At 58.8% G+C, this 276,088-nt stretch overlaps 2 protein-coding genes and 1 long non-coding RNA gene across 5 annotated transcripts; 2 read left to right on the plus strand and 1 right to left on the minus strand.

Moving 5' to 3' along the window:
• Positions 1-54,738: 54,738 nt before the first annotated feature.
• On the plus strand, positions 54,739-69,923 carry TP53I11 (tumor protein p53 inducible protein 11). The gene is made up of 8 exons (XM_017346154.4): positions 54,739-54,878; positions 65,796-65,874; positions 66,209-66,365; positions 66,682-66,740; positions 66,860-66,908; positions 67,255-67,351; positions 67,547-67,648; positions 68,057-69,923. The coding sequence occupies exons 3-8, from the start codon at positions 66,237-66,239 to the stop codon at positions 68,188-68,190; spliced, it is 570 nt and encodes a 189-aa protein (XP_017201643.2). The 5' UTR covers positions 54,739-54,878; positions 65,796-65,874; positions 66,209-66,236; the 3' UTR covers positions 68,191-69,923.
• TSPAN18 (tetraspanin 18) lies at positions 69,848-236,029 on the minus strand. Of its 3 annotated transcripts, XM_051852540.3 has the most exons (12): positions 235,749-236,029; positions 203,610-203,695; positions 125,973-126,066; positions 93,477-93,560; positions 93,194-93,264; positions 87,766-87,838; positions 85,721-85,915; positions 80,266-80,340; positions 79,299-79,397; positions 78,690-78,872; positions 74,022-74,105; positions 69,848-72,347 (listed from the first exon to the last, which is right to left on the minus strand). In XM_051852540.3, the coding sequence occupies exons 6-12, from the start codon at positions 87,826-87,828 to the stop codon at positions 72,300-72,302; spliced, it is 747 nt and encodes a 248-aa protein (XP_051708500.1). In that variant the 5' UTR covers positions 87,829-87,838; positions 93,194-93,264; positions 93,477-93,560; positions 125,973-126,066; positions 203,610-203,695; positions 235,749-236,029; the 3' UTR covers positions 69,848-72,299. The 3 variants fall into 3 exon arrangements, with proteins under 3 accessions (XP_051708500.1, XP_089165283.1, XP_017201639.1); XM_089309157.1 differs by lacking the exons at positions 203,610-203,695; positions 235,749-236,029 and adding an exon at positions 191,024-191,256; XM_017346150.4 differs by lacking the exons at positions 203,610-203,695; positions 235,749-236,029 and adding an exon at positions 162,826-162,886.
• LOC108177715 (uncharacterized) lies at positions 163,448-165,748 on the plus strand. Its single transcript, XR_001794518.4, has 2 exons — positions 163,448-163,556; positions 164,982-165,748. It is a non-coding gene; the product is annotated as an uncharacterized LOC108177715 (long non-coding RNA).
• Positions 236,030-276,088: the final 40,059 nt, after the last annotated feature.

A 276,088-nucleotide genomic window follows, 5' to 3' on the forward strand; every position in this document is an offset into this window, starting at 1 on the left:
ATGTCCGACTCTTGACCTATGAGGCTCTGAAATCTCTCTACCAAGACTTTGCCTTGCCTCTTCACCTGCCCGGATGTGACCCCTGCTGTTTAAGATAGTCAGTGCTGCAAAAATCCAAACAAAAAAGATCCTGATGCTCTCTCTGCTACTGATGGGCTGTGGGGCAAGGCACCAGGTTCTCGGACGTTCGATTTCTTCCTCTGTAAAATGGTCGTCTTGCTAGCATACGCACCGCGCAGCCTTCATGGTCCCTGCAGTCACGTCCTCATTTGTTAGTAATGACCGCTGACCCTTAGAGCAATTTCTACTTCCTGTCAGGAGGGAGGCAGGTACAAAATGCTCTCGTTCCCATGTGGTGACCCCGTGTGAGTGCTGGACACAGGGGTGGCAGCCATGGATGCAGAGGCAAGGACAAGGGACAGTCGTTTCCGTCTGCGCTGAGTATCGGGGGTGACGGGTCCAGCTGGCATCTGAAAGACTCCAAATGCATGGAACAGTTGCTCAGGCCAGCAAGCCAGAGAGGCCTTGGAAGCCAGAAGCGACGAGACCCCTTCCGTCTCTTTATTCAGCCTCACTCGAACCCTGCAGCTGTTAGGGAGAGGTGCAGGTGGGGAGGAACTTGGGCGGTCCCGTGCATTCTCACAGGGACTGCATTGCAGGACCCAAAAGTGGGGAAACTTAATGAGAAGCAAAAAAAAAAAAATGAATCCGCAGTGAGTCCCACGTAGCTCAAACACCGACACGATATTGACAGACAGAGGACGTTGCTGGCCATGCTAATTACAGGCACTGCATCTAATTAGAGCTGTGTGTCCCACCAGCTCTGCGGCAATCTAGGAGAATTCTCGGTGATGGGATGCTGGCTCCAGCCATCAGGTGGCACGGCGGTTTAGACTGTCTAGGAGATAAATAAAAGGCAAAATGACTCTTCCAGTTCATTGTTTGCAATGCACATTTTCAAGGATGCAGGTGGGGTGACCACCCCAGCTCTGCGTCTGCTCCAGCTGCCTTCTATGTGCTCCTCGGGAGGCAGTCAGTGATGGCTCAAGTCCTTGCATCCCAGCCACCCACGTGGGAGACCTGGATTGGATTCCAAGATCCTGGTTTTGCCTGGCCCAGCCCTTGGCTGTTGTGGGCAGTTAGGGGGAATCAGTAGTTGGAAGAGCTTTCTCTTTCTGGGCATCTGCCTTTCAAAAAAATGAAAATAAATACTTTTGAAAAAGAATATAATAGAATGAAACAATAGACAAAAGGATAAATGAGAAACATGACCAGAATCAAGAGACAACACAAGCAATAGAAGCAGACCTGTCCCAGTTACTGGAATTAGAAGGGAAACCCTTCAATGCTTACATAAATATGTGAAGAAATTTACAGGACAAAATAGCGTGGAACAGAGGAGGGATATTTCAGGATATAATGGAAAAGCTTCAAGTATCACAAATGGAAACTGTGGAAACTGAAAGCAAAATACCAGAGCCAGACATGTACTGGATAGATAATGGATTAGACACAGAAAATGGGGATTAGGAGACTTGAAAGCAGGTGAAAATAAGTCACAACAGGAACACGGGGAAAAAAATGCTGAAAGAAGTGGACAGTGCATGAGTAACCCGTGGCAGGAGGTCAACCAGCCGACCCTGACCTTAGCCAACACAGCTGGGAAGCCTGTGGCTTCCCCTTATCCTTAGATTTTTTTTTGACCTTTGCAACAATCTGAAAAACGGTCATCGATGCACCATGTAGCCCAGAAATATTGAAAAGCTTAAGAAAAAGGTAGGTTATGAATGTTCAAAATACTTGTAGATCAGAGTTGATCATTTATTACCATTGCATGTAAACAAATCTATCATATACACAAATCTATCATAAAAAGGTAAAAGCTATCAAAATGCATGCACACAAACTCAGACCCGGTATGGTGCTATTTGCAGGTGAAAGCAAAATTAGGTCATGATGGCACATGGAGGACAGAGCATGCTACTGCCCTGACTTCGGAGCCGGCTCCTGGTGCTGGCGCTGGGGCAGTGAGCTGGCCTGCTCCCAGGAGTCCACTAACAACGCCTCGGGACACCACCATCTCCAAAGGAGGAGCTCCTCTCTCCAGCAAGTCACAACCGCCGTCAAGAAGCGATCACTCAGGGTTCTTGCGTGTCTTCACCAGATATGGCTGATTCAACACACACAATGCTTCTTAGTTGCTGGCTGATGCGGTTGGTAAGGCTTTCGGTCAAGAGTAGGCCAGCAGGAGTGAATTCGGGGCAGTCCGAGTTTTAAACCCATTGTTAAGGCCAGGTGCCCTGCCCAGTGGTTCAGATGCCGCTTGGGTCACCCTCATCCCTTATCAGACTGCCTGGGTTCAATGCCCGACTCCACTCCCGATTCCAGCTTCCTGCCACTGTGGGCCTTGGGAGGCAGCCGTGATGGCTCAGTACTTGGGTCACTTTTACACATGAGGGAGACCTGGATTGAGCTCTCTGTCCTGGCTTCATCCTGGCCCAGCCCCAGCACTGTGGGCATTTGCAAAGTAAACCAACTTTGGGAGATCTCTCTCTCTCTCTGTCTTTTAAAAGAAATAAAAAGCTACACACATATATATATTTTAAATTTATTTTTAAAAATTGTATTTGTAAGGCAGAGAGACAGAGACGGACACACGCAGAGAAAGATTCTGTTCACTGGTTCACTCCTCAAATCCCCACGAGAGCCAGGGCTGGGCCAGGCTGACACTGGGAGCCTAGAACTCAATCCAGCTCTCCCACATGGGTGGCAGCGATCCATGTACTTGGCCGTCATCTGCTGCCTCCCAGGGTGCATTAGCAGGAAGCTGGACCCGGAAGCGGAGATGGGCATTGAACCTGGCACTCTGATGTGGAGTGGCCATCTCACACGGCCCTGTAGCTGCTTCAGCTGCTGGTCCTGGTACACACGGATTGTGCACTGCATCCCTCACCCTCGCCTTGTCCAAGAGTCAACTGTAGTTGGTGTCCCAGAAGGGAAGAAGAATGGAATAGAAGCAGCTAGGCCTGTTATGCTGACACTGATAAAAGCCTGCGATAGGGTCCACGTGGCACAGAAGGTCAGACCTGCCTGGGACACGCGCACCCCGTGTTGAATGCCTGGGTTCAGGCCCCAGCTCCACTTCCTAGTCAGCCTCCTGCTGATACACCCTTGGGACAGCAACAGGTGGATGATGGCTCAAGTACTTGTGTCCCTACCAGCCCTGTGGGAGACCCGGATGGAGCTCCTGGCTCCTGGCTTCAGCCTGACCCAACTCTGGCTATTGTAAGCATTTGGGAAGTGAACCAGCAGATGGAAGATTCTCTCTCTCTCTCTCTCTCTCTCTCTCTCTCTCTCTCTCTCCCTCTCTCCACACCTCCCTTTCAAATAAAAATGGAAGCAAATAATAATTAAAATAAATGGAAATATTTTTAAAGTATCAAAAATATTTAATGCATTCCATTCAAGAACTCAATAATAAAAGCAGTTGACTTTTTTTTTAAACTGAAAACAGCACAAGTTAGTAAACAATGGAAATCCCGAAAGAAATCAGAGCTATTGGCCTAGAATTCTCTACCAGTGAAATCGTCCTTCAAAAAGAAAAGTAAGGGCAGGCATTTGGCATAGCCACTAAGGTGCTGCTTGGGTCGCTGGGAGCCCATATCAGAGTGCCTGTGCCGAGTTCCAGTTCCACTCTGCATCCCAGCTTCCTGCTAACATGCACCCGGGGAGGGGGCCATGATGGCTCCAGTCGTTGGATCCCTGGCACCCACGTGGGAGACCTGAATTAAACTGCAGGCTCCCAGCTTTCGCCTGGTTCTCCTGCCCCAGCTGTGATGGGCTTTGGGACGGTGAACCAGTAGATGGAAAGTCTCTCTCTCTCTCTCTCTCTCTCTCTCTCTCTCTCTCTCTCTATCTCTCTCTCTCCTTGTGTTTGTGTGTGTGAGTGTGTTTGTCTTTCTACCTTCCAAATAAAATGAAAGTGAATAAATCAAAATTTTACATAAATATCAAGAGAGGTTAAAAGTAAAAGACAAGTAAGCTGATAAACCAAACAGGTAGCCTGAGGAAGTTGGTATGAGTGCACTCCCATCTGACAAAGTATAGACTATGAGGCAAGAAATATGGCAAGGCATTACTTAAGGTTAAAGTGGTCTATTATGAAAAATTTGTTATAGTCCTAAACATATATGGCTTTGGTAACGGAACTCCAAAATATGTGACAGAACTATGGGGGTGGGGGAAGCCAGCATTGTGACATAGCAGATAAAGCCGCTGCCTGCAGTGCTGGCATCCCATATAGGCGCTGGTTCGAGTCCCGGTTGCTCCTCTTCCAATCCAGCTCTCTGCTATGGCCTGGGAAAGCCGTAGAAGATGGCCCAAGTCCTTGGGACCCTGCACCCGCGTGGGAGACCTGGAAGAAGCTCCTGGCTCCTGGCTTCAGATCGGCTCAGCTCCAGCCATTGGGGCCATCTAGGGAGTGGACAAGCAGATGGAATACCTCTCTCTCTCTCTCTCTCTCTCTCTCTCTGCCTGTCTGTAACTCTGCCTTTCAAATAAATAAATAAATCTTTAAAAAAGAAGTCCGGAGAAAACACAGGAAAAACCATCACTGTTATCTGAAATGTAACATCCTCTCCTCAGGATTTGAGGAGCAAAATCCCACTAAGGTTATAGATGATTCGAGGTGTGCAGTCCAGCGATTTACTAATAGACACCTGCACACTCTGTGCTCAGCCCCAGAGAACACATATTTTCTCCCAGCGCGCATGGGGCAGTCATCAGGACCCAGACACAAGCCTCAGGAAGTCTCAGAGGGTTGCGCTCAGTGCTCTTAAAGTTAAATACACTCTTTCCTAATGGCCTAGCAGCTGCTGGCCCAGGTCCCCAAGAGAGATGAAAACCAAGAGACAGGCATTCCGTGCACGGCAGCTTCAGTCCCCGAAACCTGGACGTGTGACCAGCCCAAGTGCCTTTCAACAAACAGACCCGGGTGTGTGCATGCGAGGAGTCAGATCCGAGTGTGTGCACGCGAGGGGGTGGTCTTCACCCATAGCTAGGAGCCAACAGTGCTGCGGCACAGCAAAATGGGCAAACCCCAGGAACCTCAAGCAGGATGCATGCTGGGGAGGCCACTTTTGGGAATTCCCCATCCCAGTGACGGATCTGAAAAGGCAGGAAGTGACTGGAAGAGGTGCAGGGAGCCCTGCGCGGTGACGCGGGTGTTCTGTGTTAGCGTGTGTGCTCCGTGGGTGGAGGTTATCACGTGGAGGTGCACACATCATATGCACATGCCCACGTAGTCTGTGCTTGTGTGCCTTCCTATACGTGAGAGTCAGAGATAGAGGCAGAACGAGCCCCCACCCACTGGTTCACGCCCCAAATGCCCACATAGGCAGGGCCTGGATCGAGTGGAAGCCAGGAGCTGAGGACTCCATCTGGGTCTCGCACCCGCGTGGCGGGGGGCTGTCACCTGCTGCCTCTCCAGGTCTGCATTAGCGAGAAGCTGGAACCTGGAACTGGAGCTGGGAATTAAACCCAGGCTCTCTGAGTGCAGGACATGGACGTGTTACCCACGAGGCCAAATGCCCATCCTGCCTGTCGAAACTTCTTTCACTGTACAGTTAAGATTTGTGTATAAATATTAGTTTCCATATACTCATGCAAGTGTGTGTTGCACTGTATGTAAGATGTACTTTGTTTTTAAGGAGCTAAACATAAAAATAAAACCATTGATCATGATTAAAACTCAGCACAAGTCCAAATTTTTTATGCATGAACTCACTGAAGCATCACCGATCTCAAAATGGTGAAACCAAGGCGCCCGGCACACAGCACCCAAAGGGGTCGTCTGTCTGTCTGTCTGTCCTGGTGCTCAAGAAGCAACGAGGTGGAGCTGGTGTAACTCACAGCCGCGGGAGGCAGAAATCATTGGCCCACGGCCTGGAGGGGACTGAGGCTCTGCAAGGCCAAGTGAGTTCTAGAAAGTGCTGGAAAGTGCCAGAACCCAGATTGGAACCTCCATCTGGCTTCTCAGGCTCCCGGTGTCCGGTGCTCTTAGAGCGACCCGCAGGCATCTCGGTGGGTTCCACCTTCCCAGTGGCCCCTGTTGGGGATATTCTAGACTCTCTGTTCAGGACCCTGCCCCCTGCCGAGCCTCCTCTGGGCCAGGCAGCCACAGGTCAGCTCAAAGGGTGGAGCCGGGGGATTTCAGCAAATATGCGAATGTTCCGGGAGGGGAATTTGAGATTCCCCAATTTCTCTTCAATTTTTGTTTAATCATCTGGGTCTCCCATGCAGGTGGCAGGGACCCAAGTACATGAGCCATCACTTGCTGCCTTCCAAGGTGCATTAGCAGGGAGGTGGATTGAAGTGAAGGCAGAACTTGAACACAGGAATTCAGGCATCACAGGCATTTGTTTTCGTTTGTTTTTTTTTTTTTTTTTTTAGATTTATTTTTTATTTATTTGAAAGTCTGAGTTACAGAGAGAGAGAGAGGGAGAGACAGAAAGAGAGAGAGAGAGAGAGAGAGAGAGAGAGAGAGAGAAATCTTCCTTCTGCTGGTTCACTTCCCCAGACACCCAAAACAGCTGAGGTTGGGCCATGCTGAAGCAAGGAGCCAGGAGCCAGGAGCTTCTTCCAAGTCTCCCACGCAGGCACAGGGGCCCAAGGACTTGGGCCATCTTCTACTGCTTTTCCAGGTGCATTCACAGGGAGCTGGATTGGAAGTGGAACAGCCAGGACTCGAACTGGAGCCCATCCAGGATAAGCAGGTGGAGGCTTTACCTGCTACGTCAGAGCGCCGGCTTCCCAGGCACTTTCTTAACCCTTGCACCAAACAACCTACCCACCCCGCAGTGAGCCTGCTGAAGTGCCAATCATGTGGTGAGGCTGGGGATGCAACCATGAGCCAAATGGCAGGGATGAGACGGGCAGAAAACAGGGGATGACTGACGTCTGGCGTGATTTCCAGGGAGGCGAGGAAAACGAATCATGGGTGGAGGGCTGCAGAGGGGCGCTGGGTCAGGCTTCTTCCGTGGGTATGTGACAGTGGCTAGGGCGGCTGTGGGCACGTGACAGTGGCTAGGGTGGCCGGTAGCAAGTGAGGGAGCCAGCAAGCCCCGGGGAGAGCTGGGGCGCTGTTCAGGGGAAGTGTGAGAGACGGGCTGAGGATGGGGAGGGGGTGAGCCCAGCGTGCCGGGCCAGCTGAACATATGCTGTTCCTGCGGAAACAGCCACAGCCAAGTCCACTCCAGGTCCCCAAGACAATGGGGGGAAAAGGAAGACTCTAGCTCTGGCCAAACCAAAATTAGGTCACAGCCCAGGAAGGCCCAGGGTCAGGCATTCTGTAAAGGAAGCTGAGGGACATCCTTCCTCCTCCATGGTGGCCCGGAGCACTGCTGGGTAAAGATAGGCCCCCGGTACCCCCACTCAGCCCAAGCACGAGCAGATGTGGAGACCTGCTGAGGCCCGGGTGCTCCACCGCGGATCCTGGCTGCCACGATGCTGATCCCCACAGGAACCTGGAGGTGGGAAACACCACAGTATAGGAGCTGGTGCCCAAATCTTCCTCCTCTATGATGCCAAGAGAGCAGAGAACTTTCAGTGCCATTAAAGAGATGCCATAGGGGTGGCTCAGCAAGGTAAGCTGCCGCTCGCAACATCAGCATCCCGTATCAGAGTGCTAGTTCCAGTCCCGGCTGCTCCACTTCCCACCCAGCTCCCTGCTAATGCACCTGGCAAGGCAGCAGAGGATGGCCAAAGTACATGGGCCCCTGCCACCCACCTGGGAGGCCCAGGTGGAGTTCCAGGTTTCTGGCTTCCACGTGGCCCAGATCTGGCTGCTGCAGCCATTCAGGGGGTCAGGCAGCAGGTGGATGGTCGCTTTCTTTCTCTCTGCCTCTCCATCTCACTGGTGCACTGCCTTCTAAATAAAGAAAAGAAATCTTAAGAGAGAGAGAGGGAGATGCTGCAAGCTGAGACGTCCAGAGCATCTGAGCCTGCAGGACCTGCTGACTGGGCGGGAGGATGGTGGGAAGCATGGATGGAGGGCTGGGGGGTGGCTGGGTGGGTGGGTGGCTGGGTGAATGGATAGGTGAATGGATAGGTGAGTGGCTGGGTGGATGGATGGGTGGCTGGGTGGGTGGCTGGTTGGCTGGGTGGCTGGGTGGATGGATAGGTGAATGGATAGGTGAGTGGCTGGGTGGATGGATGGGTGGCTGGGTGGGTGGCTGGTTGGCTGGGTGGCTGGGTGGATGGATAGGTGAGTGGCTGGGTGGATGGGTGGGTGGCTGGGTGGCTGGGTGAGTGGCTGGGTGGGTGGCTGGGTGACTGGGTGGCTGGGTGGCTGGATGGGTGGCTGGGTGAATGGGTAGGTGAGTGGCTGGGTGGCTGGATAGGTGGCTGGGTGGCTGGGTGGGTGGCTGGGTGGCTGGGTGACTGGGTGGCTGGGTGACTGGGTGGCTGGGTGGCTGGGTGGGTGGCTGGGTGGCTGGGTGAGTGGATAGGTGAGTGGCTGGGTGATGGATGGGTGGCTGGGTGAATGGGTAGGTGAGTGGCTGGGTGGCTGGATAGGTGGCTGGGTGGCTGGGTGGGTGGCTGGGTGGCTGGGTGACTGGGTGGCTGGGTGACTGGGTGGCTGGGTGGCTGGGTGGGTGGCTGGGTGGCTGGGTGAGTGGATAGGTGAGTGGATGGGTGGATGGATGGGTGGGTGGCTGGGTGGCTGGGTGGCTGGATGGGTGGCTGGGTGAATGGATAGGTGAGTGGATGGGTGGATGGATGGCTGGGTGGCTGGGTGGGTGCTGGGTGGCTGGATGGGTGGCTAGGTGAATGGATAGGTGAGTGGCTGGGTGATGGATGGGTGGACAGTGATGACAGATACAAATAGGCAGGCAGAGCACTTTCTATAACTGAAGTGCATTTTCAAAAGCATTAGTCTCTTTTTCTGAACCACAGGGCCTCCACGGGGTGAGTCCGAGGGCTAAGTTGTTTTCAGATTTGTTTCAGTAGTGAAGTCCTTCAAATGCTCTCTGAAGGAGCGAGGTGAGCAGGATAAAGAGGAATTGCTCGGGACGGGCTCAGGAAAGGCGGGGCCAGGGCTCTAGAAGCTCTGCCCTTGGATTCCACCTTCATTCTCTGCAGCATAACCAGAGGTGCCTCTACAAAACCACAGAAGGCCTTGGACAGAGAAGACCCAGAAACAGGGGACAGACACGTTGAGGACGGGTGGCTGTGACACAGGAGAGCTTAGCTATACCCATGGGCTTTGCTGCCCACAGCGAATCTCACTGCCTGGGTGTCCAGCGAGGGCTCAGCCTGGGGAGCAGCAGAGAGCAGAAGAGAAGTGACTCTGGGCAGCCTCTGCCTCCTATGGCCCGTGCATGAGCCAGACCCTGGGTGGGCACAGGTAGCAGGGGCCGACCTCAACTACTGGGCGATGGGCTTCGCAGGGCCCATGCAGAAGGTGGGACCAGACTGCATAGGGTGCCTTGTTGGCTCTCCTGGGAGGCGGGGCTTCCATCAGGTGCGAGATGTGGGTGGCCATGGTTTCTGGAGGCAGGTGACCCCTCTGTGTGCTGGCCTGGGCCTGGTGCCGGGAGACAGAGCTCCATGTGGGCCAGTTCCCATAGAGCTGTTAGGCAGGAAGTTGGAAATTAAGTGAAGCTTGGAAACTCATCTTGGGAGCAGCCCAGGATTTTACACTACAAAGTCCTGCCCAACCCCAATAACTGGGCAGGTGGTCTCAGCCCTTCCCCCCAGGGAAAGTGGCCCAGGAGCATTCTCTCTGCTCAGCATCACGTGGGTTACCCAGCCTGATAACAAGGGACATAAAACCTTCCCAGCCTTCCCCGGAGGTAGGGACCCTGGAGGCAGCGCCTCCGCCCAGTGCCAGGTGGGTTCCGTCTGACAGCACTGAGTGGTGAACCCTTGGGAGGATTTCCCCTAATTCCCACTCAGCAGACCCTGCACCCTGGAGAAGGAGGCGAGGAGGAGGGGAAGGAGATACGGTGGGAAGAACTGGATCTCTTTCCCTTCTTTCCCTTACAAGCCCCAGTCTGAATACAGATCACATGCTCAGCTCTCAGCTCTTTCCTGAGCCACCCGCCTGGCCAGCCAGGTGTGCTTTCTCCATTTAACCCTCGCTTTCCCCAGATTTTCCCAGATTCTGCCTGGAGGGGGCCCAGCCACTCTGACGCATGGCCGACTCCATCACGCCTGGCTGCCTTGCTTGTGTCTGCTTCCTTGTCTCGCGTCTCAATTCTCTCTTGCACGGACACAAAGACCTGCTCCACTCCTCTCTGCCAGCAGAGCCGGGCCTCCGTGGTTCCTTTGTTGTAGAACGTTTTGGAGCAAGCAACAGGCTGAGTGTAGGAACCTGCAGGCGGCGGGACCTGGGGGTGAGCCCACCTCCGCACTCACGGTAGAGTGAATGTCACTGAGCGCGTTACCCATCCTCTCTGAGCCTGACATCCTCGTCCTGTGAGGCCCAGGCTTACTTAGGATGGAGCCCCAACTGCTAGGCAGAGCTGAAGGAGCGCCCCCAAGCCAGCCTCAGTTTACCTCCCACTCCCTGGCTTGTTCTTGAAGCAGGGCAAAGTGGATGCTCCCGCCCTGCAGGCGGCTGTCTCCCACACAGGCTGGGGGATCGGCTTCCTTCTGTCCCCTGGCTCTGCCTTCAGGTGCGGGGAGGGGAGCCGAGGAAGACACACCTGCTTTGCAAAAGCCTTGACACAGCAATGCTGCGTGGAATTTCCACGCACACGCCCCCAGCGAGATCAGGGTGCGCAGGGAAATGTAGATCCTGTCCAGTGACAACCAACCCACAGAAGGGGAGCATGCATTCTGGGGGGCAGCCAACCATCGGCGTCACATCTGTCTGGCTTCACCCCATCCCTTAGATGATGCGTTTAAGGTTGCTTCCTCCAGGGAGCCTTCCCTGAGTCTGCAGGTATAGAAATTAGGTGCCCCCTCCACCGTGCATCCAGCATTCTTGTCCCTTGATTGCAATTACCTATTCTCTTTTTTGGATCCTGAAATAAAGCTTTAAGTGCCTTAAGGTTAAAATCTGTGTTTTTTTTTTTAAGACTTTTATTTATTTATTTGACAGGTAGAATTACAGAGGGAGGGAGAGACAGAGAGAAATCTTCCAACCACCGGTTCACTCCCCAAATGGCCACAATGGCTGGAGCTGAGCCAATATGAAGCCAGGAGCCAGGAGCTTTTTCCGGGTCTCCCATGTGTGTGCAGGGGCCCCAGGACTCGGGCCATCTTCCACTGCTTTCCCAGGCCATAGCAGAGAGCTGGATCTGAAGGGGAACAGCCAGGACTTGAGTCAGTGCCCATATGGGATGCCGGCACTGCAGGCGGAGGCTTAGTCTATGATGCTGCAGTGCCAGCCCCTAAATTCTGTGTGTATCTGTGCAGCCCCGGAGGCCAGCCTGACGCCTGGCACATAACGGCACAATAAATTATTGAAGGGATAAATACATGGATGGATGGTGGAGGGACAGACAGACAGCTGGGTAGGTGAATGGAGGCAGGGAGGGATGCTGGGTGCTGGCTGAATGCACGGATGGACAGATAGATGGGTAGACGGATGGACAGATGGAAGAACAGACAGAACTTCCCTGCCCACACCTTCAGGCTTCCCCGTGCCCAGGCTGCCCGAGTTGCTTCTCGCTTCCCCGAAAGCTGGCAGCGGCCTGGAAAATTTCTGGCTGTCGGCTCCTCTGAGGGCCCTGCAAGAGCTCTGTTGCTGCCGAGCCCTCCCGCCCAGGCCGCCTTCTTTCTGCCGTGGGCCCTGGCAGTGGCCCAGCTGGGGCAGCTGGCCCTGGGCTCAGCCCGGAGCCTGGCTGTCTCCCAAGCTGGCTCCAGCCCCGGCCGGCCTGGAGCACGCTCTGGCGAGGGCTCCAGAAGCTCTGCCGAGTCGCCGCCCTGCCTTGGTCCCTGGACAGCTTCTGTTTCCCCTCCAGCTTCAGCCAGACCCCCTCTCCACCCCCGCCCCCGCCAGCGCTGCCCCACACAGATGCTCAGGGTAGAATAGCAACTGCCCCCCCCCCCGTGCGTGTTGTTCTGCACAGGGACCCTGTCCCAGTGGGGAGGGCCCGGGGCCTCCCCTGAATGGTGAGAGCCTTCCTCAGGGTTGGGGAACAATGAGTAGGGCCCACACTGGGCTCCCAGACCAGGAACCAGGAGGAAGGGATGGAAGTAGAGGGGAGGACTGGGGTGGGGGCTCCCTGCTCTTGCCCAGGACAGCAAAAATTCCTGGGAGATGGTGAGTGTTGGTGGCATCCTCCACTCAGAGATAAGCCCAGATCACACACGGCCTTCGGGCATCCCGAAGGGACATGGCTAGGGCCAGAGCCTGCGCCATGGGGCTCAGACTCAGCCGGGAGAGTCACGAGTGTTTGTGTGTTACCTTCCCTGCTGTCTTCCGGGAGCGTGTGGTCTCTTTGAACATCCGGTGAGTCCCAGGGATGCTGTGAGGGGAGGCGGGGAGAATTTGTGTGTCCCACCCACTCACCCTAAAACAGTGCCACGGCATAAAGGGGGACAGCAGCTGTCACTGTCAGCCACGAACATTAGAACAAACATGGCCGCCGCCAGGAGAGCAGCCCACGCAGCGCGCAGGTGCTCCACTCTGAGCTCTGCACGGCCGGGCGCCCTTTACTCTCGCAACGCCCATTTTACAGCTGAGGATCATGGAGGCAGAAAGACTGAACAAGCCGTCAGGGGAACCCAGCTGGTCCCTGGAGGTGCTGGGACTTCACTACGACCAACCCCAGTGCCAAGGAGGCAATGGATGAAACTGGGGCCTCGTCTGACCTTTGGCCTCCCCACGCCCCGCCCACCAGCAGGAGTTCCCTCTGCTGACAGCATCCCAAGTTCCAGGTTAGATTTCATGCATGCAAATGGTGTTCCTGTCTCCCTTCTTCTTCTTCTTCTTCTTCTTCCTCTTCTTCTTCTTCTTCCTCCTCCTCCTCCTCCTCCTCCTCCTCCTCCTCCTCCTCCTCCTCCTCCTCCTCTTCTTCTTCTTCTTCTTCTTCTTCTTCTTCTTCTTCTTCTTCTCCTTCTTCTTCTTCTTCTTCTTTTTTAATTTGAAAGTCAGTTACACAGAGAGAAGAGAGGCAGAGAGAGAGAGAGGTCTTCCATCCGATGGTTCACTCCCCAGATGGCCGCAATGGCCAGAGCTGCACCGATCCGAAGCCAGGAGCCAGGAGCTTCTTCCATGTCTCCCACGTGGGTGCAGAGGCCCAAGGACTTGGGTCATCTACTGCTTTCCCAGGCCACAGCAGAGAGCTGGATCGGAAGTGGAGCAGCCAGGACTAGAACCGGCCAGGGTGTTAACCCACTGCCCCACAGCACCAGCCCCTCCCTTCTTTTTAATTGAGGTGTAACTTCTCGGTGATAAAACACAGCGATGTTAAAGCGCAGGCCGTTAATTTTAATGCCTGTGCATGGGGGCGGGGAGGGGCATGGCCAATAAGCATTCAAAATAAAGACACTTCCCATCCCCCACAGGCCGCCTGTCAATCATCTCTCACCACGGTTTCAAGTTGCCTCTTCTTAAACTGGACATAAACGGACTTGGGCCGTGCACCTGCCTCCTCCTGTTTGTGTGTTTATTTTAGTACTTACAAGCACCCTTGGGGTCACCATGTGAGGCTTGCACCCTTCTGTGGGGCCCACTGCCATAGCTCCACAGGTGCACTCAGGGTAGACCCAGCCCGCCCGGCAGCCAGCACCATCCGCCTTCCCGCAGCCTCATCTTCCTGCAGCTCTTCACACAGGATAGAACTTGTGGCTGTGAACTGGAGCTACCCACCGGCCTGTCTGCCTCCTCTTTGGCCCCTCCCCTTCTTCCCCTTGTCTCAGGTCAGGTTCACACTGAGCTGGAATCCAAGGTACCATGGCAGGTGCCTGCTCAGGGATCTCCATGCGGAGCCCACAGCAGACATCACTAATCAACGACCGCGCTCACCCACCCTGTGCCCTGAAGTGACTTCAGGATTCCTAACACTGCATTGTGCTCCAGAGAACCTGTGTCGATTGGTCGTGATTGGCTTGGGAGTTGAAATTCATCTGATGTCTCAGAGGTAAAGCTGGTTGCTGTCTCCTGGTAGGAGCCGTATGTCTTTTTAACTTCTTATTGTGACATAAAATAAGACTTGCAAAATCAGCCCAGAAAGCCCCCAGTGCTCTTCTTCATCCAGCTCCCCCCAAGACTAACATCGTACCCAGGCACAGGGCACAACACAAATCGGGGGAACTGACACTGGTGTGGTGCAGTTAACAACACTCAGATCTGATTCCGATGTCCCCAGTTGTCACTCGCTTGCTTGGAGGAAGGATACACAAGACTGCAAAGTGATAGCACAAAAATAAGCAAAGATTGGGGCCAGCGCTGTGGCATAGCAGGTAAAGCTGCCGCTTGCAGTGCCGGCAACCCTTATAGGCACTGGTTCAAGTCCCGGCTGCTCTACTTCCGATCCAGCTCTCTGTTGTGGCCTGGGAAAGCAGTAGAAGATGGCTCAAGTCCTTGGGCCCCTGCACCCAAGTGGGAGACCCAGAAGAAGCTTTTGGCTCCTGGCTTCAGATTGGCCCAGCTCTAGCTGTTGTAGCCTTGTGGGGAATGAACCAGTGGATGCAAGACCTTTCTCTCTCTCTCTCTCTCTCTCTCTCTCTCTCTCTCCTTCTGTCCCTTTCTCTTTCTGCCTCTCTCCCCTTCTCTCTCTGTATCTCTGCCTTTCAAATACATAAAGATTTTTTAAAAAAAATGAAAATGGGAGTATCCTTTGACCTACAAAGTGCTATCAAGGTATTTAGTGGTGACTTTTTGGAAGATGAGAAACGGCTCCCTTCTTTCCTAAGTTGTCAACCAATTAAAAAGCAATAAGCTGGTCATGGAAGATGTAGCTTTCTCCCCAGAGAAAATGATGAGAACACTGATACCCAGAATTGGGCAGAACACCCAGCGGGGGCTCTGGGCCCTCCAGGCCTGGGCTGGCTGGGCTGGGTCCCCGGCAGTTGACCTGGGGTCCCTGGTTACTCTGTGGAGCTGGAGCGGGGCGGCTCTGCCGGGCTTCCTGGTGGAGCTTGCACACGTGGGAGGCCAGACAGGGAAGGAGCATGGCTCCTGTGTGCACAGCCCGAGAGGTCTTCACAGAAACGGGAAGTGGGAGCCAGCTTGCTGTGTCCCTCCCTGATAGGCCCCAGGGGCATCCAACCAGATGGATCCTTAACCTGGGTCAGTCTCTGAGCCCTGTCTCCACTGCTGTTCAGGGACCTGTGCCTTCAGTGTCCCGGGTGACTGTGGACGAGTGACAGGGGCAGGGGGTGGGGCCTGGGGCACCATTCTTTGCCAGTCGTCACGTGGACCTCACTGTGCCCAGGCCCACGTAAGCCCCACACTCTGTCTCCTCCATTCCAGGGCCACCTCCAGGATCCAGGGTGCACCCTGGTGGGCCTGGGCACCGCGGATGTATAGGACATTGGGCTTGACCTTCAGGCAGGGACGACCTGGAGAGAGAGTCCGGCTGGGCTACACTTACCTCATCTTCTAAGAGGCGCAAACCCCGGCCTCACCACTCCCAGGCCAGGACCCTTCCCACTGCAGCCCCCTCCCCTTCAGACAAGCCCCCTTCCTTTCCAGGAAGGAAAGAAGGGGCTATTGTGCAGGCTTTGGGGGCCTGCATGACACAGCGTGACGTGGCCCACTGAGAACCTCACCGTGCCCTTCTCCATTTCTTCCCTTGCAAACTGTCCCAGGATCACCCCAGTACTCCACCCCGATCACATACAGATCACACTGGAAAAAATGTTGTTTTCCCCCAGCTGGGAGCCCAGGCAGGGGCTGGGTGGGGGTTCTGCCTGAAATTTGACCCTGCGGAGCTGGGGGAGCGCCCTAGGTGTGGATTGACCAACGGAAAAATCCAGGGGCCCAGGGCAGAGGCCCCTCCCTGATGGGACAAAGTTTGGGCAGCGCTTGGCTGCCTGAGCCAGCGTTCTGGGCACAGAACAGCCGCCAGGAAGGTCCGGGGCACCTGGAAGGTGAGCTGAGGGCAGAGGCAGCGAAGCCAAGTTTAGTATGCAGACGGCTCTCCCTCCCCACTTGCTCGGAGCTCCTGGGGAGATGGTACTAAGACCTCAGCCACTGAAATAGGCTTTTCCCTGGCTCCTAGGCCAATTAGCGGTCCACTTCTTTATTATCGCTTTCCGTGAATACACTAATCGCCTGTCGAGCGTCCTCCACTGCGGGCACCGCGCTAAGAGGCACTTAGGCTGCAGCGCGCTTAATTCCCGCATCGGCGCTGGAGCTGTGGTGCCCTCTGGTTCAGGGGACTGAGTCTGGAGAAGTTGGGCAGCTCACACGAGGGCTCACAGCAGGGCAGCGGGCGGAGGAAGGAAACAGGTCCTGGAAGGCAGGGCTTGCCCTCCACTGGGCTGAGGTCTCACTGCACCCAACAGAAAGGCAACTGGGGCCAGTGTGGGGGCGCAGCGGGTTCAGCCGCTGCCTGTGCCACTGGGATCCCAGCAAGCACAGGTTCGAGTCCCGGCTGCTCCACTTCTCATCCAGCTCCCTGCTAATGCGCCTGGGAAGGCAGTGGAAGATGGCTCAAGTGTTTGGGTCCCTGCACGCATGTGGGAGACCTATATTGAGTTCCAGGCTGCTGGTTTCAGCCTGTCCCATCCCTGGCTGTTGTGGTCATTTAGGGGAGTGAACTAATAGATGAAAGACTTCCTCTTTCCCTGTCTCTCTGTCTGTAACTCTGCCTCTCGAATCAATAAATAAAATATAGGCTGGTGCCGTGGCTCACTAGGCTAATCCTCTGCCTGCAGCGCCGGCACTCTGGGTTCTAGTCCCGGTTGGGGCACCGGGTACTAGTCCCGGTTGCTCCTCTTCCAATTCAGCTCTCTGCTGTGGCCCTGGAAGGCAGTGGAGGATGGCCCAAGTGCTTGGGTCCCTGCACCTGCATGGGAGACGAGGAGGAAACACCCAGCTTCTGGCTTCGGATCAGCACAGCGCCGGCTGTAGTGGCCATTAGGGGAGTGAACCAACGGAAAGAAGACCTTTCTCTCTGTTTCTCTCACTCACTGTCTAACTCTGCCTGTCAAAAAAATTAAAAATAAATAAATAAATAAAATCTAGGATTTATTTATTCATTTGAAAGGCAGAGTTACCCAAAGAGAGGAAGAGATTGAGAGACATAGAGAAAATCTACCATCCGCTGGTTCACTCCTTAAAGGGCCACAGCAGGTGGGGCTGAGCCAGGCCAGAGCCAGGCCAAAGCCAGGAGCCGGGAGCTTCATCCAAGTCTCCCATGCAGGTCCAGGGGCCCAAGGACTTGGGCAATCTTCTAGTGCTTTCCCAGGTACATTAGCAGGGAGCTGGATCAGAAATGGAGCAGCCGGGACTTGAACCGGCGGCCATATGGGATGCCAGTGCCACAGGCAAAGGCTTTATCCACTACGCCACAGTGCCAGCCCCAAGCAAGTCATTTTTACCTAATTCTTATATCCAACTTTCTTTTCTCCAACTTCCTTACTAGGGCGCTTGGAGTTTTCAAGGTAGAAAAACCACACCATCAGCAAATTGTTCTCATTTTCGCCTTCCTGTTCAGTGCGGATCATTTTCCCATTTGTGTTTTCTTAACCCTGGGGCCAGCTGGGGCGGTTCTTGCTGTGCAAGACGGGCTCCTGTCAAGGTGAGACAAGAGCCTCACACCCCTGAATGTCTCCTGCACATTTAGCATGCAGTCTGCCGGGTGCCATCACCTGCCGTGTGCACCAGCTCACCTGACCCACCCCGTGATCACCTGCTCAATCCCTAGCAGTACGACAGACACAGGAAGTCAACGAAGCAACAAGTACACCAGACTGTGGCCCCGGATGGCCTCGAGCAGCACCCTCCCTGCTTCACAGAGGAGGCATGAAGGCCCCCATGGGAGAGTGACCGGCACACCCGGGGGTCACGGCTGAGGGGCAAGGCTCTGGTGCAGCTTGAGGCTGGGGGCAGCCCCCCGGCTTGCTCTAACCCAGAATCACGGTTCTTCTGGGGCCCAGATGGCCAGCTATCGCCCAGGCAGTGCCAGTTTCCTTGGCAGTGCCCATTACGGCTGGCTGAGGGCCATGGGTAGGGCTCTCTGTCTTTCTGCGACAACACCACTGTTGGCAGAGCTTCTGTGTAGGTCTGGAAGCCTTGGACCCCACAGCTGACGCCACCCAGCAGGTCCTCCCTGCCCTCGGGGTTGGCCTGCCCCTGACTCCTACTTTCCCACCTGGTAGGTTGTGCCCTGGGAACTTAAGCTCTGGCTATTGGATATGACCTGATTCTGTGCCGGTCGTGTGGCCTTAGCCCCAGTTGAGAGCCAAGGCCAAGGCCAGGCCTTGCAAACCGGGAATGAATGTGGCCAGTAAATAGGAGGTCATGTTTGCTGATGCCTGCTGACTTCATGGTGACATAGGACCTTCTAGGGCTCCCACTTTTTACAAAACCAGTTCTCCCTCACAGCAGCCTTCATGTTCAAGGCCAGACGATGCTGTTCCCTATGCTCTACTTGCTTCCCACATGCACTCCCTCCGTGTTCGCATATTCTGTTCCCTCCCCAGAATGGCTGTTCCCCTCTCACCACAATCCCCTCATCCCACCATCCCACACAGTGCAGCTCACATGCCCCCTCCATCAAGCCTCATCCTCCCACTGCAGCTGCCTCTGAACTCAGCCTCAGACAGGCAGGTGTTTTGGCTGTGGAAGTTGATAGAGGTCCAGAGCCTCAGTTTCCCTCTTTGCAAAGTGGGGCTGCAATGCTCCTGCCTCAGGGGGTCGCAGGAGCAGAGGAGTCCTTGCTAGGTGCTGAGCACTGTTTAAGGGTCTTGGAATGCTACCCCGCTCATCCTCACAGCAACCCCGTCGGGCTGACGGCTGAGGCACAGGGCTGCAAGGGAGCAGGTGCAGGAGCTGGGTGATGGCAGTCTGGGTGCAGGTCCCTTACCGCGTGGGGAGCTCGTGTGTTTTTGAGGTGGCTTCAAAACACTCGCGGAAAACACATATTAGGAAAAAACCCAAAGTACATCTCAAAATTTTGCACACCACAATAAGCTTTATAAAGTCCATTTTCCCACAAATGTCTTTCAGTCCCCTTACACATGAGTGTGTGCCATGTGTGTAACAAACATGTGTGTGTGTGGTATATTATGCGCATGCGCACATGCATACATGCAGGCATGTGTGTTGCATGTGTGTGAATGTATATGCACACATGTGTAGGGTGTGCATGTGTGTGCATTGGATAGTGTGTGTATGTGTGTGTGTGTATGAGAGAAAGAGAGAGAGAGAGAGAGAGAGGAAGCACAGTAGTAGCACCACAAGACCTATCCCTCAGGGAACCTTGCCTTTCCGGAGACCCTTAGTGCTATCTCTCTTGGACGTGGTGCCTGATCTCCTGTCCCCCACCCCCACCCCCAACCAGAAGAGTCCTGGGAGGGCGGGGTCTGGGTCTCACTGTGCCTGAGGCTCCAGCACTGCACCCTGGTACCTGCCACGGGTCCTGCCCACAACATTCCCTCTGGTCCGTCCGGGGCTTGCACGATGCCTGGGGGACACCCCCATTCGCCGGAGCCTGACTGAGCTCCTCCCCGGGCCGTGGCGGAAGTGCTCTTCCTCTGATTGTTGCAAGTCTGGCTCAGGCCTCAACTCCCATGGCACGGGCCCAGGAGGTCAGTCCTGGCTCCTCTTCCTCAAACGGCCGCCAGGCCCCCAGCACCCTCCTCCTCCTCTTCACTCGCTTTCACTCTGGTAGATTGAGTTGCTGCCTGAGACCCTGGTATTCCTGTAGTGAGCTCCTCGTGCCAAGGGGGCTCCCCTGGGCTGTGTTCTGCCCAGGAGGCACTGGGCAGTCTCGCTACAAGGTAAATTCTGCGTTAATTTCCATTGAGAGGGAAGGGGCAGGGCCTGGGAGTCTGCATTTCCCACAGTGATGGGGATACTTGGGTTCAAACTCGGAGACTATTGCCTGTGTCCACGGCTCTGCTTCCCTAGCTGTCTGATGGGGCAATAATAGTGCCCTCTTCCCAGAGCTGATGTGGAGATGGGCTGTGAGAGTTAACATGCATCAGCTGTCAATCACAGCCCCAGGGATTTGCCCACTGAGTGATTAGGACGTCAGCCAGAAGCTGTCAACAGGAGGTGACGTGAGCCGGAACAGAAGGTTGTACCAGGCCGGGCATGACCTAAGCAACCAGCTGCACCTGCTCACGCGGCTGCTGGCTTTCCCAGCACTACTACAGGCTTGGCCAAGCAGGAGGCGGGAGGCGCTGGTGAGCCAGCCAGGATCCGACGCCTGGACTGGCTGCTAGGGTAAGACAGGCATGTGGCTCACCCTGGCCCTGCAGGACTTGCGGTGACTCTGTCACCAGCCCAGGCGGGGGGACACCTGGTGAACTGATGGGGGCCCAGTTCAGCTGGTGAGCCAGCCCTTGCCTGAAGCCACACGAGGAAACCAGGGCTTGGGAATAGTGCTGGCCAGATCTGGGAGCAAACTAGCTGTCCCTGGATGGGGGAGAAGCAAGGGAGGCCTACGCAGAGGAAGACAAAAGCAGGTCCCTTCCCCGGGGGTCTCCATCTTCTTTCACCAGCTCCCCAGGGGCTGAGGGAGGCCCCAGAGCAAGTTCAGCTTCCCAAAGCTAACCTGCTCCTTAGCTCGGGCCCCAGGCCTGGGGACAAAAGGTGGCCCTGCTTCAGATAGGTCGGGGCCTTGTCTGTGCCAGGACTCCATCGTCACCTCTTGGAGGCACAGACCCTTTCTTGGGGCATTATTTTTTTAAGACTTGTTCATTTATTGAATGACAATGTGATAGAGAGAGGGGGAGGGAGAGGCAGAGAGAAAGATCTTCCACCTATGGCTTTATTCCCTACATGTCTGCGACAGCTGAGGCTGGGACAGGCCAAAGCCAGGAGCCAAGCACTCCACCTGGGTCTCCCACATGGCTAGCAGGGACCCGAGTACTTGAGCCATCATCTGATGCCTTCTCAAGCACATTAGCAGGGAGCTGGCTCAGAAGCGGAGCAGCCAGGACTCGAACCAGCACTCAGATATGGGACGCCAGCATCACAGGTAGCAGCTTAAGATGCTGCACCACGAGGCTCGCTCCTTCGGGGGATTGCTTTTAATTCGTAAAATGAAATAGAGGCAGAGAATTGGACAGACAGGCATACAGAGCTCCCATCTGCTGGTTCACTCCCCACAAGGTTCAGAGCCGGAAATCCAGTCCAGGTCTCCGTAGAGGCACAGGGGTGCAATGACTGGATCCATCTGGTGCTTCCCAGGGTGTGCACCTGCAGGAAGCTGGAGTCAGGAGCCGGATGCGGGACTGGAACTCAGATACTCTGATGTGGAGCGCAGTCATCCCAACCAGCACCTTACCTGCTGGGCTAAACACCTTCCCCTAAATGCAGTTTGGATGTGCGATGCTTTTAACGTACGATGGGTTTATTGGACAGAACTGCATTGAAAGTCGATGAGTACTTGTGCATAGCATTAAAATGGAAACCAATTATGTTGTTAGAATAGGGTGATCAAAGTGAATCCCCCAAAATTACATTGTAGCAATACCTGGGCTGGCTTCCTTGTAAATTCATTAACCGGGGAGACCCAGCAGCGGTGAAATCTACCGTGATTTCCAGGTAGTGAGCACAAAGATTTCAGATCCTGCCACAGCTAAGATGTGACAGGGAAATCCCTGCGGTTTTTCTTGGCGACAAAGTAACCAGTGCTGCAAAGCACTGTGGTCAGTGTCCCCCGCACACTTGAAGGAAGCGCTAGACTTCAAAGAATAAAGATACCATTCCCCACACCTGCTTCAAATGCACGGCTCTCAGCAAAGGGCTCTTTGCTGGCTGGAGCCAGGGAGCGGCGCTGAGGCGGGTGACCGCTGGTGGGGAGTGCAGCTCTGGGGGCAGGAGAGAGGCCTGTGGCCATCTCTTCTCTGTGTCTGCAGCCTGACCACCACGCCCGAGTCCCAGCCTGAGCCCTGATTCCTCCATGTTTCCTCATCAGGGTCTTAGCAGTCTGAAAAGTCCACTTGGGAAGAAAGGCTCGTGGGGAGAGTGGACCCCAAGTCCAGGGCTAGACTGCTTCTCCCCTGGGTTTGCACACACACACACACACACACACACACCGAGGTCAAGGGCATACCATAGTTGCAGAGGGCAGGAGGCACCACTTGGAGAAACTTGTTAGCATTCTTCCTCATTGGGGACAGTTCTTACTGTTGGTGGGACTTTCCTGCTCAGATCTCATTGAATCCTCACCACCCTCCTGGGGCTGGGAACAGCCACCTCTTCTTTACCTGCGAGGCTCAGAGGAACAGAGCGACTGCCTCCGGTCACACAGCCGGAAAGCAAACATGCCTCCGTAGCTTGCCCTTTGCTGGGGATCCCTGCTGCTCAGGGAAGCAGAAATGGTTCTCTCACCTTTGCAATTGTGGCCAACTGACTGGGAAGCTGGAATTTGTATTTAGGATCAGGCACCATTCTTCCTTCCTTCATGCATCTGTCCATCCATCTGTCCATCCATCCATCCACCTACCCACCACCCATCAATCTATCTATATACCCACCTACCCATCCATCCATCCATCCACCCACCCACCCATCCACCCACCCATCCATCCACCCACCCACTCATCCACCCACCCATCAATCTATCAATTCATCCAACCACCTGCCCATCCATGCATACATGCTAGAACGTAGCTGGGATTCAGCAGAAATTGGGATGCCCTGCCCCAGAGCTGGAACAGAAGTATGAGCAGGTGCAGCAGGTGAAGAGAAAGGGGGGAGTGCGTCTGTGTGGAGCAGAGGCAGCTGTGGGTCAGGCAGGGGTCCAAGTCCCAGTGGCCACTGCCCAGCTGTGCAAACACGATGCGCCTTCATACCTTGAGCCCCGATTTCTGGGAAGCCAGGGTTGGGAGGAGGCCCCTTCATGGGAGTGTGATGCAGATTTAATGAGGTGAAGTGAGTCCGCCTCTCAGTGTGGTGCCTGACCCCCATAAGTGCTCTGATTCAGCACCTTAGCGCTCAGCAAGGGTGGACCAGAAATAAACAGATCCATTAGAGCACTTTGCAGGAAGGTCTGGCCATAGCACCGGCTGAGGGGGCCTGGGGAACATTCTCCCAGACTGCCAGCAGTGCGTCAGCTTCGGCTGCACGCTACAACCACCCCGGGGCCCAGGGGACACCCCAGACCAATTAAATAAGCAGGCTCTCTACAGAATGCTCTGGTGTCAGCAGCCCTTAAGGCTCCTCTGTGGTTCCAATGCTCAGCCCAGGCCGAGAGCTACATTCTAGGAAGGCGGTTCCCTGAGCACAGCAGAGGGAGCCCCTGGGGCAGATGGTTGAAAGCATGGAAAAGACAGGGGAGGGGATGCAGGCACAGAAGCCTGGAGATCGGGGTGTGGCCTGGCACTCCGGAAATGAGGTGCGACAGAGACTGAGCTGTCCAGAGAGGAGGCCCACCTGGCACTGCGGTTGGGCACAGGTGCCTGGTGCCATGGCTGGAGAGGCTTGCAGGCGAGCGGGTCTGGGAGACCTCCCATCTGCAGGGCGGCCTCTGGGGAAGGAAAGACAAGCAGTGGCTAAGGGGCGGCTCGGCGCCTGCCAGCTGCCAGGACTGCAGTGGCTACGGAGGCCCTGGGTGGGCAAGCTGTCCCCGGCTAGAGCTGAGGATGTCACACGGGTGACAGAGGGGCATGCTGGGATGAGTGTTTAGTGTCCAGCACCATTCTTCCTTCCTTCATGCATTTGTTCCTCCATCCACCCATCCTCCCATCTATCCACCCAGCCATCCTCCCATCCATCCATCCACCCATCAATCTATCCATCCACCTACTCATCCATCCATCCATCCACCCATCCATCTGCCTGCCCATCCATCCATACACCCATACACCCATATACACATCCATATGTGCCAATCAATGCACTAAGTAAACCAGGGAGATGAGGTAAAAGTGGACACACCCGAGCCCCTGTGGAGCTTGAGCTGGGGTGGGGGACACACACAGCCAGCTAAGGATAACGGCGCAGTTGAATGAACGCAGCAACCGTGCCACGCACTCTGAAGGAGAGCCACATGGTTGCTAGAATGTGCACTCCGTAATTTTTTTTTCGTGGCTTTTGACTTTTGAAAATTACACGATGTTGAAGAGGACCACCCTGGGGTTAGACTCTGTGCTCCAGCATGTGGCCTGGGGGTGGTTAAGAGGCCTCTTGGGAGGCCAGCATCTCACACAGAAGAGCCTGAGTTCAAGTCCCGGCTCCACTCCTCGCTCCAGCATCCTGCCGCTGAGCACCCTGGGAAGCAGCAGGTGAGGACTCACTTAGTTGGGTGCCTGCCACCCATGTGGGAGGCCCTGATGGAGTTTCTGGCTCCTGGCTTCAGCCTGGCCCCGCTGTACCTGTTGCTGGCATTTGGGGGAGTGAACCAGCAGATGAACGATCTCTGCCTATCCATGTGTCTCCCTGTCTTTCCAATAAATTAAACTAACAGAAAAGTGAGTACGTGGTCTCTCTGGCTCAGTTTCCTCTTGTGGATGCTAAGAGGTGTGGGCTGAGAACAGAGGCGGCGCAGCCGCTGTGGAGACCGCGGGGGCAGCAGTGCCATCAGCGCCCCCGGGAAGTTTCAGACGAGGAAACTGAGTCTCTGTTGAGCCACTCGGCCAGCTCCCACTGGTGGGAGCCTGCTGTGCCTGCAGGATGAGTGACACATGGCCCGTGCTTGTCGGAGGGCGGGGTGGGTCACAGGCATGCACACCGCTGTCCCGGGCACAGCAGTGGTAGAGAAAGGGACCTGAATGCTTCCCACGGGAGGGAGCGAGGGAAGTGAGAGAGAGGCCAATGCAGGCTGACAGGGGTGTGCGCTGGCCAAGGAGAGGAAGGCACACTGCACACGCCGCGTGGAGGGCACAGCGTTGGCAAAGGCTCAGAGCCATGGTATGCCAGCCACGGCGGAAGGGAAAGCCCAGAATTGAGGAAAGGGTGGCAGGGAGGGGCCTGAGCCTCCAGGAAGACGGACTGACCGGCGGGAGGAGACCCACGCCAATGTCAATCAGAGGGGAGGCGGGGCCGAGGCGGAGTCACAGAGGATATTCTCTCATCCGCCTCGCTGCTCCATCTGCAGCCTCCACCTGTTCAGTGGTGAGCGTGCCTTTCCCACTGCAGGCGTGTGCGCACACTCATACACACGCACGTGCACGCGCACTCAGCCTCCATGCTCACCTCGCCTGGGACCTAGGGAGGGTCGCAATTTGGCACCAGTTTTTACTAAAGCAAATGCAAGGGCACCATCCATACCTCAAGGCGGAAGCAGCAGGTGCCACGCTGCACCTGCCCACAGCTTCCCCAGCGCCAGTGCCCCTCCCCCTCCACCCAGCATCTTCTCGCCTCCCCAGTAACTTACTAACTTACTGTTCGCCTCACTCACTCCCTCAATGGCTATCCACGAGGGTGTGGTGCTTTGAGCTTTGTCTGTTTTGTTCTCGGATTTATCCCCACTACCTGGAGCTGTCTCAGAGGGAGAGGTTGGGCTTGGGGCGGGAGATGGAAAGCGCTCTTCCACCCACAGGTTTATTCCTCAAATGCCTGCGACAGCTATGGCTTAGCTACCTGCTTAGGGATGCCAATAAAACACAAACTTCTTCCCTTATAGGGAGAAATCCCAAAGGCACCCTAAGGGGCTAAAGTTAAGGTGCCTGAGGGACTGACTCCTTCCAGCGGCCCTTGGGGAGAACTCATTCCCTTTCTCTGGCAGCCTCGGGAGATTGCCGGCTTCCCCTGGCTCCTGGCCACACCCCTCCAACCTCTGCTTCCAAGTTCACCGGACCGCCTCCCGGCGATTTAGGGCGTGGGCGTGTAGAGCCCGTCCCTAGGGCGGCCGAAGGTGGGAAGTGATGGAAAACAGTGGGATTGGGCCTCCCTGGGAGACTGCTACCCCTTGGCTGTGACCACCCCCTCAAAGCTCATGTGTCGGAGGCGTGATCCCCCGATACCTAGGTTGGCGGTGTTTGCAGGAAGGTGATGGGGGGAGGGGCGTGGCGCTTCCGGGTTTGTGAGTGGAGGATCTGAGCCAGAGTGCTCGCTGGGGCTCGCCATGCGCTGCCCTCCGCCGGGCTCCGCTGCTGCAAGGGGCCCCTCCCCGGATGCCAGGGCCTGCTCCTGCACTTGCCAACCTCCAGAACCGCAGGCCAAATAGACCTCTGTTCTTGACCCGTACCCCGGCCTGCGGCATTCGGGTACAGCCACGGAAAACGAACGGAGACCCAGACCATGGCCACCGCTGGCGGAGGGGGCGAGCGAGGGTGCAGGAGGATTAACTCGACCTCTCTCCTCCTGCCAGAGCCCACTGGGCTCAGTCCCCCCCACCCTGCCCCGTCCTGGGGGAACCCAGCAGGGGGCCACTGGGACCCGGCACCCAGCTGGGAAGGGAAGGGACTGAGAAGCGACAGGAAAGAGCAGCCCAGGGAGTCTGTCTTGGCCCTGATGGCGCAGGGCTGAGGCGTGGAACTTCAGGAGGGGGTCGGGGCTGCTGCCTCTGCTCCAGTGTGTCCCTGTAGGGGAAGCAGCTCCTTCCCCGCCCTCCCTGTCCCCCCCCCCCATGGAGCCTGTGTAGTCTCTGAGCCAGGCTGTCAGGATTTGGGGCAAAGGAGCGGCTGGGGAAATTCAAAGCAAAGCGGCCAGAAGGCTCTTCAAAGCCCATCTCTGTGACAAAGGATGAGAGGAGGTCGGAACAAAAGGCGCCAGCCGGCAGGTGGCTGGCTGAGCCTCTGCCAGGCCGTGCTGAGAAAGGTGAGCTATATGAGGAAGCAATTAGAGCCCCCCTGCCCTCTGATCTTCCTGGAACCCCTCCCTGGTCCTTAAACAAATCCCTCCCGTGCCACCACCGGAGGCTGAGCATGGCGGGCCCAGGCACTGGGCACTGGGAATCTACAGGCGGAGGAGCGCTCCCAGCTCTGCCACGGCCTGGCTCTGACCCTGAACACGGGACTGGCATTCTTTCTGCGGCTCAGTTTCACCATCCACGCAATGGGCATAACATCATTTGGTGACATAGGTCAAGGCTTCTTGGGCACGTGACTTGTTGGGAGGGGCTGTGCTCTGGCATAGAATTTGCAGGGAGTTGAGAGAGAAGCAGAGGCAGCAGCTGGAGATGGAACACTGGCGGCAAGAGCCTGGAGGAGGTGAGGAAGGCTCAGGAAATGCAGGTGGCCCCTAACAGAGCAGGTGAAGAAATGGGTCCAGAAAGGATCAGCCCTGCCGGCACCATGACTTTGGACTTCTGACCCCTGGTGCTGCCGGAGAACACACTGGTGCGGCAGCGGTCCTTACGGCGGTGATAGGGATCTCGTGCACCTGCCAGGGCCGGGTGGCCACACCACTCGCCCGAGACTCCAAGTCCGTGTGTCAGCTCCGTTGTTACGGGTAAAAGGGCTGCAAAGAAAGGCAACTTCGGTTCTTTGTCTTACGTGAAAGAAGAATCTGCATGCGGACAAGGCAGTGAGCAAAGCGAGACTGATGTAAGTCAAAAGGCTGGATCTGCAGCCCTGTCTGTCCTGGGCAGCCTGCTCAGGATAGGATGAAAAAGCCACCAGAAGTGTGGCGTTGGGGATTTCTTCCTGTCTTCACAGTAAACTGAAAACTCATAGGGTGGAGTCACTACTTCCTCTCTACGCTCCTGAGAACGCAGGAAACTCGGGAAGAGTGGGATTGGCACTTCCAACTTGCTGAAGGCAGCTCTGGGGGAGCTAGCATTTTTTTTTTTTTATTTTTGACAGGCAGAGTGGACAGTGAGAGAGAGAGAGACAGAGAGAAAGGTCTTCCTTTTGCCGTTGGTTCACCCTCCAATGGCTGCCGCTGCAGCCAGCGCACCGCGCTGATCCGATGGCAGGAGCCAGGAGCCAGGTGCTTTTCCTGGTCTCCCATGGGGTGCAGGGCCCAAGCACCTGGGCCATCCTCCACTGCACTCCCTGGCCATAGCAGAGAGCTGGCCTGGAAGAGGGGCAACCGGGACAGAATCCGGCGCCCCGACCGGGACTAGAACCCGGTGTGCCGGCGCCGCAAGGTGGAGGATTAGCCTATTGAGCCACGGCGCCGGCTGCGAGCTAGCATTTTGCACCCCCCTAGTGACTTCCCCTCTCCTCACTCTGACGGGGACGACCTAACTGCCTATTAACTGGTCCATCTCCCTCATGCCACGGGCACCAGCCTAGTGAGCACCTGCAGGCACGGTGACACTGGCAGTGCTGTGCCAGCTCGCTTGCGATCCTCTCACCAATTCAGATTAGCCCTCCCCCCAACCCCAGCTCCCACGGGCTTTGGCCTCTGCCCACCCTGGGCCCCTGGGGCTGCTTTAACCTTGGGTGCACACAGCCAGAAGCCAGGGTGAGATCCCCAGTTGGAGACTGGTGGCCTTTTTATTTATTTAATTTTTTAAAATATTTATTTGCAAGGCAGAGTGACAGAGAGAGATCTTCCATCGACTGCTTCACTCTTCCACATTGCCCCAACAGCCGGGGCTATGCCAGGCTGCAGCCAGGAGCCAGGAACTCCATCTAGGTCTCCCACATGGGTGGCACCTGCTTTCTCAGGTGCATCAGCAGGAAGCTGGATCAGAAGTGGAGCAGCCAGGGCTGAAGCCGATGATCAAGATGCCAGCATTGCAAGTGCAGCCTAACCCCGGCACACAGTACCCGCCCCGGGGGCCTTGACTCGGGACTGACCACTTTGGAGGGGTAGTCTATCCCAAGAGCACTACCTCCTTTCGCAGCATCCTGGCTGGGCTCCCCCTTCTCCCTTGTCCGAGCCCCTGGGAGTGTGCACCCTTCGTGAACTCCTGGCCCTGGAGACCAGTCCCCATCTCGGGCTGTGCTGCCGGGGTCCGGCTGAACCACACAGAGCCGGGAACCTTTTCCATCTTGGCCTCTGTTGTCCCCAGATGTGCCCAGGAAACCAACTTGCAGATCCAAGGGGTTAAGCCAGACTCTGGAGGGGGGGATCCTCCAGGCCAGGCGCTCCCAGCTTTGGGAAGAATCACCGGGGACAGGAAGTGGCTGTGCTCAATGAGCTGGGCTCTGTAGGAGAGAGGTTGCTGGGGCCCCTGCCTGGCTCATGCCAGCTTGGGGCCCTGTGAGGGGACCCCGGGATGCTGCTGGGCCCTGAAATGTGGGTGCCGGAGCTGTGACTCCTGAGGCTGTGAGGGCCATGGAAAACCACTCAGTCTTCAAACGGATGCTCAGGTCAGACCCTGGCGAATGGCTTCCCCCTCCCCCATCTTCTCTGTGCCACTGGGATGACCTCACTGCCAGGATGGAGGCAGTGCTGATGGGGTGTGGCTGGGACAGAGCCTGCCCCAAGGCGGGGCTCCTCCCTGCCAGTGAACTCTCTGGGCCTTAGTTTCTACATTTGTAAAATGGGCATAAGAAACCCCGCCGTGAGCCATGGAGAAGAAACACTCCATATGGTGATGGGTTGCAGTGGGAGATCAGGAATCCCAGTGCTGGGTGACCCTGGAGCAGCTGCTCAACCTCTCTGGTTAAGATGATCAAAAGGGTGTCCAGCACACAGCATGTGCTTAGCCAGCAGCGGCTGTTTAACCTCCACCTCCACTGCCCCACGGCTTTGCCTCTGCAGCTCCTGGGGCCCCAGCAGGCCTGGAGCATGGAGGTGATTTGTGACCCGTGTGCTTTCCCCACCCCCGGTTCTCATCCAACACTCCTGCTCCCTTCTCTCCCCTCCCAGGGCTCCCCGCTTGCCCTCAGCTAATGGGTGGTGGCTGCTCTGGAGCTGGCGGGGGGCCATGTGGCTGCTCTCTCCTCCCAGTGCCCTGAGAGGTGGCTGGTCCCTGGGCCCCCACAGGTGCACCTGCCTCCTCACCCTGAAGAGCAGCTGAGGGAGCCTGGGACTAGAAGCAGCCAGACGGGGGCCGTCCCATGGCTCCTTGCCAGCAGGTGCACACTCGACAGAACTGCGTGGAAGCCCCTCGTGATGAATAGTTATCAACCATGATGAGATCGAGGTTTTGATAAAAACAAGAAAGGGCTCCATGAAGTCTGCCCCCTCCACGCGTCTTCCCAGTCACTAGTGAGTAACCAGGACCTCTGTGCCTCGCAGATGGCGTGGGGAGGACACACAAACGCCCCCAGACTGCGAGACCTCAGCGCCTGGGTCTTTCCACCAGCCCCTCCTATCGTATTGTTCAGCGCGTCTCTTCTTCTTACTTAAGGAAAACTTCACGTCTGCTCTCACGTCCTGCCCTGGCCTGTCAATCATCATCGACACCAGGACAGGAACCCAGACCCATCCCTCCAGGTGTCCCCGCGACACAGCCTGAGTCGCGCTGCCAGAGCCCCTCCTGCCTCGACTCCGGGGGTTTGCACCTGTGCCTCTCTGCCCAGCTGGGGAAGTACATCCGGGGCCTGGACTGCGGATAGCACTGGGGCGGAGGGAGGGGCTTTCGCCTTCCTTTCCTTGGGCTGTGCAGTATTTGTCTCCTCCTCTCCTGCAGCTCAAAGTCCCAGGGAAGCCCGGAGCCAGCCCCCCTGCCTGCTGTACTCCCTCCAGCCAGGCTGGCCTTCTCCTTTGTCACCTCTTCTCTGCCATCCAGGCGCTCAGCCGGACCCTTGGCTAACCGAGGGGGAGAGACCAATCTTCCAGGCAAAACTGAACCAGGGCAGGCGAGGTTTTGCCTCCTCTGTCAGACAAAACCAACCTAAAAGGCAAATGACTCCCAATGCACCTGCCGCCTGCAGCCCAGCCAGGCTCGGCTGCCTCCGGCCAGTTCCAGCAGGTAAGCCGCGGTCAGGAGTAACAGCCCCCTAAGAGGATCCAGCAGAAGAGAGGTGAGAGTCCCTCTTGCAGAAGTGTCTCAAGCAGACAGGTGTCCCAGGGAGGGCGTGGCCAAAGATGGCCCCAGGCAGGCAGGCAGGCAGGGTGGCTGGTGGCCGCCTGGGGTCCCGCTGGGTCTCGGGTGTCAGGGAGGGCCCCCTTGGATTCAGAGAAGGGCAGAGGTGCTTCCTGCACTTCTGCTGGTGCCCCAGAGGGCCCCTCCCTCCCCTGCTAAGCCCCAGAGCCACCTGTGTGGGGACCCACAGCTAGGGCAGGATGGGGGAGGCTGACTGCCACTTCCTGGGCCCCCCTCCCCCGACTATGCTGTACAAGAAGCCAGAGCCGGATGCAGAGGCAGCCAGGAGGGCCAGCGCGGGCAGCCCCGGCGCCACTGTCCGAAGAGAGTGTGTCTGGAGAGCTTCGTCCCTGCCTCCTACTTCCCTTGTGGCCATGACGTCTGCGATGGGCAGACAGCGTACTGCTGCCTGGCCCGAGTCTCGGGGCCTGGGAGTGAGGTCAGCACGGTGACTGACGTCTGATCTTGGCATTGCCATGGGGACACTCAGGATGCATGGCCACCTGCAGCCGAGCGGCCCCTCTTCCCCAGGGCGTGGAGCGGATGTCAGCCCGGAAAGGTCCCGCTCAGGGCTGCTGAATTGTTTGCTCCTGAACACGTGTGTTGTCAGCTCGCAGCCTGGCAGGGCGGCTGCAAGGGCTTGCGTAGGGCCTGCGGGCTCCATTGTGTGAGGCTGCATCCGGGGCATGGGGGTGGGGGCGGTGTTTGTTGGGCTGTGGGGTGCCCCAGTTTCTTGCCTCCCAGGGGCTGGGCTTGGCTGCAGCTCCCAGTCCTCCCGGATGGGCCCAGACCGACACTCACGGCAACGTGGTCTCCATAGCAACCAGCTGTGATGGCACAAGGAAGCCAGGGACCCTTTTAGCTGGAGGGAAGAAGCTTGAACGCATGTCTGGGGGGAGAAAAGGCATCTACTCCCCCTTCAGGGGGGCCCCTTGAGTGACAGGGAGGAGGTTCCAGAAACGCCTGGGGGCGGGGCGAGGAGGGTGCCACCAGCAAACACCAGGTTTTCCTCCAGGTTGCAAACCATGGCTTCTCGGCTGCTCGGGAGCTACAAACAGAGCCTAAGTGAATCTCGCTTCTCGCTCTTCCTCTCCCTCCCCCCACCCCTTACAAGACTGTACCTTGATTTCCTGCACAGTGAATGGGGCAAGCGGAAGCCACTCTTTATTGAGTGTTTATTGCGTGCCAGCCACCGTTGGCAGCGCCTTCCATGGGTTTTTCATTCACTTCCAAAGCACCCAGGGAAGTGGCTTCGTCTTCAGTGCTTTGTAGAAGCAGAGGAAGTGGAAGTGGAGCAGCAGGCCCTACGCACAGGGGCCTGACTTCCTGTGGGCTGGAGGATCACCCCAGCTTCTTCCTGCCCGCTGCCCTTCTCAGCAGCGGGCAGGAGGGAGCTTAGCAGAAGGACACATGGATGGAAGCTGGCTTCCACGGGGACAGCCTCAAGCCAAGGGCCGTGGGAGCTGATGGACAGATGCCCCTGCCCGTCACTCCCCCAACAACCTGAGGCCCTTCCGCACACTGGGGGATGGGGGGGCGGGGAAGGGGAGAGGCAGCAGCTCGGAGCCCCGGCCACCCATGGCGGGGACTTGATGGCACACACTCTGCTGCGGGCTTGTCCTGCTGTCTTTTGTCTTCGCTTACGCCAACCCCTCATTTCTGGCCCCTGGGGTCACCTCCGACGTAAACTCGCTACACGCAGGTCCTTGTAGGGGGTTCTGCTTTGAGAGGAACTAGGCAGTGGGGTGTGGGAGGGTGACAGGCCGTGGCTGGGTGAGCGCCACACGCCCCAGGCTGTCAGCTGCGCTGAAGTGCGTGGTGACACATGAGGGCACCAGCATTGCAGCAAGAGCGACACGGCAGTGACTGCGGGGAGCGTGGGGCTGGCTGCGTGCTGTGCGCTGCCTGGGAGACCTGAGAGACCTGAGAGAGAGGAACCCCCGGGCTCCTCGTAGCCCGCCGTGAAGACCGGATGCTTCACCGTGACGGCACAGGCTGGACAGGCATCCTAAGCCGGCGTCAGAGCCCCGCTCCTCCCCCTGCTCCGGGACTGCCAGCCACAGGGCCCCTGCGTCCGGACAAGGTCACGCTGGGCAAGGAGTCAGAGATTCTCCGGGGACTGATGCCTCCCAGACTCCGAGTGTGGAAGCAGTCCGATTCAGTAAAGCGCTTCTTGGGCAGTTGGAGCAGGGAGCCAGGGAAGCCCCTGGGGTGCAGGGAAGGCTGTGGAGGTCAAAAGCGGTGAACAGGCGCTTCCCCACCCCAGGGCCCCGCTGCACACCAGGCTGTGCCAACGGGCAGCTCCTGCTTCTGTTTCCAAAGTCCTTGCCGTGTGCAGGGTGAGATGGATGCTCAAGAACAAACCACAGCCCCACCAGGAGAGCTGAGCACTAGGCTCTGTGGGGAGTGCTCAGGAACACAGAGCCAGGAGGGCCCTAAGCCTAAGCCACGCCCACGGGGAAGAACCCCGTCCCGCGCCCCTTCTGAAGGAGCAGGTGCGGAGGCTGTCCTCTGACCCCAACGCCCTCCCTCTCTGCCCCCTCTTGCAGCTCGCGGATTTCGCCAGCGAGCACCAGCCTCGACAGGAGAAGACACATTTGGCCTGCTGGGAAGGTTCTAGAAACCTGCCCGGAGAGGTGGCAAGGCCATTTAGGAATAAGCGTGTGGCACAGCCAGGATTAAGATGAGTCAGGACTCCAGTTTTGGCTCTAGCTGGCAGAAGCAGTTCAAGACCGCACACATGAGAACAGGCACCTGCCCTGGCCGCTGCCTGGTCCCCTGGGGCAGAGCCCCAGCGTGCAGAGCCCGGCTCTGCCCCTGCAGCCTGGGAGAGCAAGCGCTCCGGTTCTCAGGCTTCCCTCCCTGCTCCGGAGGATGGAGCTTTCCCAGATGGGAGGCGGGCTGGACTGGCAGCCAGGGCGCCCCCCGCAGGCTGCTGCAACATGAAGGACGAGGCCGCCTCTGAGGCCCCTGTGCTGCTGCCTTCTAGAATCCTCGTCCCGAGCTGTCAGGAAGGACCAGGTCTGGGGACATGACTGCTTCTCCCACCCTCATGTCGGCTCCACTCGGCTCCACTCTGTGCCCAGAGCAGCTGGGTCAGCACATCTGTCTCTGTCTCAACGACATGTGACGCCTTGTCCCTCCTGCTCTCCACAAATCATCCCCCACCCCCGAAAGTCACATGATGAGCCTTCCTCCCAGAGCCTGCCGCTGGGGCGGGGTTGTGCAGGAAGCCCCGCCCCCTCCCCCCGGCCTGGGATTGCAGAGTGGTTATAGTAAGAGGGGGTCTTTGGCTCAGGCTGCGCAAACCTCCCCCAAAGTGCCTGCAACCGAGTACTCCCTCTGCACCCTCCTATCCTCTGCTCCCCACTCAGGCCAAATGTCAGGAAAGATTTTTTTTTCTTTTCTGTTTCCTTTTTAATGATTTATTTGAAAGGCAGAGTTGCAGAGAGAGAGAGACAGAGATCTTCCATCCACTGGTTAACTCCCCAAATGGTTGCAACAGCCAAGGTGGGGCCAGGTCTCCATCCGGGTCTCCCATGCGGGTGCAGGGGCCCAAGCACTTGGGCCATCCTCCGCTGTTTTCCCAGGCCCATTAGCAGGGAGCTGGATCGGATGCGGAGCAGACGCCCATATGGGATGCCGGCATCACAGGTGGCACCTTAACCCTCTGCAACTTGACAAAGCCGACACCATTAGGATCCCCACTTGATGGATTAGGGAACCGAGGCAGAGAAAGGGGGAGCCTCCTGCTGAGGTCGTCCTGGAAGGACCCAGCGGGGAGGGGAGCTCTAACAGTGAGCTCAACTCGGAGAGAGGCCAAGAGACACGGGGCTGTGGTGCAACCGGCTCCTCCCCTCGCTCCCATGGCAAGGGGCAGGCCACAGGGGAGGAGCCCAGAAAAGGCCTGGTCAGTGGGGCAGGGTTGAACTTGAACCTCAAAGGACAAGAAGATTTGGGAAGAGGGAGGAGGCATTCCTTACTGCAAATCCAGTACCCGTGACTGCAAACTCAGCGTCCCCTTACTACAAATTCGGAGATCTCAGAAGCAGAGAGCTGGATCCCATCTGGGGACGGTTTCCCAGCGCATGGAAGAAGCCACGCAAAGCTGAGGCCGTGCTTGGGAACCACGAGGACCTGGGTTGAATTCTGGCTTTGTCATTTCCTGCCAGTCACTCATCTCCTCTGCAAGGACAAGGACAGTGCCTCCAAGGAGCTTTCTGGGCCTAAAAGGAACACAGACAACGTTGTACCATTGCAGCAAGTAAGCACTCCATCAGTGTTGGCGGCTGCTTACCGCCGACCCAAGTCACTTAATCCCTGAGCCTCGGTTTTCTCAGCTGCAAAATGGGGCGATGATGCTTTTGAAACAGCACCGCTGGGAAGATGAACAAGATAGCATGCTCCCCTCCCCTCGAGGGCCTGGCACAACACGTTCATTGCTCTCCCTCGCAATCGTCCTGTGTGCTTCCAGCACACGTGAACTTGAACGCACAGGCGTGAGCTGAGGAAGCGTCCAGCGTGCTTCCCTCCCTCCCAGTGACGCCGCCTCCTGGGCCTGGGGTGAGGCAGCAGCACACAGAGGAGGCATCCTCCGTACCCAAAGGCTCCTGCTGGGTTCAGCTTCCGGGTTCCTCCTCCTCGGGCCCTGCTGATGCAGTGAACGGGGCAGGGGCAGTGGGGGACGCGTCTACAAGGACATCCTTCCAGTTGGGTTGACCAGGGGGAAGGCAGAATGTTCTGGAAGCAGCGGCAGAGACAACGTGCTTCTCCCAAAGGCTGAGCCGCAGACCTCAGCTCTTGCTGTTTTTAAACAAACCACAAATTAATGAGCACTTATTATGTTCCAGGCAGTAGGCCAACAGTCTTCATGGATGCCAGCTGTTCCATCTGTGTGGCTTAAAGCAAACGACTTCGCGTCACTGAACCTCAGTCTCTTGATCCGTGAAATGGCCTTAACAATCAGTGTCTGGGCCGGCGCCGCGGCTCACTAGGCTAATCCTCCGCCTAGCGGCGCCGGCACACTGGGTTCTAGTCCCGGTCGGGGTGCCGGATTCTGTCCCGGTTGCCCCTCTTCCAGGCCAGCCCTCTGCTGTGGCCAGGGAGTGCAGTGGAGGATGGCCCAGGTGCTTGGGTCCTGCACCCCATGGGAGACCAGGAAAAGCACCTGGCTCCTGGCTCCTGCCATCGGATCAGCGCGGTGCGCCGGCCGCAGCGCGCCGGCCGCGGCGGCCATTGGAGGGTGAACCAACGGCAAAGGAAGACCTTTCTCTCTGTCTCTCTCTCTCTCACTGTCCACTCTGCCTGTCAAAAAAAAAAAAAAAAAAAAAAAAAAAAAAAAAACAATCAGTGTCTGTCTTGCTAGGGCTGTGATGAGAGTTAAATGAGTTAATACGCTAGTAGCTGAGTCGAAGGCAAGCTAAACTTGGTGTGGCCGGCAGGCAGTTCATCAGCTTAATCCTTGCAATAACCCCGAAAGATGGAAATATGGCTTTCTTCACCCCCACTTTGTTTTTAAAAATTACTTATTTATTTGAAAGGCAGAATTACAGAGAGAGAGAGAGAGAGAGAGAGAGAGAGAGAGGTCTTCCATCTGCTGGTTCACTCCCCAGATGGCTGCGACAGCCAAAGCTGGGCCGATTGGAAGCCAGGAGCCAGGAGCTTCTTCTGGGTCTCCCACACAGGTGCACCACAACGCAGACCCCTCACTCCCGCTTTTTAAAAAGAGAAAATGAAGTTCAGGGAGATTAAAGTAGCTGTTGCTAAGTGCTGACCTGGTGCCATACCAAGGCACGTGGAGAACACGTGATCAAGCGGGTTCCTGCAGAGAGCACTCTGTGCCGGGTCTGTAGCATGTGCAGCATCCCGGGGATCTGCAGGTGGAGACCCCTAGGGGTCAGGGGGCTTGGTGGGGGCTATGTGGGCAGCAAGAGGCACAGGTGGAGGGAGCACTGTGACCTGGCACTGACTACGAAGAGACTTCCCTGGCGAGTGCTGTGGCTCCCACTCTACCTCTCCCCAGGCCTGGGGGTTCCCGCTTGGCCTCTCTTTGAGAAGGAAGGAGGGCTGCGGGTGAGGGGCCACTCTTTTTTTTTTAAGATTTAATTTTTTATTTGAAAGCCAGAGTTACAGAGAGAGAGGGACAGTGAGAGATCTTCCATTCTCTGCTTCTTGCCCCAAGTGGCCACGAAGACTGGGGCTGGGGCTGGAGCTCCATCCGGGTCTCCCATGTGGGTGCAGGGACCCCAAGCACTTAAGGCCATTCTCCGCTGCTGTCCCAGGTGCATTAGCAGGGAGCCGGATCAGAAGTGGAGCAGTCAGGACTCGATCCAGTGTTCATATGGGATGCTGGCACTGCAGGAGGCGGCTTTACCTGCTACGCCACAGCCCCAGCCCCGAGCGGTCACTCTTGAACAAGGTCATTCGTAGGCCACCTGCCCTGTCAGGGGTGTCTGTCCCCACAGCCACCTGAACCACGAACGCAGAGCACCCATCAGCTCTTGCAGAGGCAGGAAGATGTCTCCAGTGGGAAGGGACACGCCCCCCCCGTGCCCACCGGCCATCCCCCTGCTGGCTCCACAGCTGTCCTGCCCACAGTCCGTCTCTGCCCTCGGGTGCTGCTGGGCACGTGGAGAGCCCCTGGCAAGCTCCAGGAGCTGCCAGAACAGTTGGTAATTTGCTCATTTTATTAATGAATGTGCACGGATGCCAACCACATGGAAACTGCTGCCTGGGAACCGGAGCCGGAACAGGCTCTGGGGAGTTTCCTGGCTGGACCCTGGCGACGGGAGAAACACAAGGGGACCTAGGGGGAGAAGGGAGGCAGGCAGCCAATGGCCTAAGTTAGGGCAGCTGGGGGGGCATCCAAGAAACTCAGAGATTGTGAGAAGCTTGGCAGGAAAAGGACAGCTGTGGAGAAGTGGCTGGAGAGGAGCCCGGAGCGCCGATCCTCAGCCGGAGGACCAGGCGCCTTGCTTAGCCGGGCACCAGGCACCTGGCACCGCTGTCCCCCAGGCTCTGTTGCCGGAGCAGGGTAGATGGCAGTGGTGCGGCACCTGCAGAGGGTCTTGGAAACCCTCAAAGCAATGGCGAGGACCCTCTCTCGAGGGGCTGCGGGGGCTGATGCCCAGTTCTAAGGACGGCGTGCAGGGCCTGGGGTGTGGCCCAGGGCAGCACCTGCAGGCTGCAAGGAGAGAGGCACTTCCGGGAAGTGGGCCTTCCTGCGGAAGTAGCCGGCAGGTGGACCCGCGTGCGGGGGTGGGGCAAGCTCAGGCCCTGGGTCCCGGGCGTGGGCACTGGAAGCACCCTCTCCTGCTGCCAGGATGTGTGTGCTATTACTGGCCGGCGAATAAATAATCCCTGAGCCTCAACGGGCTCTTTACCCTTTAAGGGAATGAACTCCAGCTGCTTTGGGAAATGAAAGCTGGGCTGGGGGAAGTGTTTCTCCAGCGCCTTGCTTTGCACTTGGTTTGGCCCTGAACTTGTGCTGGGTTAAATTAGTGGTGCTGGGAGGTGGGAGCTTAATCCAGCTCTGGCATGCGGGGGTTTGGGGTGGGGACTGGGGGGAGGGGGGAAGGGAACGGGCCAGGGGGTGGTCCTTAAGCCACTGAGGGCCTGCTCTCAGAAGGCCATTGTCTGTGGAAGGCCCCCTGGCTTTGGGCGCCCGGCCCCTTCCTACTTGCTGGCCACCACAGGACCCTCCCACGACCCACGCCCTGCCTCTCCTATTCTCTGTTCTCAGAGGCAAAGCTGATGGGGCTGTCTGAGTGTGGACTTGAACCTCCAACGCTGAGCTGAGTGACCCTTTTCTGTTTACAAAGTCAGCTTCTCACGGGTATCTCACTGTAGCCGTGAGAAGCTGAGGTACACGTGGGGTGAGTGAGAGAGACGGGCATGGAAGCCAGCGGGGACTTGAGGAGGCACGAGACAGGATCCCTCACCCGCAGGACACTGGACCCAGGGGCCGTAGCAGATGCCCACGCCAGCCCCGCCCTGGCCTCCTCATAGCCTAGCCTGGGCATCTCCGTCTAGTTTGTTTGTACCCTTAAAACTGCCAAATATGTTGCTCATGCTCACCCAATATATATATTCATGTATAAATAAGAACCCTGCTTTGCTGTATAATACATTACAAATGTCAACACATACATGAAAATATAATTAAAATACATATAATACTTTAAAATGTTTTAATAATTGTGATTTTTAAAAATTACTTATTTATCTGAAGGGTAGAGCAACAGAGAGAGAGAGGAGACATGGTAGAGATCTCCCCGCCAATTCCCTCCCGAATGGCTCCAGTAGGCAGAGCTGTGCCAGGCTAAAGCCAGGAGCTCAGAATTTCTCCACCTGGCTCTCTCACACATGTGAGGTTCATCCAGGTCTCCCACGTGGGTGCAGGGACCCAAGCACCTGGGCCATCTTCCACTGCTTTTCCCAGGCCGTAGCAGAGAGCTGGATCAGAAGTGGAGCAGCCGGGACTCGAACCGGCGCCCGTATGAGATGCAGGTGCTGCAGGCGTCGGATCTATCCACCGCGCCACAGCGCCAGCCCCTCGACTGGATCCTCTCACTGGTGCATGGGGTCGCAGAGCAGGGGCCACCAGGAGCGAGGCTGCGGCGCTCGGCCGAGTCCTGCAGGCAGCACGCTTCCCCAAGGCGCCTCTTTCCCTCTTCCCTTTGTTCTCCCTTCTGCTTTCTTTTGAAGTCCGCTGCCCATTTGGTGGAAATCTGTTGAAGGGCATTATTATCTAGAAATCCGCTAACTGGTCTCACATGGAGAGAAAAGTTCCTCCAACTGCTGGAGGCGAGGCTCAGAGCAGGGCTGCGCGCCTCCCTGTGTGGTCCCACTCCCAGGGTCCCACTCTACCCTGGGGACAGAGAAACCCAGTGTGGACACTGGTGCCATGCCTACATACCTATAGATGGGAGGAGCTGGAAGCCCGCCCGCCCTTCCTCCCTCTGTCTCTCTCTCTCTCCCTCTCCCTCTCCCTCTCCCTCTCCCTCTCCCTCTCCCTCTCCCTCTCCCTCTCCCTCTCCCTCTCCCTCTCCCTCTCCCTCTCCCTCTCCCTCTCCCTCTCCATCTCCATCTCCATCTCCTTATCTCTCTCCCTCTCCCTCTCTCTCTTTCTTCTCATGGATGAGTGGGACTGGAGCTAAATTTTTAATAAGTCTTTCCCTTCCAAAGCTCCCCCTTAATCACCTCCTGGAGTGCTCCCCCTGGGGGACCTCAGGGTCAAGCTCCTGCCCGCCCCTTCCCTTCCTGTCCGGTCCATGTTGCATGCGATCATCGCTGGCATGAGCGAGGAGGGCGTGGCACGTGCAGATCCGTGCAGCCCCTGCCCCATCTCCTGCGAGCCTTAGGGAGAGTGACCCTGCTTAGCAGGTGTCTCGGATGGAACAGGACTTGGCACCCCAAATCATGCAGATGCTCACACCCCCAAAGCCGTACCTTAACAGCTCATGGATCAGTGCTGGTGGCGGATGGATTAGGGTGGAGGGCTGGCCTCATTATGGCGGTGGGTTCAGGGGGAGGTCTTGGAGTCACAGGGGCCTTGTGTTCAGCGGGGCGCTCCCCAGAGAGGGGGCGCTATTCAGGCTGAGTTGGGCCTCGCCGCTCTCTGTGTCCTGGCTCACTGCATGACGGTTCCTCCGCACCTGCTCCGTCATGGCCAGCGCCACCCAGCTCCAGGCTAATTGTGCCACCTGATCTGGTACTGCGAACCTCTATGAGCAGAAAGGAGCCCTATCCTTCCCAAGAGGCTCCTCTCGGGGACATCAGCTAAAGTACCAAAAAGCTGCCTATCACGGCAGGCCTGGCCCTGCCCTTGCTACCCGGCATGAACCCCTAGGGCCGTCTCAGCTCACTGGGCCCACGGGTCCCAGCCTCAATCCCCCCCTCAGAGAGGCCGGGGTCGGTCCCTACCCAAACAATATTGCACACGCACACGCACATGCACACACACACACACATCATTCTCTATCTCTGTACTTGCTCTGTGACCTTGAGAGCGTCCCTCTCATTGTGGACTCTGCCATCTCCACTGTACCAGAAGCCGGGGTACCCAGGGAGGACCTGCCTCTGTGTTATTGTGGCACGCTGGGAGCCCGGCATGGCCCCCGGACCACCGCAGGTGCTCAGTGAATGAGTGACGAAGTGAGGGAGCCAGTGCTGAGCGCTTTCCTGCACTGGGCTTGTCTGTGGTCGCAGCTCGGAGCTCCTGACCTTGGGGAGGCTGGCCTCTCCACTTCACGGCCCGGGTCTCTCCAGCGGCCTCCCTGACACCAAGAGCCGCGGGGGTACAGGTCCCAGGTGCTCAGACAAAGCCTGGAGTGGCTTCCCAGGGACAAAAGAGGCTGTGGACAACGTGGTGACCCCTGCCTCCTAGGAGGGCTGAGACCCTGGAGAGTCTGAGGGGACACACAGCAAGGTCAGAGTGAGAGAGCCATCAGGAAGGAAGGCAGGTGACAGGGGAGTCGGGGCTCTGGTGGGCTGAGCCTTCGGGGACAGGTGTGGCTGCTGGGGACAGGGGATGTGAGCCTCTATGGGGGTCAGAGGCTGGGACCTCCCCCACAGGAGGAGTCCCGGCCAGGGAGCTGCCCCTGCTCACCCGGCTGGCAAATGCCAGCGCACAGGTGCACGCCTGGGCCTCCCCCACACGAGGGCGTGCCCTTCCCTCTTGGTTCGAGCTGGCAGAGAAGAGCGGCGTGCAGGCATGGGGTGGGCGGGCTGCTTCTAGGAGGCCTTCCATCTAGGGCGCTGACCTTGACGATCTGAAACCAGCAGCCTAAGGGCCTCACGGTTGTCGTCTGGAAGGCTTCCTGAAGGAGGTGGGGACCTGTCTGGGTTGAGGATTTGCAGGAGGAAAAGCATGAGCAGATACAGAGTGGGGGTGCCAGGACAGGCTGCCCGGGCCTGGAGACCCTCGGCACAAGTGTGTCCCTAGGAGTCTCCAACAAGCCACCAGTGCCCACTCTGCCTCTGGCGATGGAGACGGAAGGCTCTGCCTCTGCCCAGGTTCCAGTTTCCCCATCAGCAGGTCCGGTGGAAAAGTCCAGAGCGAGTGACCGGGAGGCTGCTGTGGCCCGAGGTTGGCCCTTGTGGGCCCTGCACTCCTCCACCACCACCCCCCCCCCCGCCCACGGCCTCTCCAGCTCACACCTCTCCCAGCCACCTCTCTCTGGCAGCTGGCTGCTGCGGCGGCGGCGGGGACCTGCTAATCCCCCTTAACCCCCTTGGCCCTGGCTGCTGTTGCCAAGGGCGGCCTTGGGGGCCTCCCCTCCCAGGAAGCAAGGATTGTGTGACTTACCGGGAGGAAGGGGCCGGCCTGACCTCTGCCCATCTGTTCAGTAGGCTGGCTCCCAACAGAGAGACCATTCAGGTCCCAGCAGATGGCCCACCTGCCACCCTCCTTGGAGTTTCTGGAGACTTGAGGCCCCTGCTGGAAGCCAGGGAGAGGTGGGGAGGAAAGAGGGGCGGGGCAGGGGCGGCTATAGAGAAGGGGTCCGTGTCGGTGCCAGACTCCAGGTCCTGGGCACGAAGCCACTGTCCCTCTGTCCCTGGTTGCCAGACCTGGAGTCCCCCACCCCTCCTGCTGCCCAGCCAGCTTTGCTCCAGCCCCCTCAGAGCCCAGGGCCACGCCCTCAGGCCGGTCCATTGGGAGCCCATGGCTCCTGAGAGGACAAAGCAGACCACCCTGGAGGTCTGGCTGGTAAATCTACATTCTTTATTATTATTATTATTATTATTATTTGAAAGTTAGAGTTACACAGAGAGAGAAGGAGAGGCAGAGAGAGAGAGAGAGAGAGAGAAAGAGAGAGAGAGAGGTCCTCCATCCGCTGGTTCACTCCCCAAGTGGCTGCATCAGCCGGAGCTGCGCCGATCCGAAGCCAGAGCCAGGAGCTTCTTCCAAGTCTCCCATGAGGGTGCAGGGGCCCAAGGACTTGGGTCATCTTCCACGGCTTTCCCAGGATGGGAAGTGGAGCAGCCGGGTCTTGAACCAGTGCCCACATGGGATGCTGGCGCTTTAGGCCAGGGCGTTAATCCGCTGCGCCACAGTTCTTAACGAGCCTCCCAGGAGGTCTCACAGGTGGTGCCCTGGCTCTGCTTCTAGTCCAGTGATAACAAAAGGCTGTGGCCTGGTAGCTCCAGGAGGAATTATCTCACTAACAGGTGAGAGAATGAAGGCTCCCAAAGGCATGGGGTGGGGGGGCAGGACCCCCTCCCCTCCCCCTCCCCTGCACTCCCCCCACACCCCCAGGCCCTGAGAAGATTCCAGTGGCTCCTGTAGCACCTGTGAATCCTAAATAGAGACAGCTCTAAACTCAAAATAACTATAAGGAAATCCCCTGATGACAACAGTATTTTGTGTTTTTTTTTAATATTACATTTTTGACATATTAAATTGTTTAAAGCATCTCCCCTGCCCTGCTTCTGGGGCGCCCGGAGCCAGCCCCTGTCCCCAGTGCCCCATCCAGCGCGGGGGCTGGGCGAGGGCAGGCGCCCACCCCGTCCCAGGCCTGGTCCTTCCCCAGCAGGGGGAGGGGCTTCTCAGGCTTTTCCGGGGTGGGGGGGGAGGTTTAAGCTGAAGTCTCTTGCTTTCTCAGCTTCTGGGGGGCAAAGCCCAGAACCCCCCTCCCACCTAGAGAGGGACCCCCGTACTCCCTGTTTAGAGAAGAAGGCAGTGACCTGCGATGTGGGGGGACAGAGGGGCGCTGCTCTCCTCCTGGGACCGCAGTGTCAGGTGACGCTGGGGAAGAGAGAGGTAGAGGACCCAGGAGCTAGGAAAGGCGGGCTGTGTGTCCTTCCCTGAGTCGCCCACCCTCTCTGAGCCCTGTGCATTAAGCCTACAGCAAGACTGCAAGCACTGGTCCCTGTAACGCAATCAGCTCAGGGCTGGCTTCCCGGCACTCCCCGCCCCCATGAGCCAGCTCAGCACCCTAAGGACGAGCACTGGAGCAGGAGTCAAGACACCTGTGTCCTCATTTGGGCTCTGTCACGGATGGACGGGGTGACATTGAGCCATCCCCAAGCCCCTCAGGGCCTCAGTTTCCCCATCTGTACAATGGGCCAGTGGGACCAAGTGACAGCCCCAGTCCCTTTCAGAGCCAAGCTGCCATCACCCTGCCCCGTAGCTCCTGTTCCTCCCTCGTGGGCTCAGTTACACGTCTGGATCTCCAGGAACCCTGCCTCAAGATCCCTAAGCTCTGAGCCTGGCTGGGGACCCTCTGGAGCTGCCCTCCCCTCTTGGGGTCCCCCGCCCATTCCCAGGCAGGCTGTGGGACCCCCTTCATCAATGCCCAGCCCCGGAGACATTGGAGGCCAAGGCCACGCTTGGCCGGTGCCTTGGGGCTGACAGTTTTCCTTCTGCTGTGCACACGGAGGCAGCGTGGTCCTGGGTGTGAAACAAGCCCCTCTGGGCGGCTCAGGGAGCCTGGGAGCCCCAGCGCCTCCGCCCGGTTTTCGGCAGTGACTCAGGCCTCCGCGTTCGCCGCGGCCGCGATGACTCCTAAAATTGGTTATTTCTCACTGTTGCCTCCACTGTGTGGGCCTTTTTTTTTTTTTCAATGTGCATTCACCAGGCTGGGGTGGGGTGGGGGGAGGGGGTGTGAAGCGAGGCAGAAGGAAGAGAAAGAGAAAGAGAGGGGGCGGGCGAGCCGGACAGAAGAGAGAGGCCAGCGCGGCTGTGGGATTCTCACCATCTGCCAGGCTGCCCTGGCCCTGGGTGGGGGCGGGGCAGCAGGTGCGGGGGTGGGCGGGCAGTTCTCACCAGGCTTCTCAGAGGCCAGGGATCAGCGCCTGGGGGAGGGGGGGGAAGCTGAGCCCATCCCCTCCCTTCCCCACACTTTTCATCTTGAGTGCTAGGCACACGGACAATAAGGGGAACAGGTGCAGGCCTGCCCCCAGCTCCTTGCAGGCAGCCGGCCCTGGGCCCTGGGAACCCTGCGGCCAGGCCCTCAAGAGCTGTAGGCGGGTCAGCTTGGGGAGGGATGTCTGTGGGGGCCTGGGGGTGGTACAGGATGGGGGTGGGGTTCCGAAAGGTTTCTGGAGTAATTAATAGTCAAGCTTCGGTGAGAGAAAGACAGGCAGGAGCAGACAGAGACCGGGACCGGGACCGGATGGGGGTGCAGGTCCCAGCACAGATGAGCGCGAGGCCCAGGAGGGGCACCGGGAGCGGACGGCTCTCACTGCCCGGTCGCCAGATTATGAGCTTCTCTGATGCGAAACTGGGTGCAGTCACCACCCCGGCTCTGTTTGTATAGAGTGTGTGTGTATGCATTCATTCCTTCATTTGTTTTAGCTGGAACAATTTAAACTTCATTACCAAGCTTGCAGAATGAAGTGGCGGATCTATGATGGCCTGTTCCCTTGGGCGGCAACGTACTGCTGCACAGGCTGTGCACTGCATCACTCCATCTGCCGTAGGAGAAACACCCCACGGCCCTGCTCTGGAGTGTCAATTATTAGCAGTAACGCTTCTCCCCCACCCCTCTCTCCCCTTACATAATCGGTTTGGAATAAGGTGCTGGGAGTACAGTGGGGAGTGCGACAGAGAAGATAAAGTTCAGGTGTGCCATGAGCTGGGGGTCTGGGCAGACCTCTTCCGAGCTGATCTTTCAGCTAAGACCAGTGGTGAGAGGGAGGTGGCCACGAAAGAGGCCTGCGGGAAAAGCATTTCCAGCCCGAGCTGGGAAGCAGTTCAGCAAATGCAGGAAGCAGGAGGGCAGCTGTGGTCTTGCTTCCCAGTGAGAGTGAGAGGAGAGGGCCCGGGCGCGGGGATCAGAGTGGCTGCAGGCACAAGTGGGCTTTCCTCCCTCGCGGAGGAAAGCCAAGCTTCAGAATCTCTGCTTTGCTGCTGAGAGGGCGCTCCTGGGCTGCTGGCTGGGGCATGGCCTGGGGGAGGCAGCCCCAAGGGCTGGGGGAGCAGCTAGCAGGAATGACAGGCGCCCTGCCCTGCCCAGAGCTGACAGTGGCTGAGGGGAGGCGAGACCGATGGCAGCAGCCAAGCTGGAGGGGGACACAGAGCACAGAGGACAAACACACGGGGCTGCGGACTCCTGTCACTGGTCACTCTCAGTAGTAATAGGAACAATCACATTATCATTATTATTACTCATGAGTACTTCGCACATTTTTAAAAATTTATTTATTTGAAAGGCCCAGGTAGAGAGATAGAGATCTTCCCTCCCTCCGCTGTTTCACTCCCTAAATGGTCACATCCACCAGGGCTGGGCCAAGCCAAAGTCGGGAGCCTGGAGCTCCATCTGGGTCCCCCATGTGGGTGCAGGGGCCCAAGCACTTGGGCCATCCTCCGCTGCTTTCCCAGGTGCACTAGCGGAGCTGGATCAGAAGTGGAGCAGCCGGGACTTGAACCAGTGCCTGTATGGGATGCCGGGGACAGGGTGGGACTTAACCTGCTACGAAATACTTGGCATTTTACAGCCACTTTCAGCACTTGTAGAAGCAGACTAGGTGCTCGGCACAGTCCCATTTCCAGCTGTGTAAACTGTGGAGCCCTACTGAGGGCCCACTACCTGGAGGACACCCACAGGAACGCCCCCTTCACCCGCAAGACCCCCCCTCCACCCGCAGGACCCCCCTCCACCTGCAGGACCCCCCCTCCACCCGCAGGAACCCCCCTCCACCCTCAGGGACTCCCCATCCACTTGCAGGAACCCCCCTCCACCCTCAGGGACTCCCTATCCATCCACAGGACCCCCCCTCCACCTGCAGGACTCCCCCTCCACCCGCAGGAACCCCCCTTCACCTGCAGGGACTCCCCCTCCACCCGCAGGAGCCCCCCTCCACCTGCAGGAGCCCTCCTCCACCTGCAGGACTCCCCCTCCACCTGCAGGAACCCCCCTCCACCCACAGGAACCCCCCTCCACCCGCAGGGTTCCCCCTCCACCTGCAGGAACCCCCCCTCCACCCGCAAGAGCCCCCCCTCCACCTGCAGGACTCCCCCTCCACCCGCAGGAACCCCCCTCCACTTGCAGGGACTCCCCCTCCACCCGCAGCGACTCCCCCTTCACCTGCAGGGTCTCCCCCTCCAATTGCAGGGACTCCCCCTCCACCCGCAGCGACTCCCCCTTCACCTGCAGGGTCTCCCCCTCCACCCGCAGGAGCCCCCCTACACCCGCAGGGACTCCCCCTTCACTTGCAGTGTCTCCCCCTCCACCTGCAGAAACTCCCCCTTCACCCGCAGGGACTCCCCCTTCCCCCTGCAGGAGCCCCCCTCTACCCACAGGGACTCCACCTCCACCCGCAGGGACTCCCCCTTCACCTGCAGGGACTCCCCCTCCACCTGTAGGGACTCCCCCTCCACCCGCAGGGACTCCCCCTCCACCCACAGTGACTCCCCCTTCACCTGCAGGGACTCCCCCTCCCCCCGCAGGGACTCCCCCTCCACCTGCAGAGACACCCCCTCCACCTGCAGGGACTCCCCCTCCCCCCGCAGGAATGCCCCCTCCACCAGCAGGGACTCCCCCTCCACCTGCAGGGCTCCCCCTCCACCTGCAGGGCTCCCCCTCCCCCCGCAGGACCTCCCCCAACCCCATACCTCCTCTCTGTCTGCACCTGGCTGCGTGTCCAGGAAGCCTGGGGTGCAAAGTCCTCCTCTGGGAAGGGCTGTGTGGCTGCCAGGCTCACGGGTCTCTGTTTACTGCCCTGACTTGAGAAGGCATTCTAGCAATGACCAAACACAGGGCAGCTGCAGCCCGGCAGGTTGCGCCTTTCGCTGAAGTAGGAGAGGCTATAAAACAGTCATATGCTCGGAACACTTCCTTCTGCCAGGCCCTCCTGAGTCCCCCTCCTCAGCCCCAGCCCCCCAGGGAACTGAAACTGAAGGAGGCCAGTGCTTGGCTGAGCACCTACTCTTGGCTGCTCCTTAACTGCTTCTCACCGAATGATCCAAACCTCCTGGTGAGAGGGAGCTTAGAGACAAAGGCGCTGGAGACTCCCACCTGCCCAACCACAGTTGGAATCCAGGCTGTTCCTTAAGGCTGCTGACCTGGGGAGAGTAACTTATCTAGAAAATGGAGACCTTGGGTGCCCGTTTGAGTCTTGGCTGCTCCACTTTTGATCCAGCTCTCTGCTGTGGCCTGGGAAAGCAGTAGAAGATGGCCCAAGTCCTTGGGACCCTGCACCCGCGTGGGAGACCTAGAAGAAGCTCCTGGCTCCTGGCTTCAGATCAGCTCAGTTCAGGCCATAGCAGCCATTTGGGGAGTGAACCAGCAATCGGAAGATTCTCTCTCTCTCTCCCTCTCTCTCCCTCTCTCTCTCTCTGTAACTCTGCCTATTGAACAAGTAAATAAATCTTAAAAAAGAAAATGGAGATCATCTCAGATGCTTCCTCCCCAGTGCAGGCGTGTGGAATTCACGAAGTCAGCCACTGGCAGGTGCTTGGCCGCGGTGCTGGCAGGTAGTAAGTGTTCACTGAACACCAACAAGCCTCCTGAGACAGGGGTTGCAATTATTCCTGTTGCTCCAGCAGGGAAACAGAGCCCCAGGGAGGCTGCAGACTGCACAGCTCAGACCAGGCACCACCAATCCGACATTCAGTCTGACAGGGGTCACCTCTCTGTGTGGGACGAGGCGGGGTGGGGCAGGGCAGCTGGATGCCATGGACGCTGGCTTGGAGGCCTCAGGGGGGCCAGACAGATGACCACAGCTTCGGGGATGTGGTGTGGCAGGTGCTGGCCCGGGGCTCCCATCCCTGGGGAGGGTGAGGGGGTGGGGTGCGGGGAAGGACTGGGCCAAGAGGAGATCCTGCCATGGAGGAGAAGGGTGTTCTTAGCAGACGGGGACGGGGTGAGGTGAGGGTGGGGCTGAAGCCCCTGATCTGCGATTCAACAGACCCCCATCACCCTAAGCTGCAAGATGGGAGATGGGGAACACTGGCTTTAGGGCTGACAGATCTGAGGACTGAAATCCCTGGTGCATGAAGCCAGCCGCATCTGAGCCTCAGTTTCCCACTGAAAAGTATAGGCTCGCTCGCAGCGGCTGCCAGGACTTGGAGATGCACGCGGAAGTCACCAAACAGGTTGCTTTATCCTCCTCTTCTTATCCAAAGTCAGGGTGAGGGTGGGGCCGCAGGGGCGACTGCACGTGGGGGAGGAGCGGCTCTGGCTCAGTTTCTAGGGTCCCTGGGGGCAGGGAGCTGAGAATCTGTCTCCAGGGTCCCCTTCGCCCAGTGTGGAGAGCTGCACGCAGCCACGCTGTGGTTAACCCTGCTTCGGGCCGCCAGCCTGGGCTTGGGAGGAGGAGAGCGCAGGGCGGCGCGGATGAGGGCTGTGGCAGGTGCTCCCTCCACCCGCCGGCAGCCCAGAGCCCCGGAGTCTCCGAGCCCCCGAGCCCGGACCGCGGCGGCGCGCTCGCCCTGATCAGCAGCCTCTGGGAGCCCCCCCCTCCCGGACCTCCATTAGCAGGCGGCCAGCGGCGCGCCAGGGGGCCCGCGCCTCCACAAAGCAATTACATAAGGATCCTCCTCGGGGCGCGGTGCGCGGGCCGCCTCTGTGGCTTCCGTCCCCCCGCCTCGGCAGGGGCCCCGCGAGTCTCCATCAACCGCTCCCTCAGAATGCCGGGCTGGGCGCAGGCTCTGTAGACTGGGGTCCGGGTGCCTCCCAGGCCCGCCCCCGCACCTGCCCTCTGTGCCTCCCTGCGACCACCTTGTCCTGGTCTCCAGAATGCAAACCACGTTCCAGATCCCCAGCCCTGCAGTCTAGGCCCATGGCTTCCACAAAGGAGCTTCTCCAGAAGGCCTCAGTCTTCCCTGTGAAATGGGCCAACAATACCCAAGTGTCAGTTCAAATGAGGTCATCCAGGAATCTCTGCAACCCTGAAGCAGTGCTTGGCAGGCTTTGGCTTCTGCAGGACCCACCTGCCAAGCCTCCCCCAGGCCCCTGATTCTGTTGTTCAAAGCCACCTGGGAATCTGCGTTTCTAACAAGCCGCCACTGCCACCGCTGCCTCCTCCCCCATCCTGCACAAGCCAACCAAGCTCTGAGAGCCACATGACTCTGAAGGGGTTTGACCAACAAGAATCTGCTTGGCACATGTTCCCATGGGTCTGCCAAACTTGGGTGCTGACACTAGGGATGGCGTGGCCCTGCCCTGGCCAGCAACACAGCCAGCGGCATCTGGGGCTCCAATCCTGACCCCTCTGCTTTCCGTGGGCCTCAGTTTTCCATCAATGAAATGAGGCAAACAACAGCACCGACCTCCTGAGATTTGTTCCCATAGAGAAAAGCCCATGGATGGGCTCAGAAGACCACGCCCCCGGGTCCCAGCATCCCCTCGGGCAGCAGGCAGGTGAGGTGCTGGCCAGTCCAAAGCCATGGCCCCATAGCCTGGAGTGGCTGCCGTTAGTTGTCACCGTGAACGGGTCCCAAATCCACTACCTTCCTCCCTCTGCCCAACAGCAGTTCTTTCCTTGGCTAGGGTGGGGCTCCTAGAGAGAGTCTGCACCCAGCCCAAAGGGTCCAGGCTCCCTCCCATGTCAGCTTTGGGACTGTCCCTGTAGCATCAGCACACAGCACTGGGGATGTGGGCTTAGGCTCCCAGCCAGCCCTGCAGACACCAGTTCCCTCCCCCAGCACTGGAGGCAGGTTCCTGCAGCCAGCCGGCCACACCAGCCTCCCCTGACCCCTCCCACTGACATCCACCTGCCCATTCAGGGAGCACCTGCGGGGAGGCGGGCCCTGAGACTGACAGGCTGTCCCCCTTAGTTCAACTGCGCTGTGCGTCAGCATGATTTTCATCTTTCCATTTGACAGATGAACAAACTGAGGGTCAGAGAGGCCAAGCAACTTGCCTAATGCCATGAACTGACTTAGCAGAGGATCGGGCTTTGAGTCTCAATCCAGGTTGGTCTAATTCTCCATCCTCCTCACCGGAAGCAGGAAAGGGCTGGCCTTGGCCTTGCAGTCAGACTCTTCGATTTGGAGACACCTGCTCCTGGCTGCTTCCGCCCCCGCTGGATCAGTTCTCTCTCCCACAGGTAAGGAATTGCCTGACATTTTGCGGTCGCAGGGCACCCACAGCCAGCAGCGGCTTTGTAGGCATGAGTCACAAGAGGAAGGCAGCTGGGGGAGCGGGGAGGTGGGGTGGGGAATAGGAGGCCTGGTCAGCCTCCCCTGGTTGGAGGCAGGAAGCGTGGGGCAGGCCTGCCCCAAGGAGGGGGCTGCGGAGCCCAGGACCACCAGGGGCAGGGACGGAGGCCTCTCACCAGGCAGGCCTAGAGCTGGGGCTGTGTGGGAGGGGGCAAGCCAGCCAAGGGGATCTGGGGGAGCCCAGCTCCCCCCACTCGCTCCCTGTGTGCCTGGGGCAGCTTCAACTAACCCTGACTTGACACCTGTCACCCCTGGGCTGCCCTTGGCAGCTGACCCAGTGCCCGTACCCCTGAGGCCCTCTCTCTCCCCTCCCCCTGGGCTTCCCATAAAAGCCCCAGCCACAGCACAGAGGGCGGAACATGCACCTGCTCCCTTGAACTTCGAATCACGCCCAGGACGGTCGGCCTCATCCTTCTCCCCATTTTACAGGTGAGGGAGTGTTGCCTGAGTAACTGACACTCACTTGCCAGTGGCCACCTTGGCATGGCCTTCTCATTCCGCCACAAGGGAGCCGAGGTTTCTGAGAAGTGGAATCCCGGGCCCGGGCTCCCATGACCAGAATTTAACTCCAGTTTTGGCAGCTCCAGGATCCCAGAGTTCCCTCACACCAGGTCTCTGACAGCGTCCTCCCCTCCATCCAGAGAGTGTCCCTGCCCCACCCCGTTCCGGCCCCCCAGCCTCTCTCCTCCACCCCCACGTGCTGACACTGGCCCCACTCCACAGGGATTCCCACCCCAGACCCAGCCACACACCCCCATCCCCACCTGCGCAGGCGCCGACACACAGGCACACCTGTACACACGCGCTCACTCACCCCTGGGCACAAAGGATACAGCTGCCCTTGCTAAGGGAGATCAGGGCCGATGGGGCTACAGCCGTTCCCAGGCTCCCACAGGACCACCTTCTGGCTCCACACCCCCCCCACACACACACTCCCAGGGCTTCTTGGGAGGAATATTCCACCACGAAGCATCACAGTCCTAACGATAAATCGCAAATCAGCATTTGCAGTCCAAGAACCTTTCACGCATCCTGCACACTTGATTCTCACCAGCTCGGAGAGGCAGCGCGGCAGAGGGTCACAGAGCGAAGCCTGCACAGAGCCAGGGCCCCCAGCTCCTCCTCTCGCCCTGCAGGTCCTGGTCTTTGTCCTGCATGGCAAATCACATGGACAGCTCCTTGGCACCACACACCGAGCACCTACTCTCGCCTCCTAGCAAGCGGAGCTGTTTCCTGCCCCACGAAAAGATAAGCTGAAGAGGACAACAACAGAATGGCAGTCTCTGGAATGCTCCCGAACCAGATGCACAGGACTTCAGAAAGGGCCCACGTTGTGGCGCAGAGAACCAAGCTGCCACCCGTGGCGCCAGCATCCCATACTGGGGCACCAGTTCCAGTCCTGGCTGCTCTGCTTCTGATACAGCTCCTTGCTAATGCGCCTGGGAAAGCAGGCTTGGGCCCCTGCCATCCACGTGGGAGACCCGGCCTGACCCAGTCCCGGCCGTTGCCGCCATCTGGGGCAGTGAACCTATAGATGGAAGCTCTCTCTCTCTTCCAAATAAATAAATACATTCTTAACGTGTGCACGGAGAAAGAGACTAAGAGCCTCTGGATGGTGTTTTGGGGAGGGTGGGTGCGGCGTGGTGATGGGAGGTCTCTTCCTTCTCCTCCAGCCCCCCCCACCCCCAGCACTGTTGCTCCCACATGCAAGAGGCAGCCTTAGCGGTAGTGAGCATCCCCTCCCCCTACAGCAGCCTGCAGCAGAAGCCTGGGAGGAGCTGACACGGGGCGGGGCTCACACCTTAGGTGGTGGTGTTTGCTGATGAGGACCTTTGAGCTCTGGGTGTCAGGATTCTGCCTTCTCTTATCGAGAGCTGTTTCCGCTGCTGCACCTGACTCTTTGGAAACACAGGCAGCTCCCAGGGGTCTGGGGGCCCTCCAGGGATGGGACCCAGTCCCCGGCACGCAGTGTCTGGCCTAGGGGAGAAGAAGGGCGCAGCTGAGACTCTCTCTTCCGCAGAGGAAGATGGCACAGCCTTGGCGCCGTGTGTGCTCCTGGCCTGCCTGCTGGTGGGCTTAAGGCGACTGGGACATCCAGAGCTCAAAGGGTATCCCCAGTGAACACGCACATATGGTGGAATCGCTCCCCTGTTGCCCCTCATCAGCCCTTCCTGGTGTCTGCTTGTATGCTGCCGGTGACAGGGTGCTCACTCCCCTTGAAAGGCTGGGGTCCCTCCCTTGAGCAGCCCAGAGCCCAGCCCACAGGAGAGGCAGAAGAGGAAGCGAGGACTGAATGGTGCACCTGCACGTGGGTGTCTGACCCATCTCCCTCCCCCTTTTGTAATCACCAGGATTCAGGCATGGGAGCTGTATCCCGCTATTTCCAAAGACCCCCACCTCATATGAGAGTTGGATTAAGTTCCACCCTGGAACAGCAGCCGATCAGATCAGTTTGACCACGTGGCACCTTGGGGGCCTTTCAAACCCTACCCAAGCCATAGCAACACCCCAAAGCGATGCTGGCCCGGCGTCATTCTTCCAGTGCTTGCTTGTTCAGTCATTCACTACTGGCTATCCCAGGCCAAGTGCTCGGAGGCACCGTGGATTTAATCACCTTGGTAATCAGGACCGCTGACAGGTGCCCGGCGCTGCCCGCGAACCAGACACCGTTCGCTTCACTTCGCACAGTTTTCTCAGCCGATCCCAGCTCTGGAAAGGGCAGCGAGAGTCTGTGTGCCATGCCAGCTCCGAGCGCCTGGCAACCAGTCGGCGCTCAATAAGCACCAGGTGCCGCTAGTTCACGCCAACCCTCCACGACAACCGTAGGGGCTCCTCGCTGCGGGTCACTCCCACTTTGTAGATGAGGACGGCGCAGAACAGAGCGGGAGGAACTTAGCTACTCAGGGCCACGAGTCCCTCCAAGGCACAGCGCCATCTGAAGCCACGCAGTTCAGTCCCAGAGCCTGCTGGGTTCACTCGGGAGGAACCAGCGCAGAAAGACCCAGTTAAGCTCAGTCTCCCCCAGCCTCCCCACCCTGCCCACAGCCCCGCCGCCCTCGCCGGCATCAGGATGAACGGGGGAGGGGTGTCTTATTATTTGACCCAGTCACACCAATGGGGGGGAGGCGGGCGGGCCCAGGCTGCGCCTGCGGAAATCGAACAGTAACTGACAACCACCATCTACACAATGGGCCTCCAACGTCGCGGGGAGAATTAAACGCGCTTTTTCCTGGAAACGCTTCCAGCGCCCGGAGCCCGGCGCCACGCGGGCGCTCCGCACCCGGCGATCGCGGACTTGCACCTTGGGCATCGCCACCGGCTCGCGAAGCAACCCCTCCATGGCACACCCTGGGCTAGGCCCCGGGAAACCCCCTAAGGAGAGCGAGGGCAGCGAGCCGTGCCCGCGCGTGGGGGCGGGGCGGTCCCAGGAAAGGGGCGCCGTCCTCGCAACTTGCCGGCCGCCGAGTCGCCCAGCGCGCCGCCGGCTTCCCGCACTCGGGTTTCGGTGCCTGCGCCGGCTCCAGCCGGGGCGGGACAGCGCCCCCCGCAGGCCGCCGGCGGGAAAGCCTCGGCTGGAGCGCCCGGGCGCCCGCCCCGGCGGCCACCCTCGGGGGCGAGGCAGCCCGGCGCGTGGGAGGGGACGGCGCGCCATTGGCTCGCGCGCGGAACCGAGAGGAGGGACCAGCGCGGGCCGCCAGACTCGGGTAAAGGCCGGCGGCGCGGGGCGCGCAGTCCAGCCGGCCCTGCCCTGCCCTGCCCTGCCCGGCGCGGGCGGCGCGATGTGAGGCCCGCAGCTCCGCGCAGCACGCGCTAAGCACGTAAGTTGGGGGCCCCGCCGCCGGCCTCGCACCTCCCCGCCGGCAGCCGCCGCCTGCGCAGCCTGCCCGGCTCCCGCGGCCCGGGGACTGCTGGGGGGCGGCGGGGTCCCAGTGTGCGCCAGCCGGGCGCCCCGGGACAGGCCGGCATCCGCGGGGTCGGGCTCTCCGCGGCTCGGGCCGCAGCGCCTCCTGCTCCCTTCCTCGGTGTCCCCTGCGGCCCCGCCCTCTGACTCGGTTTCCCTTTCTCCCCCGGCCTTCTGCCTGCGCCGGCCCCTTCCTCTGGGGCTATTGGTTTCCCTCCCGGCCTCCCCCTCTGCCTCGGAGCAAGAGAGCCACGGAGCGAAAAGCAGCCTCTCCGTCCGCGGGGTCTGGCTCTGCCCCCCGCGCTCGGCGCCGTCCCCTCCCCCTCCCGCCTTTGTTCCCGGCCGTAGGAGTGCGCCGCACAAACTTGCGAGTTCTCCCCTCCGCGCCCCCGCAGGGCCGCGGACCGAGGTGGCGGCGGCATTCCCCGCTGCCCACAGGTCCGGCCCGGGGGCTGGGGGTAGGCGGGGATTGGGCCGTAGGAGCCGGGGGCGGCGTGGGGGAGAGGGACCGACCGGAGAGGGAGAGCAAGGCTGGGGCAGACCCCGGTGCCCGGGCTGGAGAGGAGCCGGGAGAAACCCTGGCGGCGGCTGAGCCCCAGCGGGGCGGGGGGTGGTGGCGCGGGGCAGCGCAGGTGCAGGGGGCGCCCCCGGTCTCCCCGGTGGCGCGATCGGCCCGGAGCGGGCCGTGCGGGGTCGCTGGCCCTGCGCGCGGGGGCTGGGGTCCCCTTGCCCGAGGCTCTGTATGGAGAGGGCAGTCCCTCGCCTCCCCCCAGCCCCGGTCCCCCGCCGCCCCCTCGCGGCCCGGGGCGGCGCGTTTCTGCGCGGGAGCCATGGGGGCGGGGCGAAGGCCGTGAACCCCGCGGCTCCCTCGTCGGAAGCCCGGCGCAGATGGCTAAGGCCGCCCCACCACCCGCACTTCCTGTTGGGTTTCTTTCCGACAAACTTTTCTCCACGGGACCAGCTGGCGGGGAGAAGTCCTCGGGGTTGCAGGGACGCCTCCCGGAACCGGGCAGCCCCAGGGATGGGGCCGGGCCCCCGCAGCCCGCGAGATCCCAGAGACCAGGGGGTCGCTTTGTTGAGGAGCCAGGAGGGGGCACTGTCCAGCCCTTAGCCGCCGCCGCCCGCAGCCTGTCTTTTTGAATTGTTGGGGAATAAGACAGTGCATGGTCCCCGGGGCCTGTGTTGTCCCATCTGTAAAATGGGCCATCTGGTTCCCTGAGGTCCCCCGCGGCCTCGGCATCCAGCTGCCCGCATGCTGTGGGCTTCACCCGTGCTTCCCAGTCTGGAGTGGAGCCCCAGTCTGGCTGTCAGCATCCGAGGGGTTCCCAGTACGGAACTGATCTCTGCAGAGCCCTGCCCTGCCCCGGCCCCCACTTCCCCCTTCCCCTGCTCGCCCCCAGCTGCTTTCCACCAAGGTCGGACCTTGGCCCCACCCCGCGGGAGGAGGCCGGGAGCTCAGAGCAGGTGGGAGTCACTGTACCATGGACCCACACCTACCTGGGCTGTCCTCAGTGTATTGTATCCAGTGTTTTTGCCGGCTGCCCCAGAATGTATGGAGCCAAGTGTCGGGCACTTGTTTCTGGGGCTGGCAGCTAAGGGGAGGGGCAAGTCCCAAGCTCATAAGCAGATTGTGTGGTGTGCTGTGGGGAGGGGGGAGGGGGAGCAAGCAGGTGCCAGACGTGGGGCAATCATGGAGGCTGCACTGAGGAGGTGACTTTGAGCTGAAGCCTGGGAGGAGGAGTGGAGCGAGCTGTGGGAAGCAAAGTCTTGCAGGGAGCAGCCCCAGCCCAGGCCCTGAGGCTGGAACATGGAGCTGGGAAGCAGTGACGGTGTGGGGAAGAGGGAGAAGGCGCTTCAGACCCTGGTGGAAAAGTGAATTAAAAAAATTATCTTGGTGCAAAAAAAATATGAAATCTATGCAGAGGCAGGGCTGTTAAAGTTCCAGGGAAAGTCAGTCATGTGAAAAACTATGCATGGTTTCATGCCTATACAAATAAACTTTTTTAAAGATTTATTTATTTATTTGAAAGGCAGAGTTACAGAGAGAGGTAGAGAGAGAGACAGGTCTTCCATCTGCTGGTTCACTCCCCAGATGGCCACAACAGCTGGAGCTGCGCTGATCCGAAGCCAGGAGCGAGGAGCTTCCTCCGGGTCTCCCACGTGGGTGCAGGGGCCCAAGGACTTGCGCCATCTTCTACTGCTTTCCCAGGCCACAGCAGAGAGCTGGATTGGAAGTGGAGCAGCTGGGTCTTGACCTGGCGCCCATATGGGATGCCAGCACTGCAGGCAGCAGCTTTACCCGCTACGCCACAGCACCATAGGCCCCACAAATAAACTTTTAATAGGAGGCCAGGCTGGCTGAGAAGGGATGAAACTCCCCCACCCACCCACCCAGATGAGGGCAGAGACACTCAGAGAGGGGATGTAACTGCTCTGGGGACACACAGCCCAGGAGTGGCAGCTGCAGCTGGGTGCCTGATGGGCTGACTCCCACACAACTCCGGGCTGCCTACCTCGTGCCCTGCGTCTCTCTACTGGCCAGGTGCTGGCGACCTGGAGGGGAGCCACCCAGGCTGAGTACCCCGGCGGGGGGGTACTCCAGGCCACCCCCGAACTGTGCCAGCCTGCTCCCCGGCTGCTTGGCCTCCGGCTGTCAGGTTTTCCTCCTGGCCCGGGGTGGTGCTGGCTCTCTCTCATCCCTCTTCCTGCCTTTGGCCAAGGGGAAGGAGTCCGGCTGGGGCTGGTTGGGTCAGGGGAGAAACAGAGGTTGAGAAGCATCTCCCAGTCTAAAAATACCCGTAGCAGGCACATTCATTACTGAGTGTTGACCCCCAGACACATCCTGTTCTGTGTGTTTGATGTGTGCTTTCTCATCGGTGAGAGGTAGTTCTCATTCCACCCATTTCACAGCTGAGAAGACTGAGGCCCAGGGAGGAGTCACTGGGCCAAGGCCATGGAACCCACGGGCAGTGGTGAGGATGTATGCAGAGGTCTTTTGAGTGGGGACCACAAAGCCTTGTCCCCAGTCATTGGGACTTGTTGATGCCCTGTGTGTGTGGCTCGTCCCTGGGCTGGGAGCTTGCGCCCGCCTCCCCCAGCCCCTGCACCTCACCACCTGCTTCTGAGAAACTAGGCTTCGCATGCTGGCGCTCCCAGGAACCTGGCTGCCTTCCCCTCCCACCCTCCTCCCCGCTGAGCGGCCCCAGGGCTGGGGCAGGGCCAGGCCAGGCATTCACTGCGTTCTCACAGGGAGCTCTGGCCCCTTGGGAGCTCGGAGCCAGGCTGCCGTGGAGGGCCTTGCCATGGTCACTGGGCCGGTGGGCGGAGGCTGGCCCCCGGCGTCGCAAGGGACAGGCTTCCTCCGTGTGCTCTGCCCTCTGTGTGTCCATCGGGACAGCCTGGACCCTCTGGGTGACCCCTGAGTGAGGGCGGGTGGACCGGCATCCCCGGGGAGGTCCCCTCCTTGCCGCTGCCCTGCCCTCTCTCTCTCTCCAACACTGCATGGAATGTTTATTTTGTCCCCAAGCTGTGAGCTGTTTGTGACACAACTCTGCCTTTCTGGGAACTGGGCACGCTCAGAAGAGAGGCCGCAGGGCTGTGCCACCCGGCTGCGGGTGGGACCTTGGGAAGCGCAGGGTTCCAAAGCCCGAATGTGGGCGTCAGAGCCCACAGGGGCCCCAGGGCCCTGGCACGGGGTTTTGTAGACCAGGAAGCCGAGTCTGCCCGTGACCTCGGCTGCCCCACCTGAGCCCAGTGACTCAGGGCCCGCCCTCCGCTGCCAGCTGCCGGGATTCCTGTTCCTGGAGTTTCTTGGAAACCCGGCGCCTCGTCCTCTCTTGACTTCGTAGCTGTCGCCGCCCGGGGTTGCTGTGGCCACCGCCGATTCGCACTTGCTCCCTCCCGTCCCCGCCAGCTCCGCTCTGTGTCATCTGATGCACACCTTTGGGGCGGCTTTGGTGACAAGGGATGAGCAGTGAGGCTGAGATGATGACAGACAGCTGATGCGGCGCCGCCCGCCCTTAGGCTTCTCTGCCCAAGGCAAGCCGTCCTGCTCTCCAGGGGCCAGGCGGCAGCTTGCCCCAGGGGCTGATGGGCCGGAGCCCTCTGCTGCCACCCCCCAGCCTGCAGGAGCCTCCCCCCTGCCACTTCTCTCTCCCCACCAGGGCCCCCTCCACCCTCTTCCAGACCCCATTTCCAGCTATTTTGCACCAGGGAGATAACAGAACAATGCCACTCTGGCTGCCCTGCCCAGCTCCTGCCCGAGTCACGGGGTCTTAATCCAGGGCGGCTGGACCCCAGGGAGGAGTTCAGAGGCCGGGGGTCCCCCAAGGACTTCTGAGGGGGAGATGCAGGCGGCAAGGGGTGCAAAGCTTGGGTTCTTGGGGGGTGTCGGGTGCAGCAAACCCTCGCCTCTTCCAGCACCACACGTGCACACGTGCATGCACACAAGCAAACACACGCTTGTACACACGCGCATGCGCACGTGCACACACCCAGCTTCTCGCGGGCGCTCTAGTTAAAGCAGAGTTGGCTTGGTTAGGATTCCAGCTCTGCCACTCCCATCAAGAGCACTGGCGTGAACTCGCTGGGGCCCTACTTTCCTTACCTGGGAAATGGGCCTTTCTCACCGGGGCACAGTGGGAGTCTGGAAGCACCTGCAGCCCCCCCGGGGCAGGTGTCCCTGCTGGATGGGGAGGGCAGATGTGGCTCCTCTGATTCAGGGTCCCTTGGCTGTGGTGCTCCTACGGGGCGGGGGGGGGAGTGACTCACCGTGACTCACCAGGAGGCCCCTCCTCCCCTGGCCGGTCAGGTTTGCTACGCCAGCCCTCCTGGGCATATTCTCCTGTGGTTTCTATGGAAACCGGACTTCCTGGGAAGGCGCCCAGGGTGGTGGCAGGAGTCCTCTCGGACCCACAGGGGAATCCTATACCCTGCCCACCGCCTCTGCTGCCCCAGGGCCGTGCGTGGGCCACCGGCCTCTTCAGTGTCCGTTGCTGTCCTTGGTTGGCGCCCATAGCTGGTGCCAGCTCCCCTGGCTGCGTTTTCTCCACAAACCTCCTAGCTGAGTGGGAGACGTCATTGGGGTTCACAGATGCGGGCCTGAGACTGAGAGGCCAATAACTTTGCTGAGGTCACGGAGCCATCAGGGACTGAGCATACGACCCCCTCCCACCATGTCCCCCCGCCCAAGCTCCTCTTTCCCTGGCCTGGCTCAGCCCCTGGGGGTGTGGCTCGGCTGTCTCAGCTGCTAGTGGGAGTTCTTTGGGATGCTCTTTCCTGCTTGCAAATGCACAGAGCCTCAGCCCCTCCCCGCTCACCAGCTCAATCAGAAATACTTGTTTTGCTCCTTATGCACCAGGAACTGTCCCAGGCACAGCAAAACCCCTAGAAAAGACCCTAGAAATGGGCACCTTGCAGACCCCTCAGTGTCCAGTGGCCTTGGCTCCCCCCACCCCCCGCCCCACGGTTCTCCAGCCCACGTGTCTGCATGGCTGGGTCCTATGCCAGCACCCTGCTGTCTGGGTCTTAGGCACCCCGGAAGTCAAGCACCCTTGTCTGATGCCCGGTGCTGTCGCAGGCCTGGAGGCCACAGGACCAGTAGGGAGTGGTCAGATTTGAACCCAGCTCTGTCTCATTGCAAAGTCCTTGTCTTGTTCTGTGCCACCAGCTTTTGTGGGGCCTGGGACAGATCTGCCTGCCCTGCACCTTGGCTGCCTGCCTGGCCAGTGTGTGGATGGGGCAGAGTCTCTGTCGGACCCGCCACGGCTAAGCTGGGGGATTCAGGGAGGCCTCTCCCCTGTACCCCACAGCTGCTCATTGCCCTGTATTGACAGCAGGAAACACTTGGGTGGACAGAATCCCCACCCACCCTTGGGCCATTCAGTCTGGGGGAACTGAACTGACACAAAGTGACCTAGACCAAGGGCGGAAGTGGCCAGTGGCCGCCCACACAGACCTGGAGAGTCCGGGGTGGGGGATGGGGTCGGGGGGTGGAAGGCACTGCAGCTGAGGCAGGGGCTCCGTGCTGGGCTGCTCGAGTGGATGTGCCCGCGTGGGTGAGAATCACTGGCCGGGGGCAGAGGGCAGAGGCCACGCGGGCCCTTGTCCTTGCCTGACAGGTGAGCACAGAGGTGGAATGGCGGCCCTGCTTGCCATGCCCAGCCTGGGGCAGGCAATCAGGCACCCCGGGGGCTGTCAGGAGGAGGAAGCTGAGCCAGACAGGAAACCCAAGGCCTGCCTGCGCTGGCTTTTTCCATGGTGTGCGGCTTCATGGCTGAGTGCAGAAAGGGAAGTGGGAACAGCACCTGGCCCCAGGTGCACACCTGCCCTGCGCTCCTCTCCCGCCACCGGCCATGCTGCACAATGGCCAGGCAGTGTCCTTGTTATCGTCTTCTTTTTAAAAGATTTATATCGGGGGCCGGCGCTGTGGCGTAGCAAGTAAAGCCACCGCCTGCCATGCCTGCATCCCATTTGGGTGCCGGTTCGAGTCCAGGCTGTTCCACTTCTGATCCAGCTCTCTGCTATGGCCTGGGAAAGCAGTAGAAGATGGCCCAAGTCCTCGGGCCCCGGCACCCATGTGGGAGACCCGGAAGAAGCTCCTGGCTCCTGGCTTCAGATCACCCCAGCTCCGGCCGTTGGGGCCACCTGGGGAGTGAACCAACGGACGGGAGACCTCCCCCCCCCCCGCCTCTGTGTAACACTGCCTTTGAAATAATTCTATGAATCTTTTTAAAAGAATTTATTTATTTGAAAGGCAGAGACAGAGAGCTTCCGTCTACTGGTTCACTCCCCAAATGGCTGCAACAGCCAGGGCTGGGCCAGGCCAAAGTAAGAAGCCAGGAACTTGGGGCCAGCTGTGTTGTCATGAGTTAAGCTGCCGTCTGCAGCGCCGCCATCCCACGTGGACATTGTTTCGAGTCCTGGATGCTCCTCTTCCCGTTCAGCTCCCTGCTAATGTGCCTGGGAAGCAGTGGAGGATGACCCAAGGGCTTGGGCCCCTGCCACTCAGTGTGGGAGACCCGGATGCAGCTCCTGGCTCCTGGCTGCGTTTATTGGCCCAGTTGCGGATATATGGGAAGTGAACCAGCAGATCGAAGATATTTATCTCTGTCTCTGTCTCTCTCTCTCTCTCCCTGTAACTCTGCCTTTTGAATAAATAAATAAACCTTAAAAAAAATAAAAGAGCCAGGAACTCCATCTGGGTCTCCCACGTGGGTAGCAGGGACCCAAGGACTGGGCCATCATCCACTGCCCCCCAGGCACATTAGCAGGGAGCTGGGTCAGAGGCAGAGCAGCCAGGTCTCGGACCAGCCCTGTGATATGGGATACCAGCCTTGCAGGCGGCAGCTTGCCCCACTGTACCATGGTGCCTACCCCAGGTGGGCATTCTTGGTGCCTCCATTTGCCGGGGTGGGGTGCAAGGACGGAGTGGGGGCACTGGAGTGACTCACCCTACACTGTGTAGCTCACAAGAGGGCAGAGCCAAGATTTGCACCCAGGTCTACCTGCCCCAAAGCCAGTGTGGAGGATGGGGCCTGAGAATATGGGTGTTGGGGGGCTCAGTCCTGTGGGTGAGGTGGGGACAGAGCCCAGCGCTCTGAGCCATGCACTGGGCTGGGAGGTGGGTGTTGGTGGGCCCCCTTCCCTGGAGATAAAGGTCAAGACCCTGTCCTTGCTGGGTGGGTTGGGGGGAGCTTGTGGATGGCTGTGGGTAGACTGAGTGGTCTCCCCAGCCCAGACACCTGATGGCAATGCCTGTGGCTACAGCATGGCCTGCCCCCTAGTGGTGGCAGCTGGACACTGCAGGCCCCACTGTGTACCCGCCCTGGAAGGTGGCACTTCCAGGCCCGTGGTGCAGGGGGCAGCGCTGCATGTGTGTTGTTGCGGAGGGGGTCTTCTGGCAGAGCTCAGCAGTGGCTGTAGTGCATGGAAGCTTCTAGACTGCGGGGTGGCCAGGACACAGCCCAGGCCTGATGGGCTGTGCCGACTGCCAGCCTGTGCCCTGGTGCTGAGGTCTGGGGACGCTGTGGGGAAGAAGACGGGGAAGGCCAGTCCGGCAGCTCTGCTGACCCTGCCCTGCCCGCCCCAGAGCCTCTGTCACCTGGGGGGACGTGGGGTGGGTGGCGGAGTCTGAGTCTGGCCGTTTTCCGTCTGCATCAAGCACCTGGCGCCGGCCAGCCACCGGCTCACCGTCTTCATGAACATTTTCTGTTGCACACTTGCAACACCCCTGGGGGCTAGGAGCCCATTTTCCCCAACTGCAGATGGGGAGACTGAGGCACGCAGCTGAGAAGTGGTCGATCCGGGATTCGAACCCAGGCTGCGGCGTCGGCGCTTGGGCTTCAGCTCTTTCTGGCTGTCACTTTGTTTCTCCAGCTCTAGGGGAAAACGCAAGGGTGGCTGTTCCCATTTCACAGATGGGAATGCTGGCGCTCGGCGAGAAGCGGCTTGCTCGGATCTGGGGCCAGCAGACCAGCGCCCCGCCACGCCCCATAGACCAGCGCCCCGCCCAGCCTGCTGTGGGCCACCACCCCCATCCCTGCCTCAGAGCAGACCACAGCACTGTGTGGGCCCTGTGCTTTGACCCAGCCTCTCCTTCGGCCCTAAGAGCCCTGTGTGCGCGCGCGCGTGCACGTGTGTGTGACAGCTCCACTTCACAGATGGGAAAACTGAGACAGCTCAGGGCAGAGAGGTGACACCGCCATTGATGGACAGGGAGAGCTGGGCCAGGCAGAGCCTCAGGCCTGCTGGGAAGGGTCAGGAAGTGGGGAGAGCTAGTGAGGGGTGGGGCAAAGGCTGACCACAGGTAGGAGCGCAGCACGCATGCGTGCTGCTGGGGACGACAGGTGCCACCTAGTCCTGGGGGGCAGCTGTGCGTCCCATGCAGGTGTACTGCATGGAGAGGGAGTACTGCAGGGAGAGGGAGCAAAAGCGAAGCGCCGAGGCAGGCGTTGTGGGGCGGAGGGCTAAGCGGCCGCTCGGGACCCCTGTATCTCGGGACCCCTGTATCAGCTGTGGGAATGTGTGGGGTCCAGTCCCGCCTCTGCTTCCTACCCAGCTCCCCTGCCAACGCACACCCTAAGAGGCAGCAGTGATGGGCCAGGTGCTGGGCCCCTGCACCCGTGTGCAAGACCTGGAGGAAGCTCCTGGCTCCTGGCTTCAGCCTGACCCAACCCTGTGGCCACCGAGGGAGGGAACCCGCAGATGGAAGATCTCGATCTCTCTCACACACACATGTTCTGCCTGTAAAGTATAAATACATAAGTAACTTCCTAAATGGTAAAATGATTTTAGTGAAGGGAGTTTTGAAATCCACGCGGATGAAAGGCCTTCAAGAAGTTCATGGGAAATGTGTACTATGAAATCAAAAAGCAAGCCTCTGTGTGAATTTCAAGCTTATTTTTTTTTTACCAAAATATACTTATTTTTTAAAGTCATTCTGCACAAGTGCTTTGAAGTTCCCTCCTACCCGTCGGCAGTCTCGCTCTGGGCCATTTACCTTAGAGACTTGAAAACCAGTGGCCCTGCAGGACCACACTGCGTGTGTGTGTGTGTGTGTGTATGTGCACGCGTGTGTGTGTACACGTGGTGGCTCCACTCATCAGCAGAAGCCACGCAGTGTGCACCAGCGACTGTGTGGGCACACGGGCTGGTGGGCGCTCCTCGGCACTCGGCTCCGCCCCACAAAGGAACCGACTCCGGAGCCGCGCCAGGCGTTGCATGAGGCTTCGCGGTGCTGCTGGTTGCTGGGGCGAGGGGTGGTTTGGAAGCTGATGGCCTGGCCCAGGTCCTGATGCTCTAGGAATCTATACGTGTGTTACACTGTACAGCCAAATTGTACAGCCAAACAAGGTGCATTTTCCGGCATGTCTTACACAAGTGGGAGGGGGGGCTGCTGGAGGATGGACGGGGCCAGGGGACACCAGATGCGCCCTGGGCCGAAGGATGGGCGACTCTGCGCGTCGCTCCCTGCAGTGGCCTGCTGGCCCTCAGTGGGCAGCAGGAGGGAAGCCGGGCTAATTATAGCCTCTCTGGTTTCACCAGAGGGTGGCCCCGAGTGACAGAGGTGTTGCCGCAGCACCTTGCTCTCCAGGAGCAGGAAACCGGGTCCCCATGACTGGGACCTGGGGGCCCTGTGTGCCAGGCTGGGAATGGCCGTCATGGCCACCAGCTGCCTCCCCACAGCCACCCCATTTGACAGATGAGAAACTAGAGGCCATCTGGCCTGGGGATTGGGGGGGCGGGACGCGGGAGCGTCACACTCACTGAAAACCTCGACTTGCCATGAAGGTCCATGATTTCCAAACGTGAGCAGGTGCATGCCCCCACCCCCAGTTTCTCCTTCCTGTTATATTTTTCTGTGCTGGTGTTTGGTGCTTTGTTTATTATTTTTTGTAAGACGCTGGCAGGGGGCTGGCACTGTAGCAGGTAAAGGTGGCACCTGCAGTGCCAGCATCCCATATGGGCGCCAGTTGTAGTCCTGGCTGCTCCACTTCTGATCCAGCTCTCTGCTGTGGCCTGGGAAAACAGTGGAGGATGGCCCAGTCCTTGGGCCCCTGCACTCACATGGGAGATGGAAGATGTCTCTCTGCCTGTCTGTAACTCTGCCTTTCAAATAAACAAATCTTAAAAAAAAAAAGACACTGGCAGGTGCAAAAACAGGGGCAGAGGGTGCAGGCACTCGGGCTTTCTGCCCAGGTCAGCCCTGATGAGCTGAGGGGGAGTGTGGCAGGAGCATGGGGCTGGTGGGCAGACCGCGTGGGGTGTGGTCTCATCTGTAGAATGGGCATAAATCCCCATCTCTCCCCGTTGGCGCTCCTGTCTCCTCGCACAGCCTGAGTGCCCACTGAAGAAGAGGACCCTCCTCTGCTCACCTGGCGCCCAGCACAGCCCCCGCCCCGTGCACACAGCAGGTGCTCAAGGCCGCTCCCCAGCTTCACTGGGTGGGGGTGGCTGGGGAGGTGCGGGGCGCAGGTGGGGAGATGGAAGGGAGGGAGACCCCCGATGCCTTTGCGCCCCATCTTCCCTCCCCCGGGGCGCTCTGGAGGTGGGCTCTGGCCAGTCCCCAGCGCCCCCTCCGGGGCCCACAGGAAGGCCCCACGCAGCCTGGTCCCCTGGCCAGTGCCACGGCTGCCCCAACCCATCTTCCATGCGGGGAAGCTGTGGCCCGCAGGTGCGGGTGGGCCCTGGCAGGGTCTGCCTGCTCCGGAAGTGGGGGTGGGAGCAGCAGCCTCAGTCTCCCTTCAGCCCTCCGGCAGGGGGGGCTCCGGACAAGATGGCGGCCAAGCAGCCCCCGCCGCTGATGAAGAAGCACAGCCAGACGGACCTGGTGAGCCGCCTGAAGACGCGCAAGGTCCTGGGCGTGGGCGGGGAGGACGACGACGGGGAGGTGCATCGCTCCAAGGTAGGCGCGGCGCCTTTCTGGAACCTTCCAGGGGCAGTCTGGGGGGAAGAGCCGCTAGAGCTGATGGCGCCTGGGGCGGGGTGGGAGGGAGCGGCTTCTCTCTAGGGGTTCCCTAGGGGACAGGGACGTGTGTGCCCGCCCATGTCACGGAGGAGAAACTGAGGCCCCAACCTGGCAGGTGCCCGGGCTTCCGGGCCTCACCGCCTTACCCGCGGCTTCTCCTACCTCCGAGGGGAGGTAGGCGCCGAGGGGAGGCAGGGGCGGGTGGGCTGGGGGAGCCGGGGGCGGGCCTGCCTTCACCACCCTGTACCCACAGATCAGCCAGGTCCTAGGCAATGAAATCAAGTTTGCGGTTCGCGAGCCTTTGGGGCTCAGGTGAGCTTTGCCCTGCGGTGCTGGGGGAGGGGCAGGGTTGTCTGGAGTGAGACCCCAAAGACCCCCTGGCTGGAGAGGGAGGGTCCCCGGGGTGACCTGGCTTCCCACGTGCCCCGCAGGGTCTGGCAGTTTCTCTCCGCCGTGCTCTTCTCCGGCATCGCCGTCATGGTGAGCGGCCCCCACCCTCGTGCCCCCTTGGGTCTTGGCTCTGGGCGCGCCCACCCATCCCCGAGCCCTCTCGAGCCACCACTGGGGGGCCCAGCTGCGTCCCCCTCATACCCCGCGATGGCCCCATGCCGGGGCCCGGCCCCTGGGGGACACCCCGGCTTCTACCGTCTCTGGGCCCGACTCCTTGCCCTGGAAACCCCAGAGCGTCTGTCCCGGCATGGAGGGCTGGCAGGCAGTCGAAGTTTCGGCCCAAGGACCCTGCTCCTGGGGGAAGGTGGGGGCGTCCAGTGCACCCAGGACCGGCACCCGGAGCCAGAGCTCTGAGCCCGGCTCCCACTGCCTGCAGGCCCTCGCCTTCCCCGATCAGCTCTACGATGCGGTGTTTGATGGAGCCGAGGTGACCAGCAAGACCCCCATCCGCCTCTACGGGGGCGCCCTCCTCAGTGAGTGCTGCCTGGTGGACGCGGGGGACCTCTCTTGGCCTGGGGCTCCCTTGCGTTTCCCCTGGCTGGTGCTCCTCACCCGCCTGTGCTGGGCGTGTGCTGCCATCTAGCGGCCGCTGGTGGAATGCTCCCAGTGGGGGGGGACTTGGCCATGGTTGAGCCACCCTCAGGTCCCCTGTTTGTCCCCTGCTCCAGGCATCTCCTTGATCATGTGGAATGCCCTCTACACGGCCGAGAAGGTCATCATTCGCTGGACTCTGCTCACCGAAGCCTGCTACTTTGGGGTCCAGTTCCTGGGTGAGTGTTTGGGGGCTGCTGCCCCCCCCCCAGCTGTCACCGCTGGGGTTTGTGGGAGGGGCTGGAAGCCTGTTTGAGAGAGGGACTCCTGTGGCTGTGTGTACCTGTGCGCCTGCGCACCTGTGCACACACACCTGACACGGACCTGTCTTCGTCAGTCCGGAGTCTTGTCCCGTCTCATGCCTGCACACACCTGTAGCCCAGCACCTGCTGTGTACACAACACGGGCTCTGTGTGGGCCCCTGCCCTGCCCAGCACCTGCCTGTGGAGTGGGCGGGGCCAGGTCCTGCATTCCTGGCAGGCGGGGCGGGCAGCCACCCCGGGGCTCCCAGTGCTATGTCGGGGGCGGTTAGGGTGCATTCTCTCCTCTGACGTCTGTACCCTCGGCCCGGCCCTTCTCCCACACAGTGGTCACTGCCACCCTGGCTGAGACGGGCCTCACGTCCCTGGGGATCCTGCTGCTCCTGGCCAGCCGCCTCGTCTTTGTCGCCATCAGCGTGTACTACTACTACCAAGTCGGCCGAAAACCCAAGAAAGTCTAGCCAGCCTCGGAGCCGGGGCCTGCCCACGCCTGGGGCCGCCGGCTTCCCTGTGCTTTCTGGAAGGCGGGAGGGTCCCCTCCCTCTCCCCACGCTGCTGTGGGGAGCTGCGGGCCTCTGCACCCATCTCACTCCACGTGGGGACACCTCTGTGGTGGGACTCCCAGGGTCAGCGGGCAGAGTGGAGGCCAGGGAGGCCTGGATGAGAGAGAGAGAGAGAGAGAGAGAGAGAGAGAGAGAGAGAGAGGGGCTACGGGCCACGCCTTGCTCTCTCTCCAACACCCCGGCCATCCTAGAGCCCAAGCAGCTGAACCGGGCTCTCTCTCTTTCTCTCTCTGCCTGGGAACCTGCAGACCTTGGCCTTGTGCCCTGACCCCTCCACCTGGGCTCTCCCCACATGTGGGGGGCCCCTCTGCACCTGAACACACGCATGCACGGGACACGCGCACGCACAAGCCACGTGCACAACGCGCCGCTTCCCATTGGCTGGTCGGGGCTGCCCTGCAGGGAGCACGAGTGGAGTGGGCACTGACTTTTCACACAGCCGGCAGCCCCGCCTCCCGCCCGGGGCCTTGCTGCCCAGTGCCTGCCCCCAGCCCAGGTCCCTGGGAGCTCTACTTCTGGCCTGGGTTCAGCCCGCCCGCAGCCAGCGGTGACCCCGGACAGATGGACACACAGATAGCCCCAGATGGAGGCCTGTGGGAGCGACAGGGTTTGCAGTCCAAGGAGGAGAAAGGCAAAGCTGTGGCCTTGGTTTACCCCCTGACACATCCTGTCCTGGCCTCCCATCCTGGGCTCAGCCCCTCCCCCGGGTGCCGCCCCAAGGCTAAGCCCAGGACTACTGCAGGGGAAATCCGTAGAAGGCTTCCACTTGCCCTGCTCCCCTCCGGGGAAGGCGGGCGGGGGGGCTCCCTTGCAGGCATAGGCCCCTGGCCCTGCCCACCCCACAGGCTCACCCGCACATGCTGTGAGCCCCCCCAGAAATCCTCACTCCTCGCCTCCAGCACCCCAGGAACAGCAGCCCCTGGGTCCTGGGGACAGGCGTGGAGTGAGGCAGCCCCGGGCGCCAGGTGAGGGGTCCAGGGGCAGGCAGCTCTGCTTGGGGACCGGCTGGCCCACCCCTGTTCCCAAGGGCAGAGCCCACGCCCAGGCCTGCGCCTCTTGCCTCCTAGGTCTGTGCCTCTCTCCAAGGTCCTGCTGCTGAGCCCTGGCGGGCCGGGGGGCTCACTGCTGCTCCCCTAAGGCCATGTTTCTAGTGCCTGGGCCCATCGTTCGTTCTCCTTGGGGACATGGCAGGCAGGTGGCCAGGGAAGCAGAAGGCCATGAAGCTGGGCGCCAGGCTCCGTGGTGGGCGTCTGTGGGCCGAGACCACCGAGCTGCTGTCCTCCCCTGTGCAGTGGACGGGCTGGCCAGGCCCGCACCCAGCAGTGCTCTTGGCCTTGGGGCTTAGGGAAGCATTGTATGAGGTTTAGCAGGGGACCCGGAAGGCAAGGGGCTATGGTGAGGGGGAGGGGTAAGGGGACCCTCCAGTGCAGGGGGGAGGCCCGGTGCGGCCCGCCCTGCCAGACTGGGGATGACCTGTGCCCTCCCTCCCTCGCCTCTGCCTTCCGGCTTCTGCCCCCGCCCCCGGCCAGCCCCGCCCCCTGGAATCAAGACCACCTTTCTTCACGGTCACTATTTATTCTTCGTTCCTTTTTCTTTTGTAAGAAACAGTCACAAAAACCAGTGCAAAACCATCCGAGTGGGCGTCCTGTTTTATATTACAAAAGCTCTGGGTGATCCTAGAAAAGGCGGCGTTCTCGCGGGAGGGGGCCGCGGAAGGTCAGCTCTGCTGCTCCCTCGAGGCGCGACCGCAGGCTGGGGGATCCTCCGGGGCCCCTTGGGCCTGGACGGGGAGGGACAGAGGTGCCTGGGGGACGCCCGGGCCGCAAGGCTGGGAGTGGGGCAGGGCTTGGTCTGCAGGACATGGGCTTCCTGGAGAGCGCCATTCCTGGCCTTGTTGGCTGGGTCGCGGGAAGTCGTGGGCGTGGGCTGTTGGATCCTGGAGTGCAAAGCAGAGGGGAGGCCTGGCCTGCTGTCCCCACCAGAACTGAGCGGCGGCATCCTGGTGCCCACGGGTCCTGGGCCCTAGGGGAAGCCCCAGTCTAGTGTAGGCGGGGCTTTCTTCACCATGCCCCCACCCTGTTCCAGGCTGGTCTCAGGCAGCCTTGCCCAGCACTAATAGCCCGGGCTCCCCTGCCTGTGTGGTGGGAACAGCAGCCTCGCCCAGCCTGGCTGTGGGTTTTCTTTTTTTTTGGTCAGCCTCCAAGCAGGCATTGCCTCTCTCAGGAGGCTGCAGCCACATGCAGGAGGGGTCCAGAGATGGGCAAAGCCCCGGGGCCTTCCCACGCTGGGCTGGGGTGCCCATCGCAGGTGCCCCTGCAGCCTCCAAGGGGCTCCGAGGTCAGCACAGCAGATGCCCCCAGGGACACTGGGAAGACAGCTCAGAGACGTGGTGAGCAGGGCCTGGACCAGTGGGCACAGCAGCAGGGGGCCTGGGGAATGGGGAGAGGGCCAAACTGAATCTCGCCAGCTGGCCCAGAGCTGCTGCCTGCAGCTCTCCCCAGGTGGCCGGTAAGCCCTGGGGGAGGCCAGGAGCTGGTACAGGGGCCAGTGGCAGTTGAGACACAAGGGGCTCTAACTAGGGCAGGCACCATGCTGTTCCTCCCATCCCCGTGCCCATGGCAGACGTCACTAGTCAAACTCGAGGTGTCCGACAGACATCACTAATCGAGATTCCATTGCCCTCTCTCACTGAGCCCAGACCAAGTCTGAGGTCCTCGGCACAGCCTTTGGCGGTCACTCCTGACCGATGGGCATGAGGCATCCGGCAGCCTAGCTGCCAACACTGGTGTAGAAGTTGAAGCCCTGGTGTCTGCGAGTGGTGCGTGGGCGTGAACGTGTGTCAGTGGGAAAATCTCTCTCTGCCTGAGCCTGGACGGGCAAGGGACAGGGAATGGTGGCACAGCCGAGGGGGCCCAGAGGCCCCAAGGGTTCTTCAGTCCAGGAAGAGACGCAGCGAGTGGGATGCCATGGCCGGAACCAGGGAAGTACAGAATGCTCTGCTGTGTAGTGAGCTAACGCTAGGTCAGAGCAGGCCAGAGGCAGAGGCTGCCTGGGGAGGTAGTAAGCTCTCCATCCCTGGAGGTATGCAAGGAGAGGGTGGCGAGGTCTTGGCAGGAACCCTGCAGAAGCCGTGCGGCCTCCGTTCTGGGTCGGGGGTGGGACTCTTCTCTCCCAGGAGCCAGGGAACAGACGTGGACAGGGACACGGGGATGTGGTGAGTGTACGTGAGTGTGTTCGTGGGGGCGGTGGGAGGGGGCAGGGGGCACAAAGTCCAGAATGTTCTTAGCCGTCGAGCTCGGCCAGCGGGGGGCGTCGGGAGGCTAAGGCCGCAGCACCCATGAGCAGCAGCAGCTCCGGCCGAGTCCCGGACACAGCGACCGCAGCCATGCGTGTGCTCTGCCGCCACCTCTCTCTGGGCCTCCAAGGGTGCGCGGCACGGTCCAACAGACCCTGCCAGCCAGGTCTTGGATGCCCATGGTTCCAAGCTGAAGCAGGGACAGCGCCACCCTCTGGCAGTCACGGGATTGCGCTTAGGTTGAGTCCTGGAATCTCCTTGACGACTCCCATTCCCCCCGCCCCGCCCCGCCCAACCCAGGGCTTCTGTGAGGTCGGCTGCTGCCTGCTCGCTGCTGAAATCCTCACTCGCTTGGCACCGGGTCCTGAAGCTGAGAGGAGAGAGGGTCCTGGCTGGGGGACGCCAGTGTCTGGCTGGGTCACAGAGGGGGCCCGGGACCGGTGCCCCTTTGGTTTCCGGAGCAGACCTGGTCCTGCATCAATGCTGGCGTCCCTGTGGAGGGCCCACGGCACCTGCCCTGGCGTCCAGGCCACAGTTTTGTCTTCATTTTGTTTTGTTAAAAAAATAGCTCTCTTCCCCCGGTCCTTCTCCTGGCCATACACCAGGCCGCTTCCTCCCCTGCGGCCCAGGACAGGGAGGGCGGGGCGGGGGGAAGGGGAGAGCGCTGGGTGCTGGGCAGCGGTGGGCAGGGCCAGTCCTCAGGCCACACCCCCTACTGGATGCCCCGGAAGAGGCACATGGCGAAGACCATGACGCACAGCTGTGGAGGAAGCAGAGGTCGGCCTGTTAGGTGGGCGCTGCAGCCAGGGGGAGGGGCCCACTACTCCCGGGCCACATTCGGGGACGGGGTCTCGGGACACAGAGCCCGGGCAGCAGTCAGCTCCCTGATCCAGCAGGCACCCGGGCCAAGCACCTCCCTTCGCTGGACCCCAGAAGGCAGCAAGAGCTTTCCCGGAATCCTTTCCCTTGACCAGGAAGTGAGGCTCAGAGAGGTCACAGGACTGCCTATGGTCACACAGCACAGGGCGGGAGCTAGGGTTTCAGCCTGGGCACTCTGAGCCCAGTGCTCGTGCTCATACTCCCCATGTTGTCCCTGTGTAGCGCACAGGACGCTGGGGAGACTGCCGTGCGGGGCGGGTCTCTAATGATGCGATGACACCTGGCACACGCTTAATTAAAGGTGGCTCATGGGCAACTCCCCAGGCTCGAGCTCCATCACTGAGCACCCATCCAGGGCCCTGGAGCGGGTGGGGGAGGGCGGCAGAGACCCTCACTCAGGAGCTCCCCTCTAGCGATCGATTGCTGTCCCCTCTGGCCAGGGGCTCCTTAGCCAGCAGCACAGGGAACGAGCCCCCAGACCACAGGCTTATGGCACAATGGTGGAGAGGCCCCATGGGGCAGGGGGTGATGAGGCTGGGCCAGGGTCCTGGTGTAGGATTCTGCCTCCCAGCAGGACTTGGTGCTAGGAGCCTGCTGATTGATGCCATTCTACGGATGAGCAGGCCGAGGCTCAGACAACCTGGGTCTGGGGAGAGGCAGAGCTGGAGCGAGCGGGACACAGAGCCCGGGCTCTTCCCGCCCAGGACAGATCCTGCGATCTCCGGGGGCCCAGGTGTGCAGTCTCCTGTTTCTTGTCTGTGGTTGCTCTGCCCGAGGGGACCCGTCCAGCTACAGAGGTGCGGGCACACAGTAGGGGCTCCATGGGTGTTTGTGGAACAGATGAATGGATAATGAATGCGTGCACCCCCATCTCTTCCACAGAACCGCACGGTTTAACCAAGCAAGGTGGCCCTGATGTTGCCAGGTGCTCCGTGGGACGTGGGTCTGAGGATCAGGCTACCTTCCTTTCTCTGCGGGCTGGGGACCTGCTGGGCCCCCAGAGAGCTCCTTGCTGGGGCTGGGCGTGGCTCGGCGATGCTGGAGCCAGCGGCCTGAGAGCCTGGAGAGGCCTCCCGGTGGCTGAAGTGCCACCTAGTGGTGTCTACGAAGCCCGCAGCAGCTCAGCTTTGGAAGTGGCTCTGGGATGCCCCCAGGAAAGGGGCTAAGGTGTCCCTTGGGAGGTGAGGAAGGCTGCCCTGCCCTCTCCCAGGCCCTGAGCATCCTACAGAGCAGGGGGCTACCTGGGGCCACAGGCTGCAGCCACCACCCTGGTGAGCCCACTGCAAGGGCACACCCTGAACTTGGAGCTGGAGGAGGGGAGGGGATGGGGAGGAGGTGGAAGTGACTCTCAGGGCCTCCCATGTGTCCTGCTTGCGGTCTAAGGGTGGCTCTCAGGCTGCAGACAGACAAAGCCCGGCTTACCACCCACAGTGCCCAGAGCCTGGGAGATGGGGAGGCTGGGGGTGCAGGCCCCCGGGGAGAGGGGGATCTGCCCCAGGCTCCATGTGTGGCTCCCTCCCCCAGGGGCGCAGCAGAAGTGGGGGCCACCACCTACCTCGATGGCCAGCACCCCGATGGCTAGGGCTCCGGCTAGGTAGACGTAGGTCTCGAAGGCATTGAGGATGACCGTGTAACAGCCCTGGGAGGGAAGGGCCACGGGTGAAGCAGCAGCCAGGGGGCCGGGGAGGCCTTGGAGGCCGACATCAGCACTAGGGGCTTGGGGTCCATGGTGAGTGGGCCCACAGCTGAGGTGGCACCAGGTCTGCCTGCCAAGCCCCTCTTAGGCCAGCACAGGGGAGGTGGGAGGCCCACAGACCCCTGCCATCGGGCAACTGAAGGCCAGAGACCCACTTAGCCACCTGCCCCTAGGGCAGGGCCAAAATCCACCAGCTTCAGACCAGTCCGCCACAGACCCATGTGATGTCATTATGACAGCGATCCGAATACTGGAAAATTCCCCACAAACATGTGGACGGCCCACTGCTCTGAAACACACACACACACACAGACACACAAACACACACAGACACACATACACAGACACAGATACACACACACAATGCAGCAGCAGATGAACCTGCCCCTTGCAAGGCCTGCATCCCACAGGGGAGTGCCTGGGTTCGAGTCCCACCTCCACTTCCGATGCAGTGGCAGTGCTAGTGCACCCCCAGAAGGCACAGGTGAGGGCTCAGCTACGTGGGTCCCTGCCCCACACATCAGGGAGACCTGGATGGAGTTCCAGGCTCCCGGCTCTGGTCCGACCCAGCCCTGGCTGCCGTGAGCATTTGGGGAGGGAACCAGTGGATGGAAGACCTCTCTCTGCCTTTCAAATAAAGAATTTTTTTTTTTAAAGCACAGGGTCCAGCCCCGTGAGCCCTCCGGCCTCTGTCAGCCTCCCCAGTAGCTGCTCCCTGTGGATGGGACAAGTGCTCCCCAGGGGGCCCTACCATCCCACACCCAGCGTCTCTCCCCCTCCTCACCACCTGCCAGGCTACACAAGGATTTCCGGCTTTCAGTTTCTGCCCTGAGGCAGCACAGCCCATCTTCAAAACTTGGCTTCCATCCCACCTCCTTCGGGCAGCCCTCCAGGATCAGGCGGACCCACTGGGCCCTTTGACTGGATTTCTTTCCCATGCTCTTTTGCTCTCCCAAAGCATCCTGGGACTCAGAAACAGGAGACAGAGAGTGGAGGGGGGAGAGGAGCTGCCCCCGCCCCGACCACGGCCCCACAGGGCCCCAGTCCCTCATACCCTGGCATCTTCCTGTCCACCCCCTGCGCAAGCCATGCTGAGCCGGCACTGTGGCATGGCAGCTGCTTAGAGTGAAGTGTACGGTTAAAGGCGGCGGGGAGGGGTTTCTTTCCAGGCCCCCATTTCATCGGACTGGGGATCAGAATTGTAGGCAGGTCCCCCAGGAAATTTTGAAGGCCTGCAGATAGCAACCAGGGCAGAACGTCACAGCTTCACCTTCAGGTCTGATTTCGCCTGCGCCATCGCTGGGGGCCCAGCCAAAGGCTGTGATGGAGCAGAGCCCTGGGAGGCCCAGGCGCCCTAGGAGCCCACTGCGGCTGGGAGGGGCGCCCGTCTGCCTGTAGACCCGTGTTGCCCCGACCTCAAACCTGTGTGTCAATGGCTTTGTAAAGTAATACGAGGATCTGGACCGAGCAGGGAGTTAGAGGGCGTGGAGCTGGAATTTCTGCACTGTGACTCGATTTCCCCACCTGTCTGACCCGCCACCTTCCCAGGATGCACCTGTGTCTCGTCTGGGGCCATGATGGCCACGTGGAGCTTGAACTCCACCTGGAGGCCATGGAAATCCCATGAAACTCCCACACACTGACTGAGCTGTACCCAGGTCTCACCCCGTCCTCAGGAAAGAGGCGAGAGCATGAGGGATCCTGCTCGGGCCTCCCGTCTCCGGCTCCCTCCTCAGAGGGGCTCTGAGGTCCGCTCATGATACATTTCTCCGTGTGGGGTGGCCCACGCTCACGCGTGAACGTGTGCTCACTCTCCCTCTTGAAGAAATCAATCCTGCTCTCGCACAGGTCCCTTACTTAGGGTGTCTGTCTCTGTGAGGCCAAGGGTGCCGACCAGTAAGGACTAAGACACCCAGGCCCAGAGCAGAATAGCAGAGCTGCTCCGTGGGGGAGGAAAGGGAGATCCTGGGCTCTGTCCTGGGAGGGAGGGGTCCTTCTGGCCTCCTGCCCCTCCCCCCACAGCCCCTGTGTGCCCCCTGCCGGCGGGGACCCGCCCCTCTCCCTCTCCTCCAGCTCACGCTCCAGGCTTGCGAGGGGCCATCAGCTGCTCTGTGCTCCTTGGTGTGCAGATCCTGAGTCGGGGGCGGGTGTCTGAGTACACAGGTGGGTGTCACTGCCCGGTACTTTCTCTCTCTCTCTCTCTCTCTCTCTCTCTCTCTCTGTCTCTCTCTCGGCCTGAGAAGCGGCAGGCTCCTTCCTAAGCACACAGCTGAGCTGGACACGGCTTACCTGGAGGACCGGCAGGTGCGGCCGGCACCTCCGAGCCTGCACCTGTTGCCTGGCACCTGGGACTTCCCTGCTACATTCTCTTGGCAGACTGTAGCACCAACAAACCCCCCAGGCCCCTAGACGGATGCAAGCCCACCAGGAGGGTGAGCGGAGGCTTCCAGGGTACTGAGACACGGTGGGGGGGTGGGGGTGGGGGTGGGGAGGAATGGACAGCCCAGCTGATGCTGCCCTCAGTGAGCGTCCCTCTGGAGGGTGCCGGGTTGGGGCCTCAGATGCTCTTGGCTCTCTCTTAACCTGCACTGCAGCCCCCGGTGGCGGAGGGGTCCACCTGCCTTTTAGCCATGGGAAGGGAGGGAGAGAGGGAGCTGCGGCCCCAGCACTGGCTGGAGCAAGGGGAGCCGGGGTTTGCACTGAGCTGCACCCCCCACCTGTGCTGCTAGGTAGGGAAGGGAGCCGGGCATCGGCAAGGCCGGGTTCTGCCCCCAGCATGGGGGGGGGGCAGGCCCTGGGCTCAGAGCCCATCCTGGATATCGCCTTGCCCCATGACCCCACAAGGTCCAGCCCAGCGCCACCCAGGGAGGCGCGTGGGGGGGACCGTCCCTCCCTGGGCCTGCCGCTGTGGACTGAGCAGGGAGGGACCGCCCCTCCACCCTCCACCCCAGCCCACCCCTCTGACGGGGCGCCCACTGCAACTCAACACTAAGCAGCTCTCACAGCTCCACCCCCACCGACCCATGGGGCACCTCGGCTCGGGTGCTGCAAAGGCACTGCACGCTCGCCCGCTCTCGACACACACGCCCCAAGCCAGGCTCGCCAGCCTCCCAGGACAGAAACCCCAGAGCCCCCATCCCCCACGAGGACCCGGCTCTCCCAGCATTCTCTCTGCAGGCTGCCAGTTGGACTGCAGGGAACAGAGACAGTCCCACGTGGAGGGCGGCTGCAGGGTCATCCTCCCCGAGGGTGAATGCAGAAACAGCCCGTCAAGTGTGGCACAGCCCCGGGCACCATGCAGGTGGCCCCAGAAGTTTCCAGGTCGCAAGCACCCCTAACAGCCGGCGGCAACTCCTTTGTGGTTTGCATCAGATCCTGACCCCTGGCGGCCGCTCTGCTCTGCTCCCACAGAGCTGCCCGTGGCCCTGGCTCCCTCTCTCTGGATGCTCCCAGGGCTCTGTCACTAAACCACAGCCTGGGCGGGGTGGGGGAGGGGAGGTGCTGGCACAGCAGGTCCTCCTCGGGGCGTCACTCAAGGTGTAGGAATCATCTCTCTCTCCCAATTGGTAAGAAGTTGGGGACAGACACGGCTGCAAGGGAGCCAGGGAGGGGCAGCCCGTGCCTGGTGGTTGTAGGGAGTGACCCACAGCCTCTTCCCAAGGCCAAGGGCGTGAGTGGGGTCCGCAGGCCAGGCACTGTCTCTGCTGCAGCACGGGCAATCAGGTTCAGGGCGGGTGCCTGGGCCAAGGCGGCACTGCAGGCAATAATGAAGGCCTACCGCGGCCTCTCCTAGAGACTGGGTGAGGCCCGGCCTGCCCCTCGGGACCAGGGCCGGCCCTGCCCCTACTGGCCTCCCCCTGGAGAGCCTGACCAAGTGAAGGGCCCAGGGCACAACTCAGTCCACCCCTCCCTTCCTCCCTCCCCTTCCACCCAGCCTGGTCTCCCCTGTACCCCTCCTACAGCTGTAGGTTCGGCCGGGGTGGAGGGTGTGGGTGGGAGGACTGGTCAGTGAAGAGGCGCAAGTACAAGGGCTCTCTGCATCTCGCGCAGGCGCACAGGGGACACTGTCGGGGCCTGTTTCCCAGAGGCCACACACGCAGGAAGGGGGGGGGTCTCTCCAAGGAGGAGAAGTCCTTGGGGTATGAGAGGCAGGGAGTCTGGAAGCATCCGCGACCTTGGAGGCTCAGGTCAGAGAGACCTTGTCCCTTGGCATGAGTGGGATGCATATGTGAGCTCCTTCAAAACGCAGTGCATGGCTGAGGAGGGGCCCCCACTGGGTACGTCGGGGGCTCCCCTCAACCTGTGCTGCAGAATCTCACCGAACCATAACCCTGCCCAGTGCCCCCTGCAGCCCTGGGCCACCTGCCACCCCGCCTTCTCCTCTGGAGTTGGGTCTCAGGGCAAGGACGGAGCCTCTGTCTGCTCCCACCAAGGTGCAGGAGCCCCAGATCCCCACGACACCTCCACGGGAGTGCAGGGGTGCCCCTCCCCGCCCCAGCCCTGGCCACCCCGGCCCCGGCCTGGCACCTGCTTGTTGAGAAACGGGCTCCTTCCCAGAAGGCACTCCTCCCTGCTCAGCAGGACCCCGGCCCGCGCCTGGGGCTCTCTCCGGCAGCAGGCCTCTGGCACCTCTTCACTGTCCAGGGCCAGGAGTCGAAAAACAGATGCAACCTTGAAGTCCTCGGGGCCGTTGACCCCACAGCAACCAAACTAGGAGGAGAGCAGAGAGAAGACGCAGGTGTAGGGGGTGGGGCACGACCAGCCCCTCCAAAGGAGTGGGGTCGGAAGACCACTGGTGGAAGCCGGCTCCATCTGCCCTTCCTGTGTGACCCTGGGGAAGTCGCTCAGCTTCTCTGAAGCAGAGGTGGTGGGGGTACTTAGTACCTGCTCAGTGAACAGTTGCTAGGTTACCATCACTTGAAAACCCTAGTGAGGGCAACCAAACAGGATGCACCCCAAGTTCAAATTGCAATCCACCCGCAGGGCTGCCTGGGAGGCCGTGTGAGTACTGATTTCTAAGACCAGGCCTGGGCTGGGTGGAGGAGTGCTCTGATCGATTGTTGATGTCTGGCCCGGGCCGGAGCAGGTGGCTAGAGTGTGCTGCCACAGGCATTGCAGCTCTGAGCGGTCACTCACCGTGATCATGACCGAGTTCCAGGTGGCGGAGAAGACGTCCGTGTCATTGTTGCCCTGGTAGTGCTTGGTGAGCTCCTTGGTGAAGAACTCCCGGGTGAGCTGGTGGCAGAGGGCAGGCGGCTGAGATGCGGCAGCTTGGTGCAGCCCCAGCCTGTGTGCCAGTCATCTGTCTGCTGGGGCTGGGGAGGGGGAGCGCCCCCTTGGGGAGATCCGAGGCCAGGGCTCCCCGGTATCCTCTCTGTACCCTGCAGCTCTTCTCAGCGGGAGGGTGTGGGGGCTTCTCCAGGGTGGGGGGCTTGCCCCCACCTGGTCCCTTCCATCCTGACTTGTTCCTCGGACACAGCCAGGCAGGCGCTTCCACCCAGTCCCAGCCTGGCCTTTGTACAGCCATGGTTCCCAGACATCTTGGTAAGACGCTGCCTCTCTCAAAGCATTCTCCCAAGGTCTGGCCACCCTTTGCCCCGCTGCCCGGGGCACCCTTCTCTGCCCACAGCCGCCGCCGTGCCCCTCTGCCCCAAGGCCAGCTGTGCCTGCTGCTCCTCTGCCCCTCTGTCCCCTGTTCTGCTCCAGGCTTTGACTGTGGGGCTGGGCTCCTGTCCACTCCGGGGAGGGAGTTAACTCGGAGGGGTTGGGGCCTCTGGCATGGGGATGGGGGGCTGCGGGATGGGGCACCTGCACGCGTCCTAGGGTTCGGGCACAGCTCCCTCTGGGCAAGGTGTGGGGCTGCACTCTCAGACGCAGGGCAGATCGCAAGGGCCTCCTGTCTCTGGAACCTTCTGGAATAGCCCTTGCAGAAAGGGGCTCCCTGGGGATCTTGCTGGCTGCGCTGTGGGTCAGGATTTGGGCTGGAAGCGCTGCGTGAGGGAGGCTGCCAGCCCTGAGATGCTGTAGGAGGGGCGGGGTTTCTCAGAAAGGCCACGGGGTGGCAGCAGAGAGCAGGGCCTGGGGCCCGGGACCTGGTACCTACATTTTCCCTGAAGATGAAGGCCAGGATGGCTGCTGAGAGCTCCGCCAGGAAGATGATGAGGATGAACAGAAAGAACTGCGAAGAGAGGGAGGCGGGTTCCTGAGGCTGGCGGCTGGGTATCGCTCCTCCCTCTGTCCCACTGTTGATGGCCCCAGCTTTGTAAGACTAAGACACCCCGCAGCCACCACTTAGGTGTTTTTCATAAAAGTCACACCAATGACCCATCCTTGGAGGCCACAAGGTTGCCATCAGGACATGGAGAAAGTAAACAAATGACATAGCTTCCATGCAAAGGAACCCCCTTAGAAAGACAACTTTGTGCAGTGCACGGTCTGAACCACTGGACCAGGCAGCCCCAGAGGGAGATGGCTGGTGAGCCCGAGATGTGGGGACCCTGAGTTCTAGGGGGTCCCCAGCCCACCAGCCCTGGTGGGAAGTGGGGAGTTCCTGTTTGTCCTCAGCAGAGATGAAGGAGAGAGACTGAGGAGCAGACACAGTGCCGGTGCGGACCGGAGAGCCGGGAGCTTGGTGTCCTGCTGTCTTCTCCGCACTTCTGGTTGTCCCCCAAGTTAACCATGGAGCCTCGCACACCAAGACCCCCACTTCTGCCAGGAAGGCCCCTCCCCACCTCGCCCATCCATGCCTCGGTTTTCTAGGCCAGGTGAAGCCCAGGTCTCTGCTGCGAGAAGCCTTCCCCGACTCCCCTAGGACCTCTGGGGTCCCCCACGTCACAGAGGCACTTCCCCCCAGCCAGACACAGGGACCAAGACCCAGCATGCAGCACTCCCCAAGCCCCCTGGCCGTCAGAGGAATGAATGCACGGTGAGCCAACAGCCCGCCGAGAGAACCTCGCAGGAGGAAGACGAAGTGGCTGTGCTGTCCTGATTACTTCCTGTTGTGAGCTCCTGGGTGCCCCTGCAGGCACCGACCTCCGGTTCGCCAGCTGCCCTGGCCCTGCTGCCGGGGCGGAGTGGAGGGATGGGAAGGACCTCCTGCAGGTGCACAGGGAGAGGTGCTGCCGGCTCAGGAGCAGCCACTCGGAGCCACTTCCTCACACCCACCCCTGAGCACCGCTGCCATCGCCTGGAGGAGTCTGTCCCGACCAGATGGGGCTCTGTCACTTCCCCCCTCCCTGGGGAGCCCCGGCCACGCCCCCATGGGTTCCCCAGGGTTCTTCAAATCCCTTGGTCTGCTTTTGGGGAGAGAGGCTCAGGACGGATCAGAACCATGTCTGTCTTGGAGATGGACATGAAGCATCTCCTGGGCCTGGCAGAGACGGCCAAGGCCAAGGCCAAACCCTTGGTGGGTGCAGCCCCTTGGCCAGTGATGGATGCTCATCCAGCTCCGGCTCCGGAAGACCTACACTATCTGCCCCACACCCCCACGCTGCGGCCACTGCCGGAACCTTGGCAGTGATCTCCCTCCGTGGGGGGTGCACCCGAGCTGGCCGTGGCATGGACGTGGGCGGTACCCCTCCATGGGTGGGGTGAGATCCAGGGTGACTGGGTGCAGAGCTCCGCCTAAAGCCGGCGGGCGCAGGTGGTTCACACAGCTGCGGCCAGTGGAGAGGGAGCTCCGTGTATCCCAAGACAGATGCCAGCGAGCGCGTCCTTGGCAGAACCAGCAGCCTCCACCACCGCGGAGCCCTGCTGATCCAGACCTGGGGACCCTTCCAGCAGCCTGGTGGGGCAGGGCTCTTGGCATCTTTCCCTGATGGGGACTGGCACCCCAAGGAGCTGGCACCGCTGGTGGGCACACACCAGGGACTGAGACACGGGCTCCGTGAGTCAGGATAGCCTCTTGATAGCATGTTCTCCTGGAAGCCCCAGAAATGCAGGCTAGAGGCCAGCAGCGATTCCGAGGAGTTAGGGAGCAGGTACCCCAAAGCCAGGCTCTTCCCTCCCCTCTGAGTGCCGCCTTCTCTCTGGCCCTCCGTCCCGGGGCTATTCTTGGAGCACCTGCTCCAGGCCAGGTCCTGTAGGTGGTGCTGCTGCGTGCACTCGTACACACACGCACACACACACCAGTGGCCAGCTGCACGGAGCCAGGGGGCATCGGGATGAGATGAATGAATGAGCACCCTACATCACCGCCTCCCTGGAGGAGGCAGCCACGTGGGCAGGGGCTCCCGGGGCACAGCGACTGAGAGGTGTGTGCGAGGGGACATCCGGTGAGCAAGCATGCATGCTGCCTACAGAGGTGACAACGCCACCTCCACCACCTTGTCCCCCACCCCGGCCACCCACTTCACAGCGCCTGGGCTGGCCACTCGGCAGAGGGGCAGACGCCGTGGTTTGGCCCACTCATGGGCGTTTCTAGGCTTTTCTGGTGCACACGCCTCCAGCAGTGGCTGCTTCCCGGGCTCCCAAGCAGACACACTTCGTGCCCACCCCAGTTCCCTCGTGTCCTCTGGAGGCACGCATCTCAGGGCGGTGTCACGGCACAGTGGGCGCTGGTTCGGGGCCTCACTTCCTCGGCTTCCGGTCCAGGTCCCTGCTCATGCATCCTGGGATGCGGCGGAAGACAGCCCGTGTGCCTGGCCCCTGCCACTCACACGGCAGACCTGGCGGACGTTCTGGGCTTCCGGCTTTGGCCTGGCCCAGCTCTGGCTGTGGCAAGCATTTGGGGCGTGAGTTAGCAGATGGAAGATGCTCTCTATCATTCTGCCTTTCAAGTAGATGGAAATAAATCAATAAACATTTGCAAACTGCATTCAGTTCTAAATTTTGGCCATCTTCCTTTCCAATTTAGCATATCTTTGTTATATTTTAAAAATTCGGACATCTAAATAAATTGGAGGCAAAACACCCTTGAAATACTCAAAGAGAAGCCAACAGGAAAAAGGTGCCATGGAAACTCACACACAGGCTGATCCTGCCACACCGCCCACGAGTGCTGTGGAACCCAGCCACGGGGCCAAGTTTGGAAACGTGTGTTTACATACGCTGATCAGCAGGGGGTTTGGTCATTAGGTCGACTATCCCTGGCCCCAACTGTCCCCAGCCCTGGCTGTCCCAGCCCCTGACTGTCCCTGGCCCTGACTGTCCCTGGCCCCAACTGGCCCAGGGCCCAGGGGTTTGCAGCCTTGGAGCAGATGATGGCTAATGACACACTCCCTCCTTTTGTCTCCCTCTCTCAGGCCCGCTCAATGCACCTGCGTGCCCTCCCGGCCAGTGGAAGGGGCAGTCACTGGCTTCTAGAAGAACCCAGAGCTCACCAGGGGACCCGCCCCACACCCTTCTCCTGATGGGTTCAGGTTGTCTCACGTTCTAAGTCTTGCATCTTTTTGGAAGCCTTCTAGAAGCTGTGTGCCTTCCCCAGAGACGCGTGCTCCCCACCCCATGAGCATGGACACACACACAGCACATATGCAACCAACTCACATAGAACACACACACACCACACATCCACAGTCATATGCATACCCCCAGCACAGACATGCGTGCATCCACACAGGGTGCACATGTGATGCAGCACACACATGCGTACACACCAGCGTGCACACGCACACCACAACAGAACATTCTCCACGTGATTTTAGGCGGATTTTGGTCAGTCTGGGGCTCAGAGCCTCTCCATCTGGGAGCCCCTCTGTCTGGGAGACAGGAGACCAGGATCCCAGTGTCCCCTGCTTCTGACCCGCACTGGGACCTCAGGCCAGCCTGTGCTGGGTCTCAGAGAGGGGAGGGGAAGGAGCGATGGGCAGAGGCAAGGAACGGGGCGGGAGTGGATCCCGCGAGATCCGGGGTGGTGGTGGGGAGACAGGGAGGCCGCAGAGACGGAACAGAAGGCAGCCACCCAGAAGAGGGACAAAGGGAGGAGTGGGGGGAGATGGAAAGGCCCGGCCCGTAGCCAGGTCCCACCTCTCCCGCGAGGGCAGTGCCGGTGCTGGGCCTGGGTCTGGCGGCCTCCTGCATGTGCACTGGGAGGGACGCCGTCCTCAGCCAGCTGGCGGCCTCACAGCCAGCCACTTAGCTGGAGCGGTCTCTCGCTGCAGCCCAGGCCCCTGCCTGCTCCCTGCCAACAGCGCCAGCCTGGCTTCCTGTCTCAGCTTCAGCGCTGAGCTCATTAACAATGAATGAGCCCCCAGGGGCCGAGGTGAGGAGGGGGAAAGGGCCGTTTGCTGTGTGTCCTGGGACTCATATCCCAGTTCCTTGCTGAAGTCCTGCTCCCTAGCCAAGATGCTTCTGTGCCTGAGCCGACCTTGATAGAGAAGCTTCCACCAGGGGGCGCTCACGCCTTCCCTTTGTCTCCAGATGAAAAGTTTGCCTTGTTGATGTAGAGAGGCCACTCATCTCACAGCTGATTTCACTCCCTCTCCGGATGTGCAGCTGGGACAGGAGCGGGGCCCGTGCCGTGTGCTCTCATCTAGGCCACATCACATCTCTGCTTCCCTGCTTGTCCACACCACCTGGCAAGATGTCCCGCTCACCAGCCTGGGGTTCCCCCACACTGCACACTCCGCACCGCTCCCCCCACAACTCCCGCCCTGAGGAGTGGGACCCAGCCACACACATCCTTCTCTGTAGCAAGGCTAGAGCAGGACCAGAACCTGGAGAGCCCCCCCTGAGCCCTTCAGGGAGGAGCCGTGCCACCCCTCCAGGCCAAGAAAACAAGCAAAGGCCCAAAGCACCAGAGTGCATGGGAGTCCAGGGAACCAGAACAGCCAGGGTTTGTCTCATGTGTCCCTAAACTGCAGCTGAGCTGGCCGGGCCCCTCGCCGACAGGCTCAGAGAGGTCAAGAAACTAGCCTGGAGCCACAGAGCCAGGCCACGGGCAGGTGCATGCTTAGACATAAGCCGGCCGCCACTGCTAACTGCTCCCCATGGTCTCGGCTGCCTGCCCGCCTCGCCCAGCCACCCGTGCACTCCTCTCTGTTTTGGAACTGGATAGCTGAGAGCTGGCGCTTCATCCAGTAGCAGCCCGAGTTCCGTCGTGAAGCAGGGAGGGATGATCATTTCGGAGGGCAAGCATCAGGGCCAAGGTCAACGGCTCAGAAGCCGGGCTGTCACACCTGGAGGCCAAGGCCAGTCTGCAGGCTCTGGAAGCTGGGGCCCCCGAAGGCACGAGGCCGAGGTCGGAGCTTCCTGCTCCTGGAGGGCAGCGACAGTGGCTCCCACCTCCGGGCAAATCTCTGGTGGGCGGACCCATGCTGTGCCCCCAGCTTGACTTGCGGGAGGAAGTCAGGTGCACTGGGACGCGGGAGGAGCTGCTGCTGCCGCAGGACCTCAGCTCCCGTGCCCTGTGCCGTGGACTTCCCATGGGGGCTCTGGGCTGCCCATGCTGGCTTCAGGGGGCCCTACTGCTGCCCACAGCCCCAAGTTTGGGACAAGCTGGTCAATTTCTGCATGCGAGCCAGGAGAGGCCCGCGGGTCAGCAGCCCCAGCCTCCCACCCGCAGGCGTGTGTGTGTGTGTGTGTGTGTGTGTGTGTGTCTGTGGGGGATGGGTACTCACGAACAGAAGCAGACACTTGTTCTCGCGCACGGCCCCACAGCAGCCCAGGAAGCCGAGCAGGAAGAGCAGGCCCCCCATGGCCAGGAGGATGTAGGCGCCCGTGACGAGCAGCGGGGTGGCGGCCACGATCTCCCGGAAGCCCGTGGGGTCCACCATGACCCAGATGCCGACGCCCAGCAGGCAGGCCCCGCCCAGCTGCTCCCAGGCCAGCCGTGGGGGAAGAAAGGAGAAAGAGCACACACAGGAGAGTCAGACACTCCTTTTGCAATGTCAGTCAATGTCCCAGCAGCGGTACCCGGATCTTAGACGCCACCCGTACCCTCCAAGTGCAATATGTGAGCCACGCCCTGCTTTGGCTGCAGGAGAGCATCTCAGGATCACCAGGGCCTCCAATTGCACACTGAGGCCCAGAGAGGGCTCCCAGCTGGCTGGAGGTCACACAGCAAGGGACCAGGGAGCCCCAGGAACAGGTGGCTTAATCCACAGAAGAGGCTGGGCTCCTTCTCAGCTGTGGGATCTTAGCTAAGTGGCTTAACCTCTCTGAGCCTTAGCGGCCTCGTGTTTTAAAGGAAGAGTCTGGCTGGCACTTTGCAAAGGACGAACGCACAGAAGGCACAGGGATGTCTGTAGTGGATTTCAGTCCAGCCCCATTCTAGGTTTCATGGGCACAGACAAGGATGGGAAGTGGTTCTGTTGTGCAGGAGCCAAAGTTCCGCCCCCAGGGGGTCTGAGCCTTGGGCGACTTGGGGCAGGGGTGGGGCGAGAAGGGCAGACGACAAGAGCAGCCAATGACTGGCCAAGGCTGTCGTTACCCCTCTCCCCTGGCCCTGCAAAATCTTTCTCCTTCCCCCCGCCCTAATAAAACCTACTCTTCCTCATTGCTGGGAGAGGTCTGGGGGCTCGGGCACACAGGAAGCTGGCCCAGGGCTGCTGGGGCTGGAGGCGGGGTGGGCTTGCCTGGGTCCCCCCCACGTGGCAAGTGCAGGCCTTGGGCATGGAGTTCAAGTCTGCAGGGCTCCTGGCTCTTCAGGGTGGTGAGGCTGGGGGAGAACCTGCGGGAGGGACTGGGTTGTCTACTTCCGGGGCAGGCGCTTGGCACAGCTGTTAAGACTCCACTCAGAATGTCTGCGTCCCACAGGCGCACCCGTGGGTCCCGCCCCAGCTCTGCTCTGATCCCAGTTTCCTGCGGATGCACACCCTAGGAGGCTGCAGGGATGGCTAAGCACTTGGGTCCCTGCCAGCCACATGGGAGACCCGGATGGACGCCAGCCTGGTCCAGCCCCAGCTGTCTGTGGGCATTTGGGGGAGTGGACCAGTGGATGGGCGCAGAGAGAGTCTTGGCTAGAGGGGGACCTCTCTCCCCTAGGCCTGGCCCTGGGGAGGCTCAGTGCGCCGGATAGCACAGGTCTCAGTTGCACTAAGCCGGGAACGCGCTTCTGTCCCTAGGACAGGCCGCCATGCCTGAGCAGAACCTTCCAGAATGTTCTGGACCCCCTGAGCGCTCACAGCCGCTGACCCCTCCCACGCTGGAGAGGGGCTCAGCTCTGCTGGCCCCCACCTGCCAGGCACGTGGTGACCCTCCCTTGCGCCATCTTCAGAGAGCCTGCTGAGGTCAGCCACTGGGAGAGGAGACAGGGGTTCTGAGAAGCTAAGCGTGCGCCACGTCACGCTGCTGGTGCAATGGCCTTGGCCAAGCCTGCACAGCCTCCTGATCAAGTCAGTGGCCTCCCCGCCCAGCTCCTGCAGCTCTGATGGGGAGAAGGTTGGGGTCCCCTCTCGGTGCCCTCTGATGGCCCCCATCCCCTTCTCTCCTCCTCCCTACCGGGGGTCAGCTCCCAAGCACCAGGACCTAAGCTCACTCAGGACTGCTACCCCCGCATCCCCACCCCCACCCCTGCCTAAGCCAGACTCCGTGTAAAACTCTCCGGTGATGACACGGGTGAGCGCTGCGGGGCTGTGGCTCCACCCCTCTCCTGAAAGCTCCGCCTCCCACCCACCCCCTACCTCAGCCCAGCAGGGGCCCGGGGAAACCCAGGAAGACTTACAAATATGAAGAAGTTAAACACAAACATCAGGTATTTCATGCAGTTCAGACAGTCGCCCTCCATGGTGATCGGCCTAGGAAATACAAAGCCGCCTCAGTGCCCCCACACTGGGGCCCCCGCCCAGGAATAAAACCCCACGCCCTCCCCAGAGGGACCCCAAGGCCAGCCCTGCCCTGGCAGCTGGAGGAGGAGGAGGAGGGAGGCAGAGAATCCGGCTGGGGTTGGCAGCAGGGAGCAGGCTGGAGTCAGCCTGCTGTGGTCCAAGCCCCAGCTCTACCACTCATGTGCTGTGTGACCCTGGGCAAATTACTCCACCTCTCTGGGTCTTAACCCCCACCCCCAACTTGAAAATGGAGATTAAAGCCAGAGCCTCACGTGATCAGTGGTTAGCGCAGGCGTGAGTCTTCCATCGGGATAAGCAAAAACACAGGCTCAGAGCCTTGGGGGCTTGCTGAGGTCCCCAAGCCTGGATCGGAACCCAGGTCCTGTGCTCTGTGCAAGCACACACCCTCCAGCCACAGGACGGGAGGGCAGCCCTGGGTGCCAGCGAGGAGGGAGCAGCCAGGAAAGTGGACACAGGCCCCTCCCAGGGCTCCAAGCCCTGCGTCTTAGGCTCCAGCCGGAGCCCTCCGTGTCCCTCCCTAGACGGATGCCCGTAGGGGCAAGGCATGGAACACCGTGCTGTCCAGCCAGCTGTAACTGGGCAAGCCTCGGCGTGCCTGGCCCAGCTGTGTCGGCTCCCTCGTTTTGTTTGTAATCGACACTCAGTATTCCCACATCTTCTTTATCGCTGCTCTGGGGAGAGACTGGGGGCCAGGATTAGAGGTCCATGCGACAGAAGGACCATGACACACCTGTGTCCCATGGGAGTTGGGGTGGGGGTGGCGCAGACCCCAAGTCCATCCTGGGTTCCTCCTCGGGTGCTCCCTGCAGGTGGCATGAGCCTTTACGGCAGGACTTGGTGCAAAGCATTCTGAGAGTGTGTTGGGCGTGGGTGGATGTGGGGAGATGCTGCCTGGTTGCCTTGTGCAGCGCCTAGGTTCTCCCCTGGGACGTGGCTGGACTCAGTTCCAACCCGCCACAGAGGCAGGTGGCTGAGTGTGTGAGGTTTATTACTAATGCCATCACAAGTACTCTTTTAATATCCTGAGCAGTATTATAGTATTAGGAACATTAAACATCACCCTGTACCCCATACCTGTGTACAACTAGTCCTTAAAATAAAACCAATAGGGGCTGGCGCTGTGGCGCAGTGGGTTAAAGCCACTGCCTGCAGTGCCCGCGGCCCATATGGACACCGGTTTGAGTTCTGGCTGTTCCACTTCTGATCCAGCTCTCTGCTATGGTCTGGAAAAGCAGTGGAAGATGGCCCAAGTGCTTGGGCCCCTGCACATGTGTGGGAGACCTGGAAGAAGCTCCTGGCTCCTGGCTTCGGATTGGTGTAGCTCCAGCTGTTGTGGCCATCTGGGGAATGAACCAACGGAATGGAAGACTTCTCTCTCTCTCTCTCTCTCTCTCTCTCTGTAACTCTTTCTTTTCTTCTTTCTCTCTCTCTCTCTTTCTTTCTTTTTACAGGCAGAGTAGACAGTGAGAGAGAGAGAGACAGAGAGAAAGGTCTTCCTTCTCCATTGGTTCACCCACAATGGCCGCTGTGACTGGCATGCTGCAGCTGGCACACCACGCTGATCCGAAGCCAGGAGCCAGGTGCTTCTCCTGGTCTCCCATGTGGGTGCAGGGCTCAAGGACTTGGGCCATCCTCCACTGCACTCCCGGGCCACAGCAGAGAGCTGGACTGAAAGAGGAGCAATCGGGACAGAGTCCGGTGCCCCGACCAGGACTAGAACCTGGGTTGCCAGTGCTGCAGGCAGAGGATTAGCCTAGTGAGCCGCGGCACCGGCCAAGTAACTCTGTCTTTCAAAGAAATAAAATAATTTATTAAAAAAATATGGCTAGATGTGGCACCATGGGTTAAGCTGCACTTGCAACACCAAAACCCCATACTGGAACACTGGTTTGAGTCCCGGCTGCTCTGCTTCTGATCCGGCTCCCTGCTGAAATGCCTTAGAAAGCATCCTTGGGCCCCTGCCACCCACGAGGGAGACCAGGATGGAGTTCCTGGCTCCTGGCTTCAGCCCGGCCCAGCCCTGACTATTTCAGGCATTTGGGGAGTGAACCAGCAGATGGGTGATCTCTCTCTCTTTCTCTCCCTTGCTCTTTGTTGCTCTACCTTCCAAATACATAAATAAATAAATCTTTAAAAACACAGTGATAGCAGCCACTGTTTGGGGAAGAGGCAGGGTGCCAAGGGCTTTGCAGATATCATCACATCTAATTCCCGCAGCAAGCGATGGGGCGATATTCAACGGCCAATCCCGACCTCAGGCCGGTGAAGTGGATGAAATAGCAGAGGGGCTAAGGAATTTGCCCAAGGCCACACCACTTGTAGGCGGTAGCACCAAAGCTTGTGTGGGGTGCCTGGCGCGAGGCGGGCACTCAGCCTTCTCTGCCTGAGACCCTAACCCAGTGCCCTCTCCAGCAGGCAAAGCCAACGCTCCCAGATTCCCAGGAGAGGCGCCTGGCAGCAGGGCCGGGGCCTCCTTCTCTCCTCGTGCAGCTTCTGCCGATGAGCCTGGTGTCAGTCCATCAGCCGACCTTGGCTGGCCAGTGCCCGTGACACCACTCAGGCACTGCGGCCCTGGGGAGGGTGTGACAGGCACACCCGCCGTTTGCTCTGGGTACCGGCCCCGTGGCACCTGGCTCTCTGTATCTGCTTCCTGCGATGTAGAAAAAACAGCTCAGCAGGTGGCACACGGGCAGGGCCACCCGGCATCGAAGCCAGGAGATGGGGGACCACTTGGAGCCCACCTGGGACGACACTCTTGTTTCACCCAAAGGGGAAACTGAGGCAGCAAGTCGCCCAGTGATGAACGCACGGCCGTGCAAAGAGGAAAGCGTGGTGTGAACTGGAAGCAAGGCCCTAAGGACTTTATTTCAATTGGGTGGGAAGGGGAGGGGAGAGGAATGGCCCAGGTGGGGCCTCCTGCTTTGTGAGTCACTGCTGTGGGACCTCAGGCAAGCACGAGCCCTCTCTGATCTCAGCATCTGTAAACGAGCGGAAATGTAGTGGCCTGTCCATTTCTGACTTGGACCGGAGGCGCCGCGGGGAGGGCAGAGCAGCCCAGGCCCTGAGAGGCCAGGATGTGTGGGCTGCCCGGCCCAGTTGTCCCTCCCTGCTGCCCACCTCGGCAAAGCTTCTCTCCAGGGGGACATCCTGCTTTTGCTGGCTCTGGCTGTTTAGCAATTAAGGAATAATAAAGACGGCAGCTCATAAAGGGGCTCCGGTGTTTATTGCGGCTCTGCAGCCGCTGCAGGTTGCATTTCACGGGCTGGGCTCTGCCCTGAAAGGAGACGTGTCTCCCGGGAACAGCCTGCGGCCACCTCAAGGATGGGGAAGGTAGGAAAGCAGGTGCGGGCCAGAGGGTGGGGGATCCGGGGTCCGGCTTGAGGGCAGGGTGGGTGAGGGGTAACGAAGTGGACTTCCAGCCCTGCCAGGCTTGCCTGGGAGGCCAGGCTCCTGGATTGCGTGTGACCTGCTTCCTCATAAGGCGTGGAAGACACCGAGGGCAGAGCGTGGCACGAGGCGGCTAAGGACCGCAGCAGCGGGCACCGGCGGCCCCCGAATGCACGATTTCCCTGAGCCCCTCCAAGCTCCAGGAAGCAGGGAACGCCATTCCACTCTTCCGGGTCGGGAACTGAGGCTCGGAGAGGTGGGGTCGCTGGCCCAATGTCACACAGCACCGAAGTGCCCGCCCAGAATTAGGACCCATGCCTCTCCGACTCTGCGGCCCCATCCCAATCATGGTTTTTCCCTGGATGTTTGTCCTGCAAAGTGCAGACCGGGCTTCAGGCCGCCATTTGTCTACTCTATGTCCCACTGTCCAGGGGAGACAGCCTCACGGGGCACCGCCCACCCGCCAGGCTGAAGTGAACAGAAAAACCGTCACTAGCTCCACCCCCTGAAAGGGCGGGGGCTTCTGAATGTGGGGACACATCTCCAGAGCACATTGGCTAGACTATCGTGACAGACACACAGGACATCCAATCTCTGCCTGGATCTGGCTTTAGCGCCCCTCCTCCCCTCAGAGCCTTCTAGAAGCTAAGTCATCCCTACCTAATTCTCTAATTTACTTTAAAGGAGAAGGGGGACACGGAGAAGCTCTGGCAAAGGAGGGGGCGCTAAGAAGAACCCCGAGCCATCCTGTGAGTTTCTGATCAGGGCTCGTATTTGGAGGGTCTCAAGCTGGGTTCCCCGAGACTAAAGCAACATCCTACAGTTATTTTCCGTATTTCCAATCGCAGCTCAGAACTGCACCTGTCACCGTAGGCTGGCTCAACAGGGGCGTGCCTTTGGTTTGGGGGCAATTAAACCACCCCAGGGTGGGGACCCCGTGTCTTAGCAGCTCTGGCCACAGCACGAAGATGAAGGAGAAAGCGTCAGGGGTCCCCAAGAAGGCAGCAGCACTCTCGTGAACCCTGGGGCCCCGAGGGAGGAAAGGCGGCGTCCGTGTCGCAGGCAGACTGACCCAGGGTGACTTCCACTGCCCACGCGGGAGCACTGAGACACTGTGGTCCTGCCCATCCTTCCACGCCACAGCGTCTGCCCCAGAGACCCCACGAATGGGCGCCCTGGATCTGCCCTGTGGGTCTCCTGTGCCTGTCACAGAGATAGTGCACCCCGCCGTGGGACTGTCCCGCACTTAGTGGGTGTTTATGCAGACGGCCTGACCCCCAGACGTGCCTGCTGGTCCTGTGTGTGTGGGGGGGAGGGGACAAAGCCAGGCTTGGAGGGAATCAATCTAAGGGGAGCCTCTCTGTGATGTCACTGCTCGTTCCACGCAGACCTGGACCCAGTCCTTGTGTAACTGACGCCACCAGTGTATCCACCGAAGCACTCGACAGGCCTGGGTTCAGTTCCCTGCTCTGCTCCTGCCGGTGTAGCCCCTGGCAGGCAGCGGTGATGGCGCAAGGCACAGATCGGGTGCCGGTCACTCCTGTGGGAGACCCGGATGGAGGTCCCGGCTCCAGGCGTCAGCCGTGGCACAGCCTGGTCATTGCAGGCATTTGGGTGCGTGAATTAGCAGATAAGAGCCACCACCACCCCCAACCCCCTGCCTCTGCCTTTAAAATAAAATAAAATAAACTGTAAATAAAATAAAGGAATAAATAAAGGAAGGTCGCAGGTGTGAAAGGTCAGGGAGCAGTGACCCCGCCCAGCGCCCTCCTTTTGGTCACGAGGATTCTGCAAGGGGCTTTGGCCAATCCCAGAGTGGTCAGTGCTGGGTCTGAGGTTGGAAGCCCCGCCCCGGCGCTCCTTGCTGACTTCCAGAGCAGCCTGGAGACTGCGGAAGCCTCACCACCACACACTCACTTCTTTGTCCGCTGCCACCGTCCTAGGGCTTGGAGCGGTGCCTGCCCAAGATGGCTCCTCAATGAATAAACCTGAATGAATGAAGAGTGGGGGTGAATGAGTGCACGTGGGAGAAGAGGAACCAGGGATAGCACAGAGAACAGTCAGCAGACCAGAGACACAGATAAAGCAAGTCCGAAGGGGAGGGAGAGGCAGAGCAGGAGGCGGCACAGGAGAGACAGACTCAGGGTGGGAGGCGGGCCACAGGGCGCAGCCAGAGGACAGGTGACCGTGGACTCGGCACCTGGGCAGCTCTCCAGGCGTCAGCAGGATGGAGTCTTGTGCTCCGTAGGGCTCGTGTTCGCTTCTTTCGTCAGCCCAGCTTGTCCTGTAAGAGCAAATATTCAGTTACTACCGCAAATCAATATGGAGCCATTGATGACACCCGCCCTCCCAGCGCACACGCCCGGGGCCAGGGTCTTGCTCAGCCGCACCCATTAGCGCTAATGAAAAGCCCGCAGCACCTGGGGCCACTCCAGCCAGGGAGGTCGGCTCCGGTGCCCGCCTCTGCCTGGACGGCGGTGCCAGGTGCCCTGGCCGGGGCCGGGTGATGAGCCACATCTCCCAGAGGTGCGCAGGTCCTGGCCTGGGCCGTATCTCGGCTGATCTGGCTGCATGTGACTGAGGAGTTGACGGGAGATGCTGGGATCGGGGGCCCACATGCCTGGATGCTACCCGGGTGCCACCCGCACCTGATTCACTGAACCTTCCCTGGAAACCCCGACTCTGAGCAGCCAGGAATTTGACGCTGGAAAGGCTTCCTCGGCTTTGCATGAGGATTTGCCAGAAGGTTCTCTTACGGGGCCGCTGCCAGTACTGGGAATGAGAGTTTGATTTCAGAAGTCAAACGGGCACCATCTGGAGACCCCTGTTCTAGCACCTGCGGGGGATTCCCCAGCCAGATCTGCTCAGACAGCGCTACAGGACAATCCTGAACAAACACATGGCCCGGGGAGCTTGGGCTGTGGTGGGTGTTCCCGTGGGGAGGAACGGCGACATTTCCAGCTCTCAAGATACAAGTCTGCCTACAGCCTGTGAGGGGGCGATGGGCGAAGGATTCCTCTACACCCACCCTCTCTCCTTCTTTCCCTTCATCTCCCATATCCATCCATCCTCCCATCCATCCATCTATCCATCCATCTAATCCATCTATCCATCTGTCCATCCATTCACCCATCTTCCCATGCATCACATCCATCTGTTATCCATATCCATCCACCCATCCATCCATTCACCCATTCTCCTGCTCTCCCATCCATTCACCCATCTATACCCATCCATCCATCCATTCACCCATTCTCCCTCTCTCCCATCCATCCACTCATCTATACCCATCCATCCATCTATACCCATCCATCCATCTGTACCCATCCATCCATCTGTACCCATCCACCCATCCATCCATCTGTACCCATCCACCCATCCATCCATTCTCCCTCTCTCCCATCCATCCATCCATCCATCCTCATCCATCCATCTACACCCATCCATCCATCTACCCATCCATCCATTCTCCCTCCCATCCATCCAACCCATCTATCCATCCCCATCTATCCATTCATCCACCCTCCCATCCATCCATCCATCCATCCATCCCCATCCATCCATCCTCCCATCCCCTCTTTCCTTCCCTCTACTCATTCACCTGTCTACCCATCAAATATTCATTAGATGAATACTGAGCTCCTACTGTGTGTCATGAGCTACACTGGGAGATATGGATGTAAATAAGCCCCTTCTCCCCGCAGCGCATTAGGGGGAGCAGGAGGTGAGAAGAGCTAAGGCAGCACAGACAGCTACAGGGCTGGGGAGCAGGAGGAGGGGGGCTCACTCCGCTGGTGTAATCATCCTGCAGGTGGAGGAGAGGACGGTGAAGGAGGTCTTGAGCGAGAGCTGAGATGGAGAGAGGCAGAGGGGCAGACAGCAAACGGGGTGTCCCCACTGAGCGCTCGCTATGACCCAGATGCTGGAAGCCCTGCGTGGCCTACGCATGCGCACTGTGTGCACCAGCTTTGCATGTGACACGCACAATGGCACTGACACGCCTGAGCTCACTGTATGCTCGGAGCACCCTAGGAGGTTGCACTTGTAGTATGGGACAGGAGTCCTGGAGAGGGGCGTGGCCTGTCCAGCATCACGCAGCCAGTAAGCGATGGATCCGACTGAGGGGGCTGGAATCAAGGGTGTCTCCTCCTGCGCAATTTCCTTGAATTCCATTGGCTCCATTGAATCTACTGAAAAGTCGCTTGGTGGCTGGATTATCGACCCATTCTACAGAAGGAAGCGGAGGCTTGGCAAGGCAGCTGGCAAAACTGGGCACCCTCCAGGGATTTCAAGCTGCTTTTAGAGCTTCAGGCAGCAAATCAGAAAAGCAGTTTGGGGGGATGTGGTTGGAGGAAGGGGAACAGGGCAGCACCCAAGAGGCCTCGGAACTGCCCTGGAGCAAGACACGCCCAGCAGGTGGATACCAGAAGGGACCGAGGGGAAGTCCTCTGGGCCCACAGACCCCCTCTGCAGCCTGGGGAATGGGACCCTGGGGCCCAGGGCCAAGGCTGTAGCTCCTGGCCCCCTACCCCGCCCCAGGGCTCTGAGCAGCAGGGAGAGGTCATGGCTCCCTCCTCTTCCTCTGCTCTGTTCCAGCTGTCATCCCCAATGTCACCCAACCTCTCCGTTCTCTCTTTGTCCTGCTTGGGCCCCCATCCCACGCTTGCCCTGGACCAGGACAGCCTGAGTGGTGCCTATGACTCCACCCCATCACTGCTGTCTCTGCAGTGCTGCGCACAGCGCCAGCCCTGGTCACTGCCCGGCCCCCTGCTCCGGGATGGAACCAGCCTGATCAACAGGAGCCATAAGAATTCCTGGTTCCGTGGGGCTGGTGCTGTGGCGCAGTGGGTTAAAGCCCTGGCCTGTTGTGCCGTCATCCCATATGGGCGCCAATTCGAGTCCTGGCTGCTCCACTTCTGATCCAGCTCTCTGCTACGGCCTGGGAAAGCAGTAGAAGATGGCCCAAGTCCTTGGGCCCTTGCACCCATGTGGGAGACCCGGAAGAAGCTCCTGGCTCCTGGCTTTGGATCGGTGGAGCTCCGGCTGTTGCGGCCATCTGGGGAGTGAACCAGCAGATGGAAGACCTCTCTCTCTGTCTCTACATCTCTCTGTAACTCTGTCTTTCAAATAAATAAAATAAATCTTTTTTTTAAAAAAAAAAAGAATTCCTGGTTCCGTGGGGGATGGGCAGGCCTGGAATGTGCCACACGTGGTCCCCACGGGGAGCTCCTCCTAGCAGCCTCATTGTGGATCTAGAATAAGTGGGCGCTGATCATGGAAGGGTCACGTGGAGGGAATTGTGGGCTCTCGGCTGGCTCAGGACGACACCAACGTCTTCCCCAAATGGCCCCAATTCAGATGAATCATTGCAGTCTTGGGAGAGCTGAGCCTGACAACAGCGAACAGGACCGAGAGGCTGCCAGGGGCCCGCGGCTGCCGCACGTGTCCGTGTGTCTCCTCCTTCACCCCCAGCCAGGAGACGGGTACCATTAGGACCTCATTTTACAGGCGGCAAAACTGAGGCCCAGAGATGGAAATGAGCTGACCCAGGACCATGCGCCTGGCTTGTAAGACATGGCTAAGGTTAAGCGCCAAGCCTGCTGGGCTCCAAATCACAGCTCCTGACGGGGCTCCAGTCCACGGGGCAGGGCAGCAGAGAGGGTGCCGCAACCAGGGAGCGTCGTGTCTCAGTCTTCACCCCAGTTCTGACCTGAATCAGGCCCAGAGTCTCAGCCAGCCAGCCAGCTCCTGCCCTGAGCCAGCTGGAGGGCCCGGGGGGCTGACCCAGTGCTGCCATCGCCTGACAGATGGGAGCCTTGAGGCCCACAGCGGGGCCGGGAGGGGGCGGAGGTCGCACGGCGCCTCGGGGCTCCCACAGCAGGCTCCCGCCTGGGCCAGACAGCTTTATTAATCTCGCCCCTCCTGCTGCCCCAGATGGCGGCTCAGCCCCATCTGCGGGGCGTGGGCCCGGGAGGGGCTCTCTGATTAAGCAGCGCAGCTCTGTTCATAAATCACTCCCCTGCCTTTCTCTGTCCCCAGCCCCTGGGCATGCTTTCTGGAGGGACGGACAAGGAAGCAGGTGGCCCAAGCCGGTAGAGATGCTCCCACTGGGAGGAGGCACGGGCAGAAACCCGAGGGGTGTGTTGTACCCACTCTGGCCAGGCGAGGGCGCTAGGGGCCTGGGGCAGAGCCACACAGGATCGGGTGTTTCTCTGCAAGCCACGTTCCCTCCATCAGGGCTCTGCCCCAGGGACCCTAGAGCCTGGCTCCTCATCTGGGGTGGGGAGTCTCCGATCGGATTTCCGGGGTCACTTGGAGGATGAGAGAAGCTGATGCAGGTGAAAGCCCTGGACACGGTGTCCAGCACAGCCAGTTCCTGCCCTGTCCCGGCTCCTGCCAGGGCCAGCCTGGGCTTGGTCCAAGGCATGGAGACCAGCGGCCGCCCTCCCCAGAGCCCTGGGACGATCAATAAGGAGAGTTAACGGCAACATCAGCCAGGGCTCCAGGCAGGCTCAGCAAGAGACAGGAAACACTGCTTGCCAGCTGGGGCTGGAGGGGAGCCTGGAAGAGGGCGAGGCTGTGTGCAGAGGTCACGGCGGTGGGCAGGGGGCAGGGAGGAGCGAGATCTATGGAGCCCCCTTGGCATCACCCGCGCTGGGCTGGAGGCGGTCACCTACGATGATGATCTCACTTCCTCCTCCAGAAACCTTGGGGGAGGGGAGGGTTCCCTTTTACAGATGGGGACCCCGACACCCGGCACAGCGGGGTGGGGGATACCATTTAACAGGCTCCCGAGGGGCGGGGCCTGGGAGGGGGTGATGGGGCCCCAGGGAAAGCTTGCTGGGAGCGCAGTTGGATCCGAAGTGTCCGGGATCCAGTTGCCCAGACCCGCTGAGTGGGGACAGAGAAGGCGCCTGAAGCGGCCTCATCGCTAGTCTGTGAGCTGAGCCAGGCTCGGCGCTCCGTGCCCGCTGCTGACCTGTCCTCTGCCCACCCCGAAGCCCGTCCTTCCCACCAGATTGGCCACAGAGAAGGAAGCTCCTTAGTGAGGCCTGTGTCCACCACCTCACGTCACATGGCGGAAGCTCTGGCTCAGAGAGGGACAGAGCGCAGCCCCGAGTCACACAGCGTGGCCAGAACCAGGAGGGACTGAGCATAAACCCGCTGACTGCCCTTCCCGCCAAAGCAGGCAGCTTCCTGGACGGCTAAGGCTGCAGCCCTCTGAGAGGCCCTGAGGTACAGGACCTCGCTGGGCCCGCCCACGCGGGAGGCGGGCGCTCCTGTTCACAGGTGAGCCTCCCTGGCCCCCAGGCCCCGCGGCAGGTCCAAGGAACTGGTGCAAGGAAACCAGACTCCGTGCTGTGCCCTGGTCTCCCCCCAGGGTGTGGCCCCAGGGACTTGACGCCCACCCAGCCTCAGTGACCATAACACAATCCACGCCTCCCATCCGCCCTACGCCGGGCACCAGGGCTGGGCCTCATCCACAGAGGGCGCTGGGCCCAGACACGGGTCAGGGGCTCTGTTCCCCTGCCTTGGGCACCTAACCCAGTGGGGACGTCACTGGCCTTTGCAGAGTCTCTGGGGACCCTCGTGTGGAGACCTCGACTTGGCCACTGTGAGCAGCTGAAGGCAGGGGTGCAGAGAGGGGTCACGGTGTGTGTGGGCAGCAGGCTGGGCCTCAGAGCCCACGTCCAGCGGGGGGCTGTGTGTGGGGGCGCTGAAGCAGGTGAGAGTCTAGAAGGGCGGAGCTAGGGCACCCCTCCCCCAGGAAGCCCCTCCCCCCAGGACGCCTCTCCCCCCACCCACACCCCCGGCAGGCAATGCGGGGCAAGGCAGGTGTGAGGAGGAGGGAGGGGGCAGGCTCCCCCCAGTACTCATTGGCCCCAGGACCCAGAGAGGCTGGTCTGCGGCAGGAAGCCCCAGTCAGGGCATGGGGGAGCCCCCGGGATGGGACAAAAGGCTGCCTGGGCCCGGGTTGACCCTGGGGAAGTGGCTGCCAGCAGAGGGTGCAGCAGCCTGGCTGCCTGCCCAGGATCCAGACGGCGCCCACCGCGCGGCCTCCCTGGCCGCCAAACACCAAGTCTCCTCCTGACCGCATCACTCGTGGGGCCAGGCACCCCGCCCCCCACCGCCGCCCCGAGCCGTCTCCTGCATGCCCCGCTGAGTGAGCGCCGGCCCAGGCAGGCAGACAGGAGGGGTGACCCCTGACCTTACTCCTGGGAGCTGGACCTGCGTCTGTGGGCTTGGCCAGCGGCTGCCTCTGAAGCTCCTCTGACAGCAGCCCTCCCCGGCTGCCCCAGGTGCTGCTGTGTCCCCAGGTCCCCAGAGACACCCCCCCCAACTTGGGCTCACTGCCACTGGGGTCTCGCCAAGCCTCACAGTGCCCCCTGCTCTCCCTGCACAAGCTGGCACTGCCAATAACACCTGTGCCTCATCGGTACCCAGTCTTTCTGGTTTTTTCAAATTTTATTGGAAAGGTGGAGAGATTCAGAGAGAGAGAGACAGACAGACAGAGACCCTATCCACTGGTTCACTCCCTGGATGCCTGCAACAGCTGGGACTGGGCCGGGCTGAAGCCAGGAGCTGGTAACTCCATCCGGTTTCCTACTTGGGACCCAAGTACGTGAGCCACCCCCAGCCACCTCCCAGGGTGTGCGTCCACAGGAAGCTGGAAGCCCAAGTGGAGGCAGGACTCGAACCCAGGCCCTCTGATGTGGGGCAAGGGCATCCGAGCCGCATCTTCCCCATGGCACCACACACCTATTCCGCTTCTCCTGGCTGCCTCCCAGCAGATGCTGTGAGACCTCACGTTACCCAGAGTCTGTTTAGCCTGCACTTACTATGCATCTGGCCTTGAACTAAGAGCAAACAGATCTGCAGGAGACTCCTGCAAGGGGATGTCTCAACACTGAGCTGTGATTGAGCTGGGCTCCGAGATGGCGAGCTATCTGCCTTGGGTCTCTCAGCCGGTTGCAGGAGACACCCAGTGCGTCTCCCACCTCTTGCCACCACTCGAGCACGTAGGGGGCCTCTGGATCCCATTTTGATGCTTAAAATACAACACACGGGATTAAAAGGGCGGTCAACTATATTCAAAGAGTTATTGAAATGTTTTGCAGCAGAGGGTAGTTAATGCTTCTGCATTCGCACAGGAGATGGAAGGGCTGGGTGGCCAGGGAACGGAGGCGCACATGCTCTCAGGGGCTCTGCCGCGAGTTTCAGGATCTCTATGGGCCATGGAGTCACAAGTACTGCCCAAGCACTGAGGCTTCAGCCTGATTCCTACTGCAAGGAAATGGCCAACTTCAGTTACCCGTAGAGGAGGTGAAGACAGCCCACCCGCCCCCACCAAGCCCCCCACTTCAAGCTCATGGAACCCCAGATGAGAGCATGGTTCACCCTGAAAGTGACGCCCCAGCTGTGTCTCAGCAGCCCAACCTGCTCTCACCCATCTCCAGCCCTCCCCAGACAATCACCGCTCCCCTCCCCCTACCCCTGGCAGGGGGCAGGGTCTGTGGCAGGTGCAAATGGGCGGGGAGCAGTGAATTGGATTGGGTCAGAAGCTAAACTCCAGCTACAGAGCCTGTGAGCAGACAGAGCCCCTGGGAAGGGAGGCCCCCCTGGGTGGCAGTGGCTGTCCCCCTGCCCAGGGCGGGCAGCCAGTCTGAGTGGGGAGGCGGAGGCAGGGTCTGGAAACCTGCTGGCCACTGCCCTGAGGTCTGGATCCTGCGGGCTCCAGGAGGGGCCCTGAGGCCGGCCTTTCTGCACGCCCCCGGGGGCCTGCTCAGGTCCTCCAGGGCTCCAGGCAAGCTGACAATCAGACTCCCCCAAATTGGGGGGTACCCGCGAAACTAGCCGACGGCCACCTGCCAGTCAGGCTCCCGCAGGCCCCTTGCTGTCATCCCCAGCAGCTGAGCCAGGCTCGCAGACCCTGCCCTGCATGGGGTGGGGCTCCTGCTCCCAGTGCCACCTCCTCCGCATCACCTGCCCCCTGCCCGCCAAGGCAGCTGGAACCGGCCGAGGAGCTGATGCCAATGGCTTCCCGCTAGGAGCCAAGGCACAGGGCCCGCATGTCTGGAGGGCAGACTCATTCTCTAGGATTCCCCCTCCTCTGGGTGGGCGGCGGCAGACTTTTCTGCAGCCCCTGAGCTTTGCGATGGGGATGGGGAAGGGAACACAGAGTCGGGGGGCTCTGAGAAGAGCTGGGGTGTCGCTCCAGCCCCGACAGCCGCCCACCCACACCCCAGGGAGTGCCGCCTATGTGAAGACCAGGAGGACCTCGCAGGCCTGGCCACATCCCCTGGGCTCACCTCCTCCATGGCACCCCCAGGAACAAGCGTGGGTCCTCATGCCCCCTCCCCCCTGCCAGGTGGCTTCCATGCTGAGTGCTGGGCTGTCCTGGAGTCAGATGCTGGCAGAGGGGGCCGCGGAGAGGGGCTCAGAACATGCCCCATCGTACAGCCCGGAGACGGAGCCCGGGGCCCGGGATTTGCTCGGAAGCACGCAGCTCAGTGAGGGCTGGATGGTATCGTGGCCTGGGTGCCTGCTCCAGCGCTCCCGTCATGCGCCAGGCGGCCTCACGACACAGCCCCTGGAAAGATGAGCTTTGGGCTCAGCAGGTGCCAGGGACCCTCACACCAGGTCTGGGAGCACGAGGGATCATGGCCCTCTGTCCTGTCCTGTTGAAAAACCCTCTGGTAGCGGGGGCTGGTTGTCCCTCCCACTTCTCGGAGTCCCCTTGAGGCGTACAGGGATGGGACACGGTGCCTCCCCAGTAATTTGGGCGATACTGCTGCCAGTGTGCCGAGAGCTGCCCTAAGCACACTTTCCCGACATCACCTGCGCCCAGGTGCTCATGCCCCAGTTGCCTTGGGGTAAGCTGAGGCGCAGAGGAGGTGAGGCGGCTTTCCATGGAGGCCCAGCTGCCAAGGGCAAGTGCAAGGGCTCTGACCCCGGAAGGTACACTTCTGCCACTGGCCAGGGCCCCTTCCTGCGTCAGGCGGAAGCCGGTGGTGTGGAGACGGGTGCGGCAGGCTCGCGTGCTGGCTGCCAGTGCAGGCTCCGGCAGCCTGGCACCCTGGGCAAGGCCTGCCCTCTCTCTGACCTCCAACTGTCCGACTGCTTCTGGCTGCTTCTCAGCCTCCCCACAGTTCACCCTCCCCCGGGGTCCCTTGAAAGACTTCCTACAGGGCTCCATCCCAAAATATGCAGGGCTGTTGCTGGGGCAACCTGGCCCACCATACAGCCCAGATTTAAATATTTAATGGCTTCACGGGTATTAAGGGGGCCTGGGAACTGGGCGGGAGAGGGCACAGGGCTGAGGCAGGGGTGAGAGGAGAGGGGCTGGGGGAGGGGTGCCAAGGGTCTTGCTTCCCCCACTGCGTTTAGTGGCTGACAGAAGAGAGATGGCAACAGGCAAGACCCAGAATTCCAGGGCCGAGGGCATGTGCGCGCGCGTGTGTGTGCATGTGTGTACATGTGTGCGTGTGTGTGCGTGTGCATGTGTGTACATGTGTGCATGTGTGTGCATGTTCCCTTTGCAGGTGGACGGGGAAACCGGCTTTCCCACAGAGGCCAACTGTGCAGCAGCCGCTGTGCTGAGGTCCCCCCACTTCCTTTGAGCCTCGCTCCCACCCCACGAGACAGCATTTGTCATTCCCAGCTGACAGCCGAGATAACGGGGGTCAGAGAGATGAAGCGACCCCCTCACCCCCCAGGCCACACAGCTGCCATGCGAAAGGCAGGGCGGCTCCAAAGCCCGTGCCCTCTCCCGTCCATCTGCAGGATCCAGGGCCAGAAACACGATGAGGGCGCCCGACACGGAGGAGGCGTCTGCTCAGGGCAGCGCGGGGGACAGTACGTGTTCTACATCCCGCACATGGCCCTCACCGCGTTTGGGAGGCCTGCTACCCCCATTTTACAGACGTGGAAACTGAGGCCTCAAGAGGAGAACTTCAGAACCAAGATCCCAGAGGCAAGGGCTGGACTCGAGCCTCAACAGTCGGGGTTCATCTTGGTCTGCATTTAGAAAGCCAGAGGACAAAATCCGAATGCTAATCAGACGTCTCATCCGTTCTTCACCCTGGCGCTTCGCCCAAGGCCTCCCAAGTTGATGGGGGCTCCAAGAGGAAATATCACCACCAACTCAGGAACGGAGAGGAGTCAGCCCCAGAGCTGCCTTCAGCGTCCTGCTCCCCACACAACAGAGACGCAGGCTCACACGCCCATGCCAGCAACTGCACACAGATGCACACAACAGCGGTGCAGACACACAGACAGAGGCAGCCAGGCCACCTCCCCCAGCACAGGGTCACTCCAACCAACAACGGTGTCACGAGAAAGGCCCCGCAGGCGTTTGGCCAACAGCTCTGCCGGCATGAGCCTCAGGACACCAAGGCCATCTTATTCGTCAAAGCCTCGGGGAGAAGACACACCCCCACCCCACCCGGCGGCGACAGGTGCCTCCCTTCCCAGAGACACTGGGTTCCCTGTCCCAAAGGCCTTCTCTTCCTTCTCACTGCAGCCCCTCCCCACCCCCCAATCCACGGCTGCCTTCCCTGCACCCCCAGGGCCCAGGAACCGTCATTGGAGCAGGAATGGGGCTCAGCCTGGGGCTGCCCCCTCCCACAGGTGTGCTAAGCAATACAGAAGACATGAGTTTTTCCTAGGGCACCTGCCTGCGACGCTGCTCGTCTGGCCTGAATTAGGGATGGCCACAGGCCTTGCCCTGCAGGACTGACTATAGGTATGTGGGGGCCAAACCACTGCCAAACAGCGAGACCGCGGCCCACTGCTGGGAGAGGCCGTCAGGAAGCGAACCCGAGAGGCAGGCAGGGGCCGCGGCCTGGTGGATGGACAGGAGAGGTCAGGCAGTCCTGTTTTCTTTCCTCCCCCAGAAAAACATCCCAGCTGCTCCATGAGTCATAAAGAAAGATGTGCGTCAGGGCTGGGGGTGGGGGAAGGGCCGGGCTTGGGGGGCGGGGCGGGGGGGCGGAGACAGAGGGGCTCTAACAAAGGCGAGCTCAGAGGGCTCCTGTCCGACCCAACATCAGAGACCTCCGGGCCCGGAAGGAGGCCGCTCTTCCCTCCCGGGCTGAGCAAGTATCCGGGTTTGCAGCGTGCTGGGACAACATCCACTTCCTTCCAGCAAAGTCGTCATACAGGCTGGAGACCCTCACCCAAAATGCTTGCGACCCAGAGGGGCGTCCGATTTTAGAGTTTTCAGATCGCAGGACATTTGCACAGCCTTGGCCACTTGAGCATCCCCAGCCTGAAATCTCAAGCTTTGTTGAGCCTCAGGTCAGCACCCAGAACGTCTCCGGGTCAGGAGCCCCTCGGATGTGGGATTCCAGACGCCCCACCTATACCAATGGCCATCCTCACCACCAGCTCCTCCAGGTCTCATGCTTGCTATTAGCAGAGTGGGAACAGCGACCCTCATGTGGTCCAGTCCATGGGTGGGTGCTGGGCATGGCAGACGGAGCTTGGGGAAGAGAGGACTTGCCCAACCTTCATCTAGGTAGCACCAACTCCAGGGAGCCTGGCTCAAGCCCTGGGCCCAGGCTGTGCAGCTGCCCCCACGCCTATGCACCTCTCTGAGCCTCACACAGCCTCCTCCTGAACACAGAGCAAAGACAGCGACCCCTCCCCACCCCCACCCCCCAGGCTGCCACAAGGGTCAACGAGGCCCCCATGGGGTCAGGACAGTGTTGTAGCACTCGCGACACCGGGCAAGGGCTTGGTAAGGAAAGCGGCAGCAGGTGGAGTGTGGCTGTGCCTCCTGGAGCTGCTGAGGCTGGCCCAGGACACAGCATCGGAGCAGCCTGGACATGACCTTGCCAACCAAAGAGGGAACCGAGGAGCCCGAGCTGGCCAAGGCTCAGCTGTCCTATGGAACCCAGCAAAAGCCCCCACCCTGTCCCCTAGCCTGGGATGGCTCGCATTGCCCTCAGCAGGTTGCTGGTGGGCCAGGAGGAGGAGGAGGCAGAGGTGGGCACAGGAGCAGAGGTGCTGACCCCCGGCTGGGCCGCCGCAAGCCTTCGTCCCCTTGCTGAGAGCATCATGGGTGCCAAGTGGCCCCTCCACACTGTATCACAAGCCAAGGGCATGCCCTTTGTTACCGGCTGTGCCTGGGAGGCCTCCTCCCTTCTCCGCTGAGACGCCATAGCGACTGGAAAGAGCAGGAGGGCTGGAACCCGTCGTGTCCCCCACGCCCGCAGGCCACACCAGCAGTGGTGGCAACAAGGGTCCACACCGGCCCAGCGCTCCCTAAGGGCCGGCCGCCGGTCTCAACACTTGCCAGCTACTCCCTCATCCAACCTTGCTGACAACGTCCTTCCACCCATTTTATGGACCGGGAAACTGAAAGCACAGAGATGTAAAGTAACTCACCCAGGGTCACACAGCGAGGAAGTTGGCCTTGGAACCAGCATCTGGGCTCAAAGCGTACCCAGGATATCCCAGGACTCACAAAGGCAAAGCATGGAATCTTCTAGAATGAGAAAGCCCCCTCCCCCACCCCAGGAGGAGCACTGCCACGGCAGCCACGAGACCCGGGCTCTGGCCCTTGCTCGGCACTCGGCAGCTGTGCACGGCTGAGCAAGTTCCCCAGGGGTGGCCTGCAGGGCAGCCTGCCTGGCCCCAGCCTCTCGGAGCCCTGGAGCACCCTGGAATCCCAGGATCGCTGTGAACCCCGAACAAGACCGCACGGCACAAGACATGGGAGAACCCTGCAGAGACCCAGCCCGTTCTTGCCACGCCTTTTGCTCACCCTCCCTGGGTCACCAGGCCATGGCTCCAGGGGCTCCCAATGCAATGCTGTAAAAACAGCTGGGTGCCCTGGGCTCTATTTCTGGGTGGGAAGGATTCGACTCTTGTCCTTTTAGACACAGAAAATGGCAGTCTGAGCCTTTGATGAGCCATCTTCATCACTTAAAGGTGTGAACACAGGGGCGGGCAATGTGTGTGGTGGGTTTGGGCCCCCTCTTGGGACACCTGCACCCCATATCGGAGTGCTAGTTAGTTAGAGCCCCGGCTGCTCTACTTCTGATCCAGTACCCTGCTAATGCACCCTGGGAGGTAGCAGGTGATGGTCCAAGTACTTGGGCCCCTGCCCCTCATGTAGAGGACCCTGGATGGAGTTCCTGGCTCCTGGCTTCGGCCTGGCCCAGCCCCAGCTCTTGTAGGCATTTGAAGAGTGGACCAGAGAATGGAATATCTCTCTCTCTCTCTGTGTCTCTCCCTCTGTCACTTTGACTTTCATATAAATAGTAAAATCTTTTTTAAATAAAAAAATGTAAGTGCAACCCCACGGGAGGCCTGCAGAGCTTAGAAATGTCAAAGAAATAAAGGGAGCGGATGAAGCGAGAGCTTTCAGGAGCAGACGCAAGGTGCATGTCGCTCTTCCTGGACGCCAGATCTCAGGGTCATGTGGCACAGGTGACACGGGCCATCCCATGGGGTGGGTGGGGCCGAGCTGGGCAGGGATGAGCACGGGCACACTCACACGGGCACACTTACACACACACACTCACGCTCACACACACACACTCACACACACACTCGCGCTACTCTGCTGGCCACAGAGCTCAGCGGGGCCGTGGCCCAGACAGTGGTCCTTGCCAGGCTGGGTTAGGGTGCTTATCGGAGGAGCCTCTACGCCAGCCTCACACAAGTACCTTGGCCATAGCTCCCAAGCAGGTGAAGAAGACCAAGGCATTGTCCTCGGTCCAGGGATCTGGGTTCAAGGTCAGGCTCCGAGGCACAGCCAGGCCTTGCTCTCTGGCCCTTGGATCCCACACACCAGGCACTGCCTCTGCCCGTCACCACTGCAGGGTCTCATCTCTGCCTCTGCTCTCCTGCCCGTCTCTGAATGCCTGCGCACACACTGACCACTTCCTGCGAGGTGAGAAGGCTCCCACCTAACCCGGCTAGAACACATCCTTTGAAAACACCCCTCCCGTGGGGGCCTGGACATAAATCCCCTTAGCTGTGCCCTGGGCCCGTGACCCCCGGAGGACGACGGCCGCCTGTGATTTAGGGGCTCTGCAGGTGTGAGCTGATGGACAAAGCCGCTGGCTTGCCTGAGGGAGTGGCGGGGCGGTGGAGCCCTGCCGGGAGCAGGCGCTCCTAGGAAACTCAGTGCTGGGGAAAGGAAGAGGGGGCTAGGTGTCTCATTTCCCCTGGCTGCCCATTAGCCAGGCGGCGGGAGCACGCAGCCAGTCCGGGAGCAGATGGGGGCTGGGCGAGGAGCAGGCTGCCCCAGTGCCCTGTGCTCCGGGGCAGCTCAGTCCACATTGGCGCCTCGCCGAGGCGACTCCAGTGCCGCCACAGGCAGAGCTGGGGCCCAGCCACGGAGGCCCCGGGGGAAGCCGGGCACCCCGTAGGTAACGTGACAGCCGGGAAGTCCAGTCTGAACTTTGCCTGCAGTCACTACTAACGGCCTCCAGCCTCCAGCCTCCGGAAGGGCGCGATGCCAAACAGGAAATGGAGTTTGAGAAGGCAGTCCCCAGAAATGGCTCCTCTACAGGAGGCGTCGCACGGGGCTTTGCAAGGTCAGGGTTGCCACGGGAGACAAACTGGAAGTTGAACCCAGAGTCTGTTTCCTGACCACCAACAGCCAGAAACAACAGGACCAGGGCCACCTATGGCTTCCTGCCTGTGTACCCCAGGGTGGGCGGTGCCTCCCCTGCCAGGTGGGGTGGGTGGACCAGGTGGAGGGAGCTCAGAGCCGTGTCTGGAGTCCCATGGCGCCTTGTGTGGTCAGGCTCCCCGTGGCAGGCCACGGATGGTATGGCCACACGGAGGCCTTCTGAGGACCCTGCAAGGTATGAATTCCCCAGTTGGCAGACGAGCCCCGCCCCGCCCCAGGGTGGGGCAGAGGAGGGCTGCCGTGCAGGTGCCAGGATGGAGCCGGCCTTGTCTTTCTCTCTGTACGTGGCAGCTGCCTCGTGCCACTCACAGGTGGTGTTTCCCTCTGAAATATGCACTGGGGATGCCCAAAGAAACCCTTCCCACCCACAACGCGCTGCATGCGCTCCGAGGTGACTGCGGCCTGGCGGCTCCCACAGCGCCCTCCTGCGGGGCTCTGGGAAGCTGGGGCAGGGGGAAGCCCCTTCTCAGTTGCAGACTCAGCTCACTGGGGCAGTACCCAGCTGGGTCCCATCTCGGGGAACACACCCAGTACCAAGAACAGTTTGCACACACATTCTCGCTGGCTCCCACAATCCAGTGTGGTGGGTTTGTCATCACCCCCACTCTTCCGCTGTGCAAACTGAGGCTTGGAAAGGAGACGGCACCTGCTCAGGGTCCCACAGCCAGATGGTGCTAGATCTGCATCCAGGCAGCCCGACTCCCAGGTCTGGGCCTCTAACCACTGCCCAACACTGCCCCCTCTCCCTGTTGGGACAGCAGGAGCCCCAGGCTGGCTGCAGAACGGAGCCTGCACCTCCAGCCTGCAGCAGGTGGCTTTTCTGAGCAGCCCTGTGCAGCCACAAGGTGAAGGTGGGGGACTGCAGGCGGCTGCCCCCACTTCTGCCACTCGTGCATCTTGGAGTTCACCCACAGGAAGGGATGAAGGCTTCCCGTGACTTAGGGAACGGCCATCCTTGGGACCTCCCTGCCGGGGGTGCCTGTGGGGTCGGCCTTTTGATGGCACAGCTTGGCTGGGATATGGCCACGAAGGGGCAGGACTGGACGGCGGCCCCAGCTTCCTTCCTTATGCCCCTCATCCTCTTCCCAGCTTGATCCCCTTAGCGAGACGAGGCTGCTGGACCCAAAGAGCTCCTGTCCAGAGGTCTGTGCCTAGGAGAGGAGCCAGCTCTGCCAATGGCGGAGGCCCTGCTGGAGGCGGGCCCCCGGCCCTTGCCCAGGAACCCTGTACCCCCAGCTCTCAGACAGCAAGGAGACACCCTTGCTTCCCTCCACCTGCCATCCTGGCCTCCTGGAACTAACCAGGAGGCCACAGGCTTCCAGCTCGGGCCGCAGGGGTCCTCAACACCCACCCGGGCCTTACAGCAGCATAAAAGGCCCGACAGCACCTGTGCCCTGCACTCCCCACCCCCCACCAAGCTCTTCCCTGACTGCCTTCCTCCTCCCCTGCCCTGCTCCAGCCAGCTCCAGCCCCAATGGCTGCCTGCACGTGGTGAACACGTTCTGACCTCAGGACCTTTGCTCCTGCTTACCCCTTTGCTGGGAACAGCGACCCCCAGACCCACCATGAGGCTTGCACCTCCATGTCCCTCAGGTCTCTGATTCCTGTTCCTAAAACAGGCCTCTCCCCAGTCACACTTCCTGTGGACTTGCTGTAGATGAGGCTTCTGTGGCTTATCTCCTCTCCCCTTCTCTTGAAGGCAGGAGGACGGGGACTTTGTCCGGTTCATGGCCAAACCCTAGAGTGCAGTAGAGTGCTTGCCCCCCATTGGATGTTTGGGAGAGTGGGGGGCCAGGTAGGCTGGAGGGAAGCAGAGAGGGAGAGAGAGGGAACCCATGAGTGCCTCTTTCACACTGGGGCATCGGAGAGGCGCGGGGGGCTTGTCTGACATCATGCAACGTGGAAGCAGCGGCACCTTCTTCCCCAGGACTTAGCGCCTTGCAAATTCTCCCTCCTGAATGCTGGGGACCGGGCCCAGGGAAGACAGCGGCCTGTCAGCCTCCTGTTCTCGCCCACTCCTGCAGTGTTTCGTATGCATTTTGCTTCCAAATCAATCCACAGCTGTAGTAACATCATCACAAGGTGTTATCCTGCCAACCTGCAGGGAGCGGCTCACCCTGAGGCTTGTGCACCTGCTGGTTCAATGTCAAGAGCATCCTGTGTCCCGTTTCCCAGGCCAGGCTCTGCAGCCGATGCTGCACAACAGATGCCAGCTTCGCTCCCTCATCTGCGCCTCCCTCCTGTTTGGCCCAAGGGAACCCTCTGCCAGGCCCCTTGCTCAGCCTGGGTGGGGACCTGGGTCTCATGCTCCCTCCAGAGCCCAGAGGGAGCCCCGGCTGGTGGCCCCTCCTGGGGAAGGTGGGAAGAGGCCAGCCCTATCACCCCTGCACAGGTTCGCTGGGGCTCTAATCGCTACATTGTTGCTGCAGTCTGATTTGGATGGGTTGGGCGGGGCTCTAGTGAGGGGCCAGGGCCTCTAAGGCTGTTGCCAAGGCGCTGGGAGGCGGCCTGAAACACTGTTTCGGTTTTTGGTGCTTTGCTTGGCAGCCCAATATCTTAATCCAGCACTGAAAGACACAAAGTCTTACATGTGCACAGGGGACCTGCTGGGTGAGAGTCTCCCGGGCCCAGGAGAGGGAGGGAGGGGCCGAGCTGTGGAAGGCGGGGCTGTCACAGGGAGAAGGCAAACAAAGACATCCATTTTTCCCGGGCTGAGGCACCAGCCCCTATTAACACTAATTAGGAGGACTGGGAATTCCCCAGAAGTTCATTACTGCCAGCAGACTTCTCAGCAGTGGGAGGGGATGGCCCCAGCCTCCTGCCAAGGCCAAGGTCGTGATGGCTCCATGAGCCGGCCAGTGGCTGTGACCTTTGCTCCTTCTCCCCCTCCCACTGGAATTCCCCAGGGACCCCAGATGCCCAGCAAGCTAGACCAGAACCCAGGAGCAGGGCTGGGGCCGCTCTCCCTGGCACATCCACGCCAAGGCTGCCTGCTGCCCGCTGCCCCAGGCTCGGGCTACCCTTCCTGGTTGCCCGCCTTGCCTGCCCTGCGCCTACCCTGAACCTGAGACCCAGCAAGGTGGCAGAAGCAACACAGCAATGTCGACTGGCCCTGTCTCCAGCTTGCCACACTCTGCGGCTACATAGCTTAAGGAACCGCAGTGACAAAATCATGGGGACCCCTTGGCTGCCCGGAGGAGGGCAGGCCCAGGGGTTTCTGGCAAGGCCTGGCTCAGGCTGGCAAAGCACCCCCACCTTGGGGGGGTCTCCCTTCCTGTGGGGCAGAGGCACTGGCAGCTGCAGGCAGCACCGCTGTCCCCTCTGCCCTCCTCTCCCTCCCCCGGAGACCCCGAGCGCCGTCTGGGGCTACAGACAGAAATGACTTTGTTCTCCGCTCTCTGCCCAGACTCGAGGTTGGCCCTGTCGCGGGCAGCTCCAAAGCTGCTTTCCTAACCGCATCAAGAGGGGGCTGAACTGGCGGGAGAGGGGGGCTGACTGTTGGTGACTCTCACTTCATTCTTTCTTATGTTGCATTCACTTTATGTTTTCACCAAGAAACCTGTGTTACTCGTGTAGTTAAACCAAATCATCGTAAAGGGGCCTTTTAACCTCCACACTATGGGGCAGCTGGGTCTTCATGGGCGCTGTAACCTGGGCCTGGAGTACCCTCTCCTGCTTTGTTCACCTGAAGAGCTCTTCATCACCCTCCAAGGCCCTGCTCAATGCCTCCTCTGCCAGGAAGCCTTCTCTGATTTCTCCAGCCTAGGCAGTGTTCCCTGCAGCTTGATTCTGATGTTCTAATTTTTATTTATTTATTTATTTATTTGGGGGGGGGGAGTGAGAGTAAGCGTAAGAGTAAGAGAGAGAGAGATCATCCATACACTGGTCCACTTCTCTGATGGCTGAAAAGGCCAGGAATGGGTCAGGCCAAAGCCAGGAGCTTCTTCCAGGTCTCCCACATGGGTGCAGGGGCCAAGGACTTGGGCCACCCTCTGCTGCTTTCCCAGGTGCATTAGCAGGGAGCTGGGCAGGAAGTGGAGCAGCCGGGACTTGAACCGGTGCCTACATGGGATGCCGCGTGGTAGGCAGCGGCTTACCTGGCTATGCCACAGCGCCCGCCCTCATCCTGGCTACTTTGAGGCAGCTATTAACACTCCCATTTTCCAGGCGACAAACTGAGGCTGGCTGGAAATTTGCTGGCTTCCCTGAGTTGTTGATGCGCGCATCTCTGTGGGCGGGGCACGCCCCCGCTCCCAAGGCGGTCATGTGGATCTGATGAGCTGGTTGCGCAGGCCCAGGGCTCTGAGGTGCGAACGCTGCACGTTAGAGTTGCTCACTTCCTTTCCTAATCAACTGCCCTGCACCCAGCCCAGCTGAGGGCGGGCGGGGGAGGGGTGGGGCCCCTGCCGCCCCTCCCCCAGGAGACCCAGCGTGCAGACTTGCTCCTGGCCAGGGCAGGGCGCACTGTTCCAGGCTATTATTGCACTCTCCAGCTTCATCCGGACCAGGGGAAAGTGAAGGCTCTGCTGTTGGCCTAATTGCTCTGCCTGGGGACAGGGGTTCTCAGGAAAAGCCCATTAAGGGGCCTGGTCGTTAGCAGCCTGCAGAGAGGCAGGCTCAAGGCTGGGCTGGCCGACTTTTCCAGGCCCACGCTGGACCAGAAGGGGGCCAGGGGCCAGAACGCAGGCTGGGTACGGGGGTTGGGGGGCTGCTCCCAGGGGTCCTCCAGGGAAGGGGGGCCCACAGCAGGGGTGGGAGACGTGTGTCTCACCCCTGGGCTGGACAGGCTGAGTGGGTGGGCAGGCCACTGCCCTCCCCCTGCCAGGTCTCCCTGTTTTCCTCTTGCCTCTGTCTCTGCCACTGAGGTATGGGTGGGATTGGCTCTTGTTCGGATCCCAGGTCCTGAGTCTCGCTCCTGAGTTCCTCGGGCCAGGGCCACCCAAAGGGATGCCAGGCTCAGCAGATCCCTCGCTGCTGATGGGTGGGGAATCCCAAATCTGATCTAAAAAGCTGAACTGGACCAACACCGCCCCCCCCCCCCCCCCCCGACAGCTCCTGGCCAGGAACTGCTCCCCCTTGCTGGGTACATGTAAACCTGCAGGTCAAATCCCCCCTCCCCACACCGTCCTTTGCTGGGCTCCCACCCCCCACCCCAGGGTTTCCTGTGTCTCCCTCCAGTGTCTCTAGGCTATCTGCGCCTCCTCCACGGTGCAAGGCCCATGCCCTTTTTACAGATGCATAGACTGAGGCTCGGAACTGGAGGAGTTTGCCCAGGCGTGCACAGCTGCCACGATGGGGCAGGGGCGTATTCTCGTGCTTCCCACAGTGCCCCACTCGGCACCCCCTGTGGAGCAGGTGGAGGTAGCACCCAAGCTGGGATACATGAGGTCACCTGGTGGGCCTGAATGGAGGGGCTGGGAAGGCCGAGCGCAGATGAGCCCGAGAGGCCGACTGTGCTGTCTGCAGGCCCCGGCACGCCAGCCCCCCACTGCTGCCCCCCCCCCCCGTTCTGCCCCATCCTCTGCCCAGGGGCGCTGCGGAATGGCTGCCTCTGTATCCAGGCAACAGGCACATCCTGTCCCCTTGTCACACGTCTGCAAGTCAGGACAGTGTTCCCCGCAGACCTGCCTTGGGGGCTCATTTGCAGCTTTCCAGAAGGAAACAAGACCCCTGGAGCCCACACTCCCGAGCCCCTCCAGGCATTTTCCATGTAGGCCTCCATCCTACACAAACCTGGCCAAATGCTCCCCAGGCAGCCGGCCAGCCCCTTCCTCGCTGCCGGCTTCCCCCAAGCCGAGGGTCTGTCTGCTGAGCCTGCGTGCCCCTCTCGCTGTGGCTGTGAGCGCGACCATGCAACCCTGAGCTGCCCTGTGGTCTCCATCTTCCCAGATTCCCAGGGCCAAGTCTACAGCTCCCTGAAGCTGCCACAGGCCTCCAGGAGCACCCAGAATCTCTGGCCTAAGACCACACAGGTCCCTTGGGTGTCAGAAAAACTCCTGGGCCACCCTAAAATTCCATGGAGCTGCAGAGAGCCCCCAGGCTGTCATGGGGTACTGGGTCTTAGGGCTGTGTAGAAGCCCTGGGCTGCCCCGCGAGCCCTGGAATATCTGAGAATGGTGACGACCCCCTAATGCATCCTCCAACAACCCTCAACTGTTCATCTCTCACCTCCCACCCCTTACTCAGTCCTCTCCTCTCCTAACTTCAGCTTAAATGCTTCTTCCTCCAGGAAGCCTTCCCTGCTGCCTCCCCTCAAGTGAGCCCACTCTAACTACCAGCTATTGGTCAACACGCTAGCAACATTAGGCTCCCCTAGGGTCAGGGCCTGCAGCTCCCGCATTGATTGCTAACCACACAGCATGGCAAAAAGCTCTCGCTCCCCTGTGCCAGGCACTGCTCCCTACATTCCCCAGGGAATCGTCCTGGCCACCCTCCCCAAGGCTGGTGCAGGCTCCGGACTGAACTGTGTCCCTTCCCCCCACCCCCGCTGCCCTACAAATGCGGGGGTCAAAGCCCTAAGGTGACCGGCCTTGGAGGCGGGGCCTGCAGGGTGTACAGTTCACAGAGGCCACAGGGTGGGGCCTTCATCCAGAAGAGGAAGCCATCAGAGAGATCTCTCTGTCTTCCTGTTTGTGAGTCTCTCTCGGCACAGCAGAGAAAAGTTCACATGGGGACACAGCAAGTGGCTTTCACCTGCTCCCTGAACCCACCTCCAAGTGCAAGGGCACAGGCTGGGCTCTCCAGAGACTGGTGACCAGGCCCCAGCAGCCTGTGCAAGACATGGGAGCAGGCGCTGGGCACAAGGCTTCCAAATTGTGTCCAGGCTCCACCTGCCGGGCTCAGCACCCCTGTAGGCTGGGATTGGCTGCTTCCTTGCATGACCCCAAGCTGAGCCTGCTCCACAGATAAGGGGGTAAGCTCCCCGTCCCTGGTGGTAGTCAGGCAGTGCTGTGGGATGGACCATCGCTCACTGGTGAGATGTGGGGGAAATGGACAGCATGAAGGACTGAATGTTTCTATCTCCCCGGATCCACGTGCTGAAATCCCAACCCCCAACGTGATGGGGTCAGGAGGTGGGGGGAGATTAGGTCACGAAGGCGGAGCCCTCATGGCTGGGATTAGTGCCCCCAAGAATGGGCAGGAGGGGCCGCTATTGTGGTGCAGTTGCCTGTGGTGCCAGCATCCCATAGGGGTGCCAGTTCGAGTCCCGGCTGCTCCACTTCCAACCCAGTTCCCTTCTAATGCATCTTGGGAAAGCAGTGGAAGATGACCCAGGTCTAGGGACCCTGCCACCCATGTGGGAGACCAGGATGGAGTTCCAACTTCCTGATTTTGGCTGGGGCTGGGTGGTAGCCATTTGGGGAACTAACTGTATCTCTCCCCCCCCCCCCATAGCTCTGCCTTTCAAATAAATAAATCTTTAAAAAAGAGAGACACAGGGATTCGGTTCAGCACTTGAGATGCCCACGTCCCATACCAGAGGGCATAGGTTCCAGCTTCCGGCCAAAGCAGGAAGTGACGGCTCAAGTTCTTGGGTCCCTGGCTGGAGTTCCTGGTTTCAGACTTCAGCCTCACCCAGCCCTAGCTGTTATGGGCATTTGGTGGGGGTGAACCAATGGAGGGGAGATCTCTCTCTCTCTATCAATGAGAGCTGGTTGCAACCTCTCTGCTCCGAGAGGACACAAAGCAGCTCCTTGCCACAGGAAGTGGCCTCCACCAAGCACCCGGCTGTGCTGGACTCCGACCTTGACTTCCACCATCCCGAAGAGTGAAAAACCCGAGTTTGCTGTCTCAAGGTCCCAGGCCCTGGCCTTCCTGTTAGAGCAGCCTACGGGGACAGAGTGAGGCAGCACCGACATCCTCATTGGCCCCCTCTCGTCTCCAGCAGCTGGCAACGATGCACACGGCTGGAGGTTAGACCAGCTCATGGAAACCCTTCCCTATTGTGGGGAGCAACTGGGAGCAACTCGGACTAGACTAAGTTACTGGAATTAAGACTTATTCTATGCATCTGCTTTCCCACAATATGGCGCTGAGAAGGGAAACAGCTTCTACACAGCTGCCTCCAGTTCAACCAATAAACTGTGGGACCTGCTCCTGATTGGAGGAGAGCAGCGTACTCGGTGTGTGGGTAGCAGAGTTGGGATTGGTGGAAGAGGACTATAAAGGAGGAGAGAGACGGCATGCACCAGGAACATCTAAGGGGAACACCTGTGCAGCCCCTGAGAGAGCCGGCCGGCGGTGTGCCGCTCCCCTGCGGAAGTGGGGAATGTGGCAGGGGGAACCGCCCTTCCACGGAGGTGGAAGGGACGGCAGCCAACCCGGGAAGGACCAGCAGCCAACCCGGGAAGGACCAGCAGCAAACCCGGGGAGGGCCGAGCAGACAGAAGAACAGCGCAGGGTCCTGTGTCGTTCCTCCACGAAGAGGGGGAGTGACACCCTATCATCTCTGCTTATCAATTCCTGCTCATCTTTCAGGCCCCACCTCAGACACCACCTCCTCCATGAAGTCCTCCTTGCTTTTCCCACTCCCCACCCCCCCACATCCAGGTTGGCAGGCAGAGTTCAAGTGGAATGCAGTGCAGGTGTCAAAGGGTGGTTCTGAAACCAGAGACCCAAGGTGTCAATCCTGCCCTCCCTCTGCGTGACTTCTGGGTCAGTGCCTCACCCTCTCCAAGCGGCAGCTTCTTCACATGTCCATCTCAGAGGAAGGAAGCCCAGCTCACATGATGGCAGCAGCCCCGTCCTGGAGCGTGCAGTCAGACCTGAGTGTCTCCTTCAGTCCCTGACAGGTAGTGAGCTCCCTGACACTGGCTGTAACCAAGCAGAGGTGAGAGAGGCCCCGGCGTGGGAGCGGGCACAGAGGGTTTCTTTCTCCTGCTGCAATAGAGATTTTTTTTTTTTTGACAGGCAGAGTGGACAGTGAAAGAGAGAGAGACAGAGAGAAAGGTCTTCCTTTGCCATTGGTTCACCCTCCAATGATCCGAAGGCAGGAGCCAGGTGCTTCTCCTGGTCTCCCATGGGGTGCAGGGCCCAAGCACTTAGGCCATCCTGCACTGCACTCCCGGGCCACAGCAGAGAGCTGGCCTGGAAGAGGAGCCACCGAGACAGAATCCGGCGCCCCGACCGGGACTAGAACCCAGTGTGCCGGCGCCGCAGGTGGAGGATTAGCCTAGTGAGCCGTGGCGCCAGCCTGCAATAGAGATTTTCAATGGGGTCTCCTAACTGGAGAAAGCACACTTGCAACTCGGCTTTGGTGCCCGCTGCTGAGCCAACTCTGCCTGCCCGCCCCGTGGCCTCGGGGTCCAGCTGTGCGAAGTGTCCGGGAAGGCAACTCTCCAGGGGCCGAGAGACACAGAGAGGGAGCCCGGCCTGGGGTGGGCGTAGGCTTTTTCCCAGGTGACGTGGAAAGTTCTGGTCCCGGCTGCCATGGAGGCTGAATTCAGCACAGACTGAATTCTCGCTGAGCCCTCGCCTTCAACGCGCGGCTTTGGTGGTGCCTGTAGCACTGCCCCGGGAAGAAGGAACTGAGCAGGGGCCCTCGGGGCCGAGTGTGCCCTGTGCGGAGGGTGGCAGCCCCGGGCTGGGGTCCTGAGGTCAAAGGCACCAGCACTGGGGATGCCTCCTTCTCCACCTGAGGTTCTACACCGGCCCCTGCGGGTTCCTTCCTGGGCCAGGGCAGTTGAGGAAATGAAGCACACTCAGCAGGTGGCCCCAGAAAAACCTTGGGGTTAGGGGGACGATGCAGAGGGAGGGAGGGAGGGAGCAGGGGAGGGCTTGGAGCCCCAGGAGACCTGTGGGGGCGTGGAGAGCCTGGGGCAGGGGCTGTGTGGGGGCCTGGGGCGTCCTGTGTTTTAGGGCCTCTGAGTTGAGGTAAGAGGCTCCATTGGGGGAAGGGGGCGCCGCACCCAGGGAAGTGCCAGGGAAGAGCTGACCTTGACCCTGCCAATGACACTGGAGGTGACACGGGGACCTGCTGAGATGCCGCATCCGGGCTCAGCCCATGACCTGCAGGGAGATCCAGATCCCATGCAAGTCTGGCTCAAACCTCTTCACAAGCAAGCCCTAGGCCACAGGAAACCCGCGTTTTGGAAGGTAAAAGTAAGTGACAGGCCCGAGGCCACACAGAAAGTGGCAGGGGTGGGATTTGAACCCAGGGCCTATGCAAAGCAAGGGAAGAAGTTTCAAAGCAGTCACCAAGCACAGCTGTCTTGGTTGGAAGCGAGCGCCCGATTGCTGGGGGAATGGAAGCAGAGGCTCCATGGAACGGACCTTGGAGCTCCTCCCAGGCCAGGGAGCATGATGGGTCCCCTCAAGGGTTCCAGCCGCACTGCGGCCGCCAGCAGCCCAGCTGTGAGCGCGCAGGGAGCAGAAGCTGCCACAGGTACCCGGCCCCCGCAGCCGATGCCTGCACCTGCCCCATGCTCCCTCTGTCCTCACAGGGGGTGCTGCACTCCCTCCCAGCTTCCAGGGTGCCCTGAGGACTCAGGGGCTCCAGCTTAAGCTTGCAAATTCCCTCTTCCCTGCCTCTCAGCAGGATGAACCCCTGGGGTGGGGGAAGGGGGGCCCTGCTCCCCTCCCCCATTCCCTTTGGTGGGCCCGGCAGGGGGGGAGGCCGAGAGGAAGGTGGGGGCAGGTCTCCGAGGAAGGGGCTGGGCTGGGCGGGGGCATCCTCTGCCACCCCCTCTCTCGGGGGCTCCCCATGCCACCTGGCCCACACCCATGCAGAGGCTCCCGGCCCCAACCCCTGCAGGCCCACCTGCTGCCCTCCGGCTCCACATCCGTAGGGGCGTGTGGGCTCAGAAACCACGTGTGCAGGAGGTGCTTTGCTCTGCTTTACCCCAGAGAAGGTGCAGGGGAGACTTGGGGGGAGCAGAGGGCGCGTGCAGAGGTGAAGCACTGCCCTGGCCGGTACTGAACCCTGGTGAGGCGCTCAGACCCTCAGACCTGGCACTGGCCCTCTTCAGAAGCCCTGCAGGAATGTTCTAGCAACAGGGCAGGGCGCCCGCATGGCTGGGGGATTGGAGACGCAGCCCACCTCCTCAGCTGGTGGTTGTCAATGGCCGGAGCCCCAGCGGTGGCTGCAGCTGAGCCCAGGGGCCCCTCACCCTGGACTACCTCCTGCCATCTTGCCAGGGCACACGGGCTGCGTCGTCAGCTTGACCCCTTCCACGGCTCCCCAGTGCTCCCAGGAGGGGCGGGGGGGGGGAGCCCAGACTCTCAGCATGAGACACCTACTTATGATGCCCTCCCTCACCCCTCCCTCTCCCCACAGGGGCCCCACTGGCAGCTCCTGGAACTGCTTGTGCTCTGTGGGGCCCCCGGGACTTCGCACGTGCTGATTGCTCTGCCAGGAATCCACTGCTCTCTCCCGGTTCACACACAGGCTTCTTTGTCCACCTTTTAGTCATTCATAAACCAGCGCCTCCTCCCCGCCCACCCGCCCAGCATGGGCTCCGCCACCCCTTCTATGGGCGACAGCACGGCTCTGGAGGAGACAGACCGGGGCCTGCTGGTGGCGACTTTCAACCGTGCCCCTGGAGAGCTTGTACCCCCACTGCTGGGCCCCGCTCCCTGGGTTTCTGATTCAGCCGGTCTGGTTCGGTCCGGTCCCGGCTGGAGATCAGCCAGCGTGCCTATCCCACCAGGTCTCACTGCCGCATTCGAGGCTCACTGGTTAGACCCTGAAGTCAGCCCCCTTTGACATCCCACCTCCAGCCTCTGGAAGAATCTGGTATACAGTCGGCGCTTACTACCCAAATGAAAGGTATGGGTTTATTCGCTGTAGCCTGCGCAGCTGTCAGGATGAATCACCAAGACAGTTTCTCTGGACTTGTTCACGCCATTGGGGGTCTTCTGTCCCCTTTGCCAAGGCCCTGACCGTGACTTTGGCTCCTATGCCCTGGCGGGGGCCAGACAGGAGCAGCTGGGCCTGGTGGATGGTCCTCCCTCTGTACCTGGCCACTTCCTCATGGACGCTAGGGTGGAGCCCGTGAGTGTGGAGCAGGGTGGGACCATGGGGAGGCAGGCCTGGGGTGGGGGAGCGCCTTGGAAGACCAGCAAGGTGATTTTGTAGGGTCCCGACATCCCGGGCTCAGGTACCCTGTTCCCAAAACAGCTCCCCCACCCTCTGCCAAGAGGTGACAAGGCTTCCAAGGGGTGACCCTCAGACACCCGGGGGGCAGACAGGGCTCTAAACACAGAAGCTCCTGTGCCGACTCCCAGCAGGTGGACAGGACGGAGCGGTTGTCCTGCCAGGCCCAGGGAAGCTGGGGGCTGGGCTGAGCGCCGGGCACCGTGACAGGACAGGGGCCCCCAGGCAGGTGGCTGTGCACCTGGCACTCCGAGCCTGGCCCAAGTGTGACACAGCGCTGACTGCCTCCTCTTTGGCACTCTGTGTCCTCAGAGACCCCTGGAGACCCTCAGCTTCATAGCCATCAGGTGCTGGGGAGCCAGACTCAGGCAGCCAGCAGGCAGCCCCTGCCTCAGTGGGGCCACTTGGGCACCGGCCTTGAGCCTTTTGTCCTGGGTCGCGATTGGCCCTGACACTCATGGGCTGCTGTCCCCTCTCGAAGGTGCACCTGTCTCCTGCCTTACAAGAAATAAAAGGAGAAGGCAACAAAAAGTTTCCATCTCAGGACACTCCCCCGCCCCCACCGAGAAGGATGGGCTGCTGGGGAAGCGGTGGGGGAGGGGCGCTCCATCCTCCTTGAAATCCTTCCAGCTCATTAGCATTTTTAAGCAGCCTGCATTACTCTGTCACAATAACTTTTACAAGGAATTTCTTTCTGAAAAATGCCAAGCAGTTGGCAACAATCTGCTGGGCAGGGCGAAGTTGTGTAACAAATAGCTTGAGGAGACTCACTAACCACACCCTCCCCCTCCCCCTCGTCCTCCCCCCCTCAGCTGAGCCTGATTTTCTTGCTAAAACCCATCAGTTATTTAATCTGAAGCTCCCTACAGCCCCACGGGGCAGCTGCTCCGGGTGAGAGCATAGAGCGGGAGAGAGACTCAACTCCACGGGCAAGGTCCCCCGGAGCCCTGGAGAGCGGCTGCCCACCAGCTCCGGCCCCCGCACCAGGGCACGCGCTGGGCCATCTCCCCAGGTGCGTCCAAGAGATCCTTAAGCTCCGAGCCACGTGTTTTGAGTCCACGCCACTAAGGACAGCTCCCGGGGACCGAAATCAAACTGTCACAGGAACCCAGACCAAGAGATTAGTGTCTCTGACCTCGCTGACTGAGGCTGGACAGCGAGGGGGATGGCGGCTCCACTATCCTCTGTCCATCTGTCCGTCCTCTGGCAACCGCTGACTTATGCCAGCACACGCCAGGCTCTGAGGGACCCTGGAGACCAGAGTGGATGACGCAGCCGCAGCCGCCAGGAAAGGGCACAGCAAAGGCGAGGTGAGGCAGGACCTCGGTGCCTTCCAGCGCGCAGGCTTTGCATCATCTGGAAATGCCCCAAAGCCCACGCGATTCAGGACCGGAGCAAGCGAGAAAGGGAACACGGGAGTCACACTCAGCAGCACGCCCATCTCCTCTCCGTATTTCTTCAGCCCGCACTGGGACTGGCAACCCACCCCCTTGCAGCCGCAGGTACTGCACGGGTCCAGGCTGGCTTAGCGGGGTCCCTGGCATTGCACCCTGGCCTCAGCCCAGGTGCGGGAAGTGGGGTGGGATATTTCCGCAGGCTCCTCCCTGCAGACCGGAGCTCCTGGGTGCAGAGAGCCTGGGGGTACAGTTCATGGGACCACACGTGCTGCTCAGGCACCCAGGCATACAGCAAGTGCTCTACCAAGTGTTTGATGAATGAATACACGTGATTCTGGGGAAGGCGGCTCCACCACCACCTCCTCAACACCAACGTTTCTGGGACATGGACCAACAGGTACCCACACACCCAAGACTCTACCCAGGATTCCTCCCACAGAGGAATTCCAGAAGTCTGACTCCCAGGCACATTAGCAGAGAGCTGGATCAGAAGCGGGGCAGCTGGGATGTGAACCACAGTCCTGACGGGATGCTGGCTTTGCAGGCGGCGGCTTACCCCACTGTGCCATGATGCCCGGCGCCTTGTGTCCTGCCCAGCACAGTCTTCCCAGCTCAGGGCTCAGCCTTCAGGCCCAGCTCTCACGGTGCCGCCCTCCTGCAATGCCCTCCCCTCCCCTCACCTGCCCTGCAGCCAAGCCAGTTTCCCAGGCCCAGCCCCATGGCCTCCCTCTGGCCTTTGAACTCCAAAGTTTCCTTTCCGCGCCTGCTCAGAACCCTCCCACTCTTGACCTTGGAAGAACGGTCTCTCTATAGGGGCTCTCACGAAGGCACCTGTTGCGTGCGTGCAATGAATAAAGAACAAGAGAGCCTGGGACGATTCTGGGTTGACCTGTGCAGCTCCTGGCCAGGTCTGCAACAGACCTCCACCGGGGAGCCCTCCTGGCTCTCGGGGGCCGTCCTGCGAGGTGAGGAGCACACCGTGCCACTCTTTGCAGCATTGGGCACAGGTCGGAGCTCCGAGAAAGGGCCGGAAAGTGGCCAAACTGTGAACACCAGGCGGCCCGATGAGGGTGCGGTGCTGAGCCAGTCTCAGCGAGGGACTGGGGATCCGGCACCCACAGGCGGCTCTGCGGAGGGCAGGGCCTCTGGGTTTTGCCGACTCAGTTCCCAGCATCTAAAAGACGGCCGGGCACACAGTAGGTGCTCAGCTGCCATTGGCTGAGTCAGTGAATGCGCACACCTGGCACCCAGTAGGTGCTCAGCGAATGCACACGCACTGACCAAGAAGCACTGAGCACACCATGGAGGGCAGGGAGGTGCTGAATGCTGGGATAGCCTGCACCACACCGTGCAGGAGAGAGCGAGCGAGAGCAAGAGCGAGAGCAAGGAGAGAGACTGGTGTAGGGCCAAGAGGTTTGTGGTTGACCAAACCCAAGCCAGGGGCAGATCTTAAACAGCACTTGGCCACGGTTGCCTGGGAGACAGCCTCCTAAGCTGTAGTTTTTCAACTTTTCTCCGCACAGCCATATTTTGTCAAATGAAATCTCACAGGGCACCTGAACGCGTAACAGAGCTGCTGTGTCCATGGTGGACGCTGTAGGGGCTGATACACAGAGCTGCGTCATCAGAGGCTGTCGCCTGCTCCTCCCCTTCCCTCCACAGGGCTTCAGAGAAGCGAGGCTGCGGCTGGTCCCCTAAGAAGGGGCCCAGGGGAGCCCGCCCGAGGCCCTAGGTCTCCTGAGAGGCCATTAGGGGCAAAGAAACCCTAGGGAGGCCCCAGCAGCTCTCTCTCTCTCTCTTTTAAAGATTTATTTATTCATTTGAAAGGCAGAGAGAGAGAGTGAGAGAGTGAGAGAGAGGTCTTCCATCTGCTGGTTCACTCCCCAAATGGCCACAATGGCTGGAGCTTCTTCCAGGTCTCCCACGTGGGTGCAGGGGCCCAAGGACTTGGGCCATCTTCTACTGCTTTCCCAGACCATAGCAGAGAGCTGGATGGAAGTGGAACAGTTGTTACTTGAACCAGCGCCCATATGGGATGCCAGCGCTGCAGGTGGTGGCTTTACCCGCTACATTACAGCGCCGGCCCCCAAACTTATCTTCTAATTTCATTTTTCCATGAACTTTTGGAAGTAGCTTCATACATCGTGTGTGTGGTATGTGTGCACGTGCATGTGCGTGTGCGAGGTTGGGGAGAGAGAGAGTTCAGATACCACATTCACTAAAAACCAGGCACCTGCCAGGAGGCCCACCCTGGTATCATAAACCACGTAGGGCCAAATCAGACCACGGGCCCCAGCTCCCGCCACGGCACCATGAGGGAGCACCTGCTGCTCTGTCTGCTCTGCCAGGCATCGCTCTCCTCCTTCTAACAAGGGTATCTGAGCTCTGCCTGTGGGGACCCTCCCCTTCCAGACACGCAGGTCAAGCCCCTCCTCCCCCACCCACGACACACTGTCTGCCAGCACCACCCAGCGCTGACCTCTTCTGCCCATTCAGAATATTCTCTCTTCCGGGTTCCAGTGATTGGCCCGAGGCGGTCAGGTGACCCACAAGCAGCCAATGAGCCTCCACTCTGACACTGGGGTTGGAACTCCTGGGGAAGAAGCTGCGCTCCTGCCAATGAAATGGGCAGCTGCTGGTCCCTGCCCTGCTGCCCCACGGGGGAGCCCCCAAGGCAGGAGGGAGGCAGAGGCACAGGTGTGATGAGGCAGGGTCCCAGGGGCCTCCCTCGCGTACGCCTGGGACTCCAATAAACGCTGCCCAAATTCCACTTTATTGGAAACCAATAAAAAGTAAACAAATTACCTGTCTTGCTCAATCTGGTTTGAGTTCTGGTGCCGAGTGCTGCAGCCTCCAGTTTCAGCTCAGCCCCTGCCCCGCCTCTCATGGTCCCTGGTGGCCAACTTTGACCTCTAACCCCTGAACAGCGGCCCCCTCCCTTCTCCAGCTGGGCCTGGGACTGAGCCTGGGGCAGGAGCCTGGGTCTGTCTGCACCCCAGGATTCCAGCCATTTGGCTCCTCCCAGGGCTGCGTCTCAGTAGGCCTGGTGAGGCTCTGAAACCCAGGCTTGGATTCATTCTTTCTCCCCTCTCCTTGATGCCCCGCCCCCACTCCTTGATGTCCCGCCCCCACAAATGCCTGGTGTTAAACAAAGAATTCCAGGGCCGCCCCAGAGCTTTGGTTCCCAATGTCAGGGAGATGGGAGGGGAGAGTACAGTCCTGGGGTGGGGGAGTGGTGTCGCTCAGGCCACAAAACATTCCTAGATCTCGCACCCACTGTGACAGCTTCCAAACGGGGACCCAACCCCCACGCACCTACTACTGTAATCCACAGAACCATTGGCTCTCCTTGCCGGGGAACAGGTGGAGCCAGCAGGAACTCCCATGCGCTGCAGGTGGGGATGCCAAAGCGGAGAGGCGCTTGGGAAGCGAGCCTGGTAGGTTCTCCAGGAGCTCCGTCAAGTCCCACCACCCAAGCCAGCGGCGTGTGCCCCTCGGCGTATCCCCAAATCAGCTGAAAACACAGCTCCACCCCAGAAACCCGCACGCCAACATTTACAGCAGCTTGTTTGTCACTGTCCCAAACTGGAAGCAACCCAGACGTCCATCGAGAAGGGAACAGAAAAACAAGGTAGGGCACACCCGGGGGAATATTATACAGCAATGAAAAGCAGTGAGCTCTCAAACCACAGAAAGACACAGAGGAAGCTCTGGGCACATCACTAAGTGACAGGAGCTGGTCTGGAAGGCCACATACACACCCTGTGGCTCCAACTATGGAACATTCTAGAAAAGGCAACGGCCACCCAGACTTAGGATGACAGTTCCCAGCCTTCCTTGCAGCTAGGGCTGCAGGTGACACATCTGCCCAGCGGGACCTGAGCTCTTTAAAAAGAAGGCGCACTTTCCCCTTCGGGTGTCTGCTCTCCTGCTGGCCAGCGTGGGGACACCAGGGCGGGCCAGGGAGGAGCGGCGAGAGCAACGACAGTGGCGCCGCAGCGTGGAAGGACTCCGGGCCTGGGGTGCTTTTTCTGAAGGCCTGGACTTAGCTCAGAGTCGCACCTGAGAAGCATCACCCTCTCTCTTGGTTGAGGACCTGCCACTTGGGGTTTTTGTCACCTAGAGCCACGCCCTCCCCTCACTAGCACAGGTGCTCTGAGGATTGGGCTAAGATTCTGTGCACCATAGAGAAAGCACCTTCACTCTCACTCACTCATTCATTCATCCTCTCACCAAATAACGGGCCACTTCCTAGGCTGGAATCTGGGGATTCCAGGTGACAGCCCTGCCTTCCTCAAGTCCATGTTCTAGTTCAGGGGTCGGCCAGGAAGGCGAGAGGGAGCCAACTTCCGGGCGGTCATGAATATGGAATCCACCCACCATTTACAGGGTCCTCAGCTCTAAGCAAAGCATCACTCCTATGCGCTCTCACTTCCTCTCCACCACCAGCTCAAGAGAGGGGTACTGTGACACAGAGAGGTTGACACAGAGAGGTTGAGGACAACAGCCGAAGTGGCAGAGATGCCCGAGCCGAACAAACCCAACCTCCCTTACCTGCGTCTGTGGCACTGGAAAGTTCTAGATGTCAGAGTCCAGGACCCCGAGCGAGCTGACCACGGAAGCAGGAGGCCACGCCAGAGCCGTGCACCTGTGGGAGACAGAGCAGACCCAGCCGTGACTGCCTGGTGGGGGAGCTCTCCCACTGCCCTCTGCCTGCCCCCTCTTCTCCCCGTGCAGAACGCCCACCCCCCAACCCGCCCACAACATGCAGGGCTGGGGTACGCAGCGGGACCGGGGCCACCTCAGCTGGGAAATAAGCACGAGATGCAAAGACCCGCACAAGCCTGGATGTGTGTGTGTCTGGAGTATAAGTGCGTAAGCATCACGCCCACCGCGTCCCTCGTCCCGTCTCGTCTCGCACAGCACCCTTTACAGAGCGGGGAGGCTGCAAACATTTCCATTGGCTTTGACGTACAATGTAATCTTATCTGTCTGAGTGAGTGGGAGGGAGCTCCAAGAGTCTGAGCCCATTGAAGAAAACTCCTGGCTTGTGTGAAAATCCATTCTCATGCCACACAGCGCCTTGCAGCCAGAGCGACGGCCCCAGAGTGATGCCCAGAGAGGGGCAGTGACTGGCCCGAAGCCACACAGCAGGTCCGTGGCAGGATAAGACCTAACCTTGGGCACTCTCGTGACTGATGGCTGCAGCTTGCTCCCAGGCTGTACCCTCCTTAGCGCTCAGCAAACTTGGCAGCCACTAGAGCAGCCTTGGGCACACTGTGGGAGCAGCCGCAGGCCTGCGTGTGGCTGTGTGCCACTTCCGCCCAGCTGTGGGTCCAACAGAGAATTACGGCCCACCATGACCAGGAATGTGGGCTTTGGAAATGTGTCGCCCTGGAAATCGGACCCTGGGGCACTCGGGGGACCTCACACAGCATCAGTCTCCTCATCTGTGACACAGGGGCACCTCTCCAGTGGACATTACTCAAAAACGTTAGGGAGTGGCTCAGAGGAGAGCGTGTGCATGAGTGCATGAGTGTGTGTGGGTGTGTGTGTGCAGGCACGCACGCCCGGGCAAGGGAGCCCCGGGCTGGCAGCGGCCGTGTGTCCCCGGCAGTGTCTCTGCATCCTGTGAGCTGTTGCCTCCCTCTGCCACCACCTTCAGGGACCAGCGTGGCCTCCACGCCGCGAGGCCCTCACCCGTCCACTCCGGGGCCACCAAGTGCAGCCCGGCATTTCGCCAGCCAACAGAATGCAAATGCTATCAGCTCTCTGCAGGCTGTTGCGCCAGAAGGCAGCCAGAGCGTGAGAACCCGGAGAGGCGCGAGGGCGTGTGCGGCCCCAGGAGTGGTGGCATTCTTCCAAAAGGGGGCTGATAAAGCAAACAAACCCCCGGCTGCAGGGAAGAGGTGACAAGCCAGAGACTCCAGCAGCAGGATGCGCAGCTGTGCCATCCTCGTGGGGTCACCATGGACCTTCCCCATACCTGCTCCGGGGACCCCAGCCCCAGCCTGTGTGTGTCCCGCAACTTCTCTGGGGCCCATCAGCATCTCCCTGGTGTGTCTCCCTCTCTTGTCTGCCCCCTCCCCTGCCCAGTGCACACACACACTGGGACCCCCAGCCCCTACGCAATCACCAGCTCAGAGAAGGCAGTGGCTCCCCCTAAGAGGCGGGTCCTGGGTCCCGGTCCCTGCATCCCACTGGCTTGCTATGAGCACTGGGGTACACCCTTGCCTGCATGGGGTCTTGGTCTCTCCACCTGTGAAAGCCCCAGTCCACGGCCGCCATCTCTCAGGGTAACCCACAGGAATAGAGGCTCAGTGGCAGGCTCCTCCTCCTCCTCCTCTAATTTCCCTAGTCACACCAGCAGGTGCAGGAAGGCTTCTTGGAGGAGGCGGTAGATACGCATGCGTGGAGATGAGGGTAGGGTACTGCAGTATTTAGGACCTAGAGCAAGGAGTGGGACATGAGATGGAAAAGCCTTGTGCCCGGTACTTTACTCGCCTTTCCTCATTTATTCTGAACTCCCATGCACAGATGAGAAATGGAGGCTCAGAACCGGTGGACACACAGCAGGGAACCAGACTGGATTTGAACCTGTAGTTGATGTACCAGGGGGAGCGCTTGTTCCCTGTCAGCTGCTGCCCTCTGGACTGTTGAAAATGGGACACGGACTCACAAAGCTCGGGAGGGCACATCTGGCACGTGAGGGTGTGTGTTGCTGTGAGCGCTGTGAGTTGGACGTGGCCACATGGCCTGTCCTGGGGCCCCACCCTCCCTGGGGGCAGACTGCCCCACTGCCAGGGAGCATGGCACGGCCCCACACTGTGTCCTGCGTGGTCCCCCAGGCTGCCGGCCCCAGGCAGACCTGCGCTCTGACCCCGCCCACCATAGCCACTGGCTGTGTGATCCGGGCAGGCAACCAAGCTCTCTGAGCCTCAGTGAAACCTCACGGAGCCCGTGAGATGACTCATCACGGGGAGAGTGTGTACAAGCCGCAAAGTGCTGTGCCCACTGGCAGGGTGTGGCTCTGATCCCAGGGGCCAAAATGACCCAGAAAACAGCACGGGCACTGAGAATCCAGCCCATGCCTTTCCAGAGGTCCCCCCCTTCTGCCTCAGTTTCCCCATCTGCAAAACCCAGGAGCCTGGCGCTCAGAGGCAGAGTGGTGCCCAGCACGTGTGTGTCTTGCTTTCTTCGCTGTTTCACCCTGCGAACGTCACAGCTGCAGTCCCTTCGCAAGAAGCAGTGGGCCATTCCTGCAGCAGCGAGCCAAGTCACTGAGGCCCCAGGCGGGCATGAAGGGGTGGGAGGAGAGAGGAAGATGGTTTTCTTTTGAAGAAACATGCCGCTCCCAGGAAGACATGGGAAGCCAGCAGGGAGGGGAGGCGGAGGTGGGGAAGTAGGTGGGACTTGAGCCACGAAATCTCCTAGATTTATAGTGGGCTGGTCTTGAAGGAGACCACAAAGAACATGAGCAGTCGCTCTTTGGAAAGCATTAATCTAGCGCCTGCTGTATACCTGGGACTCCACGGGCAGCTGGGTGGAGAGCACGAAGAATGCTTTCAAAGGACTCATGTTACAGTGGGAGAAGTCAAGTTCAAGGTGGCCAAGGAGGGGCTCCCCGCCCACCAGCCATGAGTTCAGAGGAGAAAAGGGCGGTGGAGGGCGGGGAAACTTTGGCTGCGTGGAGACGGGAGGAAGGCACTTTGGGCAGAGGGGCCAGGGTGAGCACAGGCACACAGACGCCCAGGTGTGAGAGGCCTGTGCAAGACCACGAGCCCGGGCCGCCTGCTGGGGCACAGTGGGAATCAGGGTGAGACGGCAGAGCAAGAGCCGATGGTTAAGGTTGTTGAATGCCAAGTCCAGGATGATGAACTTTACCCCCCGGCACTGGGGAGCCACGGAAGGTCACAGAGCAGAGGGGTGCTGCAGGCTGCTGAAAACCAGCAAGGGGCCCTGGCAAAGGGACCTGGAAGAGAGGGTGGGGCTGAAGAGATGATAACCGAGGGGGGGGGGACTCGAGGGGGGGGATCGGGGGGAGGGGCAGATGTGCTGGGTCTGCACACCAGCTCAGCCACTGCTCCCCATGGTGCCCATCTAATCCCTCAGGGCCTCAGGTTCCTCCCCTATACAATGGGGAAAATAAGGTCACCGGACAGGCACGGGGGACCCCAAAGCAGATTATAAACGAGGCGCACTCGGGCCCCGGGGGTGACTGCGGTGTGCCGGCTTTCTGTCATTCTTGTCTACTGTCACGAACTCGTGACGCCTTCCCCCTTACAAGGGAGAACTCTGAAGCTCAAGGCCAAGCGGAAGTGGCCGGCCTGGCCCTGCCCTCGTGGGGGAAGCAAAGCAAGTTAGGAGCAAACGCCCGTGGGACAGCTCCGAGTCTTGACTTTCAAACATCGCCACGGCGAAAGACTGTTTTACAGCTTGTACGCGGTGTGCTTGTTAAACCCATGCTATGGATGTGAACTAATGAGTAAAATGAGTTAAGTTAATGAAAAAAAATCAGCCTTCGGGACGGATCCCTGTCACCTAACGGCAGTCGATAAACACGCACATAAAATTTTAAAATGCAAGAATGAATTGCAGTGCCCAGCAGCTCAAGGAAGCCGCAGTCTCTTGGTCTGAAAAAATAAAAGCTATTGATTTTCGCTGGGTTCTCACTGCTCCCGAGTACGTCTTCGGGAAGTCATAAAGAAGGAATTATTTCCGACTGTTTATTTGCTGAGGATCATATGTAGTGAACGTAACTCGTCTCCGATTCCTAATTAGAACAAACCAAATTACAACCTGGCACTGCAGACCTGGAATGGCCCCCGGGGGCCTCCCGGCTCAGCCCTCTGTTTTACAGGCCTGGAAGCAGATAAACAGAGAAGGACAGCGGCTCGCCCGACACCACACAGCAAGGCTGGGATCCAGGCCCGAGCCAGGGCCCCTGAGTCCAGCACAACACCCGGCTCTGGTCTCCGCAGCCCCTGTGATGACGTCACTCCAGCCAGGCCTAACAGGTGCACGGGGGTGGGTTCCTACACCGAGAATTTCTCTCCCAGCTGCTGGGACTCAGAGCTTGCCTGAGGAAGGACCTGCAAAGCCAAACGCAGCGGCAAGGGTCCAGGAGGGGACAGAGCACAAGGTGTGTAGGCGGAGCCCTGGGGACCCTGTGTCCACCGGGCGTGGCCGGCCAGCTCAGCCAGGAAGGAGACACAGCCTGGGGTGCTGGTGCCCTCAAGTCCAGGCCAGGCCCTCCCTACATCCCCGGTGAAGCCAGGCCCTCCTAACAGCCAGGCTGTGTGCAACACACACGCATGCACGCATGCACACACACATGAATGAGCACGGAGGCATGGACATGCATGCGCGTGTGTATGTGTGTATGCATACGTGTGTGTGTGTGAAGCTTCAAGCCCCACAAGATGACGAAGCAGATGTTTAATTACTACCTGAGTGTAATTAATCAGCATGATTACTACACAACCCACACCACATGATTACTTTGCAATTACACCAAAAGGAAATAGGTTATTGCTAAGGGTTTGCCAATGACCTGGCCTGCCAAAGGACAGGTATCACGGACAGCAGTTTTTCTTCCTTCCCTCCCTCCTCTCCTCCAGTATCATCCTCTCATTAATCTTCTGGGCCTGGGGCCGGGGCTGTGGTGTAGCAGGTAAAACTGCGGCCTTCAGTGCCTGCATCCCATATGAGCGCTGGTTCGAATCCCAGCTTCTACACTTCTGATCCAGCTCTCTGCTGTGGCCCAGGACAGCAGTAGAAGATGGCCCAAGGCCTTGGGCCCTGCACCCGTGTGGGAGACCTGGAAGAAGCTCCTGGCTCCTGGCTTTGGATTGGCGCAGCTTGGGCTATCGCACCCATTTGGGGAGTGAACCAGCGGATGGAAGATCTCTCTCTCTCTCTCTCTCTCTCTCTCTCTGCCTCTTCTCTCTCTGTGTAACTCTGACTTTCAAAGAAATAAATAAATCTTTAAAAAACATCTTCTGGGCTGAAGCCCCCATTGTACGGGACGGGGAGCCCACGCAGGCTGCTGCCCGCGCATGGTGACCCTGCCTCTGTGCTCAGCACAAATGCAAGCCGCGAGTCTCCTGCTCCTGCCCCCTACTCAGCCTGGAAATGCACGTGTCTTCCCAACACCAAGACGGCCTCATGCAGGCGGCCCAGAGCAGAATCCTGGCTCCGCTGGGTGTTCTATGTCAATGTAGCAGTGCCTCAGTTTCCCCAAGGGAGCAGTCATCACTTCGGGGATTCTTGGGTCTACTTGAAGCTATGAAGTGCATGTGACAATCAGCTCTGGGCCTGGCACGCAGTGGCACCTTGGTGGCACCTAAATAATCAATACTAGTCTGATCCTGCCAGAACCGGCCCCACCGGGAATCCTCCCGCCATGCAGTTCCCCCAGCTTCTGGCTCCTTACGTCGCACTGCCTGCCCCCAACAGTGCAGTCCCACCTCCCCACCCCCTCCACAGACCCCGCCTCCTGGATTCCAGCCTTCATCCCCTCTCACCTGACCACAGCTGTAGCTGGCCCTGCCTGTAGTCCCTCCATTGCGCCCTCTACCCGCAAGCTCCTCAGGAGTAGAGCTGGGACCAGGTTGCTCTCCTGCTCAACAACCTCCCATAGCTCACCATCGCCTAGGCATGCGCGTCCACCACCCTTTCTGGTGTTTCAGGTCCCAGAGGAGCTTCTGGGGAGCCCGGGGGCATGGACAGGACGAATGTTGGGGAGACTTTAGAGGTGCCAGAGTTTCACCAACATGCATATCTGTGCAGAAGCCCCCTGGAGGGGGACTTGATCTGCCACCCTTCACCCCCAGAGTCTCTGGGTACCTGCGCCCTCCCCTGGACAAACGCCCTCCCTAAACCCAGCTGCATCTACTTTAGGGTGCAAACTACAAGTCCAAAAAAGAGACCCCATAAGGACCGTCGGACGCAGGGGCCAGGACACGGGCTGCCGCAGGGTGGGGCGTCACGGTGCAGGGAGAGATCCTGGCACACAGTCCGCATGGCAGAGCCAGCGCCGGGCGTGCACAGAGACCCGAGGCAGCCACTGCTGAGTGGGAACTGGCGGCCTCCTTCAGTTAGCAAAGTAGCAAAGAGCCAGCGTCGCTCCTTCAGTCTCACAGCAGCAGCGAGACGCTGGGCGCTGGAGTCAGGGTGCCGGGGATCCGGTCCTGTCCCTCAGCTGGGTGACGGCGGGCAAACACCCTCCCTTCTCTGAGCCTCAGTTCAAAGTTGTAAGAAGGGGACACTCAGCCTGCCTGTGATAGCATGTGATGACTGCCACCTGTCACACACTTTGGCCGGCACCTGGCACGTGGGGAGGGCCAGCGTGAGCTACGGCGTTGGTGAAGTTCTGATCATTCAAAAGAAAGATTAGCCCTGGGAACGCGGACCCTGGTGCTGAGAGCCGAACACGGCACACAGCCCCGGGGCCCTGGGGGCACCAGTCCCCACTGGAACCTCCTGCAGAGGGCAGTCAAGGGAAAGCATCGGCTCGACATTCACTCAGCAAACACTTAGAGTGCTTACTGTGGGAGTCCCTGCGGAAGGCACAGGCAGGGCAGAGGGACTTGGCAGGGAAGCAGAGCGGGGGGACGGGCTCATCGCCACGGCTGGGGCGTGTTTGCAGTGCCTCGAGATGCAGACAGGGCGGCAGCACGCGGGCGGCTGGGCTCTGTTCCAGCATAAGGGCTGGAGAAGAGGAGGAAGGGCAGGGAGAGCCAAGGGCACAGGCACAGCTGGCCAGCGGTGGGGAGCAGCACGCAGGCCCAGAATGTGTCCGGAGAACACGGGGCCGGGGCTCCTGCGTGGGATTTGCAGGAAGCTCGCTGCTCAGTCACTGGCCGGGCCCCAGGGAGCACGCCCGGGCTGGGGCCCTCAAGCACTGGGAAATGGGAAGTGCAGGCCTCCAGCGCGAGTCCGGAGGGGAAGCACTCCCAGGACACAGCAGCTCTCACCCCGCTCAGGCTGTGTACAAGGACCCACGGGGGGAGCAAGCCGCTTCCTTCCTGCTCCGTGCACACACTCACATATCCGCACGCACACATGCACGCCGCTCTCAGGCACGGCCAAGGCTGGGCTCCAAGTACAGCCAAAGTGTCCACAGGCCAAAGATGCAGGGGCGGGCGATGGGTGCGGTGGTTAAGGCGCCCACACGCAGCATCCGAGTGCCTGGGTTCAAGTCCCGGCTCTGCTCCCCGTTTCAGCCTTCTGCTCCCACACACCCTAGGTGGCAGCAGCGAGGGCTCCACTAGTGGGGTCTTGCCACCCACGTGAGCAGCCCTGCTGGAGATTCTGGGCTCCAGTTTCAGCACCCTCGGCCACTGCGGGTGTCTGGGGAGCAAACCAGCAGATGGAGCACTCTCTCTCACCTCCCCGCCCTTCCTCTCTCAAATAAGAAATAGGTTAAGGATGCTGACTAAATGGTAGGAAACCCTTACTGTTTTAAAGACATTGATTTATTTGACAGAGCTGCAGAGAGAGAGAGGGAGGGAGAGAGAGAGAGAGAGAGAGAGAGAGAGAGAGAGATCAATTCCATCTGTTGGTTCACTCCACAGATGGCTGCAACAGCCAGGGTGAGCCAGGAACTTCCTAAAGGTCTCTCACCTGGGTGCAGGGGCCGAAGGCCTTGGGCCATCTTCCACTGCTTTCCCAGGCCATAGCAGAGAGCTGGATCAGAACTGAAGCAGCCGGGACATGAATCAGCGCCAACATGGATGCTGGCGGTGCAGGCAATGGTTTTACCCACTATGCTATGATGCCAGCCCCTGAAACTCTTTTATTTTAGGACAGCTTTGCTGTGTGACGTAGGGCAGGTCAAGTTCCTCTCTGGGCATTCAATAATATTCTACCCTCGAGGGAGAGGAAGGGCTAAGGTCCCACCACTGGGTATGGGTGAGGTGAGGATGAAGCAGAAGCAACTGAGCAAGGGAGCAATGAACCTGAACCTTTCTGCTCTGTACACACACTCACATATAGGGACAGAGCCTGTACCTGGGACAGAGCCTGTACCTGGGACACAGCCTACACCCAGGACAGAGCCTGTACCTGGGACGGAGCCTGTACCTGGGACGGAGCCTGTACCTGGGACAGAGCCTGTACCTGGGACGGAGCCTGTACCTGGGACGGAGCCTGTACCTGGGACACAGCCTACACCCAGGACAGAGCCTGTACCTGAGACGGAGCCTGTACCTGGGACAGAGCCTGTACCTGGGACGGAGCCTGTACCTGGGACGGAGCCTGTACCTGGGACGGAGCCTGTACCTGGGACACAGCCTACACCCAGGACAGAGCCTGTACCCGGGACGGAGCCTGTACCTGAGACGGAGCCTGTACCTGGGACAGAGCCTGTACCTGGGACGGAGCCTGCTGGGACACACAGGGGCAAGACTCAGGGTCCCCTGCCCCTCGTCTCGTAAGAGGCTTGAGCTGGGCCCCCAGCTCCAACACTCACTGCAGGAACTCCGCCACCATTTGTGAACCTTAGCCTCAGTTTCTCCACCCATTACATGGGGACAACAACACTTCTCACATACAGAGTTCAAGTTGAAGACACGAGAGGTTGTCCCGGAGCCTCAGTGAGTGGAGGCGAGCACTCACGTCACAGCTGTGGGTGCAGTTGGGGCACTGCTCTGTGCCATGCCCACGCCAGCAGGTTCCCGGGGATGTGGGAAGGTGTGAATCTGACAGTAGTCCCCCCCTGAAGGGGAACTTCCCTGCCCACACCCCAGCCACACAGGGACGTGGAGCTGACATCGGCCAGGGGCCACTGGAGCGCAGGAACGGAACCTGGCATTAGGGTGCCTGACTGCACCTGCCCTGGCTACTTCTACAAACAGACGCATCCACTTACAACCTCTAAATAACAATGGCTCATCAGAGCATGGACGCCTCTGGAAATTCGCCAGGCCTCAGGGGCCCCAGGGATCACCCACCCACTTCTCCCGCTGTGCTGCTCAGCCCAGGAGGAAGGAGCCAGGAACAATGGCCTTCCCCTCGGCTGGCCAAGGACGGGGTTACTAGGGGTCACCTGTCTGCCACCCACTGTTCGGAGGGAGGGAGCTCAGCGGAGCCAGGCCAGGCAGGGCAGATTGCACGTTGGGTTGGGGGGAGAGGCTGGGGGGAGCCCCCGACCCAATGCTGCTGCTGAGGCTTGCTTAGACCCTGGGAAGCCACACCCTCCCGCCCCCGTAAAGTGGCAGTAGGGGCTTCATATTGAGGTCCATCTCCTGCTATAGCAGGTGTTTCTCCAGAATTTTGGGGTATGTGGGGGCTGCACCCTGACCTCCCGCCCTGCACGGAGCACCTCCCGCCCCGGCCGCAGCAGTGCTGCTGTGGGACTGCCCTGGCTGCAGGGACCCCTCTCCAGGAGATGGGGTGAGCACTGCCCTGACCCCTGCCAGACATAGCCCAGGAGCCCCCAGCACACTGCCGCGGGCATTAGCCCAGCCCTCTTGTCCCTGCTGGGGACACACCCTAGAGGCCGCTCACACCCAGCAGCCCCTGCGTGACCTGGCTGGCGCCCGAGTGCTCTTGCACCTCACCCTTGCTCGGCTGCTTCTTCCGCCCTCTCCCGCATTCTGCCTGCAGAGGGCCTGGTCCAGGAGAGGCAGCTCATCCGGGAGACAGACAGGCAGACACAGCTCCCACCACTGCAGGACCCAGTGTCCAGTGGGGGCCAGGCCTCAGGGAGGGACCCACAGAGACACCAGCATGTCCGTGACAACCGTTCCCCGCACTCCCGCCTGGAAGGCAAGAGCTCACTGCCAGGCATGGCCCCTCCAGATTCTGATGGGACCAGCAAACCCCCCAAGAGAGTGAGTGCCCACTGCAGAGATGGACAAGCTGAGACCCCGGGCAGACAGGTCACTGGGTCACTGGAACTCAGCTCTGCCTGACCGCTGGGTCCCTGCCCCTACCTCCCACCAGCAAAGTGGGCCTGAACACAGGAGCAACGATGTGGCAAGGGTGAACCCGACACTGAGCTGCACCTCCCCATCACCTTATGTCACTCATGGGCCACAGACTCGGGGAGGCAACCCCCCAAGGAAGGGAAGGCCTGGGGCTACCCCAGCGGCAGCCTCCCTGGGCACCACGGTGGCCTCCAGCCCATCACAGGCCCAGGGCGCACTCCCTCTTGGGGATGCTAATGCTGCCTCCTCCTCACCCCCGCTCCTCCTCCCTGCTCCCACTTCCTGTTCTGCGGGGGGCCCAAGCTGAGAACAGCTTGTTAAGCCCATTCCTTCGGCATCTGAGCCCCTGCTGCGTCTCAAGCCTGAACAGCTCCCGAAGGAGAGAGGGGGGCAAAATGGTGAAGGGGGACTCCGCCATTGGCAGTTAGGGGGCTCCCCTAGGCGAGATCCAACAGCCACCTCACTATGCCCCAAGGCAGGAAGGGGGCTTGCTCCAGGGCGCCCGCCACCTGCTCGCTCTGCCCTGTCCTCTCTGGCCAAAAGGCAGCAAGAGAGCTCAGCAGGTAGGGGAGACCCTTCTCCTCCTCTTCCCGCCCACACCTGCAGCCTCTTTAACATGAACTCTGCCCAGGGTGAATAAGTCTGCACCGCCATGGGCACTGGACGTGTGTAACCCTCAAATCCCTTCCCATCCACCCTGCCTGAAACAGCTCTCCCTATTACAGACGTAGAAGCTGAGCTCCAAACAGGTGCCTGGTGTATTCTCAAAATGTTCCCACATAGGACTCCACAAGGCACCTCCCGGTTTATACCCCAAAGCACCAGAGACGGGCACACACATGTTCATAGCAGCATTGACCCTCACGTGCAACAGGTGGAGAGAACCCAAATGCCCATGGATGTTAGAGTGGGTGAACCAATTTCTGTGGTATGTTTCCAGGCAATGGAGTACTATGCAGTCATGAAAAGGAAAGGAGTGGGACTCACGCTAAAAGGCCAAGGAGCCTGCAGAAGGTGTTGGTGAGGGCCAGCAGACACAGCAGGTCATGCAGTGGTGAGTCCATTCCTACGAGATAGCTGGAACAGGTGCACACATAGGAAGCAAGGTAGTGGCTGCCAGAGATGGGGAGGGGAAAGGGCAGCCAGGTAGCTTGGGGCACAGGCATCCTGTCGTGGGGGGTGATGATCCTTTGTAACGTGACAGAGTGCGGTTGCACAACACTGCAGACGAATTACATGCTACCAAAGTGTATGCTTCAGCTTATTCTGTGATGTGAATTCTACGTCCATCAAATGAAAAACGGAGTGACGTAAGCCACTAACGGTCAGAGCCCTCATGACTTCACGGCCTTGGCCACGCCCTCTGTTGTCTGCCCCATCCTTGTCCAACCTCTGGGCCTCTGCTGCTGCTGCAGCCTCTACCAGGAAAACTCTCTCCCCTGGTTTCTACTGTTAACATCCCACCCATCCTTCCAGGGCAGTGGGTAAAAGTCACCGCCTCCCAGAAGCCTTCCCTGTTTCTCCCTCTCTGCCTCGGAGTCCCTGGAGCCCCACAGCCCTGTGTGCTGCCCCTCTCGCAGCCTGGCACGGGTCCTTGAGAGAGAGAGTTCAGTGATACAAACGCCTAGAGAAGTCTCGGCTCTGTGCTTGGGATGTAGTCAGACGGTGCTCAACAGATGGGGCTGTGAGTGGGTGCTGAGAAGTGGGCACCTACGTGATCTGCAAGGTCTCATCCAACATGGGCGGAATGGAAGGGGAGAGAGGGGACCCTTCCTCCCTTCCCTCTGGCCAGCAAGCCTGTCTTAGTTCTCAGGTTTTTAAAATAAATGCGACTGCATGTCCTCTTGGCTGGTTGGCTCCCAGTGCACGTGCACACACACACACACACACACACACCTTTGCCTTGGCCCTGGGAGGAGCCTAGCCCACGGCTGCCTCTGTCTAGGAAATGACCGGGACTCCTCACACCAGCCCAGCCCTAAGACCCCTCCCCGACCAGGCTGTGCAGGGCAGGGGACAAGCGTGAGCTCCGCCTTCCAGGGAGACAGGCTCCTGCCACACTCTCTCCTACTTCACAGTGGTCTCATTCTCCCCACTGCACAGATGCAGTAAGTGAGGTCCAGCAAGACAAGCAGTCTGTCATTTGTAAAAAGGACTCATTTACTCTTACTTATTTGAAAGGCAGAGAGAGAGAGAGAGAGAGAGAGAGAGAGAGAGAGAGATTGTTCATCTGTTGGCTCACTCTTCAAATGGCTATAGTAGCCAGGTCTGGTCAGGCTGAAGCCAGGAGCCCACAACCCCATCCAGGTCTCCGGCATGGATGCAGGGACCCAAGCACTTGGGTCATCCTCTGCTGCCTTCCCAGGCACAGTAGCAGGGAGCTGGACCAGAAGTAGGGCAGCTGGGACTTGAACCCGTGCTCAGACATGGGATGTGGGCTTCCCAAGCAGTGGCTTGACACACTGCACTGCAGCAGTATCCCCACGGAAGGCCAGTTGTCAAGTGAGACACACCCAGAGCTGTCACTGCTGCCTTGGGAACCTGGCCCTGGGTGTGGCACTGGGGCTGGCTCAGCTGCTGAGCAGAGACAGCAGAGAGAACTGGGGCTGAGCTGCAGGGGGTGTGTCGCGCATGTTCTCTATTGGGTCCTTAGCAGGGAGCACGGTGCCTGGCATTTGCACAGCAGGAAGCCGGAACACCCTGAACCGTGAAGGACTCTCTTGAATTCTGCTTGTATGTTGGCTTGTGTGCTCAAGGGACTCACTCAACTGTGCCCCTTGACCTGGGCCAGTCCTCAGGGAGTGTCCATGGGATAGGTCTGTTTAATATTCACAGCCACTCCTACCTTGCTGGATTAAACGAATAAACACTCAACAAGATGATCACCAGGGAGGCTCCTTATCAAGAAACCCCAAGAATTACATGCATTCAGAGTAGCCCCAGCACTAAGGAAGCATCCCATTGACATTCCTGTCTTCCCTTTCAAATGATACCCAGACTCCATTGTAATACTGAATCAAACAGCAAACCACACAGGAGAAGCTTGTGTGATACATGGGTATCCCATAGACAAGAATTCAGAATATATAATGAACTCCTGCAAATCCATAAGCAAAGAATAAGGAAAGAGCCATGTTTAAAGTTGAATAAACCTGAATAGGTATTTTCCAAAAGAAGGTTTGCACCCAGCAGACAAGCAGATGGAAATGGACCCCAGCGTGCAACCACTACAGATCCAACAGTTGGCTGCAAGTGAACAGACCAAGTGCGCCAAGTGTGGCCAGGGGGTGGAGCAACTGAAACTCTTTCACACGCTGGCAGGACAGGTGGATGGTGACACAGGACAGGCAGAAGGTGATGGTGCCTACTGCAGCTCCACCCTGGACTCAGCTTTCTGCCCCCAGCTCCCTGGCAGGGAAATGCCTGCACACAGACACAAAGACACCATGCACCACGCTTGTCATTAGTATCAAGAACGAGACACCACCTGATGTCCAGGCACAGAAGGATGGATAAGCACAATCACCATCTGTCAGTGTGATGGAATATTACACAGCAAGGAAGAACAGACTATGGCTAGAGACGATGCACGGGTGGATCATAAACTCACTTCACTAAGTTAAAGACACTGGAGGGAGAGGAGTGCAAACCATGTGACACACTGATAGGAGGTTCAAGAGCAGGCACAGCTGCTTCCTGATGGAAGAAGCCAGAACAGTGAGTGCCTGGGGTAGGGGGAGGGGGAGGTTACATGAGGTGGGGAAAGGAGAGTGTTCATGGGAATGGGGCGTGGGAGAGCCTTCTGGAGGGACGGGAAAGTTCTTCAGTTTTATCTGGACGGTGGTCCCTTGGAGGATAAACAGGATGGCACACTTTGCTGGGTTCAGGTTAGACCCAAGCAGGCTTTATTTTATTGACAGGGGAGGCTGCAATGGGTGGCACCACATCCCAGGCCTGCCCACTCTGTCATTTGCCAAGTCTCAGCCGCCCAGGCTGCAACTCCGGGATTCTGTGCTCATCCTACTCCTTCTCACCCCTTCCACCGTCACCGAGGCTGCCCAGGGAGGCCTTCCTCTCTCCCGGATTGTGTACCAGCCAACAAGCCCCCTGGACCTCTTCACCCCATGCACACAAAGGGTGCCACACTGGTGGACTGTGCTCCAGAGGGGAGAGACGTGGGCGTGCATGGAAAACACTCCTGAACGCGCGGTGTGGTCCCTGAGCTGCTAACAGGTGCATCGCTGCCAGGGGGCCAGTGCGCTCAGGCAGAGAGCACGCGAGGGCAGTGTTCAGACCACAGGCAGGGCCCATGGATGTGGGAGCAGGAGGAATCATGAGCAAGGGGTGGCGTGGGAAGGACCAGGTGCTGACCTGGCCCCTCATCCTTGATGGAGACCGAGGTGGTACCCAGCCAGGACTGCATGGAGCCCTTTCCATAAGCGTGGTGCAGTCAGTTCTGTACATTCAATCCCACTGCACAGTTGGGTAAACTGAGCCTCCCATAACCCTGCTCCAGGTTCCCTGACAGTTGTGGCCGGTCTCGGGAGTTTTCTCCCCACGGAGGAATTGGCCAGGGTAGCACATCCGTTTCTCATGGACAAAGCCCAGGATGGCCTTGGATGGGGCTTGCTCCCACCGGGCCTGTGCACTCAGGGTGGCTCTGAGCTGTGGGCTCCACTCCCAGCTCTGCCAGGAACCAAGGACAGCTGCGTGCCCTGAGTGGCATTCAGGAGCGTGGGGAGTATGCTTGGGACAGCAGAACCCAGTTCCAGGCCATGGAAGGAGCCAGGGACGCCACACACCATGTCCCCTTGGCCACCCTGGACAGCCGTGGTTGGTGGGTGGCTACCCACCTGCCCTGCCCCCTGCCTGCTCACTGCTGGCCAAAGCCCCTCACCCCGTCCCCTTATGGATCCCTGAGCTTTGCCCCCATTACCATCCCCCTGCCTGTGGACTCGGTGCCCTGATGGTGCTGTCTTGGCCCCTGGAAGCAGTGAGGCAGATGAGCAAGGCAGAGAGAGGCAGGGGTGGAGCAGAGCGCGAGGGCAGGATGGCAGCCCGGGGAGCAGGGTCCAAGCCATGGGCCCACAGCCCCGCGGCTTCCCACCAGCGTGAAATCACAAATGAACGCGCACGTTCGCCAAGGCGTCCTAACCTCCCGGGAACCTTCTCTCCATGACCTGTCCAGCGCTGCATGCTCACCCTGGGCCGGGCAAGGAGCTTCCCCCTGCAGCTGCCCTGGTGTCCCCCCCCCACCCCATAGCTCTCCGGCTCGGCTCCGTGTGCGCCTTCAGGACAGGGACTGTGCTGACCACTGTCACCAGGGACTACCTTGGAGCTCCTGGAGCTCCCCACTCCCCTGCACAGGGAGCCAGAAGCACCTGGGAACTTTCATGCCTCCCTTACCCTCGGTGGCCCCGAGCCCATGGCTGGGCTATGGGAGGGCGGAAGCCCAGCCCTCCCGTCTCAAATTGAAACAGACCCGGCCCTCTGGGGGACGGTGCCAGGAGTCACCCCCTTGCTTGCCTTCTCCTCCTCCCCTGCCCTGCTCCCTTAATGCCCTTACTGCGAATCACCCTCCATAAACTCTTCCTCCACGTAGGCCTGCCTCAGGACCTACTTCTGGGCTGTCTGGATCCACCTTGGAGGCAAGTGCTATGACTGTTCCCATTTTCCAGATGAGAAAACTGAGGCCTGGAGTTGACAATATGCCCACACCGCAGAGTAAGTCTCTAGGCAGCGTTGTGCCAGGATTCCTCCTCACTGCCCAGAGAAGCTACAGAGAAGCAGCTCACAGTTGCGAACTCCTGGGGGGCTGGGGAGGGTGGAATTGGAGGGTCGTGGGCAGAGGGTTGGGAATAGAATTGGGCTGGGGTGGACAGGCAGAGTGGGGGGATGAGGGCAGGAGAGGGAGCAGAGGTTAGGAACGCAGCCGTCCCCACTCAGAGGGACACTCGCAAGAGTCGTTCATTCACTCCAGGCATGGACACATGGGTGCTGGAAATACAGGCCCCAAGGGGATGGGAAGGGGACCGCGGGGGCCAGATGGCTTGGGTTCAACCCCTCCGGACGCAGACTTGGGCTTTACCGTGTGCCGCCCCTGGCCTCATCTGAAGGGGGCGTGTCACGAATGGAGGACCCGAGCAGATGTCTGGGCCGTGAGTCAAGGGCATGGCCACACGGCCAGCACCTCCCAGGCACTGCAACGGGGCAGGGATGGCCTCTGCTCGCTGCCCCCATGTCCTCATCCTCCTGGACCCAGCATCTCTCCTCTGCCCCTTGAACCCTGAGCAGTTCCACGTCGGGGCTGTGGCACTGGCTCGCCCTGCCTGGAATCTCTCTTATCCAGGGCCTCAGCTTGGCTCCCTCCACTCAGACACTCAGGTGTCTTCCCAGATGTCCCCTCCTCAGAGAGGCCTCTCCAGACCAGGGCCGGGGCTCCACCCCACCGGCCACTGTAGCCGGACCCTGCGAGACGGCAGGTCGCGGTTCACCTGCTGCCATGTGCCCTGCAGCAGGCCAGCTCTCATGGGAGAGACCTTGTCCCTGGCTCCCCAGAGCACAGGGCATAGCAAGCACTCAGTGGCCAGATGTGAGCGAAGGCCGGAGCCGGGGGTGGATAGCGGACTACAAACAAGCACAGTGGGAGCCAGGGTTCCAAAGCCAAGGTTGGTCCAGGTTCCCCTGAGGCTTGCTGGGGCCTGGCCGAGGGACCTTGATCACAAGGTCAAGCAAGCAGGAAGTGCAACATCACAGTCCGTTCTGGTGCACTGCTAAGTCCTGGCGCCGGTCCTCCGGCCCCGGCTCTGTCGGCCTGAGCCCACAGCTCGGAGCACGCATTAGCTTTTCATCAGTTCCTGAGCGGGAGCCGGCCTTTCAGCAAGTCTGACGGGGTGGGACGGACAGGCACCCCCAGGGGGCCTCTGTGCTTTGCTGTTTCCTCCACTCGCAGCCAGAGCCGGAACCCAGTGCCTGGGAGACCGCAGCTCTGTGTCGGCACAGTGGCAGTTTTTGAAATGGTGAATTGGATCGACAATATTTCACCACTGGGAAAGAGCTCTTGGGGGGAAAAATCTGAATTTCCAGGGCCAGCGCTATGGCGTAGGGAGTTAAGCCGCCTCCTACAATGTCAGTATCCCATAGAGGGGCCCGTTTGAGACCCGGCTGCTCCACTTTCAATCCAGCTCCTTGCTAATTCACCTGGGAAAGCACTGGAAGATGACCCAAGTACCTAGGCCCCTGCACCCACGTGGGAGAAGCTCCTGGCTCCAGCTCAGCCCAGCTCTGGCCATTGTGGCCATCTGGGGAGTGAACCAGTGGATAGGAGACCTCTCTCTCTCTCTGCCTTTCCAGCATCCAAGATAAAAGTTTTTAAAAGAAACTTGCACACCAATGTCTGCGGCAGCTTTCAGCACAGACTGCCAGAAAAGCCCTAGCTTCCAAGATGTCCCTCAACAGGTGAATGGATAAACAAACCCTGGCCATTCAGACAGCAGAATTCATATTCAGCGATGAAAAGAAATGAGCTATCATATGCAAAAAGACAGAGGGAAACGGAAATGCATACTGGAGAGTAAAAGAAGCCTGTCGGGGGAGGATGCGCAGGTCTGATTCCAATCATGGCAAAACCAGAGGCAGGAAAAAGAGCAGTGATTCTGAAGGGCCTGGGGGAGGGGAGCAGGGAGGGATGAACAGAGCAGGTGCAGGGAATTTGTGGGGTGAAACCGCTGAGACAGCAACAGCAGACACAGGTCTCCCGCTCCTTACACTGCCCAGGAGCTACACTACAAAATGTATCAGCATCAGCTCAGTTGTAACAAAAGCATCCCAGTCATCCAAGATGTAAATAGAAGGGGAAACCACGTGTCTGTTGGGAGGCGGGTGTATTTGAGAGCTGTACTTCTTGATTTTTTTTTTGTAAACTTGAAACTGACCTAAAAAAAAATAAAGCCAATAAAATTTTAAACAAACTTATGATATGTCTTAAAAAATTATTACAGTAGAGGCAGTTGATTGGTGGGAGAAGCAAGAGGAGAGATGTATTAATTAATTCACTTTTCTTTTTTCATTTGCAAAGCAGAGAGAGAGATCTCCCATTTGCTGGTTCACTCCCCAAATACTTGTAGCAGCCAGGGCTGAAGCCAGGCCAAAGCCAGGGCCCAGGAACTCAATTCCGGTCTCCCAAGTGGGTGGCAGGGACCTGAGCCATCACCTGATGCACATCAGCGGGAAGCTGGGATTGGGAGCAGAGCTGGGGTTTGAACCCAGGCACTCTGACATGGGATGTGAGCACCCCAGTGTCTGCCTGAGAGGGGGCTTTGATGAGGGACGGGTGGCAAGAAGGGGGTGGGGTCCTCCTCTCCTGTGTTTGGGAGAGAGAGTGGGGAAGACCTGAGGATGGGGGAGGGGGAAGAGAGAGTCAGGAGGATTCCCTGGAAGGGAGCGCCGGAAGCTGCTCTGTCCCTGAGGTGCCCGTGGGACATCCGGGCACTGGTGGTGCAGGTCTGGAGTGCAGGAAAGAGGTCTGGCAAAATTCAGGAATCGTCCTCACATTGATGACAGCTCAAGCCACAGGCATGAGCTCACCATTCCTACCCTGCCATGGAAGCTGCCGAACTGCAGAAGTCCTTCGAAGGCCTCAAGGACCTCCCCTCCACCGTACAGGGGATCTGCAGACACCAGGAGCCGGGCAGAGGGAGGGCAAGCGCTCTGCTGACTCCACCCCACCCCTGCCATCGAGGGCCGCCCACACTAAGGACTGCAACAGAGCGCGCACCAGCAGGAACACTCCCAGCAGGATCCCTGCTGTGTAGACGGGGATGAAGAGGATCCACCAAGCAGATTCATCAAGTGCAAGGGCTGAACTGGCCTCATGCCTGAAGCTGTTAGGGACACGGCCAGACCCTGAGACTCACAGAGGAGGGGGTCCCACGTGGACCCATCAAGCCAGGCACACCAGCCCTGTCCCGGGAGCAGCCTGCCTCTGCTGGTGCCCGGGGACCTGACAGTCAGGCCCTCCCCCAGCCCCGTATGCAGTATCCGTGACAACCAGGTGCTGGAGTCACCCCCCACCCTCAGCTGCCTCCTTCCTAGTGGGTCACTCACTTAACTTGGCTGGGCCCCTGTGCCCTCAACTGTGAAGTGGGGATAAAAATTAGCCCCACCTGGTAGGATGTCCTAGGGTAAATGGTGACAGTCCCCATGGACAGGACTACGTAAGGGTTAGACTCTACCTGACGCCTTCCAGGGCCTTTTGGTCTGGGAGATGCAGCAGCAATGGAGGGGCTGGGGGAACCCCTCTCGCGGCGCTGCACCCTGACTCATGCCCATCCCCTAGGGGCGGAGCCAGTCCCTGAGTCTACAGCAGGGTTTTCAAGCCCTGAACAGTGACCCTGTGTTTAGTGTCCCTGTCCAGGACCAGGGAAGGGGAGAGGGAGGATGGGGGTGCAGCTGGTGATGAGACTCCCAGTACCACGCAGCCCACTGTTCCCAATAAATGCCAGGGGATGAGTGTCGGAATGCATGGCTGGTGGCAGAATCCCCTGAAAGGGGAGTTATCTCAACACTAACAGCCACCACTCAAATCAGCCATTTCCAGCTCTCTTGCTGGCTGTCAGGAGCCAACACCAGAACTCCAGGCACAGCCCCACGGGCCCTGGGCGTTATCTCCCAGCTTTCTCCTTCCTCCCATTGTCAGGTCCCAGCTTCCCACAGCCCCAGGCCAAGGGCCGCCTTTGTTTGGAGGTCAGGGGCAGCCAGGATGGCCCCGGAGGTGTCAGGTTGGAGCAGCGGGCCCACTTCCCCTGTATCCTGCCACCACCACCGCTGCCACCGCCACTTTCCCACTATGGCTGGGTTTCCCCAGAGACAAGGAGGCCACCACATCCCCTGTGCCCACTCCCATCCGGCCCAAGGGCCAGTGCTCAGGGCCCCAACGAGGCCAGGGTATCCTCAAAGGTGAAGGGTGGGTGGGCAACTAGTGGCCGAGGCAAAGACACAACCACGACTCCAACAGTGGGAGGTTAAATGGTGACAGCTAGGAGTGGGTGCAGCCTGAGGAGCGCCCCCCTCCCCCAAGGATGCAAAGGCACTGGGAAGGGAAGCCTGAGGATCCGGGCTAAGCCCTGAAGGCAGGAGGTGGATGCCTGGTTTCAGAGGCTGGCGGGAGAGAAGCCCTCGCTACCACGTGGAACGCCACCCCCTTTCTCTCCAGTGAACACTTCTGCCAGCTGCTGCTGCTGCTGCCGCCTGTGCTGCGCTAACCACTGAGCTCAGAAGTCCGCCTCTTACAGCACCAACAGCACCTCGGGCTCTCAGCCATCAGCAAGGATGCCTGAGAGCCTCAGGGCTGGGCCAGAAGGGCTCAAATCAGGACAGGCGTTGATGGAGCACCTGCCACCCCGGGGGCTGGCCTGTCCCATCCATACATGCCACACACACACACACACACACACACTCATGCACACACACGCATGTGCAAATGCATACACACACATGCATGCACATATGTGCAAACACACACTCATGCATGCACACACATGTGCAAATGCATACACACATGCATGCACATATGCAAACACACATACACACTCATGCACGCACACACACGTGCAAATGCATATACACGCATGCACACATGTGAAAACACACACATGCACACACATATGCGCACACACACACACGCTGGCCTCTCCATCACTCACTCCACCCCACCCACACTCCTTCGATCCTCTTTCTCCTGCTGTTCACAGCCAGAATTCTCATAGGAGCTGTCTACACCTCCTTTCTACACCTCCCACTCACTTCTCAACCCCCACTGGTCTGGCGTCCACTCCCAAGTCTTCCCCAAAGCAGAGGTCGGCCCGTCCCCCGGGGCCACCCCAGCACAGAGTACCCCGTCTCCTCGGCTCATTCTCGGTTCCTGTGTCTTCCCTTATCTGTGGGGAGGAGCTTCCAAGACCCCCCCATGGACTCCTGAGACTGGAATAGCACCAAGCCCTACTGAGGCTACGCATTTTCCTCTCCATATATACCCACAATAAAGTTTAATTTGTAAATTAGGCTCAGTAAGGGAACAGCAATTAATTATAAAATGTGACAATTACAGCAACATACTGCATAAAAGCTATGTGAACTCTCTCTCTCTCTCTCTCTCTCTCTCATTGCACTGTACTCATCCTTCATTGTGGTCATGTGAGAGGACACAAAGGAAGAACTGGGGCCAGCGCCGGGGGAGCCGCTGCCTGAGATCCAGGCATCCCACACGCACACCAGTTCGAGTCCTGGCTGCTCCACTTCCCATCCAGCTCCCTGCTAATGTACCTGGGAAAGCAGTGGAAGGTGGCCCAAGTGCTTGCACCCCCTCCCACTCATAAGAGAGACCTGAGCTGGTGCTGCGGCTCGCTAGGCTAATCCTCCGCATGTGGCGCCAGCACACTGGGTTCTAGTCCCGGTTGGGGCACCGGTTCTGTCCTGGTTGTCCAGCTCTCTGCTGTGGCCCAGGAGGGCAGTGGAGGATGGCCCAAGTCCTTGGGCTCTGTAACCACATGGGAGACCAGGAGAAACACCTGGCTCCTGCCTTTGGATCGGCACAGCGCCGGCCGTAGCAGCCATTTGGGGGGTGAACCAACGTAAGGAAGACCTTTCTCTCTGTCTCTCTCTCACTGTCTAACTCTGCCTGTCCAAAAAAAAAAAAAAAAAAGAGAGAGAGAGAGAGAGAGAGAGACCCGGATAGAGTTCTAAGATCCTGGCCTCAGCCTGGCCCCACCCTGGGTATTTAGGTTACTTGAGGGGAGTGAACCAGTAGATAGAAGATCTCTCTCTCTCTCAATCTCTCTCTGTCTGTCTCTCCTTCTCTGTTACTTTGCCTTTCAAATAAATCTTTAAAAAAAATGCAAGGCGAACTCTGGTCATTGGCAATCCATCTGAATTGCCAGCGTCCCTACTTTTGTGTTTTGCGGTTATTATTAAATAGAATAAGGGCTCCATGAACACCAGCATTGTGCTACCATGACCGTCTGTCTGGTGGCCACGATGGCTACTGAGTGACAGGCGAGCAGGCGCGGCACCCGGCCTGGTCCCACTGTGGCCGGGAGTGAGACTTCTGCACGCTCCTCAGAACGGCAAGCGATCTGGATCTTATGGATTGTTTATTTCCGGAATTTGCCACTGCATGTTTCCAGACCATAATGACTGTGGGGAACTGAAACCACAGAAAGCAAACCATGGCTAAGGAGGGGTTCTCTGGGTTATCTTAGTTCACTTCCTGCTGCGCAAACAGACCAGCACAGGCTGCGGAGTTTATACAGAAAAGCAACTTACCGTCCCACAGCACTGGAGAAATCCCCACAGCGAGGTGCCCGCCTCACCCCGTGGCAGAAGGAGGGAGGGCAAGAGAGCACACAAGACAGAGGGAGGGGCGGGAAGCATCCTTTTGGAAGCATCCAGAAGCCCACTCACTCCCAAGACAGTGAAGGCAGACCCCTGACAACCCGATCACATCTTGATTCAATCACACTGGCCGTTAAATGCCACGGAGAGTTTGGGAGGGGACAGTGGTGGCCCCGCCTCTCAGCATGCAGCTGCCCACCCTCTGGATTCCTCACTACTACCTTCCGGAGTCATCTAGCTCATTTCTAGAACTTTCTGCCTAAGTGCACTGCATGCTAGACCACGTGCCAGCCTGGGATGAGGAAGAGGAAGAGGAGGCGGAGCAGCGGCCGTCCCTGTCCTTCTGAGTCTCTCAGTCGGGAGAGCATATCCAGTTTTCAGATCAGGACGCTGAGTGTCTAAGAAGACAATACAGCAGTGGTCTGGGCAGAGGACCAGCGAAGATGCCGCACCGGGACAAGCCGAGACCTTAACTGGCCTCCCAGCCGAGGACGAAGCCAAGGAGCAGAGCAATCCCAGGGGCACCTCTGCTTCTACCCGGTGTCCTCTGTCGTGTTCTAATGGAAGCTAAGCACTCTCAGGAATCTCCAGTGAGACCGCAGGAAATGTCCCGGCCTTCACTTTAGCTCTGTGAGAGTCCAGTGCCGTGGGAGTCCAAACTGTGTGACCTTCAAGATGGGTTACGAGCCCTCTGCGTGGGCCAGTGGTCCCGCGTGCCCAGCGAGAGGGCTGGACTCTGTGATCTCTTGGCTCCCTGCAGACTCCACTTCTCCCACTCGCTCCTCAGGCCCAGGCGGCTGCACCACCTGTTGCCCCCACGAAGGTCAACCCTGGATCGAGTGCTTGTCTGGCAGTCACAACCTTGAGCCTGTTTGTCTTTCCCCACAACCTAGGAAGCCATGCTGTCATGGTGCAGAGAAGAATACCATGGCCCAAAAGCCTTAAGTAACTTGCCCAGGTATATGGCCAAGCCAGGATTTGAACCCACGCCATCTAGCTCTGGAGTGCTATGGTGGCACCTGCCACAGTCCCTCTGTCCACTTGCCAAGGCTGATGGCAGCAGGGAAGGCTGACCCCGACCTCAGCAGTGTAAGGGATATTCTGGGGTGGGAGGCCTGGCGGTTGGAGGCCCAGTGGGGGGGGAGCCCCGGTGGGCGAAGGCCTGGGGGGGGGGCGGAAGCCTGGTGGGAGGGGAGGCATAATGCAGGGGAGGTCTGTGGGATAGAGGCCCGGTGGGCTGAGGCCTGGAGGGGCAGAGGCCTGGGGGGGGGGGGGCGGAGGCCCGGTGTGGGGGGAGGTCCAGTGGGCGGAGGCATCCGCCTGTGGATGGGGCGAAGCGGAACTGGAACCACAGGAGGTCTCAGAGCAGTCAGCAGGTGCTTCGACACCAGTTAGGAGACCAAGAGCCAATGAGCCACCCTGGGCGAGGCTGCTGAGAGAGAGAGAGAGAGAGGAAGGGAGAGAAAGAGAGAGAGGGAGAGATGGGGGGGAGAGAGGGAGAGAGAAAGAAAATGCCGCAGTTTCCTTGTGCCACGAGGTGCCCATTCCCCTCCTGGATTTTCCCAGGGCCTGGCTGTACCCTGCCCGCCGCTTCCCTTGAGGGGCAGAGGTGCAGGTGGCCCCGTGCATCCTACAGTCCCCAGGAGCTCACGAAAGGCAAAATCTCAGAGCAAACGGACTCCTCTTTTTGCCAGACAAGCGATGCTGGGTGTGACTGTACCTGAACAAACCCCCAGAGCCCTTGTGGCAAGCAAGCCACCAGCATAGGCCCTGGACTTTCCAGCAACACAGAGATTTTTGCTGTCACAATATTTACGATATTAAGGTTGGACAAACCAAAGACTGGTGTGCGAGACAGTCTGCGTATAGAGAAAAAGAGAGAGAGAAAGGGGGGGATGGTGGGAAAGAAAGCTTCCCAGCTCAAGAAAATGGAAAAAGCAGAGTGCATAACAGAGGGGAGAAAAGTCAATTAAATCATGATAATTACTTCCGCCGCCGTGCCCGCGAGCAGCATGAACCTCTATTAATTAGGAGTTGCGTGTTGACTGAGGCCGTTTGACTTCCACGGGGCTGCCAGTGTGCTCAGTAATAACCTTCTCCCGGAGAGTCAATGTGTGAAAATATTTTCACCCCGACAATTAACGGTTTTAAAGAACCCAACACACACATGAGTGTGCACACACACACACACACAGCCAGGTTCTCTGCATTCCTGTGACTGGCAGGAGACACAGCCATTGCTGCTGTCCCCAAAGCCCCCTCCCCAGCAGCCAGGGCGCCCCCAAGCCCAGGCCCCATCACTACCGGCTCCTGGAGTCACTTGTCTGGGAGCACATCCCCACCCGGAGTGGCCGAGGGTTGTTTTGTCCAGCCCCCTGCCTCAGACAGGCCCCGCCCAAACCACCCAGGAGAGGAGCCCTGAATGAAGATGACTTTGAAGGAAGAGTTCCGGACCGGACTGCGGCACACCCACGTGTGGACACCAGGCCCATCCAGGGCGGAGAATCTGCGGAATGTTCCAGGGTGGGGACTCTTCTCTGCCAAGGGCCACTTCGATGTTGATGACATTCCCAGGCCACACACAACAAACAACTTAAAAATTAGCCTAGGGGAAGCCACCACCCGTGATGTATCCCATATTACAAGTGCCGGTTCCTTTCCCGGCTGCCCCACTTCCCATCCCAGCTCCCTGCTAATGACCTGGGAAAGCAGCAAAAAATGGCCCAAGTGCTCGGGGCCCCTGCACCCTCATGGGAGACCCAGATGAAACTCCAGGCTCCTGGCTTCAGATTGGCTCAGCCCTGGCTGTTGCGGCTATTTGGGGAGTGAACCAGTGGATGGAAAAATCTCTCCCTCTCTTCTTCTCTCTCTAACTCTGGCTGATCCACGGCACGTTCTCTCCTGTCCTGTCACTCCCTTGCAATTCTGGCTACAGAGTGCCGGCTGTGTGGGAGAAGCCCAGTAACTGACGGTCCACGCCCCGTCCTGCCCGCTGTGAGGATGCAGGCAGACAGAGGCTTCCGGGTCTCCCAGCCCTGGGGCACCAGGAGAGGAGCTGCAGGGAGGGCCATGGGGTCCGGTGGTCTGGTTTTTCTCAGCATGAAGTGGGTACTGGCCTCCCCGCTTGCTTCTCAAAAGGAGAGAAGTGGGGAACCGGTTGCCGGCCCAGGCGCGGACCCTGCTGATGCTCTCTGCACTGCGGGGACTGGCCAGGAAATCCTGCAGGCCTCGGGGCCCCAGACTTGCTCTGGCTTCAGAGCCAGGGGCAGAGGAAGGCGAGGGTCACAGTCCCGGGAGGCTTTGTCCTGGAGGATGTATAGAAATAGCGTCCCCTGCCCAGGCGGGCTGCCACGGGAAAACGGCTTTCCTGCCATTCACCAACCACGCGGCACCAGCCAAGTTCAACAACAGGATTTGCCCGGGAAGCGCACCTGGCCCGCTGCAGAGGCTGCACATCCTGGCTCGGGGGCGAATGCTCCCTGTCCTCCTAACCTAAAAGGAACAGACACCAGCTATGGGTCTGAGAGCTACGGGCAGCCTCCTTGGCCCTGGCTGGGTGACCTCAGCTACGGGCCTCTCCCCTCTGGCCTTGACTTCCTACTGACAAAGCCGGAGTAAGCCGCAATTACCCCAAGGACTGCTGCCAGTTCATGGAAACCACACTGGGAGTGGTGCCCGGTCCTGGTGGCTCAGGGCTGAGAGCCAGAGCCGGTGGCCTGGCCCAGCCCTCAGCTCCAGGGGCCTCCCTCCCCCGACTGCGTGCTGTGCAAGGCCCCAAGGGAAGGCCCAGGAGGATGAGCTGCGGTCACGGTCAATGTCCCGCACCGCACCGTGGCGAGAGCCTGAGTGGCAGCTCCCGATAAAAGAATCACTTAGCACGCCCCGTGGGCAGAGGGGCTGCCCACCCCGTTGATGTGGCCATGTGACCTGCTTTGACCAATGGGACGCCAGAGTAGAGGTCTGGCTGTGCCTTGTGCCGGGGGCTGGGAGCCCTCTTGCCCTGTGGTCTGTTGCTGTCAGAAGAATGTGTTTCCGTAGCCACTGCCCCTCTGGTCTGGGCCTCACAAGACAGACAGACAGACACACAGATAGACACACACAGCAGATCCCAGACCCTAGGCCACTGCAGCTCCAAGAAGGAAGAAAGCCAATTGGATCAGACCCAATCCCAAGCCGCAGCTGGAGCCTGGAGCTCAATACCTGGGTCTGGGCCCACCCGGCCCTGGAACAGGAAAATCAGTGGTGCCTGAGGCCACTGAGCTTTGGAGTCTTGGGTGCATGGCAGGATTGTGGTGCTCACCCATGCAACTCCTGTTTCACCCTGAGAAAGAGGTGGGGCGGATTGTGCAAGCTCATGACACCAGGAGACAAGGAAGCCAGGGCTGGGCCCCAGGACGGTGCCCTCAGCATGCTCCGGGCTGCCTCTCCAGCACGCTGCAAGGGATGGGCCCCAGGTGCTCCCTGCGGGGAAGCCAAGCAGGCCCAGTGTCTGCCTTCCAGCCCCACACATCCCCGGGAGGGGCCTGCAATCCGCGGCCCTGCTGGACTCCAGCTCCGGCATCAGAGCCCAGTGTTCCAAGTGCCACCCTCGCCATGAGGGGGTGAATGCCCTGGTCCCCTTCACACACCCCCTCCTCCTTCGAGGACCAGAGAGGAGCCCTGAGCTCCCACCGCCTAACTCAGAGTCCAGGGTCCGGCAGGCCTGCAGAGGGGCGGGTGAGTGTGGTGTGGCCCAGTGCGGCTGCTGGCCTCTGCGCTCTCGGTTACCTTCCCAGAGCCAGCACAAGGTCACGTGGGCCCGTGTCCAGTCCTGGATGCAGCGACAGAGGTTTGAGGTAAAGGCAGAGCTGCACTCTGGCCTGCCCATCCCCACCCCGAGCCTGGATCCATGGGTCAAGGTGGAAGTCAGGGCTCAGAAGACCCCCAGCAGTAGCTGCCCCCATGGTGTGGGCAGGAGCCCACGTGGGCTTCATTCCACAATGGCCAAGCCCCTGGCAGGTGCTCCAGGGTGAGGCTTCTAGGAGCATCAGCCACCTGCCACTGAGCACTTCCCAGCCCCTGGGGCCTGAGACCTCCTTTTGGCCTCCACCCGCTTACTAAGCACCAGTACCACCTGCCACTCCGGACCCCGTGTCAGCTGCCCCACGCCGTGCCCACTTCCACCTCAAGGCCTTGGTGCTTGCTGCTCCCTAGGCCAGGAATGTCCTGCCAGCCCCCTGCGTGCACCGGTTCTTCCCTCGATTCAGGGCCTCTTCACCTCATCAGAGAGACTTGCCCAACCACCCCCACTGTTGACCTGCCTGGTCTTTTCACTCTGAAATCGCCTCATTGATTTGCTTTCTTTAGTTTTATCTGCCTGCCCTAGCAGATTGTAAACACCACAAGTCCCTGTTCATCATCTGTGTTCCTAGGTGGTTGACCTGTTGAAGTGGTTCAGTAAGGTGTGGATGAGTGAATGATGCGTGGATGGGTGGAAGGATGCGTGTGCACGTGGATGGATGCATGCTTGGATGGATGGATGCATGGACGAAGGGATGGATGAATGGATGAATGGATTCATGGATTCAAGGATGGATGGATGCATGCATGGGTGGATGGATTCATGGCTGGCTGGCTGGCTGATTGAAGGGTTCTAGGGCCAGCTCCCCAGGGGGTGCAGTCCTCCCTGATGGCATTTTCCTTTGAAGCCCAGAACTAACGGAGACAACGGTGCCTGGCACGGAACAGACTCAAGGTGTTGCTGAGTGAGCACACTGTCCTCACTGTCTTGTTTTCAGGGTCTCGGCTTGCACGTTGCAGAATGGGCCAGGACTATTGGACGCTCTTCAAAGCACGGAAGCACGGAGCTGGAATGCTCCGGCAGGGTCCCCACTGCCGCTCTGCTGCTGCCGTCTTCCCATGAGCAAACCAAAGGGAGACTGTGGGTGAGCAGCGCCCTCCTTGTAAGGCGCGCTCCGAACTCTCCAGGGAGACCGTGGGTGTGCAGTGTCCTCCGTGTAAGGCGTGCTCCATCCTCTCCGCAGGGCCAGGGAGCGGATATTCTTGTCCCTGGGCATGCCGGTCACAGGCGGATTTTGTTTTTTTGTTTTTGTTTTTTAACATCCTTCTTCGGCCGCAGGAAGGGATCGGCAACCAGCTGCACATGCCAATGCTGGCTTTTTTGAACAAAAACCGTTCTTTAAAGGAAGTGACGTCTCGGAGCCTCCGCCCCGGTGGAGACGCCACACAAACAACGAGGCGTTTTCCACCCAACAGTGAAGAAGTAAACCACCCAAGGCCTCCTTTTTTTTGCTTTTGTCTGTTTTCTATTTTGGTTTCCTTTGGAAAAAACAGGCGGTTTCGCCGCTGTTTGCTGACCGCATCGAAGCTCTGTCTCCACGCGTCCCATGCCCAGGGCCTCGGAGTCCTGGACTTTAAGTTTCAAAGCGCAGCCCCTGTGCAGCTCAGACTTTTCTCCAGGTCTGGGAATGCTTGGCTCCCCAGAATGTGCAGGACCCAGGCAGGCTCTGCTGGGCTCAGCTCAGCCCTCCGTGGAGGTCCGCCAGCGACCACTGCCCCCGGCACAGGCGCTCCTTCCCAGGCCTGAGCGCGCTGGGGGCTGCCCATCTTGCAGAGTGACGGCCTCTGGATGGCTTTTTCCTGCCATGCGTGCAGCTGGGACCTGGCACTGGTAGTGGGGGCGTGACCCCTGTGCTTAGCCGCATTCAGAGAGCCCGGATCTTACTCAAGGTCATACACCACAGCCAGTTCTTCAAGGTCTTTCTCCCAGAGCTCCTGCTGAGTGGAAATGTCAAGAGCCCTTTGGCAGCTGCTCCCAGACGGGAGGAAAAGCAAGCCTGCGTCCAGTTTACTCACACTGCGCTCACGCCTGCCGAGCGCTCAGCATGGCGGCTGCATTGTCCCAACCCCGAACACTCAAATGCGGATCGGGATCTCGGCTTGCCACCATGGGAACTGAGGCCTAGAGATGCCCCGACTTGCCCGCAGTCACACAGCCAGCAATCAGCAGGGAAGGGGCACGCACAACCGTTCCCTTTGTCTGAGTCCCCACGGGTGCTCTGCATGGGGTCACCTGTCTAGGGAAAGCATGGCTAGTAGCCGTCTTGCGGGAGGAGAGAGCTCAGGGCTGCTCAGGTCAGGAGTGGACTGACGAGGCTGGTGACAATCCCAGCCACCTATGTGCCAGGATGGGGAGGGATCCGGCACCAAGGACAGCCTATCCGGCTGTGTGGCACCGCAGGAAGGCGCCTCTGTAGCGGGAGCTACTGAGGGACAGGGTGGTGCCCTGTGGGTCAAGCATTGGCTTGTACACATGGAATATTAATTTCTGTCCAGAGCAAAACATGTCTGTGTGCATGTGTGTGTGCACAACTGTGTGTATAAGTGTGTGTACATATGTATATACAAGTCTGCATGTGTGTGCATACAAGTGTGTGTGTACAAGTGTCTGTGTGCATGCATATGTATACAAGCGTGAGTGCACAACTTTGTGAGCATACAAATGTCTGTGTGTATGTGTGTACGTGTGTGTGCACAACTGTGTATGCATGCGTGTACACAAGTGTGTGTACGTGTGTATACAAGTCTGTGTGTATGTGCATACAAGTGTCTGTGCACAAGTGTCTGTGTGCATGCATGCGTGCATGTGTGTACAAATGTTGGTTTGCACAAGAGTATGTGTACAAGTGTCTGCATGTGCGTGTACAAGAGTGTGTGCACAAGTGTCTGTGTGCATGCGTGTGTGTACAAGTGTGTGTGTGCACAAGTGTCTGTGTGCACGGATGCATTCAGACATCCCTGGGACCCTTGCTGTGTCCCAGCAACAGCAGCAGGGGCTGGGGGCTGCCCATGGCACCTCGTCCCTCCCTCAGGTGTCCCTTTGGCTGGGAATCCTCCGTGCTCTCCTTGGGCCCAGTGAACAGTCTCACGAAGCTGGCCTTGCCTTGGGGAGGCCTCGTGCCCTTCGGGGCTGCAGGTTGGCCACGGGGTGGGGGGACATCACTCCCATGCTGAGCTATCCAAATCCCACGGGTGTTCCCGCCTGCCTTGTTGCCATGGGACTGGCCAGTTCCGCAGGGTACAGAAGCCCAAGGAACTCCTCTGCACACCAAAGCAGACCCTAACCTCAAGTCCAATCCTAACTCCTTATGTAGCAAGGCAGCCTGAGGTTTGACCCTGAACACATGCCTGCTTCTGCCAGCCTGCACCCGCACACCCAGCAGGGCACCTCGGACCACGCTGCTCCCCTTGTCTGAGATGCCATTGCCTCTGCCCGCCCTGAGTCCTGCACGGGGAAGGCCAGCGGCCCCTCTCTGCCAGGTAAACTTCTTTTCAGCCTCCAGGAATGTGGGGTCCACCCCCCCATCCAAGGTGGCCGTCCCAGCCCTGTGTCCCAGAAGCACCCGGTACCCTTCTGAGACACTGTTTACATGACATCCTACTAGCAGGGGAGCCCATCAGTTTAGCCATGGCATCCAAAGTGGCCGGAGCATGAAGGAAGGAGGAATGGGACCCAGGAACGGCAACCACAGAACGGAACCCTGGGCCAGGCACTCTGCTGAGCACATCACAAGCTTAGGCATCAAGTCATGGTCATCATGGTCATTCTGTTGGGGGAAGGTTATGTCATCTGTCCAAGGTCACAAGCCAGGAAGTGGCCAGGTTTGGATTCAAACCCAGGCCTGCATTGGATCTGCAAAGTACATGTTCTAACACCCTGCTGACGGCAATGGCTGGAGCTCGGAGGCTCACCTGGTGGAGACTTTCCAGGCCTGTTAGGGTTACTCAGAGTGGAATGGAAGAGGGAGCCATGGCGTGGAATGATAAGGAGGCTGAGGGACAGCTGTCACCCTAGGAGGCGGTCTGACCTTTATGCTGTTCTCCTGGGTCCCCCTACCACCACCAGCATTCTCCACACAGCACATCGAAACACGCTGTGACTGCCTCACTGACCGAAAGGTGCAGGGCCTGACCACACACTCAGAGCTGAAGGAAACACTTTTCCCAAAGCATCGAATGGGGTGGGCATTTGGCACGGTGGTTAAATCGCTGCTCGAGATAACCCCCATCCCATATCGGTTTGAGTCCCAGCTCCTCCACTTCCGATCCGGCTCCCTGCTAATGTGCACTACAGGAGAAGCAGGTGATGGCTCAGGTCCTTAGGACCCTGCATGGGAGACCCAGATGGAGCTCCTGGCTCCTGGCTTAGCCTGGCCCAGCCCTGGCTGTTGTGGGCATTTGGGGAGTGAACCAGCAGATGGAAGGTGTCTCTGTATCTGTCTCCCTATCTTTCAAATACAATGAAAATAAATAAAACTTTAAAAAAGAAACTAAAACTGTAAAACGTGGTACCTGGCATCAAGAATTAAGCACTAGAAGATGCACTGCGCTTCAGCTGCACGGTGCATCATGGAGACGACTTCACCCATGACTGCGCTGGGAAAGAAAGCCCAAACCTCAGAGGAGGTTCACACACACCCTCCAGGTGCCGCCTCCCAGCTGCACAGCAAGCAGCAGAAAGGCTGGGATGAGTGTCACAAGGCATATGCGTGTGCATGTGTGCACGCACACAGGTACACATGGCTGTTAAAAAACTCCCGTTGCTGGGGCCAGGGCTGTGGCATAGCGGGTAAAGCCACTGCCTGCAGTGCTGGCATCCCATATGGGTGCCGGTTCGAGTCCCAGCTGCTCTGCTTCCAATCCAGTTCTCTGCTATGGCCTGGGAAAGCAGGGGAAGATGGCCCAAGTGCTTGGACCCCTGCACCCACATGGGTGACCAGGAGAAGCTTCTGGCTTCTGGCTTTGGATTGGCACAACTCAGGCCATTGCAGCCAACTGGGGAGTGAACCAGCAGATGGAAGACCTCTCTCTCTCTCTCTCTCTCTCTCTCTCTCTCTCTCTCTTTCTCTCTGCCTCTCTGTAACTTCCAAATAAATAAATCTTAAAAAAAAAAAAAAAAAGGAACTGAAATCTGGTGATCAAACACAGCAGGATGGCTCACAATCACCAACCAATGCACATATCCCAAGTTCCATCAGCAGATGAGTGAATGAACCAATCATGCGGTATCCACACACTGGGATATTATTCCGTCCGAAAAAGGAAGGAAGTTTGAAACTGAAATTGTACAACATTACGCAAGAAACCAGCTGCCCAAGGCTATGAAATGTAAGAGTACAAGTGTGGGGAAGATCCCGGACAGGGGATGCCACAGAGCTGGGAGGCAAACTCGTGACTGTCCCAGGCTGGGGCACTGGGGAGGGGGGACAGGGTGCCGGGAATGCCTCGGAACCTGACAGAGGTGGGAGCTGCCCAACCCCGACAGTGCACTCAACGCCGCTGAATTGTTCACTTTCTTTCTTCTTCTTCTTTTTTTAAAGATTTATTTATTTTATTATTTGGAAAAGCAGAGCTACAGAGAGGCAGAGGCAGAGAGAAAGAGAGAGAGATTTTCCATGTACCGGTTCATTCCCCAGATGGCTGCAAAGGCCGGAGCTGTGCCCATCCAAAGTCAGGAGCTTCTTCTGTGTCTCCCACATGGGTGCAGGGGCCCAAGGACTTGGGCCATCCTCCACTGCTTTCTCAGGCCATAGCAGAGAGCTGGATCGGAAGTGGAGCAGTCAGAACTTGAACCAGAGCCCATATGGGATGCTGGCGCTGTAGGAGGCAGCTTTACCCTCTATGCCACCGCACCAGCCCCAAATTGTTCACTTTCAAATGCTTAACTGATGTTATGGGAACTTCACTTTATTAAATTATGTTTAGAGAATCAGACAAAAAATAGTCAGCCAGCAACGTGGCTCAGTGGGCTAAGACGCTGCTTGTGATGCCGGCAACCCATATGAGCGCCAGGCTCGAGTCCCCACTGCTCTGCTTCTGATCCAGCTCCGTGCCTATGCGCCTGGGACAGCACAGTGCAGTGGGCCAAGTGCTTGGGCCGCTGCACCCACATGAGAGAGCCAGACGGAATTTCAGGCTCCTGGATTCGGCCTGGCCCAGCCCCAACCACTCTGGCTAGTGGATGGAAGATCTCTTTCTCTCTCTGCCTCTTCCTCTCTGTCACGCTACTTTCAAAATCAATCAATCAATCTTTGAAAAGAATTAAGGAAAACCTGCGTCCCCCCAAGGACACGAAGGCGACGGGGTGTCGCATCAGAAGCCTGAGCCTGCTCTTGCTCCGCCCCCCTCTAAGCCGGTGACCGAAGCCCCGCTCATTCGTGGACTCAGCCTCACCAGGCTGTGTGAGGATCCGGCTGGGACAGTGACCTTGCAAATGTAAGATGTGCTCGGCTATCGCTTCTTGAGGTCTGTGACCAAGCACAATGCTTTTCACTGTGCAACTCACTTCGTCCCCGTAACAAACCCATTGTACAGAAGACACACTGAGGTCGAAAGAAAATCAGTGGTAGATCCAGGATTGCAGCACAGGCTGCTGTGGACCACGCTGCCACGCAGCCTCCCGGTGATGTGGTCACCGCCACTGGGCAGAAGAGGAAGTGCCCATCTGGACATAACCAAGCCCTCCAGCTTCGGGGGCCGGCCTCTGCTCACCACTCACACTCAGCATCAAGCAAGTCGCTGGCATCCTGCCCGAGTCTGCAGACTCACGCCTCTCAGCTTCTCCCATGGCTTCTTCCTGATGTGCACCGACTGATGTGCACTTCCCCGAAAGGGAAGTTCAAGATCAAGTCCTTTTGTTACCAGGGCATTCTTGAGCAGTTGCCACGTGCCAAGTGCCACGCTGGGTCCCCAGGGTGCAGGACTGAGCGAGCTCCTGGCCTCTGCTTCAGAGGACACACAGTGGACATGAAGGGGACAACCAACAAGTACGCCCTGCTCCGTCCCTGTCCCCCAGCATCATCGGGTCTATGACAGACACCCGCACAGCGCGTGCTGGGCGCGTGGAACGGGGCCTCCGGGGGAACGCGGGCTGAGAAAATGTTCTAATTCCGCAGCCTGGTTCTAACCCCGCTTTTGAAGCAGAGGAGCCATGTGGCCATGGGTAGTCCCTGCCCTCTCTGCTCCTTCTCACGGGGTGATGCTGAGGGTTAAATAGTCCCAGCCAAGGGAGGGACTTAGAACAAAGCCTCAACCTGACTGCTATCCGATGGGCCCTGCTCTTGTCTCAGAGCAGGTGTAGGCCTAGGAAGAAGGTACCACGTGAAGTTCAAGAAGGACCCCCGTTTCTGCTGTGATGAACTGAGATGCACCGGGTTAAGCCACTGCCCGGGAAGCCGGCGTCGTGTATCTGGTTTGAGTCTGGCTCCTCTGCTTCCGATTCTGCTTCCTGCGAATGCACACTCCAGGAGGCAGCAGATGACGGCTTAAGTAGGTGGGTCCCTGCCGTCCCCACGCGAGACCAGGACTGAGCTCATAACTCCAGGAATGAACCAATGAGTGGAAGGGCTCTCTCTCTTTGTCTCTCTGTCTCTCCCTTTCTCTGCTGTTCTGCCTTTCAACTAAATACAAATAAATTCAAAAAATACAAAAAAAAAAAAACAAAAACAAAAACAAAAAAACCCTTGCTGAACCATACAGATCCAAATGCCGTACTAATGCAGGCCTCTTTCAAGTTCAAGTCCTGTGACTTGAGCATCACAGGAATGAGGGCAGGCAGCAGCCATCACAGACCAGCCCAGGGAGACCCAGGGCCGCCCAGCCCGAGTGCTGGGGAGCAGAGAATAGCAATTCTGAAGCAACACTAAGTTCTGCCCTCCTCCCTGTGTAGCTGCCAGACCCCAGGGAGTCATTTCATGGTCAAATTGCTTTTTAATCCCCTGAGATCACAACTCCCTCCCCAGCACCTCCCCACTCTCCTCTCCCGACCGCTGCCCTCTCCAGGGGATGCGTTCGGACAGCTCACCCGCACATTACAGAGATACGCGCCAGCCACATGCATGGCAGGTGAGGGACAGAAATGCAGGTGCAATGCACGCAATGCGCGCAATCGCCTAGGGGCTGCCCCGCCCCCGGGGGAGCTGCTCTGAGACCCAGGATTCTGTACTCAGTTCCCGCCCCCTTTCCCAGGTTGGCTCATTGCAGCCATTGCTCTCTGAATCAGGGTCAGAAACACCCACTCCCCGCAGGTGTTGGGTGCAGTGGTTAAAGCTGGCACTCAGCCTGCGTGCCCTAGCATGGTGCCTGGTTTGAGTCCTGGCTACCGCGCTTTCAATCCAGCTTCCTGCAGTGCTGGCATCCCATACAGACACCGGTTCAAGTTCCGGCTGCTCCACTTCTGATCCAGCTCCCTGTTAATTTTCCTGGGAGCAGCAGAAGATGGCCCACATGCTTCGGTCCCCAGACCTACATGGAGGCCTGGAAGAAGCTCCTAGCTCCTGGCTTTGGTCTGGCCCACCCCTAGCTATTGCCAACCACTATATGGGAAGTGGACTAGTGGATGGAAGAGTTCTCTGTCTGTCTCTCCCTGTCTCTGTAACTCTACCTTTCAAATAAAGTGATTCTTTTTTTTAAAAAAAGCACAAAGCAAGGCAAAGCTCCTGGCCTGGGTGAGTGGCTTCTGTCAGTCCCCGGGGACTGGTGGAGCCTCTGATCTCACAGCCACATCCCACCCAGATCAGCGCTCTCTCCTGCATAGCACCCCACAGAGAAGAGCTCACTCAGGGGCTCACCCCATTTCACAGATGGAAACACTGAGGTTACTAGTCAGTGGAACAGAGATCAGAGATTCCAATCCAGGGAGGAAGGCCCGGCTACCCAATCCACTCACCCAGATTGGAGTCATCCTGTTGCTACCTGGTGTGTACAGCAGGCAGCCCACGGCATTCTCCAGTCACTCACTTGACCCTAACCTTGGCCCACCTGTGTACTCTTTACTCTATGTCTTCCAAATGACTTAAAACCAACTCATTTCTTAAACGTAACCTGATCTTCCATGCAGGAAAGCATGGATTTGGTGAGCGGCATATCATATAACCAAGTGCTCATTCAGATAACCACACACCCGGCCAAATAAACATGCCCCGGTTCACGCGAGTCCCACTTAAGCCTGGCTGGCGGACCGCACGCCGCTCATGGCTGATGTGCTCCCCCCTCCCCCACGCTAGAGAGGTGTGGAAGGCACCTACCACACCAAGGTCCTCGTGGCTTAGATCTGCCCAAGTCTCCTCAGATCACCCAGCCAACGTTCCAACAACTGAACGAGACAATCCTGAGTCACAGAGCACTCTTTCATCTCTCAACACATGCTGGACCGAATTTTCCAGCAGAACAAGTGACAAGGAAAGTGTAGCTTTCACCACGGTCTTTAGCAGTCCACGCAAGTTCAAGGTTGTCTGCGGTGGACATCCCAGGGGTTGTCCCAGAGGGGCTGCATTTCCTAGAAAGAGCCCCTGCTCTTGGAAACACCCTTCCAGGCTAACAGCCATTCGGCCAAGTTCAGCGGACGTCTGCTTGCTCTGGGTGAGACCGGCAGGTGCACAGCGGCGTCTTCTGGGTCTCCTGGGCCCCTCCCCAGCACGTGGCACCCCATGGACGTTAGTCACCGTTGATAACAATGTGTGTCTGACCTCACAAGGTACGGTGACAATTCAAGGGGGCAAGGTATCCTGGCTTGAAGAGTCTCCTCCCCGGTTTCACATCCACCCAAACCCTTTGCACATGACCTTATTTGGACAAAGAGTTATTTGCAGATGTAGTGGGGATGAGGTCATCTTGGATTACGATGACCTAAACCCAGCGACTGTGTCCTTATAAGAGCAGAGGACACACAGAGGGACAGATACCCGGAGGGCAGATGCCGTGTGAGGGGAGTGATGGATCACCCAGCACAGCCAGCCACCGGCAGCAGCTGGGAGAGGTAAGGTAGGATTTGCCCCTGGAGCCTCCCGCACCACCATGGATCACATGCCTCTTGCTCTAAGCTGCCCGTTGGCCAGGGGAGATGTGCAGAAGGCCAGGGCCAAGGAGCCCAGTGAGGCTGAGGGAGGAGCCGAGATCCCATAGCCGGCAAATGTCAGCCCTGGGACTGGAACTCACCATCCAGCCTTGGGGCCCCCAAGTCCCCTGAGGAAGCCCAGAAGCTTCCTAGAAACCCTCAGGCAGAACACAATGGAAGCACCTACCCTGTACCCCTCTCCGCACCCCTGCCGCATCTTCCCGAATTTAACACAGAACCCCCCAACCCCCAAATGGAACAAGCCTCAGCCAGAAAGCAGCTCTGGGTGTGACGTGTGCATCACAAAAAGCTGTGTAAAGTGGCCAGAAATGCCACCCTGCCCGCCGCAGCATTGGGGAGAACCAGGGGCCCGCTCTGCTCTCCTGGGCAGTGGCCCATGCCAGCTCCTCCTGCCCGTGGCGAGGACACACTCCCACCCACAAGGTGGCGATCCTATGGTGCCAGTCACTCCCACCCCAGGGCTTCCCTGCTAAATGCAGCGACCAGAAGAAAGTCTTCATTTCTCCGGAAACCGATTTCTTCCCTTGCTTCTTCCCAGGGCGCCTGCACTTAAACGCCCCGTGGTGTTTTTATGGCTCTGAGCTCCAGCAAAGGGCTGGAAGGAGTGGTTCTTGCGGTCTCCACTCCCTCCACCTCCCTTCCACCTCCCCACCCCCCTGCCTCCTCAAAAATGCAGCCCAAGTTGTTGTTTTAGGCTGCGATTTGTAAAAGTCTTTGGACTTGAAAGAAAAACTGTGGACCCAGACCCGAGGGATAAACAGCGGGGCAGGCTTGGCAGCCACAGAGCCCAGCTCTGTACCCACAGTGTGCCCAGGATGGCGCATCCGCACAGAGCAGCTGAGGGGCCTCTGGGGCCAGGCCCTGCGCATGCTCAGGGGGAAGAGGCTCCCCCTGCCCGCTCCTCCCCTTCCTTCCCTTCGCGTCTCCTAGCTGAGCCCTCCATTGCCGGCCATGGACTGTGCTGGATTCTGGGTCCTCAAGAGGCAGAAAGGACTGGTGGGGCCCCTGCATCGCGGCCTCCCAGGGAGCGCCATCTAGAAGCAGAAATGACAAAGAAGCCGAGCAAAGATGAAGATCAGGGCTGGGGTGTGGTGCTGTGATATCGCCATCTCGTAGGAGCGCTGGTTCGAGTCCCGACTGCTCCTCTTCTGATCCAGCTCCCTGCTAATGTGCCTGGGAAAGCAGCAGAAGATGGCCCAAGTGCTTGGGTCTTCCTGGCTCCTGGCTTCAACTTGGCCGAGCTCTGGCCATTGTGGTCATCTGGGGAGTGAACCAGCGGATAGAAGATCTCTCTCTCTCTCTCTCTCTCTCTCTCTCTCTCTGCAGCTCTGGCTTTCAGATCAATCAACGTTCTAAAAACAGATGAAGAACGGGCAGGCTCTGGCTGGCTGCACGTCCACCCCCGGGCTGAGCGAGCACTGCTGGAACAGCTTCTGACATACGAGGCGGTGGAGGAAGAACCCCAACTCCTCTGCCCGCCACGGAGTTCATCCCCACTCAGGCCCCTCCCACCAGCCCTTTCCCTTCTCTGAGTGTCCATCGCTTTCCTTTGGAGCGCCAACAATCCCCAAGGCAACTCAACTAAAAGGCTCAGAGCGGTTCTGCCCTTGCCTGACCAATCCCTGCCAAGGTCCCCAGGTCGTCCTGTTGCCTCCTACCCCCACCCCCTTCCTCCATCCCCAGGTCTCTGCTATGCTTCAGGCCCATGTCTTCTACAGCTCAGACAGCTACAGTAGACAATCATCCCAGCCTCTCACCTCCTCCACTCCATCCTCTCCATGCCTACCAGAGTCAGATCCCCAGACCATTGGCCTGATCCCAAAGCTTCAAAGCCACTCCATGATCAGACAGCTGCCCTAATTCAGTACGAAGAACTTCTATACACCAGCACAGCCAAGTTTCCCTGTTGATTATTTCCCTACTCCTCCACGTGTCCCCAGGATTGGCCCCCCAAAGGGACCAGGCTTTCCTTGTTGAAGACGTCCACTCATGCTGTCCCATGCCCACGCATTGGAAACCGCTGGCCGCTGCTGGAATGCCCCCCGCCCCAAGCCCGTCCTGTAAGGTTCCCTCCATAAAGACTTTCGCAACTCCTTCCTCAACGCTGGTCCCCTAAAAACCTTCCCCTTCCCAAGTGGATTTTGCTGTCTCCCCTGGGTCACAGTCTGTGTCTACTCCTATTGCTCTCCTTAGCAGGCTGAACTCCTGGGTGGTAGAAACGGGGTCTCACAGACCAGCGAGTAGCTCTGGGCTCCTGCCCATGGCCCGGAAACATGAGTGTGCGTGAAAGGAGGTGCTCACGCCACCTGCCCACGCCCCTGCCCTGACCACAGCACTGCCCCCACCACTAAGGCGCTGGAGCATCCCAGGGCCACAGCAGGTGCCTGAGCAGATGGGGCAGGGCGGGGCAGGGCCCCCCAGGATGGCTCCGTGTGTCATCTTCTTTCATCATTCATTTCCTGCCCAGCTTTTGGGGGACCACTGTGGACACGCTGATGTTGCTGTCCCCCTGGCCAGATGCTCTGGGGTCCCCACCCACAGCCTCTCCCTGCTGCAGCCCCACCATCCCTCCCCTGGACAGAAACAGGCCATGCATCTGTGTGTGTGTGTGTGTGTGTGTGTGTGTGAGAGAGAGAGAGAGAGAGAGAGAGAGAGAAAGAGAGATACACACACACACACACGCACACACACACACACCCTGGTGGAGCTGGTAGGGCAGCCCTGACTGCCATCCCCCACACCTCTGCTCGCTCCTCTCCTCTTTTTCCTCCTATAATCCATTCTCCATGCAGCAGCCAGAGGGATTTATTTAAAATGCAAATTAGAACCTGGAGGGCCTCCACATAAAACCCTCCCCTCCTCCTCCGATGGCTGCTGGCTGCACTGAGAAGAAAATCCGAACTCTTCCAGACCCTGCAGCCCCCACCACTGCCCCTCGTGCCATTATCCCACCCCCACCCCCACCCCAGCAAGCCACACTGCACTCTGCTTTTCCGGGTCCCGGGACCTGTCTCAGAGTCCACGTGTTTGCCGTGCACTCTCCTGCAGGGCCCCTGGTCCATGGCAGGTCCAGAGAGCCCACCTTGCCCCTAGGCAGCCCTGTAGGAGCTGATGGCACGGGTGTTTCCTGGGTGCTGGCTCTGTGGCCAGCTCTGTGCAAGGCGGCACAGGAAAGCCACGGTGAGCGAGAGAGAGACAGGCGCAAAGAGCGAGCTCATGAAGGAACTGTAGGCCGGACCAAGCCCACGGAGGAAGCGAAGGAGGAAGCTGCTGTTTTGGTTCAGCAAAGCAAGGAAGGTCTTCCTGCGGCGGTAACTTTCGGTTCGTCATTTTAACACAGTTGTGGAAGTTTTCAAGCACGTACATGGTGGGGATCGGGGGGGGCGGGGACACAAAGACTACAAACGAACCCCCAGGTACCAATTCTGCCACCCTTATGTTGTCGCTCTTTAAAAATAAACAGGGCCTGGCGCTGTAGTGCAGCGGGTTGAGCTGCTGGCTGCTCCATTTCTGATCTAGCTCCCTGTTAAGGCTCCTGGGAAAGCAGTAGAGGATGGCCCAAGTCCTTGGGCCCCTGCACCTTTGTAGGAGACCCGGAAGAAGCTCCTGGCTCCTGGCTCCTGGCTTCAGGTTGGCCCAGCTCCAGCCATTGAGGCAATCTGGGGAGTGAACCGGTAGATGGAAGACCTCTGTCTCTAGGTCTCTCATCTCTCTCTATAACTCTGACTTTCAAATAAATAAATGAATCTTTAAAATAACTAATAAATAAATAAACAATAAATACATGTATACAGCTTAGAAAGCATGGGACTGGCTCTTCTGGGAGTCTGATATGAGCTTTGGTCTGGGTCCTGTCCCGGTCAGCCTATGCAACCTTGCGCTGCAAGGTCAGGGTCAGGGTCAGGGTCCCCATGTGAACAAGAGACCTTGTGCCCTCTTGGCTTTCTCCTAGGAGTCGGCAGCCCAAGGGGGCACTGAGCGCCTGTGTGCATGCGCCCTGCCATTAGCTCCACATGTGGCCCCACGTACTTCCTGGGCAGCTGCCCTCTCAAGGAGGGGCCACCAGGGGCCTGGGGGAATCTCGTCCAGGTGCTGCAGACAGGTGCCTGCCTGGGCAGCGAGGAAGAGGCCCCCGCGAGGATCAGTGGCAAATGCGCTTCATGCAGAGTTTCCCGGGTCTGTGCAAATGCAAGTCCATGGGAGAAGACTCCACAGCGCCCCCCACAGCCAGAGCAGCCCACCCAGCCCAGGCCCTGGTCAGGGCACCTGACGGGGCTTTCACTGCACACGTCCCGAGCATCGGCACGGGGCAGAGGGCTCAGCTGCAATGCAAGCGACCGGGAGAGGTTCTAAGCCCAGGCTTGCCAGATCCACAGGCTCTGGGGCCTCCGGTGATCTCGTTCACCCCTCTTGGAGTCTCAGTTTCTCCACCATGAAAATGGGTGCTTCGCTAGCTGTGTATCGTGAGTCCAAAGCCACACCATCCTAGTGCCTAGCGAATACCTCCTTGCCACACACCTAACATGTGCAGTGGGCACGGGAGGGCAGCCCTGAGGGCAGCCTGGCTCTGCCACTCCCCGGCACCACACCTCCTGCCTCAGTTTCCCCTTCTGCAGGGAGGGAAAGGCAGTGGGGCCCACGTCAAGGGGTCGTCGTGAGCTGGCACGTAGCAGACACTCACTAAACGTGGCTCTGTACACCCCGCCCGGGAGCGGCCTCACTGGCTCTCCCCGCCGGGAACCATGGCTGTTCCTGGTTATTTTTCCTCGCTTGCAGGGGCCGGGAGATGTTTGTGGAATTGAAATGCAGTTGAACAGGGGTTTGGGGAGACGCGAAGGAAGAAGGGACTGGCTAATCTAATAAGACCGTTAAATCCGGGACTGGCACTGCATGATGGCCAGGGCTGGGGGACGCCACAGAGCTGAGGGCGGACCAAGTCCCTCTCCCCACCAAGCCAGCTGAGTCCGGTTTTCCAAGGGTTCAGGAAGGTCCTGGGCAGGGCTGAGGAATGCTGGCCGGGGCCCCTGGGAAGCGGCCGGGCCTGCAGGCTGCACAACAGCGCCATTGTCATCCCTCCCCACGATGGCCCCCACTGCGGCCACTCTCTGGGGGGCTCCCAGAGGAACAAAACCCACAGAGGCCAAGGGTGGGGTGGGGGAGGCGGCTGCAGGGCGTGACCTGGCACAGCACAAAGGCTGGGGCGGGGGAGGGGGGCGCGGGGCTGGGGACTCCCTGTCCCACTCAGTTCAGCCAGCAGGGACGTGGGAGGGGTGGGAACGGCACAGCCTGCCTGGGTCCGAATGAGCCGTCCGTATTTGTCCCGATGCACCCCTGCAAAGCACAGACTTGAAACCCTAAGCCCCGCCCCCTTCCCTGTTGCTTTTGGATGCCGCTGTGTCTGGCAGACTCCCCCTGCTCTTGCCTGAGCCCCTGACCAAAATTATACCCGTTTCCTGTTGAAAGCTCTCGGGTTCCATGGGCTTCTCCTAGTCTCAGCCCCAGCTCCAGGATGGCTGGGGGGCAGGGGGGAGGGTAGAGGGGCGCCTCTGGGGAAGGCAGAGTCCAGGCCCAAGTTGGCCATGTACACTGCAAACCTGCCCCCGCCCCCACCCCGTGGCATGGCTGGGGGTGGGCAGTGGCCAGGCTCGGGGGCAGGGGCGGGGGTCCTGCCTGCCTTCCTGGGACTACATCCTGCTCTGGATCTGGTAGCTGAGTGACAACCAAGGGCCCTCACCCTGCTACAAGCCTTGCTCTCCCCACGTGAGTGAGGACGCTGATAAGAGCATTACATGGATGCCCCAGGCTGTACACGAGAGTTCCCAGGAGCCAATTGTGTGGGGGAGGACACTAAGCCCCCACCCCACCCCCCTCCAGGGACAGCCCGCAGCTGAGCAGACCTGAGAGGGGCTGCCACGCGGGGCTGGGGAGCGCAGGAACAGCGCAGCTGAAAGAGACTCCTTCGTGCAGGACTTAGCAGAGCCTTGATGCGACCCAGCACGCATGCCCACTCTCCAGCAAGGGAGGCTGGGCTCACACTGGCCCCAAACCTCTCTAGCGTACGGCTGCAGGGCCGGGGGCCACTGCTCTGCCTCGCCCACCTAGCGGAAGGCCAGCTGCGGATTTCCATTTGGCTGGGAAAATTAACTCTTTCTGTCTTGCTCCGGCGCACCCGACCTCACCACCTGCACATTTCGGGGGAAGCCATGACGAACCTGGCACAGCAAAGGTCCTGGAGAATCTTTTTGGGGGGCGGGCATTTGGTGCAGTGGACAAGATGTCACTGGGGACACACACACCCCATATCGGAGTGTCTGGATTCGAGTCGCAGCTGTGCTTCAGATTTGAGCTTCTTGCTAATGTGCACCCCAGGGGTCAGCAGGTCACCATTCAAGTACTTGGGTCCCTGCCACCCACGTGGGAGAGGCCTGGGTTGGGGTCCCTTCCTGGCTCTTGTGAGCATTTGAGGAGTGCACTAGTCGAGGGAAGATCTCTGTCTCTCTGCCTTTCAAATAATTAACTTTTAAAAAGAATCTTTCATTCTCACCAGGGAGATGTTCACAGGGAGTGTGCTGCCCCCTCCCCCACTCTCACTAATGGTGGGCTTCTTCTCCCGGATGTTCAGGCACAAAAATCCACCACTCTCTACCCCCCGACCGCCATCCCTCACATGTACCCGCAAGCTCCGCCAAATCTACCTCCCCCACGCGTCCCAAATCCAACCTCTGCTCACCATCCCTAACTGCTACTGCACGGGCCCCAGTTCCTACCACCTGGTGCCTGGATGCTGTGGTTCCCTCCTCGTTGATCTCTGGTTTCCACCCTTGCCTGGTCAGAATCTATTCTCCACAGAACTAACTAGAATCTGATCACGCCACTCTCGAGCTTGAAGCTACCTCATAGCTCCCTTACCTTCTAAACCCAAACCAAGCTCCCTGCGTCTTCTACAGATTGAACTCGATGGGCTCCCTCACTTGTGCAGACGGGTAAGCCCCAAAGCCACTGCTAGCAGCTCATAGATTAGTGCTGCTGGCTGATGGATGAGGGTGCTGGCCTGGCCCACTTAAGGCGGCTGGGAGGTGGGCCCAGGGGGAGGCGTTCGGGTCATGGGGCCCGGCCCTAGGCAGGCAACTCTCCAGAGAGGGCACTTACGTGAGCTGAGCCGGGCCTCGCTTCTCTCTGTGTCCTGGCTCATCTGTGACTGCTCCTCCTGCACCTGCTCTGCCATTGCCCGCCTCCCCCAGACCTCGGGCTAATGCGGCTGCCTGATCTTGGCTATGAACCTCCAGACAGCGAGCCGAAACGAGCCTGGTCCTTCCCCGGGAGCTGCTTGAGATTGGATTTTATTTTAATTTTGTAGTTTCATTTACTTATTTTGAAAGTCAGAGTTACAGAGAGAGACGAAGAGAGAGAGAATCTTCCAACACTGTTGCATTCCCTCAAATGGTTGCAATGGCCAGGACTGAGCTGATCAGAAGCCAGGAGCCAGGAGCTTCTTCCAGGTTTCCCACGGGGGTGCAGGGGCCCAAGCACTGAGGTCATCCTCCACTGCTTTCCCAGGCGCATTAGCAGGGAGCTGGATCGGAAGGATGGGATGCCAGCACTGTGGGCGGTGGGCTTACCTCCGGTGCCACAGCGCTGGCTCCTGCTTGGGTATTTTCCATAAAGTCACAAAAGGCTGACTAACAAACCCGCCTTGGTCCTCTCTCTGCAGGCCGCCCGGGGCGTGGTCCCGTCTGTCCCGGTCTTGCTGTCTCTCTGAAGGAGGCAGCGTGCTCCAGAATCCCTTGCTAAGAGACAAGGGGAGGAGAATGCTGTAAAGCAAGCGGCGGAGGCACCGCATTGGGGCATCGGGGAGGACGGCCCCTGGGACTGGTGCAGCTGGGAGAGCCCCCTCTGCACCTCAGTGCCCCCAGGCCCGGGGACAAGGACCGGGCTCTCAGGGCCTGGGCACACAGCCAGGAGTCGGCCCCACTGGGAAGTCGTGGCTGACGGCTGTGCCACGCGCTGTGCTAGGTACTTCTGCACCCAGGAGAGGACTTGGAAATGCTTCCCTTCAACCCTGACGGGTAGGTTCCTTCCTCCTCGTAGTAGCTACGATCCCACGGCAGCCAGTCTAGGGAGCAGCAGACCACTGCCAGGTCCTCCCTTCCAAAACCAGCCTGCCACTGGGGCTGTGGCAAACCAACACAAAGAATGAATGAATGGAGATGGATGGATGGATGGCTCAGAGCCTTTTTCCCTCCTAACCCCCTCCTCTTTGAGAGAGAGAGAGAGAGAGAGAGAGAGAGAGAGAGTCTTCCTTCCACTGCTTCACTCCCCAAATGGCTGCAAGAGCCGAAGCCAGGAGCAGGAACTCTATCCAGGTCTCCCTCCCACATGGCAGCAGGGGCCCAAGCATTTGGGTCACCTGCTGCTTTCCCGGGTGCGTTAGCAGGCAGCTGGAATGGAAGCAGAGCAGCGGAGACTCGGACAGCGCCCTGATATGGGATGCTGGTGCTGCAGGTGGCGGCTTACTCCACGGTGCCACAGGGCAGCCCCCAGCCCCTCCTCTTTGACCCCCTAACGCCGTACCCCCTCAGGCTACATGGGGCTCCAATATCCAGAGTCTGTTTTGTGAACTCACTGGCTGCATGCCCTCAGGGGAATCAACTGAGGCCTTGATGTTCTCATCTGCAAAATGGGCAGAGTGAGCCTTGCTTTGTCTGCCTCCGTGGGTTGTTAGGAGAAACTGGATGAACCAACAGTGCAATGGGGGGACTGTTGTTGCAGACTCCCTCGTGGATGAGCCACTCATGCCCAGAGTGAAGAGGGCAAGGCTTGCCCCCGGACAAAGCTCCTCCAGAGGGAGAATGTGGGTCCCCTGATTTCTGAGATGAGAGGGTGCTGTTGGGGGGGAGGGGACTGGCACCTCCGGCACCTTTGAAGCCAGTCACATCAGAAACCCACCAGGTGCAGCACTGAAGATGCCCCACTCATAAGCACACCCCCTTCGTCAGCATCTCCAGGTGAGTGGCCGTGAACTTGAGCAAGCCCTTGGCCCTGCCTGGGGCCCAGGAATGTGCACTTAACTCACTCCCCTGGACTCCCTATAATGAGCCTGCCAGGGCAGGCAGGAGAGAGGTGAGCGGGCTCATGCTGAGTTGGTGGCCGCTGTGTGACTGAGGACACCCTGGTCCCTCTCTGGTCACTGCTGCCCTCATGCATAATACAAGTGGGGAGAGCAGTGGCTACCCACACTTCCCTCTACGGGGACAGCTCGCTCCGTTCCGGGCACTCTGAGGGGACATCGCCCAGAGAGGACCAGCATGAAAACCCAAGGATAAGAAATCCACAGGAAACAAAGCAATGTCAGCCATCCCATGAGGCCCTGAGTGCCAAGATCATTCGAAAACACAGAGACCTGCAGGGGCGGGGGCAGCAGTGCGGGAGGTGATGCCAGCAGCCGTGTCCTGAGCCAATCAGCAGACATCGCCAAAGCTGAAACCCAATCTCTCCCGGCCAAGTCTGCTCCCCGCGTGGAATGCACACCTCGGGTCACGTGGCTGTGGACTCAGAAGCACGATCGTAAATAATCAAAATGAAATGACAGCCGTCAGGATAAATTAGCAGAGCACCAGGAGCTCCACCCTGGCCCCAATGCCGCCCTGGGAGCTCTCAGTTCGCCGCTTTGGGAACAGGAGCAAGGCCTGGGTAATGCGTAAGTGGCCGGGGCTCACCCCTGAGGCTCAGGACGGGCAGTGCCAGCCACAGGCTACAACCCCACTGACGGCGGGCCTGGGGCCAGTCCTCGGTCACTCTCCAGCCCAGGACGGCACTGGAGCAAGCCTGCGGTGGGCTCAGGACATGGTGCACCCCATTTCTGCACCCCCAGAGGCCCCCAGGAGAGGGGTCTTGGGCCCAGAGACCTGTACAGCCAGCAGCGACAGGAGTATGGGGGTGGCAGCTGCAGGCCCGACTGTCACACCTGTGTGGGAATTCCAGGCTGGCCACCACCAGCACTGGCCTCCTGCCTGGGCTGCTGCCCTATAGTTTGGACCAGTGGAGGTGGGACTCAGTAGGCCCATATATCACAGATGGGGAAACTGAGGCTGAGATGACCCATCCAGCTCGTGGTCCCAGGAAAGGGAATGGCACACTGGCTCTGCACCCAGGCGGGCTGGCGCTGGGCGGGCATCTTAAACTCACATGGAGACGACATCAGGACCAGGCAAGCAGGGGGCGGCAGCTCTTGGTCGCTGGGGCTGGCCAGTGAGGAGCGGATGGTGATGGGAGAGCAGCCCCTGGTGTGAGGACAGGGGCTGGCCCGGCTTGTGGGGGGCACCCAGAGAGGCCAGTGGCAGGAGCAAAGTGAGTGAGCCCCCGCTCAGTGAGGCGGGAAGATGAGGCTGCAGGAGCCAGCGCCACGAGGACCTCAGAGCTGATGTGAAGTGAGCTGGGAAGATCTGGGGGTTCTGGGGACACACAGCCGCAGCTGTGGCTTGGGCAGTGCCCCTGAGCTTCATTCCAAGTGGCCCCCTTCTCCCCACAGAGACGCCTTATCACAGGGAACGCTGGGGTGGGCACTGGTGTGGCAGCAATGCCATGGTCCCATCAGAGGGCCTGGGTTCCAGTCCCGACTCGGCTCCTGATTCCAGCTTCCTGTTACTGCGAACCCTGGGAGGCAGCAGGTGAGGGCTCAAGTAGGTTGGGTCCCTGCCACCCACACGGGAGACCTGGACTGGGTCCCCGGCTCCTGGTTTCAGGGCATTCGGGGAGTGAATCAGCAGATGCTGTGTCTCTGTGTCTCCACTTTCAAATAAATATCATCCATTTTTTTAAAGATGCTTGACCATTAAAATACACATAGCATTTATTAAGTACCTACGGTATGCTAGACACCATGTTCAGCACTGGTACATAATTCGTTCTCATTCAATCCTTACACCAACTTCAAGAGATGTTTGTTACTAGACCCATTTTACAGATGAAGAAACAGAGGCTTCAACAGGTTGAGTAGCTTGTCCAACACCTCAGTCTCTGGCAGAGCCAGAAGTTGGAGCTACCTGTGTGTGAGTGCACAGCCTGAGTCCTTAATCCCAACACCCCCCACAGCTCCACACACACACACACACACACACACACTCTCTCTCTCTCTCTCTCCCCCGACTCCCCAGCTGGTGGCACATACAGTGCTGTAATTTATCAAACACAACTTGACCGTAGCCCTTTCTCTTCCTTTCTCTCGCCAGGCGTCCAGTGGCAGCCCCTGTGCTGGAGATGGGGTGCCAGGAGGAGGGGTCCTGCCGCCCCCTCCTCTAATGGCTCACCTTGGCTCCCGGAGGAAGCAATCGGAGCCTGAGCCTGAGGATTAACTTGCTTTCAAGTCCCACCCGCTGACAGATCGCCTCACTCCCCCCACCCAGTTCCTCAACCTTTCAGAAAAAATGAGGCCGGCTTGCTTATCTGAGTGTGCGGTTGCCGTGGAGACGGCATCCCTTGTGAAATGCGCTGTGTAACGTTAAAGACACAGCCAGCTCCTCTCCCAGACTCAGGCCAGGAGCAGCGGGGGTCAAACGGATGGCAGGGTCCGGGGTGGGGGGGAATGCAGGCAGCAGCAGAGAACTGCAGGGACCCCTATCTGCTGTCATCATCCAGGGGCCTGAGGCCCCCTGGTGTGTGGCAGGTGGGGGGCCCACAGAGCCGACACTTCAGGCCATGCCCTGTCCTCACCTGCCACCCCATGGCGTTGGTTCTGCATGGCTACTTCAGAAAGTTCATGGAAAATGGGCCGGCGCTGCAGCTCACTAGGCTAATCCTCCACCTAGCGGTGCCGGCACACCGGGTTCTAGTCCTGGTCGGGGCGCTGGATTCTGTCCCGGTTGCCCCCTTCCAGGCCAGCTCTCTGCTGTGGCCCGGGAGTGCAGTGGAGGATGGCCCAGGTGCTTGGGTCCTGCACCCCATGGGAGACCAGGAGAAGCACCTGGCTCCTGCCTTCGGATCAGCGCGGTGCGCCAGCCGAATATTTATTTTACTTATTTGAAAGGCAGAGTTACAGAGATAGAAACCAAGAGAGAGAGAGAGAGAGGGCTATCGTCCATCTGCTGCAAATGGCTCCAATGGCCAGAGCTGAGCCAACCTGAAGCCAGGAGCCAGAAGCTTCTCCCAGGTCTCCCATGTGAGTGCAGGGGCCCCAGGACTTGGGCCATCTTCTACTGCTTTCCCAGGCCACAGCAGAGAGCTGGATGGGAAGTGGAGCAGCCAGGACTCAAACCAGCACCCATATGGGATGCCGGCATCACAGGCGGTGGCTTTGCCCGCTATGCCACAGCGCCGGTGCCTGTGCTGTCATTATACAGAAGAGAAAATTGAGACTCAAGGGGTTGCAACACTGTAGCAAATCCTGTTGGTGCTCCAGGTAACCGAACATCCTGGCTTTATTTTTTAAATTAATTGTGATTTTCTCTGAGGGGGGCAGCGCACTCCCTGTATGGCTACAGCAGCCAGGAGCCCTGGAACCCAACCCGAGTTTCCCACGGGTCTCAGGGACCCAAGAACCTGAGCCATCATCCACTACCTTCCAGAGTACATGTGAGCAGGAGGCTTACTCAGAAGCGGAACAGCTGAGAGTTGGCCCAGGCACCTCCACGGAGGCTGCAGGAGAGCCCTGGGTCCCGGCAGGGCATGGCAGTCACCGTGGCTCCTGGCGACTCCCCTCTGACGCCTCGCCTCAGTGCACCCGCTTCCCCCTGTGCACCTGCGACTCCTTCAGTGGGGGCGGGGGTGCCCTCAGTCCTGGAGCTGCTGGGCTCTCACAAGCTGACTCAGGGGTTCTCTGAACCACCTCACCTCCCTGCCCGATAGTCTTCTAGCCAATGACTGACAGGCACTGACAGGCAATGTCCTTTCCCCACGAGTCACTTTCCTGACCTCAGGGCCTTGGCACATGCTACCCGTCTGCTCATTCCTCCAGGGCTGTGGGAGCAAGCTGAGGGGAGGGCGTCGAGCCTTGTGGCTAAAACTTCAACATCCCCATCAGGGTACCATTCCCAGCTCCAGCTTCCTGCTAATGCAGACCCTGGGAGGGGAGGCGGCAGGGATGGCCCAGTAGGTAGGTCCCTGCCACTGACCTGGGAGGCCTAGGTTGAGTTCTGAGCTTCCAGGTTTGGCCCAGCCTAGTCTGGCCATTGCAGGCATTCGGGGGGTGAACAAGCAGACAGGTGCTCTGTCTCCTTCTTTCTCTAACTCTCTAATAAGAAAATGCTAATGAGACATAAGTGAACGAGAGGGCACTGATGCGGCCCGTGCACCAGCAAGGCAGATGCTGCAGCCCTGGGCTGGCAAGGCCACTGGCCACGCCCCTCACCTCTGTCCACTTGGCCCCACCTCCCCACCCCCGCCCCACAGCAGTGCAGCCCTGAGGCTCCCTCTGCCCTCCGTGGATGCTCGATGCTGGGGGCTGCTCCCTCACCTCCTGACTCTGTCCAAACGTCAGCCTGCTTAGAGGTCTCCATGATGCTGGGGACAACAGGTCCCCCGCCATCACTCGCCCAGGACAACAGCGCCTTGCCCTGTTCCGGCTGCCATCTTACAGGCACCGTTGGTGCTCTTGGCTGTGTACTGGTCTGTTCTCGAACTTTGAGAATTAGTCCCACTTTACAGACGGGGAAGCTGAGGCTCAGAGGAGGCCGCGGGATACATAAACCTCTTGCTCTGCTTAAGCAGGTCCAGACATCAGCCAGCCCAGGTCCTTTTTGAGTCTTCTATGGCTCAGAGCACACATACACACACATACATACACACTCATGTACATGTGTGCGTGCACACACATGTGAACACACATGCAACACACACCATGCATGCGCACACATGCACATGTACGTATAAGCACCCATGCACACACGTACACACACACACACCATCCATAACCCTTCCCTGGCCTTTCATTGCCCAGTAGTGAGGCTGCTGTCCCAGGGACCAGCCAAGGGCAGTGGGTCCATGAGAGCTGGGGTCCTGGACGCAGAGACAGGACGAGACACCCGCACAGGGACCCCAGAAAACCCTGAGAGTCCCAGGATCATCTCCCGGGTCCCCAGCAGTTGGAAAGGGCTCAGGGCGGGGGGCAAGGGCCCCTTTTCACCCTGCACAGCCCCACACGGATAAGAAGTGGAAGGAGGAGGGCAGGCCGCTCTCCCCAGAGCCCCCGGAGATCCATTCTGTTATTGTTTTTTCCTTCGCCAGTGCTTGCGGTGTCCTGCCGACAGGCTATGAAAATAAAGACTCATTTCCTACCGATCTGGGGTATGTTTGCTTCTCATGCCACAGAGGCCACGGCTCCGGGTGGAGGGCTTGCAAGGCCTCCCTGGTGTGCTTGGGATCAGCCTCACTAATCTCCAAGTCCCCCGGAGAGCACAGCTCCCAGCCCGGCCCCACGCTCCATCTCGCCATTCCCGCCAGCCCCTGTGAGCTCGCGATGCCTGCCTTTGTCAGACCAGAGGGCTGAAGCTCAGAGAAGCTAACCAGCGTGTACCACACTACGCAGCACGTTCATGGAGGGACAGACTGATCCTTTTCCTTAGCAGACATAAGAGCCAACAGAGCCATTTTTCTTCCAGAAGCCCTATGTTAAGTCATTTACCTCCCCATCAACTACAGCTGGGGAAACCCCGCCACGATGTGACGCTGGTGGGAGGTTTCTTGCCCCGCCTGGGACTGACTTCTGCTGGGGCCCGGGAGCCTTGGCTTCACCGATGTTACCTGCTAGGCCTCTTACAAACACCGCAGGCTGGGGAAAGAGCTCCCCCGGTGGGTAAAAGCCAGTGCCCGACGTGAGGGTGTCACTGCCAGCTTAGCAGACTGCCTGGGCTCGGGTCCTGGCTCTGTTTCGGATTCCAGCTTCCTGCTACTGCACACTTTGGGAGGCAGCAGAGGATGGCTCAAGTCCCCGGGCCCCTGCCACTCACGTGGGAGACCTGGATGGAGGTCCTGGCTTTGGCCTTGTCCAGTCCCGGCTGTTAGAAGCATATGGGGAATGAACCAGCAGATGCAAGATCTATCCCTTAGGGCTGGCGCTGTGGCATAGTAGGCTGGACTCTGCTTGCAGTGTTGGCATCCCATGTAGGTGCTGGTTCGAGTCCCAGCTACTCCTATTCTGATTCTGCTCTCTATTATTGCCTGGGAAAGCAGTGGAAGATGGCGTAAGTGCTTGGGCCCCTGCACCCATATGGGAGACCTGGAAGAAGCTCCTGGCTTCGGATTGGCCCAGCTCTGGCCATTGTGGCCATTTAGGGAGTGAACCAGTGGATAGAAGACCTCTCTCTCTCTCTCTCTCTCTGTGTGTGTGTGTGTAGCTCTGACTCTCAAATAAAGAAATAAAATCTTAAAAAAAAATCTACCCCTCTCTGCCTTCCAAATAATGAATGAATAAATAAAACTTGTAAAGTGAAAGGCTGCTACAAAGAGAATTCCTGCAGGTGTTTCTCCCTTTGCCGCCCCTGCTCCTCTCCAGATGCCACGCGTGGCTGCAGGACCCAGGCGTGAGGCCCCCTGCGGTTCTGTCCCCACACACATGCAGGCACCTGCACAGCACCGGCCACACACGTGGATGCTTCAGGGAGGGAATCAGTGTAAAACCAGCTCTGACGCATGACCCCCATCCTGTCCAGTGTCTGCGGCCCAGGAGGACCTGCCACCAGCAAGGTGCCAGCGTGGCCTGTGGCAGGAAACCACCCCCTCCCACCTGCACTCACAATGGGGCAGCCACCGGCCACGTGTGGCTCTGCACCTGTTAGTAGAGATGACGGAAAATGCCGGTCCTTCCTTTCCACAGTCGCCTTTAGAAGCATTCAATGTGGCAATGGCTCTCATCTCGGCCAATGGACACAGGGACAGACCACGTCCGTCCTCATAGAAAGCTCTAGAGGACATCAGGGCTGCCCCAAGAGCGGCTGAGACCGCAGACATGCAGGCAATAATCACACCCACCCTGGGAGTGGGGCCTGGGGTGAGCACTGCTCCCTGGCTCCCCCAAACGTCTCCCTGCCTACGGCTCCCAGGGGCTCCTGGGCCCTATGGGACTCAGTTTCCGAATCTGTAAAATGGGATTCCATTGATTAAGTTAATGCAAGTGCTCGAGGAATGTGGGAAGTACTCACAATGCAGCTCATGTCGTTATTTTCCTTCCAAAGTCTAAATTTGGTCCCAATGTGCTCAGACCTGGAATCCATCGTATCTGTCACAGCTCAGAACAAATCCTGTGGCTTTGTCTTCGCCCCACAGGCAGCATAAAATCTCCTTCCTGCTCTGGCTAACGGTGCGCAGAGTTGGCCTCCTACGACTGCCCCAACAATGAGGGAGGGAAAGGGGGCGATCCCGAACAAGAGTGCCTGGTTCCGTCCCGGCTGCTCCACTTCCAGTCCAGCTCTCTGCTAACGCACCTGGGAGGGCAATGATGATGGCCCAAGTGCTTGGGGCCCTGACGCCCACACAGGAGACCCGGATGGCACTCTGGGTTCCTTCCTGGCTTTGCGCTGGCCCAGCCCTTGCTGTTTCAGGCATTTGGGGAGTGAACCAGTGGATGGAAGATCTCTCTGTCTCCCCAAATATACATATAATAGTTATATTAATATGTATTACATATATTAATACATTATATTTTATATAATACACACTATAATATAATGTATTATATATCAATATGTAATATTATATATAACTATGTAGAAACATAGTCACATATAATTATATACATTACTACCTTCAAATAAACAAATACATAAATGGGGGCTGGCACTATGACGTAGCAGGTAAAGCTGCTGCCTGCAGTGCCAGCATCCCAAATGGGCGCCAGTTAGTCCCGGCTGCTCCACTTCTGATCCAGCTCCCTGCTAATGCACCTGGGAAAGCAGTAGAAGATGGCCCAAGTCCTTGGGTCTCTCCACTCAATAGGAGACCCAGAAGAACTTCCTGGCTCCTGGCTTCGAATGAGCTCAGCTCCAGCCATTGCAGCCATTTGGGGAGTGAACCAGCAGATGGAACACCTTCTCTCTCCCTCTCTCCCTCTCTCCCTCTCTCCCTCTCCCTCTCTGTCTCTCCCTCTCTCTCTTCAGCTGTGCCTTTCAAATAAAATAAATCAATCTTTAAATAAATAAATAAGTCTTTAAAAAAAAAAGACCTCAGCCTGTCTTGGACACCTCCCATCCTGCCCCTCTGACCACCAACACCCCCACAGCAGCACCGCAGCTGCCCGCACCGCCTGGTCCCCAGACAGCAAGAGTGAGAGGCGCCAGGAACGAGCGGCCGCTGAGTCTGAAGTCCTGCCAAGTCCAGCCCACGGCCTGGTACAGAGGGGCGGAGGATGGTGTGGCAGTTCAGCCAGCCCTCGGGATGCCCACGTCCCCTGTCCAAGGGCCTGGGTGCGAGTCCTGGCTCCGCTCCTGATTCCAGCTTCCTGCTGCAGCAGCCCAAGAGGCTGTGTCCCTGGAATCCATGTGGGAGAGCCCAGAGTGGGGAGTGAAGCAGCCAGCAAGAGCCCCTCCCCCTCAAATAAAACAAACAAATGCCCGCTAGAGGGAAGGAAAGGCGGGCAAAGGCCTTCAGACAGAGGGAACTTTATAAATCATGCCCAAGTCTCTTGCCAAAGCCATGAACTTTGTGGAAAAAACACTCACAGGGGATGCAGTATGGGCCATAGCAGAAAAAGGCATGGCGGGAGGGGAGCAGGCTCCAGGGGGTGAGGGTGGGGCGGGGCAGAGGTACAGGGCTGCAGGGGTGGGGCTGGGAGCCCTGGGGTCCCCGTCCATGGCGCCAGGGCTCCACACACTGAATGCATATATAACTGAACAGAAAGTATTAAAGCAATCGATGTGGAAAAGTCATTAGGAAAAATAGGGAGAGGAGGCTGAATGGAAAATCCAGGATGGGAAAGGGAAGCCGGCAGTGCACACGGGACCCTTTGGTAATTGTGGGTCTGGGGCTGGCACTCGGGTTCAGTACGCGGCTCTAACGGATCCCCCACTGAATGCGTAAGTAGCCTCTTGCATCTCATCAGCATTTACCCAAGGCGTGCATGGTGCGAAACACGTCAGGCCCCTATGAAAGCCACGCATTACAGCCCGGCCCTGCGCAGCCTGAGAAGGATGCTTTGTCTGGCTCATTACTGTGGTTAGGGATGATTAAAATCTCCTTAGACGTTTTTAACGACATGGTACTTACACTGCGCTTCGCATCTTTATAGCGCTCACCACTCATGTTACTGGCGAATCATTTGGACTAAGGAGTGCAGCCTCCCTGGGGTATAAGTACTGGAAAATCAGGCCTGCGGTGCCCTTGTGCCCCTGCCTCTCGCCTGCTGCGGGACCCTGAGCAAGGCTGAAAACTCCCCACAGCCTCAGTTTCCCAATCAGGAAAGTGGGAATAAGGGGCTGGTGCTGTCTTGCCTGATGGTGACAGGTTAGTTAGTTACCTCTGAGTGGTCACGCGCTTACTAGGCACAGCCCTGAGTGCTGGCCAGGACACAGATGGCCAGGGCCACAGGGCCAGAGGCAGGCCCACAGAGCCTGGAGGCCAAGCAAGGGTCCAGGGATGGATCCCAAGGACTGGAGCTGACCCATGGCACCACGGCTGCTCCGCGAAGATCACTCTGGCAGCAAGAAGTAGGGGCCACAGGACTGGGCCAGGCCCGGCAGGTGCCTGGAGACAGCAGGTCCCTAGCGCTGGTCAGCTCCTTCCCAACCGTGCCCTTCCCAGCTGTGCTGCCCTGATGACTTCTCTCGCTTCTCCAACTCTCCTCTGTGGGCCCTCTTTGTAATGTCTGGCCTCAGAAATCTTTGCCTACCACAAGGTCATGAAGATGCTCTATGTTTTTTTTTTTCTTTGAAAATAAAGAATTCCATTAACTGCATGTTCAAAAAGAGACACGGAGGATACTAAGGTATGGCTAGATAAGAGAGAATTTCTAGCGGTCTACTGCGCGGTGGGGTGACAGAGAGCGATAATGCTCTGTGTGTGTGTTTCAAAAACACTACAAGAAAGGGCTCTGAATGGTTTTGGCACTGAGAAATGATAAACATATGAGGAGACGGAGGCGCTTACCCCGACTAGAACCTCACACAAGGATTCCACGTGCCAAACGTCATCATCCCACAGTACCCCAGAAGTGCCACTTCTATGCCGATTTAAATTAAATGAAAACTAAGAACAAGACAAACCATCCAATAAAGGTGGACAAAAGACTTGAACAAGTGTCTCAGAAAAAAGTAAGCAAATGACAATGTGAAAAGACGCCCAGGGCCGTCAGCTAACTAGGGAGGTGGAAGTGCAAAGTGTAAAGAGAAGCGACTGTCAGACGACCTGAGATTAAAATGCTAAGCAGGCCACGCGCTGGCCAGGGTGTGCAGGAACTGGCACGCACTCTGTAAGGTGATGCAACCATGTTGGAAAACAGTCTGGCAGTTTCTTATCAATTCAACATCCGCCTACCCTGGGAGCTCACACTAAGGCTTGCCCTCAAATGTTCATGGCAGCTTGATACAGAGTAGCCAAAAAACAAAACCCAACCAAGCCGGAGACAACAAAGTATCCACCAAGGGGTGACTGTATATGGGAAGGAGTTCACTCCGCAATGAAAAGCAAGGAGCTACTGCTACAGGCAACGTGGCTGTATCTTGGAAACATTAAGCAGAGTGCAGGATACCCAGCACAGAGCACCTCCTGGACAATTCCCTTCCAAGAAGGTTCTAGAACAGGGGAGTCAGTCAACCCATGGTCAGAGGTTGCTCCTGGGAGGGAACAGGGATTGACTGCAGGTGCTTGGGTCCCTGCCATCCAGGTGGGAGACCCAAATGGAGTTCCAGGCTCCTTGCTTTGGCTTATTCCAGCCCCAGCCATTGCAGGGATGTGGGGAGTAAACCAGCAGATGGGAGAGTTCTCTCTCTCTCTCTCTCTCTCTCTCTTTCTCTCGAATAATCCAGGTAAATAAATGGACAATTTAAATAAATAAAAGACTCTGCAGTCCTGTGTTGTTACCACGCCCAGGGAGGTGAGGGAAGACATTCCCACGGTCTGGAGCTGCTGGAAGATTTCACTTTTTCAGTATCTGACAAGGACCCGTGGGCTCCTCTGAGTGCAGTCACAGCCCCTGGAGGCGCTCAGGCACACAGGATGGAGTCCCCTGCACCAGGAAGCCAGCAGCCGCCCTGCACAGGTGTGTGGGTGCACGCATGCCCAGGTGTCTCACTCCTCCAGAACAAAGACCAAAACATTGGTCGTATTGTCCAGGACCAATTCAAAGTGTTGCAACATTTAAGAAAGAAACAAGGCAGCCCCTCAGCAGCTGCACCCCCTCGCGGAGCACCCAGGGGAGGGCAACGGGGCCTCCTGGAAGAATCTGAGTGACACTAGGTTGCCTTCCGGCGACACTCAGCACGCAGCTCCCAGCGAGGTGTCCCAAGCCTTCGCCAGCACGTTCCAGTCTCCCTACTTTGTAGCCAGGTATGACAGCGGTGGCAGCCCCGAGAGGGCCAAGCCCCCCAGTGCCTGGCTGCTCCTCCCATCCCTTGCAGAAGCCTCTAGAGAGCATCCTGTCTCCTAGGGACAGAGAGAAGAAACTGACAGAGGCAGGCTGAACATAGGCAGCCCACAGCCAGGCCCAGACTGGCGGGCCACGTGAACCTCGGCACCCTGACCGGCGACCCCTGTTTTAAAGTGGGTTTGGTTTGATGGACACAGAAATCCCCAAGTCAGTGCTCACAGCTGCTGTCCAACCAGGCCAAGGCCCTCCTCCCTGGCAGTCAGGTGCCACAACTCCTGTTCTACAGAAGGGGAAACTGAGGCTCCAGGATGAGGCCACACAGCTGACAAGCAGCAAAGACTGGACGCCAGAGCTTCTGGTTCCAGAAGTGAGTATCCACATCCTTTACCCTTAGCAAACCTTGGAACCTGCAGCTCACGAAGGAAATGCGGAAGCGGGTGGACTGTGACAAGCTGAGCCCCATAGGGGCAAGCGCCAGGTCTGGGGCTGCATGGCTGCTCCCAGTACGCACAGAATGTATGAACAGGTGGATGTGGGAATGAATGAATGAATGAATGAACGAACACAGGGTGAGGTGAAACAGAAGAGCAGCCAGGCTCGAAGGGCACCTACACCAGGTCCAGATTTTTCCCTGACTCAAACTTCTGCCGCAGACACCAGTTGGGCACTGCTTCTGGTTATAGGTCGTGAATAATCCATAGTTCTACAGGCCCAGAGCAGTGAAACAGGCCAGCCTGGCCCAAGGCTAAGCTACACATGTGAAGGCGTGTGTGTGTGTGTGCATGTGTGTGTGTATGCACGCACATTGCATTTGGTGGGCTGGGGCAGGGAGGATGTGTGCTTGCAATGAGAGGGAAGGACCTGGGGCTGGGGGAGGGGGATTGGGGCAGATGTATGAGAGAGGCACATGAGGGCTGTGTGCAAGGAGGGAGGTGTGCATGGTGATGTGAGTACAGACAGGTGCATGTGTACTCGGGATAACAGAGGTAGGTATGTGTGGGTGCTTGGGTAGCAGTGTGCAGGGCATGTGTCAATGTGCCCAGGTAAACGGTGTAGGCATGTGACTGGCTGTGTGGGAGAGCAGGTGCAGGCATGGGTGGAGGTGTACACAGGTGAGCGTGGCTATTTGCAGGGACGTGAGGACTATGTACAGGTGTACATGAAGGTGTGAACAAGTAGTGGGTGTGCATAGGTGTGCTAGGTAGGTATGTACAGGTGAGTCGCTGGGTGTGACAGTTGTGTGTATAGATTTACACCAATGTGTGGGTGCGTGTGCACAGGTTAGTGGGGTGTGTATATAGATGTGTGTATAGGTGAGTAGGGAAGTGTGTGGGTATGCACAGGGGTATGGGTAGACAGATACAGGTAGGTAAGCATATGTGGTATGCATAGATATGTGGCTATGCACAGGTGAGCATGCGGGTGTGTGCAGGTGTGTGCAGGTGTGGGTATGGGGAGGTGAGAGTGAAGGCTTGGGTGTATAGCACAGGTTCTCACTGTCTGAGTCCTGGCAAGGCCCCAGGGCTAACAGATTTCTTCTTCTTTTTAAAGATTTATTTATTTATTTGAAAGAAAGAGTTACAGAGAGGTCAGAGGCAGAGGCAGAGAGAGAGTCTTCCATCCACCGGTTCACTCCCCAAATGGCTGCAACAGCTGGAGTGTACCATTCCGAAGCTGGGAGCCAGGTGCTTCCTCCAGGTCTCCCACATGGGTGCAGGGGACTTGGGCCATCTACCACTGCCCTCCCAGGCCATAGCAGAGAGCTAGATCAGAGGTGGAGCAGCTGGGACTCGAACCAGTGCCCATATGGGATGCCGGCACTGCAGGCAGTGGCTTCACCCAGCACGCCACAGAGCCAGTCCCAGGGCTGACAGACTTCTGTCACAGCTCTGAGCCCCAGGGTTCCAGAACTAGAAGTCCCTACCCTTCCTGCTAACCCTCCCCAGGGTCTGGCCCCACTGAGTTGATCCGAAGTCAGGAGCCAGGAGCTTCCTCCAGGTCCCCCATGTGAGGTCCAAGGACTTGGGTCATCCTCGGCTGCTTTCCCAGGTGCATTAGCAGGGAGCTGGATCAGAAGTGGAGCAGCCGGGACTCAAACCAGCACCCATATAGGATGGCAGCACTGCAGACCAGGGCTTTAACCCACTGTGCCACAGAGCCGGCCCATAGATGGTGCTCTGATCAGCATCTGGGAGCACGTGGGCTTGAAACTGGTGCTCCCTGGCCCTATTTTGGAACCTGACAGGGAAGGGCTGGTTCCACATCACATGCCCTGGGTGGCACCACCAGGAACCCTCTCGAAAATCCACAGGCACACCTGAGCACCACGAAAGGAGGTGTGGCAAGAGGAGGGGTAAAGTGTGAATACAGAAGGAACTAGAACAGAGTATAATGGAAGCTTCTCCCACGCTGAGGAGGGCCAGTGGTCAATCCTGGGCTGACTCCTGGGCCGAGGGTCTCAGAAGGACAAGCTCAGCTCCTTCCTCGGCTCAGCAAGACCCAGAGCCTGGGCTGCTGGTCTTACTGCACAGCCAGGACCTGTGAGCATCCAGCCGTCCCCCAGGATGCCTGGTGCATGCACCCAAAGACCTAGACCAGTGTCCCCAGGAATCCCCACATCCTCCACCCATCGCACAGGTGGCCACACTGGCTGCCCCTTGTCTGCAAGTCAGGGCCAGCCCTGCCCAGAGCTGGAAGTTCTGAGAGCCAGACCACCAAGACTGTCGGCTCCAGGCTGGCGGATGACTGGGTACTCTCTGCACCCTCAACCCCTACCCAGTGCCAGCCATAGCAGGTGCACAATGGCCCTTCATGCATAGATGGAGGAAATGAGTGGGTTACAAATGCTGGAGTCTTCCTTCTCCCCATTTTACAGATGAGGAGATCGAGGCCTGGAGAGAGGCAGCCTGAGGCTGCTCTAAGTTCCCCTACATGCCTTTAGCAGCATTGCCTGGGGTAGACTGGCAGTGCCTGCCTTACTCGCTCCCTGGAGGATCCCAGGGCCAGTGGAGGTACTGGCCATTTGCCCCTCCAAGGGTTTGCTGGGCTCTTCCCTCTGCCTGTATGCCCTTCTTCCTGTGCACAAATCCTTCACGGCACCCCTTTGGCTGGGCAAGTCTCCCTGGGGGGCCTGCCGACAGAATCCACCCATGCACACAGGTGCTCATGCCAGTGCCCTCAGCCTGGGAACTAGAGCTTGGCATACAGTAGGCACTCATAAATGCACAGGGAATTAAAGCGGCCCCTCTGGAGACTGCGAGGAATGCCCTGGGAGGAAGCAGCGGGGAGGCTCGGGAAGGCAGGCGTCAGGGAGCACAGTGGGATCTGATAACAGGGGCATGGGAGGGAGAACGAGTTCATTTCTCCCCATGGCCATTGGCCTGCAAATATTCACAAAGCATGCCACGTCTCTGGGCCTTCCCCATCAACAGAGACACATATGTAAACCAGCTCTACCCCCAATGCAGCAGTGACTGGGTTCTGAGCTGTGCCCCAACCCCCAGGAGTCCCGAGGCCACACCAGGTGCCCCTCCCCAACCTGCCGAGGTTCCAGCGGCCACCACACAGAAGCCGCTGTGCCCCTTGCATCCCTAAAGGAGAAACACAAACACCTTTGGAAGTGCCAGCAAGGCCCGCTTGTGCAGAGGAAGCACAGAAGTGCCCCGAGGGGCTCTTGCAAGGCCAGCGGGGTTGGGGGTGGATTTCCCCTCCCCAGTCTGCCCACAGACACCCTGGGCCACCGACAGGGAGCCCAGGCCTGGAGCTCAGCTCTGCTGAAATGCTCACAACAGTGGCACAGCGGCGAAGACACCTGTTTGGGACGCTCATGCCCCATATCAGAGAGCCTGGGTTTCAGTCTGGTCTCCAGTTCCGATCCAGCTCCCTGCTAATGCACCTGGGAAGGCAGCAGGTGGTGGCTCAAGGGCTTGGGTCCCTGCCACCCTTGTGGGAGCTGAGGATGGAGTGTGGGGCTCCTGGCTTCAGCCTAGCTCAGCCCCAGCTGTGATGAGCATTTGGGGAGAAAACCAGCAGATGAAGGATCTCTCTCCCTCTCTCTCTCTCTCCCTCTCTCCCTTTCAAATAAATAAAAATAAGTAAAGCTAAAAAAAAAAAGAAAGCCAAATAAAGTGCTCAGAATTGAACCCAATCCATGGAAGCTTGGGGAGCCTGGACTTGTTCAGCCAAGTCCCAGAACCTCAAGGTCAAACCCTGACAAGGCACCAGCCCCAGCTCAGGGTCCCCTTCTTTGAATCCACACAGCAGCCCATTTTAGGGATGGGAAACTGAGGACCAGGGCTCTGCTCACACAGGGAGCGGGGGATGGAGTCGGGACTCCAGGCCAGGCAGGCTGGTTGTGGCAGCCACCAGGACGCAAACCCACCAGCACCTGGAGACAGAACAGTGGAGCAGACAGAAGCCAGGGGCGGGGCTCCGGGGTGAGGGGATATCTCATGATGGTGCTTGTTCTCCTTAAATACATGATGGCCCGCTGTGCGTCCCACCCAACGGCACCGCTCCACTGAACGAAGAGGGGTCATCACACCCAATGCACAGATAAAGCCACCGAGGCTTCTAAAACTTAATGACCTTCTCCCAGCCAGCAAGCAAGAGCCAGGAATTCAATCTGGGCCAAATCCATAGTCACCTCTGCCGACTTCAGGTCAGCTCCCTCACCAGCCCCATGCAACTTGGGCAAGCCCTTTTTCCCGGGTGGACCTCAGTTTCCACATCCACACAATGGGCTTACTGAACTCGCTTCCTGAGCCCCAGCCCCGGGGAGGTAGCTGGGGAGATGGAACGAGACAGCTGCAGATGTACAGGGGCTGCTGCCGTGGGCTCTGAAAGCTCAGGAAGATTGACATCTACAACAGCGTGCCCCATGGCCCGCAGGAGCCTCTGCCAGCAAAGATTCAATTATGGTCATTACGGTGCACTTAGGAAAACCAGGGCGCCAGCTAATACATCGGAGAGGGACTGCCAACAACAGAGGTTGCGTCAAAACCCGTTTTCTACTTAACCCTCACTTAAACAGAAAATCCATTTAACCACGAGGCAACACTCTGTCTTCCCAGCCTCCCACCACTTGGCTTTTATCACTGTCTGCCACTTGGCTCGATATTTTTATCATCCTGAAGCTGCCTAAGAAGGGAAAAAAAATGAATCCACGGACGGACAGGAAGGTGTCACCCACCTCCATGGCTGTACAGCCCTGGACCAGTGCCTTCCAACCCTCACTGCCTCCAACGTGGCAGGAGGAAGACAGTTCTTATTCCCACAGCCTGCCATGGATGTTGGCAGGACCTGGAGGAAGCAGCTCAGGGGGTGGGAGGTGGAGGGAACACTGACTCGCACCCCCCACCTTTCCCTCCCACTCCCCCGCCCCCAGACAGGGAGCACACATCTGGAGTGATCAGGGGCTCCCAGGCTGTGCCTTACGGGGATCACAGGCACCCAGCAGTCTCTCAGGGTGCCGAGCCGCGGGGCAGCCTGGATGGCAGCCGCCAGGGGAGGCATGAAGGACACTGGACAGTGCTCCCCACACAATGGGAAAGCAAAACCCACCAGCCACATCACTGTCTCTGCTGTCACATACAGCGGCGTGGACTACGCCGTGGAAAAAGACACGCCAGGCACGGGGCTGCCGGAGGAAGCTGAACTTGAACTTCTAGGTACACAACAAATACTGCGGTGTACCTCTCTCATAGCACACGGAGCAAATACCGCATGGGCTAAAATCATGCTATAAATTTAACTCATTGGTTATATAAAGTCCAAAAAATTGTTAAACTTTTATTTTTCTTTATCCAATTGCGAGGTGGACACACACACACACACACACACACACACACACACCCTACACGTACCATATGTTGGGTCATGACCCAAAGGGCCACAATGGCTGGGAGATGGAAGGTGAGGAACACAATCCAGGTCCCCACGTGTGTGGGTGGCAGGGACCCAGTCCCTAGAGCCGCCACTGCTGCTTCCCAGGGGCTACACCGACAGGAAGCTGGAGCCAGAGCCACAGACCAAACCCAGGCACTTTGATGTGGGATGCGGCAACTTCACTGCTCCGCCAAATGCCCTCCCTCAGAGTTCAAGTCCAAGCAGGTGTCCTGTGATTGTGTCCCCTAGACCCAGGAGGCTCGCAGGTGACAGGGACGCTGGGAGCAGGTGGTGTGACCCACAGTGGGGGAGGGGGCAGTTCCAGGAAGGAACCCCACGCGCAGCAAGGGGTGGGGCGCAAAGAAAAGCAGGAAGCCGGACTGAGCGGATTTTCTGATGATGGCCGTGTCCGCGCCCGGCCTGGGTGTGCACAAAAGCAGGAAGCCGAGGGGCCTCTGTCCGGGCCGGGCAGCGGAATGATCTCTTTCCCGTCTGTTTTCCAAGCGTCCTGATGATGGTTTCACGATAACGGCCACGTATCCACAACCCAGGGGCCGGCCTCCTCTGTGTGTGTGTGTGTGGCGGGAGCCCTGGGGTTCTGTGAGGTGGGTGGGCTTGGTGGCAGGTGGCCCCTGGGTGCTCAGTAAGAGATGACGGGCAGAAAGGAAGAGAGGAGAGGAGCAGGCAGGAGGACCCTGGTTTGCAGGCACAAAGGCAAGGTCGGGGCGACCGCGAGTCTCTGACTTCCGGGGGGCACAGGGAGCTGCCTCCGATCTGGGTCCTCCTTCTCCCAGGGGACAGGGCCCTTGTGGTCCAGGGCCAGTGGTCTGCATCCCCATCACCCCACGTGGCTGGCATGTGCTACAGAACTCAGGGCCCAGGCTGCGGAGCTGGCCCCCGAGACGAGACGATGAGACGAAAGCAGATTCCACATCCTCACCCTCTGCCTCCTCCCTCTCCCGGGGGATGCGCCTACCTCGTGGTTCAAGTTCAGTTTAAACAGATGTCGTGTTCCTCAGAAGCCCCGTCTTTGAAGTCTGGGAGGAAAACTTCAGCTCCAAAGGGAACTTTCCTACCAAAAAGGCTCTCCGGGGAGTCTGGGCAGAAATAAGAAAACAAAACCCCTGGATCCTTATCTCCCGGTATTTATGAGATTTTTTAATTAGTACAGCTGCCTCTGCAGACTGTGCTGCTGCACGGGAAGTGGCTGGAGGAGGAAGGAAGGACGGAGCTAGGGCTCCAGCTGAGTGGGGTGGGATCTCCTCCCCCGGGCGGGCGGGTGTAGCCTGGCGGCCACCAGGGTGAACAACCTTCTGCACTTGGGGCCTCCAGGGCCCAGGGCTCCAAGACCAGGCTCAGGTGCACTGCTGGCGCCCTGTCGGAACTGCAGCCCCAGGCTTCCCTGTGCTGGTTCTGTCCTGCCTCCTCTCTCGCCTGGAAACCACCTGGCCACATAGCAGGATGAAGCCGCAGCCCGTCTCCCCCTTCTTTCCACCTGCCATCCCCCACCTTCTAGCAACATCCCACACGGGAGTCCCCAGGTTCAAGTGTGACCTCCGCTCTCAATTCCCGCTTGCTGCTGATGCAGACCCTGGGAGGCAGCATGACAGTGCTGGTAACTGGGCCCCTGCCACCCACATGGAAGGCCTGGATTGAGTTTCCAGTTTCCAGTTTGTGCCACTGTAGGCAGCTGGGCAGTGAACCAGCAGGTGCGAGCGCTCTCGTGCCCTTCCTCTCTCTGCCTCTGAACTAGATAAAGGAAAATGTTTCTTTTGTAATCTTGCTACAGGTGCACCAAGACTGGGGCAGCGGCTGCCCTTCCAGGCAGCTTGGCAGTAAGGGGCATGGATTGCCTGTGGGGAATTCAACAACAGACCCCAAACCAACTCCAAATCAGCAGCCCTGCGCAGCGGCAATGATAATGCAGCCTCCTTTGAATGAGACGCGCGGTGACCTCAGTTCTAACTATCGCTGCCGTGGCTGGTGAGTTTTAATCATACATGGGGAAGCTTGAATTGAGCACATTTGTATTACACAGCCTGGGCAAACCGTTGTGCTTGCGTGGACATTCACCGAGGGAACCCCCACGTCCTCCGGCAGATTCCAGCCCTTGCAGGCTCTCGCGACACGTGTGAACTTGCCATGCAGAACAGGGCAAGTTCTTGTTGCGTGCAGCTCGAGTCTCCGACAACCCTGGCAGGGCTGCACGGCCCTGTGCTTACACAGTAGAAGGAAAACAAACGGCGGCACGGCGACACCGAGGACAGGGTCACAGACACCGGGACACTGCTAGCACCTCCGAGCCACGTGGCGTTCCCTTTCAAAGGGTGTTTCACCTCTTCTCTCTCTCTTTTTTAAAGATTCCCAGTAATGTAATTAAAACGTGATAACTCGCGACTTTCCTTTTCTGGGTTGCAATGGCCACTTCCTGCGGTGGTTATGAGGTTCACCGAAAATCTCCCCTCCTATCTTTCCCAGCCATGGTGATAAGTGCTTGGATAGCATCATTATGACTGAATAGGACCTTGTTGTGCAGAAAAGGCGGGTCTGGCCAAACTGCCTGTCCCAGGCGTCACTCTACAATAACAGCCACTCTTCTGTGCCAACGTGCCTAGGCTGCAGCCTGCCTGGCATGCGGTCAGATGTCACTCTGACATTTCCCAGGGTAGCCTGAGAAAAGCAAGCTACCTCCCTGGTGGGAGTGGACCTTGTCCGATGGGCTAAAGGTTAAGGGCTATGGCTGGCACCTGGCCCCTTCTAGAATTCAGGTGTTGCAACGCCAAGGCCAATGCAAGGCCACAGAAAGGGGATGGCCCAAGAGTGCTGCTCCCTTGGGACTGCAATGGACATCCCTAGAAAACAGGCTCCGGGCAGGGTTCAGTCTCCCGCCCGTCCGCCTTCCTCCACGTGCAGACACAGCAAACCTCCTCACCCGAGGATAGAGCCCTCGCCAGACCACGGAACCTGCTGGCACCTTGGTCTTGACCTTGTCAGCCTCCGGGAATGTGGGAGAATGCATCCCCGTGCCTTCCAAATCCCCCATGCTGGGGCGTCTGGTTGCAGCAGCAGGAAGCAGACACTAAGAGCTGGCGGAGCTAACCCTGGAGCTGCGGGACCTTGGTGCGCTCCTGACCTTGGACCAGAACTCTCATCATGGGCTCTCCTGAGTCTCTAACTTGCCAGCTGCAGACCTGGGGACATCTCAGCGTCTTTAATGAACCAGTCCCTAGGACTAAATCTCTATGCACATGCACACATGCGCAAACAAGCACACACACACACACACACACGTGCACAGGGGTACACCCTGCTGGTTCTGTTTCTCTAGGGAATCCTCAGTGCAACACCCCGCAGTGCTCCTACCACAGCTCTCACAGCTGATGTTGAGCAGTGGTGGCTTTCTGGGAAGGCATTGATGGCCACTTACCTCGGGACCCAGCTGAAGAGCTCCGTGCCTGTGGCACAGTCAGCACTTGGTAAGTGTCTTCAATGGAATGAATGAAGCCGGAACGCAGGACAAGCACAGACCTTCATTCCTCCCTCAGTCCTCAAGCCCCTGCCTCTGTCCCTGCCCTAAGATGCACACCTCCATTCCAGTCCCCTGCCTGGCACCGGGACTTACTCCAGCTACATGCGACTGCCCGGGAGAGTGGCTCAGACCTCTCACCCTCCCCCCACACCTGCTCTCCTGAAGTCCCTCCCGGGCAGCCTCCTTAAAGCTGCAGGTGTGAGACACGCTCTCAACTGACGGCTCCCGCATCTGTGTCTCCAGCCCCAGCCCCAACCTCACCCCTGAACTCCATCCTCCACCTCCATCGCCATCTCTCCACCTCCACTTGGGTGGCTAACAGGCATCTCGCCTTAAGATGCCCCCAACAGAACTCGGCACACCCTGCCCCACCCCTCCACCCCCGCCCAGCCCAGCTCTGACCCCTTCATCTCTAGCCAGACCCTGCGGTTTATCCCCAATTCCTTCCTGTTTCTTGCACCTGCCCCCCAACCCCAGCCAACCTATCCATGAGTCCCATTAGCCTTGAACTTCATGGCTCCTGACACTGCCCCATGGCCATCTGGCTTCTGTCTCCCCCGACTAGGAGGCAAGGTCCAGGAAGATGAGGCTGCACCATTTCATTTACTGCAGCACTCCCGGCATGAAAGGCAGTGTCCGTGCCAGCAGCCAATATGCGCTGAATGAATGAATGAACAGGGACTCACATCTGACATTTGCCTGCCAATCACCTCTGGGCCCGGGCATTGTCATCACCACACCCATTCTGCAGATGCAGAAACTGAGGCTCAGAGAACAGAAGAGATTAACCCCTGAGACCTCGCAGATATCTGGGACAGAGCCAGGATCACAGCACAGGTTTTGGAAAATAGGAAATCAATATAAAAAAATTAATAAAACCAGCAGCGGTGCCTTTGAAATGATTTGTAAAATCCGTACGCCTCGTGTTGGGTTCACGGAGGAAAAGGAAGAGCCAGTGCTCAAGCTGCTCGTGGCAGAAGTGGACCGGGAGTCATCAAAATGGTCCTCACAGACGCTGGAGGGACCACGAGGGAAGGAACCCACTCCGCATCTACAGACTGGATGATGGACAGACGCAGACCAGCTCCTCGGAAGACACAAAGCGGCAGCACTCACACGAGAAGCTGCTGAAACCCTGAACAGGCCTGGCTCTATACACAGCATCAGGTCCAGGTGGGTTCACGGCGAGTCCCACCAAACATTTAAAGGAGAAATTGTACATTTCTCACCAATCTCTTCCAACACAGAGAAGCAAAGAGGGTGGTTCCTGACTCATCCTACGAGGCCAGCATTATGCTTTCGCCAAACTCAAGGACACTGTAAGACGAGAAAGTCACACATCAGTATCTCACCAACACTGATGGAAAACTCCTGGACAAACATCAACCGATGGAATGGAACGATTTAGATAAAGAATTGCATGCCATGGTCACGTGGGATTTCTCCCAGGTGGGCAACGCTGGTTCAGGATGCAAACATTAGTTAATGTAATCCATCACATCAACCAGCCTAGAAGATATGACATACGATCATATCAACAGGGGAAGAAAAGGAGTTTAAGAAAACCCAACACCCCTTTCTTTGTGGTGTAATGGGTGAGGCTGCTGCCTGTAGTGCTGGCATCCCATATGGGCACCTGTTCGAGTCCCGGCTGCTCTACTTCCGATCCAGCTCTCTGCTGTGGCCTGGAAGAGCAGTAGAAGATGGCCCAAGTCCTTGGGCCCCTGCACTCCCGTGGGAGACCTGGAGAAAATTCTTATCTCCTGGCTTCAGATCAGCACAGCTCTGGCTGTTGTGGCCATCTGGGGAGTGAGCCAGCAGATGGAAGACTTCTCTCTCTCTCTCTCTCTCACTCCCCCATCCCTCTACCTTTCTGTCACTCTGCTTTTCAAACAAATAAATAAATCTTTTTAAAAATTTCTTTATTCATTCCAAAAGCAGAGTGACAGAGAGAGAGAAAGAGAAAGAGAGACAGAGAGACAGAGAGGGAGAGAGAGATTCATCTTCCATTCACTGGGTCACTCCCCAATTGCCCACAAATATTGGGTGTGAGCCAGGCTGAAGCCAGGAGCCAGGAACTCAACTTGGGTCTCCACGTGGATGGCAGGGACTGAAATACTTGAGCCATGACCTGCTGCTTCCAGGGCCTTAGCAGGGAGCTGGATTGGAATCGGAGCAGCCGGGACTTGAACCAGCCACTGGTTTGGATGCCGATGTGTCAAGTAGCAGCTTAACTCACTGTACCACAACAGGTATCCTCACAACACCCATTTCTGATTCAGAAACAAAACATCTCTGCAAACTAGGAAGAGAAATCTTATTTACTTAATAAAGAACATCTATAAAAATACCACAGTTAATGGCGAGAGACACGAGGCTTTCCTGTTAAAATCGGGAAGGCAAGGATGTGCCCTGTGGCTGCCCCTTTCCAACATTGTATGGCTCAGCTAAAATACTGAGACAAGAAAAGGAGATAAGAGACACACAGAGAACGAAGGAGTAAAACTCTCTTTGCTTGCAGATGACAAGATTATGCAAAAAGAAAAATCTAAAAGAAATGAAAAAAAAATCCCGAAACAAGCAATTACAGCAAGGTTGCCAGATACAAGGTAAATAAACAAAAACCCGTGGGTTTCCTCCACACCAGCAGTGATCAAGTGGTCTCTGAGGGGAAGAACACAGAGCCAGGACAGGCATCGCTGGGGCATCGGGTTAGGCGGGCGCTTGGAACGCTCACCTCCCAGATCGGGATGCCAGTTGGAATCCCAGACGCTCTGTGCTGCTGACTCAGCTCCCTGCTAAGGCACCTGGGAGGCAGCAGAGGCCGGACGGCCCTCGTACGTGGGTTGCTGCCACCCACGTGGGAGACCTGGCTGGAGTTCTGGGCTCCTGGCTCCAGCAGGGAGGGTTGTTGCAGGCATCTGGGGAGTGAACTGGCAGATGGAAGATCTGCCTTGCATATAAATTAAACGAATCTTTAAGACACACACACACACACACACACACGTGCGCGTGCGCGCACACACACACACACAGCTGCTTCTACCAGCACCCAAAGAAAGGAAGTAGGTACAAACCCACCAAAATAGGTGGCAGATCTAGATGAGAACTACCAGATGGTGGTGAAAGACGTCACAGGCAAAGTAAAGAAATGGAGAGGAGAGGGCTTGGGCCGTTCACCGTGGCAGGTGGCAGCCCTTCTCAGCCTCATCTCCAGAGCTGACACGATCCAAGCAAAACCCCACAAGCCTTCTTGTGGACACCAACAAATGCTTCTAAAGTTTATACGGCGAGGCCAAAACAGCAGAGGAACCGATACAATATTGAAGGAGAAGACCAGCTAAGAACTGACACTTCCAGACCTGCAGACTTACTCCAAGGCCATGGTAACCAAGACCGTGGGGTCCTGGCACAGGCGTAGGCAAACAGATCAACGGAACAGGAGAGAGAGGCCCAGGAACAGACCACGGGCAACTGCCGCCCGGTGAGGCAGCAGAGGCAGCGCGGTGGGGAGCAGTTTTCACTAACAGCTGAACATCTGCACGCGAAACAATAGCAATGACAACAATAATAATAATCCAGACACGGACCTTGTACCCGGCCCAAAAAGTAACTGAAAATGGAACACAGACCTATACGTAAACCTCAGAACTACACAACTCCAGGCGGTACAGGATAAAGTCTAGATGACTTGGGGTATTGAAATGGAATATATTTTTTAAAAAATCAAAGGAATGACCCATTAAAGAAATAATTGGTAAACAGGAGTTCAGAAAGAAATAAAATCTTGGATTCTGTGAAAGACAATGGTAAGAGAAGGTCCAGGCAAGCTGTAGCCTGGGACACATCTGTCCCAAATAAACAGAGAACTCACAAACAAACAGAGAACTCACAGTGAGGAAACAGACAACCCAATTAAAACAGTGAAAGTCCTGAGCAGATAACCTCATCAGAAAAGATAGGCAGCTGCTAAATAAGCATACGAAAAGATGTTCAGCACCATTTGTCCTAGGAAAATCGAGAATTCAACCGAGATACCACTCCCATTAGAATGGCCAAAATGCAAAACACTGAAGACACCAAACGCAGGGCCCCTTAGTCACTGCTGGTGGCAGTGCAAAAACGGTGCAGCCATTGTGGAAGGCAAGTTGGCAGCTGCCCGAGGACCGAGCCGCGCTCCTACCATTGGATCTGTCCATCAAATGAGCTGAGAGCTTCCGGGCGCACAGACACCTGCACCCAGATGTTTACCAGATGTTTTGCTCACCCCTGGCAAAACCTGGGAGCCACACGATGTCCTTCAGTAGGTGAAAGGGTAAACACGCTATGGGAATCCAGACGAGGAAGTGCCATTCATCCAGCTCAGCGGCACCATTCACAGCAGTGGAAGCCACTGCGGCAGCCACCCACGTGTCCATCACCAGGCTGATGCATGGATGGATGGGCGCAGAGGTGGTACAGACCAACAATGGACTATCGTGCAACCTTAAGAAGGGAGGAGGAGCCGGCGCTGTGGTGTAGTAGCGGGAAAAGTCGCTGCCTGCAGTGCCTGCATCCCATATGGGCTGCTCTGCTTCCAATCCAGCTCTCTGCTGTGGCCTGGGAAAGCAGTAGAGGATGGTCCAAGTTCTTGGGCCCCTGCACCCACGTGGGAGACTCAGAGGAGGCTCCTGGCTCCTGGCTTCGGATCGGCGCAGCTCTGGCTGTTGCGGCCAACTGGGGAGTGAACCAGCGGATGGAAGACCTCTCTGTCTGCCTTTGTCTCTCTGTCTTTCAAATAAATAAATAAATAAATAAATCTTACAAAAAAAAAAAAAAAAGCTGGTCACAAAGAGCAGATACCGCCTGGCGTTGCTTACATGGGATACACCCGGCAGTCTGAATCGTGGAGACAGAAGGCGGCATGGTGCCTTGCAGGGGCTGGAGGAGAGCCAGTTGGGGGAGTTACTGTGCAATGGGCAGAGTGCCTGCTAGAATGGGGACGCGCACACGGCCCCAGCTGTTCAAATTCAGGATAAGGCGCAACCATGGGGACACACAAGAGATCAGCCGTCACCAGGAGCGAGCGCGAGGGAGGAGCAGTGATGACCTGTTGACTGGGCGGGCGGACCCCAGGGAGGATGCCCAGGGCGGTGAACACCTCTGTGCGATACTGCGGCAGGGGTGGGGGGTGGGGCATCTGCTCTCTCTGATGTCTATTTAGCACGTGTTATGGTAGTGTATTCGCCATTGTATTTGTCAAAACCTGCGGACCTCGACACTGAGAGCGCAGCCTAGCGTGTTTGCAGGGGCCGCGGCGTCCACACGGGCTCCCCGGACGCGGTGCCCACAGCGCTTTGGGGCCAGGCGGCAGCAGCGGACCGCGCGTGTGTGCAGCGGACCGGCAGGACACGTAGGGTCACTCTTGGGAGCCCGCGCGCTCCATCCGCTGTGACCCTGGAAGCGCTCCGGCAGGGACAGCCCCGTTCTTTCACAGCTGAGCTGCAGAGTCCGGAGCCCCCTGGCTTCCCTCCCTCCAGCCCGCAGCGAGGGGCGGCGCCTCCACAAACCACAGAGCGCAATCACGGGCTGGCCCCTTCTCTCCCCTTGGCGACTCAGGGCAGGTAAGGAACGCTCTGCCAGCCGACAAAGCAGCTGCCGGCTGAGTGAGGCTTTGGCCTTCGGTTGTAGGCTGCTAACAAAAACGTCCTACTTCACCCTTTAGCCACCGGGGCCAGCAGACCAGAGCAGGAGCCTGGCAGAAGAGGCCCGTCGGTCCTGTTGGGTGGTGCTGTGTGATGTCCAGCCAGCCACTTGCCCTCTCTGATGCTGATGTGCCCTCCCTCTCTGCCACATCTGGCTGCCCCAGGGTTCTTCTCCAGCTGTGATGACAGCCCAGATAGACACTATTAAAACCTGATAACAACGCCTCTTTCAGGCAGCGATGTGCACCTTTTTACAACTTTTTTTTTTTCATTTATTTCTTTGAAAGAGAGATTGGGAGAAAGATTTTCTATGCACTGATTTGCTCCCCAAATGACCACAACAGCCAGGGCTGGGCCAGGGAGAAGCCAGGAGCCTGGAACTCAGTGTGGGGGGGGGTGCTGGCAGGAACCTGCTTGTAAAAATTAAAAACTGAACTTGAAACAGGAGGACATAAGAGGGGCGGAGATGGCAGGGGCTGTCCTGAGTTACAGGCGGACACCAGACTGGCCTAGGTCAGAAAGTTCCAACAGACACTGGGCCAGGATGAGCGGGAAGCTGGGCGCCTGTTTTCCCAGCCGCTGGCACCGGTGTCCTGGGCACAAAGTAAGGGGGTCAGGGCTTGAGCTGCAAGTGCTGGGACTAAAGATGGCCTTGGGATGACAATGGTGGTGACGTCACTGTGGCCTTTCAGCCAGCCAATGAGAAGGTGTGGAGCGGGGACCCGGGAGAATGCCTGCAAAAACAACACCACTGGTCTGCAGCCCGGTCGGCAGATCTGGGCAGGGAGGTGGAGGCTAGAGGAAGATGGATTTTGGCTCAGCGCAAGGAGGCTGCAGCCGAGGCAGCAGGTGCTACAAGGGAGCCTGCAGGGGGCGCAGATGAGCACGGGCTGACAACCCCTGGGAGGGAACACTGCGGGAGAATTTCGCCCTGCACCCATTTGCCTTTGAGGCTCTGCCACCTTTGCAGAGCTGGCCTGGGTGAGCCTCCCTTGGCCTTTGCACGAACAGGTGGAGAATACTGACCCAGCGAGGCTGAGTGATGTGAGACCTGGGTATTCCCCCAGATCATAGTGGTGCAGGCAGGAGGCTCACCAAGCTCAGCTGTTCCACCGGCCTCTGATCTGACCTTTGGCATCTCCCAGGCCTCCTGGAACTAGGAAGGATCAGAAATCTCCCTTATAACCTCCCAACTCCATCCAGTCTCTCCACCCCACAACGGCCGCTTTGCTTCCAGGCCACATCCTCCATGCCCTGAACCGTCCAGGATCAATCTGCCAGTCTCACAAATGTTCCCCCCCCCCCCCCGCAACTGTGCCTCATCTCTCTCTACAAGTCAGGGGTGCTCAACTTTATCCATGGGAATCCCCACCAAAACGTTAAACATAAGGCCAGAATAGTCAAGAGGGTGTGGCGTAAGGAAAGACGAAGAGACCAATGGGACAGAAATAAACCCCCAATCTCTATGGCCAACTGAACAAAGTCCCAAGACTGCCCAATAGGGAAAGGACAGTCTCTTTAACAGCTGGTATCCATATGCAGTAGAATGAAGTTGGACCCCTACCTCACACCATACAAAATTCACTCCAAAAGGATAAAAGAAGCATAAGGATAAACGTTCATGATCTTGAATTTGGCCATGAAGTTTTAGGTCAGATACCAAAAGTACAAGCAACAAAAGAAACACTGAACTGGAGCCCAAGTGTAGACTCTGCTTTGACAGCCAGGCCTCTGCCCCCTTCCTCCTGCTGTCGGATCCCAGAACACATCATCGGAACTGGCTCAGCTTGCCGTCCAGGGCTGGCTGGGGAGACAGACCCCGGGAGACTCACCTTGCTGCTTGAGTGCGGCACTGTGTGAAAGGCTGGGTGGGGAATCCAGGCCAATGTGTGTGCACGTGGGGGCCAAGCGGTGCTGGGCCGGGGTTGCCGCTGCACACACACACGGTCCTTGGGCCAGGAGCCCTGTGTTTGCGTCTTGCCTGGCTGCTCTTTAGGCATGCAGCCTGGAAGCCTTTCACTGTCTTTGTACCCCAGGTGGCTGCACCTGCAAACGGCTGATGGGTGCCTGCCTCCCAGGTGTGGGCGTGATGAAGATGGCTGGCAGTGGCATGCCAGCTGCAGGATAAAGGCTCAGGAGGAAATGTTCCCACGGGAGGTGGCCCCGAGCCCCAGGGTGGCAGACAGGGAGCTGACGCAGCCCAAGCCCCTCTCGCAGCCCGTTTTTAGCTCCCACGCTGTAAGAGGCATGTGTCTCCGGGGAAACTCTGCTCCTTGTTCACAAACACCGGGCTCTGTAATCCGAGAGCATCAGCCTCCTCAAAGAGATCACCTTGGGAGGCCCCGTTACTCCAAAGGGGTTGCCACTGGCACTGCCCTCATGCTCACAACCACCTGGCCAAGGGGTATGCTGTTTGCCTATTTTATTGATGGGAAGACTGAGGCTGCCGGGTGGTCCTATCATTCACCCAGGTCAAACAGCTACCAAAGGGCCGAGCTGGACTCAGCCTCCACCTTCCTGGCTGGGACGCCCCGCAAGGCTTTCCCAGGGCAGCCCACGCCTCTCTGCCCGTGGCCTGGGGCTCTCTTTCTGCTTTCCCTGTGACTGTAGCTTGTTTTTCTAAGCTGAGCCGGTCGGCTCCCTGGGCTCCTCCTGGAAGAGCAGCCCCCCACTGCCCGTTCCGTACTTACAGAGCTGTCTCCTCTCCTGCCCCAAGGCTTCCTCAATGGAAAAACAGTGGGCACTGCAGGCCTAAAGCTTGCCCAGCCCCCCTGGTGGGACCAGGCTCTGTGAGGAGGCAGCTGCAGGCAGCAGTTTACAACCAAGATCATCACCAGAGCTGGGGGAGCTGCAGGGCACAGACGCGGACAGGGCACAGCGAGCAGAGCAGGCCCCGCGCCTCGCCACCCTCGCCCCTGCCCACGCAGGCCTTCGCCTGGCCCTGCTTTTGGGATGCAGCCTAAGGGAACCCTGGCGGGGCCAGCAGTAAGTGTCAGGCCAGTGGCTAACACGTGGCTTCCTCACCCTGGATGGGGGCCGGAGGAGAGAGAAGGCTCCGGCATTGCTTTTCAGTACACATGTCCCCGTGTACCCCCCCGGGGGGGGGAGAGGGAGATAGCGGTGGGGGGTGCAGGGAGCACTATACGCGGGACGGGTGTGGGCAGATTGTGCGGGCTGCCTCAGTTTACCTTTCCCCGGAACAAGCAGGGGGAGCCTAAGTAGGTGTTATGCTCCCCTTTGGGAGATCAGAAAGCCAAGGCCCACAGGGTTTTGTGACATGCCCAAGGTTAAGGAGAGAGAGTGAGAAGGAGAGAGAATTCTAGGACAGGAAACAGACACGTTTCATGCTTTCTCAGGAAATGCAAGTGCAGGGAGGTGATTTGGGGTCATTTTTAACCTAAAGCTTCAAGGCCCAGGGCTGGGAAGCAACAGATGGGAGAGCGGCAGGCTCAGGTGGCGGCTCCGGACCCTGACTACAGTACCCAATGCTGCGTGACCTTAGGCAAGTCACTCAGCTTTCTCCCCGCGCGGAGGAATACTCGCGACCACAGGAGGCGCACCCCGACCACAGGAGGCGCACCACGCCCACTCTGGTCCCCTTAGCCCGTTTGACTCCTATGCTCAATAGGAATTGTGCCCCAGGCACAGACCCCAGAGCACATCTCCCTGGAGCCTCCAGACCCCGCCCCACCCCCTCTGCCTCCTTGCTGCCCCCAACCCTGCCCCCACCCTATCACTTCCTCCAGTCCTGAGGGTTGGGATTCCAGTCCCAGCTGCCTCATTGCACTGACAAGGAAACCAGGCCCAAGGAGGAAAACAATGTGCGAGGCACACTGGTGGCCGGGGCCAGCCAGGGGACGGAAGCCCTGGCCCAGGACACTGCCGCAAGCCCACTCAGCTCCACCCACATCCCAGGGTCATGGGCAGCCCAAGGCCGTTCCACCCTCACTTCTCCACCAAGCGTGGTCGCCTGTTCCAGGCCTTGGGGATTTGAATTCCATCCAAGAGGGTTCTGGGGGTGGAGTCCTGGATGCTTCCCACATGCCAAGACTGGTGCAGGTGGCTGAGGGCAGGGAGGGAGGGGCGGGGCGTGGGGAGCTCCTGCCCCTGCTCTAGGTGCCCTCCCGTGATTCCCCAGAACTTGGCTTTTCCCTTGCAGGTTTCGCTCTCTTCCACTGATTGGCTCCCACTTCCTGATCAAGTCTCTGCCCCTTTACCCCTGGTAAGCATGTGGGGGGTGGGACAGGACAAGCCCAGAAGGGTGGGTCTGCAGGGCAGGGAGAGGAGGGAGACGTGGGGACACGGGTGTTGGGATGCAAGAGAGGCCGTCCCGTGATGCTCGGTCTTACCTCTGCCAACCGGCACCTTCCGTTGCCGCCCACGGGGGCCAAGAGTCTCCCCAGCTCTCCTCCTGATGCTGGCCTCAGGATAAACCCTAGAAGGAGACAGAGAGACTTTTTTAACAGGCAAGGGTCTGTGGGGCACATGGCTTCCGGGGGCCAAGTCCGTCCACACGTGGCTGCCTGCCCTCCTCTCTCCTGGCAGGTGCAGAAGCCACGCAGGGTCCCTTTGCCTGGAGAAGCAGAGTTGAGCCCTGAGCCCTGACATGGCGGGGGTGGGGTGAGAGGGGTAGGGGGCAGGGGTCCCACAGCACTGTCCATCTTCCCAGGTCAGCCTCAGCTTGCACACCGGCCACGAGAGGCCATTGGACACGCTAATGAAAACACCACAACGCGCTCCTCCGCCACCAGCTGGAGCGTCTGCAACTGGTGCCCAGTTTCCTCGGGCGGAGAGAGATCTCAGTGGGTCGTTTGGAAAAGGGGGCAGAGAATGAATGCTTGCCCGAGAAGGGCGGGCTGTCCAGGTAGACCAACACTTTGAAGACCGGCATCCAAGAAGAGAGGAATAATAAGAGGAGACGGCTTTGGTGGTGAGAAAATTACTCAGTCCTAGCATGTGGGAGCCAGCAGTCCGCCCTTCCTACTTTGCCCCCATCGGGTTGATGAAGACTCGCCAGGTCACAGGAAAAGGATCCAGTTTACGCGGTCCACACCACCTACTGCCCGACTGGGAGCCAGCTCGTTCACAGGTACCGCTGAGAAACAACGGAGCAACCCTCCCTCCAGGGCGGTGCCAGACCCTCCTCCCCTGATGATGAGCACAGTGGGGCTGCCAGAGGAAGCCATAGCCAAGTTCATGAGCTCCTGAGTAACAGCAGCAGCCCCGATGCAGTCCCGATACAGCCCCGCTTTGCGGAGAAGGACCCTGGGCTCAGAGCTCATCAGTAACTTGTTGCCCAAGGTCCTGTCACTGAGATGCAGCAGCCAGGGCTGGCGTTCAGGCCACGGGAAGTGGAGCCTGGTGCCAGGGCCACGCCCACAGCAAGGGGAGGTTCAAGCAGCAGAGCTGTGAGGTCACCGTGTACTCCACAGTCCCCCGCATCAGCACCCACATCCCTCAGCGCTCCTGGGAACTGATGAGGAAGAGGCCTTGGCTGGAGGACACGGCCCCAGGTCTTTCTGGCTCCCTGCAGTGGTTTGGACCTGGAGTGTCCCCCATGGGCTCATCTGTTGGAAGCTGGGTCCCTGGAGTGGTAACGCGAAGAGGTGGTGGCACCTTTAAGAGGTGGGGCCTGGTGGGAGGTGGCTAGGTCACTGGGGGGTGTCGCCCTTGGAAGGGATTAATGCAGCTCCCTGGGAACCCTGTTGGTTCTGGGGGGCACTGCCCCTGCTGCCCAATTCCTTGCCATGTGAGCGCTTCTCTTACATTTTCTTCCACCATGGCGGCATCTACCCCACGATGCAGCCAAGGGGGATCCTCCCCAGAGCTGAGCAGCCAAGGGGGTCCTCCCCAGAGCCGAGCTGGTGTCAGCCCCATGCTCTTGAACCTGCAAACCTGTCAGCTAAATAAACCCCTTTTCTTGATCAAGTTCCAGTCTCGGTTCTTTTTTTTTTTTTTCCTTTTAAAGCTTTTATTTATTTATTTGAGAAGCAGAGTGAAAGACAGGCAGAGACATAGAGAGAGAGAGAGAGAGAGAGGTCTTCCATCTGCTGCTTCATTCCAAAATGGGGACAACGGCCAGAGCTGAGCAGATCCGAAGCCAGGAGCCAGGAGCTTCTTCTGGGTCTCCCATGCGGGTGCAGAGGTCCAAGCACTTGGGCCATCTTCTACTGCTTTCCCAGGCCATAGCAGAGAGCCGGGTCAGAAGTGGAGCAGCCGGTATTCAAACTAGTGCCCATATGGGATTCTGGTGCCACAAGTGGAGGCTTTACCCACTATGCTGCAGCACCCACCCAGCCTCGGATCTTTTGTTCTAGTAACAGAAGATGGAGCGAGACACTGGTTCTTCCTCAAAGGTCCACCCAGACTGTCAGGCTGGGGCAGTCCCAGGCACAGGACTGTGCTCCATATGAACATGTGCACGCACATATCCATACACGCATTCAAACACAAACATGCACGTATCCGTACATTCACATGTGTGCACATATCTGCACACGTACTCACATGTGCACATGCACAAATCCATACAGGCACTCACACACGCACGTGCACATATCTATACACACTCACATGCACACATACATATCGGAACATGCACTCACACACAGGTGTGCACATATCTGTACACACATTCATAGTGCACATATCCATACGCACACTCACACACATGTGCACATATCTATACACACAGTCACACGCACACGCACATATCCATATATGCACTCACTTGCATGCAATTATCCATACACACACTCACATGCATACACATGTCTGTACACACACTCTCACACACACGCACATATCCATACACACACTCACATGCATACACACACATATCCATACATGCACTCACACACGCATATCCCTATATGCACTCACACACACGCACATATCCATACATACACTCACATGCATACACACACATATCCATACACACACTCACACACACATATCCCTATATGCACTCACACACACGCACATATCCATACACACACTCACATGCATACACGTCTGTACACACACACACACATCCCTATATGCACTCACACATATGCACATATCCATACATACACTCACATGCATACACACACATGTCTGTACACACACTCTCACACACACATATCCATACACACACTCACATGCATACACACACATATCCATACATGCACTCACACACATATCCCTATATGCACTCACACATATGCACATATCCATACATACACTCACATGCATACACACACATGTCTGTACACACACTCTCACACACACATATCCATACACACACTCACACACACATATCCCTATATGCACTCACACACATGCACATATCCATACACACACTCACATGCATACAGGCACATATCCATACATGCACTCACACTCATATATCCATATGCAACTCACACATGCGTGCACATATCCATACATACACATGTTCACATGTATGTACATGCACTCACACACGTGCATGTATCCATACATGCACTGACATGTGCATACGCACTGACACATGCACACACTTATCCATACATGCACACACACACATATCTGTACGCGCACTCACACATGCACATGCGCACTCACAACAGTGGACACTTGTCCTTCCCAGGTATCCTGGGTAACTGAATCGCTGCAGACACTGCCTGGGGACCCTCGAGACTCTGGTCCACCTGATCACGTGGTGTGCACATGTGTGAGCAGCTGCTTCTGTGGGCACGCATGCAAACAGCGTGAAAGTCACACAAGTGCACCTTCCCTCACCCATTCCACACCGTCATGCGTCAGCAATGTCATGTTCAGCCAGGACCCAAGATGGCCCCAGTCTCAGTCACAGTGCAGAGCGTGGGGACCCAGTGTAGGCACTACTTACTGAGCACCATCGGGGCCATTGCAGCCTCATCCCGTGACCCCTGGGCGCCCAGCGTGTGCTCACCCCATACTGGACAGACACCCTCCCGAAACACTGTAGTCACTTCAAAGAGCAGGAGGAGGGGAACTACCTTAGCAAATTCTAACTCGGGGCTCTGCCTACAGTTTCCGGTTACCTCTCTATGGCTGGGGGGGGGGGGGGGCTGTGTCCTGGACAAAGGGAGGAGTTGGCCACTTGGCTCCCAAGGAAGTGGGCTGCTCCCGCTGCCTGGGGCCACCCTGAGAGGGGAGCTGCATTTACTGGCTGGGAACTGATAATGAGCTTTTATGGGCTCTGGGGACCGCGCAGAGCGGGGATTAATGTCAGGCGCGCTGGTGAGCGCGCAGCCTGGGTGAATGTCACACAGCAAAGAAATGAAAGGCCCTGGCCAGGCGGGGAGGGAGCCGCGGGCGGCGTGTCGCCTCGCTAACAAACTGACTTCCCAGGTTTGGCGCTGTGGAGCCTTAAGCTGTCTCCAGTCCTGGGTGGCAGGAAAGCAGATCGCTTTATCACCCGCCTGCCCGCAGAGGCAAAATCCAGCACTAATCCTAATGCCCATTTACGCAAATCCGCATTGTGCGAGAGAAGCCAAGCTGGGCTTGGAATTTTTTCCTCCTGAGCTCTGCCTCCAGCCCCTCCACTCCACAGGGGCGGAGGTGGCCACAGAGGGGAGGGCCGGAGCCCTCCCGCGACACAGAGAATGCCAGGGGTTAGAGAGAGGAAAGGAAGCTGGGAAAGACGGAGGTGGGGGGCACCCTTGACCTGAAGACAGAACTGGGGGCAGGAAGACAGGTCAAGGGCAGGGAGCAGCCCGGGCTCTGCCGCCTCTCCCCTGCCATCATCACCTCTCACGCCCCAGATTGGCTCCGGCTTCCTGCCAGGTCCCCGTAAGGTTGGCACATGTTGAAATCTTACGCTGTGCAGCTCTGGCCGTCAGAGGCCTCCCCGTGCCAGGCCTGGGCTCCTCGGCCAGGCAGCAGCCGGGCTCACAGCTACCCGAGTCCTGAGTGCGAATCTCTGTGGATCCTAACCAGACCGTCATTCTACCTCCTTCCAAGAAGGAGAAGACCCCGCTGGTGCATTTCATGATGGCCTTGCTTATTTCACACGGCACATCCTGACTTCAAAGACATCCAAATGGAAAGACAAGAGCGTGCCTTAGAAGCTACAAACTGGGGCCGGTGCTGTGCACAGCGGGTTAATGCCCTGGCCTGAAGTGCCGGCATCCCATATGGGCACCGGTTTGAGACCCGGCTGCTCCACTTCCGATCCAGCTTTCTGCTATGACCTGGAAAAGCACTGGAAGATGGCCCAAGTCCTTGGGCCCCTGCACCCATGTGGGAAGACCCGAAGGAAGCTCCTGGCTCCTGGCTTCGGATCGGCACAGCTCCGGCTGTTGCAGCCATCTGGGGAGTGAACCATCGGATGGAAGACCTCTCTCTCTCTCTCTCTCTCCTCTCTCTGTGTAACTCTGACTTTCAAATAAATAAATGAAAAAGAAGCTACTTACTATAGCAAAGGCTTCCTAAATGGCAGAGGTGGGTGGGATCTCTCTCTCTCTCTACCTTTCAAATAAATAGAATAAAAATTTTAAATAATAGGAATAAAGGGTAATGGATGTGGTGACTACTAGCTAAGACCATATATTTTACAAGATCTACTCAGAAGTTAAAACTTCTTTCTCCTTCCTGCGAAACCAAGGGCTGAGCTCTCAATTCCTAACAGAAACCCCAAGAGCTACGTCACTGGCCTGGATGAGGCCCGGATGAGAACCGCCAAGGTCTGCCCCGTGACCCTTACACCGGAACACACACACAGCACGGTGCACGCATCATGAGAGCACAACCCACCGCATTCTCACGAGTGCAACGCCCTGCACGCTGACACCCAGCTGCACGCTGACACCCGGGTCTCGCCGCCCTGCTTCCCCCTGGCCGCTGTGCCGGTCCACGGGCCCTGCTCTCTGCAGCCTGCCCTCTCATTAGCTGTCTGGGGGAACGCACAGACGGAGAGCACTGGGCCTCTGGCTTCGGTGGGCTCCTGGCCTCCCCCAGCCCGCACATGTACCCCGTCAGCATCAGCTCCCAAGTGCCTTCAGGGTTTATCTTCACGTCCTGGTCCAGTCACAGGCTCAGCCCAGCCTTGCTGATGCCCCCCAAGCCTGGAACCCGCTCTGTCCCTTCCTAACCTTGAGCTTCACCCCTCCCCCATCTGGCAAACTCCTGCTCAGCCTTCAGAACCTTCCTCAACTATCTCCTCTGAGAAACCTGCCCAGCCCCCTCCCTGGGGCCCCACAATTCTGTGTGGCCAGAGGTACCAATACGGCTTTTGTCCATGGCTTCCTCAATGACAGGACCGGCACCTCACACCCTCTGCGGGCCTCGGTCCCCCGCTCAGCGAATGACACTTGGATGGGCGAGGACAGACAAATGGGTGGGTAGAGAAGGAATCCATTGGAAGACTTGGATGGTGAAAAAGAGGAACCAGGTTGTAACTGGCTGACAGAGTGATGGGCGCGGGGATGGATGGATGGATGGATGGATGGATGGATGGATGGACGGATAGAGGGACACATGGAAGTCGAGCGGATCTGTGAAGTGGGGAGTTAAATGACTGTGGGCAGGCAGAACTGGGCTAACGGAGACAAGCTAGGGCATGGGGAATTCTCTTATCTACTTGGACAACTCCGTGTAGGCTCTGAGAGCCCAGCCAGGAAGAGGAGGCAAAGCAATGAGAGAAGGAAGGAGATGACCAGCCTTTTTATTTTTATTTTTTCAAGATTTATTTATTTATTTATTTGAAAGGCAGAGAGAGAGAAAATCTTCCACCTGCCGGTCACTCCCCAGTTGGCCGCAATGGCCAGAGCTGAGCCAATCTGAAGCCAGGAGCCAGGATCTTCTTCCGGGTCTCCCACGCGGGTGCAGGCGCCCAAGGACTTGGGCCATCTTCTACTGCTTTCCCAGGCCATAGCAGGAAGCCGGATAGGAAGTGGAGCAGCCGGGACTTGAACCGGTGCCCATATGGGATGCTGGCAGTGGCGGCTTTACCTGCTACACCACAGCACGGGCCCCCAGCCTTTATTATGACTAGCTCCTGCCAGCTCTCTCTCTCTTTTCTCTCTCTCTCTCCCTTTTCTCTCTCTTTCTCCATCTCTCTCTCCCCCTCATTCCTATTCATATCCTCTCTTTCTCTCTCCATTTCCCCTCTTCACCCCTCCATGGCCTCCAGGCTTCTGCCTGGGAAGAGCCACATTTCCCAGTCCCGAGACCACCACAAGTCTTGGTCCTGCGCCCCCAGGAAGGAGCAGCAGCTCAGAGAGAACCTGGTGGCGCCTGCCTGGGCCTCTCCCTGGCCGCCCTTGGACCCGGCTGGGCGGCTGCCAGTCCCACGGCTGCCTGTTGACAGATAAAAGCTCTATAGCATGGGGGCTTTGTGTGGCTTTGCCTTACGCTGGCACTGCAGGGGCCTGGATGGGGGTGGGAAAGGACCCCAGCCCAAGGCAGCTCCGGACGGACATCTTGCAGCATCCCGCCTCTCACTGCCCTCCCAGGCAGCCCCGCTGGGCATCTCTCCTCCTGTCCTTGTCCCCAGGGCACGCCCTGTCGCTCAGCCCACCACCCTGTCTTCCAGCCTTGAGTTGGCGAGCTCTGAGAGACCCCCAGGGCCTCAGTGAGGCGGAGGTGGGAGCCGTGACCGTAAGGAGTGCAGGGCTGCTCCCTGCGTGTACCCAAGGCCAGCGCAGGGGACTCTGGGCGCTGTACTCCCACCTGAGTCCATTGGTTCCTGGCAGCCTGGGGAGGCTGGAGGGAAGGCCCAGCGCTGTCGCTCGCTCGCAGGAGGAGCTGTGGATTCCCGACGCCACTGCCATTCATCCCGTCCCCTGCAGCTGGGGCCACGTCTCTCCATGTAGTCCTGCATTAGGTGGCCGTGGCCACGTAGCCCAGCAGGCAGGAAGGAGACTGTGGGCCCTGGTCACCCGCGGGCGTCACCCTGCACCTGCTGCCACGCTGTCCTGCCTGGAAGCCTCCCTTTACACCTGAACTTTGCTCACTCCTCCCACCCCTGCCCAGGGTCGGCAGCACTAGGTTAGGGGGGTCCTCTCCCCATTTCACAGACAGGGAAGTGGGCTGCTGCACTCTGGTGCTGCAACCCGCGTCCCTAGAGAAAGGGCAAGGGACACTGAACGAGTCCCTCACCAGACGCGGAAGGAAGCCAGCATTCCAGGTTCGAATCCTGGCTGCTCTGCTTCTGATGCCGCTGCCTGCTAACGCACCTGGGAAGGTAACAGATGATGGCTCAGGTGCTTGGGCCCCTGCCACGCATGTAGGAGACCAGGATGGAGTTCCTGGCTCCCGATTTCAGCCTAGCTCACAGCTGGCTGTTGGAGCCATTGGGGAAGTTGACCGGCAGATGGAATCGATCTCTGTCTCTCTCTCTCTCTCCTCCACGCACACACACTCTGGCTTTCAAATAAATAAATCTTTAAAAAAAAAAAAAAGATTCTACCAGCAATGTCTGCCATGGATCCCTCATTCTCACGGGGCGGGGGATGGGGGGGGCTCCTTGCACACCTGCAGGGCTGTAGCCCAGCAGCCAGCTCCTGGGGGCTTTTGGTACCAGAGGGACCTGGAAACCCTGGAGGTGGAGCTTTGACTGTGCCCTTCCCCGAAATCACACGCCACTTCTACTGTGAAATCGGCCTCCACAAACTTCTGAGATGCGGGCCCCATAACCCTTCTCCCTGGAAAATGGCCAGTGTTCACCGCTAGCAAAGGTGTGAGCTGAGGTTCGGAGAGGCCACAAGCCTTGTCTGCACCTGCAGAGCTAAACAGGCAGAGAGGACACGGAGTCCAGCCTCCATGCAGGGCACGTGCGGTCCACAGCAGCGGTCAACCCCCACCACAAAAATCTCTCTCACCTCCTCTCTCTCACCCTAAGATCCCAAGGTCAGAGAGGGGCCAGGAGCACTGTGCTGCTTAAACAAACACGCAAAACCACAACAGCGGTTGGTGCCCTGGCACGCAGCTTAAGAACAGACAGCATCTCTGTGCTAGACCCAGAACTTGACCTCCACGGGGAAGCAACACGAAGGCTTAGACTCGGGGCTGCATGTTCAGGGATGCCCCGTCTCCAAGAGAAGCCACACGCTGGTCATCCCCAGATGCTTCTGAACGGGCCACCCGTGACAGGTGAGGGGCCGGACACCAAGAACGGGAACCCGGGAACCAGGCGCAGAGCGCAGGGCTCAGCTTTCCCCCAGGGGGGGCCGTGCACGCAGACTCTGCACCCCAACTCGGGCAAGCCCTGCCTGCTTCAGTCCTTGTACATGTATTCCAACACAAATGGGGGCAGCTGCCAGAGGGAAGCCGCAGAACCATTAGCATTTTGATGGTTTTTCCCAACACGGGCAGCCCCAGAAACTTCACAATTCATCCTGCACAGGAACCCCTCAAGGCACACTCCACCCCACCTAGAACTTCCTTCCCCTGGAGACCTTGGCTGGCACAGTGAGGGAATCAGAGAGTCCTGGAGAGACGAGACAGGACCGGGCTTCCAGACCCTGCACAGATGGCCAAATGGTGGGGTGGGGAGATGGCTACCACGCCGCGTCGGGGTGCGGAGAGGAGCCCCTGCCCGTCCCCAACAGCGAGGCTCCCTCTGAGTGTCACTGATAAGGCCAGGTCCCTCCATGTCCCCGTCCCTTAGCAAGCACGGTTAAGTGACACCACGCACCCCACGTGAGACGCTTGGCTAGAAGGATCTGGAAGACGGTTCCACCCAATAAATCCCTGAGCTCAAGAAACTCTGTCTGCATGTCAACAATGACAATAAAAACTGGTGGGGGACCACAGCAACTTCAGCTGCCTGGGACCCTCCCACACACACCCCACCACACCCCACCCCACCTCTGGTGGTGGGTGGGGCCCCCAGGCTGCGCTTCTGAACAGCTCACAGAAGTCAGTCCCCACCCTCGGGGAGATTCCCAGCCCTGCCTCGACCCTTCCTCTGCCCAGGAGTGTGCAGAAATCCTGGGGGTCCAAGAGGAGGCACAGTTTTCCAGTGTGTACGCTCAGGAAGAAGACCCAGGTCCTGCTCAGAGCAAGGACCCCGGACACGGAGGTGAGAGAGGACCACCGCTCAGCAAGGCCCTCCCAGGACCACCTCCCCATCCGGGTAGCTTTGCTGTGTGACGTTGCATGTGGACTTACAGCCTGCTGAGCTGGTACAGAAGAGAGCCCTGAGGCTGTGGCTTCACGGATCCATTTTGCATCTGATCCAGGCATCTCGTCCCAGCACCCCCACCCCCCATGCCTGGTGGACCACCAACCTGCTGCTCCCTCGCTCATGTCTGAGGTCAGTCTCGGATCCCGTGCACACGAGTCATGGTTCTCATTTTTTTTTTTTTTTGAAAATGATACAGGCATGCCCAATTCTACATACATTCACACAGATAAACACACACACGTGAACTGTCAAAGAACAAAAGGGCAATGATCTGCATTTTTTTTTTAAAGACTGATTGATTGATTCGAAAGTCAGCCTTTCAGAGAGATAGAGAGAGGGGCCTTCCATCCCCTGGTTCAATCCCCAAGTGGCTGCAACAGCCAGGGCTGGACCAGGCCGAAGCCAGGAGCCAGGAACTTCCTCCGGGTCTCCCATGTGGGTACAGGGGCCCAAGCACCTGGGCCATCTGTTGTTGCTTTCCCAGGTGCATTAGCAGGGAGCTGGATCAGAAGTGGAGCAGCAGGGACACGAACCTGCGCACACATGGGGTGTCGGCATGACATCACAGGTGGAGGCTGCTACCCACCGACAATCTGCATTTTCATGATTGATTTACCGGGCAGCACCCACCTAGGAAGTAGCAAGTTGCTCCAGTGGACTGAGCTGAGATGGCACAGAAGACTCAAGAAAGCAGAAGGAAGGTGGCTCGTCTGAAAGTGCATGTCCTTGTATGGGTTTAGAGGGGGAGGGGACTCCCTCATCATTCGGGCTGACGCTGGTCTGCCTGGGGATTTGGCTGTCATTCTCCAGGACTCCCCTGAAGGGTGGATTTGATAAATCCACAGCTTTGGCTTCAGCTTGGCGATGTGGAACTTAGCACGAGTGGCTCCATTTCGGTCGCGTCTGTTGCAGCCAAATGCAAGAGCGCAGACCAAAAAAACTGCCCATGAACTCCGTAACACACACACACACACACACACAGAGATGCAAAAGGAATGACATTGGAAAGAAAGATGGGCAAAATCGTATGTTTACGTAGGCGGCCTGCATGTATGTATGACTTGGATAAATCAGAAAAAGAAAGTGATGAACACCACTTTAAAAAAAATTATTTCTCTTGGAGCCAACACTGTGGCATAGCAGGTAAAGCTGCCACCTGCAGTGCTGCCATCCCATATGGGTGCTCGTTTGAGTCCTGGCTGCTCCGCTTCCAATCCAGCTCCCTGCTGATGCACCTGGGAAAGCAGTGGAGGATGGCCCAAGTGCTTGGGCCCCTGTCATCCAAGTGGGAGACCCGGAAGAAGCTCCTGGCAGTGCAGCTCCTGCCATTGTGGCCATTTGGGGAGTGAACCAGCAGATGGAAGATCTCTCTATCTCTTCCTCTCTCTCTCTCTATCTGTAACACTGCCTTTCAAATAAATAAATAAATCTATAAAATAAAAATTAAAAAAAAATTTAAAAATGATTTATTTGAGAGGCAGAGAGACTTATCTGCTGGTTTACTTCCCAAATGCCTGTAACGGCCCTGGGCCACCAGGTCAAGGCCAAGAGCCAGGAACTCAATCCAGCTCCCCCACATCGGAGTTGGAAGCCAAGGACTTGAACCACCACCACCACCGCTTCCCACGTCTGCAACAGCAGGGAGCTGAGCCCAGGCGCCAGAGCCAGGAACTGAAGTCGGGTACTCTGATGAGGGACATGGGCGTCTTGACCGCCCACCAATTCTTGACCCACCCCCAATTCTTTCCCCCCCTTTTTTTAAACACACAGACACAACCTCCCTTCTAAGATTCCACAAAGTACTAGCAAATGCAAACCGTTTCTTGCTTCCCAATGGGCAGCTTATGTAGATGCAGGGCCTTGCAAAGCCCTATGGGAAAAGTGCCACTGCCCACACAGTGGAGGGAGAGGAGGAGGAGGCATAGGCCCCGGACCGGGGTCCCCCGCACACAGGGCCACACCGAGACCCAGGCTGCCGCCACTGTGCCGGGTGCCCACTGGCCTCCCACATGAAACAAGAAAACATAAACCCATCTGGCAGGCTGCCAGGCTCATGCCAGGGGAAGAGCGAGTTCCCCGCCCACGCCCGGACCAGGGAGTGCGCTGGAAGCCGGGCACAAGCCCTGCCAGCCCAGGACTCAGCCCACGCGTGTCTCCCCGGCACCGCAGGCAGAGCCCGGGCTTCCAGCACGCGACTCTGGCCCCTCTCTGCCTGCTCTGCTCATTTAGGCGCTCCTGACGGCCGGCCTCGGGGGAACGGCTCGCTCTGTCTCTCCCTTTGCCCATGCTAAGCGAAGCAATGGCGGCGTGTGCCGGGAAGGGGCCCAGCCTTGGACACCTAGAGTCCACGTGGGCACTGACTCCCGGTCACCCGGTGACCTTGGCCAAGCCGCCAAGCCTCGCCACATGGGAATGCCTGTATCCCCATTCCAAGTGCCTGGTTCGAGTCCCGGTTGCCCCACTTCTGATGTGGCTCCCAGCTAAAGCATCCAGTAGATGACAATAAATATACTTTTTTAAAGATTTATTTATTTATTTGAGAGGTAGAGTTAGAGAGAGAGAGAGAGACAGAGAGAGAGAGAGAGGGAGAGGTCCTCCATCTGCTGGCCATAATGGCTGGAGCTGCACTGATCCGAAGCCAGGAGCCAGGAGCTTCTTCAGGGCCTCCCACGGGGATGCAGGGCCCAAGGACTTGCACCATCTTCTACTGCTTTCCCAGGCCATGGCAGAGAGCTGGATCGGAAGTAGAGAAGCCAGGACTTGAACCAGCACCCATGTTGGGTGCCAGCACTGCAGGTGGAGGCTTAGCCTACTATGCCACAGTGCCAGCACAAATAAATAAATATTAAAAAAAAAATAGAATAGGGCTCCCGCAAGCCCCTAGTAAGGGTTCCCTTGTACATTCACTCCAGTCACAATGTGTATTTATTTATTTTGCCAAGTGTGTTTTCCCAGGTCTCTGAGTGCCTGCAGATTCTGGCAGGATTATTTGGGTAAGTACTATGTTTCAAAAGCTTGCACATGAAAAGTTCCATTTTCCTCACTTTAACAGTCAATCTCCATGCAGCCTTTACCTGCGACTGCAAGGAGGGTGAGAGAGAGAACGACGCAGAAACGTCAGCCCCTAAGTCAGCAGCAACACTGAAAGACGCGTCTCCAGGGGCTGGGTTAAGATCCCCGGCCACGAGGCTGCGATGCAAACGGCTCCGGCAGATGAGGCGGCTGTGGGGCCTGGGGTAGCCGCTGGCCCTCGAGTTGGTACCAAGGTCTGCGGTAGCGGGAAGCCGGAGTCAGGAGCTGGAGCCAGGAATACGACTCCAAAAGAGAGGCACTCGCCGCCCCTGTCTGGGTCTCAGTTTCATTCTCTGTCACCTGAGCACCTGTGATTTTTTTAAGATTTATTTACTTGAAAGGCAGAGTTACAGAGAGACAGAAGCAGGGAGGGAGAGAGAGAGAGGGAGGGAGGGAGGGAGGGAGGGAGGGAGGGAGAGATTGAGAGAGAGAGAGAGAGAGAGAGGTCTTCCATCCACTGGTTCACTCCCCAACTGGCAGCAATGGCCGGAACTGTGCCAATCTGAAGCCAGGACCCAGGAGCTTCTTCCAGGTCTCCCACACAAGTGCAGAGGCCCAAGGACTTGGGGCATTTCCTACTGCTTTCCCAGGCCATAGCAGAGAGCTGGATCAGAAGAGGAACAGCTGGGACTTGAACCAGCACCCATATGGGATGACGGTACTGCAGGCGGAGACTTAACCTACTATGCCACAGCGCTGGCCGCAAATGGAGAACTTGAGATTCAGAGAAGTTAGGCCACTGCCTAAGGCCACACAGCTCCTCCGTAGGGATTTAACCCTGGCACACTGACTTATAGTCACTGCCTGAAACATGCTGACCACAGAGACCCAAGAGGATGCAGCAGGAGGCAGGGGGCTGGCTGGACACGTCTCTCTCCTGCACCTGACGGTGGGTAGCTACAGCCCAAAGAGGGGTTGACTAAGCCCAAGGTTCATGAGCTTGTAGAGAACAGGATGAAAGCTCAGACTCCAGTCCTCCAATCCTGTCTCTCCAATCCACCTCGGCACCACCCCCCCCTCGGGCCACTCAGGGCTGCGGTTTTTGCTGGTCACAGCGTGGGTCAAGACGCAGAGCAGCAGGTGCAGGCTCAGCTGTGCCACTGAGGAGCTGCGAGACGCTCAGGCAGGCCCCCAGCCGCACTGTGCTCCAGTCTGATCGCCATGAGGGTCTCCCCCAGCCCAGAGGGCTCCGCTGGACCGTGCATGCCACGTGGTATGTTCTAGAAAATGCCAGCTCCCTTTGTCCCTGGAACTTGGCACGGGGGAGGGGGTGGTGGCGTGTCTGGGGGATTTCATGCAGGAAACACAGCATCTTTATCTTGATTCCCACCACACGCTGCCCTGGGCCAGTGGGCACCTGACGACTGCCTCAGTTTCCCCAGTCAGCTCAGTGGGGCTCAGGATTGAAAGTGAGAGAGAGAGAGAGAGTGAGTCACTATCCTGAGCGTTCTGCTTTATTCTGTGTAGCTCAAAATAAAAAGATATACATCTTCGGTACCAAGTAAAGGCGAAAACATCTTTCCAGGCTGGCCAGTGGCTTCCAGAGCCACGGAGCTGAGGATGTGCAGAGAGCCTTCGCCCTGATCTCTCTGAATGCACACTGGTGGCTTGGCCTGGGGTGGACAGCGAGGAGGCTGGCCCAGAGAGGTCAGGTGACCCGGCCCATGTGACACAGCCATAGAGCTGGTCGGGGGGGGAAAACTGTGTCCCCTGATCTGGCTGCAGTGTGGGTGTGGGAGAGAGAGGGGGGGGGGATGGTGGGAGTGAGGGAGGGCAGGGTGTGCACAGGCGTGTGTGTGTGTGTGTGTGTGTGTGTGGTTGCAGCAGAGGCAGGCGTCCCACGAGCGTGGGAGCCACCTGCGCTTTCTTTGGGTGTGAGAAGCAGAGAGGGAGCCGACGAATGAGCAGGAGTGTGCGGGAGGATGTGAGTGAGAGGAAATCCAGGCACTGGGAGAGACGGGTGGGGATGTTTGGGCCATTTTCAAGTTCCCACAGTTGCATAAATCAAAACAGATTGCCCTGAGACAAAGCCTGTGTCCAACCGCATCCTCCACGCCAAACCCACCCCAAGCAGCACCTCGTGACCAAGCATCATAGCAACAGAAACACAGTTACAAGGGGGAGCCCCAACGGTGAGCCAGCCCCAATACCAATGTTTCCCACCCACCGCAGTCCTCAGGGTGGTGTGTGCCCATTTTCCAGATAAGACTACTGAGGCTCGGAGAGGCAAAGTCCCTCGGACCCCACGCCTCTCTGCCCACATAATTTCGGGGATGAGAAGGCAGCAGGCTTCACACTAAAGCCTTGTGTTCCTGAGGCTCGGCTGCTTCTGGCTGCTGCAGAGAGTGAGGAGAAGGCAGGCGCCAGGGAGCTGGCATGGACCCGGCGCCAGCTGTCCCAGAAGGCAAAGCAGATGCGTGCCTGCGGAGGAGGGCCTGGCGTTGCAACTGCTAGGCTCGGCCGCAGGAGGCTTCGGTCACTGCCTCCTCGGACGCCATCAGTTCTTGGGGGGGGCCCGCCCTCTGCTGAGAGCCAGGCAGGGTGCACAGGCCTGGGCCAGGGAGGAGGGCACTGCCAGCAAAGGAGGGGCTGGGTCTGCACAGTAGCTGTGCAGGATCCAGTCTTCCCTCCCACGGGCGCGAGGAGGTAGCACCAGGCGGCCTGGAGGAAGTGGACCTGTGAATCTGCACTGGGCATCCACGCCCACCAGGCGGCGCGCTGCGCTGTTCCTGATCGCGATCTCAACCTAACCCCGAAGCTGTCTCTCCTGGGGGGCAAACGGGGGCTCTGAGATGAAACCGCTCACCCAGGGGTGCCACGTGGCACAGCGGTGAAGTCGCTGCTGGGAACACCGGCAGCCCAGAATGGAGCTGGTTCATCTCCTGGTTCCTCTTAGGATCCAGCTTCCTGCTACAGCACACCCGGAACACAGCAGGTGATGTCTCAGGCACCTGCCTCCCTGCTACTCACTGGGGAGCCGGCCCCAGCCGTCACGGGCACTTGGGGAGTGAATGAAGTCTCCAGCTGTTGGAAGATCTCTCTCTCTCTCTCTCTCTCTTGATCTACAGTCACATGGCACATGCCCTTTCACACGTGATGGCTTTTTAAAGATTTATTTATGTATTTATTTGAAAGGCACAGTTAGAGAGAGAGAAAGAGAGAGAGAGAGAGAGAGAGCGAGAAAGTTCTTCCATTGGCTGGTTCACTCCCCAGCACTCTGTACAACAGCCAGAGCTGGGCCAAACCAAAGCCAGGAGCCAGGAACTTCATCCAAGACTCCCACATGCGTGCAGGAGCCCAAGTACTTGGGCCATCTCTCACTGCTTTCCCAGGAGCATTAGTAGGGAGCTGGAGCAGAAGTGGAGCAGCAGATGGAAGACCTCTCTCTCTCTCTCTCTGTCCTCTCTCTAACTTTGCCTTTCCTATAAAATAATCTTTTAAAAAGTTCCTTGAGAGGCAGAGGGACAGACAAAAAGCTCTCGTCTGCTGGTTCACTCCCCGAATGTCTGCAATGGCCTGGGCTGAGCTGGGCTGGGCTGGGCTGGGCTGGGGCAGAAGCTGGGGGCCAGGAGCTCAAATCCAGGTCCCCTGTGGGGGTGGCAGGAACTCACTGCCACCCTGCTGCCTCCCAGGGTCTGCATTCGTAGACAGGCAGAATTGGGAGCCCGAGCAGGACGGGAAACCAGGCATCCTGACGTGGAACCTGGTGTCTTAATCAGGCGCCTTCCCTGCGGGGCCAACGCCCACGCGGTGTGCACGGCAGCAAACACAGGAGCAGCGTGGGGCTGGCCCTAGGCCACTGTGCCGCATCCTGCTCCCGTGCCTTTCACTCACGGGACACTTCCTTGTGACTCATGGCGTCTCACACATTCACGCAGCCCCGCCAGGCGAGGGCTGGCTCCCTGCGAGGTGCTGACGAAGGGATGAGGGCTGAGCGGGTGGCCAGGGACTGCCCCGTGTGCTTCTCTCCAGGATGAGGTCACGTGAACACCAGCCGAGCAGCCTCTTCCAAACACCCGCGCTCAGCAACACACAAGGGCACCCCCGTGGGCCCAGCCAGGTCTCCTGAGCAAGGGAGACTGAAATCCAGTCCAGCTGAGAGCCATCGCCGGAGGTCACGGAGGGAGCAAAGCCAAAGCACCCAGGTGCCTGACTCTACCCAGTACCCTCCCCCTGCCCCCTCCCCTAACCCCGACAGACATCAATAATTCATCCCGGCACTCCTTCTGCTGAGCCTGGATAAACCAACCTCAGGAACCCTTCAGCTGGGCGCGACACAGACTCTACCAATCGATCAGAGAGGGAAAGCATTTGCAACCCAGGTATTACCACATCATGCTCCTTTCTTAATCAGTTCGGCTCTCCCGGTCCTTTTGTTCTAATGGAAGCAGAGAGAGATCCAAACTCAAGCCTGGCCCCTTTCTTCGGCTTCTTTGCTCCTACTCCCCCAGAAAGCTGGCTAAGAAAGCAATCCCTCTCTGCCCTCTTACGTCATTGTTTATGTGTTTGTTTCTCATTCCTTTCCCAGGTTCTCCTACTGGCACTTGGGCCCAGAGAGGGCTAGCGTCTCACTTGAGGTCACCCAGCTCTGCTGGAACCTGACCATCCACCTCCCACCCTCTCCAACCCTGGGCTCTTTCTCCCCACCTCACGGGGTCTCCTGCAGCCCATTAGGAAGCCCAGGGGAAGCCAGAAAGTGGCCGTGACTTCATCCATCTCAAGCAGGCACATGGGTTGCGCTTCTTCCTTGCTCAGCAGTAACCAGTGCAGACAGAGCCCAGCTAGCACAGGGACAAGACCGCAGCCCAGGGTGGCGGGGGCTGGGGCCAGCCGGCTCCTTGGTGTGCTGTCCTCCTCCCTCATGCTAAAAGAAATTGCAAACAATCTCAAATACACCTCTGGAGGCCACTTTCAGCCACAGGGCTTCAGCGTGGTCCTGGGACTGTGTCACAGCGGTGGTCCCCCCGCCCACCCAGCCAACTCCAGCTCTGGGGCAGGGGAGGCCCTGGAGGCAGAGGCAGGACTGGCGATGCAGCTGCGGGGCTTGGCAACCTTCGGCTGCTCCCATGGGTACAAGGGGCAAAGGCCCCAGGGGCAATCAGGCTGTGGCAAATTCCCTGTCCCCAGGGAGGCCCCGGCAGCCCCAGCCTCCCACCTACCCAGCCACCTGCACCACAGCAGCGCCACACAGAAGGAGAAGGAAACAGCAGGACTGAACAGATGGAGAGCGAGCGGCTGGCCCGGAACACATCTACCGCGGCCTCAGCGCTAACCACTGCACCACACGGCTCTTTCCAGGACCCAGCGGGCAAGGCCTGGCTGAATCCTGCTGCTCCTCACCCCAGAGACCCTGCCGTCCTCTGCCTTCAGGTCACACGGATTCCCAACTGGACCTTTGGGGACACGCTAAGGCGCAGGCTCAGGGCAGAACCCCTCCCTGTGGGATTCCTTCTAGGGGGTAAAGTGTCACTCCTGTTAGCCCCTGCTCACTGACAGGCGGGGCAGCTGAGGCCGATCCACCCACTCCCCTGAGAGATGATTTGGAGACGGCTCCGAGGCAAGGGCACCCCTGAGGCTCAGGGGTCAGGCAGGTGTCGGGTCCCCTGCACCAGGCAGGGAGACCCTGGACCCAACCAAGACCCCCAAGGGAAGATCCCCCCCACCTGCTTGAGAGCTAGCAAATTCCTCGGTACCTCAGTCTTCCATGCTGTAAAATGTGTGCAAAAGTCTCATCCCCACAGCCTTGCTGAGTATCCAATGAAATACAACGTACGCAGGTCCAGTGTGCGCAGGGAAAACTGTCCCCTGGAGAAGGGACAGGGAGCGGAGGGGTGGGCAGGGGTGAGGAAGGACTGCTGTGCCTGCACAGGGCCGGGCACTTTGGTCCTGGGTTTGCTGTGTCCTTTTTCCAGGTGAACAAACTGAGGCTCCAGTGGGCTGGACACCTTGGTAAAGGCACACAGCGTGGGGAGGGGCAGAGGCAGGACTTGAACCCAGACCTGTGGGACTTTGGAGCTGGAATTCGGCCCCCTGGCTTGCAAGCCCCCTTCAAACCTCAGGCTGCCTCCCTGCTGGCTGCTGCTCTGTTTCTGTCCTAGCCGTTTCTCACTAGTGGACGCGCAAGATCTGCCGTGGGCGAGGCCATCAAACGTTACTGCTACCATTACTATTTTTCCAAAAAGATTCCATCAATGAGGCCTTCTTTCTTCACACACTACACACGCACGCACACACACACACACACACACACACACCACTCCTTAAACAGGCTTGAATAAACCTTTGTGAGTGGTTGGGATACTTTGAAACAAAAACACCCCATTATTTAAATTTGATTACATAGCAACCACCTTTTACAAAGAATACTTTTACTAGAGCTCATTGGAGAGCAATTCATCAGAGGTTTTCTCCCTCTAGGCTACTTTGAGAAGAAGAAATTAGCAAATGAAAGGGCGGCGCCCGGGGTTGTCCTCTGGATTTATTTAAACACCACCCCATGGCCAGCCAGCAACACAGCAGCGCTTCCTGCTAGATTTCCTCCGGTGATGGGAGGCTCAGGGCCACGCACCGTGAGACTGAGAGTTAGGGCAGACCCTGGGGGCTCTAGAGCTGGCAGCTGGCCTGGGTTAGACCCCGGGGGCTCCAGAGCTGGCAGCTGGCCTGGAGAACCCACTGCCCACTCCCTGCTGCAGATAAGATACCAGATGCCCCAGGAGACATGCGGGATTGTTAGACGAGCCTGGACTCCCAGTGCCTGGACTCCCAGTCCAGTGCTCCTCCCCACGTCACTGGGGAACAGTTTTCAAATTTTCCTTTTTATATATGTGAATGCAGAGAAGCAGAGAGAGGGACAGAGATCCCCTACTTGCTGGTTCCTGGGCCAGGCTGAAGCCACAAGCCCAGAACTCCATCCAGGTCTCCCACGCAGGTAGCAGAGATACAATTATTTGAAGCATCACCTGCTGGCGCCCAGGGTGAGCATCAGGAAGCGGCTGGACCTGGAAGGGGAGTCCGGACTCGAATGCAGGCGCTCCGGTGCAGGACATGGGTGTCCCACGCGGCAGCACAGCCACTGCACCCAACACTGCCCCCAGCTCAGTTAGGTCCCGGCTGTGGCCCAACTCCCCAGTTGCATCATAATCACACCACCAGGCCTGCTGGATCTGCTGGAGACCCCCGGCCTCTGAGCTCACTCTCTCACCACCCCCACGCTCCCAAGGGTCTCCAGGTGCAGAGGGAGAGACAGCTGCACCTGTAGCCCTAGCATGAGCCCCTGAGCAGGGCCAAGGCCGTGACACCTCCCCAGCTCCCGGCTGGGTCCTGCCCACTGTTTGCCTTGGCTGTAAGGGCTGTTTTCCCAGCAAAAAGCTTCTAGAAAGGAAAATCAAACACCATAAAGCCCTTTGATCCACCAAGCTCCCCTACCCCGCCCCCAGCACCCACGAGGAAGGCAGAAATCATCCTCTAGTCTGACCCCTGGCCCCTGCCCAGACCCCTCCTAGCCCCAGGCCCCGGGCCCTGTGATGGCAAATGGACAAGATGATGCTTATGCGGGCCCCGCGGGGATGGGCAGGGGGAGGAGCCCAGAGAGGCCCAACAACCGTGGGCTAGGACACAGCCACCAGGCAGGCTGCTCGCTGCCACACTGCTCTTGGCACACTGTGGGCTTCTGGGGTGTCAGGAAGGTCCATGGGTGGGAGTGCCCGTATCACGGCTATCCACGCAGGAGAATGTGGCCAGGCACGCATCACGCTGCGTGGGCTGGGCCTCTCCACATCCCACGATCCACCCAGAAGAGCCCCTGTCAGGGCTAGCATTGTGGCAGAGCGGGTTACGCCGCCAGCTGCAACACCAATGTCCCATATTGGAGCACCTGTTCCGGGTCTGGCCCCTCTGTTTCCCAACCCAGCTCCCTGCTAATGTGCCTGGGAAGGCAGCGGGAGGTGGCCCCAGTCCTTGGACTCTTGCTTCCAACGTGGGAGACCCAGATGTAGTTCCTGGCTTTGGGCTGACTCAGGGCAGGCATTATGGGCATTTGGGGAATGAACCAGTGGACAGCAGATCTTTCTCTGTCTCGCCCTCTCTGACACTCTAAAATAAATGAGTCTTCACTCTGGGAGCCCCACCTCCAGGACCCCCTCCAGGCTTTCAGGGAAGCTCATAGCCCTGGGGCAGCCCCCAGCCAGCTTAGACAGGAGCTGGTGAACAGACCGCTGTGTGCCCGCAACGCTTGCTGGAATGACCGGGAGGCGTGCAGCACAGTCACGGGTCCCCTGGGAGGTGCAGGGACCAGGGGTCTCCTCCTCTCCCAGCCCACTCACTCCTCCCCATGTAGAAACCACCCCCACCCAGATCCAGGCTCAGGGCTGCGGCTGGAGTCACCCAACTCAAAGATGGAGAAGGGGACAGGTGCCGACACCGAAAAAGGGAAGAGAGGCAGGCTGAGGCGTGCAATGGCCCCTCACTGTCCATAAGCGCCCAGTGGAGTCGGGCTTGCTGTGACTGGGTCCCTAGGGAACATGGCCGCACTGAATACCGTGTCACAGTGACTCGCAGGGCGGGTTCCGGTTCCCCGTGCTGGGTGAGGAATCTGCAGAGCAGGGTTCGGGTGATGTGCAAACACACACTGAAGAGATTCCAGTAGCTGTGGATGTTGCTATCTGCAGGGGTCCCCCAGCCACAGAGCAGCGGGGACGACTATGGCACGCCCGGGACCCCACCAGGTACTTAAAACAAAGGGTGTGTGCCCAGGGATGTGCTCATTCACAGAGAGAATCCTGCAGCAGAGACCTGGCGCTGGCAGCATGGGAGCTGGGGGCTGGGGGCTCGGGGCTCGGGGGCTGGTGGCAGACTGGCAGTGACCTCCCACTGTCCAAGCCTTTGTTCTGTTTCTATATTCTCTTATGGGTTTAATTTTTTAAAAATTATTTTTTTAATTTGAAAGTCAGTTACAGAGAGAAGAGAGAGCTTCCATCCACTGGTTTACTCCCCAGATGGTTGCAAAGGCCAGCGCTAGGCCAGCTGAAGCCAGGAGCCAGGAGCCAGGAGCTTCTTCCGGGTCTCCCATAAGAGTGCAGGGACCCAAGGACTTGGGCCAACTTCTACTGCTTCCCCGGGCCATTAGCAGAGAGCTGGATCAGAAGTGGAGCAGCTGGGACTCGAACCAGCACCCATATAGGATGCCAGCATTGCAGGAGATGGCTTTACCCACTACGCCACAGCACCGGCTCCTTTTTTCCTAAGCCATTCATCAGTAAAACCTGACTGTCTGCAAGGAGCTGGTAGATCCTGAAGTTCTTTTTGAAAAGTGAACTTGGAAGAGGGAGACCCTCCTGGATTGAGAAGCCCCTTACTTCCAGGGACCTGCGGTTTCCCATTCACCGCACTGTGGCCTCAGCCCCTCCAGTTCCCCCACAGGTCTGACACTGCCATTGAACAAACGGCTGCAGCTGGGAGGGGACCAAGGGCCAGGGGAGAGGCAGTTGAGACCCCTGGATCCCAATTTCCTCCCCTCCCTGGCTGAGCTACAAACCAGGGCTCCCCCAGGGGACACCCAGGGCTCCCCTGGCCAGGGGAGCATTGCTAGGAGACAGCATCTAGAGGCAGGGTGGGGGCTGCAGGTCCAGACCACCTGGTTTGCCTCTGCACACCCCTGCTGACAGCTGTGTGACCCTGCACAAGCGACTTAACCCCTCTGTGCTCTGGTTTCGCAGGCTGTGGATTATCACAGTACTGGATCGCAAAGCACAGCTGGCTGGGTTCTGTTCCCCCAAGTTCATGTTGAAGTCCCAACGCCCAGTACTGTGACTGGGTTTGGAGAAGTGATTACGATAACATGAGGTCTCCAGGGTGAGCCCTGATCTCACTGAGCCCCTAATCCCGGACACACAGGACACACAGGAGACTCCCGGGGAAGCAGCGTGTGAGGGTGTGGCAAGGCGGCGGCAGCTCCAAGCCAAGGAGAGAGGGCTCAGAAGAAAGCAGGCCGGCCAGCACCGCGAAGCTGGACGCCCCGCCTCCACAACTGGGAGGCAACGAGCTGGACAGGAACTCATGCATCGAACCCTGACAACAACTCATCTAGAAGGCATTATTTTGAGTCCCATTTTACAGATGGGAAAAATGAGGTGCAGAGAGGTTGAGCAACTTGCCCAAGGTTGCAGCGCAGGGAAAGGGGTAAAGCTGGGCCTTGAAGCAGGTGGGCTCTGCAGGCCTGGGTGTCAGCCCCTCCTCCAGCCGGCGAGCTCAGACTTGCGAGAACCTGGCACTCAGCAAGGGCTGGCTACAGGTTAACTCTGATCGGTACTCAAAGCAACCTGAAGAAAAAATAAAATAAAATAAAGAGCGACTGCAGAGGCAGCAATGCAGAGAAACCAGGAGAATTTCTCAGGTACCATCTGAGCAGCCGCCAGGTGCCGGGGCCTGTGCCAGGTGCCTGGGACACAGGGACGAGCAGCCAGACTCAGTCCCTGCCTAGAATGTGTGAGATGGATGCTGAACAACCACACAAAGTCAGCAATCACCAAACGGTGACAAAACGCCATGCGAGAGAGGCTGACGGAGCAATTAAGAGCCAACAGAGGGGGAATCTGGCTCACTCAGGAATCAAGGAGGGCTTCCTGGAGGAAGTGACACAGGGGCTGAAATCCAAAGGATGAAGGAGGACTCAGGTAACTAATGAGGAGGGAAAAGGTAGTCTCGGGGGAGGAAGCGCATGAAATGACCTGTGGGGTGGGGACAAGAGACAGAGGGAGCCTGGGCGGGGCGGGGCGGGACAGAGGCTGTGTCAAGGCCTTTGAGACACGAGGGAGGATGGATGAAGGGCTTCCAGCCCCGGGGCTCCCACGATCACCTTACACAGCAGACGCCTTCCCGAGCCAAGTGTGTACAGTGGACTTCTGCTAATCCAATCGTGTCTCTAAGGCAGCAGGGCGCAGTGGGAATCCGAGAGTTCATCTGTCTCTAAATTGCATAAGGACTCTGAGACAGCTGGCACTCCCCCAGACCCGGCCTGCCTCAAGTGAGCTCGCACCTGCCAGGCAGGAACCTGAGACAAGCGCCGGCCTTTCCAGGGTGTGTGGGGGCCGCCACGCCGCTCCCCAGGGGCAGCCCCATATTCTCGAGGTGGCTCCCCACTGGCCCATTGCACCTCCCTGCTTGCAGGGACCACAATCTTCAAGGCCCCTTCCTCAGCTTCCCCCCATCCTCCCCACGGGCAGGCGCTCTCCGCCCCCAGCCCTGAGCATCCTCATGGCGTCCACGGTTCCCTTCGGTCTTGGTTGCCATGGTAACCCCAGTGGGCTCCACATCAGAGGGGCTTACAGGTAGAGGCCTCTGTGCACAGTGAGGAACAGGTGGTCCCCAGGAATCATTCATTCACTCCAGCACGTGGACCCCGGACATCTGTTCACCCCAGGCATTGCGCTCCACCCTACAAGTTCTAGTTCCGTGGGGAACAAAGCAGACTCAACTCCACGTCCTTTCTAGGGAGGGAAACAGAAGACCGGGAAGACACGTGAAATAGTTCTAACATCCAGCAGGCACTGGTGGCGGCCACCCTCCAGCCTGGCGGACACGATCGTGCCTTTTCATCTTCTTCTATCTTCGAAAACCCTCATGAATGATCAGCCAGGTGCGAGGAGGCGATGGGACAAGGACCCCACAGGAGGCTGTGCTCAGAAACCGCCTCCCCAGCCCTCGATGTCAGCTGCTGCACCCTGCCACACACACAGATGCCCCGTCATGTCCCTGGGGTCAGGAGCCCCACCTGCAAAAGTCACAGGGATTTTGGGGCCACAGGTAAGCCGGGATACATGAGCAATTCCTCCTGACCTGACAGCGGGTGAAGCCGCAGACGACAATGACAGAGAGGCCCCCTTTCGCTCCATCGGCTCCAGTGGTGACTTCCAGAAGACGCCCGTCTCCGACAGGCTGTAATCCAGAAATGCTGATGTTGCCAGAGCCCAGACAGAGGAGAGCACTCAGCACCTTCCCGGCCGTGGGAGGGGGGTGCGGATACACAACCACGGCTGGCAAGGGCTGGGCCGTTGACAAAGAGGGCTGTGGCACGGACACTCACCTCCTCGTGGACTCTCGCCTCTTCTGAGCTCATCAATAGGCTACAAGGTGGGCACAAATGCCCACACTCTTGGCAGTAAGACTGAAACCCACAGAGAATAATTCACCTGTCACTGGCTGGCTGAACTGTTGGACAAATGTGGGGACACCCCAAACTCCTCGGCCCTGGTTATAGGACAGAGCAATGATATGATCTGTCCATTATGGGGTGAATCATGCCCCCCAACAAGACCACTGAAGTCCAACCTGGGCGGATGCCTGGGTGCGGGGTCTCACTGGGAAATAGGGTCTTTGTAGAGAGGGTCAAGTTCAGATGAGCTCCTTAGGGTGGGCCCGGATCCAGCACCATTGGTGTGCTTATCAGCAGACAGACAGACGCACGGGGTGAATGCTTTGTCACAGGGAGGCAGAGAGGGACAGACAGAATGCCGTCTGTCTACAAGTCACAGAATGCCAAGGGCTGCCAGTAGGCAAGGCAGAGGAAAGGAGAATCCTCCTGGAGACCACAGTCCAATCCACACGGCGACCGCCGGCTCTCGTGTCCAGAGCCACCAGCAGAGGTGGCCGCTTTTTAAGCGCTGCCTGTGGCCTGTGCCACACCAACCAGTCGCCCTGCTGTGTTTCACATGGGACGGCTGCAGAGCTGAGGTGTGTCTGAGGGACCCCACAGTGCCCGAGCCCCAGGCAAAGCTGGCCTGGGTCCCCTGTGATGCTGTTAACAGAAGCCAGTGGCCAGCACACCTCCTTGTGTCTCCAAGGCACCTGCAGGGGAGTGCCACTTTCTTCTGTGCCCCGGGACAAGTGTCTACCACGCCTGGATGGGAACACATCACCTTGGAACCTCATCTCAGGGAGCCACCCTCTTCCCAGCGTCCAGTCCACCCAGCCAGCCCATGGGCTCCGCTGCGGGAAGCATTTCCGTTAGGGTTGGCGAAGCGCCTGATTCCCTGATTCCAGTGAGCCAATGAGCAGTGAGCGCACTGGGCCGGCCCTGCTGGAGGAAGCCCTAAATGTCAGGCAACAGGTGGTGGGGGGCTGCTCCCCCAGGAGGCTCTGCGCACTTGGCCAGTGACAGCGCTCAGCAATCTGTCCCAGCAGGAGACGCGGCAACATGGGGGCGGGGTGGGTGGCAGGGAGCCGCTCCCAGCAGAACCCCCAAGCCTCATGCACACAGTGGTGGTTAGGCACGAGAAGAGGGGCCCAAATCCAAGGGCCAGGCTCCAGATTTTCTCCTTCTGGATAGCAACCATATTGGCTCAATGGGAGAGCCCAGCCTGAGGTGCCTGGGGATGGGAGCCGGGCGTCAGAGCAGGTGCACAGGGCTGCCGCTCCCCAGGGGCCATTCTCTAGCTAAGGGCGGCTCTTTCTGCTCACTCAGGTGGGATGGATGTGCAAACATGCTGACGCCTGCCGTGTGCCGGGGGCTTCGGCCAGCTCCGTAGCTTCCCTGGGTGCTTCCCAGTTTGCAGAGAAAACTGAGGCTGGTTCGGGACTTGAATGGGAGAAAATAAGAGGAGTCAGGAGTTGAGCCTGGGCCTGGCCGTCCTACTGCCCCCACAGAATCAGGGCTGGAAATCCTGGTGAAAGCCCCTCCCACTGCCTGCCCCAATCCCGCAGGAGGCGAACAGCCAGCAGGGACCAGAGAAGCAGGGAGCGTGCCCAGAGCTTGAATGCACACAGCGACACCCAAAGCAGTGGATGCCCAGAGTCACAGCGTCTCTCCCCTCCTGCCCTGCCTTCTCCCTCAGCCTCCCCCGCCCCTCGCCTTGCACACACAGAGGCCCAACATCCAGGCCCCACACCATGAGGGGAGGGCAGGAGAAGCCAGGAGCAGCAGTAGGTTCTGGAAGATGCAGGAAGGAGTCCTGGAAAAAGTTCTTGAAGCAGTAAATTTGGGTAAACCTAAGGTCACAGGAGCGCTGGACTTGAAAGGCAAGGGCTCGGCTTAGTGTGCACGCTGTGGATCCGCTAGCCAACCCTGCGGCCTCCCCTTCCCCCCAGCATATTCTAGGCACAGCGGGGTCTGCTCGGAAGTCATGGCCATACACACAGTCGGCGATCCACAAAGAGCCACACGGCGCTGGCGCTGTGGTGCAGCGGCTTCAGCCACTGCTTGCCACACCAGCATCCTGTGTCACAGCGCTAGTTCAGGTCCTGGCTCCTCTGCTTCCCAGACAGCTAATGCACCTGCGGACCTGCCACCCACATGGGAGACCCGCATGGAGTTCCTGGCTCATGGGTTCAGCCTGGCTCAGCCCGGGCTGTTGCGGCGATTTGGGGAGTGAACCAGAGGATGGAAGACTCACTCTCTCTCTCTCTCTCTCTCTCTCTCTCTCTCTGCCTTTCAAATAAATAAATCTATTTTTAAAAAATAAAACAAGAGCAGCACACACCAGGAAAAGAAACTTCATGTTTAAGGACCAGGGCTATGCTCTAAGCTCTGAAGGCGTCACCTCCGTTACTCCCCACGAGCCCCGACAGGTAACAGTAAATGCTGAGGGTAAGTGCCCACCCCTGGCATTCCCAGCCACCCCTGGGCAGCTTCTCATCGATGTCCCAGGGCTGTCGGGATGTGCGCCCCTCCCACTGCTGCAGTGACTATGAACATGAACGTGGCTTTCCCATGCCCTCTTCCCTTCTATAGCTCCCTCAGATGTCACACACTCCCATCGTGCAGTGACACGGACGCCTGGGCCCCTGTGATATTGTGCGGAGCAGAGCCACATGCTGGACAAGAACTACACCTGCCGCATTACACAGCTGAGACTGGGGGTCGTCGGCCGTGGCAGCTGGTGCCACTTAGCGCCACAGTATTAAGGATGCTTCTCTGATTTTCACAGATACGTAAGGCAGGGCTGAGTCTCACTGTGGGCTTCCCCAGGCCTTTGAGGCTCATGGGGGCTTTGGATGCATGAAGAACCGTTATCTGCTGGCTCAGAGCACAGGCTGGAGGGGCAGGGCCACCCGGGTTCAACGCTCAGCCCCACCACTCACTCTCTCAGTTCTTCTGTCAAATGGGGCCAGTATCTGAGCCACGCTGTGGGCACAGACATTGTCCTGTGGCCAGCCAAGGGCACACACTCCCACGACACCGCTCTGGGTGGCGCAGAGCAAGGACAGGATCCGGCACCCGGGCAGTCTGGCGTGCCCCCTCCCAAACCGCCAGAGGCGGTCGTCCCAACCGAGTCCCCCTGCAGCAGGCCTGGGGCACGGCGCAGGGGCGTGGGGCCAGCAGACAGAATGCAGAGCCACGGAGCAGTTGGCGCATTTGGAGTCCCCAGCGTCTCCTGGAAAGACGGCCTCTGATTGGGGCGAGTCTGGGAGGGGCCGATCAGCTTAAACTCATTATCTGCACATATGGTCTCTGTACAGTGGTGAAGAGTGGGACGCAAAGGGTGGAGGAGGAAGAGCAAACCCCAGCTGATGAAAAATTAGCCCCCCAGAGCCAGAACCCAGGGTCTTCCCAGGGCCGTCCCACTGAGCTTCCTGCCGTGGGGGACAGGGCTCCCCTGTGGGCAATCCTGAGACCCCAGGAGTCCCTCGAGGAGGCAGGGAGAGGAAGAAAAGACGGAAGAAGCGGCTCGCCCACCCTTGCCTTCCCACACCCACAGACACAAGCCCAGATTATCGGGAAAGACCAAAGCTTATGCCTCCCAGGTGACACTGACTGGAACACTGATGATAATTGCGAAAACAGTGACCGCTCATGGAGCAGTCAGGATGTGCCAGGTCCCGTGCTGATCTCGTTGGCAACTCACAACAATCTGATGCAGTGATACTAGACCCATTCTATAGACCAGGACACTGAGGCCCTGGAGCTTAAATGGCCTGAGGTCCCACAACTGAGAAGCAGGAGGAAGCCTGCATTGGAACCCAGGCAGTCTAACCACCGTGTCAGGCTGCCTCTACAGAGAAACAGGAAAACAGGCTCCGAGCAGGGTGACACGGTTGCATGTGGACCAGGGCTAGAACACAAGCCTCCTGACTCCTGTTTCAGCCGCCCTCCCACTCCATCCTGGTCCACACACCCACACACACACACACACACACTCACATGTGCACTCACGAGTGCGACCAGGGAACGTGTTTCTGCTCTTCTCCTAGTTGCCTAATGCACTAATTCAGCCAGCAGGCTCGGATGCACGGCGGGCTAGGCTGATGCGCGGTAGCCAGCTGCAGGCACCGGGGCTCAGCATTGCACTCCCCCTCTCATTTCCAAAAGCCTCACAGCCTGCCCCCTCTCCCTCGGATGGCACGCCGCTGTGCTCCAAGGGGCCAGCCACCCGGTGGCAGGAGGAGCCCAAGCTGGCACGTTTGCCCATCGGGTGTCATCTGCTCCGTGGGACAACGTGCTGGCTTCCAAGTCCCCTCCCTTCGCTGCGGCCCAGCTGAGCAGGAACAAATGTTCCTGATTTCCCTTCTCCGTACGTAGCTGGTGAAATGGGCCAGGAGAGCAGCCCTCTGCAAAGGGAGGGGTCCCCGAAACACGCGGCCCCGCCGCAGACACTGGCGCTCCCAGGGGAAGAGCGGGGGCTGGCCGGGAATCCAGCTCGAGGCAACTCACATGGGGCTCTGAGCGGGACCCTCTCTGTCCCAAACCGCCCAGCTTTCTGTCTGCCCAGGAGCTGGGCTCTGAGTCTGATGGCGGTGGGCAGAGAGGGGCAAGACAGACCGGAGAGGCTGAGCACGGGTGCGGCCCGGGTTTGACTCGCAACCTCTCGGGCCAACTCCACAGGCTGCAAAGGCAAGCTCAAGGGTAGAAGTGACTTGCCTGAGGCCACACCGATGGCCCAGAGCAGCGGGAGTTCCAATCTGCTATTCCCCCACAGCAAGACCCCCGGAATCCCCTGCAAACCTGGCGTGTCCAGCTCCTGTCCTGCAGCCACTATTTCCAAGCTGCCGTGGAAGTTTATTAAGTGCAGGGGGTACTTCCTGGAGTCCCCCAAAAGTGTCCTGAGCCCAGCTCCAGATAACTTCTGCTGCTAGCAAGTGGAGCCTGGAGCCTTCACGGCTGCCGTTGGTCACTTACATGGATCTGGACAGGGGCGAGCAGCAAGCAGAGTGCCCAAGACGTGACATTCGCAGAACGGGAGCCCTTGGTGTTTGCCTGGGAGGTGGGGTGTCCGAATCCATGCATGAACCCACGCACGACAGGGAGATCCAACCACAGCCCTCAGCAGCCCGAAAGGGCCACAACGGTGTCTTCAATGTGTGAGATGGGTGGGGTGTGGGTTGGGGGCGCAGAGCAGGGACAGAACCAGAAGGTGCCAGCCTTTGGGGCATGGCTCCCACGAAGGTTCCCAGGGCAGGGCAGGCTTCCCAAGGCACAAAAACAAGAGTCACTGAAAGCAAAACAAAACCCAGCCCTCCTTTTGTTTTCTGGCCCCCTGGAATGTCTTAAAGACAAATCCAGAGACAACAGCCTCTCCACCCTTTCCTCTCTCCGCTCTCTCCTCCTCCTCTTCCACTCAAACACCACGCCGAGCCTTCTCCCTGGCAACTGGGCCCCAGAGCTCCCCACTGAAATATCTATTTGGTGGGTCGCCCTGGAGGTGGGAACTGTCCCTCCCGTCTGGGGAGTACCCCATTCCCATCACCTCTGGGTGAGCACCTGTTAGCCAAGAGCAGGTAAGAACTCCCCAGGCCACCTGCTTTGATCTGCTCATCTGTGCAGCATCTGGGTGCAGGTGCGCAGTGGAGGGAGGGAGGGAGGGAGAGAGGGAGGGAGGGAGAAAGATGGGGCCCCAGGGCTGCCAGTGTCCCTTCAGTGTCCCACAACCCCACACATGACAAAGAAGGCGACAGTGTTCAGAGATGCCACCGGCCGCTGTGCTTTCCAAGGCACCCAGGGGTTCTGAGCACCCAGGCCCAGCACCCAGGGGCTTGCAGCAGGTTCCCACCAATCGGTAGAAGCAGGGGAGCTGGGTGCAGGGAGCCCTTGGCCATCCAGGGATTCCACCCTTCCGCCTGGACCCAACTAGTACTCCGGAAGCCTCACACTGTCCTCTGCCGACCTGCACCCAGGGAGAGGCGGGAGAGGTGTGGGTGGCCCCCAGGACTCCCTCCTGCCCACGCCCGGAGAGGGGGCCAGAGCCGGAGAACAAGGGTGCAACTTGTACAGAACCTGTGCGCGCTGCCACCTAGGGTTCAGCAACTCCAAGTCATCCCCAAAGTGAGTTCCCCAGCCCGCTCTCTCCACGCCAGGTCGCTGTTAGTGTCAAGGGTCTCTCTGGTTCCTCTGGGGGGTGAATTCTTTACTCATCCACTTAGCCCCAGTCTCCCGGGCAAAGTCAGCCGGTGTCCGGAAGGCTGCCCAGCACGCGGCGCGCGGCCACCCGGGACACGGCAGCGCGGCCCGCGACGGGGAGGGGGACGCGAGCGCCGAGGTCCGTGGTCCCCGTGACCTCCCGGTTTCCGTGCAGTCGGCTTCTCTGGGAGCGGGGAGCCGGGAGCCGGGAGCTAGGGCTCGCCTTCCCGGGCGCGCTAGGGCCGGAGAAGGACGCCCCCTGGCGGGATCCCACTGCTCTCCAGCCAGCCAAGACCCCGAGCCGGCGCGAACCCACCCCAGCCAGTCAGCTCTCCCGGCGGACGCCCCCCAAATCCGCCCCGGCCCTAGCTCCGGAGCCACCCAGCACCACCACCGAGGCTCCACGTCCCCAAACCGCACACACCTTGCAGCGCATAAGCGGCGCGCGGGAAGAAAGCGTGGCTCCCCCAGCTCGGCTCGCCCCGCCCCACCCCGCTGCCAGGGACCCCGGAGGCAGCAGTGTGCGCTCCCCGGACCCTATCCCCGCTCCGGGTCCCCAGGCCCCACCCGTGCTCCTGCAGGGTGGCGGGGCGCGCAGCCCCTCCCTCGGGCACAGCGCCCGACCTGGAGACCACACCTGCCACCCCACACAGTTCTCTGGGCGCCTCCACTGGCCCCGCACGGCGCTCAGCGCCCACCCGCGTTGCACCTGTCTGGGCGAAGGCCCCCGCCCGCGGGCGACTCGGGGCAGGGGTGGAGCGAGAGCGTCTCCCCTGCCCCACTCCCCCACGCTAGTTTGAGTGGAACTTGGATCCCTGGGACCCCCCCCCTCCCCATACCCCCACGTCCCCACCGGCTCCAGCGCTTTCCCCGGGGAGCGCGCGCGGGGTCTTCAGGTCCCCGGGGGCGCCACGGCGGAGCGCACGGCGGGCCCGGAGGTGCGCAGCCCCCTACCTTCCAGCGGCGGCGGCGGCGGCGGGACCCCGCGCCAACTCCTGCGGGCGGCCGCGGGGGAAACTTTCCCGGGGCGGGCGGAGCGGCGCGTCCGCAACTTGCTCGGCGCGGGCTGCCTTCCCGGCGGCGGCGACGCGGCCGGGGACCCCGCGGCACAGGCGGCCCAGATCGCTCGGGGCTCGGGGCTCGGGCCGGGGCTGGGGCCAGGGCTCGCGCGGCCTCGTGCGGCTCCGCGCTGGATCGCTCGGCGCTGCGTCCGCCCCGCAGCCTGGAGCCGCCGCGACGCCGGCGGCAGCTGGAGCCGCCCGCCCGCCCGCCGGCCCCACCTCCCCGCCGCTCCGTCCCTCCCTCCCCTCGCTCCCTCCCCTCCCCAAACCTCCGCCCCTCCGGGCTCCAGCAGCCGCCGCTGCCGCCGCCGCCGCTGCCGTGGCGTCTCCTCCGCGGGCTGCCCCTCGCCTCCTGCCTGCCGCCGGCTCCGCCTTCGCCCCGCGCCCAGGCCTCGCTCGGGGTGGGGGAGGAGGAGTCCCCCGAGACCACCCTCTGCCCCTCCACACCCGACCACCTCCCCACTCTTCTCCTGGCCCTTGCTTCGCCTGGAGTCGGAAGATCCGCTGGGCGAGGGCGGAGAGCGGCTTGCTGGCCCCCGAGTGGGATCTGGAAGAGCCGGCACGGCAGAGCGGGGGCGGGGGCCTGCGACCCCTGGCTGGGCTGCCCGCGGCGCTGCAAGTACCTCCGCGGACAGCCGGAGCTCCTGCAGGCAGGGACTGACCCCAGACCAGCGACGACGCCTTCATTCCGAGGGCCCGGGCTGTGTCTCCCACCGCTGGTTCTTGGGGGGTGGGGGGGGCTGTCTTGTCTTCTTTGTGTTTCTGCCGCGGCCACACCCCCTCCCCAGCCCCAGACACTGGGCTTCCCGGGGACATTTCACTTCTGGGAAGTAGCGGCCCAGCCCTAACCCAGACAAAACAGCGAGTCAGAACAGGCCGCCCCCAGGGATTGCGCCTGGCGACCCCCGCGGAAGAGAGGGGGCTCAGGGTGCCTGCTCCTCTTCCCTCGGCAACTCCGAGTCCCAACGCTCAAGCCTCCGCACCCATTCCCTGTGGGCCTGAGCGCTCATAGCACACAGGGGTTCTGTGGGCAGCCCCTTGGGCCCGCTGATTCTCACTAGGGAGTGAGTGACTGATGCGGGCTGAAGCGGCTCCTGTCTTGCAAGTGCTGGTTAGTGATGTCAGGCCACGGAGCCGAGTTTCCAGCGGCCGGAAGTTGCTGCTTTTCCGTGCCTACATTCCAGGAAACAGATTCCTTCCTGCAAGGACTTGGGGGGATGCCTGGGTCGTCTTAGGAACCCTCACTGAGACACAGGGGACGTGGAGAGAGGCTGGGAGAGAAAGGCCTGGGTCCCCAGGTTTTCATGGGGCGCTTGTGTCTAATAGCGGAATTCCTGTAAAGTAAGGACAGGGACCAGGGGGTCCACTCTCTGTCGCCCTGCGAGGGCTGATCCCGCCCACCACCGACCCCCTGCCGGAGCTCCCGGAAGGGCCCTCTGCCTAGGCCTCCGTGGATGCCAGGACCCAGCAAGCTTAAGGAGGAAAGAGCATGATCCTGGTGAGGGTGCTGGCGGCGGGAGGCCGAGGTCAGACAAAGCCGGAGGAAGGAAGGGAGGGAGGGAGGCGCTGGGGGTGGGGGGAGTGGTGTCCGGAGGTTGTTAGCGCTGGAGGCGCGAATGGAGGCGCTGGGAACTCACAGGCCAGGCTGGGAGGCTCGCTCCTGCTCAGCCCTCGGCCACCTGCCTGCCTCCACGGAGGGGGCACCAGGCAGGGCCCCCTTCTCTAAATCAACTCTTATTTTATTTAAATGAGCTTGCTCTTTTAAAAAAAAAGAGAGAGATATGTTATATCATGACCATAAATGGAAACTCAGTATCACATTACTATAAATAGCAAGTAACCATAAAAATAAATGCAATGAAAATAAAACGGTGTTATTAAATTCTAGCGATGTATCTTTAACCACAATAAAAAACATTCCAGCGAGATCCTGCTACCCTAGGAAGGCGAAGAAGGCGCTGAGACCTGGGCCCCACTCTCTGGAAGGGACGCATCAGCCAGGGCCAAAAAGGGGTGCTGAAGACTCAGCCATGGGCTTGTGGACAAGGGTGGGGAGAGAACTGCCAAAGACCCCCGCACCCACCGAGGGACCCCCACACCCAAGGGAAACCCACACCCACCAAGAGATCCTACACACCCATCAAGGGACCCCCATGCCCACCAAGAGACCCCACACACACCAAGAGACCCCCCACACCCATCAAGGGACCCCCCCATACCCACCAAGGCACCCCCACATCCACCAAGGGACCCCCACACCCACTGAGGGATCCCACATACACCAAGGGACCCCCACACCCACCAAGAGACCCCCCCACACACCAAGGCACCCCTACATGCATCAAGAAACTCCCCACACCCACCAAGAGACTCCCACACCCTCTGATGGACCCCTCACACCCTCTGAGGGACCCCCACACCCACCAAGGGACCCCCACACCCACTGAAGGGTCCCCACACCTGCTGCTTGCCGAGTCAGTCGGGGGAGACGTCTGGTGTCCATGGTGGAGAATCACGATTCCGTGTGTACTGTGCAGCAGTACTCCCAGAGCTGAGTCCTTCACAGAAGGCGGCAGCTCCTGGCAGCGAAGGAAGTGCCACCCTCTCACTCGGTGATGAGAAGCTGATCTCTCCTCTGACCTCAGTGTTTCCACCTGTACAATGGGTCATGGGCAGATGGGCCATAGCCTGCCTTTGGCTATTCTGTAATGAAAGCAAGAAAGGAAGCACAAGGCTGGGAAAGGGACAGAGGGCTGGGGCTGGGGACGCGGAGCTGAGAAGGCCAGGCCTGAGCACTGGAATCCGGGTTGGCAAAAACCCGGAAGTGGCCTGGGGCCTGGCCCAAAAGGTTCTAGACTCCCCCTTCCAGAAGGCAGCTGGTGGGTAATTCACTGTAATTCACTGCCGCTTACAGATGTTGAAACCGAGGTGAAAACAGACGAGAACGCCACCAGGGGTGGAGAGCTGGCGTCTGACTCGTGTCACCTGGTCCCTGCTCTTGGAGACATACAAGCCATGGCGGCTCTCAGGTTCTGGAAAAAAAGTCAGAGTTGGCCTGCAAGCCCCAGATGTGCCAGAGGTGGCTGGGGCTCAGACCCCCCCCCCTCCAAAGGTCACAGCATCTGTACACGGGCATGCTGGGAGCAAACCCAGCCTAGGAGCCAGCAGACATGGATTCCAGCCCTGGACATCATCTCCCTTCCCTTCCTGGCTCCCTGGGCCTCGGCGCCCCCATCTGCAAAATGAGGCATTCAGACAAGATAGGCAGATGGAGCCCAGAAGCCCTGCTCCCGGGATATTAAGGAGCAGGGCGAGGGAGAGATGTGTGATGGTGTCTCACAGAAGATTTTCGGGAACCCTGCCCTGCCCTTAAAGGGTTGAAACCACCACGGGCAGGCATGGCCTCTGGCCCGTGACGGTAACTCCACGCGTGATTAGACCGTGAGCCCCCCAGGGCTGGCGCCCTGCCTCGTTCGGCTCTGAGACTCTGGGGCTGGTTCTGAGGATTTCGTTGACTTCTCGCGTGCCCGTCACTCACACTCCCAGACGCTTTCCCAGGTGGGCAGCGTGGGGGCTGGCGTGTGGCCTGACCCATGTGTAGGGAGCCCTTTGAGGCGCTCTCTGCCCACATTGGGTTCGAGTCCCAGCTCTGCTCCTGGCTCCGGCTTCCTGCTAAAGTGCACCCTGGGAGGCGGCTGGGATGAGTCGTGTAATTGGGTTCCCGCGCCCAGGTGGGAGACCCGGCTTGTGTTCCTGGCAGCGGGAGCACTTGGGGATGAGCCAATAGATGGGCGCACTCCTTGCCCTTGCTCTCTGCATCCCTTGTTCCCTGAAATGCATGAAAAAGAAATTAAAATAGGCATTGTCACCATCTCCCCCCCCATTGTTGGGTGGCAGTGTCACGAAAGCGCCTGGCACCTGGCAAACACTCCAGGAAGCTGAGCGTGGCGCGCGGCCGCCTGGGTGACCCTGGAGGGGCACCCCACCGCCCCCCCCAAGGCGTGTTGACCTCCCAACCCAGCGTTCCCAAGGCAGTGTGCATTTGCAACGTGTAATCATTGCCCTGATTTTTTTCTGAATTGTCTCCTTTTATATGTAATTTGCAATCATTTCCCAAAAAATGACAGTTCATTAAATGTACAACTGAGAGTGATTAAATTTGTTTATCTTTGCAATGACTTTCATAGAAATAGATTCACAAACCCTAGGAGCAGCCTTTGGGGGTTTGAAGGATATGGTCTTGACCCTTCCGCGCCGGAAGGATGGCAGACCCCCGCAGTTTCTCCCCTTGCCCCCTGCAGCTGCCCCGGGGCCACAGCACAGCTACCCACCCCCTGCGATGCAGCTGCCCAGAGCTGCAGGGAAGAGGTGGTGTCCACACACACACATGCACACACCACACACTCCACACACTGCACACACCACACACTCCACACACTGCACACTCCATACACACCACATACACAGCACACACACACCACATACACATATCACATATACACACATTGCACACACACCATGCACCACACACCACATACACATAACACACTGCACACAATACACATACCACACATACCACACACCACACACACATACCACATACATACACACACACTCACACACATAGCACACACCATACACACATAGCACCCATCACACACTCCACACACCACATACACACCACACACACACTGTGAACACACACACACACACTGCACACACCGTGCACACATCCCCACCACACACACACTGCACACGCTGCTCACCCTGGAGGAGAGGGGACAGAGTTTGGGTACTTCTGCTGGAAGGGCCCCGGGTTCCAGAGCCCCCCCGGGGTGCCCTGCAGCTCCCTGGGGACAGCAAAGCCGTGCTGCTCTGGGAGGAGCTGCAGGACCTCCCCTCCCACCTGCAGGTCTTAAATGAGCGTGACACAGACTCCCATGGGGGCACCAGTACCCGCTCAGTCACACCACAAGTGTTTGTGAAGGTGCACCTGTCAGCCGGGACCTGGCTCCTGGCCTGGGCACCCATGCCTGCGTCGAACAAAGGCCGGGCCAGACAACACGGGCAACGCAGGTAGTGAATTGTTTTATTTCAGACTCACTTGCGCACCGGCGCTCCCATTCTGCGGGTTGAGTGGGAGGTGGGCGGGGTGACTTCTCCCAGCGGGCCAAGCTGCTTTCCATGTGCAGGGGCATTTGGGTCTTGCTTCCCGGGCTGCTGCTCTGTAGCAAACACCTGCCTCCTTTGCTGTGCTCGCTCAGGGTGCCGCTTGGAGGTGGATTCGCTCATCCTCTGAGCATCCCCACGTCCCCCGGGCCTTGCGCATCCACGCCCTGAGCAGGTCGAGGGGCAAAGGCAATCGAACAGTCAGCCAGGGGCCCCAGGTGGCATGCAGAATGTTCTAGAAGTGGGATTCTGGCTGGGGGGGCTCTCCTGCACCTGCTCGGGGGCTACCTGATCGTGTGTCACAGTGTGGAAGGTCACCTTCAGTGCAGGGTCAGGGTGGTGTCACTCTGCAGTGCCTGGAGCAGACTGGACGGAGGCTGAAGTCTCGGCACTGCTGGGACCTGCGCGAGGCCACGGAAGCTCAGTTTCTTCCTGGGAGAAGTGGGGGTGATAACGCTAGCCTAGGGGATGGGAGGTGACCTGAAATAACACCTGTCACGTTCTGACCACTGGGGACACGGTGAGAATCAGAGGCTGTGGGTCGACTCTCTGCGCCCAGCAAGGCTCATGCTTGCACAAGGAGCACCTTGAGGGCCTACTGTGTGCTCCCGGGGAGGGAAGGCTGAGAACCCCACCAGCCAGGACCTGCACGGAGACCTCCCGGTATCATTTTGGAGGGAACTCCCGGGCGGTCCTTGAGCTTCTCTAACCCTGCACCTCCGTTGATCCCTCCTGTCGGCCCTTGTGGAAAAGATTCATAATGTCCCGCATGTTACAGACAGCACCGCAGAGCCTCCAGGTTAAGTGGATACCCAGCTGGGGAGTGGCGGGGCTGGGATTTGAACCCAGGGAGCCCTGGGCCCCGGCTCCCGGTCCTGACTCACGCTGCTCCGTGCCCTTCTCTCCTCTGGTCTTCCCAGTGGCTATGCGCACTGTTCCCACTTTACAGATGAGCAGAGTGAGTTTCCGTGAGGTGGACGCATCGCTGAGCAATGCAAGGGCAGAGCGGAAAGAACTCCAGGTGCTTTGACTGCTACGGTCATGGCTGCAGAGAAAGCACATGTGACTGGCCAACAGGTCCCCTTTAGTTGGTCCAGGCTGTGTGCCCTGAAGCTAAGTGACCCCAACTGAGTCATATGGGGGGCGTGGGCCACAGGGGCCAGTGCTGGGAGTGGCGACTTCAATGCTTGCTCCATGTTGTGCACTGACTGCCAGTTAGCCGGACCCAGCACCTGTGTCCCTCCTGGGCCATCTCCAGGATCCAGCACAGATCTGCTCTTGGCTGTCATGGTGACAGGGCCACGGGTCAGCCCAGACCTGTCAGCCCATGTGCACACAGACACACACAGACACACACAGACATGCGCACGCATACACAAACATGCACACATGGACACATGTGCACGCGTGCACACAGAGACATACACACAGATATGTGTGTGCATACATATACACACAGTTATGTGTGTGCGCACGTAGACACACAGACACGCACACACAGACACACAAAAACATGCACGCACAGAGACATGCACACACACATGCATACACAGATACATGCATACACAGACATGTGCACACACGCAGAGACATACACACAGACACATGTGTGTGCACACATAGAGACACACAGGCACATACAGAGACACACAGACACATGCATACACACAAACATACATACAGAGACATGTGCACACACAGACACACACAGATGTGCACAGAGACATACACACAGACACATGTGTGCATGTGCACACACAGAGACATACATGGACATATGCACACGTAGACATACACATGCATGTACACACACATGCACACACACACCCAGTGGCCCAGCCTGGCTCTGGGCCTGAGCCTCGGGTCCTGGCTTGGAGAGGGTGTCTGTGCCACGAGACCCTGACCGACACATCGGCGCTGTTATCCAAGGGGAGCGGGAGCCTGGGCTCACATGCCAAGGAGACAGGGCAGATGTGCAGGGAGAAGGCCACGTGCGGAGGACGCAGAGCGAGGACGGGGGCTGCTGTGAGCCGAGTGCGCAGGCGCTGCCCCCTGGGAAGCAGCTGGTGGCAAGGGCCGAGTCCGCGGGACCCTGGGAGGGAGCGACGCCCGGCGACGCCCCCACTCTCACATCCCAGCCCACAACCCCAAGCCGGGAACCTTCTGTCCCTCGGTGCTTGGCTGTGGCTGCCGTGGCAACAGTACCCTCCTCATTCCACACTGACGCCCCACGGTGACCCCACCCCAAGGCCTCGCGGTCCCTGGAGCCGGTGCCCACGCTGGGCCCCGCAGCTTCTCCGCCTGGGAAATGGCTCCGTTGATGGAGCTCTCACCTTGCAGGGCCCTGGCCGGCTGCTGGGTCTCTTCCGAGTCCCGGATCCTCACGCCTCTGGTGGTACCCATTTTACAGATGGGAAAATGAAGCCACAGAGCAGCAAAGTAATCCAGGCTCAGGCCATCTGGCTCCGGGCGTCCGACCTCTTCACAGCTTCCACTTGCCTCTCTAATAGCGCTATCTTGTGGCATCAGCTTCCCTGTCTGTTAAATGGGAACAATCTTCAGGCACGGGCAGAAATCCAAGCACGTGCGTGGGTACTGGGCCCCCACTTCCCTTCGTGAAACTCACAGAGCCTGGCGGTAGGGGGAGGGACATAGTCCCTGTATATTGTGCATGTGAGAGAGAGAGAGAGAGAGAGAGAGAGATGCTTGCGGGGGGCGGCACACACCCATGCTTGTGTGTGTATCCATATGTGTGCTGGTACGTGACGGTTCTACTCACTCAAATTAACGTTCACTTCTTGCCTGCCTCATTTAACAGGAACAGCTAGTTCATGGGCCAGTGTGTGCCCTGACGCCGGGACCCGAGACCCGCTCACCAGAACCCAGTGAGTGCTCCACCTTCCGCCTTTCCTCCACGTCTCCCATTCTCACAGCACTTGCCTTCAGCCCCGTCTGCATTCCGACCCCGGTCTGCATTCCGACAGCAAAAGATGATGCAAGCTGGCCAACAAAGCCCCACCCCAGATGAGAGGAACAGGGGAGCAGTTTATCATGTATCAGAAGCCATTTTTTTTCTTTTTAAATATTTATTTATTAGGAGGCAGAGTTACAGAGAGAGACACACACACAGAAGAGAGAGAGGTCGTCCATCCACTGGTTCACTCCCCAGATGGCTGCAAAGGCCAGGGCTGGGCCAGGCCAAAGCCAAGAGCCAGGAGCTTCATCCAGGTCTCTCACATGCGTGCAGAAGCCCAAGCACTCGGGCCATCCTCTGCTGCTTTCCCAGGTGCATTAGCAGGGAGCGGGATGGGAAGTGGAGCAGCTGGGACTTGAACCGGTGCCCATGTGCTATCAACTGGCTGGGCCACAGCACGGGCCCCCAGAAGCCACTTTACCCAAGCAACTTTCTTTGCAGGAGAGGGCTCTGGCAGGCTGGCGTAGGTGAGGCCATGACCAAGGTCATCTGCTGGTTTGCGGCAGACCCAAGGCAAGGGTCCGTGAGTCCAGGCGTCCGCTTCTCTCCTAGTGTTTCTTCTTCCCGGAACTTTCTCGGTCTCGGCTACTGCCTGACTGATTCCCTGCCTTTTAACCCAGTGTGCAGCCGTCTAACAAACCTGGAGGCAGGCTGATGCCCGATGCCTCCCAGCGACAGAGGAGCCACCGCCAGTTAGAAGTTGGATTGAAGTTTTGAGATGTGCCGCCCAGCATAAGCGGCTGAGAGTATTTGCTCAGTGGCTCTGTGTGTTAAGAGGTTGCCGTTTGCTGCAGTGTAGCCGCTGGCACCTGCCTGCGTGGGCATGAGCTGGCCACGATGGAACAGCCTTGTCTAGGGCTTCACTCGCACTGCCTGGCCACTTGTTGGGATGCCCAACAAGCATCCAAGGAACCAAAGAGTGAGTGGAATGATCAATAAATATTAGCTGAATAATCAATAAATATTAGCTCCAGCAAACCAGAACCAGGAGGTTAAATCCTCCAAGGGGGAAAATTCCTCCCTCACCCAGAAGATCTTGCCTGCTGGCTTCTCTGAGCCACTGAGCACCCCGTTGCGGGAGATGCTGGTGGCCTTCTGGGAGCTGAGCCCCCGTAACTGAGATTTCATTGGTTCCTGTCACAGTTAATGGACTGCTCCCATGGTGGCAGCTCTGCCACATAACCACAGCACAGGTCCCGGGGAGTCTGACAGAGGGGACCCTGTTCTGGGGAGATCACACGTATCAAGGGGCTGCAGAAGCAACTTCACATTCCAGGGCCGACAAAGAACCCCTGAGTTGGGGCCGGCGCCGCGGCTCACTAGGCTAATCCTCCTCCTGCAGCGCCGGCACACCGGGTTCTAGTCCCGGTCGGGGCACCGGATTCTGTCCCAGTCGCTCCTCTTCCTGTCCAGCTCTCTGCTGTGGCCTGGGAGTGCAGTGGAGGATGGCCCAGGTGCTTGGGCCCTGCACCCCATGGGAGACCAGGAGAAGCACCTGGCTCCTGCCTCGGATCAACGTGGTGCACCGGCCACAGTGTACCGGCCGTGGCGGCCATTGGAGGGTGAACCAATGGCAAAGGAAGACCTTTCTCTCTGTCTCTTTCTCTCACTGTCCACTCTGCCTGTCAAAAAACAAACAAACAAACAAACAAAAACCCTGAGTTGGCTATGGGGACAGTGGGTGGCTCCTCCCTCCCCCCACCCCAGGAGGCCAGGCCAAGGCGGGGAACAGGAGCACTTCGGGACCAAAGCATCAAAGACCACCCCAGGGGCGGGCACTGACTCAGCAGCTAAGCTCCTGGCTCCAGCTGCCTGCTCATGTACACCCTGGGAGACAGCCAAGGACGGCTCCAGGAGCTGGGTCCCAGCTGAGATCTGGATGGAGTTCCAGGCTCCTGGCTTTGGCCTGGTCCAACCCCAGCTGTGGTGGGAATTTGGGGAGCAGATCAGCTGATAAATCAATCTCTCTCTCTCTCTGCCTTTCAAATTAAATAAATAAATAAATAAGTAAAATGGGAAAAAAATCACCCCTTGTACATCCTATGCCTAACTCTTTATATAGAGCTTGGAGTCACTCCCCGCCAACACATACAACAGAGGAACCAATGAGACATCAAGGGCTCTGTGGAGCTTTGAGTCCCCCCAGCACCAGGAGGCAGTGGGGTGGGGGGCACATGCTGGACCTCAGCCAATCAGTGCTCCCGCTTTGCTGGAGATGCGCTGATGGCCTGGACAAGGCCCGGCCCTCTCTGGCTTGTCCTGATTGGCTGAGATGAGCCACACATCCTGATCTCTATAAATCTATCTCCTCCCCCTGTTTTTGAGCCTGTGCTCTGGGTAGCATCCTGCTGGCTTCCAGATTGTTCCATGGGATTGATAACAGCGCCTTCTCATTCACAGGCGTGTCCTGGTTTGTTGGTGAATTGCATGGCCACCTCGCATTCCCCCTGCACCTTCTCATCTTCATTTTCCTCTGTCTTCCAAGAGGCTCCTGGACCCCTGCTCAGCCTCGGTATGGTCTCCAAGGACAGAGGACCCCTCGTGTTCTCCCCGGGTCAGGTCTCAGGAGTTGCCACCTTCTCACCACCACGTGTCTGAGAAGCCGGGGCCCGAGTGCCTCCCCCGTACGTGTTGGGGATCCAGCAAGTTTTCTAGGGAGCCACCCTCAGGTCTGGGGGGAGCTCCTGCTGTCGCTGCTGTGCCGAGAAGTCAAAGGGTGAAGGCACCAGTGCGGGTGGTGCAGGCGCCCAGGGAGCCCCCTGGGCTGAGGTCAGATTGCTGATGCACACCCAGCTCAGACTCAGCCCTGGCCCTCCTGTGGTTGCTGCAGGCTGGGACTCACAGCCTTTGTCTCTGTCATGTATAGGAAGTGCAGCCCGCCCCCACACGTGTCTCTGAGAAGCAGGGTGGACGCTGATCTGGGAGCCAGGCCTGCCTTTGTCCTTTCTCTTGCTCGGGGGAGAGCTGAGGTCCTGACCGTGGTGCTCTGTCAGCCCCTCCCCTGCCTGAGACCACTCCCCGCCCTGCTCTTACTGCTCCAGCCATTCCTCTCAGCCCAACATGCTGGGCAGGACCCACTCCTGAGCCTCAGTGTGCACTGCTGCCCTGTCTGGAATGTTCGTCCCCTGGGGAGCTCCAGAACTCTGCCTCATCTCTCCCGAGGCTTCCCAGAAATGTGGTCTTGGCAGCGGCTCCATTTAAAATTGCAATCCTGATACCACTTATCTTGTCCTATTTTTCATCACCCTTAGGATTCTGTGAGATTCTGCATTATAGACTTATTTTAGGGGAGAAGGAAAACTGCTTGTAGGTGGGTATCATTGTTTTACTCACTGCTATGTTCCTGCAAAAATAGAGTGAAATCCAGTACAAACTCCTGGACATTGAATAGATGGATGGACTCCTGGATGCGTGGATTAATGGGTGGGTGGATGGATGGATGGAAGGGAGGATGGATGGATAGATGGATAGATGGATGGATGGATAGATGGATGGATGGATGGATGGATGGATTAGTGAGTGGATGGATGGATGGGTGGATGGATGAGAGGATGGATGGATGGATTAGTGAGTGGATGGATGGATGGGTGGATGGATGAGAGGATGGATAGATGACTGAGAGGGTGGGTGGATGGATGATGAATGAGTGGGTGGATGGATGGATGGGTGGATGGATTAGTGAGTGGATGGATAGATGGGTGGATGGATGGATGGATTGATGGATGAGTGGGAGGATGGATGATGGATTAATGAATGGGTGGGTGGATGATGGATTAATGAATGGGTGGGTGGATCTCTAAGGATGGGACTTTGTTCCCATGCAACACGCTGATACTTCCTCTGAGCCAGGCCCAGTGTTAGGCACCATCTGGTTGGTCACTGCCACTGCTATGCAGCAGCATGTGGTTATTCAGCCCTCACCCCACCCCACACTCCTCCACAGGCTTGTGTGTGTTAACTCATTCTCTCCCTGCAGCTGCCCCATTTGGTGGATTCTTTTATCATCCCCACTCTCGGATGGGGAAACTGAGGCAGAGAGCAGTGCAGTGAACCTCTCTAAGGCTCCATGTTGGAAGAGCTGGGACCTGGATCCAGAGCGTCTGACCCTGGAGTCCATGTTGCCCTCAGGGGGATCGCAGACTGATAGAGGAGACTGCTGTGTGAAAAACCCACAGTGGCCCAAGTGACAGCAGCAGTGACAAGGCGTAAGCCCAAGTATGCTGAGGAAGCAAAAAGGAGACATTGATATAAAATATGGTTGGCGAGGCTGAGGAAAGCCGATCAGGAAAACTGACGCTCCACTTGGGTCTTGCAGGACGTATAGGAGTTCTCCAGCTGGAGAAAGGGTCAGGGTTCAGAGGAGCAAGCAGCCTTCTGGGAATGAGACGGGGCAGCATGATTAACCCAATGGATGCCCACGGGGGAGGGGGAGGAGACAAAGCTGGAGACATGGGTGAGACAGTCAGGAAAGCCAAGCTGAGGTGCTCAGACGATGAGGAGCCCGGAGGCTGGGCTTTTAAGCAGAGTGGTGGATTCGTTTGTTCATTCAAAGGAGAGACGTCCTCCAAATGTCCACCACAGGCCAGGCACAGTCCTACTCCTGGGACCTGTGTTCCAAGATCACTCCTAGCAAATAGGAAGGGCGCTTGGCTCCCATCCTGAATCCCAGCAGAGGGTCCATGTTGCCTGCTAGAGAATGAGTGAATGAATGAACAACTGAATGAATGACGTGAGTTTTCTAGGGCACCCTCGGCCAAGTGGAGCCCAAAATGTTTGGCCCGGAAACCTGGGAATGGAACTTGGAAGCACTGCTCCAGGCACCAGCTTTTCTGGCGAGGAGCAAGACCCAGGAGGACCGTGGTGGCTCTTAGGGATCACCCACCAGCGAAGCAGAGCCCGCAGGAAACACGGGGTGACACGAGGGAGCCCCTGCCTGGGGTGGGGGGCGGGGCAGGCACCAGCACCAAGGGCAGCGCCTGTGCCCCTCGCCTGCTCGCTGCTTGCCCTGCCCCAGGGACGGAAGAGGCGGGCTGGGCCCTGCCTCCTGGAGCCCCTTCTGGCTCCCGGGCTCAAAGCTCTGGGACAGGAGTGGAAAGGACGGAAAAGAGAGGCCAGGCAAGCCCGGCGGCCTGAGATCATGACAGAATCTGTTCGCAAGAGGGGTTTAGACATAAATGTGATTATTTCCTTTATGTCTTCTTAAACCTCTCCAATCTTCTCTAATCCCCTCTGTGTTTACAGAGCCTGGTTGGGGCATGTAGGGAACACAGGGAAGCTCTGAGGGACGAGCCAGGCAGGCAGACACATGTATGGAGTGCCTACTGTATACAACATGCCACGCTGGAAGTCACCCAGAGGGCAACTTGGTAGACGCAACACTGATGGGCATGGCTGCCGGCACCTGTTCTCAGCAGGTGGTCCTCTCTGATCTGTGATGTCAACTCGTCCCAGGCTCGCGACAGCCCTCAGCAGACTGGGCCTCTTATGATCCCCCTGCGTCACAGGAGAGGAAACCGTGGCACCACTGGGAAGGCTGCTGTCCCAGGGATGATGCGCCTGACAGTAACCCTGCGACGGGACGGGATGCTCGTGCCTGCCCGTCGGCGGGAGGGGTGCAGGCGTGGCGAGGGAGCTGCGTGCGCATGCGCCTGTTTGTAGCTCAAGCAGACTTTGCACCGACGATGTACAGGAGGGTTTGAGATGTCTTCAGGGTTTTTGATAGTTTCTTCTTCACAAGGTGGAGCCTAGTTCTCCACCCCTTGGGTATGGGCCAGACCGAGGGATCTCCTTGTAAGGCATGATTGTGGCAGAAGGGACAGGGTAGGACTTCTGGAACGCGATCAAGAGGGGCTGCCACGGTGAGGCTCCTGTGGGGAGGAACCGAGGCCTTCCGCCAACAGCCGGGAAGGAACCACCATGGGAAGGGGTCCTCCCGTCCCTGCCCAGCCTTTAGATGACACCGCAGCCCTGGCTGCCATTCTGACCACAGCTGCATGAGAGCCCCGGCCCAAACCCCACGGATTCCTGGCCCACGGAACTGTGGGAGATGGCAGGTGCCACCGATGTGGGGTGGCTTGCACTTCAGCCATGGATGGTGCCTGGTGTGGGCCGGCCTTAGGAGGGCGGCTCCTGGGGACTTGGGGTGGGGGGATATCAGAGAAGAGGCTGCCTAGAGGTAGCCAAGGAGCGAGCCCGTGGGTTGGCCAGAAAGGATTAGCGGCGGGGAGCCCATGTTCCCACTGGGTCCCGTGTGACGGCAGTTATGTATCAGGCCCCATATACAGATGGGTAAACTGAGCCTTCCTGAGGTCACCATGCTGAGCTGAGTCGGGATTTGGCTGGAGACAGACTGAGCCCAAAGTGGGTGCCCCCCCCCGTCACTGCCTGCAGGCAGAACCCAGGAGCGCCGGGCTCTGGGCAGAGTTTCCAGCTGGGGAACACGAGCGAGGCTCCAGCCAGCTGGTGGCCGACTGCTGTCAGGCTGAGGGAGAGCCGGGAGCACCTGAGAGCGAGCGGGAGGGCTTCGAAGCCTGGCCTTGGCCGAGCATAGGGCTCCTGTCCTCGGGGCCACGTTCACTTCTGCCCAGTTGGGAGTGGTTCCTGGCACCCGGGTTCCAATCAGTGGGAAGCGGGGATGAGAGCCTGGAGGAGGTACAGGCATGGTCTTAAGCCCCAGGCCTGGGGGCAGCACACGTGACTTCCTATCGCAGTCTGCCGGCTGGCCAGGACCTGGTCAGTGACCACGCCCAGGTGCAGAGGATGCTGGGAGATGGCATCGCTAGACATCCACGCACACCTGTACAGCTTTGTTACCCCTGAGGAAGAAGCAAGGGGCTTGGTGGATCTCAGGAGAGACTTGCAGGTCACCTGAGCCAATGCGTGGGATGCTGTGGGCGTAACCCTGACCACGCCCCGCCTTTTAAAGGTAACGGACACATATGAAGATCCAACCTCAGAAGCATATCTATAGGCACCATTCTGTGTTTCAACACAGGGCTTTAGAAAGTCCTTCAAGTTAAGAATCCCTGATTTAGAAAGTGCTTGAGAAATGCATTAGTTGCTGTAAAACAGATCTGAGCTTCCCGGCAGCCAAGGCAAAAAGAGGATCCTGGGTTTCCCAGGCCTCATCTGTCTGCAGGGAAGAAACACAACAGTCATTTCTTTGAAAGAGGAATTCTCTTTCCTGGCATCTTGGCTGGGGGGAACGTGTCTCTTGGCAGCAAAGCAGGCGCTGTTGTCTTCCCACGGAGCAGGAGCTGCCCGTTGCCTGGGAGCCCAGCCTGCAGAGATGGCGACACTACCTGGGGTGGAAAACGCGCTCAGCTCCCTTTCCCCAGCAGGAGGCCGTCACCTGCCCCGGCTGCAAACACAGCCGCAGGGCGAGGCGGCTCGCTCAACACAGGCAAGGGCCACAGCTGGCTGTGTGCGGCCAGCAGCCAGCCTGCTGCTGCCATTCCTGCCCCCAGGGACAGCTGGGCCCACTGCCTCGGGGCCCGGGACGTTCTCATGGGACACCTCCTGGCGGGGACAGGGGCTGCACCCCAGTGGCCCTCCCTGGGGTCTCTTATGTACAGGCTGGCGTGGGATTGGGCTGGGGGCCGCCCCCTGTGCCCTGGGCCCAGGGATTACCATGCAGCCTCCCTCCATCTCCACTCGCTCCCGCTTATCTCCCTGCTTCGAACTCATGGCCTTGCTATGGGCTTAGGCTCTCTGGGCTGCCCTCTGCTCCGTTCTGGTCTCTGCCCTGTCCCCCCACCCACCAGTGCCCTGCACCTGCTTCTCCCTCCAGCTCGGCCTCTGTCCCCTCCCCCATCACTCTCCACCGCTGTGAGCGCTTCCCTGGCGTCGGCCTCTCTGTGTCTGTCTCTACGGCTGCTTTTCTGTTTTCTGCCAATTCCCTGCCCCCCGACCCAGGTTTGCTCCCTGGCCTTTGGCCTCTCTCATCAGTGTTGGTCTCTCTCTCTCTCATCGACGTCGGTCTCTCTCTCTCTCATCAGTGTCAGTCCCTCTCTCTCATCGGCGTCGGTCTCTCTCTCTCAGCCCCTTACTCGTCTTCCTTCCCTGATTCCCAGAGCAGGAGACTGGCCCCCAAGAATCCTGTGCTGTTTGAGGCCCAGGGCTGTTCCTCAACTTCAGACGCCCGAACCTGTGCCTTACAGGTGACCCCCCCTTTCCCGCAGCCCTTCCCCACCCAGCCCGTGGGCCACCCCGACCCCCACCCCCACCCAGACACACACACAGTGGCCCCTGAGCTGCTGGTCTGCGGGTCTCTCTGTGGGCCTGGCCTCGTTCCACTCCCCTGCACCCCACCTGGTTACCATGGTTACCACCCTCTCAGAAGCCACGGGGGCTGGCTGGTGCCAGTGGCTGGGACTCACTGGGCTCCCATGCCCCTCCACAGGCCTCACGCCTCCTCTGCCAGTGACTATAGCCCGGAGAAGCCACCATAATTCTCCAAGAGGGGGCAGACCTGCCCAGAGGGGCATCACTGGGAATTCATCGAGAAGAGAAGTTGGGCCCAGGGCTGGCTCATTTCACAACTGGCCAAGTGTGGGTCAGACTGAGACCAGAGCTGCTGAGTCCCTGCTAACAGCCATTCATTCATTCAGACATTTGGGGACCGAGAACTGGGCAAGTGTCCAACTTTGAGAAACTGAGAAGGGCAGAGGTTCAATCTCTTTGCCTCTGACGCATCAAAGCAGTGGCCCCCAGCTGGGCCCCAGCTGGTGATCGTGGCAAGAGAAAGTGGTGACTAGTATTTGAGGCAAATGACCTGGCTGTGCAAAGGCACTGGGGCAGGGGAAATGGTGAGGGTGGATGACAGTGAGAAGCGAGGGCCGTGGCACCAGAGTGGATGCTGACACGTGAGCAGGGAGCCGGCGAATGAGGGAGGGAGCTGCAAGAGGCTTGGTGGAGGCTGGGGCACAGGGGCCTGGCGGGGATGGAGGGAGGTGTTTGGGGAGTGTCTCAGTCCATCCCGTGCTGCTGTTGCCAAATCCGGGGTGATTTATAATGGGCAGAAGAGCAATGGGCTCACGGTTCTGGAACCTCGGAAGTCTGAGCCATCAACCATGGTGCTTTCTCAGTGCAACACCCCATGGCCGAAGGAGGAAGGGTGAGAGCCCCAAATTCCAGCCTTAAATGCTTCTGGAATGATGGACGCGGAGCCCTCCCCCGGGGGTGGAGCCCTGACCACCTCAACACCCCCTGCCACCCGTGTGGGAGACCATATTGAGTTCCTGGCTCCTGGCTTCAGTCTGGCCCAACCCTTGCTGTTCCAGGCATCTGGGGAGTAAACCAGTGAATGGAAAATCTCTCTCTTGCTCTATCGACGCATGTGGGTGCCTTTCAAATAAATACAGCTTTTTAATCGGACAGAACTTGGTGGTTCTTGAAGGTGATGCAGTGAAGGGAGAAATTTTGAAGGTATTTTTCTAAAGGGAGAACTTTTTTCCTAATTCATCCCTCTGGCCGACTCCCCCAGACCACGCCCAAGCCTCACCTTCTTCCAATTGACCACAATGGCCAGGGCTACGCCAAGTCTCGAAGCCAGGAGCCAAGAACTCCACCCTGGTCTCCCACGTGAGTGGCAGGGGTCCAAGCACTTGGGTCATCTTCTGCTGCCTTACCAGGAGCATTAGCAGGGAGCTGGATGGGAAGTGGAGCAGCTGGGACTTGAACCGGTGCCCACATGGGAAGCAGACACTGCAGGAAGTGGCTTAACCCACTACGCCGTAACAGAGGTCCCCATAGCAAGAACTGGCTCTTGGTCACCTGCTGCTGGGGACCCTGGGGAGCTGAGCAGTCACTCTCCCAATCTCCCTCGCAGGCCTATGAGAGACTCACAGGAACCCTAAGACAGAGGACCCCGCTGAATTAGGCCCGGCTCCTGACCCAGCAAAGCTGCAGGCAACCCACATGTGGTACCTTCTGCCACCAAGCCTGGGGCTGGTTTGCCACACAGCAGGAGCTGGTGGATGTCCCGCCGTCAGGCTGAGCCCGCGCTGGTTGGCACCCCATCTTCTCCTTCCCCTCCCCCCATCTCTGGGATACCTCCAAGAGCTCCAGCCCAGCCTCCGCTGTCCTGGAGAAGCAGGTTAGGCCGGGGAGGGCCCCACCTGGGGAGGTCGGGGGACGAGGAGCCCCAGCAGGTGCAGAGGATGGGGTGTTGGCTCTGCTGGTGTGCACGGCAGGGTTCTGGGTGAAATCTGTGTTTTGTACGGAAGCGTGCAGATGAGGGGTGCAGAATCCCTAAGCCTGTCTCACGTCCGGCCAAGCAGAGAGCCTCTGTCAGTGGGTGGACCCAGGCATTCGTGCGCAGGTGCAGGAACGCGCAGCGTGCAGGCTCAGCTAGGGCCAGAGCAGGCGGCCAGGGGTGGGGGCTCGGGCGGGCCCTGTGATCTGAATCTCAGGCAGGCCCTCCTGGCCACAGCCCCTCCCCCGCCACACAGGCCAGACCCACTGGCCTCTGTCCCCTCTCCTGGAGGTAGTGCTATTTATAGAAGATAACATCTCAGCCCCACCGGCCTCCAGCCCTGGGACTCGGACCCTCGGACCCTCGTGGCTCTCGGCCACTTCCTTCCCTCTTCCTGCCCTGTGCGCCCGGGAGGCCACAGCCTTGGATCAGAGAGGCCCATCCCCTCCTTTCTTTCCTCCTTATCTGCCTCCCAGCCGTATTTCCTGCCAGGGGAGACAGGGATGGAAAACAGGCCCCCTGGGAGGCTCAAATGCTGCGGGTGGCCAGGAAGACATAGGGCTGGCCACGCCCCGCCCCGCCCAGCCTGGTCCCCCTGCCAGGGCGGAGTATGCAGGTGTGGGCCCCAGGTACATGGGGGACCAACAGGGAGGAGCCAGGTATGGGGGTTCCCTGCTGGGTGTGTGTGGCTTAGCTCAGAGAGTGAGCTTTGCCTCCGCCTGCCTCCGTGTCCCTCAGCCTCTGTTTCTCCAGGACACCGGCCACAGGCTGTGGAGGTGTGGAGGAGGCCATGGAAGGGCACGGGATGCCTGGCTTCCTCCGTGAGGGCGGATGACCCTGCAGGAGCCCTGTGGGGGAGGGAGGGGCGCAGGTGCACTCCCTGTCTGCTGAGCTCAGGTCTGGCGCTTGCTCCCCTAGGCTGGGGGTTTGCTAGTGAGCACGCACACGCATGCACACGAATGCACAGCAAGGGTGGAGGCACCTCCTGCCCGTGGTCCTCTTGCAGCAAGCACGAGACAGGTCCACTGAGACCCTGGATTCCGCAAGGAGTCTGAGCAGCTCTTCCCAGCCAGTGGCTCGGAGCCAGGTCCCCTTTCAGGAGAACGAGCGGGGCTGACTCTCATGGAAGACTCAGCTGATGGCTCCTGGGCGGCCCGGGCACTCTGAGTGCTTGCTGGGCATCTCTCCCACGACGGCATCCTGGATCTCATGCAATCACCCAGCCAAGGTTTCCAAGCACCTCCTCTGGACCATGCATGGCGCTAGGCCCTGGGGGGATGCAGACAGGACCCCCAAGGGGGAGGGTCCAGGCTCCGGCACTGGGCGGAGCCAGCGAGGAGTACCAGAACCATGCAGGCGACCAGCTGGGGTGAGAGTGGCGTTGAGGACTACCGAGGGCTCAGGCAGAGCGGCCGGCTCTGTGTGGCAGGGGCCAGGGCAGGTGCCCAGCCCTGGCCATGCTGAGACCTGGTTGGGGGGGGGGGCTGTTCCAGGTTGGGGAACAGCACATGGCGTGGTAGGGAGAGCTCAGAAGGAGATGTCCCAGCGCTGACCGATGTTCCGCGGGTGTTTGTGCCTCCTCCACCATCACCTGCTTCCCCAGGTGATCTGGGGGCTGTTCCTCACCTGGGACCTGCAGCTCACCTGTCAGGAGGCTGCTAACTCCACCTCTGCCACAGCCCTGCCATCTTCCTCCCACCCCCACTCCCAGCCCGGACCACTGAGACACCTGCTCGCAACCCCACAGCCTTGACTCACCCTCCCAGTTCAAGCAGCCATCTTGCTCAACCACCTGCCGTGAAGTGAACAGGAGCCTGAGCAGTGGATCAGCCCCAGGCAAAGGTTTCGGCTCAGCCGCTTTACCTGGGTGCTCTCAGTTTTCTCATCTGTAGAATGGGGCCGCGTTCGGACCTCTCCCGGCGGACTGGTGTGGTGACGACATGACACATTTAACCAGGGGGCTCTGCTGCGAGGGAATGTTTTAGAAATGGGGAGGGCATTCGTATGGACCCAGATTGGGGGTATGGGGGAGCCCCATTGCATTTAGGCAGGAAGGTGATGAGCAGAGAGCCGGACAGTTCCGCCGAGTGGGAAATCGTTCCTCCCGCGCACACGACTCGCACGCAGCGTGCTGGGGGAAGGAAACGTGTTAGTCATTACCCACGTCTAGACTTACCTCTGTGCTATGTATAAACATCAGGGGTTCTGCACAGCTTGGATGCAACACACAAACAGAAAGATGTCTGTCTTTAAGTTGATTCAGAACACGCTAAGCATGGTTCATAGGTTTGGAGGCGCGCATGCAGCAGGCACCCAGCTGGGGTGCGGTCCCCTGCGCCTCTGCGTAGCCCCCTGCTTTGGGGGCGCTTTATATGTCCTCCGGGGCGGTGGGGCCTGAGCCCGACACCTCCACGCATGGATTTTTTCATGACAGGATGTGGCTCATGTTGCCCTTTATATTCTAGTTGGAATGCTACATACGGGGGTTTGAAACTCGGCGTCCTCAGGGCCCTCCCTGGAATATTAAAGGAGATGGTTCACATCTTTCATGCAGGGAGGGGCTGGGCATGAAAGAGTCGTGTTCTGGGGCGGTGTTTGGCCGAGTGGTTTGGGAGGCCCACATCCGAGTGCCCTGGGTTCAAGTCCTGGCTCTGCTTCCAATTCCAGCTCCCTGCTAATGTGCATCTGGAAGGCAGCAGGTGATGGCTCAAGTACTTGGGTCCGTGCCAACCACATGGGAGACCCGGATGGAGTTCCCAGTTCCTGGCTTTGGCCTGGTACAGCTCTGACCGTGGGCAGGCATTTGAGGAGTGGGCCAGCAGATGGGAACTCTCTGTCTCTCTCTAATAGATTAAATAAGTAAATAAAAATTAAGAAAAAATGCCAGAGTTTTGTTGTGGACTCTGGTGATGTGGTAAGAATTCAGATGTCAACATTGGCTCTCAGCACGCACTTGGTGGGTGAATGAATGAAGGACTAGACACCTGCTGGTGAATGTGCCCCTTGTGTTACCACTCTTGCCTGGGTGTCTGCTCCCAGTTCCAGAACCTTCCACAGGGTGAGCTAAGCCCAAGGTTTCCTTGACCTCAGCAGCCAGGTGGCTCCCTGTAGGGTGGGAGGGAGCTCAGAGCAGCCTCAGCCCTGTCTTTGGGGCCACTGGGCAGAAACCATGTGCATGTGAAAGCCCAGCCAAGGTCAGCTCAAGGGTGGGGCGCACAGCTCTAGGTGTCAGACGCCTTCCGGCTGGCCATTCCAATCCCCACCTTTGCTGCAAATTTCAACTATGTCTATATTTTCTCTGTATAAGTATGCACTCTTATAAAGAGCTCCAAGGGGCCAATGCTGTGGCACAGTGGGTAAAAGCACTGGCCTGAAGTGCCGGCATCCCATATGGGTGCTGGTTTGAGACCCGGCTGCTCCACTTCCCATCCAGCTCTCTGCTATGGCCTGGGAAAGCAGTAGAAGATGGTCCAAGTCCTTGGGCCCCTGTACCCATGTGGGAGACCCAGAAGAAGCTCCTGGCTCCTGGCTTCAGATCAGCCCAGCTCCGGCCATTGCAGCCAACTGGGGAGTGAACCAACGGGTGGAAGACCCTCTCTCTCTTTCTCTCTTTGTGTGTGTGTGTGTGTGTGTGTGTGTGTGTGTGTAACTCTTTCAAATAAATAAATAAATCTTAAAAAAAAAAAAGAGCTCTAAGAGTGCGGGGGTGCGGGTTCAATTTTCCATCCCCTCTTTCTCAGTGACCTTGTACAGCTCAGTCCATGCCCTTGACGCCTCCACGAGCCCCCAGCCCGCTCATTTCAGCTCTCCATTTTCCCTCTGCAAGACGCAGGTCAGACTGGATTTGTTACTCTGCAACCTGCATTTGCACTAAGTGATGGGCCAGGGATGCTTCCCCTGGCCACACACACACACACACACACACATACAGCAACTGCTTTCTTTCTTCTAAGCTTTTATTTATTTATTTATTTGAGAGACAAAGTTACAGACAGTAAGAAGGAGGGACAGAGAGAGAGAGAGAGAGAGAGAGAGATATCTTTCATCCACTGGTTCATTCCCTAAATGGCCACAACAGCAGGAGCTGTGCCAATCTGAAACCAGAATCCAGGAGCTTCCTCTTGGTCTCCCACATGGACCATCTTCTACTGCTTTCCCAGGCCATAGCAGAGAGCTGGATCGGAAGAGGAGCAGCCGGGTCTCGAACCAGCACCCATATGGGATGCCGGCACTATAGGCCAGGGCATTAACCCGCTGCGCCACAGCGCTGGTCCCAGCTACTGCTTTCTTTCCGCCACGACTTCTCTGTGGCTGCACCTCTGGTGGTTTATCTTTAGATTCTTTTCATTAAACGTGTTGTTTCCTGTGGGGAGCAACTCGGACTAGACTGTTACTCGAATTAAGACTTATTCTATGCATCTGCTCTCCCACAATATGGCGCTGGGAGAGGAGGAAACAGCTTCTACGCAGCTGCCTCTCGCCAACTTGAGTGATGACCTGCAGGAGCTGATCCTGCTCCTGATTGGAGGAGAGCAGCGTACTCGGCATGTGGGTAGCAGAGTTGGGATTGGTGGAAGAGGACTATAAAGGAGGAGACAACATGTACCAGAAACATCTATCCGAATAACACCTGAGCAGCCCCCGAGAGAGCCGGCCGGCGGTGTGCCGCTCCCCCACGGAAGTGGGGAAAGTGGCAGGGGGAACTGCCCTTCCACGGAGGTGGAAGGGACGGTAGCCAACCCGGGAAGAACCAGCAGCAAACCCGGGGAGGGCCGAGCAGACAAAAGAACAGTGCAGGGTCCTGTGTCGTTCCTCCACGAAGAGGGGGAGCGACAGTTTCCCCCATAGCATGAGCATGTGCTGAGGGTTAGACATTTTTTAAGTCTCTACACTCCCAAACAGGGTAAGTTTATTTTTCATTAAAAAAAAAAAAAAAACTTATTTGAAAGGCAGAGAGAAAGAGAGAGAGATTGAGTTTTCATCCACTGGTTCACTCTCCACACGGCCAAAACAGGCAGGGCTGGACCAGGCCGAAGCCAGGAGCCAGGAGCTCCATCAGGGCCTCCCAGGACCCAACTGCCTGACCATGGCTGCTGCCTCCCAGTGTGTGCATTAGCAGGCAGCTGGGTGGGAACTGGCAGAGCAGGGGTTGAACTTGCACTTGGATATGGTACGCCACTGTTAGGGGTGGCAGCCCAACCTGCTGCACCCTCCCTCTTTTATAAACTAAACTGCAAAATGATAATAATGATAATAATTTGTGTGTCCTTTTTGCCCACTTTGGGCACTGACTACTGATGAACCACACATAAAAGCCGAGGGAATTCGTGATCAGCCCCTAATGCTTGCTGCCTGTGTAATTTCATTTTATATTGAGAAGGTTAATAGTATTTGCATTCTATTTTACTGCTATAGCTGGAATTGACTACAACACGGAAAGCTAACAGCCAATATTTTCAGTCATTGCTAACACTTATAAAGCCCTTAACCGTATCCCGGTATTGTTTGATGCACTCTTCAGGGCCGTTAACTTGTTTAACCCTCACAGTCACACTTGGCAATGGCAATCACCTCTGTCATTATCCCCATTTTACAGACCAGGAACCTGAGGCACAGGAAAGCGGAGGAGCCTGCTGACGATGGCTTAGCTAACCCCTGGCGGATGGCGGTGGGCGGTGGGGCCTGGCTGCTCCTGGGAGCTGTTCTTGGCTATGGGACTGTGGTGGAATGAGAAGGCCATGCCAAGATGGCCGCTGGCAAGCCAGATACTTCCTGGCAACAGGCTGTGATTGGTTAAGGCATAGACCGCCCCTTGACCGGATTGGCTGCCTTGGCTATATAAGCTGCTGTACCAACTGAAATAAACGAGTCTGCGAGCTGCTTTCCCCTGGCTGCTTTCACCCAACTCCCGGGGTCTGTGTGGTGACTCTGCACCTCTTGCCCCCACTACGCTCCTCCTCTCAGAACGAATCCACAGCAACATGGGACTGCCTGTCTGTGACTGTGTCACATTTCTCTGAAGCATGGACACACCCCTTCACGTGAGCCTCTCTCCTTGCCAAGTTACAGGTGCAGAAAAGTAAGCGGGGAATGGCTGAGGATACCCCTGCCCCCACCGGCGCTGGCCTCTGGGCTTAGTTGGGAGAGTCACTCTTGCAGGTGGAACTCCCATTGAGCTTCACCGTGATCCCTTAGGCAGGTCCTGCTGCCACCCTCAGGCGAGTCGGAGGACAGGGAGGGAAGCAGAGGTTTATGCCACAGCAGGGGGAGGCCCCGCTCTGGATCCATGTTTGCCCGGTGCTGTGTCCAGGGCAGGCTGGCAGTGGCTGGGTGGTACCAGCCTCATCAGAGGCAGCCCCTCATGGAGTTGCCCAGCAAAAGGTCAACGTGTGGGTCCAGCTGGTCCTGAGCAGCCTGCGGCTCTGCCGGATCCCGCTTTGCTGGGTGGCCGTGGGCCAGCCTGGCTGTGTGGGAGTATGAGAGAGAGAGACCCCTGCCTCTGTGTGAAGTCTTGGCGGGGGGGGGGGGGAATTAATGGGTGGCACCAGTAACCTCTGAGCCCACCGTGAAGTCTGGGAGGAGAGGCCAGCACTGGGACCCTGGACGCCACCCCCTCCCCGGCCTGCTGCCCTCCCTCACACCCACCTCCCGGTCAGCCTCCTTTCCCCACCCTCTCAGCCGAGGTGGGGTCCGGGACTGCGGACTCCAGGCCGTGAAGCGGGAGGAACGCTCATCACTTCCCGAACCCCAGGTCCCGGTTTCAGGGCAAGCAGCACAGGCCTGGGACCCGGATGCTGCAGAGATTGCCCATCCCCCACCCCCTCCATCCATGCGCACTGGGTGGGGCCGCCTCTGCCCTGGATCCCTGACTCCAGGGGCGGTCACGTGATCCCGACCTGTCCAATCAGCTCCTCTGTCTCTCAGGCCATGGTGATTAGTTTAGACTTCCGGACCCGGGTTTCCCCACCCTGGGCAGGGGGAGGATGCGAGCGTTGAGGACAGGCAAGCTTTGGTAAATGATCCCATTCTTGTGCAGTTGCTTATTTCTACAAATACATGAAGGCGCCCCCCCCCCCCCCAAACCTATAGCAAGGTGAATGAAGGATTATGGGTGGTACAATCTGGGACTCGAATTCCAACACTGAGAAAACCACGAATGCCTTGGCACTGGGCGGGACTCAGGGCAGGGAGCTGCGCTGTCTGAGCTGGCCTGGGCATCAGCGGTGAGCCTGGGGCCTCCGTGGCCCCTGAGTGAGCTGGCCAGCACCGAGATGCAAGAGCTGGGTCCCGCTGTGCCTGAAGCCAGACGAGGCCACAGTCGTGACCAGAGTTCCTCTATTGGTTCACCCAAGCAAACCCAGAGCACTCCCCTGGGGGTCGCTGCCAAGCCAACCAAGTGTGGAGGCAGGAGGAGGCGGCACGGGTCAGGTGCACGGAGCAGAGAGTTCTGAGAAGGGAGAGAGAGGCAGAGGCGAGAGGCAGCGGGGTGCGGCAGCTGGGGGATTCTGGAGATTCTGGGAGGTGGACGAGGGAAGTGCACAGGCGTGAGAATCCGGAGGACAAAGACTGCGTGGTGCGAAGAGGCCTGGGCGGGGAGGTCAGGCCGCCTGGAGAGCCCGCTCTGGTGGTGATGTCAGCACAGGCGGCAGTGTAACGCCAAGGCTGGGTCAAGGTCAGATCCAGGACAAGCAGACGTCACGGCGGCCGGGGCAGCCTCCAGATGGCTCGGGGGAGTCCTGCAGAGCACCCGATCTGGCTCCATCTTTGCTCACTTGGGTCTGCTGGGCCTCTTTGTGGGCCACAGTAGAGGAGGAGCTGGGTGGACCGTGGAGGGCTGGACCGGTCCGTGGGTCACGGCTGACGCCGATGTGCGTGTGCTCCTTGGCAGGCACGCACTCAATGAGTTCTCCCAATAACTGGGTGAGGGAGGTGCCCTCTCACCTCCGATTTACGGATGGGGAGACCAGCATGCAGCAAGGCACAGGGACGTGGCCAAGGTCACACAGCTGAGATCTGAGCCCAGGTGCACTGGCTCTGCCCAGGCCACAGCTCCTCCCTCCAGGAAGTCCAAGGGCTTCATCCTAGCAGCCTGGCAGGAGCGGTCATTGGTGGCTTCGTCTGGGTCTCTGGTGCCTCCTCTGCTGTCACTGAAGAGAGCTTGTGAGCTCCCAAGGGCTGGGTGGGGCCCGGATGGAAACTGAGCGCACTGTCTCCCTGTTTCACACTGCCACGAATGCGCTGAACACAAGGAAGAGGCTGAGATCCAAACAGGTGGGAGGCCCAGCCCCCGGGAGCCATTCACAACTGCTGAAATCATAATGGTTGCAAAAAAGGAAAAAACAACCGGAAGTGACCACGTCTTGGAGCCACGGGGAGGTGACGTGGCCTCAGAGGCACTGCAGGCTGCCTGGGACCAGCCAGGTGGCGCTGTTTGTCACAGGGCTGCAAGCTCCCGGTGGGGGCGGAGCGGAAGACACCTGCTCCTAGGAGCGCTGAAGGGCGGGCTGAGAACACAGCTTTGCCACCAGCCAGTCCTGGCTTCTGGGCTCTGGGTTCCAGTTCTGCCTCCACTGCTCACTCTGGGACCCGTAGGCAAGCTCTTCCCCTTCTCTGCTTTCGCTTCCCTCTTGGGGAAGGACTTTGGGTCATGGTCAGAGGCAGAGGCAGAGGCAGTATTTGAGGGTAAGTCATCCCTGCTGCTTAAGCCAGAGTTTGGTGAACAAATGAGAGATAAGAGATAGCCCAGGGCCTCGTGTGAGACAGGTGTTTTAATGGCTTTTTCTGTTATTATCTTTTTTATTATCCATTTTTTCTTTTCAATTTTTTTTTGACAGGCAGAGTGGACAGTGAGAGAGAGAGACAGAGAGAAAGGTCTTCCTTTTCTGTTGGTTCACCCTCCAATGGCTGTCGCGGATGACTGCAAGCCAGAGCAAGGGGCTTCTCCTGGTCTCCCATGCGGGTGCCAGGCCCAAGGACTTGGGCCATCCTCCACTGCACTCCCGGGCCACAGCAGAGAGCTGGCCTGGAAGAGGGGCAACCGGGACAGGAACCGGAGCCCTGAACAGGACTAGAATCCGGTGTGCCGACGCCGCAGGCAGAGGATTAGCCTATTGAGCCACGGCGCCGGCCTCTTTTCAATTTTTAAAAAAGGTTTATTTTATATATTTGAGAGGGAGAATTACAGACAGAGGGAGATGATAGAGAGATTGATATAGAAAAAGAGAGAGAGAGAGATCTTCCAGCTGCTGGCTCGGCTCACTCTCCCGATGGCTGCAATGCCTGGGGCTTCATTCTGGTCTTCCTCATGGGTGCAGGGTCCCACTGCTTCCCCAGGTGCATTAGCAGGGAGCTGGATCAGAAGTGGAGCAGCCAGGACTTGAACCAGCGCCCGCATGTGATGCCCGCACTGTAGGTGATGGCTTCACCTGCTGTACCACAACACTGACTCCAATCTTTTAAATTAAAAAAAAATCTTTTTAATTTCGCAATCATTTTGAGTTTATAAAGCAAAAATTGTGGAATAGTGCTGGAGTTCCCACACGCCCGACACCCAGCTTCCGCTGCGGCCAGCATCCTACAGTAGTGATGTGTCTGTGCAGTCTCTACACCACGCCCAACTTCCCACCAGCATCTCACGTCAGTGTGTTTGCCACAATGACAGAGCCATGCTCAGCTTCCCCCACCTTTTTAAATCCCAGTGTCCTCTACCCCTGCCATGCCCACCCCCAGCTCCAGCAGTCAGCAGTCTGGGCGAAGATGGAGGGTACGAGAAGACCCCGTGGTATTTGTCTTCGTGCGTCTGACCCATTTCACTTTACATGTTACCCTCCAGCTCCATCTATTTTGCTGCAAATAACAGGATTTCCTTATTTTTTATGGCTTAAGGGTATTCCATTGTGAGGATGCACCATATTTTTTTTAAGATTTATTTATTTATTTGAAAGGCAGAGTTACACATATGCAGAGGCAGAGATAGAGAGAGAGAGAGAGAGGTCTTCCATCTGCTGGTTCACTCCCCAAATGGCTACAGCAGTCGGAGCTGGGCTGATCTGAAGCCAGGAGCCAGGAGCTTCTTCTGGGTCTCCCACATGGGTGCAGGGGCCCAAGGACTTGGGCCATCTTCTACTGCTTTCCCAGGCCATAGCAGAGAGCTGGATGGGAAGTGGAGCAGCCAGGACTCGAACTGGCACCCATATGGGATGCCGGCACTGTGGGTGGCGGCTTTACCCTGTAAGCCACAGCTCTGGCTCCACCCCACATTCATCTGGGGATGGATGCCTTGGTTGGTTCCGTATTTGAGCCATTGTGCACAGTGCCGCTATGAACATGGTGGTGGGGGATCTCTCTGATATAAGGAATTTGTGTCTTTTGGGTATATGCCCCAAAGCGGGGTTGCTGGGTTATATGGCAGTTCTAGTTCCAGTTTTTGAATACATTTCTGCACTATTTTTCCCGTAGCTGCCCTGATTTGCATTCCCACCAGCGATGTGTGAGTTCCCCTTTCTCCACAGCCTTTGTCACGCTCCGTCCTTCGCATAAAGCTGCTCTAAGAGGCGTCGGCGGATGCCTCACTGTGGCTGGGACTTGCTGTTTCCTTCCTGCTGGCCAGTGATGTTGAGCGTTTTCCATACCTTTGTTGCCACTTGTATTTCTTCGTTGGAGAACTGTCTATGGAGGTCCTTTGCCCACTTCCTAACTGACTGGGTTGCTTTGTTGCTGTTGGCTTTTTTGAGTTCCTGAATTTCACAGCTACCCGTCTTTTGTTGAATAAGTAGCTTGCAAATATCTTCTGCCGTTCTGTAGTCTGGCTCTTCACTCTGTTGCTTCCTTCGCTGTGCAGAGCGTCTTGGTTTGCTTTTGTGGTCTTATCTGAGAAATCATTGCCTACACCAGGGTCTTGAAAGGTTTCTATGCTTGCTTCTGGTGAGTTTACGTATTTAGGTCTTTGATCCACCTTGAGTTGATTTTTGTATGAGGTAAACGGTAAGGATCTAATTTCATTCTTCTACATATGTATGGCCAGCTTCGCCAGCGCCATTTATTGAAGAGAGTCTCCTTTTTCCAATGTCTGTTCTTGGCACCTTGGTCAAAAGTAATTTGGTTGATGGAGCTGGCACCGTGGTATAGCAGGTTAAGCTGCTGCCTGTGACACAAGTGGGCACCTGTTCGAGTCCCGGCTGTTCCACTTCAGATCCAGGTCCCTGCTAATGCACCTGAGAAAGCAGCAGAAGGTGGCCCAAGTTCTTGGGCAACTGCACCCACATGGGAGACCCGGAAGAAGCTCCTGGCTTCAGCCTGGCCATTTGGGGAGTGACCCTGCAAATGGAAGACTTCTCTCTCTCTCTCTGTCTCTATCTCTATCTCTATCTCTATCTCTATCTCTTTCTTCCTGTAACTCAGCCTTTTAAATAAGTAAAATAAATCTTTAAAAAAAAAACGTTTTTTGTATGTGTGTGGATTAATTTCTGGGCTCTCCATTTTGTTCCAGTGGTCTATGTCAGTTTTTGTGGCAGAACAATGCCGGTTTTTTTTTTTTTTTGCTTTGTTTTTGTTTTAAGATGCATTTTATTTATTTGAAAGTCAGAGTTACACACAGAGAGAAGGAAAGGCAGAGAGAGAGAGAGAGGTCTTCCATCCGTTGGTTCACTCCCTAGATGGTCACAACAGCTGGAGCTGCGCTGATCCGAAGCCAGGAGTCGCAGGAGCTTCTTCCAGGTCTCCCACGCAGGTGCAGGGCCCAAGGACTTGGGCCATCTTCCACTACTTTCCCAGGCCACAGCAGAGCTGGATGGGAAGTGGAGCAGCCGGGTCTTGTACCGGCACCATATGGGATGCCAGCACTGCAGGCAGCAGCTTCACCCACTATGCCACAGCCCTATCCCCAGAATAATGCTGTTTTAATGACAATAGCTTTGTAATATGCTTTGAAATCAGGTGTTGTGATGCCCCAGCTTGAGTTTTGCTCAGAGTCAGTTTGGCTATTCTGGGTCTTCTAAGGTTTCGTATGAATTCGGGGGTTGATTTTTCTACTTCCGTGAGGAATGTCAGTGCTAATTTGATAGGGATTGTGTGGAATCTGCAGATGGCTTTGGGCAGTGTGGCCATTTCGATGATATTGAAATGTCTTCCTGTTTTCTGTGTCCCGGATGAGCTCTCTCACCAGCGGTTTGTGACTTGTCCGCGGCCCTACCCCCGCGAACGCGCCCAGCCTCAGCTGTTCGCACGCTCTTCCTGAGTGGAACAGCGTGAATGACACACTGCGGTGAGTGGGAACCATGGCCTGGAGAGCTCAGGCAGGAGAAAACGCGCAGGCTGCTCTCCTGGCTCCAGGCGCACCTGCGAGCTTGGACGGCGAGAGACGCTGGCGGGGACAAGCCCAGATCCCGGGCAGCGGGGCTCCAGGGGGAGAGGGCGACACCACACGTGACAGGGCCCCCGCCGAATTCTTTCTTCCGTGTCCTGGCCGTCTGCTTAGAGAAGCAGTCTCAGCACAGGCACATATGCGGTGCACAAAGTGATAAAGCGGATTTCAAAGGCGAGGAAGCAAACACACGCGCGTGGGCGCAGTTAAGGAGTGGCGCGCACTGGAAGGAGAGAAGCTACAGCTCAGCAGCTCCTTTTCATTCTTTTTATTTTATTATTTTTTAAAGATTTTATTTATTTATTTATCTGAGAGGTAAAGCTACAGACAGAGAGAGGGAGAGACAGAGAGAAAGGTCTTTCATCCTCTGGTTCACTCTCCGAACGGCTGCAATGGCCAGAGCTGGGCTGATCCAAAATCAGGAGCCAGGATCTTCTTCCAGGTCTCCCACGCAGGTGCAGGGGCCCAAGCACTTGGGCCATCTTCTACTGCTTTCCCAGGCCACAGCAGAGAGCTGAATTGGAAATGGAGCAGCCGGGACTTGAACCGGTGCCCGTATGAGATGCCGGCACCGCAGGTGGAGGCTTAGCTCACTACACCACAGTGCCAGTCCCAGCACCTCTTATATGAGGCCCTGTGGTCACCTGGGAGATTTGTAACACCTCCATGAGATGCCACGTGGAGCTTAATGTGCATATTCACACGGCGCCTTCTCCCCAGGCCCAGGACGAAAGCGAGGCATCCCCTGGAAGGTGGCGCTCTGATTGGCAAGGAGGCCAGGATTACCTGGTGGGGCGGGGAGTGGGTCGTGACCTCGAGCTCAGCTGGCTCCCTGGTCCCGTGTCACAGCTGTGCGTCCCCACATCCAGCATCGCAGGGACACGTGTGCACCGGAGTTGGCCCGGCCGGATCCTCTGTCCCTTCCACTACACAGGGAGGAAGCCAAGGGCCTGGACACACACCCGGGTCTGCCCCCTCCCAGCCCGCCGTCCTCCCTTGTAGAGACCCAGGAAGCTGACCCAACACGTGTGCAATGTGTGCACAATCCCGCGGCTGAGGCACCAGCTTGCTGTAGCCTGGGCTTCCAGGGGGAGGGCAGGAGGGAGCAGGCTGCGGGAGGTGAAGCCCTTTCCCCTCTCTCCACCTGCCCCACCTCCTGGAGCCCCCAGCCGCCCCCCACCCCCGGAGCCCCTGCCTTCTGCATGCCCCGTGCTAGCCCCCAGCCCAGATAGGGGAGGCCCTGATGGGAGAAGCAGATGGCGCTCTGGGAAGGGGGGGTGTTTAGTGCCTAGGAGAGATGCCACCGGCTGCAGAGCTAACGGCATTAGCAGGCTTGAAGTGTGGACACATTCAGCCATTGTCTTGGGCCCTGGGGGGCGGCAAAATGTGAGAGCAGACACTGGCACACGTGCCGGGCCCCCCACCAACCTCACCAAAGCCTCCCAGGTCCTGGGGAGGGCAGGGCAGGGCTCGGCTGCGGGGTTAACAAGAAGGGGAAAAGAGCGACAGTTCTCTCTGTCTGTTGATGCTCGCCAGGCACAGCCCGGGCTACAGCGCCCTTCTGACCTAAGTGTGGTGTTGTCCCCATTTGGTCTCCAATGGAACCAGAGAGGTGCAGTCATTTGCCCCGGGTTACACAGCATCCAACCCAGGTCAGAAGGGATCTGTCTCCCACCCTTTGACCATGAAGGCTAGGTGACCCTCCCAAAGGCAGTAACCACGGACTCATTGGAGGTGCTGGCAAAATGCGGATTCCTGGGCCCCACCCTGACCTACCATGCTCAGACGCCAGGGGAGTGAGGCTGTGGGAGCCTATATTTTTAAAATATTTATTTATTTTATTTATTTGAAAGGCAGAATTATAGAGAGAGGTAGAGATGGAGAGAGAGAGAGGTCTTCCTTCCGCTGGTTCACTCCCCCAAATGGCCGCAATGACCAGAGCTGGGCCAGACTAAAACCAGGAGCTTCTAAGTACTTGGGCCATCATCCACTGCTTTCCCAGATGCATTAGCAGGGAGTGGATCGGAAGTGGAGCAGCCGGGACTTGAACTGGCGCTCATATGGGATGCCGGCACTGCTGGCTGGAGCTTTAACCCACTGCACCATAGTGCCAGCCTCAAGCCATATTTTTTTTCTAAAAGCATGATTTATTTGAAAGGCAGAGTGACAGAGAAAGAGGGAAGCAGAGAGGGAAGGGGGAGAGAAAGATCTTCTATCAACTGGTCTGCTCCCCAAATGCCCGCAGCAGCCAGGCCTGGGCCAGGCAGAAGTAGGAACCAGGAACTCCATCCTCGTGTCCACATGGTGGTCAGGGGCCCAAGCATTTGAGCCAACATCTGCTGCCTCCCCTGGCACATTAGCAGGCGCTGGATTGGAAGCACGGAGCAGCCAGGACTAGAACCAGGCGCTCTGATGTGGGACACGGGTGTCGCGAGCAGTGGCTTAGCCCTGCGCCCACAACGCCCTCCCTGTGGAAGCCGTGTTTCTGGTTAGGGCCCTTGGCAATCACGGTGCTCAGGCAAAATCCTGCACTGAGGCCATCGGAGGGTTCCCCTCCCCCCGACCCCACAAAGTGCCGGGGAGGACCCAGACTGTAACCTTGCACTTCTAAGGTGTGTGGGAGGCAGGGTCTCTCTGGACATCCATAGAGGTGGACAAGAGGGGGTGGACATCCAGGGGACGGACAAGAGGCCCCCCAGGGGACCAGTGGGGGACTGTGTGCTCCCTCCCTCCCTCCCTTCCCGGCATCCTGTTGTCTGGCAGCCTGGACAGAACACGAGGTCAAAGGCCGTGTCTAAAAGACCCTGGCAGGTGCAAGGCTGGGAGCCCCCGGGGGAGAGGCCTGGCGGGTGGGTGGCAGATGGACACGTCTCCTTGGCGCCAGGCAGGAGCCATTCCCGGCTCCTCTTCCCAGGCCCCCGCTTGCCCCCTTGCCAAGCCCAGCCCTCCCATGTCCAGTGAGGCCCCGCTGGTCACAGCAGCACAGCCGCCTCCTCACAGGAGCACGGCGGCGCTGGCACAGTGGTGGCCGCGTTGCCCATCACAGCCGCCCTGGGAGAAGAGCGGGGCGCTCTGCGGCCCCCACCTCACTGGAGAGGCCAGGAGTTGGGGGAGGGTGTGCAGTGTGTTGGGGCCCCCCGCTGCAGGGCAGGCAGGGCCTTCAGTCCAAGGAGTTGCTGCCCAATCGCACCCTGGAGCCAGGCTGTGTCGGGAGTGGCCAGTTCTCCACTTGCACATGCAGCGTGGGGGGGGGGGGTCCAGTCTGCAGGAGGAGGTCAGGAGTGGCCCCGGGGTCACACCAGATGGTCCCAATCCCGGAAGCGCTGCTCCGAGAGACCCATCAGTCCCCCTCCCTTCAGGTCTAGAGCTCTTGTTCAAATAATGTGCTTTTTTTAAAAAAATAAAATATTTATTTATTTGAAAGTCAGAGTTAGAGACAGAGAAGGACAGAGAGGGGGAGAGTGGTATCTATCATCTACTGGTTCATCCTCCAGGTGGTTGGATCGGCTGGTGCTGGGCCAGGGCCAAGCCAGGAGCCTGGAGCTCCATCTGGGTCTCCCAGGTAGGTGGCAGGAGCGGGAGTACTTGGGCCATCTTCCATCGCTTTCCCAGGCGCATTAGCAGGGAGCTGGATCGGAAGCGGAGCAGCCGAGACTTGAAGGAGTGTTCCCATATGGGATGCCAGTGCCACAGGAGGTGACTTAACCCCCACAATGCCAGCCCCTAAACAACCATTTTCCTGTGCTGCTTCTGCACCCGGCCCTTCAGGTGGATTACCTCGTTGAATCCTAAAAACCACATCCCGCATCGCTGCTGTTATTATTGCTGTTCTAAAGAAGAGATAGTGCCCATGAAACGGGTGCAGCTGCTCAGACGTGGGTGGGGGAGGGGGCTGGGGGGCCGAGGCCTGGACACAGCGTGTGTGCCTGGAGCAGGACACATACGGGGCAGTGGGCCACTTTCAGTTTAAGCTGGAACGGCTCCTCCCACCACCTGAGCGGCTTCCTAGGGTCTCGTCGCCCCCATGTTCCAGGAAAGGGTGGGGACGCTTCCCGGTGGGTGGTTTTATCTGCCCCAGCTCCACCTGGCCCTTCTTCCTGAGGGTTCTGCCCTCTCCCAAGTCCATCTCCTGCTTAAAGAGGGGTTGCCTGTCCTCATAGGTCCCTGCCCCTGGTCGATAAGTCTAGGGGTGGTAATTTGATCCCAGCTGGGCCAAGGAGAGTTCTTCTCATGTTTCAAGCCAGAGCAGAGGGGAGGAAGCCTCAGGTTGCAAGGTGGGGCTCTAGGGGGACTGCAGGCAGGGCGACAGACTTCTATCTTTTCTAACCCACTGTTCTTTGGGTTCTTGTTAGAGCAGCTGGATCAGTGACTAATAAAGCAACTCTTGCCTTCCTGCTTTAGATCTTGCTGTGATGTCTGGAACGGTGACAGCCATATTGTGCCATGAGGGGAAAGCCAAGAGGGGAGTTGGGAAGCCAACTGAATCTACACCCAGTGAGTTAGAGGATTTGCCAACTCCGGCTGATCTGTCTGCTTGCTCTGGGCATCTCATTAGGCAAGAGAATCAAGTCCCATTATCCAAGCTGTTCTCCTTGGTGCTTCTATCCTGTACAGACAAAGCATGCCAATCAAGGGACTCCGGGAGATCTGTCGATGAAGCTGCCCCATGTCACAACCAGGCCAGGAGCAGTGGATGACCACAGCCCCAGTGGGGAGTTGTGGGACCCAATCCCTCCCTCTGTCGGGAAGGTGTGCTCCTTCCTCCCCCGTGGGCTGAAGTTCAAGTCCAGCCTTGGCCTCTGTTGCATAGAGTGGCTGCCAGCAGTGTTGCTAAAACAGAGCAGCCTTGCATATCTTTCAAGGCAGCAGGTAAGAGAAGACACCGTCCCCACGCGTGCGGGGGCGACACAGTGACCACAGTCTCCAAGCCCACGCGAACGTGAGTCGTCCCGGGCCCCGGCAGCTTCCACCCGGGCATCTTCAGTTCTGCATTTCACGGGCCCAGCTGTTCCTACAGATGGCGCGAGGGTGTCGGAAGGGAGCGCCAGTCCGGTCGGCTCTGACTGCGAGCAGGATGTAGGGCCGGACAGAGGCCGAGGGGACCCAGGGGCCAGCAGCAGCAGGACGGCGCGGGGGTCGGGGTGGGAGTGGGGAGCAGAGAGAGTGTAGCCGGGCAGGCAGAGGGGTCACTCCCGGGCACCACAGCCAAGCCCCAGCTGGAAACCCTGCCACCTCCTTCTCCTCCCGCCCCCTGGCTTCCTGCTCAGGGAGCCTGAGAGGCGCAAACCTTCCAGGTCACCCTACGGGGCGGGGAGGGGCAGCGAGCAGGCTGGGGTGCGCTGGAGAGGGGCCGGCCGGTCCTGCTCGCCCTGCAGCCGGCACGCAGCAGCCACAGTCGGGGCGGGGGAAGATGGGGGGGGCAGTGGGCAAGGCTCCTGGGCCCTGGCGGTTCTGAGGGTGGAAGGGCGAGTTGGGAGGCCGCCGAGCGGGCAGCTGGCGCGAGACCGTCTTCCGGGAAGGGAGAAGCAGCCAGGGCTGCGGGAGGGCAGAGCCAGCTCCCCTGGCAGGCGGGCACCCGAGGGGCTCGCAGGAAGAGCCCTTGCAAATCAATGGCAAACGATGAAAAATGCAGACAGATAAATAACTTAAAAGAGCCAGGCTTGCTGGAAACGGCTTGTGATGTCAGCCCCGCTGCTGGGCAGCCAGGCTGCCGGCCTCTATTTTTAATCAGAGACAGCTGGGTGCGGACAACCAGGTCCTCGGGGTGGCTTTGAGAGGGGGCTCTGCCTCTGCTTCCCTGCTGGGCTGCCTGCGCCCCGCCGCAGCATGAGAAAGGTCACGGGGAGCCGCTGGCTCCGTGGGCAGGAAGGGGGAGACCACGGGTGCGCCTGTCCTTGTCCCGGCTCCACTACCTACGCCCCGCTTGGGTTCTCAGTCACTCACTCTCTCCGACCCTCAGCCGCGGCGGCTGTGGCGTGGGGTCACGATGGCGCCTCATCCCCCCCCCCCCCCGCCCCGCCGCCTTCACCTGGATTGTTCGGATGCACAGCTCTTGGCACACTCCGCTCCTGCTCATGAACGTGAACTTGGTGCCCAACCTGCAGGACGCACTAGCGGCATGGGAGCCAAGGCGGTGGTTATTGTCATTCCCTGAGAAGCCTGGGAGGAAGGGGCACCCAGTGCACTGTAGAGGGGTCTGTACTGGGGGGGGGGGTGTGGAGGGCTGGGCCCCCACCTACCCCGAGCCCTGATCTCTCCTCCTCACGGGACTAGGAACTGACTGGGGACAGAGCAGCACCGAGGGGCAGGAGCCGGTGTGACCAGCGCCCTGGAGAGGAGCTGGAGCCTTGTGTCGCCTGTCTGGGTCCTGAGCCCCGGCTCCTCCCCGTGCAGGACTGCTCCCAGCTCAGCGATGAGGGCTGTAGGCAAAGGACCAGGGCCTGGCTTACAAGACAAGGCCAGCATTCCAACGAACTCTTCCTTGGACAGAATCAGGGTCTCTAACACACTGGGGGGAAGAGAAGCAAATGGTTCCCCTTGAAGAAGGGACGGAGACACAACGTACGAGGTGGTGCACCTGCTCCTGGGGCGGGGGCCGCTCAGAAATGTCACCGTTCCCGGGGGCAGGGGCGTGACCAGTGAGGAGCCTGTGAGCTGGCAGCCTTCCACCTGTTCCCTCTCCTCCCGGAGCCTGCAATCCCTAGCTGATCCAAGACACGGCACCCATCCCTCCCACCCAAGTTGCATGGCACCTGCCACAGCCAGGAGTCCCGGGCTGGCCCAAGCTGGGTGCTCAGGGAGTCACACTGCGCTGGGTCCCTGGGTTCCCGCTCACAGGCACTCCCACGTCTACTGTCACCTCCAGGCCCACGGGAGTGGCCTCACCACCGCCGTGTGAGCAGCTCAGACGGACCTCGAAGTCCCAGCTCCCGTCATACTCTGGGGATTAGCTATTCCTCTCCAGTGACAGGTGAAGGCAGTTTGGGAGTCTGGGGATTATTATATTTTTGATCTGGGTTATGTCTCAGCCCAGTTGAGATGAGCTTTACTTGCTCGCGTCACTTCATTCTCCTAGGGGCTTTGGAAGGTAAGTGCTGCAATGTCCCCATTTCACAGGAGTAGAGACTGAGGCTTAGTGTAGCGCTCCCTGCCTCTGGGAGCCATGACTTGGGACCAGGTCCCTTCTGCCTTCAACCTCCATGCTCCACTGCCCAGCGTTCTCGCCCCCCCACCTCCTAAGCCAGTCTGGGGGCCAGGTGAGCCCTCTTTCCACAAGGCACGGACATCACCTGTGGAGGCCACCTGCTCTCACCCCATCCCCCACTCCCAGGATGAGGCAGAGGAAGGGACAGGGGTGGACATAGAGAAGCGACACGTCATCAGGGGCCCCAGGACTGTCAACCGTCAAACCCAGGATCGGGACGGAGGCTCGCTGGGCCCCAGAGCCTGAGCTCCCGAGCGTCGCACAGCGTCACCCCGGATCCCATTTGCCGTCGTGTTTACAGAAAGTCCTGCTTTAGAAGGAAATACTTAGAGTTCATGGATTTCTCGCTGTGTGGCTTTTACACGTCACATTGTAAAGAAGAGGTCAACCATTAAGCTTAAGGGTCCAGTGCGACCCGCATGGGGTGCGTGGTCCCTGCAGAGGGGAGGGGTCTCCCCGTGGCTCCTGTGCCCCCTGGAGCAAGCACTGGGTCTCCATCTCCTTTGCAGTGGGGGCGCCTGGCACAGCCTTGGAGCTTGGAGACACTGCAGTGACTGCAGTGGATGAGCTGGGCCTCCAGCCGCGTGTGCTGGGTCCAGAGCCCCTGAGAAAAACTCCAGTGGCTTCACTTTGCTTGAACAGCAGAGATACAGAGAGGTCTTCCACCTGCTGGTTCACTCCTCCTAACTGTCCACAACAGATGAGGCCAGACCAGGCCAAAGCCAGGAGCCCAGAACTCAATCCAGGTCTCCCTCGTGGGTGCCAGAGATCCAAGTCCTCCCAGGACACGCAATAGCAGGAAGCTGGGTCCAAAGCGGAGGAGCCAGGTCTTGAACCCAGGCCTGATTAGGGAATGCAGGTGGCGTCCCTAAGCTCGCCCCAGCCTGGGTCCAAATTCTGATTGCGTCACGTGTGAGTTAAGGCACCTGGGGGCAGTTACCTAGCCTCTCCCGTCACCAGAGGAGCCATGGCCAAGGCTGCGGGGATAGGCGGTCACTGCCCACCTCTCCCTCCCCCGCCCCTCCCTGCAGAGGCCTCTGTACGTGGCACTCCACTAACTGGAGAGTCAGCGCCTTAACGCCACTCCTCCCTGCAGCCAGCTCCGTCCTCCTGCCTGGCCAAATACCTAAAGCCTTGTTAATAACCCCCAGTCCCTGTCTGCCTCGATGAACGCTGGAGCTCCGGGCGGATGCACAGCCCGGTCTGAATGAGCTGGCCCAGCTGATGAGGCCCCGTGGGAGGCGTTCCTACGGCGCGCCTCTTGTTGCCTGTAATGCGATCATAATGTTAATGTGATTTCAATTAGGACTGCCTTACAGAACACAGGTGTTGGAGGGAGCTGCGGGCGGGCTAGGCTCCCCGGGGGACTCATTTTCCTGGGAAAGGTACCTGTGTTTCCAAAGACGCCTCCAGCCTCGGGCCAAAGCCAGTTACCCAGGCTAAGGGGAAGCTGTGGGAGCAGAGTTATGCGAGGGGCCAGAGCCCACCTGCGTAGCGTGCCGGGGAGCCCCAGACAAGCGCCACATATCTCCCTTGCCAGGAAGATGCGCCCTGCGGCCGCCCACGGGCTCCCCTTGAGAAACACTGGCCCAGAGCTGGCCGAAACCTCATGCTAGGAAAATGGGAGTGACCACCTGCGACAGTGGGACCCTGTCCCGAAAACTGGCAATGGTGGAAAAGCCCTCGCGCAGGCGTTGGGGGAGGGGAGGGCTTGGAGCGCTTTATGTAGATGACATTGTGGCTTGCTTTTTTTTTTTTTTCCCACTCAAATGAAAGCCTGCAAACGTTTGTCGGACAATTTTTGTAGACAGCCAGGAACCTGCCAGCAATAGCACTCTCCTAGGTCCCTGTCTTGAGACACCCCAGCCCGGAGCCGCCAGGTCAGATGGGACTTGGGGGAGCCCTGGGCCAGTCCTTGCTCTCCACATGAGCAAAGTGACAGCCAGAGAGAGGCGGGGGCTGGCGCAGGGTCTCCCAGCCAATCAAGGGCCAAGAGACGGTCAGGGGACCCCCGGCGACCTGCCTCCCAGCCTGCTTTTGTCACCATGCACACCATAAAGAGGAGAAAGCACAAGGCATCCCAACCTCCACTGCCTAGAACTTTGCATCGTGAACATCCTGGAACATTCTTCCAGTCTTTTCCCTACACGTATACACACGCTTCTGGCAGAAGAGAGTGAAGAGCCTACTGGGCCGCTTGGTATTTCTCCCTGCCGAAACAGAGCAGGTAGGTGGGCGGCGCTGGGACACCTGTCTGAGACTCGCATCATCGCAAAGACCCCACAGGCTCAGCCGGGCCCTTCCCGGAAGCCTCGCCTTGCCCCGATTTC

Source organism: Oryctolagus cuniculus, chromosome 1 (assembly GCF_051225735.1).
Source record: "Oryctolagus cuniculus isolate XC-2025 breed Fujian yellow rabbit chromosome 1, ASM5122573v1, whole genome shotgun sequence".
Lineage (NCBI taxonomy): Eukaryota > Metazoa > Chordata > Mammalia > Lagomorpha > Leporidae > Oryctolagus > Oryctolagus cuniculus.

Coding starts and splice junctions, on each gene's coding strand:
- TP53I11 (XM_017346154.4), top strand. CDS start 66,237: ATGGCGGCCAAGCAGCCCCCGCCGCTGATGAAGAAGCACAGCCAGACG. Junction 66,741..66,859: donor CGCGAGCCTTTGGGGCTCAG/GTGAGCTTTGCC, acceptor CGTGCCCCGCAG/GGTCTGGCAGTTTCTCTCCG. Junction 67,352..67,546: donor CTACGGGGGCGCCCTCCTCA/GTGAGTGCTGCC, acceptor CCCCTGCTCCAG/GCATCTCCTTGATCATGTGG.
- TSPAN18 (XM_051852540.3), bottom strand. CDS start 87,828: ATGGAGGGCGACTGTCTGAACTGCATGAAATACCTGATGTTTGTGTTT. Junction 85,916..87,765: donor TGTTTAACTTCTTCATATTT/GTAAGTCTTCCT, acceptor GCCTGGGAGCAG/CTGGGCGGGGCCTGCCTGCT. Junction 78,873..79,298: donor GGAACTCGGTCATGATCACG/GTGAGTGACCGC, acceptor CTCTCCTCCTAG/TTTGGTTGCTGTGGGGTCAA.